At 44.0% G+C, this 288,358-nt stretch overlaps 2 protein-coding genes across 8 annotated transcripts; one reads left to right on the forward strand and one right to left on the reverse strand.

The window, feature by feature from the left end:
• The first annotated feature begins 56,044 nt into the window (after positions 1-56,044).
• Positions 56,045-204,702, forward strand: cep162 (centrosomal protein 162). 7 transcript variants are annotated; one of them, XM_078542478.1, is made up of 28 exons: positions 56,061-56,164; positions 64,080-64,179; positions 67,340-67,478; positions 68,485-68,607; positions 70,475-70,624; positions 72,638-72,824; positions 73,750-73,829; positions 75,758-75,900; positions 79,879-79,906; positions 85,824-85,961; positions 91,275-91,460; positions 99,046-99,121; positions 104,971-105,262; positions 112,115-112,337; positions 120,275-120,444; positions 121,559-121,810; positions 139,587-139,718; positions 141,955-142,067; positions 145,172-145,286; positions 154,273-154,399; positions 155,305-155,468; positions 160,138-160,242; positions 162,153-162,380; positions 181,698-182,329; positions 183,229-183,370; positions 188,786-188,884; positions 200,698-200,832; positions 204,177-204,702. In XM_078542478.1, the coding sequence occupies exons 2-28, from the start codon at positions 64,120-64,122 to the stop codon at positions 204,393-204,395; spliced, it is 4,458 nt and encodes a 1,485-aa protein (XP_078398604.1). In that variant the 5' UTR covers positions 56,061-56,164; positions 64,080-64,119; the 3' UTR covers positions 204,396-204,702. The 7 variants fall into 7 exon arrangements, with proteins under 7 accessions (XP_078398608.1, XP_078398604.1, XP_078398606.1 ...); XM_078542480.1 differs by having other exon boundaries at positions 112,115-112,325; XM_078542479.1 differs by lacking the exon at positions 56,061-56,164 and adding an exon at positions 58,695-58,802.
• A 20,443-nt stretch (positions 204,703-225,145) lies between these two features.
• On the reverse strand, positions 225,146-258,214 carry mrap2a (melanocortin 2 receptor accessory protein 2a). The gene is made up of 3 exons (XM_078541334.1): positions 258,097-258,214; positions 237,436-237,535; positions 225,146-225,533 (listed from the first exon to the last, which is right to left on the reverse strand). Exons 1-3 carry the CDS (start codon positions 258,212-258,214, stop codon positions 225,146-225,148), a joined length of 606 nt encoding a protein of 201 aa, XP_078397460.1.
• Between the last annotated feature and the right edge of the window lie 30,144 nt (positions 258,215-288,358).

Below are 288,358 nucleotides of genomic sequence, written 5' to 3' on the forward strand. Positions count from 1 at the left end.
AATCTGGAATTAAAAGCTAGTTGTATTGTAATTGGTTGTTGCAAAAACCCATCTGGTTCATGTGTGACTCCAGACCAAGGTTGACCTTTAACTGCCCTCTGAAATGGCCTAACAAGCCACTTAGTTCAAGGGATGGGCAACAAATGCTGGCCTTGCCAGTGACACGCATATCCCATGAAAAAATTTTAAAAATGAGGGAGGTGGGAATAGACTATTATGCTGATAGAGGCATCTCAGACGAGAAATGATGGGAGGAGGCTCAAGAGTAGCATGGACTGTTTGGGCTGGATGGCCTGTATCTGTTCTGTATATTCTATGTAATAAACTCCTTGGGAAAAGAGGTGGGGGAATATCATGAGTTTAAGTGGAGAACCTGAGTGAAGGGAAATATGAATACTGAAGCTGAGAATGGCATGACAGGAATAGGTCACTGTGATGACTTGACGGAGCAGACAGGTTTTGTCAAACAACAGTTAAACTTTATTACGAGGAGATTTACAGGTTGTTTCACGTTCGACCAGGACTCTCATCAGGAAGCTCCACCCCCCAGATGCTAAAAGCTCACTGGTCAGAGCCCCTGCAGTACATCACGTGACCCCCCCCCCCCCCCCACCCCCCCCACCCCCCAACCACCCCCCCCCCCCCCCCCCCAACCAATTGACAGAAGGAAGGGACGATACCCCCAGTCACACATTCCGGCCCCCTTTAGTTTTTTCACAATTTCTACTTACAGGAAAACATTTGAACAATCCAACAAATATATATACAATTTCAGGTGTTTATAAATCAAGCCTCTGAGGTGCTCTTCTTGTACGGCTAGAGTGACGTAGCTCTGCCACTGGAGGTTTCTGAACAGGATCGACAGGATCTAGAACTGCAGTATGAGACACATCATTGGAACGTGGCAGTTCAGGATTTGGCAACTCTTCAGAATTTGGCATGTCTATTCTGGGTCGATCAGGTACACCAGGAATTGACAGTTCAACATTAATCACAAGTGGATCAGATGATTGTTGGCATAAATATGATCTATGTGCTTTCGGAGTATTCTATTTCCCACTTGTACTTGGTAAGATAATGGACCAGTCTCTGAGACAATGGCTCCAGGAGCTCAAGAGGGTCACTGCCGAAATTTTGTACATATACCGTGTCACCTATGCTAAAAGTGTGAGCTTTACAGCGTAAGTCATGGTTAAACTTCTGATTACTCTGGTTCTGCGCCACCTCTAAGTTTGCAGAGATGAGGTGTAGACGTGTAAGAAGATGGCTTTTCATTAATAACTCCGAAGGTGTTGAACCTGTAGTCAAATGTGATGTTGTACGATAGCTGGAAAGAAACCAGGAAAGCCGAGTTTCCAGAGTGCATTCCGATAGCTTTTTCATACCAGACTTAAAAGTTTGTGCTGCCCTCTCGGCTAGGCCATTCGATGAGGGATGGTAAGGGGCTGTTTTAATGTGATAGATTCTATTCAGATCCATAAATTTCTGAAACTCTGTGCTGGTAAAAGTGGTGCCATTATCTGAAACGACAATTTCGGGTAGGCAATGTTTGCTGAAACTGTGACGTAGCTTCTCCATTGTTGCATTTGATGTTGGCGTCTTGACTTCATATACATCCATCCATTTGGAATGTGCATCTACAATTAACAAGAACATGGTCCCCAAGAATGGTCCTACATAATCGATATGTAATCGAACCCAGGGTTGACCAGGCCACTTCCGCTGATGCAGGGGAGCTGGAACAGGCAACTTCTGTTGTTGCTGACAGTGGAGGCTGTGCTTGACCAAGTTTTCAATATCTCCATCAATGCCTGGCCACCATACATAGCTTTGCGAAAGCATTTTCATTTCTGGTATGCCCAAATGGGCACTACGGAGTTCCGTGAAGAGCGGCTCTCTGCCTTGTGTGGGACCACCACTCTTGACCCCCATAACAAAATCCCACCTTGGCAGCTCAATTCCATCCGTCTGACATGGAATGGTCTCAATTCTTCAGAATCAGGCAAGTTTGGCCATCCTTTTAAGTCAAAGTCTCTGACTTTTAATAATGTTGGATCTCTGTTCATCCAATTTCTAATTTGTTTTGCACACACAGGTGAAGAATCTAAGAAGTTTAATAATAGCACTAATTCCCGCAGAACGGGAGTATGTACAGTACTGTCTGACAGTGGGAGACGACTGAGTGCATCTGCATTTGCAATGTGTAGGTCAGGACGGTACATAAAAGTATACTCGTACGCAGATAATGTCAGAGGCCATTGTCGTATCCTTGCTGATGCCATTGGTGGGATGGCCTTGTCCTCTTTGAATAAACCTATTAATGGTTCATGGTCGAACACAATGGTGAAATGGTGATCATGCAAGAACCGGTGAAATTTTTTACCCCGAATACCACCGATAAGCCTTCCTTTTCTAGCTGGGAATAGTCCTCCTCAGCTGTGGAGGGGGTTCTTGAGACATAGCCAATCGGCCTTTCAGATCCATTTTCCATTTTATGGGATAACACTGCTCCCACCTCGTAGGGAGAGGTATCACATGTGTTAATACCAGCTCTTGCGATGGGTCATAGTGTAACAATGGAAACGACGAATACAACAGTTCCTTTGCTTTCACGAAGGCTTCTTGTGACCCCCAAGACCAATGGTCGTTCTTTTTTCAGTAATGAGTGTAACGGTGCCAACGCAGTTGATATTTTTGGTAAGAAGCAGCTATAGCAGTTGATCATGCCCAGAAAGGACTTGAGTTCTGTTAGTTGGTTGGTGGTGGTGCATCTTTTATTGCCTGAACTTTATCTTCTACCGGGTGCAGTCCTATGGCATCTACCTTGTGGCCTAGATAAGTCACTTCTGATGCCTGAAATGTGCATTTTTCCTTCTTTAGCCATACGCCAGCTTCCATGAATCTCCTTAGCACCTCCTCCAGTTTGGTCAAATGTTGTCTCAGTTAACCCCTTGATGAGGACATCGTCTCAATATACAATTACTTGTGGGAGTCCTCGCAAAAGGCTCTCCGTTGTTCTCTGGAAGATAGCACACGCCTTTGAGACCCCGATGGGTAGACGGGTGTACTGATAGAAGCCTTTGTGTGTGATAATGGTTACGTACTCCCTCGATGTGCTATCCAGCTCTATTTGCTGATAAACGTGGCTCATATCCAATTTCATATAGGACTTGCCTCCAGACAGTTTGGCATATAAGTTATCTATCCTTGGGATAGGGTACTTGTCTAGTTTGGCGTCCTTATTTTCGGTCAGTTTATAGTCTTCACAGATAAGTATGATGTGGTCGTGCTTAACCACTGGAGCTATGCGTGCAGCCCATTCCGAGAATTGAACTGGCTGGATATTGTCCAGCTTTTCCAACTGGCACAGCTCCTCATCAACCTTTTCCTTCAATGTATAAGTCTTGCCTTAAAGAAGCGAGGCATCGCCTGTGGCTCCACATGTATCTTGACCTGCATGCATTTTAACTTCCCTAGTTCATCCTGAAAAACCATGTTGTATTTTCTTAGAAGTTCGGGAACTCCATCTGATTTTAGGTGAAATATCTCAGACCGGTTTTTGTGTCGGCCTAAGAGACTGGGTCTTTCTCCTTTCACAATTATTATAGGCAGCTGGGCTGTCTGTTGCTTGTAAGAGACTGGGACTGTGGTGATGCCCTTTACTTGAATGGATTCTCCCATGTATGTTCTTAATTTTGCGGTTGTCTGCTCCAGCTTTATTGGCTGTCTTCCTTCATTAAGGTACCTTAATGGTCTTCTACAACCGTGTTCGAGGCACCAGTGACCACCTCCAGTTTCAGTGGCTTCTCATTAACTTGTATTGTCACAGTAATAGGTTTGGTCTTCACAGCAGTCACATTTTATAAGGAGTAAACGTCAGGAGCAGCAGCTTCAGCCGTAGTTGTACCCATTACTTCTATCGTGTTTGTTTGCTGTTCTGCAGACTGCTTTAACTTTGCCTGGCATTGCCTAACCACGTAACCCTTCTTATGACAGTAATGGCATTCTGCCTCTTTGAATTTACAGGTATCGGCTCCGTGGTCACCTACACATCTATAGCAACTTTGTCTTGAAGTCACTGCTGAAATGTTTCTGCTAGGCTTTTTAATGTTAGGCCCAGTGTACACTGAATCGCACTTTGATTCTGCGGGTCTGGCTTTTGTAACATGCCTGGCAGCAGGTTCCCACCCAACATGAAGTACAGTGGCAATTTCCATGTGTTGCAAAGCCTGCAAGTCTCTCGCAGCACTTACCATGGTGAGGGAGATTTCTAGGGCACACTTAAAGTTGATGTCGATCTCAGCGAGTAAATGGTGCTGTATGGCATTGTCCTCAACTCTGAAAACCAATCGGTCCCACAGCATATTGCTTAATGTGTCCCCGAAGTTGCAGTGTTCTGTTAGCAGATAGAGGTTCATGACATAGGTTGTGATGGACTCCCCCAGGGCCCTAACTCTTGAATTAAACTTAAAAAGCTGCATTATTACAGTTGGCTTTGGCTGGAAGTGCGTTTTCACGAGGTCCACTAATTCATTATAGGGCTTAGAATTGGGTGCGCTCGGGGCCGTCAGGTTACGAATGCGGTTGTATATTTTACTGCCACATACAGTCAAGAGGATCACTTTCTGCTTCTCTTCCACGGAAATCTCGTCTGCTATGAAGTAAAATACAAGGCGCTCTACATACTGGCTCTAGTCTTCCACAGTCGCATCATCTGGATCAATTCTGCCAAAGAGCGGCATGACTGGTGAGTAGCTTTTGTTTTTTTAAAATTCGATGTACTCACAGTAACAGAACAAGGCACAGGGTTGGAGCTGATTTTACCCTCGTCGCCAATTGTGATGACTCGCTGGAGCGGACAGGTTTCATCAAGAAACAGCTAAACTTTATTACAGAGAAATTTACAGGTGCTTTCACGCTTGACCAGGATTCTCATCAGGAAGCTCAGCCTCCCAGATTGCCCGTGCTAAAAGCTAACTGGTAGGAGCCCCCGCAGTACATCACATGACCTCTGATGACAGAAGGGAGGGACTATACCCCAGCTTCCCTTTTTAATCATTCACAGGGTGTGGCTTCGCTGGTTGGGCCAGCATTTATTGCCCATCCATAGTTGCCCTTGAGAGGTGGTGGTGAGCTGCCTTCTTGAACTGCTGCAGTCCCTGTGGTATAGGTACACCCACAGTGCTGTTAGGGAGGGAGTTCCAGGATTTTGACCCAGCGACAGTGAAGGAACAGCGAAATATTCCCAAGTCAGGATGGTGAGTGACTTGGAGGAGAACTTCCAGGTGTTGTTCCCATCTATTTGTTGCCCTTATCCTTCTAGATGGTAGTGGTCGTGAGTTTGGAAGGTGCTGTCTAAGGAGCCTTGGTGAGTCCCTGCAGTGCATCTTGTAGATGGTATACACCGCTGCCATTGTGCATCGGTGGTGGAGGGAGCGAATGTTTGTGGATGTGGTGCCTATCAAGTGGATTGCTTTGTACTGGACGATATCCAGCTTCTTGAGTGTTGTGGGAGTTGCACTCATCCAGGCGAGTGGAGAGTATTACATCACACTCCTGACTTGAACCTTATAGATGGTGGACAGGTTTTGGGGAGTCAGGAGGTGAGTTACTCATCGCAAGATTCCTGGCCTTTGACCTGGTCTTGTAGCCACAGTATTTATATGACTAGTCTAGTTCAGTTTCTGGTCAATGGTAACTCCCCAGGATGTTGATATTGGGGCTTTTAATGATGGCAATGCCATTGAATGTCAAGGGGCGATGGTTATTTTCACTCCTGTTGGAGATAGTCATTGCCTGACACTTGTGTGGCACAAATGTTACTTGTCACTTGGCAGTCCAAGCCTGGATGTTGTTCAGGTCTTGCTGCATTTTGGACATTGACTGCTTCAGTATCTGAGGAGTCACGAATGGGGCATTAATTGACTGGGTTAGATTTGTCTTGCTTTTTGTGTACAGGACATACCTGGGCAATTTTCCACATTGCTGGGTAGATGCCAGTGTTGTAGCCATATTGGAACAGGTTGGCTAGGGGCACGGCAAGTTCTGGACCACAGGTCTTCAGTACTATTGCTGGAATATTGTCAGGGCCCATAGATATGCATTATCCAGTGCCTTCAGCAGTTTCTTGATATCACGTGGAGTGAATTGAATTGGCTGAAGACTGGCATCTGTGATGCTGGGGACCTCTGGAGGAGGCCGAGATGGATCATTCGCTCGGCACTTCTGGCTGAAGATTGCAAATGCTCCAGCCTTATCTTTTGCACTGATTTGCTGGGCTCCTCCATCATTGAGGATGGGGATATTTGTGGAGCCTCCTCCTCCAGTGAGTTGTTTAATTGCCCACCACCATTCACGACTGGATGTGGCAGGACTGCAGAGCTTAGATCTGATCCATTGGTTGTGGGATCGCTTAGCTCTGCTTCGCACTTGCTGCTTATGCTGTTTTGCACACAAGTGGTCCTGTGTTTTAACTTCACCAGGTTGACACCTCATTATTAGATATGCCTGGTGCTGTTCCTGGCTTTCCCTCCTGCACTCTTCATTGCACCAGGGTTGATCGCCTGTCTTGGCGGTAATAGTAGAGTAGGGGATATGCAGGGCCATGAGGTTACAGGTTGTGTTTGAGTACAATTCTGCTGCTGCTGCTGATGGCCCACAGCGCATCATGGATGCCCAGTATTGAGTTGTTAGATCTGTTCGAAATCTATCCCATTTATCACGGTGGTAGTGCCACACAACACGATTGAGGGTATCCTCAACGTGAAGGTGGGACTCTATCTCCATGACGACTTTGCGGTGGTCTCTCCTACCAATACTGTCATGGACAGATGCATCTGTATCAGGCAGGTTGGTGAGGATGAGGTCAAGTATGCGTTTCCCTCTTGTTGGTTCGCTCACCACCTGTAGCAGACCCAGTCTAGCAGCTATATCCTTTAGGACTCAGCCAGCTCGGTCAGTAGTGCTGCTACCAAGCCACTCTTGGTGATGGACATTGAAGTCCCCCACCCAGAGTATATTCTTTGCCCTTGCCACCCTCAGTGTTTCCTCCAAGTGGTGTTCATCGAGGAGCACTGATTCATCAGCTGAGGGAGTGCAGTACATGGTAATCAGCAGGAGGTTTCCTTGTCCATGTTTAACCTGATGCCATGAAACTTCATGGGGTCTGGAGTCGATATTGAGGACTCCCAAGGCAATTCCCTCCCAACTGTATACCACTGTTCCGCCACCTCTGCTGGGTCTGTCCTGCCGGTGGGATAGAACATACCCAGGGATCGTGATGGTGTTGTCTGGTACATTATCTGTAAGGTATGATTCTGTGAGGATGGCTATGTCAGGCTGTTGCTGGACTAGTATGTGAGACAGCTCTCCCAATTTTGACACTAGCCCCCAGATGTTAGCAAGGAAGTCTTTGCAGGGTCGACAAGGCTGAGTTTGCCATTGTCACTTCTGGTGCCGAGGTCGATGCCGGGTGGTCCGTCCAATTTCATTCCTTTTTTGAGACTTTGTAGCAATTCGATACAACAGAGTGGCTTGTTAGGCCATTTCAGAGGGCATTTAAGAGTCAATCACATTGCTGTGGGTCTGGAGTCATATGTAGGCCAGACCAGGTAAGGATAGAAGATTTCCTCCCCTAAAGGACATTCGTGAACCACATTGGTTTTTACAGCAATTGACAATGGTTCCTTGGTCATCATTAGACTTTTTAATTCCAGATTTTTCTTGAATTGAAATACCACCATCTGCCATGGTGGGATTCGAACCCCAGAGCATTACCCTGGTCTCTGGATTATTTTCCAGTTACAATAGCACTACGCCACCACCTCCACCAAAGGGGAGATGAGAATAACTTCCAGCATATAAACGATAACTTGAATTTCAATGGATTGAAAATTGCATGGGTTCTATAAGGAGCAGGGGTTTTGTTCCACCAGCTTATTGCCAATTCAGTGAAGACAAAAACTTATCTGAATGTCCACTAGACAAGGCTGTAGAGAACTAGTGGTGGAATTAGAGCTGTTCAGCCTCCGCAAACATTTCTTCAGCTGCCCAACACCACCCCACCCCCCACACACCTGCCTCCACAAGCCCCAGGCCCACCATTCGCTCTAAGAAAAAAGTGGGGCTTCTAAAGTAATGCAGCTGTGCCTTAATTACTCACTTCAAGATTTTGTAAAGCGGTGCTTTTTTGTAAAAATTCCTTCTTAGGGTGTAGGTGGCACTGGCAAGGCCAATTAACTATTGCTTTTCCCTTGTTCACCAAGGGTCCTTAGACAGCACATTCCAAACCCAAGACCACTACCACCTAGAAAGACAAGGGCAGCAGATAGATGGGAACACCACCACCTGGAGGTTCCCCTCCAACAACTCACCTGACTTGGAAATATATCGCCGTTCCTTCACTGTCGCTGGGTCAAAATCCCTCCCTAACAGCACTATGGGTGTACCTACACCACATGGACTGCAGCAGTTCAAGAAGGCAGCTCATTACCACCTTCTCAAGGGCAACTAGGGATGGGCAATAAATGCTGGCCCAGCCAGTGAAGCTCACATCCCTTGAATGAATTTTTTAAAAAGCAGCTGTCCCTCTTTTAGTAGTTTTCATACAACTGAGCAGCTTGTGAGCACATCTCAGAGGGCAGTTATCAAGCATACTTGCATGGGTCTGATGTCACATGCAGGCAGGTTTCCTTCCTTAAAGCATATTGGTTGAGTTTTTAGTGAAAATGGCAACTTAGCATTGCTATATTAACCTGTCAATGCAAAATGCATGTTCGTTAGGACCTACTTTTGCTGCATGTCATTTTTCACAAGCTTTAAAGCTGCTCTGAAATGCAAGAATCATAACATTCACCTTTCAAGTCACTATTCATAAAGCAATTCTAAATTGTACTATATTCAAGCCAGAATGTCAATCGGAGAAACTGTCTACATTTGAAACTTCCCATCCCTTTGAGATGACACACTGCTACACTGGCTAACCTGCTCAGCAAGTCTTGACATGACAGAAGTAAATGTATGACAGGCAGGTTAAGTCCAGATTAGTTATTACTCCTTGAAACAAAATTGGGAAATTAAACGACCTTGTTTCGTTGTGCTATGAGCCATTATAATGTTGTGAACATGGAGTTAGGTATACTCAACACCTCCACCAAATAATAATAATTTGAATCATGTTTGCAGAGTTTAGGAATACCTGTCCATCCTCTTCATCAAATGTCATTGCTGAAACTAAAGGAGTTGTATTCTTCTTGCTACTGTTCCCTTTACACTGGTATACAGGTTGTCATAAGATGGAAATCATGGAAAAAAAGTCAACCCCTAACACTGGGAGCCTGCCCTGATTCTAATTTTCAGGCAGATCTCAATTTAATCGGCAAGCGCTCTATCAAAAACAGCCTTTTAAATGCCATAGATTGCAACCTATAAGTCAACTGCCGTATAAATCAACTCCATTTTATCAGTGCCATAATGCATGTTTAGGCCTATACTCGGTGTATAAGTTGACTCCCCCTTTTTCAGCCTGTTTAAGGTTATACTCGCATTAGGAGTCAGCCTCAATTTTTCAGTTCAGAAATACATGTTTAGAGTTATAGCCACCTTATAACTCAGTGTACGGGATCAGACAGGCAATATGGATCATGTTGCCATGAAGTTGCGCATGAGTTTTAAGACACGGCTACACATAGCAGACCGCACATGGCAACCGATGGACAGAAATGGGTGTTCATGCAAAAAGAATGAAGAACGAAGCTGCTTTCAAGTTGAAGGTTGTAACATTTGTTAACTTCTCAAATAACTAAGCCACAGAGAGGGAATTCAGTGTTAGTGGAAAACTGGTGTGAGAATAGTGGATAGTCAGAGGGTTAAATCCTTTGACTCTTTCCCCAACAGTGTTTCTTAATCAAAAATCAGAAGAGTGGTACAATGCAATTGCATGTTAAACACTGACCTCTGAAGCACCACAGAATGAGACCATCACAGACCCCATCCCTTCCAAGAGCAAAGCAATGGCATTCATGTAAATAGCTCCTATTGGAAGAACTAAGACAAGTTCAATAACAATGGGCTAATTGGCTTCCTTCTGTACTGCAATGTACATTAGCCACGATTCTGCTGTTGACCTGAACTATGAGACAGGGAGACGATAGATAGAGGCTATGTGCTCTCCCTAGAAGGGGGGAGAAAGGTGAATGACATATTTCTGTTAGATGGTACATCATAGTTCCTAGAAGACAGCAAAAAGGAGGTTGCAAACTGCCCGTTTTGGAACAGGTAAATGGGCGTTAGTTACATGAAAAGCACATTCTTCACCATTTTTCTATTGAAAATTTTCTGATCATTCAGGGGCAGGGGGTTTGTGCTGTGGAACCTGTACCTATAGAAAAGTAGGCTGAGGTTGTCCAACTTGATTTCATGCAAGATTCTGTGGGGTTTAAATTAATTATGGTGCACTTTTATGGTCACATAACCAATGGCAGTCATGGAGACTGTGCCTCGACCAAGAGGCCTGAGGCTCACCAGAAATTGGGCCGTAGGCCTTATTTGCTAAATTTGAGCAAGTTCATTGCAAAATAATTTCTGCAATGAGGCCTGAAACAGGTATTAGGTCAAAAATAGCTGGAAAAATTCAGCAGGTCTGACAGCATCTGTGAAGAGGAACACAGTTAACGTTTCAAGTCCGTATGACTCTTCATCAGAACTAAGGAAAAATATCACCAACGTCAACACCCCTTTGTCCATGACATCTTTGGCAATCTCTTCTTTGCCTCCACCTATCACTGGCCCTCTATCCAGCTCTACCTGTCCCACCCCCCTCAACCAGCTTATATTTCATCTCATTTCTATTTTTCCTTAGTTCTGATGAAGAGTCATATGGACTCGAAATGTTAACTGTGTTCCTCTCTGCAGATGCCATCAGACCTGCTGAGTTTTTCCAGCAATTTTTGTTTTTGTTTCAGATTTCCAGCATCCACAGTATTTTGCTTTTATACAGGTATTAGGTCGTTCATTTTACCTAAGTAAAGGATCTAATGCACGCTTAGGCTGGCAGGGGTGAAGAATTGTTCATGAGTCTGACATTTTAAATCAAGTACAAAAAGTCTAATTCCTACCTCTTTGCCCCAACAGAGAAAACACATTCATTCTATCAGTATGGGTTAGATTTACATGTTTCAGAGGCACAAGTGTGAAAGCACTTGTTTATGATTTGATCCAAATATAATCACAGCTCCAAAAAAAAAGAAAAACCTACACTTACATAACATTTGTGGAGAACAGATAAGGATTAGGGTTAATGTTCCATAATTTCACTGAAATCAGAATATGACAACTTGTCAAGTGTTATTTTACACACCAGCGAATGTTTAGCAATATTTATTTTTCTTTCAGAACCATCAGAATTATTCTTATTATTGCACCAGTACAGCGTATGTTCTTCAATTGCCTGAGGAACAAGTCGTTACTTGCCTACTGCTTCAGTGACTTGTAGTCCATCTGCGGCTAAGACCTCCATGAATTTGCTCACATTTAAGCTTCAGGCAGCAGGGGAAAATTAAAGGTAACCAGCAGAAAAACAATTGCACTGCCTGAGCATAGCTGAGAAAGTATCTAGCTTAATTCTCTGTAGAAACAGAAGAATTTCAAACAAATGTTGGATACTGACTAAAAAAAAAATACTGGAAGTAAGTTGTTCAGAACCAAAGCCTTATTTTGAATGAGTTTGTGATATGTTTAAACATGAGTCTGACTTCAGATGCAGCCATTTAGCAAACTAGAGGATACAGATTTAAAATTAACAAGCCGCATATTGAAGTTTGGTCCATTAACTCTATTAAGAAGGAGCTAGATAAATATCTGCTTTGGAATAGGTTTATACTGAATATATCTGTACTTGCTTATTCAAAAGATTAAAGGGAACAGAAAGAGTTGAATGGGAGAATCTTACTGCTAGTTAGGGAGTCTAGGACTGGGAGCACAGTAAAAGAAAAGAGCCAGATCTTTCAGAAGTGATGTTAGGAAACACTTTTTCATGCAGAGAATGGTGAAAATTTGGAGCTCTCTTCCACAAACTACATTTGATGCTAGATCAATTGTAAATTTTACAACTGTGATTGATAGATTTTTGTTAGTCAAAAGTATTACAGGATATAGGGAAAAGGTGGGTATATGGAGTTAGATTTCAGATCAGCTATAATCTAATTGAATGGCAGAAGAGGCTTGAGGGGCTAAATGGCCGAATCCTGTTCCTATGTTCCTACTATAAACAGTTAACTCTTGGACCTGAATTTTCAGGATGGCGGGGCTCAGCCCCCACCATCCAAAGAGTTGATGGGGAACACATCTCTGCTAATTCCAGCAGCCCCAATGCCATATAATCACTCTAATGAGCGTTGATTAGTGTAAGGCGGGACTTCCGCCCCTCGCTCGAGAGGGAGTCCTGCCTTGGAAAGCTGCCATCCAATCATTTTGGCTGGCAGCTCTCCAGTACCTCCAGGCACAGTGCTGCAGTGGCTGGAAGAGGCACTGCAGGGAGCTGCCTGGCACTAAGTCCCAGGAACCTGAGGACAGGTAAGTGGCAGGGGTCCCAGGGTGGGGAGGGTAGAGAAGGCCTGGGGAATTGTGATGGGGGGTGGGTGGTGGTGGGTAGGGTCTCAGGGGACAGGCCAGTGGTGGGGGAGGGAGGTCTAGAGGTCACCGGGCCATAAGGGGACCGCATCCCCAGTCAGAAGGGAACTTCTGATGGTCAAGCCCCTACTTCCTGTCGGAGATCTAACTTACTTCAATTTCATGTTTCCTCCCTCTGAGCTGTCATTCGCCCACCAGCCTAAAAATTGAGGCTGGGTGGGAAAAGGCCCTTAAGTGGCCATTTAAGGGTCTTAATTGGGGAAAGGGCAGGCTTCCCTGCTTGCCCCACTGTAAAATCGCTACCAAGTCTGGGCAGGCGGGAATCTGGAGGGAATCCCATCCATGCAATTTCATGCTCACTGCCCCTACCTCAGAACCCTCCGATGGGGGAAGGTAAAATTCTGGCCTTTAACTTCTTCCGGTTGTGATGAAAAATGGTCATCGACTTTAAATGTTGGGCAGAACTTTTGTTTCTGTGTCCCAATCCCACTGTTGGGATGAAATGCAGATGGGGAACACAGAAATTCTGGCAGTAGGACCCTGAAGGTGATTTTGGAGGAGGTGGCCAATTAACTGGCTGTCCCCAGGAGCCCCATCCAATTCAGGACAGCAAGGCATTTGACTTTCCACCTGTCCTCATTATGCATGAGTGTTAGAAAGCCCAGATGAATAAAAGCATGAGCACAGCAGTGATTCTGTTTTAACAAGTGAAGTTAATTGTTGACTTTGCTTGATTGACATCTTTAAGTGGTTATAATAAGCTGTTCTTTTTGTGAACTTCTTGGTCAATGTCTCAATGTCTATTTGGACAATATTAAGAGATGTGACACTAAAATAAAAGCAAAATGCTGCAGACGCTGGAGATCTGAAATAAAAACAGAAAGTGCTGGAAAAACTCAGCACGTCTGGCAGCATCTGTAGAGCAAGAAGTAGAGTTAACATTTCAAGTTCAATATGACTTCTTCAGAACTTCAGTTTATTTTCATGAACATTTTTGAATGGGTGCTTTTTTTTCTCACTTACCACTGTTCCACACTTACCATTGTTATTATATAGATCATTGGTTATGTAATGGTGCATAACCATGTACTGAGTGAATGGGCATGTAAGGGCATAAGTTGCCATTGAGTTGACATGGATAGTATGATGAGCCATGGAGAGTGGCTAGGGAATGAGTTGGCATTGAGTTGACATAGAGGATATAAGTATCCATGGAGAGTGGCTGCAGGTGGGTGAGGCGTTGTGAAGGGTGAGGTCCAGAGGGCCTAACTGTTTTCATTACGACTGGGATGAAGTTCCAGATAACTGAGATGGGCCTTCTGCCCAGCCCACCTCAACACAGGCCTGCCTAGGACCTGCTACCAGGGTCAGCAGGCTGGACTCCATCCTATACCTACATCCACTGGAGTAAAACAAAAGCGCACAATTTGAGGCCCTTTAAACTAAGACAGGTCTGCCCATTGTTTGAAGAATTTGTTTTGTAGGTTGAACTGATCAGTATGAACACTTAAACACTAATTGGCTAAAGATCCATCAGTGTCTTTTCATTGATATGTCGACATCTCCTGTAACAGAAGTAGGCAGATGAGTTTTATGTATGCTTATGTTGACCATGTCTCAGTAGGCAATACGATACTTTTTGACGTAGTACCCGTCACAAATTCAAAAACAAAACTGACTCATGTTTCACGGTGAAATAATAACTGCAGACCCATGTCATTCGTCAGGTTGCTGATATTCATGATACTCATTCATAATTTATTGGTTTGATCTGCAGGACAAGACAAAAGGAGTGCAGACAGGTTCTGGTGTGAGGTCACTTACTTCACCAGGTCACGAAAGGAATAAATTAGCCAGGCACAGCACTTGCAAGAAAAATGTCCACGTAACATTAAACATACCTCTATGAACTTCTTAGGGAAATATTCTTCTTTCTTTTCTTACACAATGAAAGAACCAGCATTTATATAGCACCTCATAATGTCCCCTCACTTTATAACTAATGAGCTACTTTTGAGATGCACATACACAGGAAGACTAGAACAGAAGTAGGTCATTCAGCCGAGTCTATTCTACCATTATGTTAAATCATAGCTGATCTGTGATTCAACTCTATTTAGTCACCTTAATTCTATACCCCTTGATGTCTTTTATATAGAACATTTCAATTGATCCAGCATCCACAGTTAAAGATAGAACTGAGTTAACACTGAGTGAGAAGTTATTAAGAATTTAGCTCTGCAGACTTGCACTGTTATATGATTAGTAAAAGGGAAATTGGGGTGTGATTCTGTTTCTGCTTACTTTCTTCCAAAATGGTCAAATTAATTGCAGTTGTTCCATTAGAATAAACAGAAAAATAATGACCTGGAGGAGATGACACCTTGAAACACTCAGTAATCACTATTTCAAACTAGGGGTATAACGGTGACTTTTTTTTCAACTACTTCCCCAGAAAGCATCCATTCCACAATGTGTTTTGTGAAAAACAATCCTAGGTAATTTTAAACAAAAATGTAAATGTTTTCTTCAATTCAGAAAAAACATTTTGAGATTTTATGTTTTCTCTATCCCTTCATCAAATCCCCACGTTTTGACTAAAAACTATTATTAAGAAGCCACTGTTAATTCCAATAATTGTATGTTGAGGAAGGATGAGTCTGATGCTAGCCCATACCTGAAAACCAGTTTATTTCCAAGAGAGCAAAACAAAGCAAAGTCACAAATTCTCCCAGTTCCTCCCAAACACTCAGAGTGAACTGCTTTATATACTCTCACAGTGATTCCCTAATCCTTCCCCAATTGGGGATAGCTGTGCTTAATTACCAATTTAAAGCATGCATTTCATTGCAACACAAATTCAACATTAACAGTTACCTAAACCAATCTAACACTACAGCTTGCACCCATCCTTAAAACACCATAATGTACATTATATTAGATTATTAAAAAATGTATTCTGTAGTTCAATCATCTTCATATTGAAATGTGCTTCAAAAATTGTTTTGAAATAGATGTTTAAGACATTTCAATGGAAATAAAATTAACAGTTACCTACCTCCAATAACGCTAAGGATGATTTGTAGTCAACAGCTAGAATAATTAAAGAGTGTCCCACTGTGACTTTCCAACCAAGTTTTCCCTCCTACACTGTGAGGAAAATCCAATTTTGCTTCATGGAAGGAATGACACTAAGAACATTCTCACAACATTTAAGAAGTATTTAGGCGAACACTTGAAACACACAGGGCTACGGGCCGAGCGCTGGAAAATGGGATTAGAATAGATAGGTTCTTGATGGCCGGCATGGACACGATGGGCCGAAGGGCCTGTTTCTGTGTGTATAACTCAATGACTCTATGACTAACACTGCACTATGCCAATACAATCTGCCTATGTATTAATATAACATAGGGGAATTTGACACAAAGAATGGTGTAAGATATATTGTATTAAGATTGATCTCCTAACAAAGTACAGTTTACAGTTTTGTGCCTGCAACCTTCAATTTGCTTTCAACCAAATTAACAAGAAAAGTAATTAAAAGTGCACATTACAAAAGTTTTGGTTATAATGCAGCAACCACCAATGTAACAGCAGCGGCTAAGTCACTAAGAGCAACTCTTTCGAGTACAATCACAGTTCTTGATTTCTGGGAGTGGGACATGAATCCACAACCCTCTGATTCAAAGGTGAGGGTGCTATGAACTGAGCCACAGCTGACACCTCCTTAAGTCACTAAGAGCAGGATCTTTAGGTCTGCGAGCAGAAGGGCGGGGCCCGCTCACCGACTCGTAAAATGATGTGGGATGACGTCGGGCAGAACTCCCGACATCACCCCACGTCATCTCCATTTTCAGGTCGGCGAGCGCGCAGCCGAATTAGCTGCGCACCCACCGACCTGTCAACGGCCTATTGAGGCCATTTAAAAAGTCATTATCATAATTAATGGACCTGCCTGTCTAACTTAGGGTTGGTGGGCAGGCTGGGAGCCTTGGCGGGCTTCAGAAAAAGCATGAAACCTCATCCATGGGCAGGATGAGGTTTCATGGGGGTTTTAAAAAATTTAATAAATGTTTGAGTTAAAGTGATGGACATGTCCCAACTCATGTGACAGTGTCACATGAGTGGACATGTCAGGGAAATTTTTTCAATATTTACCTTCAAAATTTTAATTCTGAGCTGATCTCCCTGAGGCTGCACTTAGCCTCAGGGAGATCAGTGCGCTCTTTCACGCGCATGCACGAAAGAGCGCACTCCAGGCTGAGGGAATTCCCCCCACCCGCACAGGGAGTGCATAGCACTTCCTGGCGGACATCACGCTGGGTCGACCTTGATTGGCCCGCCCACTTAAAATGGCAGCACGCCCCCTTGGAGGCCCACCTGCTCACGCCCGCTCCTGCATTTCCCCCCGATGGGGGGAGAATTCTTCCCCAAGTGCTGGAGAGTACTGTACAAATGTTTCCACTTGATCTCCATCAAATGTCTGCTGTTGGGAAGTATGTGTGTAACCTTTGGGCGATGATAGGTACAGGTTCCCCAATTTCAAGCAGTCTAATAGTACCTCTTAGGTCTAAACATGAGGATTAACCTCTTGTAAGCATTATTGGTTGGAGATCTGTGCTCATGGACCTGTACAGCTGCATAAACCTGAGTCTTTAGCAGGGAAGAGAAAATTGGGAGTAAAACTTAAAAAAAAAACTCAAGTGAACTTTGTTTTAAAGTTCCGTCGGCACAGCTACTACTCTGAATGTTCTTATAATATTATTTCAGAATTAATCCTTTATTCTGCTAAAAATGTTAACATTACTGAATTACCAAAAATGACAGATAGACTTTATTTTGGATTACTTACGCCATGGCAAGCATTCAAGTCAATTTTTCATTTGTTACAAAAGTTATCCAATTCATTTGTAATCACATTTATAATATTATAGGAATATTTTTAATAATAAAAAGATGCCTACTACTGAGACTGATGTTACCTTCAAGATCCTAGGCAGTGAAAAATAGAACTGGAGCTGAATCTTTCCACACTTATTACGACCGGGATGGGAGGAGTGTGCAGTTTATCTAGGAAAAGGCATGCTTGTTGACCAAGGTGAACTTATGACCCTTTAAAAAAAACTCCAGGTCAGCATCCAAATGCCCAGATAATGCAATGTCTTTCCATATTTTAAAAAGAAAATCCAGTTCATGAATATATGATTTTCCCAACACACTTACAAGCATTTACATACAGAGACAGATATTACAGCACCGCCAAACCAAACCAGTTTCAGTCTGCTACATATAGGAGCAGAGGTGAAACCCCAGTTAATTCCCACCATCTGAATATACTTATCACTCAATTAATATATAATTTAAAACTGCTAGCCAATGGTGAAGCAATATATCATAGAATCTCAGAATGGTTACAGCACAGAAGGAGGCCTTTTGATTGGTCATGTCCATCCCATCTCTTTGCAAGACCAACTTAGATAGACCTACTCTCTGCCTTTTCCCGTAGCCCTGAAACTCACTGCATCAAAAAGCTTTTCTTCAAATTGCCTTTGATTCAGTTGTCATTCACCTTATAGTGGTGTCCTCTGATTCTCAACCCTTCCATCAATAGCAACAGTTTCTCTCCATCTACTCTGATCAACCCTTCATGATTTTGAACACTTCTATCAAATCACCTCTCAGCTTCTCTTCTCTAAAAGAACAACCCCAGCTTCTCCAATCTATCTACATAACTGAAGCCCCTCATTCCTGGTACCATTCTTGTAAATCTTTTCTCCACCCTCTAAGCCTTCACTTCCTTCCTAAAGTCTGGTACCCAGAATTGGACTCAATATTCTAGTTGAAGTAGAACCAGTGTTTTATAAAGGTTCATCATACCTTCCTTGCTTTTGTACCCTATGAGTCTATTTATAAAGCCCAGGATCCTGTAAGCTCTATTAACCACTTTCTCAACTTGCCCTATCACCTTCAAAATTTGTGCAAATATGACCCTTGGTCCCTTTGCTTTTAGAATTGTATCCTTTATTTTATATTACCTCTCCTCATTCTACCTACTAAATTGAATCACTTCTATACATTACATTTAATCTGCCATGTGTCTGCCCATTCCACCAACCTGTCTGTATCCTTGTGAAGCTTATCATTATCCTCTTCACTGTTCACTATACTTCCAGGTTTTCTGTCATTCACAAATTTTGAAATTTTGTCCTGTGCACTCAAGTCAAGGTCATTAATGCAACAACAACAACTTATATTCATAGAGCATTTTTAATGTAATGAAACATCCCAAGGCACTTCACAGGAGCATTACAAAACAAAGTATAACACTGAGTTACATAAGAGACATTAGGTCAAACAACCAAAAGCTTGGTGAAAGAGGTAGATTTTAAGAAGTGTCTTAAAGGAGGGTAGTGAGGTGAAGAGGTGAAGGGAGGGCATTCAAAAGCTTGGGGCAACTGAAGGTGTGGACACTAATGGTGGAATGATTAAAATCAGGAATGTACAAGAGGTCAGAATTAGAGAAGTGCAGATATCATGGAGGGTTGTGTGGCTGGAGGAGATCACAGAGATAGGGAGGGGCAATAGTTAATTATACCAGTTGAAGTTAAGTACATACAGGCAGAGGACATTGATTGGATGGTTAAAAGCAAAATACTGCAGATGCTGGAAATCTGAAACAAAAACAGAAAATGCTGGAAAAACTCAGCAGGCCTGACAGCATCTGTGGAGAGAGAAACAGAGTTGACATTTCAAGTCCTTATGACTCTTTTTCAGAGCTACAGAGAAGTAGAAATGTGAAAAGCCCATCCAGGACCCTCCACCCCTTCCTGTCCTTCTGACCCCATCCCGTCTTCTAATCCCAAACCTTGTCGTGTATTTGCCATACCCTCTGACCTTCCCCTCTCTGATACTGAGCATTCAGTACTCAGCAAAGACTCAGTTTCGTACCCTTTCGCCCTCACCCCAATGAATTTCAGGCTCAGCACGATGCTGAACTCTTCTTCCGCAGCCTTCGTCTCCATGCTCACTTCTTTGGGCAGGGATCCTCCTCCCCCCGTTCCACAGATCCTTTCACCCACTTCCAGTATTCTCCCTCCACCTGGACCCCTCCCTCTGGCCTCTTACCTGCTCTTGATTTTTTCATTGAGAACTGTTGGTGTGACATCAGCCATCTCAATTTCTCTGCTCCTCTCACCCACTCTAACCTGTCTCCTTCTGAACTTGCTGCACTTCGCTCTCTTAGGTCCAACCCTGACTTTGTTATCAAACCTGCCATCACATTTCTACTTCTCTATAGCTCTTAAGGAGAGTCATACGGACTCAAAACGTCAACTCTGTTTCTTTCTCCACAGATGCTGTCAGGTCAGCTGAGTTTTTCCAGAATTTTCTGCTTTTGATTGGATGGTTACTTGAGCACACATAAAGAGACACTTCCTGTCACAAGAGTTGAGTAGAGTCAAGAAATATATGCCTGTAATATTTTACTCTGTGAACAAAGTTTTCCCAAGTAAAGACTGCTTTTGGATTTTTCTTCAACCAACTGGTTATCAGGATTATAACAGCAAGATGGGATTTGAAAACAATGCTAAAGATTTTTAAAATCAAGACATTGATTGAAAGGGAGCCAATGTAGATCAACAAGCACAGGGGTGATAGGGGAATGGGACTTGCTTCAAGTTAAGACACAGGCAGCAGAGTTTTGGACGGCATTGAGCTTTCAGAGGTGAGAATGTGGGAGACCAGTCAGGAGTGTGTTGGAATAGCCAAGTCTACAGGTAATGAAGGCAAGAATGAGAGTTTCAGCAGCAGCTGAGCTTAAATGGAGTAAAATCGGCTGATGTTAGAGTGGTGGAAAATGTCAGCTGTGATGATGGCACAAATGAGTTCGGAAGCTCAGCTTGGGGTCAAATGTAGCTTCAAAGTTGTAAACAGACTGGCTTAATCCCAGGCTGTTACCAGAAAGTTGGATGGAGTCGGTAGCTTGGAAATGACGTTTGGAGTAGGGCCCATACCCAATGGCTTCAGTTATCCCAATATTTAATTGGAGTAAATTTCCATCCATCCAATATTGAATGCTGGATAAGCAGTCTGATAATTTAGCAACAGTGGAGGAGTCGAGAGAGATGGTGGAGAGGTAGAGCTGGGTGTCATCGGCGTATATGTGAAAACTAACGCTGTGCTTTTGGATGATATCACCAAGGGGCAGCATGTAGATGAGAGATAGGAGGGGGACAAGGATAGATCCTTGAGGGACACCAGAGGTAATGGTGTAGAAGCAGGAAGAGAAACCATTGCAAGTGATTCTCTGGCTGGAATTGGATAAATAAGAATTGAATCAGGTGAGAGGGTTCCGACCAAACTGAATCGAGAAAAGCTATGGTCCTTAGATCAATCCCTGGGGAATCCCATTCTATACCTTCCTCCAGTCATAAAACAACTGATTACCACTTCTCTTTGTTTCCTGTCACTTAGTCAAATTTGTACCCGTGCTCCCAATGCTCCTCTTATTCCATGGGCTTTAACTTTGCTGATAAATCTGTTATGTTGCACTTTATTCAACACCTTTTAGAAGTCCATGTACACCACATGAACCATATTACCTTCATCAACACACTGGGCAGAGTTTTCCGTGCCCTTTGGCTGCAGGCGTGTTTGGCGGCGTGAGTGGGCAATATGGTGAGAAGGCCAAAAATCGGTTTCACGAAGTCGTGAAACCAGTTTGCAATCGTTCGCTCTACCCATCAATGGCGGGCCACATTTCCCGACGTCAGACATCAGGAACTTCATTGTATAACATCATATCATTATAAGGCCAGCCCGCTGGAATCAGTTCCCCCACGCTGGGTCATCCAAGCACGTCGGCGTGCAATCACGGCAATGTGTTTCGCAACTGTACATAAGTGACATGCACCTGGCGAGCTGCACTCGCTCAGAACTTCGGGGTTTGTTTGCCTACTTTGCTTCAGGCAGCACTCACGGTCATCAGTGCCAGGCTTTGCAGACAGCAGCACATCACTTTTAGGTGGGTTCACGGGCAGGTCTCTACTTACCAGATCAGCCATAAGGCGAGGGGGGCTTTTCAACAGCTGCAGGGCTAGGGCTCGCTTTAGGAAGGGGGAGAAGTGGCCTCAGGCAAGGGAAGAGGCTGCAGGGCAAAGGCTGTACTGGGGAAGAAGGGTATCCCAGGATGTGTGTGGGGGCACAAGTTGGTCTGTGAAAATGGCCTCAAGATGGTGAGGACTGAGGAGGCAGTCTCCAGAGGAGATGAGGCCAGATGGAAATGTGAGGGTATGTGTGAAAGAGTGAGTGGTGATGTCCCTTGAGCTGGCAGTGACTGAGATGCCAATGAATGTGTGATGGGCTTGTGAGTGTGTGAGCTTAGAGTGATGAGTTGGTTGCCTTACCCTGGTGGCACGGATGAGATCATTCATCCTCTTTCTGCATTGGATGGTCAACTTCTTCTGTGCATTGCCTACCAAGCCGAAGTGGTGAGTTTGCTGGACCTCCTGCGGTCAGAACGGGGGTACAGCACATCACAGCGGGCCTGGTCACTGAATCAGGGGCTGCAGTCTTCTTGCCTTTCAGGGCATCAGTCCTGGGCTGGAAGCACTGAGGGGTGTGCGGACGGTTGCACTTTAAATATGGCGCCTGACGTGATGAAGCAGCAAGGTGACGGCATGGCAGGCAAATGAGAGCCCGTCCGCCATCGAAATGGCGTGTTTCCCGGAAATGTATGATTAATGAGACGGGATTGGGCCGATATGGCGTGAAAAGCCGCCATTGCAGCCAGTGGGTAAAACATTCTTTTTCCTGCCCACTACCGCATTTGGTGCAAACCTGTGACGAATCCGCCCTCTGTTACCTCATCAAAAATTCGATCAAGTTAATATGTTCTATGATTGAATTGAGAAATGCAAAGGTCAAGGATTCCCACATCATCTTATCACAAAAAATGAGGTTAATACTTTTTCTCCAAAATTAAACAATAAAAATTCAATACTATTTTTTGCTCAATGTTTTATTTCCAGATTTTAGTGATTATGTTCTCTGTAATGAATAACAAACATAGAAATGCATGTTAAGTGTTGCAATGATTTAAATTAGAACACATTTCCTCTGAGGCTAATGGCTCTGTTACAAACAATTATACGCCTTTAGTCAAATGAATAGTCTATAATCACTCAGTTACCCAATATGTTGCCAAGCCTATTTCATTTGTCAGGTACAGATTCCAATAAAGCGCTTTGAATTATTCAGAACTTCTTGGATTACCTTCTGTTACGTTTTTAGTTACATGACCTTTGTACATCCTATTCTATTGAAGATACTTTAAAGATACTATTGTGGAATTTATCTTTTTTTTTGTTCTTTAGTTCCTTTTCAAAATTTTCCCCTCCCCTCCTTTCTTAAGAAGTTGGATTCCTTACTTAGAGATGACTCCATGGATCCCCTCTTTGAGATATGACTCAATGGACCCCTCACTAAAGGAGGCTCTACCAGCTTCTAGGTAAGAGATGTTTCTTTGTGGTCCTTGTTGGACAATGACTTTATTCGCTCTTTATTGAGTAACTGTGTGCTTGGTTACAGCTCTATGTACTGCTTATGATGGCTCCAATGGCTTCTTGCTGGTAGATGACTTCATGGACTCCTTGCTTGGGGAAAGCTCCTTGGGCTCCAGTTCTCCTCCATTCTTCAACTAAATTACATCCAAAATTGTATCAATGTGGATGCATTGACAGTATCAGCCGAGTCCTACATCTCCACATGTGCAATAGAAATCTGGACTGAAAGCACTGCTGAGTCATCTCCCTGACTCAGGGTCTAAATAGCTATTATAGTGTCCCTTAATGCCATCACAACTGAGATCAGCCATTTCAGGACAATCGAGGGATCAGGTAGAGGATCTTCTGGATTGTATGACTCAGCTACTCACTGGATAAACTCACTGTATGCTGAGGTAATGAGAAGAAGATCAAGGAAGTTTATTATTTGGCTTTTAACGCTAATATTGTAGATCAATACAGTGGCTTAAAATAATCATTTGTTGAAACAGGTGGATAACCCAGCTGCATCATCGCCTCTGAGGGAAGAGTTAAGCAACTTGAACACATTATCCTGGCTGACACTCCAGCACAATACATAGGGGATTACTGCACTATCAGAGGACCAGTCTGCCTCTCTGGTGGATGGAAAAATATCTTACAGCATAATTTGAACAAGAGCAAAGAAGTTTTCCTGATGTCCTGAACAATATTTATTGCCCAACCAGCATCACTAATAATTGGCCATTTATTTCATTACTGTTTAGGTCAGTTAGCTCAATTGGTTGGACTGGTGGGTTGTGATGCAAGTGACGCCAATAGCGTGGGTTCAATTCCTGTACTGGCTGAGGTCATCCATGAAGGCCATGCCTTCTCAGTCTTGCCTGAGGTGTGGTGACCCTTAGGTTAAACTCACCACCAGTCTTCTCCCTCTAATGAGGGAATGGACTATGGTGACTTTCATTTTCTCATTTCATTCACTGTTTGAGGGACCTGATTATCGTGTGCAAATAGTCTGCTGCGTTTCCCTTAATTACAACAATGGTTACGCTTCAAAAGTATTTTGGGAAATCCTAGGGTAGTATAAAGTGCTATGTACTTTTCTTCCTTATTTCTGTCAATCCTTCCTGGTGACAGGAAACTTGGGACTTTCCTGCCCCTTGTGTCCGGCACCCATGGTGATGTACTTGCCGGAATGCTGAGGACCATACCCGCTGAATGCCAGCAGCAGCTTCCTGGTGCACTCATCCTGCTCCCAGTCATTCCTGCTAAGTTTGGGTGCAACTCAGGGCTGGAATTTGGCGATTTGGCCCGGGTCTTATGTTGAAGGGTTGGGGTGAGCCTGCTGCCTAACCTGCTGGTACCAGGCTGGCCATTCAACATGACCTAGAGGCAGGGCTATAGATTTTTAAAATTGGGAGCTCACATCGAAACACATTAAGAAAAGCAAATGGGTCACTGTAAAAAAGTATGTGAGATTTGAATAGGAAGTCTGGATCAATCCACCCCAGACAATGAAAACAGGTCACATAAGTATTGCAGAATGTTAATGCTGTCATGCACACCACTGCAAGGTAAAAGAGCATGGTGCTAGCTATAAGATGTGTGGATACCCAAAGGGAAAAGAAAAAATAATGCAGAATAAATGAATTGTCTCAATTATTTGACAAAGTTGGGACATTTTGAATTATGGTAATACAAGTGGAGGAAATTGATTTCAAAATGTAATTATGAATGTTCATTCTATTTTAATTTCTTTATTCATCCTATATGGAAATATATTCCTCACTGATAGGTATCACCTTCATTTTGCACAGCAACTTAATCTGAAATAGGAGATTAGTGTAAATGACCTGGAGCTGATGATTGAAAACAACTTTATGACATCAATATCCTCTCACAGCAAATATGCACATAAGGGATCACATTAACATTTTGTTATCCATTACAAGCCACATTAGTATTTTGATAATGCTTTTTAAAAATCCATATGTTTTTCTCTCCAAAGCTTACATTGGGAACTAAATAAAATCAACAATTGTTTAAAATAAATACCTGGGATGTTGACACGTCCCACAGCAGTTCGTAAAACCTGTCATTTTTTCTGTTCCTAAAACGTACCAAAGAAAGGTTTTATTATAAAAACCAGCCTTGCAGTTGGCCTTTCTATGGCATAATCCTTACCTTCTATCATGAGAAGCTTAATCTCATCTCAATGACAGATAATTTCTTTAATGAATTGCACTTGAAAATCACTGGTCAAAAAGGAGGGTTCTGCGCAAGTGCCCTCAGAGTACAGCCAGGCAGCATTAGCTTTGAAGAAAATGGTTAAATTCAGGCAGCTCACTTCAGGCCACCTTTTAGACCCCTGAGCCTGCCACAGTGATTCTCTGTCCCCTGTCTCTTACATGTAAATGTTCAAAATGGAGTTGGATTCAGCAGGACATCTCTGGGGTAGGAAGAAGTGTGTGGGAAGGGGGAGGACACAAGAGTCATAACCATTAATTTCACAAGGAGGTTATAATCTTCCTTAAGTGGTAAGCAAACATTATAATAGAAAGAACCAAAACGAAGGGGGAAAAATGAAGAAACAGCAAAACTATGATGAAAGCAAAGACAAGAACAAGATAGAGAAAAGTGAATAGTATATGTTATCCTATAAATTTGGTTATTTTTCAAACTGATTTAGGAAAATAGCAAGAAATTAATGTAAAAGTTTGTTCGTGAACTCCCACTGGTTTACTGAATGACAAATTTACAGGCAAAACGTTAGTTGCCTTCTTATGCTTGGAGTGAGTATTCTATGAGGATTAAATTGATAATGTCTCAATCCAGTTCCTTATGGACATGAGTTCATAATAGAATTATGGTACTGCCCACAACTTGATAAACATGGCATTAACAGCATCCCACTATATTTTGGAAAGGAGTACATTTATCCCCATCCTCTCCTGAAGACACTATTTCTGAAGGTTCTTAACCCATCAACAAATGGCTGGCATCTTATTCAAGTTACCATTTTTCAAACATAAGCTTAACCATACCATTCGACCAGGATTGACAACATTACAGCTGTGCCTTCAAACCTGTCCTTTCGAGTCGATGTAAAAGATCCCATGGCATAATCTACAGAAGAGCCAGGAGATTCTCCCCTGTGTCAGGCCAATGGTTATTCCTCAACCAACATCACTAAAAGCAGTTGACGTTTCGAGTCCGTATGACCCTTCATCAGAACTAAAAAATATAGAAATGAGATGAAGTATAAGCTGGTAGAGGGGGGGCGGGACAGGTAAAGCTTGATAGGGGGCCAGTGATAGGTGGAGGCCAAGAAGAGACTGCCAAAGATGTCATAGACAAAAGGGTGTTGACGGTGGTGATAATAATGTGCTAATGAGGACATTAAGGGTAGCAAGCAGGACAATCTAGTGGCAGATGGCCCTGGTGGGGGTGGGGTGGGGGGAAGGGATCGAAATGGGCTAAAAGGTGGAGATGAAACAACAGGTCGAAATAAATTTAAAAATAGGTGGGAAAAGAAAAATATATTTGTAAAAAAATTATAAATTATTGGAAAAAGGGGGATCGGAAAGGGGGTGGGGATGGAGGCGAGAGTTCATGATCTGAAATCGTTGAACTCAATATTAAGTCCGGAAAACTGTTAAGTGCCTAATCGGAAGATGAGGTGCTGTTCCTCCAGTTTCCCTGTGGCAAGCCGCCGGGGTGGTGGGGGGGGTGAAGGGAAGATGTGTTTGGTGGTGGCATCATGTTGGAGTTGGCAGAAATGGCGGAGGATGATCCTTTGAACGCAGAGGCTGGTGGGGTGATAAGTGAGGACAAGGGGGACCCTATCATGGTTCTGGGAGGGAGAGGAAGGTGTGAGGGCAGAAGGGCAGATGCGCGGGAGATGGGCCGGACACGGTTGAGGGAAACATATCTTCCCTTCACCCCACCCCGGCGGCTTTCCACAGGGATTGTTCCCTCCGGGACACCCTGGTCCACTCCTCCATCACCCCCTACACCTCAACCCTCTCCCATGGCACCTTCCCATGCAACCGCAGAAGGTGTAACACCTGCCCCATTACTTCCCCCCTCCTCACTGTCCAAGAGGCCAAACACTCCTTTCAAGTGAAGCAGTGCTTCACTTGCGCTTCCCTCAATTTAGTCTACTGCATTCGCTGCTCTCAATGCCGTCTCCTCTACATTAGAGAGACCAAACGCAGACTGGGTGACCGCTTTGCGGAACACCTTCAGACTGTCCGCAAGCATGACCCAGACCTTCCTGTCGCTTGCCGTTTCAACAGGCCACCCTGTTCTCATGCCCACATGTCCGTCCTTGGCTTGCTGCATTGTTCCAGTGAAGCTCAATGCAAACTGAAGGAACAGCACCTCATCTTCCAATTAGGCACTTCACAGTCTTCTGGACTTAATATTGAGTTCAACAATTTCAGATCATGAACTCTCTCCTCCATCCCCACCCACTTTCTGATCCCCCTTTTTCCAATAATTTATAATTTTTTTACAAATATATTTTTCTTTTCCCACCTATTTTAAAATTTATTTTGATCTATTGTTTCATCTCCACCTTTTAGCCCATTTCGATCCCTTCCCCTCACCCCACTCCCACTAGGGCCATCTGCCACTAGCTTGTCCTGCTTGCTACCCTTAATGTCCCCATTAGCACATCCTTTAGATAATATCACCACCGTCAACACCCCTTTGTCCTTCTGTCAATGACATCTTTGGCAGTCTCTTCTTGGCCTCCACCTATCACTGGCCCCCTTTTGAGCTCTACCTGTCCCTCCCACCCCCCTCTACCAGCTTATATTTAATCTCATTTCTATATTTTTTAGTTCTGATGAAGAATCATACAGACTCGAAACGTCAACTGTATCCCTCTCTGCAGATGCTGTCAGACCTGCTGAGTATTTCCAGGTATTTTTGTTTTTGTTCTAGATTTCCAGCATCTGCAGTATTTTGCTTTTATCACTAAAAGCAGATAATTTGTTTATTATCATATTGCTGATTGTGAGATATTGCTATGTGCAAATTGGCTGAGGTTTTCTACATTAACAACATTGTTTTATATAACACCGTTAATGTAGTAATATGTCCCATGATGCTTCACAGGAGCATTATCAAACAAAATTTGACACCTAATCTGATAATGAGATAATAAGGCAGACAACTAAAAGCTCAGTCCAAGAGGTTTAAAGGGGGAAAGAGAGATAGGGAGGCTTAGGGAGGGAATACCAGAGCATGGGGCCTTGGCAGCTGAAGGCACAGCCACCAATGGTGCAGCAATTAAAATTAGGAATGCTCAAGAGGCTAACATTGGAGGAGCTCAGATATCTCAGTGGGCTGTCGGTCTGGAGGAGATTACAGAGGTAGGAAGGCCTTGCTGAAATTTGAAAATGAATATGGGAATTTTAAAATTGAGATGTCGCTGAACCAGGATTGATCAGTGAGCAGAGGGGTGATGGAGGAATGGGAATTGATGTGAGTTAGGACATGGCCGTAAAAGTTTTAGATGATCTCAACTTTATGGAGCGTAAAATGTTGGGGGCCAGCCAGGAATGCATTGGAATAGTCAAGCCTAGAGATAACAAAAGCACAGATGATAGTTTCAGCCGCGGAGACAGGTAAGGATTTGGTCAATGTTACAGAAGTAGAAATAGGTCATTTTAATGACAATGCGGATAGGTGGTCAGAAGCTCATCTCAGTGTCAAATATGATACCAAGGTTGCAAACAGTCTGGTTCAACCTCAGATAAGGAGAGGGATGGAGCAGCTGGCAAGAGAACAGAGTTTCTGGCAGGCACTAAAGCTATAGCTTTTGTCTTTCTTGTATTAACAACAGTGACCAAAGTATTTAATTAGCTGTAAGGTACCTTGGGCTATCCTGAGTTTGTGAAAGATTCTATTTAAATGCAAGTCTTTCTTTCTTTCATTTTCAGTACAGTGCAGAACTCTGAAACCTCCCCCGAAAATCGTATCAGGATTTCATGGAGAAAGTCGAAAAATATATAGCTATCCTCTCAAAAGCACTCGTATTGCTCAGTGCCAATATTTCAATGTTGTGCTACACCAGCCATAAGGTATGACATTTTATTTTTATGAGCAGAATCATCATCATCACAGCCAGAGTCCCTAAGGCATCCTTTTCCATTAGAGAGAGACAATTTTGGAAATTTGTAGCTTGAGGGGTGCCACTCGGCAAGCTTGGGGCAAGGCAAGAAGGCAGTGCCTCCACGAAATACCACAGCCAGTACGGTGACTGAACCTACGTTGTTGACATCCTTCTGCATCACACTCTAGCCATCTAAGTTAACCAACTACCCCCATGAGCAGTATACTATTTATGTTATGTTATTATGTTAATAATAGTATAGGGGGCGGGAACTTCCTCAGGGCTGCTCCTGCTCAGCTCCTGCAACTTTGGTGAAAGATTGGTAAAAAATTCCACTAGCTTGGGAATCCAGGGTTTCCATCAGGTTTCCTCTGAAGCTGCAGTGATGGAATGGTAGAAGTCCTTTGGAAATTCACTCCCACTGTGTCCTTCATGGTCTTGTTAGACCGAAAGATCTCTTAAAGATTTGCTCAGTTACTTTATGTAAATCCATGCACGTGAAAAATATATGTCCGTGTCTGATCATCTGAAGCAGCTGTATCCTGGGAGCAGATTCCTATCATTACAACAATAGCTTCCCTTTTCCTTGCAGATGGTGACTGGCCTCTTCAGTATCTCCAGCATTTTCTATTTTAATTGGGCACTTTGAGAGTTCAGGTTTTTTTTTAATCCTAATCAATTTTATAAGCTGGTTAAAACATTGAAGGGAGAACTTCAACTCATGCTTTGCATGCAAAAAACGGCTGGCCTGGAGTTGCAAATCATGTTGGAGGAGGGGAAGGGAGCATCGCCTGCTGCCTTAACACCCAAGGCCTACCTGATGACATACTTGGACAGGACTGTAAATGGGTGAGCAGTTCACCTGAAACAGGCATAAGGCTGCTTTACAATGCAAATCAGGGCCCTACACCTGTCCTGGGACCTCAGACAATCAGATACAGAAGGTTGGGGCTGACCCTGTGCATTTTGCTCAGGCTGTTTCCCCAGGAAAGCTCTGGCCACTGCCAGCTCATTCAAGGCCACCCCCTCCCCCACTGCCCCACTAATAGATCCTCTACCCAACCCTCCTCACTTCCCAGACCTAAGGCGGCCATTCTTCCCAGGTTGTCCTGGATTACCCAGGAATGTCATCCAATGGTTGCAAACTAAAGTCTGTAAAAATTAACTGTATGTGTGACATTTAGGCTAATGTTATGCTGTGTGTAAAATTAAAAACTATGCTTAGGAACATAGGGACATGCTGTAATTAAAACAGAAAATGCTGGAAATACTAAGCAAGTCAGGAAACATCATGAGTTCTGATGAAGAGTCATCCACCTGAAATGTTAACTCTGTTTCTCTTTCCACAGATGCTGACTGATCTGCTGAGTTTTTACAGCATTTTCTGTCTTTATTTCAGATTTCCAGCATCTGCAATACTTTCACTTTTATGCGGCCATTGGTTTATAATGACAACTTAGAAAAATAATTTCTCTTTAACTTTATTCAAACATGATAAACAGAGCAAAAAACACACCCAAAATGTAAAAAAAAACCCACTGTTATATAATGTTACCAAGGCAACTCAAAAATGATCTGCATATTCAGGTGGGCAAGTTTTAAACAGCTCATATAATTTAACATAGGTCAACAAAAATGCTATTGATTTTTTGATTGTTGGGTGAATTCTGACCACAAAAATTTGAACGGTATCTAGATTTAACCAGGCAATGAAACATGATGCACTTTTTGCACCTAATGATTGTACTAAGCACTCCGTCATAGCGATTTACATTTGTTCAGACTTCAGAAGGATAGCAATGTGATACTTTAATTTCTCATATTATCCTCTGGGCGGAATCGCCCATGCCCGCTGGCGTCAGGCGTGCCTGGCAGCGTGAGTGGACAATATGGCAAGAAGGCCAAAATATGGTGCCACGACATCGTGAAACAAGTTTGCAATTCTCTGCTCAGCCTATGGATGGCGTGCTGCGTTTCCTGCCATCAGACGTCGGGAACCTGTATTATACATCTGCATATCATTATAAGGCCAGCCCGCATCTGTCCACGTTGGTGCAATTGCCAACATGTTTCAAAACAGCATATACAAGGCGTGCACTTGGCGGGCTGCATTTTGAGGGGAATTTGGAGGTGAGTACACAGTAGTGTTGCGTGGAGCTTGCCTGAGTCCTCTGTTGGACTTCAAGGTTGAGGTGTTTTGGAGGTGTGGGGGCAAAGGCTGCCCTGCAGTTGAGGTGTTTTGGAGGTGTGGGGGCAAGGGCTGCCCTGTGGTTGAAGTAGTGCACAAGCACATGCAGGATTGGGGGGGGGGGGGGGGGGGGGGGGGGCGCGGTGGTGAGAAGCGGCCATATATTAGGGAAACCTTGTATAAAGTGACAATTCCTCTGCAACTGATGCAGACGCAGCCACATTGACAGACGTGTGGGGTTGGGCCTCTAGCTTATCTGCCCACTCAAGCAACGCAGAGGCATGCAAGTGCCAACAAATACTCCAGATCTTTCCACCCCTTGGGCGCAGACTGCAAACTAATGAGCATTTTAGTGGCCTGCAGAACAGTTGGATGACTGCGTACGTTGTGCGATCTCCTTGCTAAAGCTGGCCGTGAAACAGTCACTGGTGGATATGCTCACAGCCCCTTGCAATGTCATCATCCCAGTTTGGACCAGTCTACCTCATGGTTCACACTAACAGTACAGGCTTGCAGTGAGGTTGGGGAGAATGCCTTCGCCTAAGCTGAGAGAACAGCATGCAGTCCAATGGGCAAAGTTGGCACCAATCATTCAGGTGGAGTGGGGTGGAGGTGGGTTGGGGTTTCGGGCAGCCATGCAGCACACTAATCTCTGGCCATCCAAGTAGTAGCCAGCATTCTCCAGGTTGCATTAAGTGGCCTTCAGACTTAACCAAGAGAGGTTCTTTGTATACCCAAACTAACCAATGCGTCTCTCTCTTTCATCCTGCAGGAGTACATCAGGATCATGGAGCCTGGTGAACTAGCTGTATGTCTCGTGGCATACAGAGTGGAGATGACGGAGAAGAGAATGATGGAGGTGCCTGGCTGAAAAGGGGGAGGAGCAGCATTCTCAGGAAGAAGGGGCGGCTGGGGCTCCCACTCATGGTGCTAAAGAGCGACAGCGAGCCGTCGTTGGTCAATGCCTAGCTAGGCCCAGGGTCTATAGGCACTGCTTTTCATTCCTGCAGATGACAGAGAACCAGTGTTGCCGAAGACTGTGTATGTCTAGGGAACTGGTCAGTCACATCTGCCAGCTACTGCAGGATTTGGTGCCACGGGGACATGGAGGACATCCACTGCCAGTGGCAGTGAAAGTGATTGTGATGAACAATTTTTACGCCAGTGGCTCCTTTCAGGGCTCCACAGGTGACCTCTGTGGAATTTCACAAGCCTCCACCCACAAATGCATCCTTGAGGTCACGAATGCCATTGTTGCAAGGGTGCACAACTTTCTGCATTTTGCCCGGGACCGGGAGGGCCAGGATGCAAGAGCAGTTGGATTTGCCCAGGTCTCGGATTTCCCACAGGTACAGGGTGCGATTGACTGCACTCACGTGGCGCTCAGATCTCCATCGCTACACACGGTGAACTACATCAACTGCATGGGCTTCTATTCACTGAATGTGCAGCTGGTGTGCGACCACCACAAACGCATCCTGCAGGTGTGCGCACAGTTTCCAGGGAGTGTGCACGACTCTTACATTCTCAGTCGGTCACAGATCGCTGACGTCTTCCAGGGGCCACAGAAGCTGCAGGGTTGGCTCCTCAGGGCCAAGGGCTACCCACAGAGGATGTGGCTGATGACACCCATGCGGCGGCCTCAGACTGCAGCAGAGCAAAGGTACAACGAGGCTCATGCTGCAACTCGCAACTTGTTGGAGCAGACTATCAGGATGCTGAAGATGAGGTTCCAGTGCCTTGACCGGTCTGGTGGAGACCTGCAACACAGTCCGCAGAGGGCGTCACGCATCATCGTCGCCTGCTGTGCCTTTTACAACCTGGTGCTGCAACGGGGAGAGGAGTTGGCTGAGGAGGAGATGCAGGAGCTGGAGGTCTCCTCCAATGAGGAGGACGTCATTGTTGATGAGGGTGAGGAGGTCCTCCAAGGGAACAATGATGGCGATGACTGGCCAGACGAGGCAGGTGCACTCGGGAGGCCCTCATAGCTGCTAGATTTGTGGTGGATGATGACAACATGCAGTGAGAAGACACCATGGACCCTCACATTGCATCTTTGAACGTTTGACTCCAGTTTGGCTGATGGCAGCTCACATATCCCCTGTGATAATGCTCCTGTCATGGGCGCAGTGGAGGCCTTAATAGTCACTTGATTGCAGGAGGATGATGACAACATGCAGTGAGGACACTCCATACATCTTCACATAGCTTTCGAGAATGTCTGACTCCTGTCTGGCTGGAGGCAGCTCGCTTGTTCTCTGCGATCAGGGTCATATCATAGAGAGGCAGCTGTGAAACTTTAAAGCACCTGATCCTTTGTCCGCCTTCAGCACCTGACCCCCTCAGGAGCACAGCATCACTGGTCATAGATGCTGAAGAGATGGGGTCCAGCTCCACCTTAAAGGTACTGAGAGCACACAGAGAGAATGATGACACCTGCCCACAACATTCTGGCAGCAATGACAAGCAACGTTGAGGTGCAGGCATCAGTAATGTGTCCAGAGAATGTGAGGCCAGACCATCACTTTGGTCTGAAAGCTGCACAGAGCACAGGGAAGAGGCCCCGGACTGAGACACCTGCCTTTATTTTGTGCAGAAAGGTTTCACATCTGAGTGACACGAACACTGCTCATCAGAACAAGGAACCATAGGCAGGGAGACATTCTTGGGAGTTTATTTACAATAGTGAACAGTATGTACAAGTGATTAATTCCTGTGCCCAGGCTGAGCAATTACATCTTCTTAACTTCCCTAACCCTGCCGCTACGTCTTGGTGCTCCCCGGACATCCACAGCGGAGGTGGAGGCAGCCTGCTGACTGCTACGCCCTGTCTGTGATGGCCTTGGCGGGTATCCTCTGAAGGGCTGAGACCTGAAGGACCCGGCCTGCTTTCGGGGTCCTGCTGCATGGCAGTGGCACCCTCCTCAGCCTGTGGAGCTAGAGATGATGAGGTCACAGGAAGAAGGGGTTCAAATGGGCCGGACACTCCCAGAGTCACCTGGATGGATGGCCTTGGGTAAGGGGGTGGGGGGTGGTGGGGAGTGCGGGGGTGCACCTGCTGATCTTCCTCTCTATGGGTGCCCAAGGGCCCTTGGCTGACTGCTTGAGGAGCAAGGGATAGCTGGAGTGAGATTGGGCTGCCCTGCACCGCTCTCGCATATACACTGTTGGAGGCCCACTATGGCGTTGGCGATGGAGCTCAGCCCACGCAGCAGTGCAGGAACGACATCCTGGACCAAGGTCTCCGTGGCAGCCACTATCCTACCAGTGTTAACCTTGGTGCGTTGGCATGGCGACACTATCACCTCAGCCTCCATCGTGCCTTGCAATCTGAGGAGTGCAGCGGACATCCCTTCCTGATGTTCTTGAGCTTGCTTTTGCACCTCCAGCAGCTGTGACATGCCCGAGTCCAGAGGCTTGTCATCTGACTCGGACTCAGCAAATTTCTGGCCTCCAGCAGTCCTCCAAATGCCGGGAACCTGGGAAGTCCCTGCCGCCACCTGCTGTGTGGGTGGTGAGTGATCCAATGGATGGGATGAGGACAATGAAGGTATGTGTGAGGGAGTGAATGGTGATGTCCCTTGAACCGGCAGTGAGTGAGGACACTGTGGATATGTGATGGGTTTGTGAGCGTGTGAGTTGAGGGTGATGAGAAGAGTAACTTACCCTGGCGAAATGGAGGAGATCATTCATCCTCTTGCAGCACTGGGAGGTTGTCCTTTTTTGCAGGGTGTTGGTGCTGACCACCGCTGCAACCACCTCCCAAACAGATTGGTGATGTTGCTGCCCATCCTGCGGCCAGAGCGGGGGTAGAGAACATCACGGCGGGCCTCCAGTGCGTCCAAAAGATGCTCGAGGGATGCATCTAGGGGCTGCAGCCTTTTTGTATTTCAGGGCCATGTGTTCCGTGCAGCAGTTGTGGGCTAGAAGCACTGAGAGGAGTGCGCGCGGCTGCACTTTAAATATGGTGCCTTGGCGTGCTGAAGCGGCGAAGTGATGTTGTGGCGGGTGAATGAGAGCCCACCCGCCATGGAAACGGTGTGTTTTCCAGGAATGCATAATTAATGCGGCGGGTTTGGGACGATACGGTGTGAGAAGCCACCATTGCAGCTGGTGGGTAAAACGTCGTTTTACCCACCCGCTACCGCACTTAGTGCAAACCTGGGACGATTCCGCCCTCTGAGTGGGATTTTCCACCTGCATTTCTGAGCTGAGGAATTAAGTGCCTCATAGAAGCTAGATCGAAACTGCAGAAACACAATTCATTTAGGGCACTAGCCACCAGTAAGAGAGGGCCTTTCCTCCCATTGATTTCACTAGGCTGAAATAGGAACATCGGATTAGGAGCAGGAAAACTGCCATTTGGCCCTTCGAGCCTGCTCCGCCATTCAACGTGATCATGGCTAATCTGGTTGTGGTCTCAGCTCCACCTTCCTGTCTGCCCCTCATAACCCTGACTCCCTTGATAATCAAAAATCTATCTAACTCAGCCTTGAATAAATTTAAAGACCCAGCCTACACTACTTTCTGGGGCAGCTATAAACATTGTTTATATAATAACATTAATAACATTGTTATCTCCCATCTCCCAGCCAATTAAGTTGTAATTTGAACAGGGGCTTAAACTTATGACTAATAATAATTTATTTTGCCTGTCACTAATTAATGTTTCAGAAGACTTTCATTGTGGCAATTTTTGGTCTTGCACGGTGCTCCCTCTAGTGGCATGAATATGCCAGCTTGAACGAAGCCACATATATTTAGATTAGCAACTGACTTACAAAACATGTTAGATATTACTAAGTGTAAAATTCAGATCAATCATTTTGCAGCCTGTAATTCAGGTTATTTTTTTTAATAAATGTCAGGTTACTCTTGTCCATATCCCTGTTTTCCTTGGAACAGCTTAGTAGTTCCATCAGGAGAACATTCAGAGGTAAAAAAAATTAGAGGACTATTACCCTCAGCCATTCTTTCACACTTCCGGTGGTTCAATCAGAACCGTCATCAGTAAGTTATGTGGTAACCATTTAACAAGATTATAAATAGATATTAGTGGGTATTGGCCAATTATCCATCTAGAATATTTTGGACCATTGCAATCTGGCACCATTGAGTATTGAGTAAGCTGAACATTTTCATGTCCACAACCTACCCATTCCAAGTGTCCATCACACTTTTTTTTCTTGACAGTTGTCTGTAATTTTTTTCAATTTCCAGCTTTAGCTTTGCTCTATTCTGACATATTTTAAGTGGTTTTCTGAATTAATCTTATCTATGTTGTTTATTATTTTGCATTATTCTATTACATTCCCTCTCAGTCATCTTTGTGTACAGTTCTGGGCGCCACACTATAGGAAGGATGTGAAGAGAGAGTGCAGAAGAGGTTTACGAGAATGGTTCCAGGGATGAGACACTTCAGTTATGAGGAAAGATTGGAGAAGTTGGGACTGTTTTCCTTGGAGAGGAGAAGGTTAAGAGGAGACTTGATTGAAGTTTTCAAAATCATGAGGGGTCTGGATAGAGTAGATAGGGAGAAACTGTTCCTGCTCGTAAACGGATCGAGAACCAGAGGGCGCAGTTTTAAAGTGTTTTGCAAAAGAAGCAGTTACGAGGTGAGAAAAACCTTTTCACACAGCGAGTAGTTAGGGTTTGGAATGCACAGCCTGGAAGTGTGGTGGAGGCAGGTTCAATTGAGGCATTCAAGTGGGCATTGGATGATTATTTAAATAGAAACAATGTGCAAGGTTGCGGGGAAAAAGCAGGAGATTGGCACGAAGTTAAAATGCCCAGAGAGATGGTGCAGACATGATGTGCTGAATGGCCTCCTTCTGCACCGTAACAATTCTGTGGTTATTCAGGCTAAGGAGTCCAGTTTCTCTAATCTTTCCCAAATGCTTCAATGCCAGGAATTAATGGTGTTTCTTTCTACTCCCTCCATCATTCAATTATGGGCAAAACTGAACACAATACTTACTGTGGGCATGATACGATTTATCAGGGCAGCTTCTGTTGAATTTGGGTGGGATAGCAGAGAGAAATCCAATCCCAAATGTGTTACTTTATAGTTAAAGGAGTCTTATTTCATATAACACACACTGTATCCATAGCAGCAAATAGTTTTGTCTTCTGAAAAGTTGGGTTAATTTTAACTCCCAAAAATGGGTGGGTTTGAATAAAGAGGGAGGATAAAAAGTTAAAAATCTGAAACAGGAACCCAAGCCACCTCGAATCCGTCCACTTCCATTTTTAACAAGGGCAGCTCAAGGGAGGCCTTCAACTAATCCACTCGGTGATTGAAACATTTTAAGATCTTGTGCTTCTAGTTTTACAGTAGTCTGTTTTTAACCTTCATCAGCTAGGTTTCCCAGGCCATGAAAACCCACAAGTAAACAGAGGTGAGAAGGGTTGAATCCATGAGGTAAGTGCTTTTATAGCACTGCTTGTGGGTCAGGAAGCGCAGGAATGTTTTCTCTAGGTCCAATAAGCTTACCTATAAACAGCTCCATCATGATTCAACCCCCATCCCATGATCAACAATTCCCTATCTGATACCTCATCTTCTACCCCCTCAAATTTGTCCTCAACTCCCTCCTCCAACCTCTCCTGATGTTCAACTCCATGTGATCATGCGCTAAACAACCCCTCCCTCAACCTCCCACACATTGATCTCTACCTCTAACAACCACAACCACAAAACTATCCTGGATCACTGAAAGAATTTAAAGAGGAGGTAGATAGATTTTTGAAATATCGGGGAGTTGAGGGCTATGAGGAGCTGGCACGAAAGAGGAGTTGAGGCCTGGGGCAGGTCAGCCAAGATATTATTGAATGGCAGGGCAGGCTTGAGGGGGCAAATGGCCTACTCCTGCTCCTATTTCTTAAGTTCTTGTCCTGATAATTGACTGTGGGATTTTCTGGAGCATTCCCCACTTGTCAGGCAGCCAAGGTCGTGGTTTCCAGTTGGGAAATCACTTATATAAAAAAAATGAGTGCCATGGAGTTCAAACTCCTTGACATTTAGGTAAACCCAGTCTTCCATTTTCCTGTTCATAACACCTCTCCCTCTGCACTGAAACCCCATTCCAGTGAGTATTGTTAACTCTGTTTCTTTCTCCATAGATGCTGCCTGACTTGCTGAGTGTTTTCCAGCAGGAGATGATTGGCTTTTCTTTCTCTTTTCCGGAAATTCTGTTTAAGATGCTGCATGTTCACTGGTTGGCTCATTGCCTGTTTAGTTGTGATTGGCTTAAATATTTTCATAATATTGCAGTAAATCAGTTATCAGATGTGCCCCCCCGCCACCCCACTGTTGAATATACCTGACTAATTTCAGGATAATGGCACAAATAGATAATAAAGGGGTTGAATTTTCAGAGGGAAGGCAAGAAACAGAAGTCGGAGATGCCTCCAGGTCCCCAAAGCGCCTCAGAAGGGAAGTAAATCAAAGTCACAATTTTCGTAGAGGAAACCCCTTAATTGGATTGGAGTCGGATTTGGTGGCCAATTTGAGGCCAAGGGGGCTGGCGTGGAGGTGGGCCAGTGCAAATCTGGGCCTGAGTTGTATCCCGACAGTAGCCATTACTGTGGCTGCCATTTAAATCTGACTGAAGCAAGCAGAAGACTTGCTGTGAGGATTGGAGCAGACTGAACTGTGCAAAGATGGCATTGAAAAGCTGAAGACCTGGCACCCGATTTGGAGCAGCCCATTGCCTCCACCTCCTCTCACCACAGTTCTTGGATAGTAACTTGCGGGTTACAACGCTTGAGATAGTAAGGGAGAGGAGGGAGGTCACCTTCCTGGAGGGTCGCAGCAGCAGCCCACCTACCAAAACTGACCAGGCCTGGGCTGAGACAGCTGCCACCATCAGCCAGCAGAAACGTAATAAGAATAGCATGGAAACAATGCTGTAACAGGTTCAGCGACTTCATATGCTCTAGCAAGGTGAATGCAACCACCAACCCTCAGGACAGGTCTCAGGGCTTGCAGCCTCCAGCAGATGCAGCACCTAAGGACCTTCAGGGTGCAAGCTGCTCCTGAGCATGAGAGGGATGTGTGCCCAGGGCACCTACTGACCTCTCAGAATAGCTCTGAGCCCTGGTGCTACTGAGGACATGTAACCAATGCAGCTTCTAGTAGATAGGGGAAATGCCGTTGTTCATGGAGGACAGCAGTGCCTTATCTCACTCTCTTCCGTCCTTGCAGGAAAAATGTGAACATAGGGCCTAGGAATGGGCACTGATGGGCAGTGGGCTTCCATGAAAGGATATTGCCAATGGGGCAAAGGATTGCAGACAAGGAGGAAGTTGGGCCTGGCGAGATGGGTGGCCCTGAGTGCAGGGGGTGAAGTGCTCAATATGAGAGGTGCAGTGAACATCACTTAGACAGTGGCATAGTGGTATTGTCACTGGACTAGTAATCCAGAGACCCAGGGTAATGCTCTGAAAATCAAAAGTCTGATGGTGACCACAAAACCATTGCCGATTGTTGTAAAAACCCATCTGGTTCACTAATGTCCTTCGGGGAAGGAAATCTGCTGTTCTTCCCTGGTCTGGCCTACATGTGACTCCAGACCCACATCAATGTGGTTGATTCTTAAATGCCTTCTGAATGAGGGCAATTAGGGATGGGCAATAAATGCTGGCCTAGCTAGCGACACCCACGTCCCATGAACGAATAAAAAAAAACTGAGCACTGAGTTACTTTCGGTTTTCTTCGCACCTCAATGGCTTCTGAGCTCCAAGGCTGGTTTCAAGAGCTCTACTTGTATCTCTCACAAATACAGGCATCCAACCCAACACCCCCAGAGAAACCTCAGGAAACCGAGGAAGCACCCTCACACCTGACAGGTGCACCATCCACCATCACAGATAATCTCACTTTGGTGGGTCCTGGAATGCGTTTAGGTACTTGGCGCTGGGTGAGGAGCATGGCACAAATGTGCAGGAGCCGAGAGAGGCAGAGGCAGCTGCGGGCTGTCCCGCTTGGGAGATGGGGGGCAAACATAGTCCTGCTCAGGTTGACACAGATGCAGGGCCTCGGGGTTCACAGGAAAGGAGGTTCTACCTTGAAAGCAGCAACAGAAATGCTCCCACATATCAGAGTTTCCTGAAGCAATGCGTGGTCATGGGAAGGGGATATGGAGTCGATCCAGCTCATGTGTACCACCATTGCTCAGGTCCTTGAGCACAGGAGCTACTCCATTGACTTAGAGACTCCATTGACTTAGAGATCCATATGCGGCATCACTCGGAGTGGATGTAGGAGCAGTGCACTGAAATCTACAGGATGCATGCTACACTATGTAATCTGGAGCAGTCAGTAGCACTGGTGGCAGAGAAATGTTTGGAGTAGATGCCATTGTATTTGAGCTGATGCTCCCCTTCCCGCCCCCAGCCATCCACAGTGCCGGGCAAGGGCTAAGAATGTCACGGAGGAGGAAGAGAACATCACTCCTCATGGGGCATGTTCATCATCCTCAGCTTCCTTGGCAACACTGACGGAGGGAGCATCTGTGTAGCAGGGTCAAGTGATGGATGCTGCCCCTACAATAATGCAGCAACAGCCTCTGGAGATGCCCCCATGGGCCCCTCCACGACAAGGATGACCACATGTGCATTTCATCCACAGGCATAGACCAGCGAGCAGGCTGCCGCCAACCTCCTCCAAGGCCTTAAGGTTAACACAGATTGGGGTGGCCAACCAAGGAGGCCATCGTGCCACGCGGTGCACTCAGTGGGTCACTAGGATCACTTCATACTGTCTTAGATGCACTGTCTCCCTTTATTAACATTTTATAAATAGTCACACTTGAAGGCACATGTCTGAAATTCCTTTTATTAACAGCAAGACAAAAATGTGGTATGCGGTGGTGAAGGTGTACAATCAAGGAGAGGGCAAAGGATTTGGGCACATGTGCATCTTTCATTGGTGGTAAGAGTTTTGATGTTTCAGCCTTCAATGGATGTGTTGGCTCTGTTACCTCAGATTGAATTGCATCCCAGCTGAAAGACTCCTGATTCAAATGATCCCCGACATTTTTGTCTTGCTGTTAATAAAAGGAATTTCAGACATGTGCCTTCAAGTGTGACTATCATCATTGGGCTGAAAATCTGAGAGTTTTGCCCCTCATTGCCAGTTGCTACCTTCCTTGTGGTCAGCTGGTTGCCCAGTTGTCCTTGGCAGGATTGCCCCTTGCTCTTATGCGCCCGGGATGCTAGGAGGGTGACCCTGGAATGACCGAGTGCTTACTGCCCATTCTCCCCACCACATAGGCAGTTTCAGGGGCATATGAATCCCAATGGCTAAGTCTCCCACTATGGCATGAAAACGTTTATAGGTCCAGGGTAATTCACTGGGATGGCCATGGCTGGTTTCTCACTCTGTAACCTTCTCTTTTCACCCGGTCTGCCCCAGACAGCATGTGTATCCCATGTGCCCCCTGTAAAACTCTCAATACTCTCTGTTCACGAGCTCTTATTGAGTTCTCCAAGTACATTAATTGGCCATTCCCCCACACTAGTTGGCACCAGTATTTTTGGGTCCTGTCCACCTCCATTCCCACCCTTGGTGAGGCCTGAAGATTCAGTCCTACATACTTATCATTATTAATGCCTTTGCAACACTAAAATTATTTTTAAAAACCCTCTTCTGGGCAGCATTGTAGTCTTTAGATCTGTCAGAAAAGCAATGAACTCTGTGGACACAAAGGAAATTGTGTTGTTTGTGTGTAACATCTTTTCTGAAGGGCTGTGAAAGAAAATACCTGATTTTTTTGCTTGATGGACCAGAGGGTCATAAGAAGTTTATTGAAAAGGGGACAAATTTGACCCTCATGGATGAAAAGGAGTCTATTGTTTTAAGTATTTTATTGTTTTAATATCTATGGGCATATGGGGTAAATAGGGAGGCAGGCAGGTGCAAAAATTTGCACTGGTGGCTGGTGTGCCAGATCGCCAGTACTATCCTGCCCATGGGCTATTTTTGTGGAAGCAGTATCAGCAACCAATTTAACATACCTAATGGTAATTAAATCCCCTTGCCAGGGGCCAACTGGAATTTCCCAATCAGCTTGCAGGCTGCCCGAGGCAACAGGGACTAGGCCATCTGCCTGCAGGTGGCCTTCTGGTGGTAGAACAGTTAGTCTATCATCTGTCGTAGTGAAATTGTTGGAATCTATTGTTAGGGAGATTTATAGCGGACCACTTAGGAAATCTGAATGCAGTCAAGGGGAGTCAACATGGTTATGCGAAAGGGAAGCCATGTCTAACTAATTTATTGGGGTTCTTTGAGGAAGTAACAAGCAACATGGATAAAGAGGAATCTGTGGCTGTGAGGCACTTAGATTTCCAGAAGGCATTCGACAAAGTGCCATATCAAAGGTTACGATGCAAAATCAGAGTTCATGGTGTAGAGGGTAAGGTATTACAATTTATATCAATGACTTGAAAGAAGGGACCGAATGTATAGTTGCTAAATTTGCTGATAACACAAAGATAGGTAGGAAAGTAAGTTGTGAAGAGGACATAAGGGGCTGAATTTTCCCAGAATTGTACTAAGTGCAGTAGCGGGCAGGTAAAATGGAGTCCTACCTGCCAATGAAAATGGCGGGTTTTCATGCCATATCTTCGCGAGCCCGCCTCATTATATATTCACTCCTGCGAAACATGACGTTTCCATGGCAGGCGGGCGGGCTCTCATTCGCCAGCTGGCGATCACCCCACTGTTGCATCACACTAGCTGTCACTTTTAAAAGGCAGCCGCCAGCAAAGCACTCATCGCCACCAGCTCACCACTGCTGCCTGGGAGGCATGGCCAGCAGAGGCAAAAAGACTGCAGCCCTCCTGCTTCAACGTTGGGTCCCTCGCACCAATTGCTGGATGCCATGGAGGCCCGCTGGGATATGCTCTACCCTCGCTCTGGCCGCAGGATGGGTAGCAATGTCACCAACCCGGCTTGGGAGGTGGTAGTAGTGGTAGTCAGTGCAAACGCCCTGCAGAGGAGGACAACCACTCAGTGACGCAAAAGGATGAATGATCTCCTCAGTTCCACCAGGGTAAGTCACTGTTTTCATCACTCCCAACTCACACAGTCACAAACCCATCACCCATCCACAGGGTCCTCACTCACTGCCAGTGCAAGGGACATCACCATTCACTCTTTCACACACACAGTCATTGACCTCATCTCATCCGTGGGACCGCTCAGCACCCAAAGCATACTTGTTATCTGGCCCGGCAGGCATCCTGAAACACTCCCCATCTCTATCCATGCAGGACAAACTGGCTCACAACAGGAGGGAAAGGTTACAGACAGGTGGAGGGATGCCAGAATTCAAAGTTCTGACAGAATTCGAAAACAGAGTCATCCAGGCCACTGCCATACACTAATTATCTCCCATTGTTTTCACAGGCACATCTGGGAAGCAGCAGACGGAGTCCACAACCCAGAGCCTCCAAGCAAGCCCCAAGAAACTTCTGAAGAGGAATCTAAAGGCACCCTCCCTGAAGTCCCGTCACAGTGCTCACCCATCCCTCCAACAGCGCAACGACACACACCTCGGTGGGACCTAGCTTTAGAGTCGCCTCAGGATCACAGTCTAGTGAGCACATCACATTTTCTGATCCACAGCAGTCAGAGGCAGGGACTTCCCAGGTCCCCGGCACTTGGAGGACTGCTGGAGGCCAGAACGTTGCTGAGTCCGAGTCAGATGATGAGCCTCTGGACTCAGTCATGTCACAGTTGCTGGAGCTGCAAAGGCAAGCTAGGGAACACCAGGAAGGGATGTCCGCTGCACTCCTCAGATTGTAAGGCAGGATGGAGGGGTCCATCCATCTTCAGGCTGAGGTGAAAGTGCCGGCATTGCAATGCACCGAGGCCAACACTGGCAGGATGGTGGCCGCCATGGAGACCCTGGTCCAGGATGTCACTCCTGCACTGCTGTGCGGGCTTAATTCCATCATTGATGCCATAGTTGGCCTCCAACAGTGTGTACGCAAGAGGAATGCTGGGTAGCTTGATCTCTCTCCAGCTACCCCTTCCGCTCACAGAATCAGCCAGGGGCCCTCGGGCACCCATAGAGAGGAGGAGCAGCAGGTGCACACTCCGGAGCCATCCCGGGAGTGACCGGCCCATCTGACTCCCCTCTTCCTGTGGCCTCTGCAGATCCAGCTTCACAGGCTTCAAGGAGGGTGCCTTCAGATTCTTCTTCAGAGGTTTCTTCGGAGCTTGCTTGGAGGCTCTGGGTTGTGGACTCCATCTGCTGCTTCCCAGGTGTGCCTGTGGAAGCAATGGGAGATAATTAGTGCATGGCAGTGGCCTGTGAAACAGGACACATCCTGCTGGCACACAGCAGGCCGGGGCTCTCCAAGTCTCAGCCCTCCAGAGGACGCCCGCCAAAGTCATCACAGACAGGGTGTCACAGTCAGCAGGCTCCTTCCACTTCTGCTGTGGCTGTCCAGGGAGCACCAAGATGTAGCGGCAGGGTTAGGAAAGTTAAGGTGAGTTAGTTGCGCAGCCTGGGCACGGGTGTTAATCACTGGTACATACTGTTCACTATTGTCAATAAACTCCCAAGAATGTCTCCCTGCCTAAGGCTCCTTGTTCTGATGAGCAGTGTTCTTGTCACTCAGATGTGAAACCTTTCTGCACAAGATAAAAGGCAGGTGTCTCAGCCAAGGTCTCTTCCCTGTGCTCTGTGCAGCCTTCAAACCACAGTGATGGTCCAGCCTCACACTCCCTGGAAACATTACTGATGCCTGCACCTTGGCAATGCTGCTCATTGCTGCCAGAATGTAGTGGGCAGGTGCCACAGAGTTCTCTCCTACTCTGTGTGTGCTCTCAGCACCTTTAAGGTGGGGTTGGCCCCCATCACACCAGTATCTGCGACCAGTGATGCTGTGCACCAGCTCCTGAAGGGCTGAGGTGTTGAAGGTGGACACAGCATCAGATACGTCTAAAGTTTCATGGCTGGATCTCTGAGATGGCCCTGATCATGGGGCACAAGTGAGCCGCCCTCGGCCAGACAGGAGTCAGGTATTCTCAGAGGCTATGTGAAGATCTATGGAGTGTCCTCACTCCATGTTGTCATCATCCTCCTGTGATCGAGTGGCTATTAGGGCCTCCATTGCATCTCCATGACAGGAGCATTCTCACAGAGGGTATTGGCGCTGTGATAAGCCAGACTGGAGTCAAACGTTCACAACTGCGATGTAAGGATCTATGGGGACACCTCACTGCATGTCGGCATCATCCTCCACAAATCTAGCAGCTACGATGGCCTCCCGAGTGCGCCTCCCTTGTCTAGCCATTGCGAGAGTCTCAGCCCTGTCATCATCATTACCGATGACCCCCTCACCCTCATCCCTGTCAGCGTCCTTCTCATCAGAGGAGATATGCAGCTCCTCCACCTCCCGCTCTACCAGGTCCTCTCCCCGTTGCAGTGCCAGGTTATAAAGGGCGCAGCAGACGATGACAATGCGTAACACCCTCTGTGGACTGTATTGCAGGGCTCCACCAGACCGGTCCAGGCACCGGAACTGCATCTTCAGCATTCCGACGGTCTGCTCCACTAAGTTGCGAGCTGCTGCATGAGCCTCATTATACCGTCGCTCTGCTGCAGTCCGAGGCCGCACACGGGTGTCATCAGCCACGGCCTCTGCTGATAGCCCTTGTCCCCAAGAAGCCAACCCTGCAGCCTCTGTGGACCCTGGAAGACTGCAGGGACCTGCAAGCGACCCAGAACGTAGGTGTTGTGCACACTCCCTGGAAACCGTGCGCATACCTGCAGGATGCGTTTCTGATGGTCACATACCAGCTGCATGTTCAGTGAGTGGAAGCCCTTGCGGTTGATGTAAATCCACTGAGTGTAGCGATGGAGACCTGAGCGACACATGAGTGCAATCAATCGCACCCTATCCTTGTGGGAATCCCGAGATCAGGGCGAATCCAATGGCCCTTGCATCCTGGCTGTCCCAGTCCAGGACGAAATGCACAAAGTTGTGTGCCATGAAGAAGATGGCATCCGTGACCTCATGGATGCATTTGTGGGTGGCAGATTGTGAAATCCCACAGAGGTCGCCTGTGGAGCCCTGAAAGGAGCCACTGGCATAGAAATTGAACACCGTGGTCACTTTCACAGCCGCTGGTAGTGGATGCCCTCCATGTCCCCTTGGTGCCAAGTCCTGCAGTAAGTGGCAGATGTGAGCTGCCAGGCCCCTAGACATGCGCAGTCATCAGCAACACTGGTTCTCAGTCATATGCAGGAATGGCGGGCGGCATCTAAAGACCCTGGGTGTCACTAGGCGCTGAGCAGCCACGGCTCACTGTCACTCCTGGGTAGCATATGTGAGAGCCCCTGCTGCCCCTTCTTCTTGAGGTTGCTGCTCCAGGGTCTGTGAGCGCATCCAACATGGATGCTACATGGCCAGCGTTGGTGAGGAGATTGTACAATGAGTGTAGTCTAAATGATCTGCGGTCCAATAAAGTGGTGGCAGACTCTAAGTCTGTGCTGGGGGGTGGGCAGTGTGGGTAAGGTATGGAGCGCTTGGTGGCCCTTTGGTGCCTCCACATTGAACGGGCAGGCAGAACTGTTCTGTTGAAGGGTCGTGAAGACTCGAAACGTCGACTCTTTTCTTCTCCACCGATGCTGCCAGACCTGCTGAGTTTTTCCAGGTAATTCTGTTTTTGGTCAGTTTATACAGGTGTTCCTAATGCGTGACCACTTCCCTCGCTTACCCTGCCCCCCACTTGTGCGTGGGATGCAGCACCAGGGCAGCACTTGACCCCACCCCCCTCAGCAGTTGCCTCAGAGGCTGGCCAGCACTTGCCCCCCCGTCACCCCCCAACCCCTCAGCAATCGCCTGTGGGTCCAGGCATCAGTTTCCCCCACCTCCAGGAGCCCCTGAGGCCTGTAAACAACGGGTGAGCTGTGGTGAACGCTGCTGCTCACTCACCTCAGTTCCCTCAAAGCGAAGGCCGCTAAGTGCACGTCGCCTGCGTGCTGTTGTGAAACACATCAGAGTGCTGTCCCGCCGACATGGACAGGCGATACGGAGGGGTTCCAAGAGCCTGGTGGCTTTTAATTAAATGCTAATGTATTACAATTAGTTCCCCACCGACCAATGGCGGGAAACGCGGCCCACCATGGTGGGCTGAGCGGAAGATCACAACCTGCATTCACGCCGTCGTGAAGTGGGTCCCGCCATATTTTCCACACTCGCCGCCAGCGGGCTCGGAAAATTCCGCCCAAGGAGTCTGCAAAAGGACATGGATTGAGTGGGCAAATATTTGGCAGATGGAGTATAATGGGGGAAAATGTGAACTTCTTCACTTTGTCAGGAAGAATAGAAAAGCAGCATATTATTTAAATGGAGGGAGATTGTGTAACTCTGAGGTACAGAGGCATCTGGGTGTCCTGGTACATGAATCAGGAAAAGTTAGTTTGTAGGTGCAGCGAGTGATTAGGAAGGCAAATGGAATGTTGTTGTTTATTGCAATGGGAATGGAATATAAAAATAGGAAAGTTTTGCTACAGTTGATGAGACCACATCTAGCGTACTGTGTATGGTTTTGGTTTCCTTATTTAAGAAAGGATATAAACACATCAGAAACAGTTCAGAGAAGGTTTACTTGACTGATACCTGGGATGGGGAGGGGGTTATCTTATGAGGAAAGTTTGGCAGGCTGAGACTGTACCCTTTGGAGTTTAGAAAATTGAGAGGTGATTTTATTGAAACATAGATCCTGAGGGAACTTGACAAGGTGGATGCTGAAAGGGTGTTTCCCTTGTGGATGAGATTTTAACTAGGAGACACAGTTTGGAAATAAAGGGTCACCCATTTAAGACAGAGATGAGAAGATTTTTTTTTCTTAAAGGATCTTTGGAACTCTCTTCCCCAGAGAGTGGTAGAGGCAGGGTCAATGAATATTCTTAAAACAGAGGTAGATTCTTGACTAACAAAGAAGTCAAAGATTATTGGGGGTAGGCGGAATGTGGAGCTGAGGCCACAATCAGTTCAGCCATGATCTTATTGAATAGCTGAGCATGCTCGAGGGGTTGAATGGCCTACTCCTGCTCCTAATTTGTATGTTTAGACTGGAAGGCCAGTGAACAGGCAAGCTTTGAGGTCCTCCCTGTCTGGCATTAGCTGTGAATTTTAAAATGTGCAGCGAGGACACATCAAGATAGAGGCGCCTGCAGAGTAAAGGGTGAACATCAGAAGCATGCACGATGATGATGCAATAATGATATCTGTTCACATGACTGAGAAATAAGGGAGATCTAGAAGGAAGAGAAGCTCTAGCCTTGTGTAGAGGTCCAAATGTGTAAATACTTGCTATAAATAAAGAGTTTAAGAAACCACAGACTCAAGCAGCAAACCCCCAAAACCCCTGTCTAGACACCAACCACACAAGGAAACAGTGCCCTCTCTCCTACCTGAACTGCAGACTTCAGGCTGGATTTTATGGTTTTCGGCCGGTGAAGGATGCAGGATGCAAAATGAGTGGTCCGCTTGCTCCCGCCATCTCAGCTTGGCAAATCAGGCGACAGACAGCCAATTAGCGGCCAAGTAGCGGTACGAAAGAGGGGTGAGGGGCTCTGCGCCCAATTGGGAGTCTAGGCTGGGATTTCATGTGGCAGAGAGGTTATGACATGAACAGAAAGTCCATCACAGCTACAAATAGAAAGGTGCCTCTCAAGCTCTCCTTACTTCTTATGCCAGGCTCAAAACATGGAATAAATGAAGGCGAAAAACACACAAACGCTGCCACCTTTACCAGAAGACTGCTGTTACATGCAGCCATGCTCCTGTAGGGAGGGCCTTTTATTCTGCTCTTGTGCCTCCTCTCCCATACCTGCTATAAAGCACGCCATAAACGTTTCCAGTCTGGTGCCCAGAAAATGGAGCAGGAAATGAATTATTGCATACAATTGGCTTTTCATAAACTCAAATTGCTTGTTAATTGGGTATTTAAAAATGGCAGGCGGGCTTCTGATATCCGCACCCACTTGCCTGCCGTAATGTCAGAGACTGTGATAACGTCTTATTGCTGACCTGACATCATCACACTATATTTTACATTTGTGTGCTGGGAGAGTGGCCCACCTAATTTTCAGACACAAAATCCAGTCCTACATCTCCTTTCCACTGCACAGCCTTCTATTGGTCCTCCAGCTTCAAGAGCCCACCTGCCACCCTTAAAGGGATGGTAAGCCAGTCCTCAGGCTAATAATTAGCCAATTGAGGGAGAATCACTGCCAGGTAAGGAACCTCCTGCTGATTATCACGTACCGCACCCCCCTTGGCTGATGAATCAATACTCCTCCATGTTGAACACCACTTGGAGGAAGCACTGAGGGTGGCAAGGGCACAGAATGTACTCTGGGTGGGGGACTTCAAAGTCCATCACCAAGAGTAGCTCGGTAGCACCACTACGAACCGAGCTAGCTAAATCCTAAAGGACATAACTGCTACGCTGGGTCTGCGGCAGGTGGTGAGGGAACCAACAAGTGGGAAAAGCATACTAGACCTCATCCTCACCAACATGCCTGCAGCAGATGCATCCGACCATGACAGTATTGGTGGGAGTGGCCACCGTACATTGTGTTGTGGAGACGAAGTGCTAAATGGGATACATTTCGAACAGATCTAAAAACTCAGGACTGGGCAACTTTGAGGCGCTGTGAGCCATCAGCAGCAGAATTGTACTCAGCCACAAACTTTAACCTCATGGCCCAGCATATCCCCCACTCTACCATTACCACGGAGACATTGATCCTGGTCCAATGAAGGGTGCAAGAGGGCATGCCAGGACCAACACCAGCATAGCTAAAAATGAGGTGTCAACCTGGTGAAGCTACAATACAGAACTACTTGCATGCCAGACAGCATAAGCAGCAAGTGATTGACAGAGCTAAAGGATTTTACAACAAACGGATCAGATCTAAGCTCTGCACTGCTGCCACATCCAGCCGTGAATGATGGTGGACAATTAAACAACTCACTGGAGGAGGAGGCTCCACAATTATCCCCATCCTCAATGATGGGGGAGCCCAGCACATCAGTGCAAAAGATAAGGCTGAAACATTTGCAACAATCTTCAGCCAGAAGTGCCGAGTCGATGATCCAATCCGGCCTCCTCTGGAGGTCCCCAGCATCACAGATGCCAGTCTTCAACCAATTCGATTCACTCCACAGGATATCAAGAAACAGCTGAGGGCACTGGATAGTGCAAAGGCTATGGGCCCTAACAATATTCCAGCAATAATACTGGAAGCTTGTGCTCCAGAACTTGCTGTGCCCCTAGCCAAGCTGTTCCAGTACAGCAACAACACTAGCATCTACCTGGCAATGTGGAAAATTGCCCAGCTATGTCCCATACACAAAAAGGACAATTCCAACCCGGCCAATTACCGCCCCATCAGTCTGCTCTCGATCATCAATAAAGTGATGGAAGGGGTCATCAACGGTGCTATCAAGCAGCACTTTCTTAGCAATAACCTGCTGACTGGTGCTCAGTTTGGTTCTGGCAGGGTTGCTCAGCTCCTGACCTCATTACAGCCTTGGTTCAAACATGGACAAAAGAGCTGAACTTCAGAGATGAGGTGAGAGTGACTGCCCTTGACATCAAGGCAGCATTTGACAGAATGTGGCTGTCATGAAAGTATAATAATTTTCATAATATTTTTCTGGTTTATTGTGAAGTAGGTTTATGGGGGTATGTATATTTGGGTCTGTCCGTGTGTGATTTAATTACATTGGAGTCAAGCAGGCTGTAAGCTTTAACTCATCGAAAGAAGCTCGGTGCTTGATATGCTAATGAGTAAACATGGATGCTGGCTTAGCATATAAGGTGTGAAGGGGATTTGCATTTTTAGATAAATGAAGGGAGATTTGGATTTCAAAGGGGTCTCAGTCAGTTTACAACTAGCCAGAAAAGCAAGGCTAAGGAATGTGTTTATTTTTCCCAAAGGTTACTGACAATAAATAGTAGCAACATGAAAGTTTTATATTATGAGGAATATACAGTTTCAAAGGCATATGGGACAACAGAATTAACATTATAAAGAGAGAAACAAATATAAAGGAGAATGAAGGGCTGTGTAAAAGGAGAAGGCCATGTGAGATCTAACAGAAGTGTGTGAAATAACCTTAATGAAGCCTCCAGTATTTGTGCATCAGTCTACTGTCTACTGAAACTGAAGCTGGAGAAAAGCCATTTGGAATTCCACTGTCCAGGGTATTGTGTTAATTTGCTGGATCTGTTTAAAATCTAAATCTATTTTTGACCGTTGCCTCGAATGGAGTGTAACTGGGGGTCAGGTTAATTAGGAATTTTTGTGGTAGTAATTGTAGTCTTATGTATATGCTTGACATCTTTTATCTTGTCAATAAATATTTTAATTTAATTTTTTTAAATCTCTAAAAGTCTTGGTGGACTTACTACATCTGAATTCAGTACACGCATCTCATAATAAATGCAAATTGCAAAACTGTTGCGATAGTGCGACCAAGTTTCCCTCGTGGATTTAATCCATTTGACAAACATCATTTGCCATGTCAGAACAATGGCATCAAGGAGCCCTAACAAAACTGGAGTCAATGGGAATCAGGGGAAAACTCTCCGCTGGTTGGAGTCATTCTTAGCACAAAGGAAGATGGTTGTGGTTATTGGAGGTCAATCATCTCTGTTCCAGGACATTACAGCAGGAGTTCCTCAGGATAATGTCTGAGGCCCAACCGCCTTCAGCTGCTTCATCAATGACCTTCCTTCCATCACAAGGTCAAAAGTGGGCATGTTCACTGATGATTGCACAAAGTTCAGCACCATTCACAGCTACTCAGATACTGAAGCAGTCCATGCTCACGTGCAGCAAGACCTGGACAATGTCCAGGCCTCAGCTGACAAGTGGCTAGTAACATTCATGCCACACAAGTGCCAGGTAATGACCATCTCAAACAAGAGAGAATCTAACCATCGCCCCTTGATATTCAATGACATAACCTTTGCTGAATCACCCACTATCAACAAACTGAACCGGACTAGCCATATAAATAATGTGGCTACAAGAGCAGGTTAGAGGCTAGGAATCTAGCGGCGAGTAACTCACCTCCTGACTCCCCAAAGCCTGTTCACCATCTACAAGGCATAAGTCAGGGGTGTGATTTTTTCTTCTATTCATTCATGAAATGTGGGCTTCGCTGGCTGGGCCAGCATTTATTGCCCATCTCCAGTTGAGAAAGTGGTGGTGAGCTGCCTTCTTGAACCGCTGCAGTTCATGTGGTGTAGGTACACCCACAGTGCTGCCAGGGAGGGAGTTCCAGGATTTTGACCCAGCGACAGTGAAGGAATGGCGATATATTTTGAAGTCAGGATGGTGAATGACTTGGAGGGGAACTTCCAGGTGGTGGTGTTCCCATCTATCTGATGCCCTTGTCCTTCTAGATGGTAGTGGTCGTGTGTTTGGAAGGTGCTGTCGAAGGAGCCTTGGTGAATTCCTGCAGTGCATCTTGTAGATGGTACACACTGCTGCTTCTGTGCGTTGGTGGTGGAGGGAGTGAATGTTTGTGGATGTGGTGCCAATCAAGCGGGCTTCTTTGTCCTGGATGGTGTCAAGCTTCTTCAGCGTTGTTGGAGATGCACTCATCCAGGAAAGTGGGGAGTATTCCATCACACTCCTGACTTGTGCCTTGTAGATGGTGGACAGGCTTTGGGGAGTCAGGAGGTGAGTTACTCGTCGCACAATTCCTAGCCTCTGACCTGCTCTTGTAGCCACAGTATTTATATGGCTAGTCCAGTTCAGTTTCTGGTCAATTATAAGCCCCAGGATGTTGATAGTGGGGGATTCAGTGATGGTAATGCCGTTGAACATCAAGGGGCGATGGTTGGATTCTCTCTTGTTGGAGGTGGTCATTGCCTGGCACTTGTGTGGTGTGAATATTACTTGCCACTTGTCAAGTCTTCAGTACTATTGCTGGAATATTGTCAGCGCCCGTAGCCTTTGCAGTATCCAGTGCTTTCAGCTGTTTCTTGATATCGCATCGAGTGAATCGAATTGGCTGAAGACTGGCATCTGTGATGCTGGGGACCTCTGGAGGAGGCCAAGATAGATCATCCATTCGACACTTCTGGCTGATGATTGTAGCAAATGGTTCAGCTTTGTCTTTTGCACTGATGTGCTGGGCTCATCCATCATTGAGGGTGGGGATATTTGTGCAACCTCCTCCTCCAGTGAGTTGTTTAATTGTCCACTACCATTCGTGACTGCATGTGGCAGGCATGCAGAGCTTAGATCTGATCCATTGGTTGTGGGATCGCTTAGCTCTGTCTATCACTTGCTGCTTATGCAGGTTTGGCATGCAAGTAGTCCTGTGTTATAGCTTCACCGGGATGACACCTCATTTTTAGGTCTGCCTGGTGTTGCTCCTGGCATGCCCTCCTGCACTCTTCATTGAACCAGGGTTGATCCCCTGGCTTGAGGGATATGCCGGGCCATGAGGTCAGATTATGTTTGAGTACAATTCTGCTGCTGATGATGGTCCACAGTGCCTCATGAATGCCCAGTCTTGAGTTGCTAGATTTGTTTGAGACCTATCCCATTTAGCACAGTGGTAGTGCCACACAACACGATGGAGGGTATCCTCTATGTTAAGGCGGGACATCATCTCCACAACGTCTGTGCGGTGGTCACTCACACCAATACTGTCATGGACAGATGCATCTGCAGCAGGCAGGTTGGTGAGGATGAGATCAAGTATGTTTTCCCCTCTTATTGGTTCCCTCACCACCTGCCGCAGACCCAGTCTAGCAGCTATGTCATTTAGGACTCAGCCAGCTCGGTCAGTAGTGGCGCTACCAAGCCACTCTTGATGATGGACATTGAAGTCCCCCACCCAGAGTACATTCCACACCCTTGCCACCCTCAGTGCTCCCTCCAAGTGGTGTTCAACATGAAGGAGTACTGAGGGTGGTATGTGGTAATCAGCAGATTTCCTGCCCACATTTTACCTGATGCCATGAGACTTTGCGGGGCCCAGAGTTGATGTTGAGGACTCCCCTCGACTGTAAAACACTGTGCCGCCTCTGCTGGGCCTGATTTGCCGTGGGGCAGGACATACCCAGGGATGGTGATGGTGGTGTCTGAGACATGATCTGTCAGGTATGATTCCATGAGGATGAATATGTCAAGCTGTTGCTAGACTAGTCTGAGACAGCTCTCCCAATTTCGGCACTAGCCCCCAGATGTTGGTAAGGAAAGCTTTGCAGGGGTAACAGGCCTGAGATAGCCATTGTCGTTTCCTCAAACCTCGTTTCCTCAAATGCCAGGTGGTCCGTCCAGTTTCATTCCTTTTTCATGACTTTGCAGCAGTTTATTACAACTGAGTGGCTTGCTAGGCCATTTCAGAAGGCATTTATGAGTCGACTACATTGCTGTGGGTCTGGAGTCACCTATAGGCCAGACCAGGTAAGGACGACAGATTTCCTTCCCTAAAGGACATTAGTGAACCAGATGGGTTTTTACAACAATCGACGATGGTTCCATGGTCATTATTAGACTTACAATGCCAGATTTTTATTGAATTCAAATTGGATTCGAACCCCGGTCCCCAGAACATTATCATGGGTCTCTGGATTACTAGTCCAGCCACAATACCACTATGCCATTGCCACCCCTTGCCTGGATGAGTGCAACTCCAACAACACTCAAGAAGCTTGACACCACCCAGGAGAAAGCAGCTCACTTCATTGGCACCCCTTCCACAAACATTCACTCTTTCCATCAATGACACATCTACAAGATGCACTGCTGAAACTCATCAAGGTCCCTTAGGCAGCACCTTCCAAACCCACAACCATTACCATCTAAAAGGACAAGGGCAGCAGATAGATGGGAACACCATCACCTGGAAGTCTTCCTCTAAACCACTCGCCATCTTGATTTGGAAATATATCATGGGTTAAAATCCCTTCCTAATAGCACTGTGGGTGTACCTACACCACATGGACTGCAGTGGTTCAAGAAGGCAACTCCCCGCCACCTTCTCAAGGGCAATTCCAGAAAAGCAATAAATGTTGGCCTAGCCAGCGAAGCCCACATCCCTTGAATGAATTTTTTAAAAATGCTAGGTCACTCCTCAGCATTCTCCTTTGAAGGGAAAAAGAGACCCAGCCTGTGTATCCTTTCCTGATAGGTAAAAATTCATGCTTCTCGTCTCATTCTTGTAATTTCTTTGTACCCTCTCCAGTGACTCTATAGCTTTTATAACATGCTGACCAGAACTGCATAACAAACTAAAAATATGGCCCAGCCAAGGTGTGTTTCAAGTTTTGGATAGCACCTGTACTGTTCGAAATGGGGCTTTTTGGGGCTGCCACAGAAATGATGGAATGAATGGCCTCCTGTTGTGCCACCTTCCCTGTTGGGCCTGTAGATGACACCACAATTCTCAACAAATGCCATTGTGACGTTTCCCAACTCCTTGGTTCAAGCGCTGCCGTTTCGAATTGAATCACCGAGCAGCTTCCGCCAGCAGAATTTTGACCCCCTGACGCTTTCCGTCGCCTGAGCTAACAGTTCGCTGCTCGCGGCGTCCTGTTGCCTTGGACGCGAACCGACTGCCAACGGCTGCTTGCGGGCTATAGTCCTCGGCTTTCAGACCGGATGGCCGCACATTAAGGTAAGCAGAAAATCCACTTTTACTCTCCAGCGAGACTGAAAACTCAAGACTTTCGAAACCTGGTTCCGTCAAAGGCGAGATTTGCTCGACCTGAAAATCCCACACTCGCCTCACGGCGATTGGTGCAAAACTCGGGATGCTGAGTGGCTGGATTCTCTTGTCAATCAAAAACGTCAAAGCTTGGCTCGATAACCGACTTTGTTCGTGACGTCAGCGGCGGGCGGAGCGCGCGGGAGCAGCGAGTCAGCCAATCAGAGGAGGCAAGGCTGAAAAGCCTCAGAGCATTGTCAAACTAAAACCTGGTAGGTGCTTGGGGCAACAAGGCTAAAGGTGCGGGAAAAAGGCCTTGCAGGACGCCTTAAAACTCTGGGCACATGAATAAGTAGTTGATGCATTTAACAAAAAAATGTCTCAGTTGGGGATCAGAGCCCGGTAGATGGGTATTTTTTTGCTAGGTGCTTGATGGTCCTGCATAAGTGGGTAGGTTTAAGAGGCTTTTCAATGTGCATGAAACAAGACAGGGAGGACGAGTTCTGGAGTTTGGTGTTAATTCATATGCCTGGCTAATAGTTCAAGGAAAGGGGGAGGGAAGCAGGAAGGAATAATAATCCAGATTTGAAAGAGTGGAGAATGCAGGCAGGGATGTAGGAATGGGTGGAGTTGAGAATTCTGAAATCAGTGTCCAGAACAGAGAGCTGCTGGGAATTGGCCAAGATTGTGTGAGGAGTCCAAGTGGTCCTGGAGGAGATGGAGCTCAGGGGGCCAGTGAGGAGGGTGTTTTATCATAGAATTGTAGAATGGCCTCCTTCTCTACATGTAAGTGTTTGGCCCATTGTGATCGTGCTGGCTCTCTGCTGGAGCAGCTCACCAAGTTCCACTCCCCTGCCTTTTCCCTGTAGCCCTGCAAATTATTCCTCTTTGCATATTAATCCAGTTCTTTTGAAAGCCTTGACTGAATCTGCCACCACACTATCAGGCAGAGCATTCCAGATTCTAACCACTGACTGCGTAAAAATGTTTTTCCTCCTGTCACCTTCTGCCAATCATCTTTAATCAGTGTCCCATCATTCTTGACCCATCCATTAAGGGGAACAGTTTCTCCCTATCTCCACAATCCAGACCACTCCTGACTTTGAACACCTCTGTCAAATTTCCTTTTAATCTTCTTTTCTCTGAGGAAAACTGAAGCTCTTCGTTGCTGGACCCTTCCTTCTAAATCTTTTCCGCACTCCCTCCTATGCCTCCATGTCCTTCCTTAAGTGTGGTGTACAGATATGAGCACAAATCTCACATTGAAGCCAAACAGGATTATTTATACAGGTTCATCATAATTTCCTTTCTGTTATACTCTCTGCCTCTATTAATAACACCCAGGACCCTCTATGCCTTATTAACTGCTCTCTCAACCTGTCCTGCCACTTCAAGTGATTACTGTGCATATACCCCTCAGTCCCTTTGTTCCTGCATCCCCTTTAGAATTGTGTCCTTTAGTTTATACTGCCTCCCCTCATTCTTCTACTCAAAATGAATTACTTCACACTTCTCTGCATTAAATTTCACCTGGCATGTGCCTGCTCATTGCACAGCCTGTCCATGTTCTTCTGAAGTTCATCACTATCATCACAGTTCACAATACTTCCAAGTTTTGTGTCATCTGCAAATTTTGAAACTGCACCGTGCATGCCCAAACCTATGTGTTTGAACGTAGATCAAGAAAAGCAGTGGTCTTAATCCCAACCCCTGGGGGAACCCCACTGTATACCTTCCTCCAGTCTGAAACAACAGTTCACTAATTTCTGTTTCCTGTCACTCAGCCACCTAAAATACAGTAATGAGCAAAACAGTCTGGAAGCTTAATGGAGCGAATTAGGTGATAGCAGATGTAAAGTGAGGTGGATACGGTGATGTTTGGGAGGTACAGTTTTGTGGTCTCTATGATGGAGCAGACATGGGATTGGAAGCTCAGCCTAGAATCAAATGGAACACCACAATTACTGTGTTGTACGGTTGAGCTTGAGTGAACACCCAGGAAGTGTGAGGGGAGAATTTAATATACTGTTTTACAGTACAGTTTAATTTTGATCAATGAAATGGTAACTGTTGCAGCTATCTATAGTGCATTATGCAGGAGATGGTCTGTTGGCATCCTTCCATCTATGACCGATAAAGAACATGCAGCAAACAATCCACTTAGGTGGAGTGTCTTCATTTTGTGAACCTTTGCTGATGGCTGTGAAGGCGAGTCCTTGAAAGGCAGGTTTTGCCGCAAGTCAGTTGACGTTCTGGGTTGTTTTCAGCACTGGTGCCTGTTTCTAAGCTGCAGCTGTGGTTAGCGCACAGCAAGTGTCACCATTTCACCAGCTGTTGACTCTCAGGTGAGACAATTGCATTTAGGGCCTTCATATCATGCTTGCAAGCATCTTTGAAGCAGAGCTTCAAGCACCTGCCTGGGTCTGGCTACCTCACTATACAGAAAGTTCTTGGATATGCGATTGTCTTCCATCCTGTGGACGTGCCCGAGCCACAGAAGCTGCTTCAATTTGATTAGTGCCAACACGCTTGGGAGAGAGTTCTGCCTTTGAGAAGACTGCTACATTTGTGATTTTGCAGGAGATGGTCTACAGGTTAACAAAACTTGGTAATGCAACTGTATTGTTACCAGAAATGAGATCCTTTTTAAGGAATGATATAATTTATCAAATTGTTGGTACATGCTATCAGCTGTCATTACTTTAAATGTAATGTTTTAATAGCATTTTTTAATTTAAACAAATATCCTGTATATGGAGCAAAAGTGGGAAAATGGTGTTGAGGTACAGATCTGCCACATTTGAATGACGAATGGCCAGCTCCTGTTCCTTTGCGTTTACGTTCATAGACATGCCAGTAAAACAAACAACAAACCAAAAAAAAAAGAGCTAAGGGGTGGGTGATCAAAAATCTGGTCAGAGATTGGTTTTAAATGTGGGGCAAAGAGAGGTGGGATTGCACAAGAGGCCATTCAGATTAACAGGGAGTACATGGGCAGGGAAATTTTGTATGGCTGGAGGAGGTTAGCTGTAGGGAAATAAGGGAAGTCAAAGACGAATTTTAAATTTGATGTATTTGGGGACAGGGATCCAGTATAGGTCAGCAAAGATTGCAGGTATGGAGCAGAAAAGGGGGTGCAAGTGGTAGATAATTGTGAATTGGTATGGGTTGGGATATTGGTAGCAGAGTTTTGGATTAACTGAAATTTTAGGAGGGTGGAGGATGGGAGTCCAGCTCGGAGAGCATTGGAATAATTAAACCTCAGGGTGACAAAAGCAAGGCTGAGAGTTTCAGCAGCAGATTAATTATAACAAACACAGTTGCAAGTGATGTGAGTGAGCTGGAGGCGATGGAAAGGATATAGACTCAGAAATTTGGTGTTTGAAGGTACCAAGGTTGTGAACCATCTTGTTAAGCCTGAACACTGATAGAAGCCAGAGGGAAGAATGGACCTGTAGCAAGGTAAAACGTTTATCACAGAGCCTGAAGAATAATGGTTTTGGTCTTCATTGTTTAGGTAGTATGAGTTACAGCTCATCCTAGACTGGATGTCGGTCAAGCTTATTGAGCACATTATCTTGGTTTTTTTTTTATTCATTATGGGATATGTGGTTGCTGGCTAAGCCAGCATTTATTGCCCATCCCCAATTGCCCTTGAGAAAATCCAGGATTTTAACCCAGTGACAGTGAAGGAATGGCGATATATTTCCAAGTCAGGATGGTGAGTGGCTTGAAGGGAAACTTGTAGGTGGTGGTGGGTGTTAGAGAGAATCACCAAGTAACAATTGATTGACTGGATACCAGGGGATACAGTGCACTCTCAAATATTCGAACTATTATCCACCTTCCAGCTTATTCACCAGAAATTTCTACATATTAATGCCTTGTACAAGGTCTTACAGCATTATCCAGCCTCTCAACAAGCAACAATTTTATCACCTTTTATTTGTATTTCATTCTTGGGAAATAAGTGTACAAATACATGAAAATGATGGGCAGGAAAATGTTCACCAGTCTATCCCGCTTGTCCCAGGGAGGTGGTGGTGTAGTGGTATTGTCACTAGATTGGTAATCCAGAGACCTAGGGCAATGCTCTGGGGACCCGGGTTCGAATCCCCCACAGCAGACTTTGAATTTGAATTCAGTAAAAAATCTGGAATTAAAAGTCTAATGATGACCATAAATTGTTTTTATTGTCATAAAAACCCATCTGGTTCACTAATGTCCTTTAGGCAAGGAAACCTGCTGTCTATACCTGGTCTGACCTACATGTGACTCCAGACCCACACCAATGTGGTTGACTCTTAAATGCCCTCAAGGACAATGGAATGAGCAATAAATGCTGGCCTAGCCAGTGACACCCTAAGAACAAATAAAATAAAAATGTACCATGCAGCAGTCCAAGTGGGGGAATGTGTAAAACCAGATAACAGTTCGGGTTAATTAGAAAATATCTAGAAGATTTTTCTCTGACCTGTTTAGATGTTCAAAACACATTGGCTCTGATATATATTACAGGTTACCTGAATTTTCTATTCTCTGTGCACAATTAAGCTTTGTGAATTTTAATATCCACTAATTTCCACTATCGATAGGGCTGAGAGAGGGTCACCCTGTTAGATGGATGGGGCAGTTTCAATTGCTTATATGATGTCTCAAAAGGGCAGCTGGAATTGGTGTGCACTTTCCCTTTGATCCTTTCCCATTGATCCTTTCTTGCTGAGGATCAGAGGAAACAAGGATCCCATGGCTCCCAGCAAAGTATCCAGAACAAGCTTATGTAGAAAATCTTCCCAAAGTATTTTACAGAGGCATTATCAAAAAGTGCACATGAATTGAAAAAGGTGGTATGATATTTTAAAATTCATTTATGGGTTGTGGGTGTCGCTGGCTAGGCCAGCATTTATTGCCCATCCTAAATTACCCTTGAGAAGGTGGTGGTGCACTGCCTTCTTGAACTGCTGCAGTCCCTGTGGAGTATGTACACCCACAGTGCTGTTATGGAGGAAGTTCCAGGATGTTGAACCAGCGACAGTGAAGGAACAATGATGTATTTCCCAGTCAGGATGGTGAATGGCTTGGAGGGGAACTTCCAGGTGATGGTGTTCCCATGCATCTTCTGCCCTTGTCCTTCTAGATGATAGAGGTCATGGGTTTGGAAGGTGTTGCTGCAGTGCATCTTGTAGATGGTACACACTGCTGCTACTGTTTGTCAGTGGTGGAAGAAGTGAATGTTTGTGGATGGGATGCCAATCAAGTGGGCTGCTTTGCCCTAGGTGGTGTCCAGCTTCTTGATTGTTGTTGAAGCTGCACTCATCCAGGCAAGTGGACAGTATTCCATCACACTCCTGACTTGTGCCTTGTAGATGGTGGACAGGCTTTGGGGAGTCAGGAGGTGAGTTACTTGCTGCAGGATTCCCAGCCTCTGACCTGCTCTTGTAGCCACAGCATTTGTATGGCTAGTCCAGTTCAGTTTCTGGTTAATGGTAACCTCCAGGATGTTGATAGTGGGGGATTCAGCGATGGTAATGTCATTGAATGTAAAGGAGCAATTGGTTAGATTCTCTCTTGTTGGAGATGGTGATTGCCTGGTACTTGTGTGGTGTGAATGCTACTTACCACTAGTCAGCTCAAGCCTGGATATTGTCAAGGTCTTGCTGCATTTGAGCATGGACTGCTTCAGTATCTGTTGCAAATGGTGCTGAACATTGGGCAATCATCAATGAACATCCCCACTCCTGACCTTTTGATGGAAGGAAGGTCATTGATGAAGCAGCTGAAGATGGTTGGGCTGAGGGCACTACCCTGAGGAACTCCTGCAGTGATGTCCTGGAACTGAGATGATTGACCTCCAACAACCACAACCGTCTTCCTTTATGCTAGGTATGGCTCCAACTAGCAAAGAGTTTTCCCCCTGATTCCCATTGACTCCAGTTTTGCTAGTGCTCCTTGATGCCACACTCTGTCAAATGCTGCCTTGATGTCAAGGGCAGTCACACACTCAGCTCACCTGAGGAGGAGGGGTTACCAAAAGTATGGTCAAAGTTGAAGGAGGAGAGGAGTTGGAGAGATGAAGGTGCTTTGGAAATGAATTCCAGAGTGTGGGACTTATCAAATCAGAGGAAAGCAGTCTTTGGGTAGGGCGATTGTTGGGATTGCAGGGCTGCAGCTGATTACAGAGATAGGGATGAGACCGTGGCAGGATTGAAACAGGAGAATGAAAATTTTAAAACTTTAAAATTTTAAAATCTGAGGACCAGGAGCCAATGTAGGTCAGCTAGGAACAGAAATGATTGATGGTAGGGTACAGACAACAGAGTTTTCTGCTGAAGGGTCATGAGGACTCGAGGCGTTGACTCTTTTCTTCTCCGCCGATGCTGCCAGACCTGCTGAGTTTTTCCAGGTAATTCTGTTTTTGTTTTAGAGTTTTGGATGATCTGGTTTATGAGGTTTGGGAGCAGTGGCATTGCAGAATGTAAAGATTGCTGAATCTAAGGTTTCTAGTGATACATTGGACATGATAAGGGATAGAGATTTGAAAACTTGGCTTGAGGTCAAATAGGAAATGTCAAAATTCAGTGTGAGATAATTGCTGGGAAGGGATTGAACTCAGTGGCATTAGTATGTATTCTGTGTAATTCTATATAATGTAATAGTTTGGAGTTGTGGTGGGGACCGAAGACCATGGCTTCTCCCTATTTGACTGAAAGAAATTGCAGTTAATCCAGGGTTGAATGTTGGACAAGCAATTCGACAACACAGGAAGTAGAGAGGTCTCAAAAGTGATGGGAAGGTAGAGCTGAGTATCATCAGCATTCATTGGGAAGCTGGCTCGCATGTTTGAAGGTAATGTTTGATGTGAAAGAAGAGTGGACCAAGGATAAATCCAAATTGGGGTGGCCTTGGAGTATCAATACAGAAGACATACTTTGGCTATGATCAAATAGGTAACAGTGGAACCAAGTGATAGCAGTCTTACTGAGCTGGACAATGGAGGAGAGGCGCTGATCGAGCACACCATTTGCCTACATGTCGCAGTACAGAGAGGTCAAGGAGTATGAGAAGCGAGAAAACATCACAGTCACAGAGAATATGATTAAGCTTGTTCAGTGTTGTGGAAGGGAGAGATTCAAACAAGGAGTTACATGAATGACAGCTATGTATCTGAGAGATGAAAACACTGAAGAATTTTGGAAGGTAAAGAGGCTGGAGATAGGAGGGCAGTTTATAAGGACAAAGGGACCAAGGGTGGGATTTTGGAGGCAGATGACAGTTCCTGAGGAGAGGGTAACATTTACAGTGTCAGTTGGCATGGCATTCAGACAGGTAAGTTGAGTGGACAGTAGGTTTAGTATGAATGGGAGTAGGAGGTGTTTTCATTGACCAGATAAATTCAAATAAAATATGACAAGAGGAAGTTTCAGTGTTGGTGCTGGGGCAGGGGGTACGGGGTAATTATTTTATTGGACAACATGGGGGCAGCTGAATGAATGTTGTGAGTTTTGATAATAAAGAGGCTCCCAAGCTCCTCGTACTTGGAGGTGACAGTTTTGGGGGCGGGGAAGATGAGCACATGGAGGTAGTTGGGAGAGGAGACTTTTGCTGTCATCATTTTGATGACATCCTGGTATATGGGTGATTTTGACAGGAGAACAAAACGTGCTAGTACCTGATGTGATCCAGCCAGATCTGGTGATGGACAGCTCTGCTAGTGCGCCAGATTCACTGAAATCTGTACCTCAACACATTTAAACGGAACCTCTTGTTGGCTGGGCTAAGATGTTCGGGTCAGGGCCGAAATTGAGATCAACCATCCTTCATCTTCAGCCTTTCCTGAAATGTACTGAATCTTGGATTGATATAATATCTTGTGCTTTTATTCTAGAGCTCTATTCTGAAGAATCAGTGTGTGCCACATTGAAATCATGAGTCATAAACTCACCAAGGAGGAAATAGAGGAACGGTTTGAGCAATTCTTGAAGGAGGTATTGTTTTTTCCTTTGGTGAAATTCTATTTCCATCAAATATATTTGAGTTTAACATTAATTTACTTGAGGTGATCTCTGGTTTGGTTTTATGGTCCAAAATTTTAATAGTAACGGTAAATTGCACGGAAACTGTTGTTGGGAGCTTTTATTTTAAGTTATGAAGCAGTTTGGTGGTATATTTCTTTGTTTTGAATATCTTCACACTCTTTCTCCCATGGAGACTGGTGTGGAATTCTGGAAGGATTTTGTAGGCTGATTGACACCCTGCTTTGAGCTGCGTGAATGCACCTTCCACAAGTCCTGGAGTGTGACTTGCACTCGGGGCCTTCCGGCCCAGAGGCAGGACTGGTACCTACCGAACCGCTTGGACTCCTGGTAGTATATCAGAACATTGCCTAATTTACCTCTGAGACCTGGTTTGGAGCCATGGATGACCTGATTGAAAACCTTCTCTGTGTCCTACACGAAAAAGTCAAAACTAAAGTGAGTTTGTGGGTAGTCTCAGCCCAGTTACTTGTGAATTTGAATTTGCAGCCCTAAACTACTCTGAAATTAGTAACATTGTTCACTGGCATAAGAATAACAAGTGACATAAATGGAAATGTCACATAAAACATACCTGCCTGAAATTTTCAGTTGCAATGACGGCAAAACTGTTAGCACTCAGGGTCACTATTGTGTAAAACTGATAGCAACTTGTGGTGTCAGCAAATTTGTTAAACTTTAATGAAATCTTGAAGTTACTGTCAGTGATACCTGTCCCTCCACAGCTGGGCTGTTGTATACTTTGCATCTGTAATCAATACAATATCAGTGAATTGGTATGAACTTCAACTTTTATGCACTGTTCCTCCTGTAAAAAAACATTGAGAATGTTAAGCCTTGTTGGATGAAGTGTAAAATAATTTTTAATGGTGTACTAAGTGATAATTACTGCTGAATAACCTCTCTGGCTCTGAAAAGCAAATTTTTTAAGTGTGGAGGCTTATTCCCTCCGTTCCATAATAATAATTTCATGAATTTTAAAATAACATTTTTAAAAATCATTATGTTTCAGCATCCAACAGCAAGTGCAGCGAGCTTTACTCTTTATAGACTGTTGCTTAGACCCAGTGTATATCTCAATCTTTATTTTGTTTTCTGTATCATGATTAAAGAATGAATTACAATCCATGCTTTTTATTTTCTGTTTTGCTGTTTGTGACGATACTTCGGCCTGGTTAGCAGCTCGGTTGTTCAGCTGCCCTGGTTGGCTGTCACTATTGCTGGCTGCTACAGATTCCCTGCAGATGGCCTCGGATTGAAACTAATGTCAGCATATTAATATATCAGTACCTGGATTTACACCTGAAGTGCTCTAACCTGAATGGCCTCTTTCTGTGCTGTAACTTTTCTATGGGTTCCACAAAGGAAAATGATGCTCTGCAGCTTGCTAAAGCTCTGTGGGCAGATTTGTTCAAGCTCCCTTTGCCTGAACATTGGCCTGGATTTTGTGGTCAGCAGCAGAGTGCAGGGGCTTTACCCTTTACAGACTGATGCTTTGCCTGGCTTGGAAATGCTTGATGATACTTTGGGGAGAATTTTTTAGGCCCTAATAAGGGTGGGCACAGTGGCAGCTGGCACAAATATTTGTGCATTGGCTTGTGTGCTGTTTCCTTGGCTCCAGCCCAACTGCAGAGTACTTTTTAAAATTTAATATTTAACAAAGTTGGAGAGAGGATGCCTTCTTCCATACTGTCTGTAAAGGTATCCTGTGGCTTCCAAGCTAGCAGTCCTCTAATTGGCCCTCCAACTTTGCGAGCCCACTCATGTCCTAATTAGACAGCAAGCCTGCCTCTGGCCATTAATTGGCCCAATTAGGGAAAACCATAGATGAGTGACTGTTCCCCACATAGTGTGGGCTTCTCACCCCATTTGAGCCTGATGTCAGGGTCCTGAAGCCCCCAGGGGAAATCGTGCTTTTTATGGCCAAGAAGTCTAATGTTCGCTGATATATTGGCCCTTAACTAAGTGTAAAATCACTGTTCGTACACTTTTAAAGTGAAAGCAAATCAAATCCCATTTGGCATGGAATTTTTTGAGGAGGTGACCAGGTGTGTAGTTCAGGGTAGTGCAGTTGATGTAGTTTATATGGATTTCAGCAAAGCCTTTGACAAGGTCCCACATGGGAGACTTATAAAGAAGGCAAATGCACATGGGGTACAGGGTAATTTGATAAGGTGGATTCAAAATTGGCTTAGTTGTAGGAGACAGCAGGTGATGACAGAAGGCTGCTTTAGTGACTGGAAACCCGTGTCCAGTGGTGTACCACAGGGATCTGTGCTGGGACCCCTATTATTTGTCATTTATATAAACGACATAGATGACTATGTGGGGGGGTAGGATGAGTAAGTTTGTGGATGACACAAAGATTGGCTGGGTGGTTAACAGTGAGGTTGAGTGTCTTGGACTACAGGAAGATATAGACGGGATGGTCAAATGGTCAGAATATCAATGCTAGTATTTTTTTATTAATCAAAGTGCACCAGCTAATACTTGCTGACACTGCACATTTGCCACGAGCCAGCGCATTCCCCACCTTATCAATATCATTTTATAGTTTCCTTGGGTCTTCAAAAAAATAAGCTGTGTTTCCTATTTTGGTGTCATCTGTATATAGATTCTCTTGTTTTATCTCAGTTTTCACCACCACTGAGGAAGGCGGGGCTAGAATTTATCCTGCAGCATTTTTTGCCTTGCTGCAAATAATTTAATCAGATTTTTGATTTGATTTTGAACAGGTTTCAAGAATCTTTCCCTCAAATTTTGAATTCCTTTCAGAAGTTGTTGTTGGAGGAAATTCCAGAAGCTTCCTTCCAAGATTGGAAGTATTGATATGCCCTCAGTGGTTTTACTTTTCAAGTCGTTATTGCATTTTTACCAAATCTTGGTCAATGTCTGTGTTTCTGTTGAAACTGGATATGTTGAAAAGTTATTGCCTGTACAAGTTGTGGTGTTAGAGTGATAAGTATCATCTCAGTAAGTTTATAACTGCCTGTATAATGTATAGCATTACTCCACCTTTCTGAGTGTAAAAAATAACAATTTTTCATCCAACTGCCAGCTTTTCTGATTCCCCACTGTTTTTTGTTCTGATAACTTTGTGCACATATTCTAGTCTGTTTCAGACGAATCTGTTGATTTGGGAAATTCGCCAAAATCTAGTGCCCCGAGTTCACTGGGTCAGCGTACAAGGAAGGAAAGCAAAAGAGATGCTAAACTATGGTGGATTAATGACGACGACTCTGATGAAGGACGTAAGTAGCTGTTTTGTTTTTGTACAGCCACAAAATAGCTTCTGTTACATGGATGCTGGCCACAGGAGGGTAGCGTAGCATTGCACTCATAACTACTTTACTTTGGCATTTAAAATGCATCAGCCTGTATGTGTTTCATATTTTATTTTAAAATTTCTATTTCATGGCACATGCTGTAAGTTTTAGGCTCAGGATTCACAGATTATCCAAAATGAGGTCAAAGTCATAGGTGGTTTAATAGCAGTTATAATACTTATTAGGTGTTAAGTCATTTATTAAGAAACAACAGTTTAAATATAATGCATAAGCTAAATAGACAGGAAAAACATATAACCCCCAACAGATGAGGACAGCTTATTGGTCTTGGAGCGCGAATGGATGGATGAAGCCAGCAGCTGGGAGTGGTAGTCTCTTGAGTGTTCTGTTCTCCTCTTTTGTTTTTGTTCTCGAACTAACCGAGGTGCTAGCAAGATCTTCTGGTCTTGCTCCATGTGCCTGATGGGGACTGTGCCCTGCCTCTCCGAGCAGCGATTGATTTACCTTATCTCTAGGGGCTGTTGGTTTACCATATGTCAATCACTTGTTCGAGTCTTTTGGTTATTGGCCATATCGACAGTTACCCAAGGATCACTTACCACCTGCCCATCACTTTGGCTGAGGCCATCTTTAAGCTTACCTCAGGCTGGGTGCCATTTGTTAACTCCTGCCAGACACGCATATAGATAAGAGGACACACAAGGCATCACAAGACCATTCTCCTTCACTACTATCTTTAATTTACCTCAGCTGGGGACTTTTCCAGAGAGAGAAGAAAAACAGTCTTCTGTCAGGTGGTGCCTCACACTGCCTGCTAGTTCTATAAGAATTCTATAATATTCTGAAAAGTATAATTTCCTAATGCATTTAAACTTCTGTTTTCCTGTTGCTTATCTTTAATTTACTTTTCTTTGCTTTTCTCTTGTGTTACTTGCACTTGCTGGCTCACTTTTTATCATCTTCATCCAAGAAACTCCACTGAGGAGGTTTTCCAAATTGAAAAGACAGGCAGCAGTAGTTGATGCTGGCATTGAAACAACGAAGAAAGAAATTGGCGAAGAGAGTGTTGGAAATGCACTGTCTCAAAGTCCAGGTTCCCAGGAGTGTATTTGTTTTTCATAATATGAGAGTATACTGTAAAGTAATAAGCTCCAAGTTCTCACCACAGTGACTAAACTATACTTGTTCAGAAACATAAAAGCCTTTAACAATATATAGAAATTTAAAGCTTATCGAAATAGCAAGAAAGATAGATCTCGCATTTATGTGGCACCATTCACATCTTCACATTGTCCCAAAGCTTTTCGCAGCCAATGAATTACTAAGGGACAATAAAGTTCATTTAAATAGCATTAATATCTTCTGATGCGTACAAAGCCAAGTAAGTACACTCAGGCCCTCACACTGCTGCTCCACTTCTGGGGCCAAGGATCCAACTCTATCCTGCAAGCACCCCGGAGTGAAGATTGCGCCATTCGGGTTCCTTTCCACCGCGACTGATGCGGTGAGCCAGAAAATTTCCCGACTTCAGCTAACCGCTTGGGTACCAAAAACCTGGGCCTCCCTTTTTATATTGGATTTCCAGCATCCATTTTAGTTTTCTTTTCAATGGTTGCAAACATACAATACACCATTTGATAAGATCGTGGCTAATCTGATTGCGGCCTGAATTCCAGTTTTCTGTCTATCCACTGTATCTCTGACTCCCTTGTCAGAAGCTATCCAACTCAACCTTAAAACTATTTGATGACCCTGCCTCCACTCCTCTCTAGGGAGGGGAATTCCACAGACCAGTGACTCTCTGAGAGGAAAAATTTTTCCTCATCTCTGTCTGAAATGGGAGACCACTTATTTTTGAACTTTGTCCCTTAGTTCTAGTATCTCCCATAAGGGGAAGCATTCTTTCAGCATCCACCCTGTCAAGTCCCCTAAGGATCTTGTATGTTTCAATAAGATTACCCCTCAATCTTCTGAACTCCAGTGGATACAGGCCCAGTCTGTCCAACCTTTCCCTGTAAGTTAATTCCCCCCCGACCCCATCCCAGGTATCAGTTGAGTGAACCTTCTCTGTACTGCTTCTAATGCAGTTATATCCTTTAGTAAGTAAGAAGACCACAGCTGTACACAGTACTCCAGATGTGGTCTCACCAACGTCCTATACAATTGTAGCAAAATGTCCGTACTTTTTTATTCCATTTCCCTTTCAATAAATTACAACATTCCATTTGCCTTCCTTATCATTTGCTGCACCTGAATACTAACATTTTGTGATTCATGTATCAGATGCCTCTGTACTGCAGAGTTTTGCGGTGTTTCTCCACTTAAATAATAAAGTGCTTTTCTATTCTTCCTGCCAAAGTGGATGAGTTCACATTTTTCCACATTATACTCAATCTGCCAATTCCTGGCCCACTTACTTAACCTATCTATATCCCTTTGTAGTTAGGTATAGAGATTTGGACTAAAAGTGGAACAAACCTCAGTTAGTTCAGTCCTCAACCTAAACTCAAGGGAAAGAAGCCAGGTTTATGCAATCAGTCCTCACAAATCATTCCTGTTTTTCCTAATATTCTAATGAATCTGTGTTGTCACCCCCATCAAGGCTAATATTTCTTTCCTTAGCTATTGAAAACTTAATGCAGTATTATAGATGGGGTCTTCACTGGGCTCTGGACAACAGAAGTATTACTTCCTCACTTTTGTATTCCAAGACCCTTGAGGTAAAGACTAACAACATATTTGTTCTGTTAGCCTTTTTGAATACTTTTGGTACCTGTGCACTGACTTTCAGTGATTTGTGTGCGTGGACACCCAACCCATTTTGGTCCTCCTTAGCTTCTAGTCTCCAGGAATTCTGCAGGCATTACCTAAGTAATACAGTAATGTTCATATACTGAACAAAGATGCCCAATTAACACTGAACCTAATGTCTTTACATTTTTTTTGGGGTAAAATGCCAGACATGCTGGGAACCAATAGGAGCTTTCTCAAATCTCAGAGGTTCTCCCAGTCCATTGCAGAGGTTGAAGAAGAGAAACAAGAGAAGACTCAGGTTCAGGAAAGTGAGAGGACGTCTGTATCCATCAGCCGAGACAGTTTGGAAACAAATGGTATGAAATAATTTACGAATTTTACATAAAGAATTGAATGGGAGAAAAATAAGAGACAAAGTATCAATTCATTCTGCAGTCCTGGAATAGCGCTTAATACTTTCACCTTTTGGTGAAATGTTTTTGCTCATTTGCTTCATTTAAATAAATAGAAACCTGATACACTTCCATGTTTTTCCCTTGAGTCCTCGTTACCTTAAATGGTGAGAAAAGGTTACTTTCAATTTAATTCACAGAATCTCACAGTGCAGAAGAGGCCCTTCGGCCCATCAAGTCTGCACCGACACGTGAGAAATACCTGACCTACCTACCTAATCCCATTTATCAGCACTTGGCTCATAGCCTTGAATGTTATGACGTGCCAAGTGCTCATCCAGGTAGTTTGTAAAAGATGTGAGGTAACCCGCCTCCACCATCCTCCCAGGCAGTGCATTCCAGACCATCGCCACCCTCTGGGTAAAAAAGTTTTTCCTCACATCCCCCCTAAACCTCCTGCCCCTCACCTTGAACTTGTGTCCCCTCATGAATGACCCTTCAACTAAGGGGAATAGCTGCTCCCTATCCACCCTGTCCATGCCCCTCATAATCTTGTTACACCTCGATCAGGTCACCCCTCAGTCTTCTCTGCTCCAACGAAAACAACCCAAGTCTATCCAACCTCTCTTCATAACTTAAATGTTTCATCCCAGGCAACATCCTGGTGAATCTCCTCTGCACCCCCTCCAGTGCAATCACATCCTTCCTATAATGTGGCAACCAGAACTGCACACAGTACTCTAGCTGTGGCCTCACCAAGGTTCTATACAACTCCAACATGACCTCCTACTTTTGTAATCCACGCCTCGATTGATAAAGGCTAGTGTCCCAAGTGCCTTTTTCACCACCCCACTAACATGCCCCTCCGCCTTCAGAGATCTATGGACACATACGCCAAGGTGCCTTTGTTCCTCAGAACATCCTAGTGTCATGCTGTTCATTGAATACTTTCTTGCCGAATTACTCCTTCCAAAGTGTATCACCTCACACTTTTCAGGGTTAAATTCCATCTGCCACTTATCTGCCCATTTGACCACCCTGTCTATATCTTCCTGTAGTCCAAGACACTCAACCTCACTGTTAACCACCCAGCCAATCTTTGTGTCATCCACAAACTTACTAATCCTACCCCCCACATAGTCATCTATGTCGTTTATATAAATGACAAATAATAGGGGACCCAGCACAGATCCCTGTGGTACGCCACTGGACACTGGCTTCCAGTCACTAAATGACTTCTGTCATCACCCGCTGTCTCCTACAATAAGCCAATTTTGAATCCACCTTATCAAATTACCCTGTACCCCATGTGCACTTGCCTTCTTTATAAGTCACCCATGTGGGACCTTGTCAAAGGCTTTGCTGACATCCATATAAACTACATCAACTGCACTACCCTCAACTACACACCTGGTCACCTCCTCAAAAAATTCAATCAAATTTGTTAGGCATGACCTCCCTCTGACGAAGCCATGCTGACTATCCCTGATCAAACCTTGCCTCTCCGGGAATAGTTATACTTAACTTCTGAATTACTATTTTAAATGCTTAGATTTGGCAGCTTCAAATGGAAACTGTAACTATTCACACATAGAGAACATTGAATTTGCTATGCTTCAAGTAAAACAATTTTAAAATAAAAAAGTAAACTAAACAGTGTTGTAATATATGAATTGTTCTGATATAGCATGTATTGAAAGGGGGAATAGTTCTATTTGTACAATATATTATGTGAGCTAAAAATATATTCCGCTCCAACATGGACTTGACTGAATATTATGCTGTCATTTTTGTGTTGCTATGAAGCAATTTCAGCCCTGTAGTGATAAAGTGGCAATTAAATGAAGAGTTTGCCCTTTGCAGAACTAATCATAATTACATCCTCCTGTCTATGATTTGCAAGTGGAATAAATGTCCAGTATAATCCACATTATAAAGTACTGTTCAAAGCTAACAGATGATTTTATTCATTTTTAGACTCTGTCATGGCATCAGGACCTCGGCAAAGTACTCCAGGAGTTGGACTGGATACACTTGAGGAAGAAGAGGAGAAAGAGAAGTTCTTTGCTAACCTCGAGAAGGGAGCTTCCTCTACTATTGACTATTCCAGGCTAAACAAAGAACTTGAATCAACAGATTCTACACCTCTGACTACTTTGAATCAGTAAGATAATTCTCTAAGGAGAATTGCAAAACATCTTCTAAAATTCGGTATTTGAAGTGTTATCTCAGAAGTGTCCTTCCTTTTTTTAAAAGGAGGAGAAAACTAGAGTCTAAATTTCTCCCATACACTTATATGTCATATCTACAAGCATGTTTTTTGTCAGATTTTGTAGATTTTACTGTTTAAAAGTGCTTTCTTTTGTTGCATAGTGTTATCAGCCCAGGCATTGTTTTTCCTGTAAGACTAATATTATGAGATAATCCAGTTAGTCCAATTTTAGAATTTTATTAGCATAATTTGAGAGAAATTCAGAGATCACGTCACCTGGTGACAGCACATTTCAGGCGGTCACAATGCCCCAACTATTGTGTCTCGATAATGGTGGGCAGAGTCCAAATTTCTGAAATGTACTGCTGGGGGGAAGTGAGGCTCCATGTTCAGAATTGTAAAATGACTTTTTAACTTCACTTAATACTAACTTCAGTTTTAAGGATTCAGTTGCACTGAAATAAATTTCTTGCAAAAAGTCTATCTGAGCATATTCATTTTAATGAGCATATTCATTTTAATAAGCAGTTGGGAATGTTTTAGATCTGGTTTTTGTGTTGTACCTTGTTATGGTTATCTAATTCTATCCTGCACATGTTAAGATGCAACGGACTAATCCTTGTGCTAATACCAGGGCTCTCTCTCTAAGCTTTAGTTTAAAAAAAATTAAATACTTGTTAATGGAACACTGCAATTTCCCCTCAGAATTAAGAATTAATGTAAGAAATGTATAGAAAAGTTCACAGAAAATGATATACTGGTACTCATTCCTCTATGAGGCACTGGTTGAGATTTTGATGATGTGGTAGATGTTTATTTTCATTTCAAGTGACCTATGCAGGAGTGCAGCACTTTATCTTTCGATTTTTATTTCTAGAAATGAAGGAAGGCTACAAGTGCTAGTGGGGGAGGAAGCAAAGGAAGCGGATGATGAGTCCAGACCTAAAAGTGTTACAGGTAATATTGTTAAAACAGGAATTTGCACCACATATGATTGAAATTCCTTTGTAATTACTACAAAAAAATTACCTGTTATTGGTAGCTTGTTAAATTAGTGTGGTTTATTTTTGTTCTTTTTATTTCTAAGAGGAAATAGATCTGATCGCATTATTTAATTGTAGCATTACTGGGCCCTTTTCACTCCAAAAGAGAAAGTTAAGACAAAATCTGAAAATTTTAAGGGTTTAATTTAGGCAAGTAGGAAAGCATAAATTTAAGATCATCATCGCCTAAAGAGCAACGGGAGAGGTTAGAAGATTTTCTTTTAATGGAGAAAGTTGTTAGGACATAAAGCATCATTGGTAATAGAATCCATCATGAATTTAAAAGGGAAGTGGATAACTATTCTTTTAGAGGAAAAAATTTAAAGGTGTAAACCAAGAGCAGGGGAATGGAACAAATGGATAATTCTTTCAGAAAGGTGGCGAGAGTCAGTGGCCTGCTTTTGTGCCTGCAAGATTCAATGAAATAATTTTTTTACACAGACTAGAAATCCCTGTCATTTTCAACATTAACTGTATTCTTCAATGTGACTCGCGCAGTCATTTAGAAGTACAAACTACTGAGAATGTAGTCTCAATTGCAAGTTAATTTTTCAGGAAATGTTGCAGCTTGTTCGCGTTAATTATTTCTGCAATGAAAAAAAGGAATTGGAGTTTCTCCAAAACTAGAAACTTGTAGCTGGTTGATATTTAAATTGTAAATGTTGGCCAGATTTCAGGTTGGGATATTCAGCGTACTCTGTTTCAAGGATACTGTTGTAAAGCATCTAAAAGATACTCAACACAGAGTTGAACGCAGGTAGATTCAGCAGTAGTTCTTTATTTAGTACAAATGTGCACACATGGGAAATATGCTTTCAGAATGCTCTAAAAGGCAACTCGAAGTTACACAGTTTCTTTCAGATATTTATGCCCTCTTTTGGGTAATTCATCATTAACCCACAATGTTCTTGTATGTCTAATTGTTACATCCTTAATTACAATTGAGTTTACAACCCATGACCACTACCATCTAGAAGTAAAAGGACAGCAGATAGATGGGAACACAACCATCTGGAAGTTCCCCTCCAAGCCACTCACCATCCTGACTTGGAAATATATTGCCATTCCTTCACTGTCGCTAGATCAAAATCCTGGAACTCCCTTCCTAACGGTACTGTGGGTGTGCCTATACCACATGGACTGCAGCGGTTCAAGAAGGCAGCTCACCACCACCCTCTTCAGGGCAACGAGGGATGGGCAATAAATTCTGGCCCAGCCAGCGACGCCCACATCCTGTAAATGAGTAAAATAAAAAAATACGGAATGACCTGTTCATCGCCTCCGCAGTTCCGGAGGAATTTGTGAAACGATCACGAATGACCTGACTGTTAGCACAAATGACGTTCCAAAACATGTACTTTGCTTATCTATCCTGGCATTTCACTGCAATGTCTAGCATCCTGCATGCCTTGACCCTGAGGTTAAGCAATACAGTTTATTACTGTATAACTCATAGACCATTCATCAACTTATTTTATCCTGACCGTAAGATCACATTCCTTTAGCTTTATCATGGACTGGCCCATGGGCTAATCAGCAGCTTCCAGGCCTAGCTAAAATGTCTCATTCATTCTAGTTTTTTTTTTTAACTGCAGACACTTTTAAAACATATCCGCAACTTGACCAAACGTGGGTAATCCCATAATGCATCCTCATATGCCTCTTCAATACTTTTTTTAAATTCATGGAAAAGTAGTGTAAGTTTGTTACTATTCCAGACTTGTACAAATCCTTTAATTGTAAAGCATTTTGAGTTAGAAATTTGTTTTTCAATGTATGTGCAATTATATACTTTAATTTGAACGCTATTTGAAAGATATTGTTTTAAACTTTGGATTTCAGCTTCAAGACACTACAGTGATGACTTTGATGATTATTCTGATGCCAAATTTGGAGGTGAAGAATTTGGATCAGATAATGACAATATAGCCAAGACTGAATGTATTCCAAAAAGCATTGAAACTGAAACGGAGACAAAAGAGCAGGTACCATAATGATTTTGTAAACTTGATTCTTGCAATGAAGAATTCTAATATAACTTGATTTACACTGGTTGTTACTTTTTTTGAAGAAAAGTTTGCTTGGAAAAGAAAGATGCAGTTTTTCAAATGTCAGTGTTTAGCCCAGTACAGCTTCTGTGAAACAGTATGTTCAAGAGGGATCTAGGCTGATGCCACTTCAATATACATATCCTATACTGCCCCCTACGAACATATAAGAGATGGAATAAGAAAAGACCCTAGGTGTCTTATTTAATCCATCTTCCTCCATGTTCTGTGTACAATTCTGTGCGAGCCTTGATCCAATTCACTAGATTTCCTGAGGGAGGCAACAAGCTAGTAAAAGTTCCAAAATCTAATTGAATGATGGAACAGGCCCAAGAAGCCGAACTGTTTCTGTTTCTAACCTAAGTCACTGACGTTTCTTTATAACTCCTGAAGGTAATCAAGTAAACTTTCAGGATTTAATCCAGCCTTGCAATCCACGATATTTTACCCATGACTAGTTTATTCTACATATGATTCAACCAATGTCTCAGTAGCATTGGAAACATTGAGAATGTTGTCTGTCTCTGCTTGTTCTTAGAATCTTTAATCCAGTATTTTACCAGATATTAACCAGTAGCTTTTTAAAAAAAATACAATAATCAACACGCCATTAACTACTTTTCTGGGAATTTGTTCCAAAAATGCACTGTAGGGAAACAAGTATGTTTTGTATTCATTTCTTCTCTGATCATTAAGCTATATATCCTTCTTGCATTTGTATTGTGCATGTTCCTCCTCCTCAGTGGATAAATTAAGCAAAATCGTCAGCCAGTTCCTTACAGAGAAATCCTGTATAATAAATGTATTACCGAGCGAAATTCATGGAGGTCAGGAATTCTTGTAAGTGGCTAAGTAGTTCCTTGTAATGGTACTTACTGTAAAGTCATCTTCTCTTTCAAATATATTCATGCTGATACAAGCACCATTTTTAAAGTCAAGAGCAAAGAACTTCCCTCATTATATATTTAATGATATTTTAGCTTCCAGAATTGATGAAGTTGCCTCTAGTGGTAGAAGTGTGCAGCTGTATGGCAAGTAGCTGGGGAAAATCCTGGCAGAATGGTGATGGTTCAAATCAGACTGTGAGATGGACATTGCAAATTCAATACATTGAAAAATGGAATTATTTCACAAAATATTATTACTTATTGGAATATTTGGGGGGAAAAAAAACAAAGAACAACGTTGAAACAAAAGCAGACTCATGACTTACCATATTAAAGGAGAACTATGTTTTGTGTAAAGAGGTGAGATTTATTGATGTTTTGAGTATTTTATCACTTCCAATTGTTTGCTGTCATTGTTAAGGTGTTGTATAATCAATTGAATTGCATTTGTGAGATCAATAAAACCAGCCAAATAATCCTCCAAATAAAAACAGAAAATGCTGAAAAAACTCAGCAGGCCCACAGCATCTGAGGAGAGAGAAACAAGAGTTAACATTTCGAGCCCATATGACTCCTCCTCTTCAGAGTTTTTCCAGCATTTTCTGTTTTTGTATTTCAGATTTACAGCATCCACAGTATTTTGCTTTTAATCCTCCAAATAATGTTGATTGGTGGTTGGCTTATTTTATTTCAAGGTTACTGTTTATACTTGCATTACCCACACAGCCTGTTCAGATTTTAGTTATACTGTGCTACTGGATGGGCTTTGAATGAGGTTTAATACCTTGTAATTGCAATGTTTTTAAACATGTAAAGACAACAGCTATTAGAATACTGTAAAGTTACACAACATGCTCGTTTTATTAATCCCAGATCCATAATACTGTGTTCCAGTTAATTATTTTCATGTGCTTGCATAATGTCAGCTTCAGATAAAGTGGGGAAACGATATATAATGTGCCTACGTAGTTCAATCTCGGATAAAATAGGGAAACTATACAATTATATAAGACATTTAAGCATAATTGATATTCATCGGTCATTTCAACATTTCATTTTATCTGAAAATAAAACAATATGGTGAAGGATCTCTAGAAAGTTTGATTCTGGGAGGAAAATTTTAATTTTCAGCAATGGTGTAACTCAATTTCTTCCCCCACCCCCAAATATATTTAACAACTTCACACAGCACAGACAAATGAACTTAAAAGCAGGTTTCAACAATATCTGAGAATATGGATTTGTCACTCACAAGTTGTGGAGTCACAGTAGGCTAGGTATTTGGTAGTACTGAGGACGGGGGAGGGAGAGATGGTAGCAGGATGAGGGAAGAACCAGCAGTTTACCAGATGAGTTTAAATGCAAATGGATGTGAAAGTAAAGTGGTGCAAGAATTTAATTTCACTTAACTGGAAATACACACTTGCAATGTTTTATTACCAGAAGTAGTGGAAGAAAACTTTTAGGGATGGCAGTTTGGAATAACAGACAAGCTCAGACAACCAAATAAGAAACTGCATATTTGGGAAAGCCAGACAATTGAAGAACAAGGCAGGACAGGAGCATGGAGGAAATTTTGGGGGGTGGGTAGTGGGGGGGAGGGGGTGAACCTGTAGAGAGTTTTTTGAAGGGAAAAATGTACCAATATATTAAACAGTTAATGGCTGAGGATCAGGGAGCCAGTAAATTTAAGCAAAGGCATCAGGCATCCAGTTATAGTTTATGGAAGGAAGGTGATGTAATAATGTAACTCAGGCGACCAATGGTCTCACAGAAAGAACCAACAATTAGAGACAAGGTAAAGAATGCTGTAGCTATAAAGGGCTCAAGTCAGACCACTGACCACTGCTCTAGATTTGGCCATAACACTAAATTTTGTTGCAAAGGGTATAGAGTAGATCCAGACTGATACCATTTGCAAAAATGACCCAAGTGGAATTATTACTTCAGAGTAAGACAACAGTAAGGCACATAAATGAAAATTATTGATGAGAAAATTTCAGATGGGTATCAGAACTCGGCATGAAAAATGTGTGGAATAACCTGCCAGATTTGGTAAAGGAATGAAATTATACCAGGATTCTATGATGGAGAATTAGGATATTCGAATGAAGAGCTTCGCTGGGCTAATTGGTTATTTGTCTCTATCTTTTTATATGTTTGCATAAACACATATTTACATGAGCATAACTAGAAGCCTTCGATTTAAGATAGTCACCAAGAAATCCAACAGGGAATTCCGAAGATAATTATTTACCCAATGAGTGATGAGAATGTGGAGCACTCTACCACAGTGAGTGACTGAAATGGCTAGGATTGATGTATTTAAAGGGAAACTGGACAACCATTTGAGGGAGAAGGGAATAGCTGGTCATGCTGGTAGATTTCAATGAAAATAGATAGGTGAAGGCTTGAATGGAGGACAAACATTGGCACGGAAAGGTTGGACCAAAAGGTCTATTCTTGTGCTGTATATCTTAAGTAGTTCTCTTAAGAATCCCTGATTTCAATTGCTCACCATTGGTGACTGTGCCTTCAGCTGCCTAGGTCCTAAACTCTGGAACTCCCTCCTTTAATCTCTCCAAATCCTACCTCTCCTTCCTTTAAAAAGCTCTTTAAAACTTACCTCTTTGACCAAGCTTTTGGCCATCTGTCCTAGTGTCACCTTATGTGGCTCTGTGACTAATTTTGTGCTATAATGCTCTTATGAGGTGCCTTGGGATCTTCCTTTACATTAAAGGTACTATATAAATATAAGTTGTTGAAGTTGAATTTTCAAATTACTTATTCCGGACCACTATTGGTCCTTCTCTTGTACTCCCCTACCCACACATCATTACATCTCTCCACATCATGCATGACTCAAGAAGTGAAGTAGACATCTTCCATATCTTACTCTTTCTGGGGAAACGTGGATTAAAGAGTCTCTTGAAAGCTAGGCCTAGAATTAAAGTTTCCAAAATAAATATTTTCAAAAACTAGATGTGGTTTGGAATAATCAAGTTTATCTGCTATGCTTTTATTTTAGGAAGCACAGCCTGGCATGCTAGCAAAAGGTAAGTGGTATCTCTATCTATTCATGATATGTTTGAAGAATCATTTAGGCCTAAGAGAACTGCTTTAATTCTTATGTTAATGTTTTTTTAATATTTACTGATGTAAGGGTCCATTTTCAGACATTAGCCATATGTTTTAAAAATCTTCAAAATGAGTTTGCCTAACTTGAGCAAAATTTCTGATTCTTTGAGTCATAGCAATTTTCACAGGTCGTAAGAACTTGCCCAATTTTAATTTCCTCTGGCAAATTGCATGTTACTTTTGACTTGGCTCCTGGTTCCCACCCTTTGCAAATCCAGCAAAGGGCTAAGGCCCTTCAATTTTCAATTTTTTATGGTCTGTGACTCCTGAGGACAACTTCTTTCAAAACTCTTATCGTGAAATAATGACGACTCCAGAAGGATATATGTGGGAGGAATTGTGGTGTGTGATGGTTGCTATCATTCAGAATGGGACAATCACAGTAAGGTAACCTTGCTTTCTTTGTTACTTGAATATCCTTCAAGTATCAAAGCAGCATCCTAGCTGGGATACAGGAACATTTAGTCTATTGAGCTTGATTTTACATTTTTGTCATTTTAAGTCCCAACCATTTTTTAATTATTCTTTTACGGGATGTGGACGTCACCTCACCTCTTGAGGTCAGCAATTCTGGCTATGTTGGGACCAAGGCTGTAATAACATCAAGAGCTGAGTGGCCCTGGTGGAACCCAAACTGTGCGTCAGTGGCTTTTCTTCTGATCCCTTAATACTATTGTTTCCCAAGTAAGAATTTATCTCACATTAAATAACTGAGTTGACTTTGCATCTATAGCTTTCTAGGCAGTGTCTTCCATATTGTCAGGACTCTTTATGTGGGGAGGGTTTAATCTTTGATTTGCTTTTTAATGTTGTAGCTCAAATTCTAAGATTGTCATTTTATTATGATGTTGTAATTTCTTCCAACAGAACATGAGAAAGATTTCCATGCCCAATTTCCCCCATTGCTTTGTCATTAATTCCCTCTCTTCCAGCGGCTCACCCAAGCTGAACCAGACTCCAAAACTATGATGTGCCATTCAACCCTGCACCCTATACATGAGAGGACAGCCTATTTCCAGATGTGCAACATTGATCATCTCCACCCACTACTTCAGTTCTCCACTGTCAAAACCTTTCTTCTTATTTTGTCACTTCTGAACTCAATTAATCCAACATTTTGGTGGCCCCCTATCCTCTACAAACCCCATCTTTTCCAAAGCACAGTTGCTGTATCCTGCCTGCTTACCTATCACTCCTGTCTTTGCAGGACTGCAATGCATCCCAGAATTTTAAACTTTTTGACCTTTAAATCCCTTCATCAATTTGCCCAACCTTTTCTTTGCATGTTCCTCCAGTCTTATGTTACATTCCGCACTAGCAACTCTGGCTCTTTGTACATGCCCCACGTCCCAATCATCTCAGCCCTACTCTATGGAATGTTTACTAGAAACCCTTCCACCTATCCCTTTTTCTCCCAAACTTCAGAGAACTTCTAAAAAATCCATCTTTTTGACCAAATTTTCAGTCATCCCATCTAATCTTTCCTACTATGGAATGGCACCTATTTGTCTATCTAATTCCATCTCCGAAGTTCATTGGAATATTTTTATGTTAATGACAGTAGATATTGTTTCCTTCCAAGGGTTAATATTAATTTCATACTTACCTGGATAACTTACAGTTTGACGGCATTTTTATTGAGATAATATCCCCTTTTTGAGCGTGGAGAATACCTATAACAGGAGAATGATTCCACATATCGGCTAAAAATAATTCAGAGGTTCATTTGCTTCTAGCAGAGGAGAAGAGAGACAAGGGAGGGAGATTGAACTGATGAGGGATAAGAACTAAAGTACCAGAAATTTGAAATGAGAACAGAAAGGCTGATACACATTGCATGTCAATCAGCATCTCTGGAGAGGAAAGTCAAAGTTTCGTTCTTATCATCCTTGAGAATTGAAGAATAAGAGACAGACAAGTGTATTTGGATCAGTAAAAGGGGAGAGGGAAGGAAAAGAAATCGAAACGGTCCAACTAATTCAGGGGAATTACTGATGGATATTACAGGTATATCAGTCAAGTATGAAATTTGAAATATTAAAAAAAGGGGGGGCTGATGAAATTCTTAGCATCCACCAGCTCCAAAGAGAGAGTGAACAGTTCAGCGGGCAGCATGCTAATTGATAAAATAAAGCCTATGCAAAGTGGAGGTTGATCATTGAGTAGTAACTGATAAGCAACAGGTCTAGAGCTGGTAGCACCATTGCACCATCATCCTGAGATTAATCAGATGGAAATAATCTTGATATTCTAGGGGCAGAATTTTGCCCTAGGTTGGCGGGCAGGCCTCGGTGGCGGGCGGGCAGCCGAACTCCGCTGCTGAAGTGGGCCTTGCCGCCATTTTAAGTGGGCGGGCCAATTAAGGCCCGCCCAGCGGGCTACCCATAGCGCTTCCTGTGCGGGGGGGTGGGAGGGTTTCCCCATCTGTCAAAGTGTGCTCTTTCGCGCGAAAGAGCGCACTGCTCCCTGAGACTAAGTGCTGTCTCAGGGAGATCAGTGAAAGTTTTACAAACTTATAAAATAGAAAAATAAAAAAATTATTAACGTGTCCCCCTCATATGACAATGTCACACGAGATGGGCCATGTTAATAAACATCACATAAAATTTATTAAACATTTTTAAAGCGGACATAAAATCTCATCCCGCCAGTGGATGAGATTTCATGTATTATCAGAAGCCCACTGGGGCTCCTGGCTGCCCGCCAGACTTAAGGGCAGGGCCTTTAACTACCTTAATTATCCTGTCAATGGCCTTAATTGGCCATTGACAGGTCGGCGGGCGAACAGCTGATTTCACTGTCCACCCGCCTTCCTCAATATTTAAATGGACCGGGATGACGCCGGGGGTTCATCCCGCATCATTTTCCCGTCGGCGAGCGGACCCCGCCCCCAAATCGCCGATGGGAAAATTCAGGCCTCGGTTTGAGATCTGTTTAAGATCGCAACTTCTTCCTCAAAATAGATTCCTCCCAGCTGGAATAACTTAGTATCATCTAGCTTGACCAAAACTTTCACTTTGCCTGAACATAATACATGCTGCTAGTTCTGACTAGGCAATTCGATACAGGTGAAAAGCAATTCGAGCAATTCTTATGTTCACCTGCGACAGTTAGAATAGGTGATCAAATTTCTTAACTTGAATAGTCTGTAGCAAAGTCGGAGTACTACACTGAGCTCATAGCTAGACTGGGAGCCGACGTAAATCAATGGTTTTTGATTTTAAAATTCTCATCCTTGTTTTTAAATCCTTCCCTATCTCTAATCCCCTTCAGTCCTATAACCTTCCAAGATACCTGTACTGCTCTAATTCTGGCCTCTTGAGCATCATCAATCTTAATTGTTCCATAGTTGTGCCTTCAGCTGCCCTAAGCTATGAATTCCCTCCGTAAACCCCTCTGCTGTATGCTCTTTTTTAAAAATTCATTTCTGGGATGTGGGTGTCGCTAGCTAGGCCAGCATTTATTACCCATCCCTAATTGCCCTTGCTCAGAGGACATTTAAGGTCATCGCTGTGGGCCTGGAATCTGTGAGCCAGACCAGGTAAGGACAGCAGATTTCCTTCCCTAAAGGTCATTAGTGAACCAGATGGGTTTTTACAACAATCGTCAATGGTTTCATGGTCGTCGTCAGACTTTTAATTTCACCATCTGCCATGGTGGGATTCAAACCCAGGTCCCCAGAGCATTATCCTGAGTTTCTGGAATACCAATCTAATGGCAATACCACTATGCCAATGCCCCCCCATCCTCCGATATGACACTCCTTAAAACCTATTTGATCAAGTTTTTGGGCATATGCCTGATATCACTGTTATCTGGCTCAGTATGTAAATTTTGCTTTATAAGTTGTTATCTCTCTGTTTCAATTGAAATCCACCAATGCCTTCTAATTATTGTTTAATATTGTTAATTCCTCCTCCTCAGTCTCTATCCAATGCATTTTTATTTGATATGAACACCTACTAATCAACCTGACAGGGCATGACTGAGGTTAAGCTCTTTTAGACCCCCACTGCAACTTGAGATTCTTAAGGCAGAATTTTGCTGTCGGCGAGCAGGGGGCAAGGCCATTTAAATTTTCCGCCCCATTTAAATTTTCAGGAAGGTGGGGGCACAGCCAAATCAGCTGTGCGCCCGCCGACCTGTCAATGGCCAATTGAGGCCATTGACAGGATCATTAAAACAATTAAAGAACCTGCCCGTCCAACCTTAAGGTTGCCGGACAGGCCAGGAGCCCCGGCAGCAAATAGAAAAAACATGAAACCTCATCCACCAGCGGGATGAGGTTTCATGCAGGGTTTTAAACATTTTAATAAAGTTAGTATGTATATTATGAACATCTCCCATCTCATATGACATTGTCATATGAAGGGAACATGTGCACTTAGCCTCAGGGAGATGTGCGCTCTTTCGTGTGCATGCACGAAAGAGCGCACTCTCGCTTTTGGGGAATCACCCCGGCCCGCAAAGGAAGCGGATAGTGCTTCCCACTGGACGTCACGCTGGGTGGGCCTTAATTGGCCCACCCATGTAAAATGGCGGCGGGGCCTGCTTCTCCAGCGAGGATCGGCCTCGCCCGCCAGAGATTGGGTCGGGCCCGCCCACCTGACAGGATGTAAATTCTGCCCTTAGGGTATAAGGAAACTTCTCTCTTTAGCAGGTTATAAAATAGAATACTTACCAAGCCTGAGCAATAAAGACTACTACAAGAATACAGCTGAAGTCTGATCTAATTAGATTTACTGAAGTCTGAGTTGCTGCTTGAAACCAAATTTTATATATTAATGTTATTGACAAGCTAAGATTTTGATTGAAAATGTTTCAATGAATGTAAGAAAGTACTGTAGAATTAAAATTATTTTAAAATGCTTAGTTTTTTTTTAATAACTGGTTTCACTTTAGTTTTTTGTTATTCATTCATGGGATGTGGGATGAGTGTGTCGCTGGCTGGGCCAGCATCTATTGTCCATCCCTAATTGCCCTTGAGAAGGTGGTGGTGAGTTTCCTTCTCAACCGCTCTAGCCCATGTGCTATAGGTACACCCACAGTGCTGTTGGGGGGTGAGTTATAGGATTTTGCCCCAGCGAGAGTGAAGGAAAGCTGATATACTTCCAAGTCCACTCATCACCCTGACTTGGAAATATATCACCTTTCCTTCAAGGTTTCTGGGTCAAAATCCTGGAACTCCCTCCCTAACAGCACTGTGGGTGTACCTACACCACAGGGACAGCAGCAATTCAAGAAGGCAGCTCACCACCACCTTCTCAAGGGCAATTAGGGATAGGCAACAAATGCTGGCCTCGTCAGCGAAGCCCACATCCTGTAAATGAATTTTTAAAAAATGAAGTCAAGATGGTGAGTGACTTGGAGGGGAACTTCCAGGTGCTGGTGTTCCCATGTGTCTGCTGCCCTTGTCCTTCTATATGGTAGCAGTCGTGAATTTGGAAAGTTATCTAAGGAACCTGCAAAGCATCTTGTAGATGGTACACATTGCTGCCACTGTGTGTCGGCGGTTGAGGGAGTGAAAGTTTGTGGATGGGGTGCTAATTAAGTGGGTTGTTTTGACCTGGATGGTGTCAAGCTTCTTGAATTTTGTGAGAGCTGCACTCATCTGAGCAAATAGTGTATTCCATCACACTCCTGACTTGTGCCTTTTAGCTGGTGGACAGGCTTTGGGGAGTCAGGAGGTGAGTTACTCATCACAGGATTCCTAGCCTCTGACCTGCTCTTGTAGCCACAGTATTTAAATGGCTAGTCCATTTCAGTTTCTGGTCAATGGTAACCCCAAGGATATCGATAGTCTGATCTATAAATATCTGTTTTTATAATTTGTAGTCGTACTGCTAGATTCACTAGACTCAGCACCAGATACACAAATGTTATTACAATCTGGCGATGACATATCTGCGAAGAAACAAACGACAGATGAAAAACATGGACAGCAAAGCCAAGCATCTCATATGTATACCACTAGTAAGTAATAAATGATACTGATCTGGTCTCTGCCTGCACAGTAAAGAAAGTTATTGTATCAACATATTACTATTCCATAAAAGCAAGAACATTTTTGCTTAACTTTACACATAATGATGAGGCAGAGTGATAGCAGAGAAGGAAAGAAAAGGAAGCAAGCCCTGCACTCCAGATCCAGCTACCTCATGGGACATCCTGTACTATGTGCCCAAAGAGCTGTGGGTTAAGAATCGGCCTGCTCAGTCACACAAGACCCATGGCAGGAATGCGCAACCCTGAGTAGACACCCTTGAATCAAGGGCCAGTCAAACACAACATATATCTATTGATGTCGAATAGTATATACTTTCTGGCAAGGATTATCAGATTATATATATATGAGAAAGGACTGCAGCTAATATATATACGCTATCTTAGAAATAGCGGGATTGAATAAGCCATTTTGTCCATTGTGGCTGTACTGTGTTGCAAGCTGGCCTAACCCACTGAAATTGCAATCGACTCCATTACTCCCAGTGCTGTCCTCACTATAGGCAACTAACTCAACATAGACAAACGGCAGCAGTTTCTGCTCATTTGTGCTGTTTTCTTCAGTGCAATGTATCCAAACTCAGCCAAACCAGTGCAAAAGATTGAGGATTTCTAAGTGCCAATTATGTTGAGCACAAATCGAATTTCTACAATCTTTTGTACTAGTTTAGAAAACATCACACAAGAAGTTGACCCCATCCACAAAACTAGCCAAGACTGAATTAATCACCATTGCGAGCTTCCACTAATTGACATCCTTTTGCAGGCCTTCAAGGAGGCTCTTAAAATTATGGGTATTTTTCAGCTGCAAGGGCACTGGTACACATTTGAGAAACATTTTTTTATTCATTCCTAGGATGTGGGCATCACTGGCTAGCATTTATTGCCCATCCCCAATTGCCCTTGTTCATTGCTGTGGGCCTGGAGTCACATGTAGGCCAGACCAGGGTAAGGACAGCAGATTCCCTTCCCTAAAGCGCATTAGTGAACCAGTTGGGTTTTTATGACAATCGGCAATGATTTCATGGTGGTCATCAGACTTTGAATTCCAGATTTTTATTGAATTCAAACTTCACTATCTGCCATGGTTGGATTCGAACCAAGGTCCCCAGAGCATTACCTTAGGTCTCTGGAATACTAGTCCAGTGATAATACCACTATGCCACTGCCTCCCCCCAATTTTAGAAACATTTACATTTTTTTATGTTGCAATGGAACTGTCTACACCAATATAACTAGTAAATGGTTCTGTTTGATAGTACAGAACTTGAGTATTGCTGACAAAAGACATTTTGTCAAAGCTTTTCATCGTGCACTCCCTTGCACTGAAGTATTGGGAAATTCAGGCAAATTTTGTTACCAAAATATTGCAGAAAAACCCACATGGATTATTTTTGCTGAATTATCTTTACATAGAATAAAAAATCAAAACTTACTATTAAAATCTACCTATAAAACACAAAAAGGAACTAATAACAAGTAAACAAGATGCTATTTAAAGTATTTACAAATAAATGCCTCCTTATTTCCACCTGCACTTTAAGATGTAAGTTAAACAGATTCAATGAATGTTTTTCTTTAAATCATTCTGGTTTTAACTCCAGAGGTACCATAAAGAGTGTACTATTCTATGACAGACAAGCAAAAAATATTACACCATGGATGAAACTGCATTTTGTCATTGCAAACTCAGCATTGAACATAATTTTTTTTCTATTCATTCACGGGACATGGGCTTCGCTGGCTGCGCCAGCATTCATTGCCCATCCCTAGTTGCCCTTGAGAAGGTAGTGATGGGCTGTCTTCTTGAACCACTGCAGTCCATATGGTGTAAGTACACCCACAGTGCTGTTAGGAAGGGAGTTCCAGGGTTTTGACCCAGCGACAGTGAAGGAACAGCAATATATTTCCAAGTCAGGATGGTGAGTGACTTGGAAGGGAACTTCCAGGTGGTGGTGTTCCTATCTATCTGATGCCCTTGTCCTTCTAGATCGTAGTGGTCGTGTGTTTGGAAGGTGCTGTCTAAGGACCCTTGGTGAATTCCTGCAGTGCATCTTGTACATGGTACACACTGCAGCTACTGTGCGTCGGTGTTGGAGGGAATGAATGTTTGTGGATGTGGTGCCAATCAAGCAGGCTGCTTTGTCCTGTACGGTTTCAAGCTTCTTGAGTGTTGTGGGAGCTGCATTCATCCAGGCAAGTGGGGAGTATTCCATCACACTCCTGACTTGTGCCTTGTAGATGGTGGAAAGACTTTGGGGATTCGGGAGATTAGTTACTCGCCCTAAGGATTCCTAGCCTCTGATCTGCTCTTGTAGCCACAGTATTTATATGGCTAGTCCAGTTCAGTTTCTGGTCAATGGTAACCCCCAGGATGTTAATATTGGGGGATTTGGTGATGGTAATGCCATTAAACGTCAGGGGACGATGGTTAGATTCTCTCTCGTTGGAGATGGTCATTGCCTGGCATTTGTGTGGCACAAATGTTACTTGCCACTTGTTAGCCCAAGCCTGGATATTGTCCAGGTCTTGCTGCATTTGGACATGACTGCTTCATTATCTGAGGAGTTGTGACTGGTGCTGAACATTGTGCAATCATCAGCGAACATCCCCACTTCTGACCTTATGATGGAAGGTAGGTCATTGATGAAGCAGCTGAAGATGGTTGGACCAAAGACACGACCCTGAAGAACTCCTACAGTGATGCAATGATGTCCTGGAACTAAGATGACTGACCTCCAACAACCACAACCATCTTCCTTTGTGCTAGGTATGACTCCAACCAGTGAAGAGTTTTCCCCCTGACTCCCGTTGATTTCAGTTTTGCTAGGGCTCTTTGATGCCACACTTAGTCAAATGCAGCCTTGATGTCAAGGGCAGTCACTCTCACCTGAGCTCACCTTGGGTGTTCAGCTCTTTTGTCCATGTTTGAACCAAGGCTGTAATCAGGAGCTGAGTGGCCCTGACAGAACCCAAGCTGGGGGTCAGTGAGCAGGTTTTTTCTAAGCAAGTGCCGCTTGATAGCATTGTTGATGACCCTTTCCATTACTTTATTGATGATCGAGAGTAGGCTAATGTGGCAGTAATTGCCAGGTTGGATTTGCCTTGCTCTTTGTGTACACGACTTACCTGGGCAATTTTTCCACATAGCCGGGCAGATGCCAGTGTTGTGGCTGTACGGGAACAGTTTGGCTAAGGGCACGGCAAGTTCTGCAGCACAAGTCTTCAGTACTATCGCCGGAATATTGTCAGAGCCCGTAGTTTTTGCACTATCCAGAGTCTTCAGCCATTTCTTGATATCACGTGGAGTGAGTCGAATTTGCTGAAAACTGGCATCTTTAATGCTGGGGACCTCCAGAGAAGGCGGAGATGGATCATCCACTCGGCACTTCTGGCTGAAGATTGTAGCAAATGCTACATTTAGCAAACGCCTTATCTCTTGCACTGATGTGCTGGGCTCCCCCATCATTGAGGATGGGGATATTTGTGGAGCCTCCTCCTCCAGTGAGTTGTTTAATTGTCCATCACCATTCACAACTGGATGTGTGCAGAGCTTAGATCTGATCCGTTGGTTATGGGATCACTTAGCTCTGCCTATCACTTGCTGCTTATGCTGTTTGGCATGCAAGTAGTCCTGTGTTCCATCTTCACCAGGTTGACACCTCATTTTTATGTGTGCCTGGTGCTGCTCCTGGCATGCTCTCCTGGACTCTTCTTTGGACCAGAGTTGATCCCCTGGCTTGGTGGTTATGGTAGAGTGGGGGATATGCCAGGCCGTAAGGTTACAGATTGTGTTCAAGTGCAATTCTGCTGCTGCTTATGGCCTACAGCGCCTCATGAATGTCCAGCCTTGAGTTGTTAGATCTGTTCGAAAGCTATCCCATTTAGCACGGTGGTAGTGCCACACAGCATGATGGAGGCTATCCTCAATGTGAAGGCAGGACTTCATCTCCGTGACTGTGCGGTGGTCACTCCTACCAATCCTGTCATGGACAGATGCATCTGGGGCAGGCAGGTTGGTGAGGATGAGGTCATGTATGTTTTTTCCTCTTGGTCCCCTCACCACCTGTCGCAGACCCAGTCTAGCAGCTATGCCCTTTAGGACTCGTCCAGTTCAGTTAGTAGTGATGCTACTGAGCCACTCTTGGTGATGGAGATTCAAGTACCCCCCACAGTACATTCTGTGCCCTTGCCACCCTCAGTGCTTCCTCCAAGTGGCCAAATGGTGTTCAACATGAAGGAGCACTGATTCATCAGCTGAGGGAGGGTGGTACATGGTAGTCAGCAGGAGGTTTCCTTGCCCATGTTTTACCTGATCCCATGAGACTTCATGGCATCCGGAGTCAATGTTGAGGACTCCCAGGGCAACTCCTTCCCAACTGTATGCCACTGTGCCACCACCTCTGCTGTGTTTGTGCTGCAGGTGGGGCAGGACATACCCAGGGATGGAGTTGATGGTGCCTGGAACATTATCTGCAAGACTAGTCTGTGAGACAGCTCTCCCAATTTTGGCACTAGCCCCCAGATGTTAGTAAGGAGGATTTTGCAGGGTCAATAGGGCTGAGTATGCCTTTGTCATTTCCGGTGTCTAGGTTGATGGTGGGTGGTCCGTCCTGTTTAATTCCTTTTCTGAGGCTTTGCAGCGGTTTGATACAACATTTCAGAGTAAACCACATTGCTGAGGGTCTGGAGTCACATTTGGCTGCAAATTTCCTACCCCTAAGGGTATTAGTGAACCAGATGGGTTTTTACAGCAAACGACAATGGAATTCCCGATTTTTATTGATTTCAAACTCCACCGTCTGCTGTGGCAGGATTCGTACCCAGGTCCCCAGAGCATTATGCTGGGTCGCTGGATTTCTGGCCTATTTCTACGCCATCGCCTCCCCTTCATGAATATGCTTTCTTTAATGCAGCCAGTGTAAGGAAGTATTGAACAAAAGCCAAGTATTTTTTCAGAGACAGAGGCGAAATTCTTATACATGTTGAGTTTGCTAAATGATAAAAGCAATCACAAAGATGATGTTTTGAAGATTGCATGTTTTAGAAAATGACACATCTGCTTTTATTATATAACCTGTCAATGGTTGATTAATGGGACAAATAGGAATACAGGAGGTCATAGCTGGAAAGATACTTAGTGGAAAAGCCTCTCTATAATAGAGTTCATTTGCATAGACTGATTAAACATAGTAACCAAATGTCATTAGCTTTTAACGTCAATATAAAGAATACTGCATCAGATTTGGAAAGGTTTTGCAATAATTTTTTTGTTCCCTTCAGGTATTTCTTATGGGCAAACTAATAGTGAAATTGAGGCCCTGCATCAAGCATATCGTAACATTGATCAATCTTTGGAAGGCACAGATGCAGGGCAAAGTACATTGAATGGGAAAAGCACCAACTTTGTTCAAGATCTTCAGAATTCTGTTAAGGATTCAGTAAGGGATGTTTCTACTGCAGAATCTGGTAAGCACAAAATTGAGTTGGATATGAGTTTTTCACATTGCTCTGTGGAATCACAGTCACTAATTGAGTTGATTCATAAGTGTTAAGTATAATCACATAGATAAAAGGCTTTTGGATTCTTTCAATGATTAGCTCCTGTGAGTGTAGTAAGAATTTTTCCCAGCAGTTAACCGGAGCCTAAGTTTTTTAAACAAAAGGTATAAGAGCATTTGAATCTAACAACCATATGATTTGCAATTTAAACCATTTAATGTGTCTGAGTAGGTTTTTGACTCTAAGTGATAGACATACAGAGAAATGTATACAGTTACCCTGCTTTTGTTCCGAATAGAGATGTAACCTCCATTGATCACTTTGATCATAACTCTCTCTACAAATTGTGAAAGAAAGCTCAAGTTCCTGAGAGGTTTCTAGCCACATACATTGTCCTTGCTGACTCACCATTGCTTGACAATGTAATTGTGAACACAGTCCATCAAAATAAGAGAGTTCCTACAAAACACCAGATGCCTACTTGTTTACTATCCTTGCCCATTGTTCCACTTCCTATCTCAAGACTGTCTTGGCCACCTGGTTTCATAATGTGGTGACAAAAAGAAGTCACAAATCACACATCCTGCACTTTAAGTAGAAGCCAAACTGCATAGTCAACTAAATTGTACCCTGACATACTAACCCTTAAAGCAGCCTGAACATGAACAACTGTAGCCATGTTATTATTCATAGCCGTAGTAAAATCCACAAGCCATTTAAAAGTTTAAAAAGCCCCAATCAAATGAGTTTAAATCAAATGTTATATGCATACACATGACTAGGGTATCTTAGTAGACTGAGTTTTTTTTTATTCATTCACGCGGTGTGGACTTCGCTGGCTGGGCCAGCATTTATTGCCCATCCCTAATTGCCCTTGAGAAAATGTTGGTGAGCTGCCTTCTTGAACAGCTGCAGTTCATGTGGTGTAGGTACACCTACAATGCTTTTGGGAAGGGAGTTCCAGGGTTTCGACCCAGCGACAGTGAAGAAACGGCAATATATTTCCAAGTCAGGATGGTGAGTGACTTGGAGGGGAACTTCCAGTTGGTGGTATTCCCATCTATCTGCTGCCCTTGTCCTTCTAGATGCTAGTGGTCGTGGGTTTGGAGGGTGTTGTTGAAGGAGCCTTGATGAATTCCTGCAGTGCATCTTGTACATGATACACACTGCTGCTACTTTGTGTCGGTGGTGAGGGGGTTTGTGGATGTGGTGCCAATCAAACAGGCTGCTTTGTCCTGGACGGTGTCAAGCTTCTTCAGTATTGTGGGAATTGCATTCATCCAGGCAAGTGGGGGGAGCGTTCCATCACACTCCTGACTTGTGCCTTGTCGATGGTGGACAGGCTTTGGGATTCAGGAGGTGAGTTAGCCATAGCAGGATTCCTGGCCTCTGATCTGCTCTTGTAGCCACAGTATTTATATGGCTGGTCCAATTCAGTTTCCGGTCAATGGTAACCCCCAGGATGTAAATAGTGGGGGATTCAGTGATGCTAATGCCATTGAACATCAAGGGGCGATGGTTGGATTCTCTCTTGTTGAAGATGGTCATTGCCTGACACTTATGTGGCACGAATGTTACTTGCCACTTGTCAGTCCAAGCCTGGATATTGTCCAGGCCTTTCTGCATTTGGACATGGACTGCTTCAGTATCTGAAGAGTCGCGAATGGTGCTGAACTTTGTTTGTACAGTCATCAGCGAACATCCCCACTTCTGACCTTATGATGGAATATTTCCATATCCATCACTTTAAATGTTCACTCCCTCCATCAGCAGCGCACGGTAGCTGTACTCACCAAGGCTTCTTTGACAACAGCTTCCAAAGGGATAAAGGGTAAATACTGTAATTGGCGGAAAGTTTTTTTTTATATTCGTTCACGGGATGTGGGCATCACTGGCTCAGCCAGCATTTGTTGTCCATCCCTAATTTCCCTTGTTCAGAGGGATTTAAGAGTCAACCACATTGCTGTGTGTCTGGAGTCACATGCAGGCATACTAGAGAATCAGATAGGTTTTTATGACAACTGATAATAGTTTTGTGGTCATCATCGGACTTTTAATTCCAGATTTTTAATGAATTCAAATTTGCCATGGTGGGATTTGAACCCGGGTTCCCAGAGCATTACCTGGGTCTCTGGAACGCTAGTCCAATGACAATACCACTATGCCACCGCCTCCCCTTAATGTGATTAATAGTGTCCCCAAAGATCTATTTTGAGGCCTCAACTATTCAGCGTTTGTTAGCGACTTAGATAAATAGCTTAGAAAGCCACATATCGAAATTTGTAGATAACCCAAATAGAGGTGGTATTGTGATCAGTGTATGTGGGAGCATACAGTTACAAAGCAATATTGATAGATTATATGAATGGACAAAACTGTGGCAAATGGATTGCAAAATAAGAAAATGTGAAATCATTCACTCTGGACCTAAAAAGGATAGGGCAGGATACTTTCTGATTGGGAAAGGATAGAAACAGTGAATGTCCAAAGAGACTTGGAGGTTCAGGTACATAGATCATTAAAATGTCATGAACAGGTACAGAAGCTAATCAAAAAGCCAAATGGGATGTTGGACTTTCTATCTGGAGGAGGTAAAAGTCACGTTTCAGCTTTACAAAGCCCTAGTTAGACCACACCTGGAGAACTGTGTGCAGTTCTTTGCATCACACCTTAAGAACAGTATATTGGTCACAAAAGGAGTACAGCGTAGGTTTACTAGAATGATATCTGGACCCCAATGGTTAAGAACATAAGAAATAGGAGTAGGAGAAGACCATATGTCTCATTGAGCCTACCTGCCACTCAGTATAATCATGGATGGTCTTGGGCTTCAACTCCACTCTCCTGCCCGCTCCCATTCCCTTGATTTCCTGAGAGGCCTATCTCAACCTTGAATATATTCAGTGATGGTGCATACACAGTTCTATGGCAAACCTTCAAAAGATTCATCGCTTTTAGTGAAGAAATTTCTCCTCATCTCAGTCATAAATTATTGGCCCCTTATCCTGAAACTGTGCCCCCTTGTTCTAAATTCCCCAGCTCTCAGTATCTACCCTGTCAAGCCTCTTCATAATCTTGAATTTTTCATTCTTTTAAATGTCATAGAATATAGACCCAGTTTACTCAGCTTCTCATCATAGGACACCCCTCACATCACGGGCCAATCCAATGAACCTTTTTTTCATTCATTCATGGGATGTGGGCATCGCTGGCTGGGCCAGTATTTATTGCTTATTGTTCAGAGGGCATTTAAGAGTCAACCACATTGCTGTGGGTCTGGAGTCATATGTAGACCAGACCAAGGAAGGACAACCAATTTCCTTCTCTAACGGACATCAGTGAGCCAGGTGGGTTTTTACAACAACCGACAATGGTTTCATGGTCATCATTAGACTTTTAATTCCAGATTTTTATTGAATTCAAGTTCCACCATCCGCCGTGGCGGCATTCAAACCCGGATCCCCAGAGCATTACCCTGGGTCTCTGGAATACTAGCCCAGTGACAATACTACGTTGCCACCGCCCTCCATTATGCCATCCCCCCCTTAGTACTACTATGCCACTGCCTCACTGTATTGCCTCCAATATGATCTCCATGGGAAACCGTAAAGCAAAATTATCAAATTTACTGAATCGCCCCCAAATGAAAAAATTAACACCAAAATTTTACTTTTTGCAATTCGTACATTAAAATGAATGCAATTCAACAAGTTAAACATGAATTAACAGGCAAACAATACTTCAAATAAAAGGGTAAAGTTCACTGTAAATAGCTGATACAACAAAGATACATCCTGCATAACCACAAGCAATCCCAGCAGTCCCTACTGTCACAAAAATGCCTCTATTTTTAAAAAATGATTGTTCAAAGAACTTACAACTGACTTGAAATTTGGTACTTTAAAAAAAATGAGACTGTAAACTACTTTAAAATGTGAGGCGAAGGTGAAAAAAGCAAACAAGAACCCCACTCTGAAAGGAAGTGTGAGGAGAGAGATGTTTCAAAGGTAACGTACAGATTGTTACAATCCCCATTGAGGTTACCCCTGGACAAGCCTGATCCCAGAGTGGAACCCAGCTTGATAGATCGTAACTTTTAATTTGTTTGTTTAGATATATGGAGAGTAGCTACTGAACAGAGGCACAGGAGTCAGCTTATGAACTTTTAACAAAAGAATAAAACATTTACTCAACAAGAAAAAATGAACTGTATTACAATAATCCCTCACCCATAACTATGCTTTTACAGATATACACAGATTTGTAAGAATAATACAAGTTACAAAAGCTATCTTATACTTTAGTGTTCACAGTAAGTACACAGTCCATGCAAATCTATGGCACCCTGTGGTCAGACACATCACACTCTGAAACTAAGTGACAAATGCCACCTCATCCAGATGCTGTGGATCTCTCTTCAACTCCCCCAGATGCTTGTTCCACCATGACTCAACCAGTCTCGCTGAACTTCGTCCTTTACACAAGGGTTTCCAACCTCCACTCTCCAAGAACTCACCTTGGAATCTTCTCCCAAGTCATACTTTATCTCAGATGCCTTCCCCAAGGGTTCACCTCTAGGGTTTTGAACTCTCCTTCTGATGTTCCTCTTCCCTGGGTCACGACATGCATTCAAGCTGTCTTCCATGCACTCTCTCTCACCAGCTCAGCTGTCAACAGTACCACTGCTTCACATGCCCATAGCAAAGAGTTACAGACCTTCAGTTGTCTCTTTGGACCTTCTTGCCTCTTGCAAGCTGTTGTCGCTTTAAATCTGCTTTCTGCAGCTTTTGTCTCTTTAAATCTCAAGCTTGGAGCCTTTCTTTCTCCTCACTCTTAACTTCACTTAACAGGACCCTTTCCAGGTTCCTGTCCTTCCTTTTACTAGAAGGTTTTCTTTGGACTTTCCCTTCTTCCACTCCCCTGGATTTTGGGGGGTTTTCTTTAGCTTTGGACTGGCTATCTGTCCCCTTTGCTCCAGTCTCTCCCGACAGCTACGTTCAACCAACTTTAGCTTGGAGCTGGCTATCTGCCCCTTCTAGGTGGCTTCTGTTTGGCACCTGTCTTCCAAACCAGCTGAATTCCAACAGCTTCCAAAACAAACTGCTGTTTATTTAGCTTTTCAGTGGATCTGTGGGACCAACCTGCCTCTCTGGCCCCCTGTAGCTAGGCAACAGTCCAATCCTTCCACCCTTGTGTTTGCTTAACTTATTAAGTCGTAAACTCCTATAAGAAATGCAAGCACCTTCTTAAAGTGAAACTAAAACTCAATTTGACATTTCTTAACTCACAGATACAGAAATGCAAATCAAACTTAAACTTTAAAGCTAAAACTCATTCCTAACACTCACAAATACCAATATAACTTACTTAAACTGTCTCTATTTCCTAACACAGATATCAAAGCCCAATACTCTAGCTAAGGAAAAGATTAGGGGGAGGTGATGGTCTAGTGGCATTGTCGCTGGACTAGTAATCCAGAGACCCAGGGTAATGCTCTAGGGACCCAGGGTTCGAATTTGATTTGAATAAAAATCTGGAATTCAAAGTCTAATGATGTTGTAAAAACCCATGTGGTTTCCATCTGGGAAATAAGTCTGTCGCCCTTAACTACATGTGACTCCAGACCCATATCAATGTGGTTGAGTCTTAAATGGCCTAGCAAGCTACTCAGCTGTATCAAACCGCTGCAAAGTCACAATAAAGAAATGAAACCAGATGGATTAGAATGGGCAACTAGTTTTTTATTCTTTTTCAGCCAGCAAAGACATGATGGTCTGAATGGCCTCTTTCTGTGCCGTAACTTTTCTATGGTTCTATTACTGAGACTAGCTTTTCAATTCCACATTATTACTTGAATTCAAGTGCCACCAGCTTCAGTGTGGGATTTGAACCTAGTTTGATAGGCACCTTATTAAAAAGTAAATATATTTGGATTGGAAAAGGCATCTATGGGTAAAAAAATTTTTTTAATTCTTTGTTGCGACCAACCGACGAGGCTGAATAAAGGGGAGCCAGTTTGTCCCTCCTCGTCCAGTCGTAACACCACCCAAATGCGGCACTGCATAGCTAATCGGTTCCGAAAAATGCTGTTCTTCGTTCACGCAGGGTAGGTCAGGAGTCCTATCTGACAACAGTCTTTACCGTCAAGTTTCATGGGTATGATTGTCATCAGCAAGGCACACTTCTATGAGCTCTCTTTCTCCATGGTGTTGACAGTCCTGATGGTGTAGCTTTCCAGAGTTCCTTTTCAACCAAGCAACCAATAACATTTTGGCTCACAGCTTGGCTACTTCTGGGAAAACACGCAGCTCTTTGGTGTATCTGAGCTATTCATACAGCTTTCCAGGTTTAAAATGTTTTCAGCCAGCTTGCACAGTACCTCCAAGAGTTCCTGTCTCCTTTTCTGCTAAACAGAAAAGCGACCATTTCCTGATTTGCTTCTCCTCGCAAGCATTCTCTGTGTTCCTCTTTCTGTCTCTGTCTGCTTTCTCTTTGTGTCTGCATCTGTGTACTGATTATCTTCGACCTTCAGCTTCTCTAATTGTATTCTCCTTTGTGTCTGCCAGCCACATGGCTTCTTTCTTCACTGCCTGCCTGTTGGTACTGCTTCCAGGTCAAAGGTCGTCACATTATGTCATTGAAGACTTTTCTGCCAATAACCAAATCTGCATTGTGGTTATCTGCTGCTACTTCCTTCAACTAGAAGGGATGGAGAACACCACACAGAGCTAGCGGAATGCAAATATATTGCTCCTCAAGAGCCCAGTATATTAACTTGGCCATGGCTAGTGTTCAATTTACCATGCTGATTTATAAACTTGCTTTTAGTTTGAGTGCTTTTTAAATTAACTGTAAATTTTCAGTACACTTTGTGTAATTGGGACAGGGTACTAATAGAATGGTAGTTAAAGTTATTTAACTTTCATTGGGACCCTTAATATTTTAAAGTACGTTGAGTGCCGGTTTGGCTCACGTGGTAGTGCTCTCATCACTGAGCCACATGATTAAGAGTTCAGGCTCCACTCAAAGAATTGATGTAAGACAATGTAGGCTGACACTTCCATGTGGTACTGAAAATAGTACTGCATTGTTATTTCGATGAGCTTTTGAAGTTGGCTCCTCGGGTGGGGGTAAAAGATTCCATGCCACTTTTTAAAAAAGCACTTGGAGTTCACTCAGTATCCTTGCGACATTTGTCCATCAAACAACACCCTAAAGCAGATTAGTTGGTTTTTCACCTCATTTGCTGCTGCAAGCCTTGCAATTTAATTGTCTTGTTGACTAATACATACGCTGTAACTGTACTTCAGAAGTAATTAATTGGCTCGGAGTTGTTTTGTGATTTTCTAAGCAGGTTAAATATGCTATATAAATGCAAGTTTTTTTTCTTAAAAATATATTAATATCTGAAATGGATTAGAAATTGAAAGAGGAGAAGCAATTAGGACACACTGCTAGAATGTCTCAGCAAGTGCTACATCTACAATTAAACATGGTGGTTTCTCCTATTCCTGAATGATCAAAGATTGTCAATCTGCACTTTATTTTTCAGATTTGCTTACTGTGGAAGAACTAATGAAACCTATTAAAGGGGAAGCTCTTGTTCCAAGAGGATATGACTTAGTAAGGTAATGCAAGTTTTTTTTAAAGGTCAGTTGGACAATGTTAAATGCAAAAAAGGTGATATCTTTAATATATGTCTTGCTCTGTGGAAATGTTACATCAGAATGTAAAACGTTTTAATGGTAGTCAGCGTGACCCTTCTGCAGAGGCTCTGACTCATAGGTTCCGAAAGATCTGGATGCTTGTTGATAACAAGCTAGCTTCACCGTTGACTTGAATGATCCAATTTGATTTATCAGCCTTGGAAAGGATATTACTAGAAGAAACCATTATGTTCAATTTAATTAATCCCAAAGGTCCATCCAGGACAGCTATTTATCATACCCCTCAATTTCTTTCTCTGTCAAATATCTGATATTTCCTTTTGAATTTACTGGTACTATCTCCTGGCAATTTTTTCCATACATTCTACACTTTTTTTTAAATATAGTGTTCAATTTCTTACATAATCTTGAGTACAATGCTTCAATTGTGAAGTACCCATTATCATTGGGACAGGTTTATCTACCTCTTTGTAGTAAGGCGTGTGCTACAGTAGTACAGTGTCTTTTTCAAATGCTAATAGACCTAATACATATTTTCAGCATTTTCTACTTTGGGTGGAATTTTCTGTGCCCGCTGGCAATGGGCATGATAGGTGGCGTGAGCAAACAATATGGCGCGATCGGTTTCACGACGGCGGGAAGGCAGGTCCCGATTGTCCGCTCATCCCACCAACAGCGGGCCGTGTTTCCTGCCATTGGTCGTTGGGAACCTCATTGTAATACATCAGCATATCATTATCAGGCCCGCCAGGCTCTTGCACCCCCCGCTGGATCGTCCGCCCATGTCGGCGGGAAAGCATGCCAACGTATTTCACAACAGCACAGAGGCAACGTGTATTTGACGGCCTGCACTTTGGGTAAACTGGAGGTGAGTGCACAGCAACGTTCTGCAGAGCTCGCCTGGGTTGACTGTTGCCTTGCAGGCTTCAGGGGCGCCGGGGGGTGAGGGGCGTCGGGATTAAGTGTCACCCTGTCCGACTGTTGGCGGGGTGGGGTGTGATCGGGGCAAGTGAAGCCTTGCTTCTGAGGCAACTTTTGAGGGTGTGGGGAAGTGGGGGGCAAGTGCAGCCTTGCCATTGAGGTGACTGGTGGTGGGGGGAGGGTGGTGGTGGGCAAGGGTAGCCCTGCCGTTGTATATAGCGCACAAGCATTCGGGGTGGGGAGGCCGGGTGGGCGAGGGAAGTGGCCACCATTCGGGAAACCTGTGGAAAGTGACCATTCCTCTGCAACTGAGACAGCTCAGGCGCAGCCACGTTGATATGATTGGGGTCGGGCTCCTCACTTATCTGTCCACTCAAGCTACACATAGGCATCAAAGTGCCACCAAGTTCTGCAGAGCTCCCCCCTGGCCCCCCGGCCCGTCCCGTCCTGCCACCCACCCACCCACCACCACCACCCAGCACAGACTGCAAATTCATGAGCACTTTAGTGGACTGCAGAGCAATTGGACTGCACACGTTGTACAATCTCCTTGTTAAAGCTGTCCATGTAGCAGTCACTACTAGAGGTGCTCACAGCCTCTTGCAATATCAGCATCCGGTTTGGACCAGCCTCCCCCCCCCCCCATGGTTCATGCTAACAGGGCAGCCGTGCAGCGCACTAAACTCTGGCCATCCAAGTGGTGGCCAGCACTCTGAGAAATGTGAAGGGGCCTTCACACTTAACCAGGACAGGTTCTTCGTACACCCATGCTAACTGCGTGTCTCTCTCTTTCATCCTGCAGGAGGAGTACATCAGGATCATGGAGCCTGATGGTCTACAGAGCGCGAAGAAGACGGAGGAGAGTGCAACTGAGTTTCCTGGCTGCGCAGAGGCAGGAGCAACCTAAGGAAGAAGGGGCGGCTAGAGCTCTTGCACAAGCCGCCCAAAAGCCATAGCGAGCTGTTGCTGCTCAGTGCCTTGTGACACCCAGGGTCTATAGATGCCACCTTTATTCCTGCAGATGGCCGAAAACCAGTGTCGTCGAAGACAGTGCATGTCTAGGGAATTGGTCGTTCACATCTGCCATTTACTGCAGCATTTGGTGCCACGGGGACATGGAGGGCATCCATTGCCAGTGGCTGTGAAAGTGACCGCAGCACTGAATTTCTATGCCAGTGGGTCCTTTCAGGGCTCCACAGGTGACCTCTGGGATCGCTCAAGCCTCCACCCACAAATGCATCTATGAGGTCACAGATACCATCTTCACGAGGGTGCACAACTTTGTGCATTTTGCCCAGGACCAGGACATGCAAGAGTGATTGGATTCACCCAGGTCTTGCGTTTCCCACAGGTGCAGGGTGCGATTGACTACATTCATGTGGCACTCAGATCTCCATCGCAACACATGGTGGACTACATCAACCACAAGGGCTTCAATTCATTGAATATGCAGCTGGTGTGCGACAATCAGAAACGCATCCTGCAGGTCTGCGCACGGTTTCCAGGGACTGTGCACGACGCCTACATCCTCAGTCAGTCACAGATCCCTGCAGTCTTCCAGGGTCCACAGAAGCTGCAGGGATGGCTCCTCGGGGACAAGGGCTACCTGCAGAGGCCGTGGCTGAGGATATCCAGGCGGCAGCCTCAGACTGCAGCAAAGTGGTAGTATAATGAGGCTCATGCTGCAGCTTGCAACTTGGTGGAGCAGACCATCGGGATGCTGAAGATTTTTTTCCAGTGCCTGGACTGGTCTGGTGGAGCCCTGCAATACAGTCCACAGAGGGTGTCACGCGTCATTGTCCGCTGCGCCATTTACAACCTGGAGCTCCAATGGGAAGAGTAGCTGGCTGAGGGGGAGATGAAGGAGCTGCATGTTTCTTCCGATGAGGAGGACGCTAACGGGGATGAAGCTGAGGAGGTCCTCAGAGGCGACAATGACGAAGATGAGGCCCTCGCACTGGCTAGGCGAGGCAGGCGTGCTCAGGAGGCCCTCATAGCTGCTAGATTTGTGGAAAATGATGACGACATGCAGTGAGGTGACCCCATAGTTCCTCACATTTGTGAATGTTTGATTCCAGTCTGGCTTATGGCAGCGCAAATACCCTCTGTGCCCGGGTTCATGTCAGGGAGACGCAGTGGAGGCCCTGATAGTTGCTCGATTGCAGGAGGATGATGACGACATGCAGTGAGGACATTCCATAAATCTTCTCTCAGCCTCTGAGAATGCCTGACTTCGGTTTGGCCAAGGGCAGCTCGCTTGCACTCCATGATCATGGACATATCATAGAGACGCAACCATGAAACTTTAGAAGCATATGATGCTTTGTCCACCTTCGGCACCTGAGCCCTCCGGAGCTGGAGCACAGCAAGAGTGGTCACAGATGCTGAAGAGATGGGGGCCACCTCCATAAAGGTGCTGAGAGAACGAGAGAACTCTGTGGTGCCGGTCCACTACATTTGGCAGCAGTGTCGAGCACCGCCAAGGCACAGGCATCAGTAATGCCTCCAGGGAGTGTGAGGCTGAAGGCTGCACAGAGCACAGGGAAGAGGCCCTGGACTGAGACATCTGCCTCTGTCTTGTCACTCAGATGTGAATACTTTCTGCACAAGAACATGGCTCATTAGAACGAGGAGCCATAGGCAGGGAGACATTCTTGACAATAGTGAATAGTTTATTGATGTTAGTGAACAGTATGTACAACTGATTAACACCCGTGCCCAGGCTGTGCAATTAATTCTCCTTAACTATCCTAACCCTGCCGCTAAGTCTTGGTGCTTCCTGGACATCCACAGCAGAGGTGGAGGCATCCTGCTGACTGTGATGCCCTCTCTGTGATGATCTTGGCGGGCATCCTCTGGAGCGCCGAGACTTGGAGTGCCCCGGCCCGCTTTCAGGGCCCTGCTGTGTGGCAGTGGCACCCTCTTCGGCCTGTGGAGTTAGAGCTGTTGCGGTCACAGGAAGAGGGAAATCGGATGGGCCGGACACACTCAGAGTCACCTCGATGCATAGGCCCAGAGTGTGCACCTGCGGATCCGCCTCTCTGTGGGTGCCCAGGGGCCACCGGCTGATTCCTTGAGGAGCAGGGGTAGCTGGAGTGAGATCAAACTGCCTGGCATCCTTCTCGCGTACACAGTGTTGGAGGCCAACTATGACAAAGTCCTGCAACAAGACCTCCCTGGCGGCCGCCATCCTACCAGTGTTGACCTCGATGGCATGCCGGCGCTATCACCTCAGCCTGAAGGTAGAAGGACTCCTCCATCGTGCCTTGCAATCTGAGGAGTGCAGCAGACATTCCTTCCTGATGTTCCCGAGCTTGCCTTTGCAGCTCTAGGAACTGTGATATGATCGAGTCCAGAGGCTCATCATCAGACTTGGACTCAGCAACGTTCTGACCTCCAGCAGTCCTCTGAGTGCCGGACACCTGGGAAGTTCCTATCGCCACCTGTAGTGGATCAAACAGAACAATGTGCTCACCAAATTGTGATCCCGGAGCTAATCTAAAGCTGCGTCCCACCGAGGTGTGTGTCTCTGTGCTGGTGCAGGGTGTGGGTGAGCGGTGTGACTGGACTTCAGGGAGGGTGCCTCCAGATTTCTCTTCAGAGGTTTCTTCAGGGCTCGATTGGAGATCCTGGGTCATGTATTCTGTTGGCTGTTTGGCAGATGTGCCTGTGAAAGCACGGAGAGATAATTAGTGCACGGCAGTGGCCTGTGAAAGAGGCCACATTACTCACGGCATGGTTGTCTGATGAATGTACTGCTGGATCCTCACTTGGTAGAACAGCACTGACCTCACTGTCAGCACAGGACTGGTCCAGATCCTCGCCTGCCAGCTGGATGGCTCTGTTTTCAAAGTCCATGAGGACCTTGATTTCAGGCATTCCGCCACCAATCTGCGACCTCTCTTGTGTGCCAGCTTGTCCTGCATGGATAGAGATGGAGAAAGTGTAAGCAGGACACCTGCCAGGCCAGATGACAAGTATGCCTGGCCTGTGTGGGAGTTGAGTGGTCCCATGGATGGGATGAGGACAATGACGGTGAGTGTGAGAGAGTGAATGGTGATGTCCCTTGAACCGGCAGTGAGTGCGGGCCCTGTGGATGTGTGCTGGGTTTGTGAGTGTGTGAGTTGAGTGATAAGATGAGTGACTTACCCCGGCGGAACGGAGGAGGTCATTCATCCTCTTGCCGCACTGGGTGGCTATCTTCTTTTGCAAGGTGTTGGCACTGTCCACCCCTACCGCCGCTTCCCAAGTCGGGTTAGCGCTGTTGCTGCCTATCCTGCGGCCAAAGGGGAGGGGGGGGTGGGTAAAGGATATCCTGCGGGCCTCCAAGGCATCCAAAAGCCGCTTGAGAGATGCATTGCTAAACATGGGGGCTGCGGTCTCCTTCAGATTCAGGGCCATGTCTTCCAAGCAGCAGTGGTGCTCTGGAAGCACTGAGATGTGTGCTTGTGGCTGGACTTTAAACATGGCGCCCGGCATGATGCAGTGGCGGGGTGATGGCAGGCAGGTGAATGAGAGTCCACCTGCCATGGAATCAGTATGTTTCCCGGGAGTGCATAAATTATGAGGCGAATTCAGAACGATACGGCGTGAAAACCCCCCATTGCGGCTGGTGGGTAAAACATTGTTTTACCTGCCCGCTACTGCATATAGTGAAAATTTGGGGAAATTCCACCCTTTATTTCCGATTTTCAATTTTTTAAATCATAAATAGACTTGATGGAATTGAAATATTTCTATGAAAAGAGACTATGTAGCCAGTAATGCTTTTATTGGTTTTTGATGTAAGAGATTCGTGGCAACTTGTGTTACTTAAATTTCATTTGGCATTTGTTTCCAAATTGCACAAATTAAATATTGATATTTTCTTCTTCATCCCCCTTCTGCAGTGCAAATGCACAGCAGGGCAGTGAAGCAGCAGAAATATTCAGAAAACTGATGGCTAAGGACTCCAACAGTGCTGTTCCTTCTGAGTCACAGCTTGACTCCAATCATTTATCTAGAAGACAAAACACAAACAAAGAATTACCTGAAAGATCATCCAAGGAAAACAAGAACCGCATGGGTAGCATTTGTGATGATCATGTGGAAGCCTTAATTAATGAAGTTAAATATGATTCTGCAACCAAACATCATCTCACAGCTTCTGCTTCACTAACTGTTCCTCACCGAGATGATCAGGTACATGTGATTAATTTATGTGCTGTACAGGTATTTAATTAGGATCCATTTTAGGAACTGGATGTTTCAAGGTACTCTCAGTAACATACTGTGCTTTGAAGTAATTTGTATTAATTTATTTTCTTTTTATTAGTATGACATGTCCCTTTGGATAAGTGTTTATGTTCACCAGGTGACAGTGCTGCAGAATAAGACAGGACAAGTTCTCCAGAGGCAGATAATAATTGATTTTGATAGAATTTAGTTACTTTACCTTCATGCCAGTATCAGAGAAAGGTACCGCACAATGCACTACAATATTTACCAGCTAGTATTACCTTGAGTTGTAATTTGTAACCCCTTATCCATCTTCCAATCATCTAATGAACCTGTAAAAATTGCAATAATGGGAAGTTAACCATAAGACTACAAAAAAAGTTTCTGTATTCATAATTATGCATTAAGTATTTTTGAGTGTTAAAAGTTTGCAAAATCTCTGAGACAGTGTCTGTCTTCTGCGATTATTTTGAATGTAGACATGCTTTGTCCCATCATAGGGTGAGAAGGACAAATGCTTCGTAGCAATCTGTTTGATGCAGGCAGTGGCACTGAATAAAATACTGCCTCAAGAGTGATATGTGTCTTGTTTGAGATGTTAGGTTTAGTAAGCAATGAACTCGAATTCTTTAAAAGGAGTATTCTAACAAAGGATAGGTATACATTTGGAACTCTTTCCCATGAAAGTTTGCAGATGCTAGGACATTTAGAGCTTTCAAGATTGAGAGAAATTTTTGGTAGGTAAGGGTTTCAACGGGATTATGGACCAAAGGGCAGAAATGGAGTTGAGATAAAGCTCAACATTATCTAATTATGGTGGAGCAGGTCCAAAGAGCTGCGTAGCCTGCTCCTCTTAACTATTCAGCAAACCCTCAGCAGGAATTGTTATTGAGTGTACAGATCTTACATTGATAACATTTTATAGATCAGTAAATTGTTCATGAATTGCTCATTTGACTGAGGAGATGGGTCATACAGTGGGGTAAAATATTTTCCATTTACTGCTGCAGCTGAGTTTGAATCAAGCCACAGATAGGTGGAATATAAGTTTTAAGTGTCTTTGGTTTTTTTACTAAAATAAAGTCGTCATGTGCATGCAAGTTGTTGTGCATTGCTTTACTCCCTGCTAGCTGTAAAATGCCCAAGAAAAATTAATTGGTTCCAATGGGCCTGGGCCCACAGCAGCAAACTCCTCAAAGTTCAGAGCTAATTAACAGCAAGTTTCAAGTTTTACTCAGACACCATAAGAATGATCACTATGAAGAAAAGCACTAGAGTAGCAAAGTCAGTGTTATTGATTTGATGTCAACATTAAGTACAAGAGTGAAAACAAGATCCCATTTGTAAGCTCCTGACACATATGGAAAGGTTGGAAGGGTGGGATTGCGATGCTGGGAGTAGAGTGGAAGGGTCCAATGACTTGAGGAAACCCGGAAGTAAGTGCAACATGTCTGTCAGTGGCTTTTTAATCTACCCATGTATTACAATATGATATCCAGTTTTTCCATCCATCTAGTATGAGTGCAGTTAAAGAAACTGATTTGAACTCCAATATTTAAAAGGCCACCCCAAATATGTAATTTGATGAAGCTGGGAGAAAAATGAATTTGCAGCATGGTGTCTAGATATTCGAAGGCTGTGCCCCATCTTAGTAATGCCTTCCTGGATGTAATGCTGGGGTCTGGAAGAGCCTGCAAGAAATAACCTTCCTACTGACAGAAAAAGAAGGTAAATAAAGAAGGGTGTAGTAGGAGTTTTCCCGTCAGGTTAGTGGAGGAAGTGTGGTGTCACACTGGTGGTTTCAATGCTGAAAGTGTTTTGATAATCTCAGCAGGGTAGGAAAGAAGAGTACAGTGGCGCATTCACCCAAATCCTTATGTTCCTATCATCCCAATCTGCTCACTTTGCCTTCTCAAGCCTGCTCCAACACTTCATCCCTCACAACAACTTAACTTACAGGTATGTCCAGTCCTCTCTCTCTACTTCCTAACACCCCATCTGTCCGTCCACCATTGACACTCACCCTTATCTTTATGCAATGTCATTCATGCCCCTCACTCATAGTCACCCTCAATAAATGCTCCCTATTCATGTGTTCAGTAGTGCTATTTCTCACACTCATATGTCTCTTCCTCCCCTCCGTCAGGAGAGACCACAGAATTTGAGAGAGATAAGCAAAGAACCAAAGGTGACACTCCAGCCATCTCTCTGCCATCAGCTGCAGAGGAGTTGGTGCTGGACATCAGTGGAGTCTCAGCATGCTTGGCTGTCGATGATGGGAGCCTGCCAGCTACCAGTGACAGACTTGAATATCAGCCAACCACAAGTCATTTTGACTTGATATCAACAGCAAGTTAAATATGATCATGTGCATAATGATCATTATTGGTTTGACAGTTCTGATTGATGTCACAGGACCTTCAAGCGTCTTGAAGGTCTAGGAAGTCATGGACACCTCAAAGGAAAGTACCTGCTCTGAGGGTGCACTGTCAAAAGACTTAGTCAGACCATACACCAGCTCAAATACTCGTGCTTGGTGGCACCGGTATGGTAGATAGTTGGGTTCCACCTATGACTCGTTCATCACAAGTGAGCAAGAGCTGATGGTGCGGACAGGGACAGCAGTAGAGAGTCCACTTCAGAATCTGAGAGATGCTGCAAGTCCTGTCCATTTAGATGTAGATGCTGTACCTTGGCGATCATCAGTAAAGTGGACAATTCAGAGCAGCAACAAAAATAAATGTGATATACTACCAGGTGTGCTGGCCACACAGTGCATGCTTTAATCCAATTAAGCCACACAGGCACAGACCCTACTACAAGCCCAATTTTAAAATAATTTCCAATAACATTATACACATTAATATCTCCATGAAACAGATGCATACATGTGAAGGGACGGCTTTTTGTCAGGGCAGGGAATTTTGTAAACTTTGATTCCAGTGATGCCAGTCAATGATGCTTTGGAGCTCCATCTGGCTTTTTCATAGACCCAGGATATCACTGACTGCATACATATGGCAATTAAGGCACCCCCAGATCACTCAGTAATATTATCAACCTCAAAGGCTTCCACTCCATCCATGTGCAGCTGGTATGCAACTACAAAAAGATGTTTATGTAGGTGTGTGCAATATTTAGGGATGGGCAATAATCCGCATTATGGGAAAGATGTGATTGCACTAGAGAGAGCGCAGAGGAGGTTGGCCAGGATGTTGCCTGGGCTGGAGAGTTTTAGTTATGAGGAGAGATTGGATAGACTGGGGTTATTTTCCCTGCAGCAGAGGAGATTGAGGGGGGTGGGGGACTTGATTGAGGTGTATAAAATTATGAGGGGCCAACTAATAGATAGGGCAGACAGGAAGGAACTTTTCCCCTTGGTGGAGGGATCAATAACCAGGGGGCATAGATTGAAGGTAAGGGGCAGGAGGTTGAAAGGGGATGTGAGGAAGATTTTTTTTACCCAGATGGTGGTGGGAATCTGGAACTCACTGCCTGAAAGGGTGGTAGAGGCAGAAACCCTCATAACATTTAAGAAGTATTTGGATGTGCACTTGCGATGCCATGGCATACAAGGCTATGGGCCTAGTGCTAGAAAATAGGATTAGAATGGTTAGGATTAGAATGGTTAGGATTAGAATGGTTAGGATTATGATAGTTAGCAACCTGATAGTCTCCAAACCTCGGACAGCCCGCTTCTACCTCCTACCCAAAATCTACAAACAGGACTGTCCCGGCAGACCGATCGTGTCAGCCTGTTCCTGCCCCACGGAACTCATTTCTTGCTTTCTTGACTCCATTCTCTCTCCCCTTGTCCAGTTCCTTCCCACTTACATCTGTGATTCCTCTGACACCCTACATCATATCAACAATTTCCAGTTCCCTGGCCCCAACCGCCTCCTCTTCACCATGAACGTCCAATCCCTCTACACCTCCATCCCCCACTGGGATGGTCTGATGGCTCTCCGCTTCTTCCTCGAACAGAGGCCTGAACAATCCCCATCCACCACTACTCTCCTCCATCTGGCTGAACTTGTTCTCACACTGAACAATTTCTCCTTTAACTCCTCTCACTTCCTCCAAATAAAAGGTGTGGCTATGGGTACCCGCATGGGCCCCAGCTATGCCTGTCTCTTTATGGGGTATGTGGAACATTCCTTGTTTCAGTCCTACTCCGGCCCCCTCCCACAACTTTCTCCGGTACATCGATGATTACTTCGGTGATGCTTCATGCTCTCGTCTGGACCTGGAAAAATTTATTAATTTTGCTTCCAATTTCCACCATCATTTTCACATGGTCCATCTCTGACACTTCCCTTCCCTTCCTTGACTTCTCTGTCTCAATTTCTGGTGATAGACTGTCCACCAATATCCATTACAAGCCTACCGACTCCCACAGCTACCTCGACTACAGCTCCTCACACCCCGCTTCCTGTAAGGACTCCATCCCATTCTCTCAGTTCCTTCGCCTCCGTCGCATCTGTTCTGATGATGCCACTTTCAAAAACAGTTCCTCTGACATGTCTTCCTTCTTCTGAGGTTTTCCACCCACAGTGGTTGTTGACAGGGCCCTCAACCGTGTTCGACCCATCTCCCGCGCATCCGTCCTCACAACTTCCTCTCCCTCCCAGAAACATGATAGGGTCCCCCTTGTCCTTACCTATCACCCCACCAGCCTCTGCATTCAAAGGATCATCCTCCGCGATTTCTGCCAACTCCAGCATGATGCCACCACCAAACACATCTTCCCTTCACCCCCCCGGCAGCATTCCGCAGGGATCATTCCCTTTGGGACACCCTGGTCCACTCCTCCATCACCCCCTACACCTCAACCCCCTCCCACGGCACCTTCCCATGTGACCGCAGAAGGTGCAACACCTGCCCCTTTACTTCCCCTCTCCTCATCGTCCAAGGGCCCAAACGTTCTTTTCAAGTGAAGCAGCATTTCACTTGCACTTCCCTCAATTTAGTCTACTGCATTCGTTGCTCCCAATGCGGTTTCCTCTACATTGGAGAGACCAAACGCAGACTGGGTGACCGCTTTGCGGAACACCTTCGGTCTGTCCGCAAGCATGTCCCAGACCTCCCTGTCGCTTGCCATTTCAACACTCCACCCTGCTCTCATGCCCACATGTCCGTCCTTGGCCTGCTGCATTGTTCCAGTGAAGCTCAACGCAAACTGGAGGAACAGCACCTCATCTTCTGGCTAGGCACTTTACAGCCTTCTGGACTGAATATTGAGTTCAACCATTTTAGATCATGAACTCTCTCCTCCATCCCCACCCCCTTTCCGATCCCCCCCTTTTTTTTCAATAATTTATATAGATTTTTCTTTTCCCACCTATTTCCATTATTTTTAAATGTATTTCCATCCATTGTTTTATCTCTACCTTTTAGCCTTTTTCGATTCCTTCACCCCACCCACCCCCACTAGGGCTATCTGTACCTTGCTTGTCCTGCTTTCTACCCTTTATTAGCACATTCCTTAGATAATATCACCACCTTCAACACCTCTTTGTCCTTTTGTCTATGACATCTTTTGGCTATCTCCACCTATCACTGGCCCTCTATCCAGCTCTACTTATCCCACCCCCCTTAAACCAGCTTATATTTCACCTCTCTTCTATTTTTACTTAGTTCTGTTGAAGAGTCATAAGGACTCGAAACGTTAACTGTGTTCCTCTCCACAGATGCTGCCAGACCTGCTGAGTTTTTCCAGATATTTTTATTTTTGTTTTGGATTTCCAGCATCCGCAGTTTTTTGCTTTTATCTTAGAATAGTTAGGTACTTGTTTGACTGGCATAGACTCAATGGGCCGATGGGCCTTTTTCTGTGCTGTAGACCTTTGTGACTCTATGACTAAATTGATGGCCTGATTTCTGCGCACTTCAAAGTAGACTTACCAGCTGGCTGCTCAGAAACAATGGATGCCCACTTAAAACATGGCTGATCCCCTGTCTCCTATGGAACTGCAGGCCTGTGCAGGGCAGACTATCGCTATTCCTGGTGTTGCTCCTGCTGCTCGTCTGAGGTCCGAATTAACACAGCGCAAGCAACACCCATGTCAACTTGATAGATCCAAGCTCCAAAGTTTGAAATCAGGCGTACAAACCTCCAAAGCTGTCAAAGTAATGTCCAAAGTGTGTAAAGTGATCTCTAGTACAACCATTAACACAAGAACTCAGCTGTGAAGTTTCAGTACTTGGTGACATATTTCCCTGTTATATTTTCAGGCCCCTCAGTTGCCACTGTGTTTTTGCGTTGCTTTGACTTGTGAGTTCCAGAGAGCTTAGCAAACTCATGGACCCACAGCTAATTTCAAGTGCATGTTAATATCTCTGTAATTGAGCGATTAACATACTGAAATTGACAACACTCCTCTCCCGGAGGGAGTTGCTCACATGCAGCCTAACACACTGCAGTTAAATGTGGAAGTCGACGCATTGTAGCTTCCCAATGCCACCATTTCCCCAGTTTTAGCCCCCTACACACGTTCCCAAACCCAGACATTCCTGCACATTAAAATTCAGCCCTTTTTATTATACAGAAAGCAATAAGATCTCCTTTGCTTGCTCAGGTGCAGGCAACTTTTTAAAAAACATTGTTTTGTATTTGGGATAGTTCAGTCTAAAGATTGATTTAGTGTTAATTCTTGCCAGATTTGCTGGATAATAGATTAGTTTGTAGATGTAAAATTGTATTTCAGTTGACTAGATGAATATATTCTAATGATGCTTCATTTCCACTTGTGGGCATTTATGCATTTTCTCCATTCTTAAGATAATATCATGCTACATTTTGTTATCAATATACAGATTTCAGCTAAGACCAAAAGCCCTAGACTTAAAAACAAGAAGCCCTTTGGTGGAAGCTATGCATCTGTCAAGAGTTCAGGATATGGTAAAATCAGCCCATTGAAGAAAGAATGTCTTGGTTCTGATGAAAGACAAAATCATTTGAGTCCACCAAAACAAACTGCATCAATTAAGTGTGTTAAAGCCAGGTTTCTATCTGAGCATACAAAAGGTAAATTGAAGGGTAAGGTTTTTTTTCTGTGATCTAATTGTTTTTTAAAATTAATTCTTGGAGAGATAGACATCACTACCAAGCTTGGCATTTATTGTCTGTTATGATGTGGTAGGTGATATGCGCCAGGCAGACTAAATCCATCAGGGAAACTTGGCCACACCATCACAACAGTTTTGCAATTTGTATTTATTACGAGAGGATTTGTGCACTGAGTTCAGAAGTAATGAGCCCTCTAACACATTTAATGATTTTAAAAATTAAAACATTTATTAACAAAAGAAAAGAATTCAAACACAGACATAAGATTACAGTTACTTAATACTATAACAAATCCCAAAATTCTTAATTAACCTGATTCCAAACTATACTCCCGTTTTAAGGTAACAGTCCAAAATAGATTTTAAATTTAAATAAGCAATCCAGCAAGGTTACCACAGCACCCACGTGACAATGGAATTCCAAAGGCTTTTAACACAACTTTAGTTACTGGACACAGCAGACATCTGCGAAAATGGCTAGAGGCTTTTGCCCAAGGCTGCCTTTCATGGTATACCTTTCAAGATATTACACAGCCACACTCATGTGGCCTTCCATCCTTATTTACTTATGTTTCTCTCTCTTTAATGTGTAAAATCCCATTGTTCTCCATGTCTTTGGAAATTTACTTTTCCCATAATATAAAATCTTTCATGTTGTCCTTATGGTCAGTACTTTTGGGAAAAATCAATGTATTAACCTGCCTTATTTATTTTGTTAATTATAAACATCCTACCATCCGTTTGAAAACCCAGCACCTCTCCACTTGCCTTAAAATACAAATTTCATTCGCACCCTATCTCATACATTAGCATTTCAAATGCCTGTTGTACACCTACCCATTTTGATTAGTTCAATCTTGCAGTCTATCTGACTCTAATTCAATTAAATCAGTATATTAAGGCCCGCCCAGCAGCCTGCCCAACGGGAAGCGCTATGCGCTTCCTGTGCTGGGGGGGAGGGATTCCCCATCTGTCAAAGTGCGCTCTTTCGCGCATGCGCTCTTAAGAGCGTACATCTCCCTGAGACTAAGTGCTGTTTCATGGAGATTACTGACAGCATAAACACTTGAAAAATATAAAAATATAAAAACTATTAACATGTCCCCCTCATGTGACAATGTCGCACGAGATGGGACATGTTAATAAGAAGCACATAAACTTTATTACAGTTTTTAAAAATGGACATGAAACCTCATCCCGCCAGTGAATGAGGTTTCATGTATTATCAGAAGTCCGCTGGGGCTCCTGGCCTGCCTGCCAGCAGGTTGGACAGGCAGGGTCTTTAATTATCTTAATTATCCTGTCAATGGCCTTAATTGGCCATTGACTGGTCGGCAGACGGACAGCCGATTTTGCTGTCCGCCCGCCTTCCTCAATATTTAAATGGACCGGGATGACGTCGGGGGTTCCTCCCGACGTCATCCTGCATCATTTTCCCGTCGGCAAGTGGGCCCCGCCCCCAAATCGCCAACGGGAAAATTCTGCCCTAAACTTTTGATAACGCATCGACAATTAGATTTTCTCGTCCAGCCACATGTTTAATTTGTAAATTAAACTCTTGCAGTAGTAAACTCCATCTGAACAGTCTTGCACTTCGGCCTTGAAATTCATCGAGAAATTTTAAAGGATTGTGGTCTGTATAAGCAATTGTTTCTGACAAATTGCTTGCAATATAAACCTCAGTGCTACAATGCTAACACCAGACCCAGAGTCTCCTTTTCGATGGTTGAATATCTTTTCTAATGTACACTTCGCTTTCATGAAAAATATCCTATCGACTTCTCAATTCCAGTTTCTCCATCTTGTAACAATACAGCACCAGTACCTACATCACTTATGTCAGCTGCCAACTTAAACTGCTTGACCTAATTAGGTATTGCCAAAACTGGTGCCGTAGCCAATACCGTTTTCAAACTGTCAGATGCATTCTGGCACTTCTGTGTCCATTGAAACTTGTTATTTTTTAATAGTTCTGTCAATGGAGCAACCACACTGCTAAAATTTGGTTCAAATTTCCGGTAAAATCCACTCATGCCCAGAAATCTCAAAACTTACATTTTGTTGTAGGCACAGGAAAATTCACAACGGTCTTTACTTTCACATCTCTAGGAGTGACCTTACCATGTCCAATGGTATGACCTAGATATGTAAGTTATGCTTTTGCAAATTCACTCATAACAAATTCACCATCAAATTAGCTTCTTGCAGTCGATCAAACAGTTCTTTTAGACGTTGTAAATGCTCCTCCCATGTTTGACTGAAACTACCAAGTCATCAATATAAACAGCACAATTACTCTGTCCTGCAATTACTTTGCTTGTCAGCCTTTGAAATGTTGCTGGTGCATTCTTCATACCAAATGGTATGACTTTAAACTGATATAGCCCATCAAGCATCACAAAAGCCGATATCTTTTTTGCTCTCACCCATAACGGTACTTCCAATACCTTTCAGCAAGTCAATCTTTGTGATAAACTTTGATTGCCCCACTTTCTCAATGCAATCTTCCAAACATGGAATAGGATATGAATTTGCTTTTGTCACTGCGTTAACTTTTTGATATTTCACACACAGTCTTTGTGTCCCATCCGACTTTGGTACCGTCACAATAGGTAAACTCCAGTTACTGCAACTGGACTCAATGATATCATTCTGAAACATGAATTCAAGTCCTTTCTGTACTTGTGATAATTTTGCTGGATTCAATCTATAAGGATGTTGCCTCGTTGAAACTGAATTACCCACATCTACATCATGTGTAGCTAAATTTGTCCTTCCCAGCTTATTCCCACAAATATCTTTGTGTGACTGCAATAGCCTCTCCAAATCACTTTGACCCTTGTCTGGAAGGTAACTCAATATTACATGTAAATTTTTAACTACCTCCTCATTATCCAATTTAATTAGAGGAAAATCAATTTCAGAATCTCTCATTTCTACCTCTTTCACTTTACCTATTACCACTAATACCTCCTTTTGGTTATCTTCCCTGTCAAAGTACCTTTTAAGCATATTTATATGACACACCCTTTGCTTCTTTCTTCTATCTGGAGTATTTATTAAATAATTTACTTCACTCAGTTTCTTCTCAATCCTGTAAGGCCCACTAAACCTTGCCTTTAATGGTTCACCCAAACTGGTAACAGAACTAACACTTTTTCCCCAGTAACACAATTATGAGCTCTGGCTCTCATATCTGCCTTCGCCTTCATCACCTGCTGTGATATCTTTAAATGTTGTTTAGCTAACTCACATTACCTGTTCAATCTTTCAAAAACAGATCCAGCTAATTGAATATCAGCAGCTTTTCCCTGCCTTTTAAACTCCTCCTCTTCCTGTTTCAACCTGTGAGATTGTGATCTCGTTACTACACAATCTGGAAACAATGCAGGATGCTCTTTCTACAATAATTCTGTTGAATGTACTGCCACAGGCTGCTCGACTAAGTAGACATCAGCAACCTGTGACCTAGCTATATCATTACCTAAAATAAATTAAACCCCTGCAATGGGCAATTTTCCACTACTCCAACTGTCACTTCACCTATTTTCAACTTAATTCATAAATTTACCTTCCACAGTAGAATAGGTTTAGCACCTCCATGAATCCCAATTATTGCCACTTTCCTGCAATACTCCCTCTGGACAACAAATATCACTACCCCATAACATTAAGGATTGACTAGCCCCTGTGTCTCTTAAAATTTTAATATCTTTGCCTGCTCCACCCTGTACACATGGAAAGACTTTTCCTTCACATACAAAATCTTAAAACATTTCTGTAACCTACCCTTCACTCCCTTGGGTAAATTGTGAACACCTTCCCACTTCTTTACCTATCATTAATTCCTTCATGCTTCACCCTGTACACAAACTAATAGCTTTTCCTGTGCCTGGATCTTAGAACCAACAGTACTCTTATTTCCAGAACTTTTCTGCGTTCCAGTTACAGCAATGGGTTTTCCCTGTGGCCCCCAACACACTGACTTCGTGTGCCCCGCCTTATTACAATGAAAACACCTCAGTTTTTGAGTGCCACTGTACCCTCAGCACCTTCCTTTTTGATCTGAAAAAAAACTCCCTGAGAATTTCCAACTGCTCCTCTTCTTTGACTAACTACCTTCCTTTCACCTCCCACTTCCTTTCCTGAAAAAAAGGTTTAGATCTAGGAACTAACTCATTATCATCAGCTATCCTTGCCGTTTTAACCCTCTGTTCTTCCCCATGAGTTCTCACTACCAAAGGAATTGAACCTTTAAATTCTCCCAAAAGAATTACTTCACCAAGAGCTGCATATGTTGTCTCTATCTTTAATGCCGTACCCACTGGTCAAAATTACTTTGCTTTACCCTCTCAAACTCAATATAAGTCTGACCAGGCTGTTTCCTTATAGTCCTAAATTTCTGCCTGTACGCCTCAGGAACTATGCACTCAAAATAGTCTTTTTTACTGCCTCATAATCCATCGACAACTGTTGTGACAGTGATGCATATACCTCATGAGCTCTACTGTTATGGCACAGCAGATTAGCTTGAGCTAAGCAGCAACTGTTTTGTAATTTGTATATTTATTTCGAGATGCGTGCCTTGAACTCTGTAGTAATAAGCCCACCGAGTCTTGGAGGGTTTTTACAAAACTAAGTTAAACATTTATTAATAAAAGGTAATTTTAAGCACATACATAGGTCTACAAATTAATACTATGATAACTCCAAGCTCCCCTAATTAATCTAACTCATAGTTACACCTTAGTTAAGACAACAGTAAAAACAAAATAGATTTCAACAGACCCAGGCAAAGCAACACACAATACCCTGGACAGGGGTGTTCAAAGTGAGTTTTCTAAACTTCAGTTCTTGCAGACAGTAGTATGGTACATAGAGGCTGGAGGCTTTTCACCCTTTTAGATCTTAGAATTCCTTCTTTCCTTATACATAACCTCATCTCCTTTATACATGTTTCTCGCTTTTTAAATGTATATCCTGTTGTTTCAATATGGCTTTGGACTTTGCCTTTCCAATAATAAAAATCTTTCATAGCACCAAATTTTATCAATAAGCTTTGGGAAAAATAAACACACTGTTTGGGTTAACCTCTGTTGGCTAGGTGTAACACCTTACTACCTCTTTGAAACCTCACTGCTCAAGTTTATCCAAAAATGCAAATTTTTCTTTTGCACCTCACATTCTACAACTTCAGCTGTTTACTTCTTTAGCATTTCAAGCCTAGCTTCTCTTTTTACATCAAAGCTTTTCATCCAGCTGTCTCTAATTCAATTAAGTCCCCCACACACAGAAACACACACATACTTAGACACAGACCCCACTATTACTCTACTTCACGATAAATTCCAGATAACATTATGAAAATTAGTATATCTTCCTGACACTACCTACCAACCTAGACTGTAAAAGCAATGTCCAGCTTCCTTGTGGCTATTTCATTTGCTTAGCTATCTTCTCAAACGAAATAAAGAGCACCTCTACATCTTTCCACAAACTTCGGAAGAGCCTACATAAATTTAAACATCTCCCCACTGCCCACTGGGTTTTAAATTGAAAGTGGCTGCTTCCACGTTAGAACCTTCCTCCGCATCTGAGATCTCTTTTTTAACCTCCAGCTTTTTAAGCTGATATTCTCTCTCCCTTTCCTTTTCCCTTTCCTCCAGTGTAATTTCTCCCTCTGAAGATCAAGTTTTCTCACTTATACTTCCCTTTGAAATGCTCTCTCTTTTTCCTGTTCCTTTTCTTTTGCCTCCAACTCAAGTTTTTTCATTTGAAACTGAATTTTAGCCAATTCAATTGACTCGCTAGCTTCAGGTATCCATTCCGATTTCAAATGCTGCGCTATTACTTCAATTATGCCTGCTTTCCTCATCCCTACAGTTAACCCTAACTACAACTTATCCACCAATTCAGTCAATTTAACCTTGGTTTACAAAAAGTAACTAATCAGAGTTATATCATCTACTTCCAGAAAAGTCTTAGCTATGGATAAAGCCATATTTGCAGTCTCACCGCTTTAAGCTACCTCAACACCAGCCCCTGAGTTCAATATTCTTCTCGTACTTGTAGCCTTAAGCTTCACCAACTCCAAGGGCAAAATTTTTAGCGTGGCATGTGGGCGTGCGCCTGACCCACTTGAGCGTAAAATGACGCGCGTTGACGTCAGGCGAGCGTCCCAACGTCAGTGCTCAGTTGCGTGATATTTCATTTGGCAGGTGCACGCCGGAGTTGGCAGCACATTCGCCGACAATTTTAAGACTCTTAAATGATCAATTAATCGAATTTTTTGCTGCCCCGTCCAACTTTACAGTTGCCGAGCAGGCGAAATGGCCAAGCGGTCTTTGCACTTTCTAGAAAACCTCATCCACAGACAGGATGAGGTTTCCTAAAGCAAATAAAAATAAAATAAACATTTTAAAACCTAATTAATAACATGTGACTCTGTCATATGAGCAGGGACCTGAGGGGACATGTTTCATTTCATTTTTATTTTCTTTACTTTTTCATAGCCCTTCATCTCCCTGAGGCAGCTCTGTGCCTCAGAGATTATGAAGCGCATGCTTGTGCGCATGTGCAAGGGTCACATTTGCCCCACTCACACCCCCCACCCCCGGTCAGCTTCCCGACCGCTCCTGCCGAACCCGCCCGACACGGGTGAAATTTTTCCCCAAGCCGATCAAGGAATTTTTTAAATCCTGCAAAAAGCTCCCAACTTTGTTATGATGTGGCAGGTGATATGTGCCAAGCAGACCAAATCTACCAGGGAAACCTGACCACACTATCACAGTGGTTTTGCAATTTGTGTTTATTAAGAAAAGATTTGTGCACTGCACTCAGAGATGGTGAGCCCACTAACACCTTTAGTGACCTTAAAAATTAAATTAAAACATTTATTAACAAAAAGAATTCAAACTCAGACATAAGATTACAGTTCTTCCTACTATAACAAATCCCAAAATTCTGAATTAACCTGACTCCCAATTAGATGGGGGGAGGTCGAGGGGGTCCAGAGGCTGGGGGGTCAGAGTCTGAGTTTGGGCGGTGGTATCTGAGTCTGAGGCTTGGGGGCGGGGCTTCAGGTCCAGGTCTGAGAGGGGTGAGGGTGTTCGGAGGTCGGGGGTGTGGTCCGAGGTGAGGTGAGGAGGGTGGGGTCCGAGGTTGGGCGGAGGTCCAAGGGCTGGGGGGTGGCCCAAGGTCGAGGCGGGAAGGGTGGTGGGGGGGCAGTTGGTGCAAGGTCGGGGGAGGGGAGTTGGTCCGAGGTGGAGGGGGGTGGTGCGGGTGGGTGGGAGAGGTGGTGCGAGGTCGGGGGAGGGGAGTTGGTCCGAGGTCTGGGTGGGTGGGTTGGTGGTAGCACACTACTATCTTCTCAAGGGCATTTAGAGATGGGCAATAAATGCTGGCCTAGACAGCGACGTCCACATCCCATTAATTGAATTTTTAAAAAGGCTCCTTTGCCTGCTGCAATTGTTTTTTGTCCTTTGGCAATACTAACTTAAAACTTGACCCATGCTCTATTATGCTAAAATACAAACAGAAATTGCTGGGAAAACTGATCAGGTCTGGCAGCATCTGTGGAGAGAGAAACAATTAACTTTTCAAGTCTAATACCACTCTTCTTCAGAACTGGAGAGGTAGAAATGTGGTGGGTTTTATGCTGTTGAAAAGGGCGGTGGTGGGGGTGGTCAGGTAAAACAAAAGGGAAAGTTAGGGATAAGTCAGAGAATGAGAATGTCAAAGATGTTATGGAACAGAAGGCAAAGGGAGTCATCATGGTTGTTGTAAAGAAACAAAGTATTGGTCCAGAATAAGCATTAATGGTAGAATAAAGGACAGCTCTATGCTAAAATGGATAACTTGATCACGGCGTATCTTTTAAACTTTACCTTTTCACCCTTGCTCAAACAGGGCAATTACTGGCAACCCAAACAATCAGACCAACAAAGCACAAATCTACTGAAAATGACCTTGGAAGTCAGTTATTTGCCTCCGTGCAATCACTTACTCCATACCTTCAGCACCAGGTCAACAGTAAGCCAGACAATGCAAATTTACTTTGTGACCACATGCAGGATCAGGTAAAATTTAAAGCAATTGTATGTAGTCAGTATTATATCTACCTATTCTTTGAAAACAGGTGGCTCCAAATAGGATTCATCGGTTAAAGAAATGTCTTGCCACTGTGAAAAGGGGAAAGCCATATAGAAAAAAGCAAGAAATTCAGAGGCAGGGAAACTGAACGCATGGTCAAAGAGGAAAAAAGGAGGTTTTTGCAATCAAGGAGGAAGTTGGTGATGTGAAGTTGATACAAGTAATCAGTTCCAGTGGTGGAATAGAGAGCAAAGGGAACATGCAGGAGTTGGGTCAGCCTAAGTCCTATCATTGAACAGAGGCTAGAGCAAGGCATGAGTTAATGTTTCCAGTCTGTGTTCATCAGATATTATTGAGTTGAACTTGATACCTATTTGCTAAGTTACAAGAAACTTGGCAATGACAGGGATGATATTTATGTTTGAGCAGACATGGAACCATAGAATTTGGATTAATTAACCGGAAAGATGAATGTGTAAAGGTGCTGAAACATTGTAGGTGTTTTAAGAGTGGCGGGGGAGGTAGGAATATGTTTAGTTAGTGTTCTGGTGATAAAATAATCTCTTATGATCAACCAGTTGTGGACGAGGAAGCTTAGTTCAGATTTGAACACGATATGAAGATTCAGCACCACTGGATTCAGGGTCAGAGACATTTAGGTGTTAGCAGGAACTGAAAAAGATGACTTGGTTTTACCAACTTTAACTGAAGGTAATTTTGAATCATTTATAAATGAATAATTGAAAGAGACAAAGAAGCTTAGTAAGAGCCTTGGAGGTAATGGTGTTTGTGGAAATAGAATTGAATGTTGCTGGGGACTTGGATTTTAGGATAAGGGAAGCACACCCAAATTTTCACCGACAAAGCTAGGAAAAATGTTGAATGTAAAAGAGGAGAATGAAAAATGACGATGAGGACTAATCAAGTGAAGCCAGTTATAGCAGTGTCGTCAACACTCTAACAGATCAACCAATTCAGTACGTAACTGGGGTCCAAACATGAACTTATACTATATTGTATATTACCTAAGAAAATTATCCCTTCTGACTCCGCAAGAGATTTTAATGCATATTTCCATAAATATGATTCTTATTTTGATAGTTAGTTATAAGAGCTGATGAAGAAATGTCAAAAGGATATGGACAGAGTTCACCAGAACCCAATAATATAGCTAGAGAGCTTTCCCTGCTACAAAAATTGGAAGAAGCGCATGAGAAATGGAACATGGAGCACAGCCTGGTTGAGAAGTTAAATGAAAAATTGGCATTGAAAGAAAAGGAACTTGCTGGCAAAGAAGAAGAGCTGAAAAAAGTTCCTCAACTAAATGAAGAGATTTATACACTTCAAACAAAGGTAAATGCCCTTTATAGGGTTCTCAGAAGCTACAATATGAGGATAGGAAGCTGTGTGAAATGTACTTTGTCAGATTGTATAAAGTTATAGCATTGTACATTGACAGTGTCATTCAGAGCCAATTTAACAATGGTATTTGTGCAGTGGTAGAAATGGATGTATTTAGAGTTAAGGGATAATTATACTGTTATCCTGTATGTCTAGATTCTGAATTACTTTACATGAAATGCATTCAAGTAAGAAAACAGTCACAATTAACATGAGCATAATGCAACAGGCAACTTTGGTCTTTGCTCACATAGAAAACATCAAAGACTTCACATCAATACGTTGTGTCCGAGTAATATTGGCAAAGTACCTTGACTGTGCAAATGTGCACTTGATTATAATAAATAACTGTAAACCTAGGCCTTTAAAATTAAAGCAATGCCATTCAAGAACATAAGAATCAATCATGAGAAAAGATTATTGGCCTATCAAAGCTCATCACTCTGGTAGCCTAACTATCCTTTTATAACATTCAGTTGCATGTTTTTCACTGCACTTCCCTGTTTGGCAGATTATTCCACTTTTTGATGAGTCTAAGATTCTGCTTTAAATGTACTTTTCACCAATTTTCCTGTAAATACCAAATATTTTGGGCCTTCTCTTTTCCTTTGTACTATTCTGGGTTATGCTACATATACCATTTAATAGCTTATGTATCTTGGTGAGGCTCTCTTAGCCGTTTCCTTACTCAGCTATGTAACTTGTGCTTCTCTGATTTGTTGTTATAGCTCATCTCTAAATCTAGTTACACATGAATTCAGTTTTATTGCTGTCCAATGCACCTATGTCTTTTTTGCTACATTTACCAGAAATCAACACAACCAAGTTTTTTCTAAGTTTATCTCTCCCAATTGAATTCTATTCCTTGTATAGTTTTGATGCACATTATTCAGTACAATAATTTGTCATGAATTGGGGCAGACAGGAAAGTGGAGTAGAGACAACAACCAGATCAGCCATGATCTTATTGAATAGCGGAGCGGCTCAAAGGGCTGAATGGCCTACTACTGCTCCTAAGTCCTTGTTGTGGACCTACTTAATTTGTTATGTGTCAATTCCATGACTGATCTAAATCTTCTTTTAAATTTTTTGACAAATCCTGTCCCTACTGCTTTGCCTACTTCAAGTAATCAGCAAATTTAACCAGCTTACGATTGGTTTCAATAACCAGATAATTTATTATATGAAAACGATGCGGCTCTAATTGCTGTTGTCTTCATGGCTCCACTTTGTACATTTCCCTCTTCTGATATTCTTCTCCTCGAGCAGTTCCTCAAGAACAAGGATGGGTTCTGAGATGGCTGATCAATCCAATGTGAGATCTTCAGACTCTGCCCCATGTGAGGCAGTTCAAGCTTGGAAGTTCAGGTCAATAAGTCTTTGGGAGGTTTGTGCACTTTCTGACACCTTTAGTTTGCCTCTGCATGTTCCCAACCCACATGGTTGATGTGTTTGGAGCCTCCCCAAATGAACCTTTCCTATTTTGGTCAATCACGAACCCAGAATAGGCCAGGATGTTCGTCCTTTTCGGGGATACTTTGAGGACATCATTAAAGTATTTCTGTTGTCCTCTTGGGAGTGTCCTACCACAACCAAGTTCCAAGTAGGGCAGTTGCTTCTGGAGTCTGGTGTCAGGCATACAAACGACATGTCCTGTCCCACAGAGCTGGTTTGAGTGATTAGCACCTCAATGCTGTGCATGTTGACTTGGGAGAGGACACTGCTGTTGGACCGCCTTTCTTGCCACCGATTTGGAGGATCTTGCGAGGGCACCGCTGGTGGCACTTCTCCAGTGCTTTGAGGCACCTGCTGTAGGTTGCCCAAACCTTCAAAGCATCCAGGAGCCCAGGAATCACCGCTGCACGGTAAACCATGACCCTTGTCTCAAGTTTGGGACCCTGGTTCTCAAATTTTATTTTCCTCAGCTGAAGGATGAGCTGGTGCATTGGAAGCGATGAAGAATTTCCTTATCTGTACCTGCCTTCATCAAGAGGAGGCTCCCACGATATGAAAAATGGTCCACATTTTCCAGGATTGATCTCGCCATTGATTTTAATCAATGAAAGGAGATATTGTGCTGTTGGAGCTGGTTGGAAGAGGACCGTAGTTTTCTGGGTGTTTACTGAAACCCCATTTTCTCATATGCCTCAGAGGAGTCGACAATGACCTGGAGCTCAGTTTCTGAGTGAGCACACAAACGTATCATCTGCATCCTGGAGCTCAGTGACTGAAGTTGGAGTGATTTTGGTTTTGGGTTGAAGTTGGCATAGGTTGAACAGTTTCCCCATCTGTTCTGTAAACTACCTCCATGCCTGTGGGTAATTTGTTGAAGACGAGGTGCAATATTGCAGAGAGGAAAATGGAGAAGTGTTATTGCATTGACACCGCCTTGCTTGACCCTGGTTTTCACTGAGATAGGGTCTGTGGTGGTTCCATCGGTAAGGACCACAGCTTGCATGTCATTGTGGAGTAGGCTCCCTTCTTCAATGTAGTCACGTTGACAGCATCCCTAAGATCTCCAGGCATGTACTCGTTTTCCCAAATGAGGGATATGAGATTGTGCAGCCATGCCAGGGGCACCCCTGCTGTGTTTCACAATTTCTAACCTGGTATTATAGCTCTTCCAAATGCTCTAGGTTTCTTAGAACAACTTTTTTAAAATCAAAGTACGACTTTGAATTCCTGTAACTTTTAGTTCTGTGGAAAAAAAAACTTATTTTAATTTTAGTTTAATTAGCTGTCTTTCATTTGGAATATAACCCAAAACTTTCTGGATGTCTACACGTTTTCTACTTTTATCTGTGTCATTCTCAAAAGAGTTGAGGTTTGTTAGACATAATTATTTCCTCCAAAACAATGTTAGCTATGGCCTATACAGGTCTCCTGCAGTCTATCTCTTTGAATAGATTGAATTATTTTGCCAATTGTGCTGAATTTTACTAGTGCTCAGTAAGAATACACACAAATTTACTCTGTAGTCTTTCTTATTCAGTACCCTGGGGTATAGACCATATGGCTCGAGATATTGTTGGTCTTAACTCACCCAAAATCCACCAAGTTTGCCAGGCCAGTTTCAAAATTCTTGACGATATGGCTGAGATAATAAGTTAGCATCTTTGCTAATGAATACTTCTCAAAATAATAATTGAATATTTTACCTATTTTACCTTCAACTGGCACTTCGATTGTGCCTTTTAAATTTTTAATTTTCTCATCAACTAATGTTTATAATTGGGCAAGTCTTTTATTATTTTTACCATTTTTAGCTAATCGCTTGTCAAGATTCTCTTTCCACTTCTGATGGATGCTATAATCTGTTTTAGGAAATTCCTATACATTACCAAATTGTTTATTTTCAATTTTATTTTTTATCTATTTTTGGAAATACTCATTCAGTTTGTACTTTTCATAGATATATATTTATTTTGCAAATTCGGTACCTTTCACACAGGTAATTTTTAAAAAAATACTTCCCCATTCCTTTGAATTTTGCCTTTTTGAAGCCGTATGTGCTGGTGCAGATTATCCAATATCCTTAACCTAATTGTATTGTGGACCCTGGTTGTGATGGATGCTATTCTTGTGCTATTTTTTTTTTTTAAATTTTCACTTGTCAAATGTGGACTTGGCCTGCATTTTTTTAAATATTATATCTGTTCGTGGAATATGGGCGTCGCTAGCCAGGCCAGCATTTATTGTCCATCCCTAATTGTTCTGAGAAAGTGGTGGCAGGGCTGTCTTCATAAAGTGCTGTGAGTCACTTCAGTGGGCAATTAAGAATTAACCTTGTTGGTGTGGGACTGAAGTCGCATATAGGCCAGACCATGTAAGGACACCAGGTTTCCTTTACTAAAGGACATTAGTAAACCAGTTAGGTTTTTAGGATACTCCCACAGCTTTATAGCCACTTTTTATAATAGCAGCTTATTATTTCAAGAATTTTTTTTATTTGCTTATAAATTCTCAAACTGCCTTAGGTGGGTTTTAATTCGTTTTCTTTGGATTATTCATTTATGGGGAGGTGGTGGCGTAGCGGTATTGTCGCTGGACTAGTAATCCAGAGACCCAGAGTCATGCTCTGGGGACCTGGGTTCAAATCCCACAGTGGCAGATTGTGAAAATCGAATTCAATTTTTTCTTTAAATCTGGAATTAAAAGTCTAATGATGACCATGAAAACATTGTCGAATGTCATAAAAACCCATCTGGTTCACTGATGTCCTTTAGGGAAGGTGATCTGCTGTCCTTAACTGGTCTGGTCTACATGTGACTCCGCAGCAATGTGGTTGACTTTTAAATGCCTAAAAAGTATGAAAGGAAGGAAACCGGACAGACCACATGGCATCGTCCAAGGCACCGGAAATGACAATGGCAATCTTAGCCCTGTTCACCCTGCAAAGTCCTCCTTAGTAACATTTGGAGGTAGTGTCAAAATTAGGAGAGCTGTCTCACAGACTAGTCAAGTAACAGCCTGACTTAGTCATTCTCATGGAATCATACCTTACAGATAATGTCCCAGACACTACCATCACCATCCCTGGGCGTCCCCTGTCCCACCGGCAGGACAGACCCAGCAGAGGTGGCGGCAGAGTGGTATACAGTCGGGAGGTAGTTGCCCTGGGAGTCCTCAACATTTACTCCAGACCCCATGAAGTCTCATGGCATCAAGTCAAACAAGGGTAAGGAAACCTCCTGCTGATTGCCAAGTGCCACCCCCCCTCATCTGATGAATCAGCACTCCTCCATGTTGTACACCACTTGGAGGAAGCACTGAGGGTGACTAGGGCACAGAATATACTCTGGGTGGGGGACTTCAATGTCCGTCACTAAAAGTGGCTCAGTGGTACCACTACAGACCGAGCTAGCTGAGTCCTTAAGGACATAGCTGCTAGACTGGGTCTGCGGCAGGTGGCGAGGGAAGCAACAAGAGGGAAAAACATACTTGACCTCATCCTCACCAACCTGCCTGCCGCAGATCCATCTGTCCATGACAGTATCGGTAGGAGTGACCACCGCACAGTCCTTGTGGAGATGAAATCCCATATTTGCATTGAGGATACCCTCCACTGTGTTGTGTGGCACTACCAACATGTTAATTGGGATAGATTTCCAACAGATCTAGTAATTCAAGACTGAGCAACCATGAGGTGCTGTGGGCCATCAGCAACAGCAGAAATGTACTTGAACACAATCTGTAACCTCTTGGCACGGCATTTCGCAACTCTACTGTTACCACCAAGCCAGGGGATCAATCCTGGTTCAATGAAGAGTGCAGGAGGGCATGCCAGGAGCAGCACGAGGCATACCTAAAAATGAGGTGTCAACATAGTGAAGCTACAACCTGGCATTACTTGCATGCCAATCAGCATTAGCAGCAAATGATAGACAATGCTAAGCAATTCCACAGCCAATGGATCAGATCTAAGATCTAAGCACAGATCTAAGCTCTGGAGTCCTGCATAGGTGGACAACTAAACTACTCACTCCACAAATAGCTCCATCCTCAATAATGGAAGATCCCACATATCAGTGCCAAAGATGAGGCTGAGGCATTTGCAACAGTCTTCAGCTAGAAGTGCCGAGTGGATGATCCATCTCGGCCTTCTCCGGAGGTCCCCAGCATCACAGATGCCAGTCCAGCCAATTCGATTCATTCCACATGACATTAAGAAAGGCCCTGACAATATTCCGGCAATAGTACTGAAGACTTGTGCTGCAGAACTTGCTATGCCCTAGCCAAGCTGTTCCAATAGAGCTACAACATTGGCATCTACCTGGCTAAGTGGAAAATTGCCCAGGTATGACTTGTACACAAAAAGCAGGACAAATCCAACCCGGCCAATTATCACCCCATCAGTCTACTCTCGATGGAAGGGGTCATCAACAGCGCTATCAAGCAGCACTTGCTTAACAATAACCTGCTCAATAACGCTCAGCTTGGGTTCCACCAGGGCCACTCAGCTCCTGACCTCATTACAACCTTGGTTCAAGCATGGATAAAAGAGCAGAACTCCAGAAGTGAGGTGATTGACCTTGTCATCATGGCAGCATTTGACCAAATGTGGCATCAAGGAGCCCTCACAAAACTGGAGTCAATGGGAATCAGGGGGAAAACTCTCCGCTGGTTGGAGTCATACCTACCACAAAGGTATATGGTTGTGATTGTTGGAGGTCAGTCATCTCAGCTCCAGGACATCACTGCAGGAGCTCCTCAGGAAACTGTCCTTGGCCCAACCACCTTCAGCTGCTTCATCAATGACCTTGCTTCCATCTTAAGGTCAGAAGTGGGGATGTTTGCTGATGACTGCACAATGCTCAGCACCATTCGCGAATCCTCAGATACTGAAGCAGTGCATGTCCAAATGCAGCAAGCCTGGACAATATCCAGGCTTGCACTAACAAGTGGCAAGTAACATTCGCGTCACACAAGTGCCAGGTAATGACCATCTTCAACAAGAGAGAATCTAACCATCGCCCCTTGATATTCAATGGCATTACCATCACTGAGTCCCCCACTATCAACAATCTGGTGGTTACCATTGAGCAGAAACTGAACTGGACTATATAAATATAGTGGCTACAAGAGCAGGTCAGAGGCTAGGAATCGTGCAGCGAGTAACTCACCTCCTGGCTCGTCAAAGCCTGTCCACCATCTACAAGGCACAAGTCAGGAGTGTGAGGAAATATTCTCCACTTGCCTTGATGAGTGCAGCTCCAACAGCACTCAAGAAACTGGACACCATCCAGGACAAAGCAGCCTGCTTGACTGGCACCCCATCCACAAACATTCATTACCTCTACCACCAATGCACAGTAGCAGCAGTGTATACCATCTACAAGATGCACTGCAGGAACTCACCAAGGCTCCTTAGACAGTACCTTCCAAACCCAGAACCATCACTATCTAGAAGGACAAGGGCAGCAGACGCGTGGGAACATCACTACCTGGAAGATCCCTCCATCCTGACTTGGAAATATATTACCGTTCTTTCACTGTTGCTAGGCAAAATCCTTGAACACCCTCCCTAACAATACTGTGGGTGTGCCTACACCAGATGGTCTGCAGCGGTTCAAGAAGGCAGGTCACCACCACCTTCTGAAGGGCAATAATTGCAGGCTTAGCCAGCGAAGCCCACAACCCATGAATGAGTTTAAAAAAATTAAAGGAGAAACTTGCAAATCATCTTCACGTCCACAGTCAATTAAGTACTTTTGAATTGGACTTAGTGATACAATGTATTACAGTTGTTATAGTATGTTAATGTGTTCATTTTTAACAGATGGAGAATCATAGAAGTGTCTTACTTTTTCCAATGTGTGTTTGTGGCGGATGAGGCTCCCAAATGCGAGCATACGTACTGAAAATCAGCCGTAATGCATTTAAAAATAAAACAACAAAGTTGTACCACATTAATTGATTCTTCCATTAACTAATTCTTAGTTTATGCTGGGTTGATTTGAAAATGTCTGCAGCTCATCATATATTAACATTCATGCCTGCTCTGGTGAATCTGTGGCAGGCCCTATTGTTAATTCATTCTCTACAAATCTGTTAATGAAATCCAATTATTTAATTTGTTTTTTCTCCAAAAATAACAATTTGCTTTCCTTAATTTTCAAGTTTTCATTACGTCTAGAACTACTCCGTCTGTTTTTTCTATTCTTTGTGAACATCCTATACACTTGCATTTGGAATGTTTTTTTACCTTCCAGGGTGAATTCATGCTTCAGCAGTTTATATTTTCTGTTGCTAAATATTCCTTTTAATTGATCTTATTCGTGCTTTAAACATCCAAGTATACTTACTTACTAGCAATCTGTATTTTCTCTCTTAGACGGAGAGGTCACTTTCTGTTTTCTTTCTCGCCTATGTTTCCTCTCTTTCTTCTAATTTTCTTCTCTCCACTTCATCCTTTTTCTGTCTGTGAGCTCGGCTCAGTTGATGGCACTTCTGCTTCTCACTAAGAACATTGAGTTCAAGTCCCAATACCATAAGATGCAGGAGCAGAAGTAGGCCATTCGGCCCCTCAAGTCTGCTCCGTCATTCAATGAGATCATGGCTGATCTGATAACCCTCAATTCCACTGTCTTTCCTTTTCCCCTTAACCATTGATTCCCTTACTGGTTAAAAATCTATCTCAGCCTTGAATATACTTAACGAACAAGCCTCTCCAGCCCTCTGCAGTAAAAAATTCAACAGATTTACCACCCTCTGAGAGAAGAAATCCCTCCTCATCTCTGTCTTAAAAGGGTGACCCCTTACTCTGAGATTTTGCCCCCTGGTCCTAGACTCTCCCACAAGAGGAAACAACCTCTGCATCTACCCTGTCAAGCACCCTAAGAATCTTATATGTTTCAATAAGGTTGCCTCTCATTCTTCTAAACTCCAATGAATACAGATCCAACCTACTCAACCTCTCCTCATAAGAAAATCCCTCCATCCCCGGGATCAACTGAGTGAACCTTCTCTGGACTGTCTCCAATGCCAGTATATCTTTCCTTAGATAAGGAGACCAAAACTGCTCATAGTATTCTAGGTGTGGTCTAACTAGTGCCTTGTATAGTTTTAGCAAGACTCCTCTATTTTTATGCTCCATTTCTTTTGAAATAAAGGCAAATATTCCATTTGACTTCCCTATTACCTGCTGAACTTGTATGCTAGCTTTTTGTGATTCATAGACGAGGACTCCCAAATCCCTCTGTGCTGCAGTTTTCTGCAGTTTTTCTCCACTTAAATAATATTCAGCTCCTCTATTCTTCCTGCCAAAGTGCATAACCTCACATTTTCCCACATTATATTCCATATGCTAAGTTTTGCCCACTCACTTAACCTGTCGATATCCCTCTGTAGACTCTGTGTCATCCCCACCACTTGCCTTCCCACTTATTTTTGTGTCATCGCAAACTTGGCGATCGTACATTCACTTCACCCATCCAAGTCATTCATATATATTGTAAATAACTGTGGCTCCAGCACGTTGACCTAAGTGCATAAATTAGATTGATACTCCAACTCTGACGGAGTGCTGTATTATCATGGCACTGCCCTTCAGGTGAGATGTTGAACCAAAGTCCCAGAATTGCATGTTCCACAGTGGAACAATGCATGGCAATTTTCAGTAATGAGCAATAGTGCTGCCAGTGTTTGGGGAAGCGTTCCTCCTCAACCAACACCTGCAAAAACTGATTAACTGGTTATTTGACTTATTGCTTGTGCAGTTCAGTCTTGATCTGTAAGTAATAACAAACTGATCATGATCTTAAATTTCCTCTGACATTTGCACCCTTTTAGGGAAGGAAAATGCAGGAATGGATTGTTGAGATTGTAACAAAAGAGAGCTCTACTTTTAAGAAATCTATTTTTTAAATAGCTTGTTACTCCCAGTTCTGCATCTGCAAATCACCGCAATTATCATTTAACCAGAGTATTTGATGAACTTCCATCATGAGATGCAATGGAGAGCTTTAAACTGTCTGAATGGTGTATTATTTTAGCCATCCTCCTGATAGTACAGTTCAAACACATTCTCGTATTGTGGCACAGATATTAATACAAACAAAATGTTGGAAGCAGACAACAGATCAGTCAGCATTTGTGGAGAGGACAGATAGGATGATGGCTTCGAGTTGGCCATTCAGAACTGGAAAATGAAAAATAAACAAGGTTTATGATAAAATCAGCACTAATGGAAGACGAATGGAAAAAACAATAGCCTGAAACACTGGAATGACCAGCTTAAAAGAAAAGTAAGACATTGTTACATGACTGAGATGATTTATCATCAGGCAATGAAAAGGAGCATTAAAAATATTTGAAAGAATGCGTGCATATTTAAGGCAGTGTGAGGTACACCCAGAGAAATATGAGAGGTGGGTGAAGTTAAAAGCGTAGAGCCTGTGGATCAGATCTCAAATTAAAACAGCAAATAAATGCCCAAACAGTGTGGAACCGCCACTCCTGAAAAGTGCAGGTCAGCTAATTTTGTTACAGATTTCTAGCATTTTAAATTTGTAATTATACCAATTAAAGGAAATTAACCTAATAATTCAATTGGCCTCTACTGTGAATAACATGATGTTCAAAACTTGTCTCAGCCTAGATCATGGCCAATAACAAATGTTACAGTTTTGTTCCTATTTTGGTATTAATCGTATCCATTTTTGTAGTTCATTGAAGTTGGTGCTGTATGAAATATGTGTCTCATGAATAATCTAATTCCTTCTATATATGAATATGCAAATTGTTCAACTATGCAGAAAGAAACCATCTCATCAACTGCAAATACAGTAGCATAACTGTTTTTTAATTTAGAATCTGATATTTAAAAGATATCTCAATGGATAATTGTGGCAAAGCTTAGTTGCTTAGGAATGCATAAGAGCATCTAATTTTATTTTTACAACATTTAGCCCAGCTTGCCAAATGCTCTTCTGTGAACTTACGCACACATTGCACACCATTTCAAATTTGATGGGTTCTGTAATTGAATTCTAATGCGAGATTGCAGAGATGTCAGGATCCTTTATTTCTGAGCCCTTTTTTATCATTACATTGGTTTAAAATATAAAATATTTTCCTTTATATATTTTAAATATAATTAAAGTTAAATTTATGGTTAATTTGTATTCGAAATCAATGGCAATTTCTTTTCTTCATAATAAAATGAAAAGGGTAAACATTTTTATATCTCTTACTCAGTGTAAATACATCATAGGTAGCCATAGTTACAATTGTATCATTTGTGGTGATCATTTAATTATTTTTGTTTGTTATGACACAGCAGTTGGTAAAGCTGAGTTATTTAAAAATCCCAAAGGGAAACTTAAAACAACTGTCATAACCTATATTTTTAAGTGACATGTTTGAGATGCAACTCTAAATTCAGGAATCAGACTGCTAGTTCTCGAGAGGTTTTTATTTCAAACTACATGTGACATTTATTAATTTACACAATTTAAATATATACACATGGCTACAAATTATCACTACAAACTAATCTCCATTAATGTAACAGCAACCCATAGACTTTAAGCAGATACCAGGCAAAGAATTTTCACCTTACAAATTCAAAATGAGGTTCCTTTCACTTTGATTCCTTAGCAGACACAGTGGTAGGCTTACAAGCTTGATGTTACATTGCCTCTGCTCTGCACACACAAAACTGCTATCTGTTATACCTAGCAGACCTCATTGAATGTAAATTCTCATTGGGCAGAACTTTGCCGTTGTCGAGCAGGGGGCAGGGCACGCTCACTGACGCGTAAAATGACACGGGATGATGTCGGGCGGAACCCCCAACGTCATCCCAGTCCATTTAAATTTTCAGGAAGGCGGGCCCGCAACAAAATCAGCGGAGGGCCCGCCGACCTGCCAATGGCCAATTGAGGCCATAGACAGATCAATTAAAGTACTTAGTGTACCTGCTCGTCCAACCTTAAGGTTGGCGGGCAGGCCAAGAGCCCCGGCGGCAAACAGATACCTCGTGCACAGGCGGGATGAGGTTTCATGCAGGGTTTTTAAATTTTTTATAAAGTTATTATGTTAATTATGAACATGCCCCATCTCATGTGACATGTTAGGGAATTTTTTTTTTCTATTTTTAATATTTTTAAAAGTGGAAGTGATCTCCCTGAGGCAGCACCTGGCCTCAGGGGGATGTGCACTTTCTCGTGCACATGCGCGAAAGAGCACACTCTCGCTTTTAGGGACTCTCTTCCCCCCCCCCCCCCGCCCACATGGAGCGCTTCCTGTCGGACATCACGCTGGGCGGGCCTTAATTGGCCCGCCCGTGTAAAATGTCGGCGGGGCCCGCTTCTCCGGCAGGGATTGTCTCCCCGCCCGCTGGAGATTGGGTCGGGCCCACCCACCCGACAGGCAGAATATTCTGCCCATTGTATCACCAGCCCCTTTGAACTCCACCTCTCCTAACAATAAAACCCCTTTCATAGTACCAATTTTATTAGTAAACACTGTTTGGTCTCTGCTAGCTAGGTGCAAGATGACATGTTGATGATTTTTTTTTACTACAAACCTCATAGATGGAAGAAATGCATAAAATGCAATGAGCTTTATATTACAACCAAAGTGACTTGAAATGTTATAACAAATAAAATGCCTGTTTTTAGGGGAAAATACTGCAAGGTGTCAATGGACTTACCTCCATGTCAAATAGAATCATAATAGCACTGAATGAGATCATTCAGGTTATAGTGCCAGTTCCGATTTTTTGGAAGAACTATCCTGTTGCTTTTCCTATAGCCCTGCAGTGCTTCACTTTTCAAGCATATATCCCATTCCCTTTTGGAAGTGGCCTCCACCACCCTTTCAAGCAGTGCATTCCAGATCATCATAACTCGATGCGTTTTTAAACAAAACCTCCTCGGCTTCCCTCTGGTTCTTTTACCAATTATCTTAAATTGGGGTCCAATTCTCTTGCCATTGGAAACAGTTTCTCTTTACTTGCTCCATCAAAGCTGCTTAGAAATTTGAACATCTGTATTAAATTTACCCTTAACCTTTTTGGCTCTATGAAAAACAATCCTGGCTTTTCTAGTCTCTCCATGTAACTGAAGTCTTTCATATCTTTCTCATAAATCTCCTCTGGATCTTGTCTAAAGGCCCTTACACCTTTCCTAGATTGTGGTGCCCAGAATTAAATATTATACTCCAGCTCAATCTAAACTAGTAATTTATGAAGCTTTATCAGAACGTGTATTCAATACCTTTGTTTATAAAACCAAGGCCCCCACATACTTTAACAACTTTATCAATTTGTCCTGAAGCAACTGTTTTATTGTAGGAAAATGAAGATAGCATTTTATGCAGACCATAATCTCTCAAACTGCAACATGATAACTAACTTTTGTTTTTGATGGTATTGGTTACGGAAGGAATGTTGCCCAGGACACTTGCAGAAGCACTTGTTCCTTTTCAAATGGTGCCGTTGGACCTTTATTTTCTTCTGGGCCAAACTGACCCTTGTTTAATGCTGCAATACTTTTTTAGCACCGGCAAATTTTGTCAGCAGATGCATCTTACTGAAACTTCATCTGATGTATGTGGAAAACATAATTGTATTAATGTGTCAGACCATTGTGTTCGCAAAAGGATTCCAGCACCATCACTCATCTGTGATCATGGAAAGTAAATCTGAATTCTTCAGTTGTAGAGGAGGTTCACTGAGCTGCAATAATAGTGTAAATGGGACAATTCTGACATGGGTAAACCACTTGCCTGGATGAGTGCAGCTCCCACAAAAAGTTTGACACTGTCCAGGACAAAGCAGCCTGCTTGATTGGCACCACATCCACAAACATTCACTCCCTCCACATAGTAGCAGCAGTGTGTACCATCTACAAGATGCATTGCAGGAATTCGCCAAGAGCCCTTAGACAGCACCTTCCAAACCCATGACCACCACCATCTAGAAGGACAAGGGCAGCAGATACATGGGAACACCACCACCTGGAAGTTCCTCTCCAAGTCGTTCACCACCCTGACTTGGGAATATATCGCCGTTTCTTCACTGTCACCATGTCAAAATCCTGGAACTCCCATCCTAACAGCACTGTGGGTGTACCTACACCACATGGACTGCAGCGGTTCAAGAAGGCAGCTCACCACCACCGCCTCCTCAAGGGCAACTAGAGAGGGGCAATAAATGCTGACCCAGCCAGCGAAGCCCACATCCCATGAATGAATAAAAACAAAACGGATCAAATCTAAAGCAGTACAAGAGAGAAAATCCATGTTCCAAAATATTTCCAGTTTTGAAGTACAAGACTTTTGCTTTAGCTGTTGCCTTGCGTTGCTTAAAGAATCAAGCCTTGGAATAAAAACAAAGTTTTTAATATGAGACCTCCTGTAGTCAAGTACATGATGGATATAAAAACAGAAACTGCTGGAGATACTCAACAGGTTTGGCAGCATCTGTGGAGAGAGAAACAAAGTTAGTGGTCAGAATTTTGCCCTTGGTGGGCGTGCGGGCCCCACCGGCTCGGCGGCGGGCGGACGGACAGCCAACCCCCGCCACCGAAACGGGGCCTGCTGCCATTTTGAGTGGGCGGGCCAATTAAGGCCATTGACAGGTCGGTGGGTGGACAGCTGATTTCGCTGTCCGCCCGCCTTCCTAAAAATTTAAGGGGACCAGGATGACGTTGGGGGCTGCTGCTCGCCAACGGGAAAATTCAGGCCAGTGTCTCAGGTTGATGACCTGCCGTCAGAACTGTTCTATCAAAAGTACAGTGGCCTGAAACATTAATTCTGTTTCTCTCCAAAGTGCTGGCAGACCTGCTGAGTATTTCCAGTGTTTTCTGCTTTTATTTCAGAATTTTAGCATCTGCAGTATTTCTATGCAATAAATAGCTATAATTTGCAATTCATGCAAATCATCATCAGTTGCTAAACTAATATAACTAATGCATATTTTTTATGAATCCTATGTGAAATGGCACTTCACCGGTACGACACTTATAATTTAAACATATTTCTAATAGTATTTTGGTTGATAGTGATAGATTTGACAAGACTAAGTTAATGAGAGAAATGATTTTATGTTCTCAATTCTTTCTTGAGATGTGGGTGTCACAGGCAAGGCCAGCATTTGTTGTATGTTCCTAATTGCCCTTGAACTGAGGGCAGACCCATTGCTGTGGGTCTGGAGTCGCCTGTAGGCCAGAATTGGTAAGGACAGCAGATTTCCCTCCCTAAAGGGTATTCTTTCGAGTTATCAACAGTCACAGATTGCAACTCTTTTGAGTACAATCACAGTTCTTGGTTTTTCCGGGAGTGGGACAGGAACCCACAACCCTCTGATTCAAAGGTGAGGGTGCTATGAACTGAGCCATAGCTGACACCTCCCCCTAAAGGGTATTAGTGAACCAGATGGGTTTTCACAACAATTGATGATAATTATCATGGTCACCATTGATGAGACTAGCTAGATTTATTAATGGAATTTAAATTCCACCAGCTGCCATGGTGGGATTTAAACCCATTTCCCCAGAGTATTAGCTGGGCCTCTGGATTACTAGTAGTGACATGGGCCAGAATTTTACTTTTGGCGTGTGGGCACACGCCTGACGCGCATAAGCGTAATATGGCGCATGATGACATTGGGCGTGCGTCCCAACGTCATCATGCACTCATGCGATATTTCATTCAGTGGGCGTGCGCCGGAGTTGGCTGTGTGCCTGCCGATAATTGAAATACCTATTGAGGCCATTAACGAGTGAATTAACTTGAAATTTACGCTGCCCATCCAACCTAACTGTTGGCGGGCAGGTGAAAAGGCCAAGTGGCCTTTACATTTTTTAGGAAACCTCATCCACGAGCAGGATAAGGTTTCCTAAAGCTAACACAGATTAAATAAAAACTTTATTTCGAATTTAAAAACATGTCTCATCTCATGTGACACAGTCACATGAGGGGAGATGTTTCATTAAATTTTTATTGTCGTTATTAATTTTTCTAAAAAGTGCTTCAGTCTCCTGGAGACTGCTCCGTGCCTCAAGGAGATTGAAGCAATCTTTCGCACGTACGCGTGAACTGCTTGCCAGGCCCACTCTCCCTCCTCCCCACACCCGCACAGGTAGCGCTCAGCACTGCCGCTCATGATCCATGCAGGGCGGGCCTTAATTGGCCCGCCCACGTGAAATCGTGGTGTGGAGCTGATCGCTGGCGGCAGTCGGCTTCCCGACCGCCCGCTCCCGCCAAGCCCACCCGATGAGGGAAAAATTCTGGCCATTATCACTACACCACCTCTATGACCTTTATGAAGCAGAAGTAAAAGCCTAAATCGCCATTGCAATTTGATAACAGAACATTATTCTACCTTTTTCTCTCTCTATCCCATCATATATTGAAATAACAGAATCATGCGTCTTCCGTGAATTAAGCAAACTAATTTTGAGTTTCAAGCTGAAAGCTCTGTGTTTAATATTTTGTAGCACATTTATATAATGTAATATAAGCCTACTGAAGATTTTTTTATTTAAGAATCGCTTTGTTATATGATCATATAACTGTGATCACTTCAGTTTCAAATGGGTAGGTTGGATACACAAGCCCTGCAGTCATCCTAGCAAAATCAATGTGTCATATTGTATTGGAGTAGTCCAAATGCAACTGAAACAAAACCATTATGCCATACTAAAACTTTTGCAAGTATGTGATTTTCCTTTTGATTTCTTGCTCAGAAAGTAGTGACTCAGGGTACAACTCATTGTTTCATTTTGGTAATTTCCCCAAATGGCTACTGATTTTTTGATCTGGATTCTTGTGTATTGGTAAGTCATTGGATCATGAACATTTCACAGCTAAGTCCAACTTTGTCCTGATCTAGGATGTAGACATGAATTTCCAGCAGGAATAACTGGATTATGATCAAGATTGTTTTCCATTTGCTTACGCCAGCATTTGTTCCCCATCTCTAATTACTCTTGAGAAGGTAGTGGTGAGTTACTTCTTGAACTGCTGCAGCCCATGTGTAGCACTCATCCAGGCTACTGGAGAGTTCCTGAGTTGTGCTATGTAGATAGTGGACAGGCTTTGGGAAGTCAGGAGGTGAGTTTACTTGCTGCTGGATTTCCAGGGCAGGATTTAATGGGCCCTAGTGGGTTTGCAGGCCCGTAGAGGAAGGGCATAAAACTATCCAGTTAGCCTTCCCGCCAACCTGTTCTCAATTTTACAGGGGGGCAAGTAAGGCCTAAGGAGGCCAGCCTGCACTCGCCCCAATTGAGGTCCTTTAGTGGCCACCTCCCTTCCTTTCAGGCTCCCTTTCCCATTCACTGTCCCCCACTCCCTCAATCCCTACTTCGCCGAGTTCTCCATCAAGACTCCCACCCTCTCTTTCCCGTATCCCAATCCACTCAGGGCCTTGCCTCCCATCCCAGCCATGTCACACCTTGGGACTTAACTGCATTATTGTTCAGGGGTTTCAACTTGTGTGATTGCCCAAAGTCCCTGCAGTGGCCACTGTTCTGGGTGCATTCCCTGGCGACTCTCTGGGTGGCGGGGTGGAAAACCCCACCACCTGTTGCATCCTGCCCCCATTTCAGACCTGCTCTTGTGGCCACAGTATGTATGTGGCTGGCCCAGTTAAGTTTCTGCTTAGTGGCAAGCCCCTCGCCCAGGATGTTGATGATGGGGGATTCAGTGTTTGTAATGCCTTTGAACGTCAAGAGGAGATGGTTTGATTCTCTCTTGTTGAAAATAGCCATTTTCTGACTTGATTAGTACAAATGTTACTTGCCACTTATCAGCCCAAGCCCGAATGTTGTCCAGTCATGCTGCATGTAAGCACGGACTGCTTCCATGTCCGTGAAGTTGTGAATGGTACTGAACACTGTGCAATTATCAGCGAACATCCTCACTTCTGATATTATGATGGAGGAAAGGTCATTGAAGCAGCTGAAGGTGGTTAGGCCTAGAACTGAGGAACCCCTGCAGCGATGTCCTAGGGTTGAGGTGATTGGCTTCCAGCAACCACAACCGTCTTCCTTTGTAAAAATTGGGAATACTGTTTCTGAGATTCCAGCTTCCTCAGCTGAATTTGATCTAACTAAACATTGTTCTCAAACCGGTCCAGCTCCTTAGCCTATACAATTGCTCCTAACCTAGCTCTAAACCACGATTCACATATTTAGACCAATTCCTGCATCCAGGTTTATCTGCCTGGAGAGCTTTTCTTTTTTTCATTTTTTTTAATGGTACAATTTTTTTTTGAAAGCTGTGCAGCCTGGAGACCAGCAGGAAGAAATTAATATTTGGAGGAACGTTGGATCCTGTGACTGAAGAAAAGCTGAAGTTAATTGAAAAGGAGGTTCAGGAACAAGAAACTCTTATTCAAGGCTACCAGCAGGTATTGGAACAAAGATGTTGGTCTCTCTGCTATCTGAATGTTGCACTTGTGTTTTTATTTGGTTATTAAGTGGAAAAATTAAATGGTCATTTTTTTTTTAATAATGACATTTCTTGTATCTGCCTAGTGCATGGAGTGTTCTGTTTATATTTTGCCTTCAGAATGAGTCTCCTGTTCTTAATTTGTCTAGTTGCTTATTTTCAGTTTTCATTATTTAAAAATCATACTGCACAAGACCTTAATCCCACAGTTTGTTTTCTCCCCAATTATATTTGATCAAAAGATATGTCCCAGTTACTGCCAAGTTTTTTTTTTAAATCTGCAGGGTTACTCACCCACCCCATTATGTTCCCATAAATATAAAATTTCTCCTATACCAAGGAAATAAATCAGATGCAATTTTATCTGCACACTGCAATGTAACTTTCCACACCTCATGAATATTACTGACCTCAGGAAACTAATATGCTGCATACTTCCCTCCACCTTAAGGCTGTTAGTATGCGCTTGAGAAGCTTAACGTGATTGGCTTTACTGTTGTCAATCCTGTTGTTTCTCACAAGCTTTCCATGTCAAATTTTATGTTCACATCCTGCCTCAGATGACTGTTCTTTCTCTTGAACTCACCTGCTCTGTGTTATGTCTGGGTCTGGTACTGGGCCCTGTCTATGCTTCTTATAATATTCCAGATAGATTGCATTCATAATATTGGAATCATTCATCCATTGGATATTTATATAATTTATATTTATGTAATCATCTTTGAGATTTCTATGGAGTATATGTAAAATTGTATTTATTTAGCTATTGGATGCTATTATCATTTGTAGTTTTGGAATAGTTCATTAATGTAGTATTTATATATAAACAAAAGATTATGTCCACAGTGCTCCATGTCCCAGAAATATGATTGATTCATGATGCACAAAAGACTCTCGAAGCATTATAGCAGATATAAGTACCGTGAACAAATCCCAGTGTTCCAGAGCTAACTGTCATTGCAACCAAGCCTCTGCTTCCTTGTGATCTCTAAACTCAGCCGCCAGGCCCTGATGCCTAGTCTTTACTGGCTAGAACCCCAGGTTACTTGAAACAAAACAGATGTATTGAGAGAAATTTAATACTTAGAGTGGCAAACAAGGGTAGCGTGAATTAGTTTTATATATTGGAAAGCATTGAATGGCGAAAGGCCATTGAGATTTTTGCAGATATCTCATTATTCTGTATATGATCTATTTGATTTTGTAAGAAAGAAATTATAATGTGTGGGTTGGAAAAATCATGGTTCCATTAATATAGCATGTAAAGGAATTGTGAAAAATGGCTTCACTTGATTGTGATGGGCCACTGTTCTGCCCTAACCATGAAAATTGCCTTTGGACCCATCTTGTGTTTCTATATTTGTCTCATTATTATCCTGTTTTGCCTTGCATCAACATCTCTTTTCACATTCCTGCTGTTGCCCCTATCATACATCCCTATCACCCTTTTGTTCCTTTCTTGTCCCTGACAAAAGCATTATTTTTATTTTTGACTTAAGTATGTATTCGTTTTCTCTTAATAGCCATGGCTCACTTGGAACCTCACCTCTGAATCACAAAGTGCAGGTTCAAGTCCCAGTCCAGAACTTGAGCACAAAAATTAAGGTTGGAGTTGGCGTCTTTCAGATGAGATGTTAAACCGAGGCCCCATTTACCTTCTCAGGTAGATGTAAAAGATTCCATGGTACTATTTGGAAGAAGAGCAGGGTAGTTATCCCCAGAGTCCTGAGTCAATAAATAACCCTTGATCAACATGAAAAAGATTATCTGGTCATTATCACATTGCTGTTTGTGGGACTTTGCTGTGCGCATATTGGCTGCTGCATTTCTTACATTACATAAGTGATTACACTTCAAAAAGTGCATCATTGGCTGTAAAGCATTTTGAGATGTCCAGTGTTATGCAAAATGCTATATAAATATAAGCCATGTTTTTAGCTAATATTCGAAATGTTGGCTGGGATTTTCCAGCCCCGTTGCGGGCGGAACCTGCAACCGGCGAGGCGGCGCCCCAGCCAGAAGCACATTGACATGCGGCGGGACCGGAAGATCCCCTGGTTAACTGGAAAGCAGTGTTTTATTTTTAGGTCCAGCACACTTATGTTCAAAAGTATTTTTGGGATTATAAACTGCATTTTATTTGATGTAACAGGAAGGTCTTCTATTAGTACACTTAAGAACATGTATTATTTCAGGAAAATGAAAGACTTTACAGGCAAGTGAAAGAACTTCAGGCCCTTAATAAAAGAAATGAAGAGAAAATGTTCACAGAAACACAACACTTAATGGCTGAAATGCACCGACTAAAGTAAGGCTTTTAAGTATACTGTTTCTAAAAGTTCATGTTTGCATTAATCTTTCAATTCCTAAATGATTTTAAATAAAGCAGTAAAATCAGATACCTTTTAAATATTATACTGCCCAAAAAAACACTTGCATCCTTGCAGTGGAACCCTTTGAAAGGCGCATAATTGCTCCTGAAAGCTGTTGCAAGCTGCCCTCACCTCACTTCTTTGGAGATGTGCATTATACTTGTGTTGCTTCATGTGTTTCTATTATGATGCATTTGATAGCTGATCATTCTGTGCACTTTCACTTCCCATAATGGCTTTTTGTTTCGGTTAAAATTGCAGTTAGAATATATGTGCAGTTTTCTTAAAGAACAAAAGACTTTTAAAATATAGGCTGCCATATTTTCTGTTTGGCATTTTACAAGTTTTGGAAAGGGAAAACTGACACAAAGGCATATCTGCCATATTAACAAGGATAAAAGATGATAAAATATGAATCTGATATGCTGCTATGTCTTATATGTATATATCATTGTCATTCGTTAATTGAATCTTGCGATGTGACTTGTTAAGGCAGGTATTTATTCTTTGTCCCTATTTTCCCTGGTTTGATAAAACTGACCGACATGCTTGGCTACTTCAGAGGGCATTTGGTTCAACCATATTAAATTGGGACTGGGGTCATGTATTATCCATGCCAGCAAGAAAAACAGGCTCAATCCTTAAAAGAAACCAGGAAACCAATTTGGATTTTGTAACAAATAAACTGTTACTGACAGCTCCATGATCTCTTACTGATGACTGCTTTTCTTTCCCAGATTTTTTTTAAACTGAATTAAAATTTTCATGATGGGAGTTGAACTTTCATTCTCTGGATTATTAATTCAGTAACTTAATCACTATACTATCTTACCCTTTTATGGTTAATCCACTGCTACAGCATTTTGAGGTTCATGCAACAACTCAATGCATAGGTTCACTGTTGGTTGCTTTTACAGAAACTGATTGGCTGATATATTGGCTTTCCTTAAATTATCAGGTGACTGAGCCACCAATTTTTTGATAATTTTTCCTAAATTTGATTTAAATTCTTTGAGATTTTCGAGATGTTCTGTATTAATAGAGGCTGTTGAACTCAACAGTATTGTGTCACTTCTGTTTGTTCATGTTTTTTAAAACATTGAAGAGTAGATATTTGCCTCGAGTGTTGGCACAACACAGGTGATGTCTGATCCACAGCTTGTTATATGCAGCACATGATATTCACTTCTGCAATGGAACTGAATATCAGGCACTAAGTATAACGGACAACCAGTCTGGTATATCCTGTTTTGCACCATTGTCCGGGACAAATTTCAGTCCCTGAGTTATTTTTGGTTCTTAGAATATAATAACATTGGCAGGGTCGTATTTATTACCAAGGCCTTGTGCCCCAAGGGCACCAAAAGTCAAGTACATAGTGTGGAGTGGGATCTTCTAGGCTCAACCAAATAGAGATGGCAGGTTCCCTTCCATGAATGGCATTATGATAGACAGACAGCTTTCCGGGACATCCTCTTGTTCTAGTCCACAATTTATCACATTTATTGAATTCATTTTCACAATTTGCCATTGAAGGATTTGCTAGTCAACTATAAAATCACCAGGCTTGCAGTGTGAAAGAAAGAACTTGCTTTTGCTTTGCAGATTTCAGCCATGGCTCATTTGATAGCACTGTCACCTCTGAATCAGAAGGTTGTGGGTTCAATTCCCCTCCATGACTTGAGCACAAAAATCAAAGCTGAAACTTGTGTCAGTGGTGCTATCTTTCAGATGAGATGTTAAATTAAGGCCTCAGCTGCTCTTTCAGGTGGACACAAGAGATCGCATGGCACTACAGTTCCATCATTACAACCCTGCATTTGTATTCAATACCTTGTCCAATAAAGGGAAGCATCCCATATGCTTTCTTTACCACATTGTCCACATGTTGTGCCACCTTCAGGGACCTGTGGACATGCACTCCAAGGTCTCTCGCTTCCTCAACCTCTCTCAATATCCTCCCATTTATTGACTATTCCCTTGCTTAGTTTGCCTTCCCCAAATGCATTACCTCACACTTTTCTGGATTGAATTCCATTTGCCACGTTTCTGCCCTCTCAACCAAACCATTGATATAATTCTGGAGACACCGGCTATCCTCTTCACTATCAACTACACGGCCAATTTTTGTGTTACCTGCAAATTTCCCAATCATGCCTCCCACATTTATATCCAAATCATTTAATGTCTGCAACATACAGCAAAAACATCTATTGACCATTACCCTTTGTTTCCTGTCGCTCAATCAATGTCACAAAAACAGATTTTCTGGTCATTATCACATTGCTGTTTGTGGGAGCTTGGTGTCTGCAAATTAGCTGCTACACTTCCTGCATTACAATAGTGACTACGCTTTGAAAGTATTTGATTGGAATGCCCTGTGATCGTGAAAGGTACTATATAAATGAAAGCCTTTCTTTCTTTTCATTTATATTGTGCCTTTCAAGACCTCAGGATGTACCAAAGCACTTCATAGCCAAGTGAGCACAATCACTTTCATAAAGTAGCGAAACATGGCAGCCAATTTGTGCATGGCACAGTCCCACAAACCAGCTACAAAATAAGTCAGCAGATAATCTGTTTTAGTTATGTTGATTGAAGGGTAAATGTTGGTCAACTTCCCTGTTGTTCTTCAAATAGTGCCTTGGGATCTTTTGCATTCATCTGAGAGAACATACTTGATTTAACCGCCTGTCCAAAATATAGCACTTCCTCGGCACTGCACTGAAGTGTCAGCCTGATTTACATGAGTGGGGTTTGAACTTATGATATTCTGACTGAGAGGTGAGAGTGTTGCAACTGAGGCAAGGCTGACACCCTGAAGGAAGACAATGCACTATTGGCTGATTCTATCCATTTCTACGATACCTGAAATATATTGTTAAATTTGAAACAGTCACTGTGAACAAATTGACAGTTTTAGCCAAGAGTGCCTAGCTTTAACTGTATTTAAAACAAATCCTAAGGAGCAAGTCTCTCTTTAATTTCTAAGACTGCGTTTGAAAACAAAAGTGTAATTTTTTGCCTTTTTCCTCATTAGGGAGCAGTCGAACAAGAATAACATGAAGCAAGCATCAGTCAGTGATGTGCAGTTGTCTGAGCAAATTAACAATCAGACAATAACTGACCTGCTTTCACAGTTGAGATTAACACAGGTAAGTACTTGTCTCAAAAGATGATGTACATTTCCACAGATAAGTATAGTTTTATTTGTAATGTACAAAAAGCATGATGTGATATGTTATTAACTTTGTAATTTCTATGTCACAACATTTGAAAAGAAACTGGCTCTTGGGACCTCACTAGTGGGAAGGGAGTCAGACCTGGTGGAGGAGGTGAAGAGGTACTGACTAGATATAGTTGGTCTCACCTCCACACATGGGCCAGAATTTTTACCTCATCGGGTGGGTGCGTGCCTGACCTGAATGAGCGTAAAATGACGCGCGAGCAAGCGTCCCGACGTCATCGCGCACTCACGCGATATTTCAGGCGCGCGTGGGAGTCGGCAGCATGTCCGCCAACAATTAAAAGGTCTTATAAGGCCATTAACAATCTAATTGAATTTTTTCGTTGCCCGTCCAACTTTGTGGTTGGCGGGCAGGCAAAAAGGCCAAATGGCCTTTGCATTTTTTGCAAAACCTCATCCACGGACGGGATGAGGTTTAGATCCGTCATTAAAAAAAAAATAAAACATTTTCATACTAATTTCTATCATGTCCCTGCTCGGAGTCACATGAGGGGACATATTTTTTGACATCTTAAAATGCTTTATTTTTATTTTTTTATATCTTCATCTCCCTGAGGTAGCTCTGTGCCTCAGGGAACTTTTCTTGCACGCATGCGCGAAATTCCCTGTTTGCCCGCCTCACCAGCACCCCCTCCCCCAACCCCCACACACACAGGCAGCACAGAGCGCAGCAGCACGCATTTCACACTGGGCGGGCCTTAATTGGTCCACCCAACATGAAATCATGATCCGGTCCCGATCTCAGGCGGCGATCGGCTACCCGACTGCGCCTGCCCGACGAGGTGAAAATTCTGGTCATGTTGTTGGCTCTGGAATCAAACTTCTCAATCGAGGGTGGTCTCTCTCCTACTCTGGAGTGCCCCCCCCCCCCCCCACCGATGAGAGGCCCCAGGCGGGTGTGGGGATACTCTCAAGCCCCCGGTTTGCCCCCAGTGGATGAGAGGGTCGTCTCAATGAGGCTTCAGGTGTCAGAGAGGAAAACTTTGACTCTTGTTTGCGTTTATGCGCTAAACATCAGCTCGCAGTAGTTGGCCTTCTTAGATGGTGGGATTGGTGCTCGATAGGGTACCACCTACCGACTCTGTAGCTTTACTGGGGGACTTCAACGCTCACGAGGGGAAAGATGGGGATACCTGGAGAGGAGACTTTGTCCGTTAGTCGAACCTCAGATTCAGGAGGAACAATGCGGATTCTGTCCTGGCCGTGGAACAGTGGACCAGCTCTTTGCCCTCTCAAGGAAATTTGAGGTTTCGTGGGGGTTTGCTAATCTGGTCTACTGCTGTTTTATCGACCTGGAAAAGGCATATGACTGCATTCCTCGGGATATTTGGTGGGAGATTCTGTGGGAATATGAGGTGCTGCTTCTGCATGCTATCAGGTCCCTCTATTCGCGCATTAAGAGTTGTGTCTGCACTCTCGGCATTAAGTCGAATTCGTTCAAGGTGGACGTTGGACTCCGCCAAGTGCGCGTCCTGTCTCCACTCCTGTTCATAATTTTCATGGACAGGATATCAAGGCGTAGCCGAGATATAGAGAGTATCTAGTTTGGAGGCTTAAGGATGGCATTTCTGCTGTTTGCAGATGATGTTGTGCTTCTTGCCTAATCCGACTGTAATCTTCAGCACGCACTCAAACGTTTCACTGCCGAGTGGTTGAGATGTGGATCAGCACCTCCAGATCTGAGGTCATGCCTCTCTCCCGGAAAAGAATGGGTTGCTCTCTCCAGTTGAAGGGGGAAACGGCTTCCCTTAGTGCTGGAGTTCAAGTATCTCAGGATCATGTTCGCGAGTGATGGCAGGGGGGAGCGTGAGATTGACCAGCAGATCAGTGCGGTGCAGTTCTGCTGGTGCTCCACCGGTCCGTGGTGGTGAAGCGAGAGCTGAGTTTTAGGACGAAGCTGTATGTCCCCATCCTCACCTATGGTCATGAACTGTGGTTAATGACTGAAAGGATAAGATTTCAAGCGACGGAAATGAGGTTTCTCCACAGGGTTGCTCCGGGACAGCGTGAGGAGTCCGACAATCCAGGAGAGCCTCGGAGTAGAGTCACTGGTCCTCCAGATCGAGAGGGGCCAGTTGAGGTGGTTCGGGCATCTGATAAGGATGGTCTCTGGTAGGCTCCCGCTCAAACTGTACCAAGCAAGGCCCACTGGGCGGAGACCTCGAGGATGACCCAGGACACACGGAGGAGTTACTTCTCTCGCCCCTCCAACTTCAGAATCGCCCGCTCGACTTTAGAATCACCTACCCCTCTTTAAGCTGAACCACCAGTCCATAGACTTCCTTGACTGACTTGTAGATCTCCTTCCTGACTATAGACTTGCCCGCCCAACTATAGACACGCCTGCCTGGCTATAAACTTGTCTGCCCGACAATAGACTCGCCTGCCCAACTATAGATTCGTCCGACTTCACAAAAGCCCGCCCGACTTCACAAAAGCCAGCCCAAACGCCTGGGAATCCCCCAGGAGGAGCTGGAATCTGTGGCTGGGGAAAGGGAAGCCTGGTCGGCTCTGCTCAGCTTACTGCCACCTTGACCCCCACCAGGAGGAGTGGTGTGAAAATTGATGGACGGAACATTTGAAAAGGCCATTGTTATATCGGCCCCTGATAACCACAGGGTCGGTGCATACCAGCATAAATGTAGAGATGCGCCACCAAAGTTCGCAGGGTCGAGGTAAGATTCCTTTGTTATTCCAACGGAGTGTGCCTGAGCCAGTAGGAACACTTTAGGATGTAAACCATAGTAGAAAGACCAGAAAATTGGTTACAGATGCTGGTTTCTTCCCTGAGGGTGGTTGGAATGGGACTAAGGGGGCTGGATCCTCCTCAGAAATAAGTTGAAAAGTGCCTGTGGGAGCCAATATTTGGGAGTCTAAGTCACAACTCTGGACTGGATCCCACACGTGGGCTCCACATTCACTGTTTGCCAGGAAGATGTACTTCATTTCGGCAGGTGTAACTTTGCCAGGAACCTCTGAAGGCTGGGAATATGATCATTAATGATATAAAGGGCTGGATTTTACATCCCCCACCTGCTAGGTGTGTTTTTGGCAGGGGGCCGGGAGGGGAGGTCACATAAAATACGAGCAGTGGCAAGCCCACCCCTTTCCTCCCACTCCTGAACTGCCTTCCATAACATGGTAGGTGGGAGGGCGCTGATATTGGCAGCCATATTTAAATAAATAATTAAAGGTCAATTGAGCCAGACAACAAGCCAATTGACCTGCATAAAATGCTGCCCATGCCATATTACAGTTGACGTGGGCGGGAGTGGGCAGGCCACTTTTTAAAAACTTTTTGTAAAGGTGGGATGGAAGTGGGGGGCATAGCATTTGGGGGAGTGCCCTTTGCATATTGGGACCCCTGTACCCCCTCACCCCTTTTGTTCTCACCTCCCCCCAGCTTCCAAAATGGGCCCTTCCATCCCCTGCCACCTTCCATACGATGCCTAAACCCTCCCCATCCAAGACCCCTGACTTACCTGGGTGCAGAGGCCATGGCTGCCTTCTCTATGGACCTGCTTGCAGTCCCAGCAGCTCTCACTATTCAGTTCTGGGGTGGCTGGGCAGGGCTTCCTCCCACTGCGGGGCAGGCTTCTTTTCCGTGCGCCGGCTGTCGGCCAACTCTTGCGATGGGGGGAATGGGGTAACAGCAGTCCCCCACCCTTCCCCCACCCCTATCCCCGTGAAATACAGCCCATGGAGACGTTTGCAATTTGTTTTCCAATTATTTGAAGTTGTATAAAAAATATGTTCTTCCACCATGCCCAAATGCTACCTTTTATTCTTAATGTAATATTTTTGTTCCCTACTCAAGCTATCTTGACATCTTAAACATTAGGAGAAGTCAAAATTATTTAAAAGCTCTGTCATTATTCCACTCATTTATCTTTTAAGGACCTACTTATTTCCTATTAGCACACTTTGGACATTTTCAGTCTCTGTCCTCCTAAAGTTTTCTCTGATTAGCATGGCACGTTGTCTCTTTTTTTAATGTTTGGGTATCCTTCTGTGGGTCAGGTGCACCCTCCTCAGCTTGTGGAGCTGGAGATGATAGGGTCACAGGAAGAGGCGATTTGGATTGGCCGGACATTCCCTGAGTCACCTGGGTGGATGGCACCGGGCTGTCGAGCTGCTGGTCCTCCTCCCTATGGGTGCCCGACGGCCCCTGGCTGACTCTGAGGAGAAGGGGAAGCTGGAGTGAGATCGAGTTGCCCCACATCCCTCTTGTGTTGTCACTGTTGGAGGCCAACTGTGGCATCAGCGATGGAGTTCAGCCAGCATAGCAGTGCAGGACTGATGTCCTGGGCCAAGGTATCTTTAGCGGCCGCCATCCTGCCAGTGTTGACCTCGGTGCGTCGGCATAACAGCACAAACACCTCGGACTTAAGGCAGACAGACTCCTCCATCGTCCCTAGCAATATGAGGAGTGCACCAGACATCCCTTCCTGATGTTCCCATGATTGTCTTTGTCTTTGCATCTCCCACAACTGATTGAGAACTGAGTCCAGAGGCTCATCACCTGTCTCAGACTCAGCAGACCTCTTTCCTTCAGCAGCCCTCCCAGTGCCGGTGACCTCAGATGTCCCTGCCTCTGCCTGCTGTGGAACAGATTGTGTGCTGTGCTCACTAGATTGTGATCTAGGTCCCACCGAGTTGTGTGTCACTGCGCTGTTGGGGGGGTGTGGGTGAGTGCTGTGACAGGTCGTCAATGATGCTGTCCTCAGGGTTCTCATCCAAGGTGCTCTCGGCGCTGGGGTCGGGGTCAAGGTTGCCTAAGGGTGACGTGACAGATGTGCCTAGGAGAGAAAGTGGAGACTATTAATGCTTGGCAGCCGAATTACACACACAACTGTGAACTCAGAGTAGCGTTGGCCAGGGAATGACCTGGTGCAGGATCCTGACGTAGATGCTTGCCGCCGACCTCATCATCGCCTCAGGAATGGCCCAGCCAGCTCCAACGTGTGAGGACCTTGATATCCGGCACCCCATCCCCCGGTCTGGGACCTCTCCCGTTGATAGTGCATGACCTTGTCCTGCATAAAGACAGGTGGAGAGAGTGTGAGCAAGGCACATACGAGGCCAAATGAGAAGGATGCCAGGCGTGCGTGTGTGCTGAGTGGAGCCATGGACGGGATGAGGAGGCGATCTCCAGAGGAGATGAGGCCAGATGAAGATGTGAGGGCGTGTGAGAGAGTGAGTGGTGATGTCCCTTGAGGTGGCAGTGAGTGAAGTGCCAGTGAATGTGTGATGGGCTTGTGGGTGGGTGAGTTGAGAGTGATGAGATGGTTGACTCACCCTGGCAGCATGGATGAGATTATTCATCCTTTTTCTACATAATATGGCTGACCTCCTGTATGCAGCGTTTGCGCTGACCACCGTTACCACCACTTCCCAAGCGGGAGTGGTGAGACTGATGGGCCTCCTGCGGCCAAAGCGGGGGTAGAGGACATTGTGGCGGGCTTCCACTGCATCCAAAAGGCATTCCAGGTATGCATCATTGAATCAGGGGAACTGCACGCTTCTTGGCTTTTGAGGCCATGGTTGGAATCATCCCAGATTTGCAGCAAGCACTTTACCCACTGGCCACAATGGTGGCTTTTCACACCATATCGTCCCAAACTTGCCGCATTAGTTATGCGTTCCCGGGATGCACGCCATTTCAATGGTGGGCCATCTCCAATTCGCCTGCCACGCTGTCACCTTGCCACTTCATCACGCCAGGCACCACATTTAAAGTACAGCTGTGCTTAGTGCTTCCAGCCCAGGACTGCAGCAAAGAAGACATGGCCCCAAAAGGCAAGAAGACTGCAACCCTCGAGCGCCTTTTGGACGCCGTGGAGACCCACTGCGTTGTCCTCTACCCCCGCTCTGGCCTCAGGAAGGGCAGCAACATTACTACTCCGGCTTGGCAGGCGATGGTAGTGGTGATCAGTGCCAAACCTCCATAGAAGAGGTTGGCCATCCAATGCAGAAAGAGGATGAATAATCTTATCCATGCCGCCAGGGTATGGCAACCACCTCATTACTCTAAACTCACACACTCAAGCCCATCACACATTCACTGACATCTCATTCACTGCCAGCTCAAGGACATCATCACCCGTTCTCACACACATACCCTCACATGCCCACCTGGCCTCATCTCCTCTGGAGACTGCCTCCTCAGCCCTCACCATCTTGAGGCCACTTTCACAGATCAACATGTGCCCCCATGCACCCTGGGATACCCTCTTTCCGCAGTACAGCCCTCGTCCTGCAACCTCTTCCCTTGCCTGAGGCCACTTCTCCCCCTTCCACAAGCAAGCCCTAGCCCTGCAGGCATTTAAAAGCCACTCACATATGGCTGCTCTGGTAGGTAGAGACCTGCCTGTGAGTGATATCGTGCTGTCTGTGAAGCCTGGTGAAGCGAGTGCTGACCGAAGCAAGGTAGACAAACAAACCTTGAAGTCCCGAGCGAGGTGCAGCCCACCAACTGCACGCCTTTTCTATGCTGTTGTGAATTGGGCGGACGATGCAGTGGGTGTTACGATTCCAGCGGGCTGGCCTAATAATGATATGCAGATGTATTACAATGAGGTTCCCGACGTCTGATGGCGGTAAACATGGCCCATCATCGGCTGGCTGAGCAGACGATCGCAAACTGGTTTCACGCCGTTGTGAAACCAACTGCACCATATTGTACGCTCACGCCACCGAACATGTCAGCGGGCATGGAAAATCCCACCCCGTGTGTCACTGGAGCAGTCCAGGGCTGCGAACATTGAGAACTGTGCACGGGGGTGCCCGGAGTGAAGAATTAGCATGAGGGGGCAAATCGGAGACCACCCACCAGCTGGACGCCATGTTTCCCATGACTGCATAATTTATGAGGCGGGAAGAGAACGATACAGCACGAAAACCCACCATTGCGGCCGGTGGGTGAAATGTAGTTTTTCACGCCCGCTAACGCACTTAGTGCAATTCTGGGATGATTCCATCCATTGTCTCTGCATATTCTTACTACAAAATGAATCACATCACATTTCTCTGCATTGAACTTTATCTGCCTCCTGTCTACTCATTCCTCCAACTTGTCTGTGTCCTTTGGATGTTATACACTAGTTCACAATGCTTCCAAATTTCATAACATCCGCAGATTTTGAAATTGTGCTCTGTACACCAAGGTCTAGGTTATTGACATATACCAGGAAAAGCAAGAGTTCCAGTGCTCATCCTGGGGAACTCCAGCTCAAACCTTCCTTCAGCCTGCAAAGCATTAATTAACCACTACTCTCTATTTCCAGTCACTCAGCCAATTTCATATATATAGGTTCAACTATCCCTTTTATTCTGTGAGCAATAACTTTGCTCACAAGTCTGTCGTGCTGCTCTGTATCAAATGTCTTTTTGGAAGTCTGTGTACACCACATTAACAGCATTTCCCCGATCAGCCCTTTCTTGCTCATTTCCTACCTAACTCCCTAAATTCTGACTGCAGGACCACGACTGCTGGCTATTCACCCTCTCCCCTCAGAATGCTTTGCAGCCACTCAGTGACATCCTTGACCCTGGCACTAGGGAGGCAGTACACCATCCTAGATTCATGTCTCTGGTCGCAGAAAACCCCTATCTATTCCCCTAACTATTGAATCAACTATCATAATTGCTCTTCCAGTCTTCTTTGTGTGCCATTGTACAGCTGAGCCACCCATGGTGCCATGTACTTGGTTCTCGCTGCACTCCCCAGATGAACCATCACACTTATCAATGGTTGGAAAGTGGGATGCACTCAGGGGATTCCTGCATTAACTGCCTGTTTGTTTTTGACTGTCTGGTGATCACCCATTCCCTCTCTCCTTGTATACCCTTAAGCTGTTTGGGTGACCACATCTATAAATGTGCTATCCATGAAGCACTCAACCTCACAGATGTACTACAGTACTGCTTAAGTTCCGAAATCTGGAGTTCAAGCTGCTGCGCCTGACAACACTTCCTGCACAAATGGTTGTCCAGCCCTAAGGAAGCATCCTGGAGTTCCCACATAGCACAGGGTGTGCATTGTCAAGGTCATTTCTCCATTTATTAGTTAAAGTTCACTAGCAGCAGCAAGGTTATCAATATTAATAAACCTTACAACAATTAATAAAACTTACTGATACTGATAAATCTTAACACATCTTACTGGTAGTAATAAACCTTACTTAAAAATAAAAGATAACACTCACCAGCTATACATTTGCTATTTACTATTAATACTTAATTTTTTATTGTTTTTAATCTGCCAGTTGTTTAGACTCAGTCCCTAAGCAGCAGTACTCACTAGCCTATCAACTTCCGACTTCCCTGTGATGTCAAACCTCGATTTTTGTTTCTAAACGTGGCTCTAAACCCACAGACTGTTTAATAGAGAGAGCCCCACTCAGCTTCTGTGAATTCTCGCTTTCTCTCACTGGCTTTTAGCTCCACTCAGCTCCTCATTTTGTTATATAATGAATAAGAATTTACATCAGCTTCCCATATTGGACACTTCCTTTAGAATTTCTGAAAGTTGACTTTGAAACATTGATAAATTGTTGTACTTTTTGAGTTTGTGTTACATTCCCTTGGTTAGAATCAGGTTGCTACCTCACAGCATTGTGCACCTTCTCTAAAAAGGTATGCAGGATAGTCTGTCCTACAGAGATCTTCTTGGCTGCCAGTTTTGTTCTGTAATATGTCATTGGAAAGTTATTTTGTTTTACAGGACTGTCAGTTCTGTTACATTTTCATATTATCCAGCATGAAGCAGCATGCTTCCATGAATTGTATCCTAATCAGCCTTAGCTAGCAACTGATTTTCAAGCAGGCTTTCTGAGCAGGAGTTTAAGGTTTTACCTGTCTTCTATTCAGTTTATTCAACCCTTCACTTTCAGAAAGAAGCGAGCAAACAAACAGAAGAGATTAAAAAACTAAAACAAGAGAAACAAGCATTAGTGGTGGATCTGGAAAAGACGAAGAAAGAGTGTAACATGGCTAAAGCACAACTTAGTTATACTTCAGGTAAGTTATACAGTTTAACCTCTTCAAGGCAATTTAGATCAAATAGACTCTCTTGGGTTGTTCTTGTTGGGTTTAATGCATTTTCAAAGCTAAATAATGGGTACACATTATTAGAAGACAGAAAACCATCAGTAGACTTGCAAGTTAATTGCTTTGAGCATATTTTGTGAAATTAGTAGTTTTAGCACACAGTTTCACATAATATAAACACACCCTTATGTATATTTTGAGACTACCCTAGCATAGTAGTATTTTGGACAGAAGATGTTACAGATTGGCTGCCCATTTTAAAGAAACTGTCTGGCTTTATTTTCCATCGGTACATTTTGAAATTCTTTCTTCCTTCTACTGCTTCCCTTAAACCTTTTAAAGTTTACTTGTAGGTGATTATCTCTCGCCACTAGTATGCTCTCTGCGGCCTTCAAATCTCCAATTAGGAGCTATGCTCATGAGCTGACTTAAGTGTAAACTGAACAATTCCATTAGTCTGTCTGAAACTTGCATCCACCCATTTAACAATACCTATTTTACTTTATACATTGCCCTTCACAAAAAAATCTCAAGGCACTTCACAGAGATATAATTTTAAAAATGAATGCTGAGCTAAAGATGGGAGTTTTGGGAGAGGTGACTTAAAACTTAGTCAGTGAAGTAGGTTGTACAGAGGATCTTGAAGATAGGGAAGATGGTGCAGAGGCAGAAATCGAAATGTGAAATGAACCAGATAGAATAATGGAGATGAAAATCCTGAATTGATTGAAGAAACAATTAGTTACTGCAATAGGGAAACTTAAAGATGTGGCTGGAAGAATTAAGATGGGTAGAATGCCTTTCCATATCTGAAATTGTCGTGCATTTTTTAATCACAAGTCATATTCCTGGTTTAAAAAAAGTATTTAATCTAGGTGATAAAGAGTTTGAGATGAAGATAATGGAAGAACAGCACAAGCAAGAAATCCACCGTCTCAACAAGAGATTACAGTGGTATGCTGAAAACCAGGAGATGCTGGATAAGGATGCATCACGGCTTAAAGCAGCAAATGTAGAAATTGAGAAGCTGAAGGAGCAGGTACAGAACATACTTAGCAGAACAAAGTGCAACTTCATATATTTCAGATAAATACTGATGGACAAGTTTAGAATTTCTTGAGCTTTTTCTCCTAACAGTTTGACTTCAGTGTTGAATGGTTAATGGTGAACCACTGAGATGTGTAAAATCTAAGTTGGTATTGCTAGTAGCTTCCAAGTTACATGGGCACAAATATGCAAGTGAACATCAAATCAATGAACTATAGTCTCTCCCCTCACCATTATTTTGTAAACCATGATATATGCTAGCTTTTTATGAACCAAAAAAATTTATTTTAGTTCTATGACAAATGTGCCTCCTGCTGACAATTTGAACTGATTGCAGAGTTTTATCGCTGCTAGAAATTCTTCAAATGCACTCTTATAATGGGCATGAGAAAGAAGCGCCAAAGAAATATAGAAACAATTGTTCCAGTCAGTCACCTGAACCAATTATCCATGCCTTTTGCACATGTTCTCTATTGAGGAATCATTTATCAATTAATACTTAAAGCTTGGACGATAATTGGAAGAAGACCGTTGATGTAAAACAGAGCTAACCCTACACAGACACAGTAGGGCAGGACTGAGTGTCAAAATTGGATTAGTGGCAGGAAGCAGAGGGTGATGGTTGAAGGTTGTTTTTGTGATTGGAAGCCTGTGACGAGTGGTGCACCGCGGGGATCGGTGCTGGGACCCTTGCTGTTTGTAGCGTACATTAATGATTTAGACGTGAATATAGGAGGTATGATCTGTAAGTTTGCAGATGATACGAAAACTGATGCTGTTGTAAATAGTGAGGAGGAAAGCCTTAGATTACAGGACGATATCGATGGGCTGGTAAGATGGTCAGAGCAGTGGCAAATGGAGTTTAATCCTGAGAAGTGTGAGGTGATGCATTTTGGGAGGACTATCACAGCAAGGGAATACACAATGAATGGTAAGAGCCTAGGAAGTACAGAGGATCAGAGGGACCTTGGTGTACATGTCCATAGATCCCTGAAGGCAGCAGCACAGGTAGATAAGGTGGTTAAGAAGGCATATGGGATACTTGCCTTTATTAGCCGAGGCATAGAATGTAAAAGCAGGGAGGTTATGTTGGAGCTGTATAAAATACTAGTTAGGCCACAGCTGGAGTACTGTGTGCAGTTCTGCGTGCCACACTGTAGGAAGGATGTAATTGCACTGGAGAGGGTGCAGAGGAGATTCACCAGGATGTTGCCTGGGCAGGAGTGTTTCAGCTATGAAGAGAGACTAGATAGGCTAGAGTTGTTTTCCTTAGAGCAGAGAAGGCCGAGGGGGGGACCTGATACAGGCATACAAAATTATGAGGGGCATAGATAGGCTAGATAGGAAGAAACTTTTTCCCCTTAACGGAGGTGTCAATAACCAGAGGGCATAGATTTAATGTAAGGGGCAGGAGGTTTAGAGGGGATTTGAAGAAAAGTTTTTTCACCCAGAGGGTGGTTGGAATCTGGAGCACACTGCCTGAGGGGCTGGTAGAGGCAGGAACCCTTGCAACATTGAAGAAGTATTTAGATGAGCACTTGAAATGCCATTGCATACAGGGCTTCGGGCCAAGTACTGGAAAATGGGATTAGAATAGATAGGTGCTTGATGGCCGGCACTGACACGATGGGCTGAAGGGACTGTTTCTGTGCTGTATAACTCGATGACTCTATAATATGACTGTCCAGGGAATCTATGGTACTGTGAGCTAAGCAGGACTAGCAGAAGCTGTGGTTCAGTATTTTAACCTTACTTGTGGGATGATCTGGAGATAACCAGAAGGTATAGACTGCGTTTCTAAGTGCATTTTGAGAAATTATGGGAAATGTAATCATGTCTTTAACAATGCTTTCCATCTAAGGCTTAGACCTGTATGAAAATCTTGAGCATTTGAGTACCTGCAGATTTTAAGAATCAACCATGGTAGCTGAGCTCTTTATTCCTCATTGGGATGTGGGCATTGGTGGCAAAACCAACATTTATTGCTCATCCCTAGTTGCCATGTTGGGAGTGGTGAGGATAATGATCCAATTCTCTTTGGAAAGCCATAATTAAATCTGCCTCCACCACACTCTCAGGTAGTACATTCCACATCCTAACTACTCACTATGTGAAAATTTTTCCTCATGTTGCCATTGCTCATTTTGCCTGTCAGCTTGAATCCGTTCCCTTTGGTTCTCAATCCTTACAGTTTCTCCCTATCTACTCTTTCTAGATGCCTCATGATTTTCAACACCTCTATCAAATCTCCTCCTAATATTCTCTTCTCCAAGGACAAGAGCCCAAACTTCTCCAATCTATCCATGTAACTGAAGTGCTTTATCCCTGGAACCATTCTTGTGAATCTCTTCTGCACCCTTTCTAATGCCTTCATATCCTTCCTAAAAGTGTGGTGCCAAAAACTGAACGCAGTATGCCAATTGAGGCTGGCCAGTGTTTTATACAGGTTTATCATTACTTCCTTGCTTTTGCACTTTTTGCCCCTCCTTACAAAGCCAGGATCCCAATGCTTTCTTGACCGCTTTCTCAATCTATCCTGCCAATTCAGTGATGTGTGCACATAACTCCCAGGTCTCTCTGCTCCTGCACCCTCTTTAGAATTGTACCCTTTATTTTATATTGCCTCTCCTCATTCTTCCTACCATTTCTCTGCATTAAATTGCATCAGCCATTTTTCTGCCCATAGCCACATTATTCTTTTTTCATTATCTCCCTCACAGCTCACAGTACTTCCAAGTTTTGTGTCATCCGCAAATTTTGAAATTGCCCTGTACACCCAAGCCCCGATCATTAATATATATCAAGGAAAGCAGGGGTCCTAACACTGATCTGTGGGGAATCCCACTATGTACCATCTTCCTTTATTTTTTATTCATTCACAGGATGTGGCTTCGCTGGCTGGGCCAGCATTTATTTCGCATCCCTAGTTGCCCTTGAGAAGGTGGTGGTGAGCTGCCTTCTTGAACCGCTGCAGTCCATGTGGTGTAGACCCACAGTGCTGTTAGGAAGGGATTCGAGGATTTTGACCCAGCGACAGTGAAGGAACGGCGATATATTTCCTGTATGAGAAACAACTGTTCACTACTACTGGTTCCTGTTTCTTAACCAATTTCGTATTCATGTTGCTACTGCCCCTTTTATTCTGTGAGCTCTAACTTTGCCCAGAAACCTGTTAAATGGCACTTTATCAATGCCTTTTGGAAGTCCATGTACACCAACCACATCAACCGCATTACTCTCATCGACCCTCTCTGTTACCGCATCAAAATACTCAAGCAAATTAGTTAAACACTACGTCCTTAACAAATCTCTGCTGACTTATCTAAATAACTCCACATTTGTCCAAATGACTGTTAATCTTGTCCCAGATTATCATTTCTAAAAGCTTTCCCACTGCCGAGGTTAAACTGACTGACCTGTAGTTGTTGGGCTTATCCCTGCACCCTATTTTGAACAAGGGTGTAACATTTGCAATTCTCCAGTGATCTGGCACCATCCCTTTATCTAAGGAGGATTGGAAGATTACGCCCAGTGCCTCTGCAACTCTCACCTTTACTTCCCTCAGTATCCTTTGGTGCACCTCATCTGGTCCTTATGATCTATCAACTTTTATTCAATGGACACTAATCTTGCTGATAAGCCTGTTGCATGACCTGTTTGATGGATTGAATAACCTCCTCCTTGTTGTATCATTCTATGATTAAATTAAATGGGAAAGAAATGTCTTCTGTTTTCACTGAAAACTTGAAAATAGTAGTTCCAGTAAGTGGATAGGATAGTAATGAACTACTTCCCCATGTTTTATCAAGACATTTATTTACAGCAGCTTGTATTTCTATAATTTATATCACAACTTGTCTTAATATAGTTTATTTATATAACAACTTACATCTAACGTAATAAAACATCTGTAGGCAGCTTGCAGAGGCAACATAAAACCAAACATGAGACCTAGCCATATAAGAAGATATTGGGTCAGATGACCAAGAGCTTGGTAAAGAGGTGGGTTTTAAGGAATGTCTTAAAGAAAGAGGTGGAGAGGTGTAGGGAGGGAACTTCAGAGCTTAGGGCCTAGGCGCTTGAAGGCACAGCCACAAATGTTGGAGTGATTTAAATCAGGGATATTCGAAAGGGCTGGAATGAGAGGAAGGCAGATATCCCAGGGCAGTTGTAGGGCTGTTGTTTGCTATATTGTTTAGCTGCAAGGAAAATATTACATGGGTATTCTTTTCCAGGATCTCACCGAAAAAAAAAACATAATTGTGTCAGAAGAGATCTAATACAAACTTCCTTGGAACTGTGTAGCCTCTGACTCACCATAAGCATTCTAATTGGTTCAAATTTCTTGCTCCAATTCACAAAGCACCTTTATGCAATTATCAATGAACAAATTTCTTCCTTTATCTTCTTTCCAAATCCTTTCAAAAGCCACTTTTATGCCTACCTTATTCCCTCAGCTGAGCACCTTTGCAACCACATAGCATCTGACTCAACAATGCCATGGACAATATATCTGCCTTTATTATTTCTTTTCATATATGTGTGTTATTATCAAATTTAAATAAAATGCATTTTAAATTCCTGCATCACTCAAATCTTTGTTTTCAACGTACAGATGTGTGAATTTGTAATGTTTAACCCTATTTGTTCTACTTTGGCAGGTAGAAAAGCTTACAGCTTTTTCCAGAGAGAAGCATTCACCCCCTGAGAAACGTGCAAAAGGGCGAGCTCTTGAAGCCAAACGAATTCAGGACCTTGAGCGGCAGGTTTGTATTTTTTTAAGTCTAAATTTTAAATTTCCTATCTGTAATATTAAACATTGTATGTCCTGTCTCATGTCATGTCCCAAAAGCTCTGGAGTAACCTAGGCATTAGCTTTAAAATTAGTTTTATTTAGGTTAATGTTTTGGAGGTTTCCATTTTTTTATAATCCATTTATATTTGGATTGTTTGGACTTCCCTGGTTTGTGGGTTATTTGGAGATGTTATCTGTTAGGCTATTACTGGTTCTAATTGGTATTTTAAATTATTGGTATAAATCAGCTTTTATTATTTGTCAAAACAAAAACAGAATTACCTGGAAAAACTCAGCAGGTCTGGCAGCATCGGCGGAGAAGAAATCAGTTAATGTTTCGAGCCTTCATGGCCCTTCGGCAGAACTGAAGCATAGTTAGGAGAAGGGAGAAATATAAACTGGTTTAAGGTGGCGGGGGGGGGGGGGGTGGAAGAGAGAAGTTGAGGGTGTGGTGATTGTGGAGATAAGCAGTGATAGGAGCAGATAATCAAAAGATGTCACAGACAAAAGGATCAAAGAGGTGTTGAAGGTGGTGATATTTGTCTAAGAAAAGTACTAATTAGACAAATATCACCACCTTCAACACCTCTTTGATCCTTTTGTCTGTGACATCTTTTGATTATCTGCTCCTATCACTGCTTATCTCCACAATCACCACACCCTCAACTTCTCTCTTCCCACCCACCCCCCACCCCCCCACCTTAAACCAGTTTATATTTCTCCCTTCTCCTAACTATGCTTCAGTTCTGCCGAAGGGCCATGAAGGCTCGAAACGTTAACTGATTTCTTCTCCGCCGATGCTGCCAGACCTGCTGAGCTTTTCCAGGTAATTCTGTTTTTGTTTTGGATTTCCAGCATCCGCAGTAGCTTTTAGCTTTTTGTTTTTATTATTTGTCATTCAGACGAGACAATCTTTGTGATTCACCCAGAGTTTTTAGTTACGGTCAGCGATCTGTCATCTCATTTCATATCAATCATAGCTGCTCATGGGAGCTTGGTTTTCTTCCTACTCTGCATGTACAGACTAGTCAGTTGGAATACATATGTGTATATATAACCTATATGTATATCTAAGGCTCATATTCATATATGGTATATTTGAGTTCTTTTTCTTGTCCAATATTTTTATTCCATTCGAAGAAACTATGGCATAGATTTTCGTCTTTGCTGCTTGAACACTCAATATCACCTGGAAGGAGACTTAGAGAGGAAAATCTGACACAAAAAATCATGTGCTACATCGGAAACTGCCTTATTTTCCTGCAAGTTAAATTAAAGGAAGTTATATTGGGTGGGTTCAATAACCTGCATGTATTTTTCTCAGCAAAACTTCTTTTTTTCCCTATCTACCTCTCCAACTAGACAGTAAAGACAAAAATCTACCCTTTGTGTGACTTGGTGCTCATTATGTACACATGTGGATTTCTCATTATACTTTGCAAATTTTTAGCCATACTCGGGTGCAGCTGCAACTATTTCACCTGGTAATTTATCAGTTAAGGGAAAAGGTCAGGTACATGCTGTCTCTGTTGAAAAAAGATGTAACTCTTCCAAAAATAAATGATTACTAGTCTATGAGAAGAGGACTGAGCTATTTCTTTAAGGTTGATGAGTCACAAGGGAGTATGAATCTGCTGCATCTGCCTGTTTTACTGGGGTCAGGAGTCTCTGACGAGCAATGTTCTCTGCTCGGCATACACCCAAGTCCCACTGGAGAGCTATTACCATTTGTTGTTAAAACTATTGTCACAATTATAATAAACAATTAATTCTGAGATAAGGAAAAATAACAAAACAACAGAAATACCATTCTTAGATCATTGCATGATGACCACATGTGTAAGTACAAAACTAGCTAATTTCTCATTCTAATTCTGATAGGTAAAGGAAATGGAAGAAATAATTCGAAGGCGATATCCAAATTCCTTATCTGCTCTTATATATGCAGCTGCATCTGTACCTGAAGCAGATTCTGAAACGGCAAGCAAACTGCATTTGAGAACATTACTAGAAAAAAGAATAAAGAAACTAGAAGCTGACCTAGAAGGAAAAGATGAAGAGGCAAAGAAGAGTTTAAGAGTAATGGAACAACAATTTCAAAAAATAAAGGTATATCTTATTGGCATTTACTGCTAAACTTTAATTTGGAGGGTATTTTGGGAAAACATCTAATTTGCAAACATTATTGTAACATGATTATCATTTTTATCAGTCAGTATTCTCAGATGTCTTTATTACCTCTGCCACTGCAGGTGAGGGAGATAATGTTTTCACCCCTGTTTGGTAGGCTGCTTATCCATTTGTAAACATATCTCAAAAACCTTTTTCTTTATCCATTCATTGGTGTGGGCGTTACTGGCTAGGCCAGCATTGTTGCCCTTGTTCTTGCTCTTCTAGCTGCAGTATTTATATGGCTAGTCCAGTTCAGTTTCTGATCAATGGTAACTGCCCAAGATGTTGAGAGTGGTGGATTCAGTAATGGTAATGCCATTGACTATCAAGGGGCAATGGTTAGATTCTCTTGTGTTGGAGATGGTCATTGCCTGGCACTTGTGTGGCACAAGTATCACTTGTCAGCCCAAGCCTGGATATTGTCCAGGCCTTGCTGCACTTGGACATGGACTACTTCAGTATCTGAGGAGTCGTGAATGGTGCTGAACATTGTGCAATCATCATTGGGGAGGTGGTGGCATTGTGGTATCGTCACTGGACTAGTATTCCAGAGACCCAGGGTTCGAATCCCACAACGGCAGATGGTGAAATTTGAATTCAGTAAAAAAAACCTGGAATTAAAAGTCTTGTGATGACCACAAAACCATTGCCGATTGTCGTAAATACCCATTTGGTTCACTAATGTCCTTTAGAGAAGGAAATCTGTTGTAGCTGTACTAGAACAGCTTTCTAGGTGCATGGCAAATTCTGGAGCACAAGTCATCAGTACCATTGCCTGAATATTGTCAGGGCCCATATCCAGTCTCCGCAGCCATTTCCAAAAGTTTCCCTACCACTGATGTTAGTCTCCCTGGCCTATGGTTCCCTGGTTTATCCCTACCGCCTTGGCAGGTGAAATAAAGGAAAATCCAAAGGCAGTTTATAAGTATATTAGGGGCAAGAGGATAACCAGGGAAAGAGTAGGAGCCATTAGGGCCCAATCCATGTGAGGAGCCGGAAGACGTAATTGAGGTTTTAAATGAGTACTTTGCATCTGTATTCACTATAGAGAAGGATGATGTAGGGAGGGGGACTGTGCTATGCTTGAACAAATTAATATTGAAAGGGAGGAGGTATTAGTGGTTTTAGCAGGCTTAAAAGTGGATAAATCCCCAGGCCCATATGAGATGTATCCCAGGCTGCTGTGGAAGGCAAAGGAGGAGATTGCAGGGGCCCTGACATTAATTTTCAAATCCTCTCTGGCCACAGGCGAGGTGCCAGAGGATTGGAGGACATCTAATATGGTACCATTATTCAAGAAGGGTGATAGGGATAAACCAGGGAATTATAGGCCAGTGAGTCTAACATCAGTGGTAGAGAAACTTTTGGAAAAAAATTCAGAGGGACAAAATTAATCTCCTCTTGGAGAGGCAAGGATTAATCAAGGATAGTCAGCATGGCTTTGTCAGGGGGAGATCATGGCTAACAAATTTGATTGAATTTTTCAGGGAGGCAACTAGGCGTATAGATGAGGGTAGTGCAGTTGATGTAGTTTACATGAACTTCAGTAAGGCTTTTGACAAGACCTCATATGGGAGACTGCTCAAGAAGGTAAGAGCCCATGGGATCCAGGGCAGTTTGGCAAATTGGATCCAAAATTTGCTTAGTGGCAGGAAGCAGAGGGTGATGGTCAAGGGTTGTTTTTGTGACTGGAAGCCTGTGTCTATTGGCGTACCACATGATTCAGTGCTGGGTCCCTTGCCTTTTGTAGTCTACTTTAATGATCTAGACATGAATGTAGGAGGTATGATCAGTAAGTTTGCAGATGACACAAAAAGTGGTAGTGTGGTAAATAGCGAGGAGGAAAGCCTTAGACTACAGGACGATATAGATGGGCTGGTCAGATGGGCAGACAGTGGCAAATGGAAGTTAATACTGATAAGTGTGAGATGATGCATCAAGGGAGAACTAACAAGGCAAGGGAGTACACGATGAATGGTAGGACCCTAGGAAGTACAGAGGGTGAGAGGGACCTTGGTGTGTCAATAGATCCTTGAAGGCAGCAGGACAGTAGATAAGATGGTTAAGAAGGCATATGGGATACTTGCCTTTATCAGTCGAGGCATTGAATACAAGAACAGGGAGGCTATGATGGAGCTATATAAAACGTTTGTTAGGCCACATCTGGAGTACTATGTGCAGTTCTGGTCACCACACTATAGAGAGGATGTTGGGGTGCAAAGGAGATTTACCAGAGGAGTTTCAGCTATGAAGAGAGACTAGATAGGCTGGGGTTGTTTTCCTTAGAGCAGAGAAGGCTGAGGGGAGGTGTACAGAATAATGAGGGGCATAGATAGGAAGAAACTTTTCCGCTTAGTGGAGGGGTCAATAATCAGGGTGCATAGATTTAATGTAAGGGGCAGGAGGTTTAGAGGGGATTTGAGGAAAAAAAAATTTTACCCAGAGGGTGGAGGGCATCTGGAACTCACTGCCAGAAAGGGTGGTAGAGGCTGCAACCCTCACAGCATTTAAGAAGTAGTTAGATGAACACTTGAAACGCCATAGTATACATGGCTACGGACCAAGTGCTCGAAAATGGGATTAGAATAGAAAAGGGTTTGACAACTGGAGCAGACGTGACGGGCTGAAGGGCCTCTTTCCGTGCTGCATGATTTTATTTCCTGATATCACGTGGTGAGTCAAATTGGCTGAAGACTGGCATCTGTGATGCAGGGGACCTCCAGAGGAGGCAGAGATGGATCATCTACTCAGCACTTCTGGTTGAAGATTGTTGCAAAAGCCATATCTTTTGCACTGATGCTGGGCTTCCCTATCATTGAGGATGGGGATATTTGTGGAGCCTCCCCCTCCATTGAGTTGCTTCATTGTCCACCACCATTCACAACTGCGACTGGATGTGACAGGACTGCAAAGTTTAGATCTGATCTGTTGGTTGTGGAATTGCTTAGCTCTGTCTATCACTTGCTGCTTATGCTGTTTGGCATGCAAGTAGTCCTATGTTGTTGCTTCGTCAGGTTGACACCTCATTTTTAGGTATGCCTGGTGCTGCTCCTGGCATGCCCCCCTGCACTCTTCATTGAACCAGGGCTGATCCCTTGGCTTGGTGTTTATGGGCAAGTTGGTGATATGCCAGACCATGAAGTTACAAATTGCGGTTGAGTACAGTTCTACTGCTGCTGATGGCCCACATCTCCTCGTGATTACCCAGTCTTGAATTGCTAAATTTGTTTGAAACCTATCTCATTTAGCATGGTTGTCGTGCCACACAACATGATGGAGGGTATCCTCCACGTGAAGACTTCATCTCCACAAAGACAGTAGAGTGGCCACTCCTACTGATCCTGTCATGGACAGATGCATCTGCGTCAGGCAGGTTGGTGAGAATGAGTTCAAATATGTTTTCCGCTCTTGTTGATTCCCTCACCACCTGCAGCAGACCAAGTCTAGCAGCTATGTCCCTTCGGACTTGCCCAACTCGGTCTGTAGTCTTACTACCGAGCCACTCTTGTTGATGGACATTGAAGTCCCCCACCCAGAGTACATTCTGCACCCTTGCCACTATCAGTGCTTCCTCCAAGTGGTGCTCAACATAGAGGAACACTGATTTTTCAATGGGCAAGGGCCGGGGGTGGGGGTATGTGGTAATCAGCAGGAGGTTTCCTTGCCCATGTTTGACCTGATGCCATGAGACTTCATGGGGCCCGGAGTCGATGTTGAGGACTCCCAAGGCAACTCCCTGCCGACTATACACCACTGTGCCACCACCTCTGCTGGGTCTGTCCTGCCGGTGGGACAAGACATACACAGGGATGGTGATGGTGGTGTCTGGGACATTATCTGTAAGGTATAGTTCCGTGAGTATGACTATGTCAGACTGTTGCTTGACTAGTCTGTGAGACAGCTCTCCCAATTTTGGCACTATCCCTAGATGTTAGTAAGGAGTGGACAGGGCTGATTTTGCTGTTGTAGTTGCGGATGCCGGGTGGTCCATCCAGTTTCATTCCTTTTAGACTTTTTAGTGATTTGATACAACTGAGTGGTTTGCTAGGCCATTTCAGAGGGCATTTACGAGTCAACCACATTGCTGTGAGTCTGGAGTCACATGTAGGCCAAACCAAGTAAGGACGACAGATTTCCTTCCTGTGATGATATGTGTATTTTTTGTGTGTGTTTATGTATATATTCTATGTAGGTAAGGAAAACTGTGTCTATGTGTGTCTAGGGTCAATCTAAGGAGAGGTTTTTGGAGTCAGATTGCCTGTGGAGTTTAAGGGCTGAAAGAGTAAAAGTGTAATCTCTTTGCATTTGTAATGAGGCCTTATGGTGGGTTTTAATTTACAAATGAAAAGAATAGATTTGAAATTTACGTTTGGAGTTACATGTTGAAATTGACATGTAGCTATTACATTTCAAAGAGATTCAAAGATAGGAACATTTGCATCTTATAGATTTGTGAGTAAACAGGGGCAAACATTTTAAATTTTTATTGATCCAAAATAGAGGTAACATAGGGACATAAAAGGTTTTAATATTTGGGGAACTTAAGTTTAAAGTTATTTGTGAAGTCAGCGGAGAATGAAGATGAAAAGGAGAAAAGGTATTTATAAGAACAGATTTTCAACTGGAGTGAGTTGCTGTGGGGAATGTCTCACTGAAGGCCATCTCTTTTGTTTTTGGCTGTGAAAGATTTTTAATTGAAGAAAGCAACTCGTGCAACAATCCCCCCCATCCCCCGTCAGGGGGGAAGTGCAGGAGCGGGCGCGAGCAGACGGGCTTCCAATTGGCACTGCACCGCCATTTTACGTGGGCAGGCCAGTTAAGGCACCAGGAAGCGCTATGGACGCCCTGTGAGGACATGGGGGGATTCCCTCAGCCGGGAGTGCGTTCTTTTGCGCAAGCACACAAAAGAACGCACAGATCTCCCTGAGACAAAGTGCTGCCTCAGGGAGATCGGCTCCAACTTAAAACGTTGAATAAGGATTAGAAAAAAATTTTCCTGCCATGTCCCCTCATGTGACACACACCTAATGTCACCCCGCATCATTTTACGTGTCGGCAAGCGGGCCCTGCCCCCGCTCGCTGACCGGAAGGTGCTGGCTCAGGAGATTATTTGTCCTGTGAAAATCACATCAGCATGTTTTGGTGCTGGGAAGTTGTCGATTGTACTTCTGGTTGCAGTAAAAGGCAATTTCTTGATTTGGATCATTTTTCCCATATTTTACAGTTAAGAATCTATAAGGGCTGTTGCCAAAATGATAGTATTATTGTGTACCTTGGGAAAACATTTTTTGGGTTATTTTGTAAGATCTTTTCTAACTGTGTATCTTTTATCTTATGTGTTTAAGTTTTATCTTTTCTTTAATTAAAAATTTTTTAAACCTTCAAATGTTAAAAGTTATTACTGAAGTTTTGTGCTTTTGAGTCCAGTAGCTATCCCTCCTCGTTACTACAAAACAAAAAAAAATTACAATCAGCCGAGGTGGATTTCAATCTGAGATCTGGCTTGCTCAGCATTGACATCAGCTGCGAGCGTAACATTTCCTAAAGAATATTAGTGAACCAGATGGGTTTTTATGCCAATCAACAATGGTTTCATGGTCATCATTGGACTTTTGATTCCAGATTTTTAACAAATTCAAATTTCATCATTTGCCATGATGGGATTTGAACCTGGGTCCCCAGAGCATTACACTGAGTTTACTTGTCCCTGACTAATGGACCAATTTCAATGCAATTTGGTACACAGATAGGGTATTGCCCAAGAAGAGCTGATTAGTTTTTGACGAAGATGTGGAACTGGATCCTGATCTTGGAATTTTTTAAAGGATCTATTAACATTGGGAGATTGGGCGAATTGACTTTTTCTTTTAGAACATGTGGTTTGTTTTATTTAGAATGTTGTTAATTGGTTTTGAATGTTGTGGATTGTCACCGCTGCTGTGCTGGAATTTGTCACAGCTGTTAAAATGTGAGCAGAGTTTTCAGAGCAGGTTGTTGGATGTTGGTCTGAAGCCTCCTCAGGAGGTGGAAGTTCTTAATAAAAAGATTTCATTTTTAAGCTTTGTAGTTACAGGACACGAACCAGTCAGGGAAAAGCCTTGAGGAAGAGATGCACAATTGTAATAATTTTGAGCTAACACAGTGTGGCAGAGGTATGCACTCCACTGAGTGCCCTCTTCACATGTTGATTTATAGATTCTTTAAACTTTTAATTTCATGTAACTATTTGCACAAAAATCTAAGACAGTTGAAAGATAAGAAAGGGGCATTGAGTCATCACTTCTGCTCCCTAACATTGCCATGATAGTATTTAACCACATTTTGAATGTCTCTATTGGTTTTGCTTTTGCTACTACACTTGGCAGTTTGTCCCTAAGATTTAAATAAAGATTTAAAGATTCTGAATAAAGTCATTTTTCCTGAGACTGTTTTAAAACTCTTTCTCTCATATTTAAATTAATATCTTCTCATACTATTTTTCCAGCTTAATTTGAATTAATGTACCAGCTTTATCCTACCTGTATTTACACCTTTAATATTTTGTGCATCCCAACAATGCCCCACTTAAAATTCTTTCTAAACTGTAGAGCTTCAGCTTTTCTAAACTTTTCTCACAGTTCAACCCTTGAATAATTGGAATCCTTTTGCTCTTTGTTGAGTGTTTGTCCTACCCTGCCAACTTAAATCAAACAGGACGCTCACAAGTGTATTACTGACCAATGCACTGCAAAGCCCACCACAACTTTGAGCTTCCTATAATTTTATATACATTTTCAATTTCTACTCCACATTGTCCAGGTACTGAAAGTGACGAGTTAAGCTAAGCCCATTTCGAAGACTCAGTGGGAAATGGGGAAAACTCTCCATTGGTTGTAGTCATACCTAGCACAAAGGAAGATGGTTGTGGTTGTTGGAGGTCAATCATCTCAGCTCCAGGACATCACTGCAGGAGTTTCTCCGAGTAGTGTCTTAGGCCCAACCATGTTCAGCTGCTTCATCAATGACCTTCCTTCCATCATAAGGTCAGAAGTGGGGATGTTTGCTCATGATTGCACAATGTTCAGCACCATTCGCGACCCCTCAAATACTGAAGCAGTCCATGTTCAAATGCAGCAAGACCTGGACAATGTCCAGGCTAGCGCTGACAAGTGGCAAGTAACATTCATGCCACACAAGTGCCAGGCAATGACCATCTCCAGCAGGAGAGAATCTAACCATTATCATCACTGAATCCCCACTATCAACGTCCTGGGGATTACCATTGACCAGAAACTGGACTAGCCATATAAATACTGTGGCTACAAGAGCACATCAGAGGCTAGGAATCCTATGACGCGTAATCCACCTTCTGACTCCCCAAAGCCTGCCCACCATCTACAAGGCACAAATCAGGAGTGTGATGGAATACTCCCCACTTGCCTGCATGAGTGTAGCTCCCACAATGGTCAAGAAACTTGATACCATCCAGGACAAAGCAGCCCGCTTGATTGGCACCGCAGCCACAAACATTCACTCCCTCCAGCATCGACGCACAGTAGCAGCAGTGTGTACCATTTACGAGATGCACTTCAGGAATTCACCAAGGCTCCTTAGACAGCACCTTCCAAACCCACGACCACTACCACCTAGAAGGACAAGGGCAGCAGGTAGTTGGGAACACCACCACCTGGAAGTTCCCCTCCAAGTCACTCCGTCCTGACTTGGAAATATATCGTTGTTCCTTCACTCGCTGGGTCAAAATCCTGGAACTCCCTTCCTAACAGCACTGTGGGTGTACCTACACCACATGGACTGCAGCAGCTCAAGAAGGCAGCTCACCACCGCCTTCTCAAGAGCAACTAGGGATGGGCAGTAAATACTGGCCCAGCCAGCGAAGCCCATATCCAGTGAATGAATTTCAAAATATCTAATCTAATTTATTGCCTACTTACAAAGCACATTTTTGTGGTCAAAGTGTAATTATTTGCAGTTTATTTTAAATGTTATTTTTCACTGAATTGCATAGTGTATCTAAATCATTGTCAAATGTTTTACTTGATCATCTTTGCTGCTATGTCAAAAATCTGGAGATCAGTAAATTTGACAAGTTTGCATTTAAAATCTATATTTAGGTTGTTATTGTAGCTTAGAAGACCCCACTCAACTCTTTTTCTTCCAGCAGCACTGCCCCTGCCACCATACCTCCACTCTATTATAATTCTGGCATTATTCCTCATGGTGCTCTCAGCTTCTTTTTAACATTTAATCTGGTCTTAATTTCTAGCCTAGATTCCTGGAGCTTTCAGTTTGATAGTAACTTTTCATGTATACCTTTGTTAAAACTGCCTGAAAGCTCAACTAAGCCATGTAGGGGGAACAGTAGTGTCCTGAAAAACAGTCAAGGAAGTTGTCAGACAAGGTCTTCCTTTTCTAAAATAACGTTGGCTGCTCTGGTTGAAGGCATTATTACAAAGAAGCACTTCTATCCTCCACGCTTCTATCCTCCACCATTAATTCAATTTTTTTTCACTTATTTGCCTTTTAATGGTACTGCAGCTCCCTTGATTGGATTTACTGTACATTTTTAAATATGCACCAGATTACCTTGCCTCAAGCTTTGCAGAACCTCACCAATGCCCACTGATGGTTTGTATCCCAAAATATTCCTTTCCAGTTTCCTTCAGAGCTTTAGGAGATGGCATCTGGCTTAGGAAATTTGTTTGTAAGCCTGCCATCCTGCCCTCACAATATGCTAGGATATTTACTGTATTGCTATTGTCAAAAACAGCATGTTCGGTTGGTGCTATCTTTGTTGTATGCTGCCAGGAAATGTTCTTTTAATTTAACTGCAATATTATATCTTTGGTTTTAGTATAATTTTTTTATATCTTTCAGCATTCAACTTCAATTATAACTTTTTTTAATGTACATTGCTGGAAGAAAGTTTTTGAAAGATTTTATACTCCCTTAAATGCTCATCTATTTTTCTTGCACACTCCTTTGCTTCTATTTTATTTCCTTATTTTCCTTTTTTTTGCTCTGATTTTTGATGTATGTTTATTTTTCTTAACTAAATCTTTAATTTGAATTTTCATAATTATAGTTTTAAAAGCACTCAATTTTCCCTCGACTCTGGGACCCTTCGGCAATGTTTCCCAGTTAACGACACTTAGTTCGTTCTTCATTTCTTTGAACATGCGTACTTAATTATTTCCCCCGTAGCACTTTGATTAATGATAGGTTGCTCACTATGAATACGTATGCTAACTTAGCCCTAATAGACACTTGTAGCACCTTCTTCATAGAATGTGACCTTTGACCTGCCTAGTCCTCCACCCTTTCTCGCCTCTGCCCAGTCAACAAGCAACATATATTTTTAAACATTTCACTCTCCTTGGAACATCTTGCTTTCCCACCAACTTATGTTAAATATAATGACATATGGTTGATGTCACAAAGATGACATCACTATGGTAACGACATCCCTCAACAGCCTGTGCCATCTGCAGGATGACTCAGGCGTTGCAAGATATAACGTAAGTAAATTATTAAGGCACTTCTACCATTCTTTAGGAATTACATTTTATTGCCATTTATCATAATAATACTCGGCTTTTATCTGTCCACACTATTCTGATTGTTAAGGGGTGAGTCTGTTGGTGAGTTTATTTGGTGGACAGTGCCTGGCGCACATGGAGGCAGGCAGAGGACTGGAGTCTGTGATGCATGTACAGCTGCCCAACGGCTGTTGACGACAGCAATGGTGGGTGGGGTGGGGTGTTTGATAGAGAGGAAAAACAGTGGAAGGTAGGGGAAACCCTACAGCATAGATACTGGCTGAAAAGATTGTTTCTGAGTTATGGAGTGGGATTGATGGGAGGGGTAGGGATGACATGGGGAATGAAAGGAATAGGATGGGTGTGGCAGCGGAGGAGTGGATGAGATGATAGAATTGGTTAAATGTGACAAAATGGCAGGGCAATTATTTGATAATTATTCAAAGCTATTCTTTGTGCTAAAAGTGAAGGTTCACTAGGTTTGATTGCAAACATTTTAGAAAAGCTGTGAGGTGAATTAAAAGATTAGGTGATGGCGTAATTGTATTGTTGCTAGACGAGTATTTCAGAGACCTAGGGTAATGCTGTGGGAACCCAATGGAATTTGAATTCAATATTTAAAAAAATCTGGTAATAGAGGCCAAATGATGAAACCATTGTTGATTGTCATAAAAATCCATCTGGTTCACTAATGTCCTTTAGGGAAGGAAACCTGTCATCCTTACCTGGTCTGGCCTACATGTGACTCCAGACCCACAGCAATGTGATTGACTCTTAAATGCCCTCTGAAATGGCCTAGTAAGCCACTCAGTGGCATTAAACCGCTACAAAGTCTCAAAAAAGGAATGAAACCAGTCGGACCACCCAGCATCGACCTGGACACTGGAAACGACAACGACCTGTCGACCCTGCAAAGTCCTCCTTACTAACCTGTGGGGGCTAGTGCCAAAATTGGGAGAGCTGTCTCACAGACTAGTCAAACAACAGCCTGACATAGTCAAACTCAGGGAATCATATCTTACAGATACTGTCCCAGACACCGGAAGGACAGATCCAGCAGAGGTGGCGGCACAGTGGTATACAGTCGGGAGGGAATTGCCCTGGGAGTCCTTAACATTGACTCCAGACCCCATGACGTCTCATGGCAAACATGGGCAAAGAAACCCCCTGCTCATTACAATGCATCACCCTCCCACAGCTGATGAATAAGTACTCCTCAATGTTGAACATCACTTGGAGGAAGCACTGAGGGTGGCATGGGCGCAGAATGTACTCTGGATGGAGGTCTTCAATGTTCATCACCAAGAGTGGCTTTGAAGCATGACTAATGACCGAGCTGGTCGAGTCCTAAAGGACATAGCTGCTAGACTGGGTCTATGGCATGTGGCAAGGGAACCCACTTCACCTCATCCTCACCAACCTGCCTGCCGCAGATGCATCTGTCCATGACAGTATTGGTAGGAGTGACCACCGCACAGTCATTGTGGACACAAAGTCCTGCCTTACATTGAGGATACTCTACATCATGTTGTGTGGCATTTCCACCGTGCTAAATGGGATAGATTTCGAACAAATCTAGCAACTAAAGACTGGGCACCCGTGAGACGCTGTGGGCCATCAGCAGCAGCAGAATTGTACTCGAACACAATCTGTAACCTCATCGCCTGGCATATCCCACACTCTACGATTACCATCGATCCAGGGGATCAACCCTGGTTCATTGAAGAGTGCAAGAGGGCATACCTAAAAATGGGGTGTCAAACTGTGTAGCTATAACACAGAATTACTTGCGTGCCAAACAACATAAGCAGCAAGTGATAGATAGAGCTAAGCAATCCCACAACCAAAGGATCAGATCGAAGCTCTGCAGTCCTGCAGAGGTGAATGGTGGTGGACAATTAAACAACTCTAGGAGGAGGCTCCACAAATATCCCCATCTTCAATGATGGGGGACCCCAGCACGTCAGTGGAAAAGATAAGGCAATTTCTACAATCTTCAGCCAGAAGTTCTGAGTGGATGATCCACCCCAGTCTCCTCCAGAGGTCCCCAGCATCACAGATGCCAGACTGCAGCTAATTTGATTCACTCCACATCATATCAAGTAACAGCTGAAGGCACTGGATAGTGCAAATGTTACGGGCTCTGACAATATTCCGGCAATAGTACTGAAGACTTGTGCTCCAGAAACTGCCACGCCTCTGCCAAGCTGTTCCAGTACAGCTACAACACTGGCATCTACCCGGCCATGTGGAAAATTACCCAGATATGTCCTGTACACAAAAAGTAGGACAAGTCCAACCCGACCAATTACTGCCTCATCAGTCTACTCTCGATCATTGGTAAAATAATAGAAGAGGTCATCAACAGTGCTATCAAACAATGTGTGCTTAGCAATAACCAGTGAGCATCGCACTCACTGACACCCAGTTCAGATACTGCCAGGGCCACTCAACTCCTGACTTCATTACAACCTTGGTTCAAACATGGACAAAACAGCTGAACTCCCTAGTGACTGCCCTTGACATCAAAGCTGCATTTGACCGAGTGTGGCATCAAGGAGCCCTAGCAAAACTGAAGTCAATGGGAATCAGGGGCAAAACTCTCTGCTGGTTGGAGTCATACCTAGCACAACCGGAGATGGTTGTGGTTGTTGGATGTCAGACATCTCAGCTCCAGGACATCACTGCAAAGGTTTCTCAGGGTAGTGTCCTCGGCCCAACCATCTTCGGCTGCTTCATCAATGACCTTCCTTCCGTCATAAGGTCAGAAGTGGGGATGTTCACTGATGATTGCACAATGTTCAGCACCATTTGTGACTCCTCAGATACTGAAGCAGTCCATGTGCAAATGCAGCAAGTCGCGGACAATATCCAGGCTTGGGCTGACAAGTGGCAAGTAATATTCGCCTCACATAGGTGCTCGGCAATGACCATCTCCAACAAGAGAGAATCTAACCGTCGCCTCTTGACATTCAATGACATTACCATCACTGAATCCCCCACCATCGACATCCTGGGGGTTACCATTGGCCAGAAACTGAACTGGACAAGCCATATAAATACTGTGGTTACAAGAGCAGGACAGAGCCTGGAAATCCTGTGGCGAGTAACTCACCTCCTGACTCCCCAAAGCTTGCCCATCAAGGCACAAGTCAGGAATGTGATGGAATATTCTCCACTTGCTTGGATGAGTGCAGCTCCAACAACCCTCAAGAAGCTTGAGGTCATCCAGGACAAAGCAGCCTGCAGGATTGGCACTCCATACACAGACATTCACTCCCTCTACCACCAAAACACATTGGCAGCAGTGTGTACCATCTACAATATGCACCGCAGGAACTCACCACACTTCCATCGACAGCACCTTCCAAACTCACGACCACTACCATCTAGAAGGACAAGGGCAGCAGATTCATGGGAACACCGCCACCTGGAAGTTCTCCTCCAAGCCCCTCACTACTTGTAAATATATCGCCGTTCCTTCCCTGGCGCTGCGTCAAAATCCAGGAACTGTCTCCCTAACAGCACTGAGAGTGTACTTACACCACATGGACTGCAGCAGTTCAAATAGGCAGCTCACCACCAGCTTCTCAAGGGCAATTAGGGATAGGCAATAAATGCTGGCTTAGCCAGCGATGCCCACATCCCATGAATGAGTAGAGAAAAAAAAATGTCCTGTGTTGTAGCTTTACCAGCTGACGCCTCATTTTTAAGTATGCCTGGTACTGATCCTGGCATGTCCTCCTGCAATTTTCATTGAACAAGTGTTGATCCCCTGGCATAGTGATACTGGTAGATTGGAGGATATCCAAGCCCATGAGGGTACAGATTGTGCTCGAGTACAATTCTGCTGCTGCTGATGGCCCACAACACCTCATGATCACCCAGCCTTCAGTTGCTAGATCTGTTCGAAATCTATCCCATTTAGCAGGGTGGTAGTGCCACACAACACGATGGAGGTTATCCTTAATGTGCAGATGGGACTTTGTCTCCAAAAGGACTGTGCGGTGGTCACACCTACCGATACTGACACGGACAAATGCATGTGCAGCAGACAGGTTGTTGAGGATGAGATCAAGAATGTTTCTCCCTCTTGTTGATTCTCTCACTACCTGTTGCTATGTCCTTAGGATGTGGCCAGCTCAGCCTGTAGCGCTGCTACTGAGCCACTCTTGTTGATGGACATTGAAATCTTCCACCCAAATTTGTACATTGGCATGCTGTATGAAAGCATGCTTTATCCCAAAAAATTATTAGTTCATCTCTGGGAATCCCTCTCTTAGCCAAGGTCCCATTTTCCAAGTGGTTATGTCTAATGATTTGTCTCAACCCAGTTGAGTACCCAGATGAGTGTCTGGATGCTGTGCAAATGGGATAGGGAATGCGGTTCATTCACATTCCCCTGAGGTCATTGTTGTTGGTGGGTTTTTGCAGACAGGTGGACTCCATCTCAGTATTGTTGGAATGTGTAACGTAGTGATGGAAGTTGTGTAGCCATTTTTTGCTGCAAGTTCAACTCATTGGAATGCGGCTTTGGTCTTGTTTTCAAAAAATATAATTTGGGGGTTTCCAGTCGGTAGATTCAAAACTTTTTTTGGTATAAAACATGTTTTCAACATAGCATGCCACTGCACAAAGTTGGATTCAAGGAAGAAGCAGTTATAATGTTGGTACAAAGCTTGAATTGGAACAAAACTGCTATCTGGGAAGCCGTTTTCTTCGCTGTTAGATGCTGAAATTATAGCAGGCAAATTTGAAGGAAATAGTGTTTATTCCTTGAATAATATTGAGCCCATCAGATGTAAACCTGGCCTTTCAATTTGGGAGAAAATAGTTCCCAATTAGACTTCCATATTCTATGGGAGAGAATTTTCCCTCCCCGTCGGTGGGGGGGGGGTTTGGGTGGGAGTGCAGCATATGCGCAAAAGAGCACAGAAATTTCCCTGAGGCACAGAGCTGCCTCGGAGATTAGTGTGATTTTTTAAAAATAAAATAAAATAAAAATGTTAAGACGCCCCCTCATGTGACAGTGTCACATGAGCTGGGACATGTCAATGAATTTTATTTTACAAATTTTTTAAACTTTAAAAACATTCATGAACCCTCATCCCGCTCGTGGATGAGGTTTCATGATAAATGCGAAGGCTGCCTAGGCTCTTCGCCTGCCCGCCCGCTAACCTTAAGGTTGGACCGGCAGCTCAGTTAATTATTTTAATTAATTAGTTTTTAAATGGCCTTAATAGGCCCTTGACAGTTTGACAGGCCCCGCTCGCCAACCCGAAGATTCTGGCCATGATATAAACAGGTCACAAGGCAAGACTCATGACAAAATTTGCATTTATATTCCTTGGCCTTTTTTTAACCCATGCCTAGCTTTATGTAGATTTTTCCAGAGTGTGAAGTCTTTGGTAGAAAAATAACTAGAAATTCTGTTATTTAAGGAAGTACTGTTGTGATAAAGATACTCATTTGACCGCAGATGCTTTCGGGTCTCTCTGGAAGTTGGTGAATAAAAGTTTAAACAGAAAAGATGAAAAAGCAATGTTGCTGAAGAAAATGATTTTGAAGGTTTTCCTCCTTTGTGTCCCTATCTTCTATAAACCAAAGCCCTTTTGTATGCTGTATTAGCAAAGCTTGTTCACAGTTAGCACTGATACAGTGGATCTCTATTTACATGGGAGAAAAGTATATTGCATGTAACCAGATGCTATTACACACACTCCTTTTGTAATTAAATGTATGTTACTTAATCAATACCAATCTTTTACATGAGACATTAAAGGTATTGCCTGTTCAGATGGACACACAAGATTCCACAGCACTATTCAACTTAGTACAGGGAGTTCTCACAGTGACCTGGCCAGCATTTCTTCCTCAACCAGCCCTACAAAGATATTATCTTATTTTGGCAAGTTATTGCTTTCCTGTTGATCAGATCTTGACACAATCGGCAGCTATGTTTGTTTGCAAAACAAATGTGACAGCACATCAAATATAACCCACTACTTGAAAATTGCTTAAGGATGTCCTAAGGACATGAAAGGCACTATGTAAAAGCCAGGTCTTTCTCAAAGGAGCTGCACAGTGGATTATATAAGTCAAGCTAGGCTAAGCTACCCATCCTACGCCCAGGAAATAAAGGGATGAAAGTTAAAAATAAAATAGAATGTTTTTATGAAATCATAAGCTAAGGTAGTTGCACTGCAGGCAATATGGTCTGAATGAGATAGATGTTAAAGCTGAAAATCAGACCACAAAAGTATTTCCATTAAGTAATTTATTTGAAACATTTCTTATAGGCAACACGTTTCATTCTACAATTCACTCAATTGCCTTCTTTCACACATTCATTTTAATTAACAATTTTAACCACACAAATAGGAAACAAACATAAATTCTCACAATCATTATACTCAAAAACATTATTTGAAGAAAAATACTTCTTTTCACAATGAATTTACGTTCATTTGATTTGCTTTACTTGGCTTGGCTCTAGTTTAATTAGTTACACAATTTTCACTATATATCTACTAATCATTCTCTACATCCTCAGTGTCACACTCAAAATCCTCAGAATCAAAATCCACATCTTCACCTATTTTCTCAATATTTCATTATTAGTGTCAAAGGTAACATCTGTAGTTTCACTCTTTACATTTTTGGCGTCACTGGGTGGAACCTTGTGCCCTGCCCTGTGGCCACTTTGGCTTGGGGGCATTTAATAGGTGGGAAGGTGGCGTGCGGGGAAATTGCCACCTCTTGCCTCCACCCTGTTTAAATTCATGACGGGAAACCCCGTGGACGGCCTTCCCGTCTTTCCACTAATTGAGACACATGAAGGGTAATTTATACCCAATTGAGGGCCCCAACCCGCTGCAACTGGTATTAACTTGTGGAAGGCTCCTGGGGGGTGGGATCCCTCATTCAAAGGCACTCAATTCCTGATCAAAGGACCCGGCATCAGGAAGGACAAGGGGCCTGCTAAAAAGTCACCTGCCTGGCCTTGCTGCTGACACCCCTTACTCTCTCTCCCTCAGTACACCCCGCCTGCCATTACTCACCTGTGCTGTGGCCTTCCTCGATCTGAGGCCTCAAGTGGCAGTAGTACCAGCAGCAGCCACTGCCTCCTCAGTGATGCTGCTGAGTACAGAAGAGCTGCTGGCCTTAATTGGCCGGCAGCTCTTGGCAGTTGGGCTTCACCCCGGCGCTTCCACAACATTCCACACCGATTCTGCATTTTCAGTGTTTGTTGCAACATTAAATATTTCATAGACCAGGTTAGAAGTTCTTGCCCCTTGAGTCAAACAAAGAGATTTCTTAGTGATCCTACTCGGTTGTTATATTTCCTGAAGTTTTTTCAAGAAGTGTTTTGATTTTGTTGCCATAAGAACGTTCAGTGGGTCAGATGGCTCACTTAAGGGTGGCAATCTAACTTTACCATTTGCTCAACATGTTGAAGGTGGTTACTTTTTCCACTTTCTTGCACCACAATATTCACATATCTCAGATCTACTGCCAATATCATATTCTGGGTCTGATTCATAATTATGATGAGGGTCACTGATGAAAGCTTCCTTAAGGAGTTGGTCTCTTACTTGCAGCGCTGGTGGTTCTTGCATTCTGTTGCTGTCTGTCAGCTTCGAGCTCTAGCCTCCTCATCTTCCCTTTCTCTAATTGCTGCCTGTTGCTTTCTGTCAACCTTTTGTATTTTTGCTTTAGCCTCTTCAACTTCCCTGGTTATACATTCCACCTGTCACTTTCCTTTACCAAGTAATAATGTGTAGTGTCTCTGAACGTAACTTACATGCAACAAATAAAATGAGAAAGAAAACAAATGAAATATGAAAGAAAGTCAGGGATTTATTATGTAAATTTGTCGCATTCTTTCTTGGAATGTATTGTTAAGTTTGGTTAACACATGTCTGAGTTATGGTAGGCAGGGCCGTAGGATCCCTTGCTAGAAGGCCAAAACTTCCATTGGGGCTGATTAGATGTCAAGTCCCTTACAATATGCCTCTTGGTTCGAGATATCACCCTGCCAAGTTTGGATGAGATTGGCCCAAGGTCCTTTGAGGAGTTTGCCAACGAACGGACAGACAGACATTTTGCTTTTATATATTCATTGAAGCAATGTAATAAGACACTTCATTGATTCATTTATGTGTGCTCTGCCCAAAGGTAGATCCTTGGCTCGTTGCATGCTAATGCTTCAGCCTGAACCATTTTTGTCAGTAGTGGTTTGCTATTGCCTTCCACTTTCAGGGGCAGGGCGAGAAGGCAAGTCCCAAGTCTACCTCAGACATAACGGGAATTGAACCCATGGTGTTGGTATTACTCTGAACGCGTGGTTCAATCTAGCCAACTGAGCTAACCAGCCCCAACAAAATACCACCTAATTTTTAAAAACACTGTGGATTCTGGAAATAAAATCAGAAAATGCTGAAAATACTCAGCAGGTCGAGCAGCATCTGTGGAGAGTGAAACACAATTAATGTTCCAGGTCGATGATGTTTCAGGATCTGATGAAAAGTTATCCAACTGTAGCCATTAACTCAGTTTCTCTCTCAACAAATGCTGCTGAAGGTACTATCTAACATGCATTTAGAAAGTCAACTATAGTCAATATGCCACAGTGAATGTTCTCTAATCTTTTGAACTAAAAGATGGGAAGCAAGAACTGTGCATATTCTGTTTTAATATGGTTGTGATATCCTGTTCCAGTATAAAATGTTGGAAATGTTCATTGCTGCCTTTAGTCAATATCTTTTGAAGATACCATTAAACAACTTTTAATTCTAAAATAAACTTTGGTGCCCACTAGTGTTCCTTCTCATTTGTTTTTGTTGTATATGGTTTGTTCATTTCAGTACATGGTACCTTTAATTTTTTTTGTGTGACCCACTTTCTTTGCCTAATGCCTTAGGCTTAACTAGACTGTTTCTTACCAGTCTTGTTCAACCCAAGCTGTTTTTCTGACCCCACACCCTGTTGAACACAACTACTTACTTGTAGCTTTGCTTGCCTCCAGACCTACCTAAGCCTTTGTCGCTGAAACTCTCATCTCTTTGTCACCTCCAGATTTAGTTACCCCAATTTTTTTCATCTTCCACCCTCCAAAGTTTCTGTTGATAACGTGAATGGGACAAGCTTTTCTTGACTTTGCGCCAGAAATTGAAGTTCTAGATGCAGAGTCTTTGCACATGGATGTTATTAGAGGAAATGATACAGACAATGCAGAGGGCGATATGAAGGTTGCAAGAGACCTCACGTTACACAGTTGTTGAGATCAGTCACAGGATGATTATCCCCTGGATACAAACCTACATCTGCCCAGCACTGCAGAGAGGGGTCAATGTCAATGTCCTTTCCTGTGCAGTAAAGTAAGCATAATGAAGTCTAACAGATAAATGTAGTTATTAGAAGGTAGATCTACGCAGAGCAACTTATATAATGACATCTTTGCAAAGTGGCCTTGGTGACTTGAGCTGCCTTGTGATATTCTGTAGAGATTTCTTGTTTCAACAGATTCTTCAGAACATTTACCCATGAAGTGGAGTCTTGAACATAAAATAAATTCTTTCATAAAGCCTTTCATGTACCTAACTCTTCGGCTATCCAAGTCCTGCTGCCCATTTCACATCACACATTAGATCCCGCTCGTCTATTACTCCTATTACCACAAAAAGTTTAATAAAATATAATTTTGTATATTTTCCAGATTCAGTATGAACAGAGAGTCTTGGAGCTTGAACAGCTTTTAGTGGACAAGCTAATTAATGGGAAAGAAAAATTAGATGACACTGATCCAGAAATGAAGATACTGGAAGAGGAAATTCTCAAGTTAAAAGAAGCCCACAAGTCCAAGGAAAATCGACTCCGGAGTGACATTGAGAAGCTGAAAAATCAACTCTACCAGGCAGAATTAAAGTTGATGGAAAAGGAAGAAAGCTCCCTGAGAGTGGCTGACCAGCATATGCAACATACATATCAGCAAACCAAGATAGAGAAACTCAATTTAGAACTGGCTGCCAAAAACCGAGAAATACAAGAGCTTTCAAAGACGTTGGAGCACCTACAGAGAGAGAGGAGGGTGTTCCTTAATAACAAAACACAGGCCGACAAATATGCACAGCTGAAATCAACCAAGAAATCCAAAAAAGACAGTGAGTCTACAGAATCTTTTCCAGCAACATTAGATGAAAAGGTTTACCAGCCAAATGACTTTTCTGGTATTCACATCTCAGAGGTTCTGAAAGAAAATGACATGCTGAAGAACAACATAGAAAGATATTCTTTGGAAATAGACCAGCAAAGAGCAAAATTAGCCCAATTTGAAAATGAAACAAGGAGGTAAAGACAGGATTCAACTATTTTTAAATTTGGTTCCCTGAAACTGCAATTTGAGGAAATTATACTTAGTGAGTTAATGCAGTATGTGGTGTGGTACTAAGGCATGCACTTTAGGAAGAGCCAAGATGATGCCACTGGCCCTTCTCCCACCTGAAGGCTACCTGCTGACTTGATTTTTCTCACTTACCTGAGAGCCACTGACAAGCAAGTAGCAGCCCAACTGTGCTTCAGGGTGAGCCATCTGTTGCTCTTGGCAGTTCACTGCCTCAATGTAAAGTAGGCCCAGTTCCCAATGTCGGGGCACCTCGGGACTTACTATTCAGGTGCACCTGATTTCTAGGTCATAGTACCTTATCAAGCCTTTAAAAAATACCTCAAATGGCTTTTTCTTTCTTATCCGTCCATGCAATGTGGACATTGTTGGCTAGGACAACATTTATTGCCCATTTGAGTTACTTTGAAGTGCAGTGACTGTTGCATAGACAAACATGACAAGCAAGATTCTAGCAGTAGTTACTTTGTATTTGGTGAAGTTGGCTGAGGCATCACTGAAAGGTAATAGTCAAGATGTTGGATGAATACATGTACTATTTTTAAATGGTTCTGTCGGTTCTTTAAAGTCCACCTGAACCACTGGAATGGCATTTAACATTTAACATCCTACCCTAAGGTGGGACCTTCACTAAAGTATCAATCCAGGGTATGTACTCAAGCCCTGGAGTGAGGGCCTGCACCAATGAAGGCCAAACTGACATCCAGTGAAAAATAATGAGGAAATTAGTTTTAAATACATTGCTGGATTTTTTTTTAAATGAATTTAATATGTATTCGCTTATGGTCACTGTTTGCTAATAGTTCATATAAAATAAGGCATTTGAATGTTTTTCTCTGTACTGTAGAGCACAAGAAGGTGTTGCTGAGCATGTTGCAGCATTAAAAACAGCTCATCAGCAAGAAGTAGAACACATATTGACACAGCATGCACTGGAACACTCCTCCTCCAAAGTGGCTGAATTGACAAATAAAATCTCTACTCAAGAGGTACAGGCAATTTACTTCCAATATAGCGCTCCTTAAAAGCATTTTTCTGTATTAGTGTTCAGGAGTGGATTCTGAATTTCATAAACAATGTGGAATTTAAAAATTGAGTAATATTTTTGTGTGTTTATTGTGGGATTTTTTTTCAGAGTACTATAATGGGGTGGACAAGGTGGGCTTTGTATTATGCAAATTTTTATAATGGAATTTGATTGGGTCCAATTATTTGACCCAACAAGGTAGGTAGAAAATGGAGATATGTGGGTAAGGGGCTGGGAGATCAAAGGCACAGAAACTACATCAGTAAGGTGGATTAGCCAGGATTTTCAGCTGAGCTGAGCTGGGTTGAGAAGGTTTTTTTCTATTCTTTCAAGGGATGTGAGCATTGCCCTTGGGAAGATGGTGGTGAGTTGTGTTCTTGAACCACTAGAGTCCATTTGTTGGACTGCAGGAGGTGGCAGGAGCAGTTAACTATTTGTGCAGAGCTAACCTATTCTAGAGCCTGGGATATGAGGCTTATCTTAGGAAGAAAGCTTGAACAGGTTGGAGTTTAGAAGAATGAAAGGTGACCTTATTGAAACGTAAGATCCTGAGGGGACATGATATGGTAGATACCGGGAAGATGTTTCTACTTGTGGAGGAGACTGGAACTAGGGGACACAGTTTAAGAATAAGAGGTTTCGATTTTAAGACTGATATGAGGAGAATTTTTTTCTTTCAGAGGGTCATTAATATGTGGAATTCTTTTCTCCAGAAACCAGTGGAGGCTGGGTCATTGAATTATTCAAGACAGAGTTAGACAAATTTTTGATAGACAAGGAAGTCAAGGGTTATGGGGTGCAGGCAGGAAAGTAGAGTTGAGACCACAACCAAATCAGTCATGATCTTATTGTATGGCGGAGCAGGCTCGAAGGGCTGAATGGCCTACTCCTGCTCCTAAGTCCTATGTTTCTATGTTCCTAGGATCCGAAATACCTCATCATGGGAGGTGGAGATGCAAAGTACACAGACTCTCCCAAATTCCTTGCTATTCAGGGCTTGATAGTCCTCTTGAGGACAGGTTAAGGAGTTGAGACTAGTCCTCCCAAGAGACCTGAGTGTGTTATCAAAGGAGTTAGACAAAAAGATCTTTTGTATTGGAAGTATGTGGCTTTGCATTAACAGTACATTCAGAAACTTGATTCTTTTGGACATGCTTGCTCTCGCACACTATAGGGATAGGGGAGACAATGGAAGAAGGCTCAAAGAAACAGGTCATTATAGAAGGGAATCATTTGAAAAGATTTTCCCTTGATGAGATGTCATTAAGGGCAGAATTTTGCCCTTGGTGGGCTTGCGGGCCCCACCGGCTCGGCGGCAGGCGGACAGCCGACCCCCGCCACCGAAACAGGGCCTGCCGCCATTTTGAGCGGGCAGGCCAAATAAGGCCCGCCCAGCGGCCTGCCCAACAGAAAGCGCTATGCGCTTCCTGTGCCGGGGGGGGGGTGGGGGGGGAATCTCCAGTTGTCAAAGTGTGCTCTTTCGCGCACGTGCGCAAAAGAGCGTACTGCTCCTTGAGACTAAGTGCTGACTCAGGGAGATTAGTGACAGTGTATAAAAGTTAAAAAATAGAAAAATAAAAATATTATTAACATGTCCCCCTCATGTGACAATGTCACATGAGATAGGACATGTTAATAAATATCACATTACATTTATTAAAGTTTTTAAAAAGGAACATGAAACCTCATCCCGCCAGTGGATGAGGTTTCATGTATTATCAGAAGCCCGCTGGGGCTCCTGGCCTGCCCGCCAGCCTTAAGGTTGGGCAGGCAGAGCCTTTAATTACCCTGTCAATGGCCTCAATTAGCCATTGACAGGTCGGCGGGTGGACAGCTGATTTCGCTGTCCACCCGCCTTCCTGAAATTTTAAAGGGACCGGGATGACATTGGGGGTTCCTCCCGATGTCATCCCGCATCATTTTCCTGTCGGCGAGCGGGCCCCGCCCCCAAATTGGAGTTGGGATGGTGGTGGTTGGCAAAGCAATGTAAATGTAAGCACCTTTACATTCATATGTGATTGTTTAGTCATGCTGAGGTAAAAGCAAAATACCGTGAATGCTGGAAATCTGAAATAAAAACGGAAAATACTGGAAAAACTCAGCAGGTCTGACAGAATCTGTGGAGAGAGAAACAGAGTTAACATTTTGAGTCCATATGACTCTTCTTCAAACCTCTGAATAAGAGTCATACGGACCCAAAACGTTAACTCTGTTTCTTATATAAAAGCAAAAAACTGCGGATGCTGGAAATCCAAAACATAAACAAAAATACCTGGAAAAACTCAGCAGGTCTAGCAGCATCTGTGGAGAGGAGCACAGTTAACGTTTCAAGTCCGCATGACTCTTCAACAGAATTCTTTCTCCACTGATGCTGTTAGACCTCCTGAGTTTTTCCAGCATTTTCTGTTTTTATTTTAGTTGTGCTGACTTCCTGGCAAGGAGATCGCTTGATTTTTGGGTTTCCTAGTCTAAATGTTTGGAAGGATGTTTCTCTCCATTGATATATGGATTTTGGAACAAAATGTTGGGACGCAACTCAGTGTTGTTCATATGTAATGATTTTTGTTGGATAGAATGGTTTCTTAGGTGGATTGGGATTAAGGACAAAATTCAAGTTGGGGTGAAGGCTTTGCACCATATAATTGAAGAATCTCAAAAGTAAAATATGTTCATAAAGAATGGTTAAATCTTTATGAGAAAAAATCAATAGGCAGTCACAATATAGAGTTCTAGTTCAACACACTTGATAAAGGCAGGACATTTCATTGTAAAGATTTGGCCAAATTTCAAAACATGTATTTAAAAAAATCTGCAAATGCTCAAGATCTGAATTAAAAACAAAAAATATGGTCATACAGATCTAGTCTAACCATTTAAAATACCTTTTCTCTTTATTGTACACTGATGGACCTACTGTGCATTCCCAGAAGTTTTGCTTTGCATGTGACATTAGGATCTTCTCCATATATGGTGCTCAAAGGCCTATCTATGTTGTACTTGTTAAGCTTTCTTCTCTTTTAGAATATTTATATAGTTCTATAAAACACCTGGGTATAGTTTCTCCTTACTCAGGAGGATGACTCAATTTAGGATTGCATAAAGTTCATGATCATTGGGAAATGCAGATCGTTTAGTTAGATGCAGACAGACACATTCTGCCTCATGGTGGAAAACCCCAGACCTCAACTGTTGATCTTTACTTTGTGCATTGGTAATGTAATTCTTTACTAATTTGAACTGGAGTCCATTAAAAAGCAAAGCAAGAATCATGATTCCATATTACAGTATTACCTCTTGACGCATAACAGTGTCATCTGGCAGATATTTGTGGAAGAAAGTTAGTGAATGATTGAGGAAGAAATAAAAGGATGTATTGATGGTTTGAGATGAAATGAGGTGGGAGGAAGCTCTTGTGGTGTATAAATACCAGCGTTTTTAGAGGGAGACGGTGGCATAGTGGTAGTGTCACTAGACTAGTAATCCAGAGACCCAGCCAATGCTGTTGGACACGGGCTCAAATGCCACCATGGCAGCTGGCGTAATTTAAATTATCGAATTTATAATAAATAATAATATTATAAGAATAATAAATAATTGTAGAATTAAAAGCTCTTCAACCATGAAACTATCTTTGCTTGTCACAGTAACCCATCTGCTTCACTAATTTTTTTTAGGGAAGGAAATCTGCCACCTTTACCTGGTCCGGCCTACATGTGACTCCAGGCCAACACCAATGTGGTTGACTCTTAACTGCCCTCTGAAATAGTCTAACAAGCCACTCCATTCAAGGGCAATTAGAGATTGGCAACAAATGCTGGCCTTGCGTCATTTACATCTTGATGTGGTGCTAAATTATAGAGAGTGGGAAGGTTCCGGATTTGATTGTAGATCTATGATAAGTTCCTTCTTTGGAATCATGTGGCTGGATTTTCATCTTCAGTTTGCGAATTATGAGTCAGGCCATTTCCCAACATTACATTCCTGACTTCTAAAAGGCAGCCCATTCATCCAGTATTTTGGCCTCCAGGAGCAGGCTGCGGGCTAGAGTTGGGATTGCCAGCTGCCGAGGCAGCAACAGAGGTGGGCTTATGGCAAGGCTGACAAGGTTACAGGGCCCACCTCCATTTATTGGGACATTGGCCCAGTTTAATAAACTCTTTCACCACCCCCACTCCATGCATCTTCCATGGCCACTTACCTGTGAGCCACATATATTAACACTGGTAAGTTTTTGAAATGCTCATGAAATAAAAAAGTAATCAACCATTGAAAAATCACTTTTGAAAAGAAGTTGTCCCTCTTGCATTCATATAAAACTGTCAATCAAACACAGGCAGTGAGAGTTTCGTTGAAGAAAACTTTAATCCTCTTAACACCTCTTCATCTTGTCCAAATAAACAGGCATTGAAAAGCGCTTTAAAGAATGATAAACTTATTACAAGCTTATAAAAATATCAATCAAGCAAAGCTAGCAGACCACTTCAAGCTGTGTAAAGAACCTCCCACAGGGCTGAATACATTATGAATGCTTGACTGAGTTTCAGAATCAACATTTTTTTTTACAAGTCAGATAAATCTTTTTGAAAAGTGATGTATTGAAATATTTTAAAAGTCTGATAAATCATGCTAAAACATCATATTCATTAAAACATTGAAAAAGCCCGATAAATCTTAAGTCCATTTTACATTTAAAAAGCCCAATATATTAAATTTTAGGGTTGTTGAAAAATCTGTGTCCGACAGTTGTTTTGCTTATTAAATGAAGCTTTATCCTCTATATCCAGTAATCAACAAGACAGCCTAATCACATCTCTTTAAAATATTACTGGTCCTAGATCACCTTCACTGCTGTCCAACTCAATGAAAACTCGACTGACTGCAATCTATCCTCTGCCAAGTCCTGCTTACCAATCTCCACAGCCCTCAGTGACATCAATTGTTGATCCACCCTCAAATACATTCACCTTAAATTCCATGTTCTCATCTACAAGTCATTCCAAAGCCTTGCTCCACCCTACATCTGTAAGTTCTCCCGGTGTATCTCCATATTTGTACATTCACTCTTCTGGTCTATTATGTCCTTTAAACTACTTCTACTCCACCATTCCTGGCACAATCTTCAATTGTCTCACCCCATCTCACTGGAACTCCTGCCCTAAAATCTTCTATTTTAAAGGACTGCTTAAACTTCTTCCAGAAAGCTTTCAGCCCATTCCCCCAATTCCTCTCCTGCTGCTTCTCCTCCTCGGGTCTGACTGTCAATCGTGAAGTACCTTATGATGCTTTAGTGTATTAAAGACATCATAGAAATGAAGGTTTCTGAAGAGTATTAAAAATACTTGCACATTATCTATTTTCCTTCACTCTTTAATTATAGGTTATGATGAAACATCTTCGAGACCAAATTAATGACCTCCAGAAAGAACGGGAGGCTCTTTCTTTTGCAAAACTCCGTGAAGAAACCCTGCAAACTCAGGTACTTATGAATCAAATATTAACATTTTTTACAGTTGAACCCTAGTCTGTCTTCACAGTAGTGCAAATTGAAAAGTGGAAAAATGTAATTGCAGCAAAGTCCAAGTGGAAAATAAGAGGGTCTTAAACTCCTTCATGTGGAAAAAGTAGCCGACAGTTGATCTAACCTAATGGAAAAATAAAATTCAGAATAATTTGGCACATTGACTACCTAACTGGAACCTCATCTTCAACACAAAATACTTAAAGACTTTTAGAATCAATGTGCTAAAAATAGATATGTTATAAAGAGTCATTTTAATACATTGTTCAATTTTGTATCTCCCTCTAGACTTACCTGTTTGCATAACAGATGACGTGAATATGTCGGTACTATTTATCTATCTTATATTTTAAATCTCAAATATATCACAATGCTAAAAAAGTCATATTTTAGATTTTCAGGCAGGTTGCGAAGAAAACCAAAAAACCAGAGAGACAGAGCAGCCTGACTTGTCATAAATGTGACATTTGCGATGGTTGAAACGTGCTTGTTGTAAAAATAATCATTTGAGCAGCAACTGGCAAACTTAGCAAAGAACATATGACATATTTGGGTGTACTTACACCACAGGGTGCAGCGGTTCAAGGAGGCAGCTCACCACCACCTTCTGAAGGGCAGTTAGGGATGGGCAATAAATGCTAGCCTAGCCAGCGCAGCCCACAACCCATGAATGAATTTTTTTTAAATTGTTCAAGATGTCCAAATGGTAAAAGTGGACAAAGGTGTTTTGGAGACGATGGTCAAATTCATACAAGTTCTACACATAACTTCTCATGACGTTAAAAGATATCAAATAAACCATGTAACTGGGGAAGGGAAAGAGTTATACAGGTTTGGTCATTGTAAACAAGGATTAAAGATACAAGTATTTGTTTTGTTAAAATTTAGGTAAAGAATGTTCGTAAAAATTCTGCAATATCTAAAGTAGAATCTAACAAAATGAATTATTAAAACAAATTCCAAGAAATTTAACGTTCCAAACTGAACCTTGAGAATTTTGATTAAGGAGCTAAGCAAGTATTTATTGCCCAACTATACGCTTGAACACCACAGAATACTAAATTCTACATTTGCTATTGATGCACAAGCCTAGAATTTGATTTGCTGATTGTTCTCAAGTTTATAAATTGAAAAATTTAGTGCATGCTGAAGGATGTACTAATGGATGGAAGGCAATTCATTGCAGTAAAGCAGATGATGCAGACTTGGACTGTTATTTAAAAAAACAAAACACAGGTCCTGTAGGGTTATCATTTAGATGCATTTTAGTAGACATAGATTGAGAATATTTCACATCCTTGACAACAATATTCAATTTAAACTAGTAAACCTTCATTACTTATGCTAAATTGGATGATGCTCTATTCTGTAAAGTATAACGTATTCCACTGAGTGGCTTTCTGCCCCTTGAAGATCATAAAAGTCTAATTATTAAGTAAACAAAGGTTCCAATCATTCTTAGTTTATTTGTTGTTTGATGGGGAACTCTGGAGATTGAAGGTTAGATATTCCTCCACCCTGTTTCTAAGACATGGGCAATCCCCAGACACTGGGGATAGAGATCTGTTGTGTCAAGTTCTCATCCCCATTGTCCTGTCCCAGCATTTCCTGGACCTTTTCCAGTATTTATAATAACTGGCCTAGCACCTGTAGTAGGCACAGGTCAAGTAATTGGTACATTGAGGCAGGAGGACCATTCCCTGCCTTGTATTCTAGTGAGATTACGCTGTCTGTGATGCAGGGAGAGGGGGCTGGTCGGGGTGGGGGCGGGGGGGGTGTAATTAGGGAATCAGAGGTTGGGGGGGTATCGGGTAGTCAGGGGAGTATTCGTGGAGGGTGTCCTCGAGGTCAGGTTGTGGGGGGGTGGTCAGTACCATAGTTACCCAGGAGTTAGAAGTAGTTTCAAACCTTCTAACTTTTCCTGGGTCACTATTCTACCAAGAGAGTGGGATCATCTGAAGTCTCTGATTTAAGTTGGAGCTTCGGAGGATTCCAGGCGCAGGGTAATCGCCCTTCAGAAGTTGAAAATTCCCATTTAGTCCTTATGTGTGGTCTTTTGGGGTACCTCTAGCACATCATCTGGCGTACCTCTGCAGTACGATCCTCCAGGAATAGAAGATCTGCGCTAATAAAAACTTGCATAGAAAAGGAAGGGATCACTAACAGCAGTGAGATAACTCAGCAGGATCGTCCACGTCTGTTTCTGTCTGTTTAATGTCTATATACATTACATTTGTTACAGTGAATTTCAATTATGCAGAATAACAACTTATGCAATTAGTCACAACAAAACATCAACTTTTATTTATATGGTGCCTTTAATGTCAAACAACCTGCAGCATTTACAGAGAAGGATAGACAATGCCCAGCCTTTGAAGGAGTTTCGAAGAGGCGGCCAAACGCTTAGTTGAAGAGATTAAGGTTGAGCGGGTTTCTAAAGATGTGGGAAGGGAAGTATAGAGGCATATTTTGGGAGTGAGTTCCAAAGTCGTTATCAAATTTTGCTTTACAACACTCCTGTGAAGTTCCTTGATATGTTTTATTATGTTAAAGATGGTTATATAAATACACATGATTGTTATCAAGGACAGGAAACCATTAGATTTCAGGAAAACAAGTATTATGGGAATGTGGAGCTTAGTGCAGGCCCCAATGTGGGCAGTGGAAGTTTTGGTAATTTTAAAGTTTATGCAGGGTATTGTCAGCAAAAAAGGCAATGGAGAAATTGAGATCAGAGATAATGTAGATAAGAGATTTGATGGTGACCCTGGAGATGGGCAGTTTTCTAAAGGTGAAAGCAAGCAGTCTTTTTAATGAAATGGGGTGTAGGGTTTGAAGTTCTGCTCTGGTTAAATAGAACAATGTTGCATGGAGTCTATTTCAGCTTGAGTCTACAACTTGAGAAGGAGCTGTAGTCAGTGGCAAAGGTTGGCTCTGAAAACAATAGCTTGGTTTTTCTGATGATTGATTTAAAGAAATTGTGTCAGTCAGGTAATCTTACGCACAGAGATGGTTGTGGGTTTGAAGACGGTAATGGGGTTGGGTTTTGGCAGTGTGCCATCATTGAGTGGAGCAAGAGTATTCCTCCAAATCCCACAAGGAAAATCTAGACCTCTGCTGCCCTGGGCTGCACCACTTTTCAGCCATAGGACTCTGAAACACTGCCCCCCACTTCCCTCTTAGTTAAGTGCCTGGAAATTTTTGGGGCTAGCAGCTGGCTGGCAGGATGGAAATGAGGCTGGTCCATTAATATTGATGAAGCCTTTAGTGGAAACCTCTGGCTGGGCGGACTAGCATCCCACTGGCCTTCTTGAAACAGTTAAATTTTGCATCTGGCAGCCACATAAAACATGGAAAAAAATTCCATAAACCTGTGATCCTCAGGAGTCCAAGCCACCATCTTGGTCTGTATTCCGAGGTGGGCCCTAGATTTGGCATCCCACCTCTTCTCGGTGCACCAGCCTTCAAGTATGTGTCAGCCTACTTTTATATTTCATCCACAGGATGTGGACATCATTGGCAAGGCTGTTGCCCATCCCTGGTTGCTCTGAGAGGGTTGTGGTAGACAGCCTTCTTGAACAGATGCAGCCCATATGGTGAAAGTGTTCCTATAAGGAACATTAGGGCCTGGATTTTTCCTATGGCGGGCGGGCCAGCTGGGCGGGGGCGGGCACGGAGCCGATCGCCTCCCGCGATCGGCTGCATACCGCCATTTTACACGGGCGGGCCAATTAAGGCCCGCCCAGCGTAATGCGTGGCCGGTAGCACTCAGTGCTACATGTGCGGACAGGGGGAGGAGGGAGAGTCGGGCCTGCGCTCTTTCAAGCGAAAGCACAGCAATCTCCCTGAGGCACGTAGCTGCCTCGGAGATTGAATGGGTATGAAAAGTATTAAATAATCGATTTAAAGATTTATTCAAACATGTCCCCTCATGTGACACAGTCACATGAGTTAGGACATGTTTGTAAAGGTGGGAAAATTTATTTATTTGTTTTATAAAGCTTCAGGAAACCTCATTCCGCCCATGGATGAGGTTTCCTGAAAAACGTGAAATCCGCTTGGGCTTTTCGACTGCCCGCCAACCTTAAGGTTGGACGGGCAGCGTTCCTAAATATTTTAATTAATTTCTTAATGGCCTTAATAGTATCTTAACTTTTCAGCGGGCGCACAGCCGACTCCGGTACGCGCCCGCTGAACAAAATATCGCGATGACGTCGGGACGCGCACACAACGTCATTGTGCATCATTTTACGCGTCAGTGTGTCAGGTCCGCCCCCGCACGCCGACTGGAAGATTCTGCCCAAGGAGTTTGAGGATTTTGACAGCAGTTTGATATAACTAAGTGGCTTTCTAAGCCACTTCAGAATCAACCTTGTTCGTGTGGGATTTGAATCATTTATAGACTAAATATGATCAGAATGACAAGTTTACTTCTATTGGAGGGCCATTCGTGAACCAATGTATTTTCACATCAGTTGACATTTTCGTGGTCACTTTTAGTAATGCAACTGTTTTGTTTCCAGTTTGTTTTATACTGCATTCAAATTCTCAAATTGCCAATGTGGGTTCTGAACTCTCAGAACCAGATTTTCACGAAGTCAAGAAGACTCCGTGGACCTACAAAAATGGCGGGTGGAACCCGGAAACAGAAGGCCCATCCCTGTTTCTGACAAATCAATTTTTGCCGACAAGGTAAAGGGATATGGCGTGATTCACGCGTGAGGGAAACCTAAACTCTGCAGGGTCATTTGAGCTTTGTGCTGAGTTATAACAGACTGCATTTTGGCTGTTGCAAGCTCCTCAACCTTCAGTGTGGAAATCATCAATTCATGAAGTAGACATAAACATTCTTGAAAGACTGATAAGGTCTGTTTAACTGTCATGATCTGAAGTTTTTTTTAAATCTTCTGGCCTTCAAACTGGTCTTCACAGTTTTATTGACAGCTTTAAAAGTATTAAAGGATTAGCTGTTTTTGATGTGAGGTATGAATAAAAGTTTGTTTATTAATGAGATTAACCACTTGAGATTTGAAAGGTTTGGGTGGGCTTCATGAATGGGAGTTTTTGGACTATCAGTTGTGTAGAGTGAGAGCGCTCTCACATTTTCAGAAATTAATTTTATTTCATCTCTACATGGCTCCTGAGGTCTGCCCATGTTGGATACTGTGGGAGTTGGTATGGAGGCCATGGAGGGGGCATCAAGAGTGGGTGAGGGCTAGAGGGCCTAACTGCCTTTGTTACAACTGGAGGAAATCCAAGCGAACCAAGGCGGGCATTCTAACCAGCCCGCCTCAGCACTCCCCCCGCCCCGATGGCAGCCTGGGATCTGCCTCTGGGCTTGACTCTATCCTGCAGCATCAACACTCCCCCTGCCCCCAAGCGAAAATCTTGTACGTCAGGGCACTTTAAACTGAGGTGTGTCTGCCGAGTATGGATACCTTGAGCTACCCACCTCGGTAGCAAAAATCCAACCCATATTCTCTTTTATTATAGCTCAAGGCTTCTGGAATACTAGTCCAGTAAGATAACCACTACACTCCGTACATGTGTTTTGTGAAACCAAAGTCACAGATACTTGGAGCATGGGGAGTCCCTGACCCCACCCCTTTGCCACTCGCCTTGTGACAGTGAAGAGGAACATTGAATGCAGGCCATCCTGCCCAGGATCAAACCTATTTTCAAGCTTTCTTGCTGGAGTTATGACAAGAGTGTGCTGCTGCATGGTGGGAGGAATTGCAACCCAAGATTATCTGGACCTCAAAAATACTTTGGCAGAGTACAATTCCATTTTCACCTTGATGTAGAATTTCTTATGAATGCCTATCTCTTGTTTTCCATTTTAAAGCATCATAAAGGAAGGCATTTTTAAAATATAGATAAAGTGGATAGAGAATCTATATTGTCAGCGAGAACCAGCTTCTTTGTTCCAACAATATTCCTGAATTCATTTGGAGTTCATTCAACTCAATCTTAAATTTAAGTATTGTTAGTCTAGCTCTTGAAATTGGTAATCTGTTCTATTTTGCCAAGTTAATAGGAATTTCACTTTTCAATAACTGGCTGAGTAGCATATTTTATATATTTAAAGGGAAGCCATTGCAGATATTTTAGTGCCAGCTGCTCCAAGATGAGATTGCACTACTGTTTCAAAAGAATGTCTTCACCACTGATGTAACACTAACAAGCTCACTTGCTGACTCGCATTCCTCTCTTAATGAATGCAACGAAAGTTATATAAATTTACAAACACTTAGCCCTTCGAGCCTCTTCTACTATTCAGCGAAATTGTGCCTGATGTGTGAGCTGACCAACTCCATGCACTTGCTTTTGCCCCAAGTACCTTAGGACTTTTAATTAGTAAAAGTCTATCAATCTCAGATTTGAAATCAACAATTGACATTGCATCAATTGCCATTTGTGGCAGAGTCCCAAACATCTGCCAACCTTTGTGTGTCAAAGTGTTCCCTAATTTCATTACTGAAAGATATGACTCTAATTTTTAGACAATGTTCCCTAGTCCTAGACTCCCTAAACAGTATAGTTTCTATTTACCCTATCTGTTCCCCTAATATCTTGAAAACTTCAATCCCATCACGCTTTAACCTTCTAAATCACAGGAAATACAACCTAGTTTGTATTGCCTCTCCTCATAATATACCCCTTGTAGTCCAAGATTCATCCTGGTAAAACTCCGCTGTACTCCCTCCAAGGCCACTATAGCCTTCCTAAGGTGTGGTCTACAAAAATGCTCACAGTACTCCAGGTGTGGTCTAACCAGTGCTTTGTATAGCTGTTGCATGATTGTATACTGATCCTCGAGATTATAAAAGGCAGCATTCCTTAGCCTTTTTTGATTACCTCTGTACCTATTCATGACATTTTTTTATTCGTTCATGGGCATTTGTTGCCCATTCCTATTGCCCTTAAGAAGATGATGGAGAGCTGCCTTCTTGAATCGCTGCAGTCCATGTGGTGTAGGTACATCCACTGTGCTGTTAGGGAGGGAGTCCCAGGAATTTGACCCAGTGACAGTGAAGGAACAGCGATATATTTCCAAGTCAGGACGGTGAGTGGCTTGGAGGACAACTTCCAGGCAGTGGTGTTCCCATCTGCCTGCTACCCTTGTCCTTCTAGATGGCAGTGGTCGTGGAAGGTGGTGTTAAGGAGGCTTGATAAGTTCCTGCAGTGCATCCTGTAGATGGTACACACTGCTGCCATTGTGCGACGGGGTGGAGGGAGTGAATGTTTGTGGATGGGATGCCAATCAAACGGGCTGCTTTGTCCTGGATCATTTTGATGATGTCTTTGTACGTCCACTATTTCTAGCTCTTCACCATTTATAAATTACTGTCCTCTTATAGGAAGAATTTTCCCCCCGATGTGGGGGAAGTGCAGAAGCGGGCACGTGCAGGCGCGCCTCCGATCGGTGCCCCCAATTGGGGGCACGCCGCCATTTTAAGTGGGCGGGCCAATTAAGGCCTGCCCAGCGTGACGTCTGCCAGGAAGCGCTATGCGCTCCCTGTGTGGGCGGGGGTGGGGGGGGTGGAATCCCTCAGCCGAGAGCACGCGAAAGAGAGCAATCATCTCTCTGAGGCTAAATGCTGCCAAAGCACCAAATTTAAAAATGGGCATGGAGCAGAAACAAAATTTCCCTGACATGTCCCCTCATGTGGCACTGTCACATGAGTTGGGACATGTCCATCACTTTAGCTCTAACCTTTATTACGTTTTTAAGAACCCTTGTGAAACCTCATCCTGCCCGGGCTCCTAGCTTGCACGCCAGCCTTAAGGTTGGACGGGCAGGTCCTTTAATTAAGCCAATTACTTTTTAAATGGCCTCAATTGACTGTTGACAGGTCGGCAGGCGCATAGATGATTCGGCTGCACCCCCGCCGACCTGAAAACTGAAATGACGCGGGGTGACATCGGGAGTTCCACCCGACATCATCCCGCTTCCTTTTACGTGTCAGCGAGCGGGCCGCACCCCCCACTCGCCGACCTAAAGATCCTGGCCTATGTTTTTTTAAGGTTCAAAATGGATGACCTCACATTTGCCTACATTGAAATCAATTTTCCACAGTTTTGCCCATTTACTTAATCTGTCAGTATTCTCTAATTTTATTGTAAGTTTAGCCCCTTGATCTGAGGACAGTTTCCAAGATTCGTATAGGTTTGAGATTTCTTGGAATTGACGCTTTCTTTAGGCAAAGTTGTCCCTTCAATTGTCATCCAACCATTCACGGTCCTAGACGCTCAGTTCAACACATGTGTCACCTCGGGTCAGAGCACTCCTGGTTTTATTATTCTTTAATTCTGGAATCTTGCATCTAAAACTCACTCCCTCCTCAACTTGGTTAAACCAGAAGTTCTACGAACTGTTAGGAGTCCTTCAGTTAACAAGAGTTTTTAAACTTTTAGCCAATACACAAGATGCAACTGAATCCTTCTCGAAGGAGATGTTTCCTTACTCCAACTTCTTCTAAACTAAAAACTAAAATAAAACACCGCTTGAACACATTACCACACCCACAATCTACACACCTCTTGAATTAACTTCTTGACTTTTTTTCCTATTATTTATCCCCCAGACAACTTGATCATATGATCATTTGCTGGAAATAAGGTGCTTTACCAGAAAATATATCCTACAGAAACCTAGTTCCCAAAGGGACCATCACTCCAACATTTCCCCAGAAGCACATGGGCCATCATACAATATAACAATTTTCAGTTTTTAAGGAGCCCACATTGTTCTGATAGAATCTAAAATCATAGAATGGTTACGGAATACAAACAAGATCATTCAGCCAGTTGTGTCAGTGCTGGTTCTCTGCAGGAGCAACTCAGCTAGTCTCTCTCCCCCTGCACTTTCCCCGTAACCCTACAAATAATTTATCTTCAGATAATTATCCAATTCCCCTTTGAAAGCCAAGCCCAGCACACCAGGGCTGCTTTACCAGAAGGTAAAGGCTGACGCATTTGCAACAATCTTCAGCCAGAAGTGCCGAGTAGATGATCTATCTCGGCCTCCTCCGGAGGTCTCCACTCTCTCAGATGCCAGTATTCAACCAATTTGATTCACTCCACGTAACATCAAGAAATGGACAGGATACTGTAAAGGCTGTGGGCCCTGACAAAATCCCAGCAATAGTACTGAAGACTTGTGCTCCAGAACTTGCCGCGCTCCTAGCCAAGCTTGTTCCAGTACATCTACGACACTGGCATCTACCCGGCAATGTGGAAAATTGCCCAACTATGTCCTGTACACAGAAAGTAGGGCAAATCCATCCCAGCTAATTACCATCCCATCAGTCTGCTCTCAATCATTAGTAAAGGAGGTGGTCATCAACAGTGCTATCAAGCGGCACTTGCTTTGAAATAACTTGCCAACTAATGCTCAGTTTGGGTTCTGCCAGGGTTACTCAGCTCCTGACCTCATTACAGCCTTGGTTCAAACATGGACAAAAGAGCTGAAGATCAGCGGTGAGGTGAGAGTGACTACTCTTGACATCAAGGCCGCATTTGACCGAATGTGACACCAAGGAACCCTAGCAAAATTGGAGTCAATGGGAATCAGGGGGAAAACTCTCCGCTGGTTGGAGTCATACCTAGGACAAAGAAGATGGTTGTGGTTGTTGGAGGTCAATCATCTCCGTTCCAGGACATCACTGCAGGAGTTCCTCAGGGTAGTGTCCTCGGCCCAACCATCTTCAGCTGCTTCATCAATGACCTCCCTTCCTTCATAAGGTCAGAAGTGGGGATGTTTTCTGATGATTGCACAATATTTGGCACCATTCACGACTCCTCAGATACTGAGGCAGTGCATGTCCAAATGCAGCAAGACCATGACAATATCAGGCTTGGGCCGAAAACTGGCAAGTAACATTCGTGCCACACAAATGTCAGGCAATGACCATTTCTAACAAGTGCAAATCTAACCATCACCCCTTGACGTTCAGTGGCATTACCATCGCTGAATCCCCCACTATCAATATGCAAGGGGGTTACCATTGACCAGAAACTGATCTGGACTAGCCATATAAATACTGTGGCTACAAGAGCAGGTCAGAGGCTAGGAGTCCTGCAATGAGTAACTCCCCTCCTGACTCCCAAAGCCTGTCCACCATCTACAAGGCACAAGTCAGGAGTGTGATTGAATACTCTTCACTTGCCTGGATGAGTGCAGCTCCAACAACACTCAAGAAGCTTGACACCATCCAGGACAAAGCAGCCCACTTGATTGGCACCCCATCCACAACCATTCACTCCCTCTACCACCAACGCACATTTTCAACAGTGTGTCCATCTACAAGGTGCACTGCTGGAACTCACCAAGGCTCCTTAGACAGCACCTTCCAAACCCACAACTGCTACCACCTAGAAGGACCAGGGCATCAGATGCATGGGAACACCACCACCTGAAAGTTCTCCTCCAAGCCACACATCATCCTGACTTGGAAATATATCGCCGCTCCTTCACTGTTGCTGGGTCAAAATCCTGGAACTCCATCCCTAACATCAGGGTGTACTTACACCAAATGGACTGCAGCGACTCATGAAGGCAACTCACCACCACCTTCTCAATGACATGTAAAGATGGGCAATAAATGCTAGCCTAGCCAGCGATGCCCGCGTCATGAGTGAATAAAAAAAAGTCACGATTGACAGTGTCTCCCCCTACACTCTTAGGCAGTGCATTCCAGTCTCTAGCCACGTGTTGTGAGAAAGCTTTATCTCATGTCACCTGTGGTTCACTTGGAGGGTTGATCAGCCTTACTCCTCTACATATTTTATTAACACTAGCGCTGTCCACACTCGTACAACCATACTTAGTTTATGTAGGACCCCTAACGTAGAAAAAAAAGTTGTTCTCCCAGCTGGTTTACAGTTCCTAGAGTTTTTTTTTGTACCTCTTCCAACTTCAAACACTATTTGCTCTGGCCTCCATTCAGTCCACAAGTGCGTGACTCTGAGCTTCCAGTTATTTGGCACTTTAATTCTCCATTCCAGTTTCATTAACCACTCCAAACTGAACTGCCTACACAGTTACAATAAAATGCAACACAACTCGAGGAACGGCATTAATAAAATTGTTTAAAAATTGTGTTGATTTTGATTTCCCTTGCAAGTTTTTTTTCATACTCCCTATCTGTTTTGACACATTTGCTGTCCTTTGCATCTCTCCCATTTGCCAAAATCTGGATTATTTTGCATTTTTGTTTGCTTTTTCTTTTAGTTTTATGCCATCTCTTATGCTTTTGCTCATCTAATGACTGTATTTTTTGTGAGTAGAGCTTTTGCTCCTTAGGGATATAAACTGGTTTTGTATTACAAATTCTTTTTTGATCACCTCCCACTGATTTTCTACCTTGTTATCCATTAACAGGTTTCCGCAGTTTACTGTGGACAATCCCTATCTCAGGGCATTGAAGTCAGGCATACATAAATGTAGAATCTTAGTAACTGTTTTGTGTTTTCCCCTTTACATTGTAAAGTACTACATTGAACTAAATCTGACTCATTACTCATCAGTAAATCTAAAGATGATGATGAGTCTATTAATGCTGTTGTGCATAAAAACAACTGTCACATTTGCCTCAGTAGTGATTAGTTCATCTTATATGAAACACTTTGTCTCTGGTAAGGCATTATATTAAGATGCATCTTTCCTTCCCTGTTGGCAGAATCATGTTCATACTTTTTATAATAAAGCATACACATTTTTGTAACAATGAGTTGTGATTTATATTTAATTAAATTTCAACTCCCAGATGACCAAGCTTCTAGAAGAACTTAGAGAAGCCAAAGAAAATCACAGTCCAGAGATGAGGCACTTCTTGGCCCTGGAAAGGAAAATTCAGAAGATGGAGATTAAGTATGCTCAAAGAGAGCAAGAATTCCAACAGGTACTATATAGCCAATTCCCAAGTGGTGCGAGTAAGAACATAGAAATAGGAGCAGGAGTGGGCCATTTGGTTTTCGACCCTGCTCCACCATTCTATAAGATCATGGCTGATCTAATTGTGGCCTTACTCCTCTTTCCTGCCTTCCCCCTTGTAGACTCCCTTGCGAATCAAAAATCTGTCCAATTCAGCCTTGAATGTATTCAATGACCCAGCCTCTGCTGCTCTCTGGGAAAAACAATTCCAACGTTTTACAACCCTCAGAGAAGAAATTCCTCCTCATCTCTGGAGACCCCTTATTTTGAAACTGTGCCCCCTAGTTCTAAATTTCCCCCACGAGGGAAAATCCTCTCCGCATCTAAGAAGGCAGGAAAGTAATTACAGAAATGAAATGAGAAACTGTGTAATTTAAATTTTTTGGACAACAAAAGTATCATTCACCCATATGACAAAAAAGATTGTTTTAAGTAACAACTATCTGTTTAATCTGCTGATTAGATCATGTGTGTCTAATGCAAAGAATTTTTGCCCATTTATCTGAAACCTAAATTTCAAATTTCACTTGGAGAATTTTGTGCCTCTATAAATAAATCCTGCATTGTGTGAGGGAAGAGTACATCATGACGGGAGTAATTTTACCCTGTTTTGGAAATATAATATCCAAAGTGATTTAAATGATAACCAGGCAGAAAATTTGGAAAGGAGAGCTCTGAACACAAATAACAGAAGAAAACATCAAAAATAAAATGATTTAAGAGATAAATATTTAACTTAAACATTTTTGGAGTTATAGTGATATTAAAAGAGAATCCTAGAAACTTACAGCACAGAGGAGACTATTCAGTTCAATGTGCCTATGCTGGCTGTTTGAAAGAGCAGTCATATTTAGTTTCACATCCCCGGTCTTTGTCCCTAACCCTGTAAGTTCGTCATCTTCAAGTACCCAATAATTCTCTTTTAAAATTATTGATGGAATCAACTTCCACCATCTTTTCAGATAGAGAGTTCCAGGTTCCAACCATTCTCTTGAGTGAAAACATTTCTTGTCTACCCTATAGACCTTTTGTCAATGTTTTTAAATATGGTTACCGATCCATAGTTTTTCTCCATCTATTTTACCAGAATCTCTCACTATCCTGAAAACCCTTTAGGTCACATCTTAAACTTCTCTGTTCTGAGAGCAGTCTTAACTTTTCCAATCTCTCCTCCATAACTGAAGTCCTTCATCCGAGCATTATGGTAAACCTTTCTCTGTAACCTTTCTAAATAAAACTTTACATCTTTCAACTAGTGCTTGTTTTTGTTTGACGTGGTAAAGCATTTTGCAGACCCATTTTTAAATTTTTTTCAATGCAATCTTAATTATCCAGCATGATGGAGGGAGTTACCCTGAAGAAGATAGAAATTGGCAGATAATTGAGTAGATAAATTGCCTCCCTCACTGCTGCTCCCCACCCACTCAGTCCACTTCTGTCCTCTCTAGCAACTCACCAGCAAGATTAGTTGGCACTTCATCAACTGACCAATCAGTTTGCAGCTGTCTCATGTACTCATTGTGATTGCAGGTTTGTCATAGACCTGAGAGAGCCAACCAAACTATTTCCTTGATATCAAACACAACCCCTCAGTAGACTTCAAAAGTAATTCATTGGCTGTGAAATGCTTTGGGATAGCCCGAGGATGCGAAAGGCACAATCTTTCTTCTAGACAGTCAACACTCCACCTCAACAAAGTTAGTGGAGGTGCTAACTTTAAAATTAATTCAGTTCCTGTCTATTAAAATGTGTTTTTGTTTGTTTTTGAATAATATTTGAATGAGCATGGTAAACATACCAATATTTAGTCATCCATTCTACCAAGACTGGTGCTACACAGGCTGCAATATAGATCAGTGGAGGTGAACCCATGTAATATGACCTGTTTTAGGTTATTATTGATGTAGGAAAATCACTTTTGACCAGCTGTCTTGTGTCTGTGGTGAATCCCATTAGCTGAATATGTCGATGGTTGTGTTGGCGAGGCTTTGAACTGTTCAACAAGCTGGCTGTGGTGATGGTTGGTCTTGCTGGCAGGAGTATCATTCTTCATTCCTTCGACAGAACATTTCAAGCCCGTGACCTTCACCATCTAGAAGAATAAGGGCGGGCAGGCACAAATGAACATCCCCACTTGCAAGTTCACCCCCCAAGTCACATACTGTCTTGACTTGGAAATATATCACTGTTCCTTCACTGTTTTTGGATCACAAGGAGGTGGTGGCATAGTGGTATTGTCATTGGACTGGTATTCCAGAGACCCAAGGGAATGCTCTGGGGACCTGGGTTTGAAATTTTAATTCAGTAAAAAAAAGATCTGGAATTAAAAGTCTGACGATGACCATGAAACCATTGTCGATTGTCATAAAAACTCATCTGGTTCACTAATGTCCTTTAGGGAAGGAAATCTGCCGTCCTCACCTGGCCTAGCCGACATATGACTCCAGACCCACAGCAATATGGTTGACTCTTAAATGCTCTCTGAACAAGGGCAATTAGGGATGGGCAATAAATGCTGACCTAGCCAGCAATGCCCACATCCCATGAACAAATTTTTTAAAATCCTGGAATTCCTTCCTAACAGCATCGTGGGTATACCTAGACCACATGAACTGCAGGAGTTCAGGAAGGCGGCTCACCACCACATTCTAATGGGTAATTAGGGATGGTCAGTCAATGCAGATCTTCCCAGTGACACACACACCCCATGAACTAAAAGAATGTAAAATGAAAATGCTAACATTTGCAAGTCAAGCTTCTGTCATGTACTTAGGACAAGAATAGGTCATCAGACACACACCACACAGCTTGTCCTTTTTTTTTGCTAGACTCATCCACATGTATCAACCCCCTCTCTTTTGCTCCGACCTCTGTAGCTCCTTCAAAAGGCAGCATAGCCAATTCAGGAATCCAGTATCAAAAATGCCTCTCCATCTCATGAAAGATGATCAGGCAAGCCCCAGGAGGCTCTTGCTGATCATGGGAGTGCAGGTTAAGTGCAATGGAGCATATTTAGTTTCTAAGCCCACACTTGTGTGCAGCATTATGCATATTATGTTCGCTGTGCGATGCAATATACTGTTTCATTTTAAGTAAAATGCACAGGTATCAAAATTGAACAATCCTTTGCCCACTAAGCCAATAATAGAAACCTGAGTATACAGTTGATATTTTTGTAGCTTCTACTTTATGTCTCTTGATTAATGCCATTTTCTGCTTTGTAGCATTGGTTTAAGTCATCTTTTTCATTGAAAGAGTGATTGTTAAATAGTTATCAGGTTTCAATTACCTTTTTGTTTGATTTGCTAATAGTTAATTCAACAAGCTCGACACAGTGCTGATGCAGAACAAATTCAGGAGATTGAGAAGTGGAAGAAGCTAGCACAGTTTAAAAATCGTGAGCTGGAAAATTTCAGAACAGAACTGGACTCAATACTGGATGTTCTCCGTGAACTGCAGAGACAAGGGGTTGTTATTCCAGCCCCTAGTTCCACAAGACAAAATATCTCAACATTTACTAGGCAATTGTAATACTATAAAATAATTAACTTATTATGTTATGGAATCTCTTACTGGAATTTGTATTCATACTTTGAAGCTGTGCCATGATGCTGCTCGTTCATGGAAGCTTTGTTGTTTGTGCAAAGGTGTTAAATTGTTTGGAAGAAATGTGTTTACCACAGCTTGCTCCTGATTTTTTTTTTGTTTAACCTCCTTAGTTTAAAAACTGCTGATGACTAAACCTATTATAAGACTATTATTGGAGCACATTTTATTTATTTTTTAATTGATTCAGAACCCTCAACATATCGTGGTGTATTAATACATCCTAAATCTCAAAAAAACACATCCAATATTGTATTTACCCCTCGTTGCAAAATAAACATGTGGAGTGGAATTATAGAATGGTTCAAGCCCATTGCGTCTGTGCCAACTCTTTGCAAGAGCAACTTACCTTGTCCCAGTTTCCCCACTTTTTCCCAGCCCCTCCCCCAAACTTTTTCCCAGCCCCCCCCCCACCTTTTCCAGGTACCCTCCCCACCCCTCCATACCTTTTCCTGGTCCCCCAACCATTTTCCTGTAGCCCTGCAATTTATTTCACTTCACAATAGTTACCTAAAAGCAATAGTTATACCATAGAATTCAAAGGTACAAACACCACATATTTGTATGTTTTGCTATATTAGCCTATTTGTTTTAAATGGGCTATTTTATCTGCAAAAATATCAGAAAGGATTTTCAGACAAATATGTTAGTCAATCATATGCTGTTATTCCAGTCTAATTTCAGGGCCATTATGTGTTCCTGGTTTACAACAGTGATGGATTTGAAGCAGTAATGGTTTAGCTATTTTTTTCTAAATTATTTTTGCTCTTATAATTTAAGACTGAACTCCAAGAGGGAAGGACACCTTCAAAATTGTTATTCAAAAATGGCATATGTCCAAACTGAAGAGAAAAGTAAAAATGAGCCAAACATGATTTACAGAGTTATAAGGCATTGCTTTCTTTTAATTCTGTGATCCATTAATCTCTGCTCACTGTTGTACATATAATTGTTTTGATATGAGCATCTTAGCTATGCATTGGTATGTTTGGAGTGTTTGGTATGTTATCTTAAAAAATGATTGCCCTAGAGTTCAAATTTTCTTTTGGGAATGCACAACAGTTTGGAGATTTTTTAAAAATATACATTTTGGCGTTAGCAGAATTGTAGGAAATCATATTACTTGGTCAACAAAATACTGTTGTTCAGTCTTGAAGTGTTCAATTCTGCCTTTTTATTGCCTTTCTGTTAAAGCAGTATTTGTACTTATGCATCAGTTTCTGCGGCATGTCACAAATCATAGGTAAACCTAGGCCTGTGTATTCAGTGTATATAGATATTCAAGGAAATAAATTTTACAAAGATTCATAACTGTGTTTTAATATTGTGCTTTCCCTGAAAAAAGGGGAAATGTTTAAATGAAATGTTCATAGTAAAATCCGGTGCATGATGTGTAACAAAAGTTTGTAATTATAACCATGTAGAGAATGCTTCAAAATAAATGACACATTAGCAACACTTTCCATTATTAATTAGTTTTTAAAAATCTAGCAAATTGCACGACAAAAGAAATATGTCGTGAGTTCCTTAAATTGTTGGATGACGTGCACATCTCTACCATTAGCCTCACGAAAACTTATAAAAGTTTGCTGTTGCCATGCGGCACCCCATTGAACTTAATGCCAATTGTTCCTACTACAGCCATTTAGGACTGCAAATTAATGTTGTAGAGGATCCTGTTAATGATGTGATTTTTGGCCCTACTTGAACTTGAAAGTGAGCACTGCAGTTGTTCAGTCCTGTGTGAAATGAATGGTTTCTACATAGGAATTAGGAGCAAGAGTAGGTTATTCAGCCCCTCGAGCCTGCTCCACCATTTCCTGGGGAGGCGATGGCGTAGTGGTATTGTCGCTAGGCTAGGGTAATGCTCTGGGGACCCAGATTCGAATCCTGCCAGGGCAAATGGAATTTGAATTCAATAAAAATCTGGAATTAAAAGGCTGATGATGACTATGAAACCATTGTCGATTGTTGTAAAAGCCCATCTGGTTCACTAATGTCCTTTAGGGAAGGAAATCTGTCATCCTTGCCTTGCCTACATGTGACTCCAGACCCAGAGCAATGTAGTTGGCTCTTACATGCCTTCTGAAATGGCTTAACAAGCAACTCAGTTGTACAAAGTCACAAAAAAGGAATGAAACCGGACGGACCGCCCACCATCAACCTTGGCACTGGGATGGACAACGGCAATCTCAGCCCTGTCGACCCTTACTAACATCTGGGGGCTAGTGCCAAAACTGGGAGAGCTGTCTCTCAGACTAGTCAATCAATAGCCTTACATAGTCATCCTCACAGAATCATATCTTACAGATAATGTCCCAGACATCACCATCTCCATCCCTGGGTATGGCCTGTCCCACCGGCAGAACAGACCGAGCAGAGGTGGCAGCACAGTGGTATACAGTGAGGAGGGAGTTACCCTGCGTGTCTTAAACATCGACTCCGGACCCCATGAAGTCTCATGGCACCAGGTCAACCATAGGCAAGGAAACCTCCTGCTGATTATTATGTACTGCCCTCCCTCAGCTGATGAATCAGTTCTCCTCCATGTTAACACCACTTGGAGGAAGCACTGAGGGTGGCAAGGGCGCAGAAGGTACTCTGGGTGGGGGACTTCCATGTCCATCACCAAGAGTGGCTCGGCAGCATCACCACTGATCGAGCTGGCTGAGTCCTAAAGGACATACCTACTATACTGGGTTTGTGGAAGGTGGTGAGGGAACCAACAAGAGGTAAAAACATACTTAACCTCATCCTCACCAACCTGCCTGCCGCAGATGCATCTGTCCAAGACAGTAGCGGTAGGAGTGACCACCGCATAGTCGTTGTGGAGACAAAGTCCTGCCTTCACATTGAAGATACCCTCCATCGTGTTGTGTGGCACTACCACAGTGCTAAATGGGATAGATTTCGAACAGATCTAGCAACTCAAGACTGGGCATCTATGAGGCACTGTGGGCCATCAGCAGCAGCAGAATTGTACTCGAACACAACCTATAGCCTCATGGCCCAGCATATCCCCCACTCTACCATTACCATCAAGCCAGGGGATCAACCCTGGTTCAATGAAGAGTGCAGGAGGGCATGCCAGGAGCAGCACTAGGCATAGCTAAAACTGAGCTGTCAACCTGGTGAAGCTCCAACACATGACTACTTGCATGCCAAACAACATAAGCAGCAAGTGATAGACAGCTAAGCGATCTCACAACCAACAGATCAAATCTATGCTCTGCAGTTCTGCCACATCCAGTCGTGAATGGTGGTGGACAATTAAACAACTCACTGGAGGAGGAGGCTCCACAAATATCCCCATCCTCAATGATGGAGGAGCCCAGCACACTGAAGCATCACTGAAGCTTTTGCTTCAGTCTTCAGATGGATGATCCATCTCGGCCTCCTCAGGAGGTCCTCAGCATCACAGATGCCAGTCTTCAGCCAATTCGATTCACTCCATGTGAAATCAAGAAATGGCTCAACACACTGGATACTGCAAAGGCTATGGGCCCTGACAATATTCTGGCAATTGTACTGAAGACGTGCTCCAGAACTTGCCACGCCCCTAGCCAAGCTGTTCCAGTACAGCTACAACACTGACATCTAGCCGGCTACGTGGAAAATTGCCCAGGTATGTCTTGTATAAAAAAAGCAGAACAAATCCAATCCAGCCAATTACCGCCCCATCACATCAGTCTACTCTCGATCATCAGTAAACTGCTGGAGGGGGTCATCAACATTGCTATCAAGTGGCACTTGCTTAGCAATAACTTGCTCACTGACACCCAGTTTGGTTTCCGCCAGGGCCACTCAGCTCCTGACCTCATTACAGCCTTGGTTCAAACATGGACAAAACAGCTGAACTCCCAAGGTGAGGTGAGAGTGACTACCCTTGACTGAGTGTGGCATCAAGGAGCACTAGCAAAACTGGAGTCAATGAGAATCAGCTGGTTGTGGTTGTTGGAGGTCATCAGGACATCACTGCAGGAGTTCCTCAGGGTAATGTCCTCGGCCTAACCATCTTCAGCTGCTTCATCGATGACCTTCCTTCCATCTTAAGGTCAGAAGTGGGGATGTTCACTGATGATTGCACAATGTTCAGCACCAGTCATGACTCCTCAGATACTGAAGTAGTCCATGCCCAAATGCAGCAAGACCTGGACAACGTCCAGGCTTGGGCTGACCAATGGCAAGTAACATTCATGCCATACACGTGTCAGGCAATGACCATCTCCAACAAGAGAGAATCCAACCATCACCCCTTGATGTTCAATGGCATTACCATCACTGAATCCCCCACCATCAACATCCTGGGAGTTACCATTGACCAGAAACTGAACTGGACTAGCCATAGACTAGTATAAATACTGTGGCTACAAGAGCAGGTCAGAGGCTAGGAATTGTGTGGTGAGTAACTCACCTTCTGACTCCCCAAAGCCTGTCCAGGATCTACAAGGCACAAGTCAGGAGTGTGATGGAATATTCCCCACTTGCCTGGATGAGTGCAGCTCCCACAACACTCAAGAGGCTTGACACCATCGAGGACAAAGCAGCCTGCTTGATTGGCACAGCATCCAGAAACATTCACTCCCTCTACCACCAAAGCGCAGTAGCAGCAGTGTGTACCATCTACAAGATGCACTGCAGGAATTAACCAAGGCTCCTTCAACTGCACCTTCCAAACCCACAGCCACTACCACGTAGACGGACAAGAGCAGCAGATAGATGGGAACACCACCACCTGGAAGTTCCCCTCCAAGTCACTCACCATCCTGACCTGGAAATATATCGCCGTTCCTTCACTGTCGCTGGGTCAAAATCCTGGAACTCCCTTCCTAACAGCACTATGGATGTATCTACACCACATTGACTGCAACGGTTCAAGAAGGCAGCTCACCACCACATTCTCAAGGGCAACTAGGGATGGGCAATAAATGCTGGCCCAGCCAGCGAAGCCCACGATCTGTGAATGAATAAAAAAAATAAGATCATGGCTGATCCAATTGTGGCCTGAACTCCATATTTCACTTAACCCCTTGTTAGTCAAGAATCTATCTACCTCTGCTTTAAAAATATTAAATAACCCTGCCTCCACCGCTCTCAGGAAGAGAATTCAAAAGATTCACAACCCTCTAAGAGAAAAAAATTTCTTCTTATCTCCATCTTAAATGGGAGACTCATTGGCCAGGATTTTACTTATGGGGGGCTGGCTGGGCGGGTGCGGAGCAGATCGCTGCCCACAATCAGCTGCGCACCGCCATTTTACACAGGCGGGCCAATTAAGGCCCATCCAGTGTAACGCGTGGCCGGTAGCGCTCAGCGCTACCTGTGCAGAGGGGGGGAAGTAGGGAGAATCGGGGCCTGCGCTCTTTCATGCATGCATGCGAAAGAGCGCAGCAATCTTCCTGAGGCGCGGAGCTGTCTCAAGGAGATTGAACAGAGAATGAAACATTTCAATAAATGATGTTAAAATTGATTTAAGCATGTCCCCTCGTGACCGTGTCACATGAGTTGGGACATGTTTGTGAAGGTGGGAAAATTAATTTATTGATTTTATAAAAGCTTCAGGGAACCTCTTCCCACCCGTGGATGAGGTTTGCTGAAAAACGCGAAGGCCGCTTGGGCTCTCGCCTGCCCCACAACCTTAAGGTTGGCCGGGCAGCATTCTTAACTAGTTTAATTACTTTCTGAATGGCCTTAATAGGCTGTTGACATTTCGACCAGCGCACAGCCGCTCCCGGCACGCGCCTGCCAAACGAAATATTGAGATGATGTCGGGACACATGCCCGACATCATCACGCAACATTTTACGCATCGGCATGTCGGGCCCACCCCCGCACGCTGACCAGAAGATTCAGTCCCTTATTTTTAAACCTTGTCCCCTTGTTACAGTATCTCGCAGGCAGGGAAACATCCTTTCAACATCCACCCTGCCAAGTCCCCTCAGGATCTTATACAATTCGATAAGATTGTCTCTCAATCTTCTAAACTCCAATAGATACAGGCCTAGGCTGTCCAACGTTTCCTCATAAATTAACTCCCCTATTCCAGGTATCAGTCTAGTGAACTTTCCCTGTGCTGCTTCTAACGCATTTATATCCTTTCTTAAATAAGGAGACCAAAACTGTACACAGTAATCTCGAAATGGTCTTACCAGTACCCTGTACAACTGTAGCAAAATATCCCTGCTTTTATATTCCATTGCACTTGCAATAAACTACAATATTCCATTTGCCTTCCTAATCACTTGCTGTATTTGCAGACTAACTTATTATGATTCATGTGCCAGGACACCCAGATCCCTCTGTACCTCAGAATTCTGCAATCTCTCTCCATTTAAATAATATGCTGCTTTTCCATTCTTCCTGCCAAAGTGGACAAGTTCACATTTTATCTCCATCTGCCAAATTTTTGTCCACTCACTTAAACTATCTATGTCCCTTTGCAGACTCCTTATGTCCTCTTCACAATTACTTTCCTAACTATCTTTATGTTATCAGCAAATTTAGCAATCATATATTCAATCCCTTCATCCAACTTATTGATATAAATTCTGAATAATTGAGGCCACAGCACTGATTGCTGTGGAACTCTACACATCACATCTTGCCAACCTGAATAAGACCCATTTATCCCCTCTCTCTGCTTCCTGTCAGCTAGCTAATCCTCTATCCATGCTAATGTGTTACTCCCTTTTTTATATTAATTCATGGGATGTGGGCATCGCTGGCTAGGCCAGCATTTATTGCTCATCCCTAGTTGACATTGAGCAGGTGGTGGTAAGCTGCCTTCTTGAACCGCTGCAGTCCATGTGGTGTAGGGACACCCACAATGCTGTTAGGGAGGGAGTTCCAGGATTTTGACCCAGCAACAGTGAAGGAACAGCGATATATTTCCAAGTCAGGATGGTGTGTGGCTTGGAGGGGAACTTCCAGGCAGTGGTGTTCCCATGCATCTGCTGCCCCTGTCCTTCTAGATGGTGGTGTTCGAGGGTTTGGAAGGTGCTGTCTAAAGAGCTTTGGTGAATTCCTGCAGTGCATCATGTAGATGGTGCACACTGCTGTCACTGTTCATTGGTAGTGGAGGGAGTGAATGTTTGTGGATGGGGTGCCAGTCAAGCGGGCTGTTTTGTCCTGGATGGTTTAAGTTTCTCCAGGCAAGTGAAGAGTATTCCATCACAGTCCTGAATGGTGCCTTGTAGATGGTGGTCAGGCTTTGGGGAGCCAGGAGGTGAGTTACTCGCCACAGGATTCCTAGTCTCTGACCTGCTTTTGTAGCCACAGTATTTATATGGCTAGTCCAGTTTAGTTTCTGGTCAATGGTAACCCCCAGGACGTTGATAGTGGGGATTCAGTAATGGTAATGCCTTTGAATGCCCAGGGACGATGGTTACATTCTCTATTGTTGGAGATGGTCATTGTCTGACGCTTGTGTGGAGTGCAGCGGCAGCGCTGAGCACTGCCTGTGCGGGCTGGGTGGAGGGGGAGCGCGGGCGGGGCAAGCACATGCATGCGCGTGCCATTTGTAAATCTCCCTGAGGCACAGAGCTGCCTCAGGGAGACGAACTGATTTCAAAAAAAAATTTAATGATTTTATAAATGTTATAAAACATGTCCCCCCATGTGACTCTGTCACAGGAGCAGGGACATGTTATTAATGAAAAAATAAAGTTTTTATTTTATTTTTATTTGCTTTTGGAAACCTAATCCCACCCGTGGATGAAGTTTCCAAAAAAGTGCAAAGGCTGCTTGGTCTTTTTACCTGCCGCCAACCGTAAGGTTGGATGGACAGCGAAAAATTTCTTTTAATTAACTCTTTAATGGCCTTAATAGGCCTTTTAATTGTCAGCGGGTGCGCTGCCGACTCCAGTGTGTTCCCATCCAACCGAAGTATCACGTGAGCACACGATGACGTCAGGACACTCAGTGAGCATCATTGCGCGCCATTTTACGCTTGGTCAGGTCGGGCACGTGCCCACCCACCGAGCTAAAAATTTTACCCAATATCTGAGAAGTCGTGAATGGTGCTGAACATTGTGCAATCATCAGTGAACATGCCCATTTTTGACCTTATGATGAAGGGGAGGTCATTGATGAAGCAGCTGAAGGTGGTTGGGCCTAGGACACTACCCTGAGGAACTCCTGCTGTGATGTCCTGGAGCTGAGATGACTGACCTCCAACAACCACAACCATCTTTGTTTGTGCTAGGTATGACCCCAACCAGCAGAGAGTTTTCCCCGATTCCCATTGACTCCAGCTTTGCTAGGGCTCCTTGATGCCACAATCGGTCAAATTCTGTCCTGATGTCAAGGGCACCCCACCTCTGGAATTCAGGTCTTTTGTCCATGTTTGAACCAAGACTATAATGAGGTCAGCAGCTGAGTACCCTGGCGGAACCCAAACTGAGCATCAGTGAGCAGGTTATAAGACCATAAGACATAGGAGCAGAAATTAGGCCATTCAGCCCATTGAGTCTGCTCCGCCATTCAATCATGGCTGATAAGTTTCTCAACTCCATTCTCCCGCCTTCTCCCCAGAACTTTTGATCCCCAATCAAGAACCTATCTATCTCGGTCTTAAAGACACTCAATGACCTGGCCTCCACAGCCTTCTGTGGCAATGCATTCCATAGATTCACCACTCTGGCTAAAGAAGTTTCTCCTCATCTCTGTTCTAAAAGGTCTTCCCTTTACTCTGAGGCTGTGCCCTCGGGTCCTAGTCTCTCCTACTAATGGAAACATCTTCCCCACGTCCACTCTATCCAGGCCTTTCAGTATTCTGTAAGTTTCAATCAGATCCCCCCTCATCCTTCTAAACTCCATTGAGTATAGACCCAGTCCTCAAACGTTCCTCATATGTTAAGCCTTTCATTCCTGGGATCGTTCTCGTGATCCTCCTCTGGACCCTCTCCAGGGCCAGAACATCCTTCCTGAGATATGGGGCCCAAAATTGCTCACAATATTCTAAATGTGGTCTGACCAGAGCCTTATAAAGCCTCAGCAGCACATCCCTGCTTTCATATTCTAGTCCTTTTGAAATAAATGCCAATATTGCATTTGCCTTCCTAACTACCGAATCAACCTGCAAGTTAACCTTAAGAGAATCCTGAACTAGGACTCCCAGATCCCTTTGCACTCCAGATTTCTGAATTCTCTCCCCATTTAGAAAATAGTCTATGCCTCTATTCTTCCTACCAAAGTGCATGACCTCACACTTCCCCACGTTGTATTCCATCTGCCACTTCTTTGCCCATTCTCCTAACTGGAGTTTTGAAGTATGAGAGGGGATTTCATTGAAACATATAAAATTCTGACAGGGCTGGCCAGATTGGATGCATGGATGATATTTCCTCTGGCAAAGGGGGTCTAGAACAAGGGGTCACACACTGTGGAGGCCAAGTCAAGAAGGAAATAGATTTCTAGACTCTAAAGGCATCAAGGGGTATGGGGAGACAGCGGGAGAATGTCATTGAGATAGAGCATCAGCCATGATCATGTTTAATGGCAGAGCAGGCTCGAAGGGCCAAATGACCATTTCTGCTTCTAAGTTTTTCTATGTTATCTAACTAGTGAGAGATTTCAGAGCTCTAAAGGCAGAGGGATTTAGCTGTCCTAATGCATGAATTACAAAAGGCTAGTATGCAGGTTCAGCAGGTAATTAGGAAAGCTAATAGAATGTTACCATTTATTGCAAGGGGAATTGATTACAAAAGTAGGGAGGTTATGCTTCAGTTATACAGAGCACATCTGGAGTACTGTGTACAGTATTGGTCACCTTAAGGAAAGATGTAAATGTGTTGGAAACAGCTCAGAGAAGGTTTACCGGACTAGTACCTGGAATGGGTGGGTTGTCTTATGAGGAAAGGTTGGAGATGCTAGGCTGTTTAAAAATAAGGGGTCGCCCATTTAAAACAGAAACTAGGTGAATTTTTTTCTCTCAGAGGTTCGTGAGTCTTTGGAACTCTCTTCCTTGAAAAGATAGTGGAAGCGGAGCCTTTGAATATTTTTGAGGCAGAGGTGGATAGATTCTTGGTAAGCAAGGGGGTAATAGGCTATCAGGGGTAGGTGGGATGCAGATTTGAGGTTACTATCAGATCAGCCATGATCTTATTAAATGGCGGAGCAGGCTTGAGGGGCCAAATGGCCTACTCCTTCTTGTTCATACGCCTTGTTTAATAGTTTCATTTCATACACATAACATCCTTCACTCTAGCGAACCACTGCGATCTGTGAAACAACCAGACCTGTGGAGTCAACACATTCGGGACAGTGGTGGCAGCTGTAAATCTTTCTTGGAACAATGTTCTGATATTGTGTCTTTAAAACTCAACATGTTTCAAGAGTGTTCAGCAGATTAATGAAAAACTGCACAATGGAGTCTCAATGTGCTAAGAATTTATTTTTCTATAACATGCGTTACATTTTCACATACTAAATGAAACAAACTGCAGTAAAGATTTTTAGCAAAAGTACTGTATTAACTTTTTCGATGCATGCTCTTGTTCATTAAAAATACAGAAGCATTGAAATGGAGCATTGGAAAATTGGGAGTCTTACACAGCAATTAGCCTCACTAATTTCCAGATTTATTCTGTTTAAGTGAAAAAGTTCAATACAATTACCGTAATAAATGGTGCGCTGAACTTCCAAGTTTGTTGAGATGTGGTGGAGGAAGTTATAGCTTTTATTGCCGTGGGTCAGATATGTATCTACTGTGGTGCATCAGGGGCCATTTCTAAAAGTTAAGTCCATATTCCCATGATTATGCATGTACCTTTATGTCACTGTTACTAACTGATCTCAGTGCTCAAATGTAAGATTTATCAACTGTTGAAACAAAAACACGAAAACAGCTCTCTTCAAAGCCAATAGCCCTTTCCAAAGCCAACCAGCCAACACAAGATGAAGTAGGAAAAGTTGCATGAGCCCTGAGCAGTGGATCAGGGACCACAGTTTGAACACCAGTGGTTAAACATAACATACAACTAAAGAGGTATATTCCCATAGGGAGAATCGCGATCAACAATCTTACGTGGAAAAGTTGTGAAAGTGCTGGAGAAAGGGCATAAATGTAGTTCATGACATTTTTATGGGGTTGCTATGGCTCTTTCATCAACATTATGGCAGAACAGCGGGTGTATTCTGAAGTGTATGTTGTACGCATGTAAAATTCTTAAAACATCTTCCATGAGCTAACCATTCTGCCTTTCAGATCGTCCGGACAGTGAGTGTCCTTGGATTTTGCATTTATTGTTCGTCTACCAAGTGGTTCATAAAAGGGGACAATGGTCAAAGGGAACGCTGGAGCTATTTTAAATAATGCCAAGGCACAGGATATTTTTCGTCATTACAGCTACGTGTTTGTTAAGTTCATCTTACATGTTCGTTAAGTTTATTATTATCTCGAGCGGATGTAAAACTGTGCACAAAAAACATCTATTTGTGTTGTATAAAGTATACCCAGTATCAATCTTATTCACACCATAAAAAAGGTGGTTCATGTGTTCATGAAAAAGACACGTAGACATACATAATGTCATTACAGAATATTAAGCTGCATTGTAAAGCAGTTGTCAAAATAGGAATCAGGCACTTTCACAAATTAAGTTGTTCAGCTAGTCAGTGAGAAGAAATGTATATTACCCAACAACTTTGCTAAAACAGAACAAACAAGATAATGAGCCGCACAAAATCCTAGTAGAGTGAACAACCTCCATTTCTGTTGCAAAAAAATACTGTCATTCATTTCTGAATCTCAGATGAGCAAATATGCACTAATGGCAAAAGTTAAATTGGAATACTATCAGTGTGAAACTGAAGGGATTTTCTTACAATTAACACAATTGCAATTTATAAAATAACATGCCTATAGTGATCTAAATGATTTTTTAAGGTAATCTTGAGGTTTGGATGGAACATAAAAATAATTCACTATTGCTGTCCTGTTTAAAACATTCATTGTACCTTTTGATTTACATCCTGTTAACCATTTCCAAGTGGGTTATGTTATTTTGCTGTACTGTGCAGCGAAATGAAACAGAATAATTTAAGTTTAATTGCCTTTTATATAACACCAAGATTTGAGCCAGCTCCAAGTATTAAGCCTCTGAACTTTTGAACTGACACACAATTGCAGTTTTAGTTGTGTATGGTCACAAAGTAGCAGGCAGAATTAAGAGGAATAGAGAGTAATCCAATTCTCGGGTTCTTATGACAAGAAGTAATTGTTTAACCTGACATCTAAATTACCTCAATTGTATTGCTCTCTTGTATTTTCTGCACAGCTATCAATATTCTTCATTTATCTGATAACAATGGCCCCAGGGTTTACCAAAGTCAGCTGAAAGAGGTAAAAACAAAAAGCTAAAAGCTACTGCGGATGCTGGAAATCCAAAACAAAAACAGAATTACCTGGAAAAACTCAGCAGGTCTGGCAGCATCGGTGGAGAAGAAAACAGTTGACGTTTCGAGTCCTCATGACCCTTCGGCAGAACTGAAGTATAGTTAGGAGAGAGGTGAAATATAAGCTGGTCTAAGGTGGGGGGCAGGGGGAGAGAGAAGTTGAGGTTGGGGTGGTTGTAGGGATAAGCAAGCAGTGATAGGAGCAGATAATCAAAAGATGTCACAGACAAAAGAATCAAAGAGGTGTTGAAGGTGGTGATATTATCTAAGAAAAGTGCTAATTAAGAATGGATGGCAGGATACTCGAGGTACAGCTCTAGTGGGGGTGGGGTGGAAAGACTGACAACAGGGTATTACAGTTATAGATTTAAAAATAATGGAAATAGGTGGGAAAAGAAGAATCTATATAAATTATTGAAAAAAAAAGGGAGGGGGAAGAAATGGGGTGGAGATGGGGGGAGGGGGAGTTTAAGATCTAAAGTTGTTGAATTCAATATTCAGCCCGGAAGGCTGTAAAGTGCCTAGTCGGAAGATGAGGTGCTGTTCCTCCAGTTTGCGTTGGGTTTCACTGGAACAATGCAGCAAGCCAAGGACAGACATGTGGGAAAGAGAACAGGGTGGAGTGTTAAAATGGCAAGCGACAGGGAGGTTTGGGTCTTTCTTGCGGACAGACTGCAGGTGTTCTGCAAAGCGGTCGCCCAGTTTGCGTTTGGTCTCTCCAATGTAGAGGAGATCGCATTGGGAGCAACGAATGCAGTAGACTAAGTTAGGGGAAATGCAAGTGAAATGCTGCTTCACTTGAAAGGAGTGTTTGGGCCCTTGGACGGTGAGGAGAGAGGAAGTGAAGGGGCAGGTGTTGCATCTTCTACGTGGGCATGGGGAGGTGCCATAGGTGGGGGTTGAGGAGTAGGGGGTGATGGAGGAGTGGACCAGGGTGTCCCGGAGGGAACGATCCCTACCGAATGCCCCCAGGGGGGGGTGAAGGGAAGATGTGTTTGGTGGTGGCATCATGCTGGAGTTGGCGGAAATTCAACAACTTAAACTCCCCCTCCCCCCATCCCCACCCCATTTCTTCCCCCTCCCTTTTTTTTCAATAATTTATATAGATTCTTCTTTTCCCACCTATTTCCATTACTTTTAAATCTATAACTGTAATACCCTGTCGTCAGTCTTTCCACCCCACCCCCACTAGAGCTGTATCTCGAGTATCCTGCCATCCATTCTTAATTAGCACCTTTCTTAGACAATATCACCACCTTCAACACCTCTTTGATCCTTTTGTCTGTGACATCTTTTGATTATCTGCTCCTATCACTGCTTGCTTATCCCTACAACCACCCCAACCTCAACTTCTCTCTCCCCCTGCCCCCCACCTTAGACCAGTTTATATTTCACCTCTCTCCTAACTATACTTCAGTTCTGCCGAAGGGTCATGAGGACTCGAAACGTCAACTGTTTTCTTCTCCACCGATGCTGCCAGACCTGCTGAGTTTTTCCAGGTAATTCTGTTTTTGTTTCAGCTGAAAGAGGAATAGAGAGTAATCCAATTCTCGGGTTCTTGTGACAAGAAGTAATTGTTTAACCTGACATCATCTAAATTACCTCAATTGTATTGCTCTCTTGTATTTTCTGCACAGCTATCAATATTCTTCATTTATCTGATAGCAATGGCCCCAGGGTTTACCAAAGTCAGCTGAAATCAGTGCTACTTCAAAGACAGATAGTGTGCATTAACAACCACTGGGCCTCTAACTGGATTATTTTGCATCATTAGACACTGCTGTGCTGTGTCTCCACAGAATGAATTGCCTACATCTTTATTCAAAGAGTGAAATACAGGTGTGCAGTTGAAAGTCAAAGGCCTGGTTGGTGCCAGACGTAAGACAAAAGAAAAATAAAGTCATACTTTAACAAGAATGGTGTCCGTGATTATATAGGAGGGCCTCATGAGGTTTTTTCGAAGTTACTTTTGATTGGGTTAATCCTAGCATTAAACTTGTTTATAACCATTTAAAATAAGGAATATTCATTGGAGGATTTCTCCTATGGTGATGACTTAAAATACATGCTTTGCAGAAATGGTGAGGGTTTTAATCCCATTTCCTCTTACTTGCAATTTTCTTTTTCATGAACATGGGATTTACTAGACAAAAGATACCAAAATCCATTTAGTTTGCCAGGTAGTCATATGACTGATCAGATGGCTTCTGGAGAAGTGATAAATCAGATTATTCTGAATATGGATAATTCTGAATTTTAAAAATATTTCCATATAAATTTTTCAGGTAAAAATGTTTCAGTTGTGAAGTATGCAAGTGCCTTCAACTTAGAGGAAATATACCATTGTTAATGTCAAATTCTAAATGATTTCATCCATTGCCTTTCCCTGCCTTCTGAAAGGCTCATAACTTGTTCTAAGTGTTTGCTATCTACAACATCCCTAGGCCCTAATACATCATTCAAATGGCCATTATTTATGGGTGTGCCTGGGCAGTGATTGCTGGTGTCTGTTCAGTCACTGGGATGAAGACAGCACAACCCGGCCCTAACCTCATCCAATACTTGTATGTAGGCACTCTCCAGTAGCAAGTTATTTGGTTGTAACCATCAGCAGAAACCTTGGCTGTTCAGCTATAATGGGCGGAATTTTATGTCCCTGCCACAGCAGGGGCAGGACTGGAAAATGTGCCAAGCCATTCAAAATTCCATTGACTTCGGCGGGACCAGAAATTCCCACCGGCAGGAGGGGCCGTAAAATTCCGCCCAATCTTTCGAATGTTGATGGTCTTGCTACAAGATGCTTGATTTGCCTCGAATCATTGTCCAAAATCCAAAAGAAGAATAACTGTCAACTGCAAATGGAATCTTAAAGTCATTTCAAATCACATTTATGAACATAAAAAATTGGAGCAGTAAGCCAAACAGCCCCTTTAGTTTCCTTCCATTAAGTAAGGTCATGGCTCATCCCTGACCTTAATTCCATTTTCCAACTTATATCCCTCGATTTCCCTTAAGTCCAAAAGCCTATCTCAACCTTGAAGATACTCAATGGTTGAACATGCCAAGCCCTCTGTGTAGAGAATTCCAAATATTTACGACCCTCCAAAGAAATTTCTATTCAACTAAATCCTAAATGACCGACTCCTTATCCTGATACTATGACTCCTGCTTCTAGATTCTAGAACCAAGGGAAACAACATCTCAGTGTCTATCCAATCAAGCACTCCCAGAATGCTTGATTGGATAGACACTGAGATGCTGTTTCCCTTGGTATAACTTGACTGTGATTTGAGGTAGCTTAAAGCAAATGGCCACGCATTGATAGCTTCACAACCTGTTATAAAAACAGAATTACCTGGAAAAACTCAGCAGGTCTGGCAGCATCGGTGGAGAAGAAAACAGTTGACGTTTCGAGTCCTCATGACCCTTCGGCAGAACTGAAGTATAGTTAGGAGAGAGGTGAAACTCTGCAGCAACTTCAACTAAACCCTGGGATGAAAATGTAGGTTCTGCATTAGGTCTAACTAATTCGGTGGCACATTATTAAGCAAACGTTCCTAAAAACTTATTCCTGCATTGAAAATGTAAGGGGCCATTTTTATTGAAAAAACAATACTTAAAAAGTTGCATCAATTAGAATTGAGCATTAACTGAACCATTATGGCAATGAAATATTAACAGCCTCAAAAAGTATACAGAACAGAAATTTTAATTTGAAAAACTCAACCACCTTTATAGAGAATATATAATTACTGTTTGAATATAAATTCCCTTCCTCAGTAGAAAAAAATAAAAAATATGTATGTTAGATTAAAAGTATCAGTTAATGATAGCATGAAATGATTTACTAAACTATACCACATGAAACTTCAAAACAACCAAGTAAACTAACTTAAAAGGTTTAAAAAAACAGCAGCAGTTTGGTGCTGCTGGCCAGATCACATTCCTCCATTGCTCTAGAGGACTTCAACGTATTATAGAGTTGCAGTTAACTTCATGTGAAGGGGCCCTTTAAATAAGGTAACACTGCTCAGAAAGTCATTGGTAAGTGAACTGTTTGGAGATTCCTTTCCGAGATGTGATAAGGTTCTATATAAATGCACTTACTCACTTTCCAGGTGTTGGCCAAAAATCAAATAAGACAATGAATGGGATGAGGAGTAGCCTGAAAAAAAGCTGAGCAGCTGAGGCTAAGGGTAACAGACAAAGATCCTTTGGACAAATGCATTGGGATGGCATTAAAAGGGACTTGAATCCAAGGATAAGCAGAGAATAGTAACTATTTTGAATGGTTACTTCCTCCAAGTATTCAGATGCTCTTTCCCAACAAAAAATAAAGTATAATCAATAACTTTGATTAAGGGCTGAAGTGGCAGTGGCTCAGTGATAGAAAGATGGATGATTTTCAGACATGAAGGCGGTTTGCACTTGTCAGCTCTGGGTCCATTACTCTTTGCAATTTTCATGAATGGCCTAGACTCAGGGGTAAAGATCTAATGCATAAAGTTTGCTGATGATATGAAGTTTGGCAAAGTAATAGAGTTATAAGCTTCAGAGTGATAGTTACAGGGTGGTGAAATGGACAGAAGCACAGCAGGTGGACTTAAATGTGGATACGCGTAAAGTGAACTTTGGGAGGACTAATGTGAAACACAGTATATGATAAATGGCACAATTTTGAAGTGTAGAGCAGACAGACTTTGGTGTTCATATACACAAATCCTTAAATGTGGCAGGGCAAGTTGAAAAGCATATGGGTTACCTGGGTTTACAAATAGAAGAATAGAATATAAAAGCAAAGAGGTCATTATAGAATTTTATAAATCACAGATTGGAGTCAGCTGGAGTATTGCAGGCAATTTTCAGCACAGAACTTGGAAAAGATGTAAATGCCTTAGAAAGGGTGCAATGGAGATTTACCTGGATATTAGCAGGAATAAGGGACTTATGAGGAAAGTTACGACTGTTCTCTAACAGATAAGGGTTAAGAGGCATACAGAGGAGTAAAAACTAGTGGTAGGCCAGGGGTTGGGAATTTTTAGGAACCAGCACCGGATAACTAAAAAGCTAATAAAGAGGGAGAAAATTCATTATGAAAGTAAATTGGCAAGAAATATAAAAACAAACAGCAAGAGCTTTTACGGGTATATAAAAAGAAAGAGAGCGGCTAAAGTGAGCGTGGGACACTTGGAGGATGCGACTGGAGAATTGATAATGGGGAACAGGGAAATGGCAGATAATTTAAACCAATATATTTCATCAGTCTTCACAGTGGAGGACACTATAAACATCCCAAAGTTATCAGATAAGCAAGGAGCTAATGGGAGGAAAGATCTTGTAACAGTCTCTATCACGAGGGACAAAGTATTTGAGAAACTAATGGGACTAAAGGCAGACAAGTCGCCAGGACCTGATGGCCTGCATCCAAAAGTTTTAAAGGAAATGGCTGCAGAGATAGTGAAGGCATTGGTCGAAATATTCTGGTAGAGTCCCATCGGATTGGAAAACCGTTCACGTGACGCCCCTGTTCAAAAAGGGAGTGAGACAAAAAGCAGGAAACTATAGACCAGTCAGTCTAACATCTGTCATTAGGAAAATGCTAGAGTCCATTATTAAGGAAGAAATAGCAGGACATTTAGAAAAGCTTAACACAATCGGGGTCAACATGGTTTTGTGAAAAGGAAATCACATTTGACAAATTTGCTAGAGTTCTTTGAGGATACAACAAGCAGAGTTAATAAAGGGGAACCGGTAGATGTAGTGTATTTGGATTTCCAGAAGGCATTCGATAAGGTGCCACAAGTTATTTAAGTTATTGCACAAGATAAGAGCTCATGGTATTGGGGGTAATGTATTAGCATGGATTGAGGATTGGTTAACACACACACACACATAAGACAGAGTTGGGATTAATGGGTCTTTTTCAAGTTGGAAAGATGTAACTAGCGGAATGCCACAAGGATCAGTCCTAGGGCCTCAATTATTTACTGAATATATAAATGACTTGGAGGAGGGGGCAGTGTAATGTATCTAAATCTGCTGATGACACAAAAATAGGTGGGAGGGCATGTTGTGATGAGGACATAAGGAATCTGCAAGGTGATATAGATAGGTTGAGTGAATGGGCAAAAGCTTGGCAGATGGAGTTTGATGGAGGAAAGTGTGAGGTCATGCACTTTTGGTTGGAAGAATCAAAAGGCAGACTATTATTTAAATAGAGAGACTTCAAAAAAGCACAACACAGAGGGACCTGGGTGTTCTTGTGCATGAAACACAAAAAGTTAGCATGCAGGTGCAGCAAATAATTAAGAAGGCAAATGGAATTTTGGCCTTTATTGCTAGGGGGTTGGAGTTTAAAAATAGGGAAGTCTTATTACAACTGTACTGTTGATGAGGCCGCACCTGAAGTAGTGTGTACAGTTTTGGTCCCTGTATTTAAGAAAGGATATACTGGCATTGGAGGCAGTTCAAAGGAGATTCACTCGGCCAATTCCTGGGATGAAGGGGTTGACTTATCAAGAACGACTAAACAGGTTAGGCCTTTATTCATTAGAGATTAGAAGAACGAGGGGTGATCTTATTGAGACATACAAGATTCTGAGAGAGCTTGACAGGTTAGATGTTGAGAAGATGTTTCCACTCGTGGGGGAATCTCAAACTAGGGGCATAGTTACAGAATAAAGGGGACATTCATTTAAAGCTGAAATGCAAAGGAATTTCTTCTTTCAGGAGGGTAGTGAATGTCTGGAATTCTCTACCCCTGAGAGTTGTGGAGGCTAGATCACTTAGAGGAGGTAGATATATTTTTGAAATGTTGGGGAGTTGAGGGCTATGAGGAGCTGGAACGAAAGAAGACTTGAGGCCTGGGGCAGATCAGCCATGATCTTATTGAATGACAGGGCAGGCTTGAGGGGCCGAATGGCCTACTACTGTTCCTATTTCTTATGTTCTTATAAGAGGCGATCAAATAGAGATTTTTGTGATGATGAGAGGTTTTAATAGAATAAGTATTCCCTCAGGCAAATGGGTCAATAACTAAAGGTTATGGATTCATATAATTTGAAAAAGGTTTAGAGGGGAGATGAGGAGAATTTTTTTTTTTTTTTTTAAAGAGTTATCTGGACCACTGTACCTGAAAAGATGGTTGAAACTGATTTCATAAACAATTTTAAAAGGTTGTTGGCAATGCACTTGAGGGTGAAGAACTTACAGGGTTAAGGACAAAAGCAGGAATGTCAGAATAAGCACAATTGCTCTTTCAAGAGCCAGCACAGGATCAAATGGCATCCTTCTGAGCTGCAGGGCACTGTGATTGTATGACTCTTCTATGCACAAGGAGGATGTTTTAGACAGGCAAAAATGGGCTGGAAACAGAGATAGATGATATTTATCTCCGTGCTGAGTATAGGGAGATTTGCTGAAAAAAGACATTTTTTGTTGAAGCTTTTCATCTTGCACTCATTGGGACAATTCACAAGAAAATACCAATGTCAGGGGGAACAACATTTATACTGTATGAGAAGAGAGCATTGATTGGCAAGTGGACTCTGATTGGTAGAGGCATTGCCATACAGCACTCTCTTCTCATGCGGTATAAATACGTTGTTTTCCTTAACATTGGTATTTTATTGCAAATTGTCCTGATGAGTGCAAGACAAAAAGCTTCAGTGAAAAATGTCTCTTTTTTTTCAGCATTATTCAAGTTCTGTACTACCAAACGATTATAGGGAGATTTCTGAGGCAGTGACAACGAGTATAATTAAGGTAATAGACATGGATTGTAGCATTAGATTGGAAATGAAAGGCTAAATTTAATGGTCATGGCGGTTGCTCTGTCAACCGGCCAGAGAGCCTGAGGCCTGCCTGCCGTCGGGGTTCCTAGAGCCTTACGGATGAGGAACCCACCTCCAAGAGTTGCTGGCCAATCAGATGACCAGCAGCTCAACAGCCCCAGCTGTGCTGCTAGGAGTGGTGGCCACTGATGCCACTGCAAAAGGCCCAAAACAAGGAGCAGCCATGGAGGCCCCAGAAGTCAGGTAAGGTGGATGATCCCATCAGGGGAAGGCCTCAGTTGGCCTTGGGGCAGGATGGCTGACCTTAACCTTTTTCCTACAGCTGACATAATCAGGAAGATTGGGCCTATGTGGAGCCAATATTCAAAAAGTGACAAAATAGTTATATTTCAGTAATTTACATGGGTTACTACTGATTTTTGCCAAGTTTAATCGTAAAGGAATTTGTCCCAAGTTCCAGTGTTCTCTCAAGTGCTGGTCAGAAATTTAGTGTATATTCTGCAGTCTATCTGGCTTACTTTCAAGAATAATTGGCTGTTCGCACATCAGTAGATCATCTTCAGTCAGGGAGGAACTTTGATCTGAGCTCACAAAGTTTGGGATGTTGAACTTATTCAGGCAGGTCATAGGATCATCTGAGTTGTCACTTCTCCCCCCTCTTTCTTGAATGGAAAGGTTACTGTTCCCTGGTGCAGACACACTGCTTACCAATTGTTTCCTTTCCACTTGTACAACCTCATTAACATAGCAATGAAAGAGAGACCTGGACTCTTCATTTGCAGGGTGGGAAAAGGCTTTGTCTGATTTGGACATGATATAATTAATAGCAAAGCTGTTTGTTCTGTGTTGTTTTCTAGGAAGGTCCACGTTCCTGCTGAAAGAGATTGCAATTTTAGAACAAACATTTCTCAGATGAATATTCACATACTACAAACAACAACTTAAATGTGGCCCTTAATGAAATAATACTTCTGAAGGTGCTTCATAGGATCATTGTAAAACAAACTATAACACCAAGACACATAACGAGATACTGGGTCAGATGACCAAAAGCTTGGTCATAGAGCTAGGTTTTAAGGAATGTTTTAAAAGAAGGAAATTGAGGCAGAGGGGTGTAGGTGTAAGTTCAGAGCTTAGGGTCTGGGTAATTGAAGGTACAGTGGAGCGATTAAAATCGGAAATGCACAAAAGCCCAGAATTAGAGGAGCGCAACTATCTCGGAGGGTTGTGATGCTGGAAGGGATGAGAGATAGGAAGGGGCAAGGCCATGGAGGGATTTAAAATCAGGATGAGAATTTTAAAATCAAGACTTTGCTTGAACAGGAGCCAATGTAGGTCTGAGCAAAATTAAAATATAGATAAATGCGACTGTACAAGTTAAAACAAGGGTGGCAGAGTTTTGGTTGACCTTAAGGTTATGGAGAGTAGAATGTGGGAGACCAGTCAGGAGTATGTTGGAATTGAGGCCCTTAAGTAGCCTGGCTGGCTGGCCCCAATGGCACTGCTCAGCATTCCTAGGTTCTGGAGACTCGATGGCTGCTCCTCCTATGAGGTCTCCTGCAGTGCCATCTATGGCCACTGCTCCTAGTGGCAGTATTGGGTCTGACGAGCTGGAGGGAATGAAGGCATGAGTGAGGATTTCAGAAGCAGATGAGCTGAGACAGGGGCAAAGTCACACAACGTTGCAAAGATGAAAATAGGTGGTCTCAGTGCAAATATGAGGTCAGAAAGTCATCTTGGGTCATATGTGACATGACAGTTGTGAACAGATGTGTTTAATCTGACTATTGACAGGGAGAGGGACGGAATTTTGAATGGTGTAGAAAGCAATGACTTCAGTTTTCCCAAAATTTAATTAGAGGAAATTTGTGCATCAAGTACTGGATGTCAGATAAGCAATCTGATAATTTAGCAACAGTGGAAGAGTTTAGAGAGGTGGTGGGTTTTTAAAATTTATTTATTCAATTTATATGGGATTTGGGCATCGCTGGCTAGGCTAGCATTTATTGCCCATTCCTAATTGCCTGTGAGAAGGTGGTGGTGAGTTGCCTTCTTGAACCGTTGCAGTCCATGTGGTGTAGGTACATACACCCACAGTGCTGTTTGGGAGGAAGTTTCAGGATTTTGACCCAGCAACAGTGAAGGAACAGCGATATATTTCCAAGTAGGATGGTGAGTAGCTTGGAGGGGAGCTTCCAGCTGGTGTTCCATGTATCTGTTGCCCTTGTCCTTCTAGATGGTAGAGGTCATGGGTTTGGAAGATGCAGCCTAAAGAGCCTTGGTGAGCTTCTGTAGCGCATCTTGTAGATAGTACATACTACTGTCACTGTTTGTTGGTGGTGGAGGAAGTGAATGTTTGTGGAAGCGGTGCCAATCAAGCAGGCTGCTTTGTCCTGGATGTTGTCAAGCTTCGAGTATTGTTGGAGCTGCACTCATCCAGGCAAGTGGAGAGTGTTCCATCACACTCCTAACTTGTGCCTTGTAGGTGGTGGACAGGCTTTGGAGAGTCAGGAGGTGAGATACTCATCGCAGGATTCCCAGCCTCTAATCTGCTCTTGTAGCCATAGTATTTATATGGCTAGCCCAGTTCAGTTTCTGGTCAATGGTAGTCCTCATGATGTTGACAGTGGGGGATTCAGTGATGGTAATGCCATTGAATTTTAAGAGACGACGGTTAGATTCTCTCTTGTTTGAGGTGGTCAGTGCCTGACACTTGTGTACCGCAAATGTTACTTGCCACTTGGCAGCTCAAGCCTGGATATTGTCCAGGTCTTGCTGCATTTGGTGATGTAGAACTTGGCATCATCAGTGCACATGTGAAAACTATTGCTCTGCTTTTGGATGATGTCGCTGAGGAGGACAAGAAGATGAGAAATAGGAGGGAGCCAAGGATAGATCCTTGGGGAACATTAGAGGTAACGGTGTCAGAGGAGGAGGAGGAGGAGAAGCCACTACAAGTGATTCTGTGACAATGATTAGATGGATAAGAATAGAACCAAGTGAGTGCAATCCCATCTAGCTGGGTAACAGTGGAGTGTCCTTGGGGGAGGATGATGTGTTAACTGTGTCAAAGGCTGTAGACAGGTCCAGAGGATGAAGAGGGCAAGTTTACCTTTGTCACAGTCACATAGGATGGCATTTATGACTTTGATAAGAGATGTTTTGGTACTGTGGCAGGGGTGGAAAGCTGATTGAATGAGTTCAAACATGGAATTCCAGGAAAGATGGGAATGGATTTGGGAGGTTACAACATGTTCAAGCATGTGGAGAGGAAAGGGAGGTTGGAGATGGGATGTACTAAAGAAACTATTTTGCGAGGCATTAATTGGAATCCAAGAAAGACTGAAATACCAGTTAGTTATTGTTTGTGCTGCTAACAGTGGAAATTGCATGCAGCAAGTAGTTATGGAAGGGAAGTCTCAAGTAGGTCCAGTAGGTAATGATGACCCAGCTGAGTGCAAGTAATTACTTGATGAGCAATTTCCACTTCCAGGTGCATTTCTCTGCTGGATAACTAACTGGTATTCAATTTTATCCATAATGCTAATTCCATTCTTGCCATGGCAAAGTTTCATATAAAGCCAATTTGGGAACTCAGTTTGCATGCACAAGTTTTCAAAATAATTGCCCTGTCTGCATGAAAAGAGTGCACGAAGAGCCCCCTACCACATAGCTTACATAATTGTTGTAAAACAATCATATATGCTGATAAGTCAATTTGGTCAGCTATAATTAAAGCTAAAAGAAGCTGTGTTGGTAATCAATACCTAGATAAAACATCACTGAATTGATTGAATAATCTTTCACGGCCTTGGAGAAGAAAGTGGTTATTCTTTGCAGATTCTTAATGTTGCAATAATTAAAGCTTTGTGATGGAAATATGCCTATTTATGCAGAGGGACAACCAATTACATTTATATAGGGTCTTTAACATAGTAAATGTAAGGTGTTTCACCAGAAAAGATTTGATACCAAGCCATTCAAGGAACTATTAGGACAGATGGCAAAAAGCTTGGTTGAGGATGTAACATCTTAAAGGAAGACAGAGAGGCAGTGGCACAGAGAGGTTTATGGAGGAAATTCCAGAATTTAGGGCCTCAGTAGCAGAAGGTGGTGGAGTGATGTCAGTCAAAGAAATGAAAAAGGCCCAGATTGCAGGAGTGCAGAGATCTTGTAGGGTTGTAGGGCTGGAGGGGCTAACAAAGATAGGGAAGGATGAGGAAGGGATTTGAAACCAAGGAAGAGAATTTTAAAATTGAGACCAACATGTTTATTCCAAGGTTGTACAGCAAACACAGGAGCAGATTATATTGCACAGTGTGCATTAGAAAGAAACTGCTGGAAATGAAGTATTTATGCCTAAAAATCCTTTTGGTAGCATCATCACCTCACAGTACAAGTCAGCAGACAGCCCTATTAATAGTTCATTGTGTCAGCAAAGGTACTATTAACGTGCCTTTTATGGCTAGGGTGCTTCTGAGTCTCATTCTTTGACTGAAGTGGCCAAAAAGTCCAAAGAAAGAGTACTGGGCCAGAGGGACATTGGGTCACCTCTCAACCCCACTTTGTGGAAAAAAATAAGTGATTGTATTGCTCACAATAAGAGGTTGTGGTGGAATAATTAATCCAGGCTAGTCTTTTAACTAAAGCTGGTTTATTTTCAAGACAACTCCTTTGTGCTACTAGCTTCCACATAATGTTCCAGCTGTACCTTTTTATTCTATTTAGTTGGGATAATTAATGCCCATCACCTGTTTAACTAGCAATTGGTTTCAACAAGGTGATTACCATATTAACAGATTCCCCTCTTTTTAAATTAAAACTAAAAAACTTGAACACTTTTAAACGAACAGAAGGAAATAATGTCAAGTATTTCCATGCCTATAATTCCCAAATTTCTTTTATCACATATACACACACACACACACACACACACACACAAAACTTTAAAACAAAAATAACTTTTCATTGCATCATTATAAGACACCCCTCTTCCAAAACATTTAATAGTTTTTTTTTTAGAGCAGGCACTTCTTTTTGTAAAACAGTCTGATAGTTGGTGACTTGTGTCAACCCATTTTATCTTAGAGATCTCTTTTCTCGCTAACATCTCTTTTACGCTTAGGTCTATTAGTAGCTTTTTTTCAGTGACTTTTCGTGGAATGAACGTTGTCCCAAAGAGACCGGTTATCAACATAACATTCTATGGGCAAACTTTTCCCACATTGCCCCTTATATATTTCTGTCAGTATATTGGATAAGTAAACCCCCATTTCTAATGCTTCTACCAAGGCTAATGTTTCAGCAGCTAAGGTGCTCTTACTACCCTTTTTATTTTCTTAGCCTCCCAAGCCAGTGGGCAACTTTATCATTCTTTCCCACCAAGAATATGATGAACCCTGCTGTGCTAGGGTACCCATCTGGAAGATTGGCATGTGAAGCATCACTAAAAATGACCAACCTCATATCTTCTGGATCACCCAAGGCTGGAAACTTGAGCGCACATCTCTCAATTTAATTTTAAGTGTTTTATTTGCTCTCAGAACTTGCTCAACTGTAGCATGTTTCATCATGGCACTCAGCTCCAACACATCATAACTAGCATCAGGCCTAGTCTGAGTGCACTTCCAGTTCAATTGCCCAAATCAAACTTCTCAACTGTTCCAGGATCCTCTTTTTGTGAGGATCTACCATTAGTTACTGGGATATAATTAACATTTTCTAGATAAGATTGTTGATTCAATGTCACTCCTAACTTCTGTTCTGTTTTATTGAAGGGTCGTGAGGACTCGAAACGTCGACTCTTTTCTTCTCCACCGATGCTGCCAGACCTGCTGAGTTTTTCCAGGTAATTCTGTTTTTGTTTTCACTCCTAACTTGCTCTGCTTAATGTCTAAACCTATGAATTTAAAGGCCCCAGAAGCCTGACTTCCGACCTGGAATTCCTTCTTTATCTTCTCGATTACCCATTGTTCAAATTCTACAGATCCTCCCCACAGGAAATCATCAACATGCATGATAAAGATCCCAGCTAGTTTCTCCTTATGGTACCAGAAGAACATCGTGGGCTCTGCCTTTAACTGAATGCAACCTGTTTTCAACAGGACAGACCTCACGGAAAAATACCAAACTCTTGATGCATCATTTAACCCATAAACACACTGGCTTCTTTGGGTGATTTAAAAAACTTCCCCCTTTGAAACTTCTCCCCCTGTAAAAATGCAGCCTTTATATCAATCGATTAGCACTCCCAGGAATAGGATGCCAAAATAGCTACAAAAAATCTTCAAACTCACTTTCCCCGCAGTAGGTGAGTCGACGCTGACATCCTGATCTCCTAATCTCTCTTCAAAGCCTCAGGCTACTAATCTCGCTTTGGCCTTATATGTGCCATCTGGGAGCACTTTTTCTGTACAGATCCATCTGTTAGATAAAGCTGGCTGTCCTCTGTCAGGTATTTCAGAATATACCCCAAATTCCTTCCAACTTTCTAACTCTTTCCGTTTGGCTTCCTTTACAATTTATTAGCAGCTACTAGAATCTCTGTCATAAGGACTTCTACTTCTATTAAGATTGCTAGCTTGCTCTCTAGTCCTCCTTGTTAAGTTACGGCCTCTACTCACATCCCTCTCCCTTTCTGGACTGCTACTATATGATCATCCTCCCATGCGAACAGAACTCTGTTCGCAAGTCCATGATTTATTTCTTGGGTCACAGCCAATTTCTGGTCCACTGTCAGAACTCATACTGCGCTTTCTGGGTTTCTACTTCTTTACCTTGGTTTGCCAATCGATAGGTCTTGTCTCCTGTCCTTCATCCTGCACATTTAGCCAATGTTTGTATTTACCAGTGGCCTTACCTGCTCTCCCTATGATGGTGGCATCCCTCCACACACTGGTCCCTTCTGGCATGTTACCTTTGTTCCTACTTTGGGTAGTTGCCCTTTTGGATGAATAGCGTTGTCCTGTATCTCAGTATTACTTTGTTCACAGTCAGTCAACCCTGTATCTGCCGTCATCTGCTCTTCAGTGTATGTGTATGTGAAGTGCATGGTGCCTCCTTGCGTTCTATGTCCTGCTCAGAACCTGTAATGGTATAGTCAGTACCAATTAACTGTGAAGAATGTACCCATACAGTTTGATTACCATGTTGCACAATTACTACTTTCCCATCACTCCCTATAACCTTGCCAGGTCCTTTCCACTCTTTCTGGCCTTCTCTTTTATAATATACCATGTCTCCTTGTCTAAACTGTATTCCTGATGGTCTTATGCGGTGCCGTAGGGCCTGCTGAATTTTCTCCGAAATCTCAGCTTTAACGAAAGCTTTTCCGCCCGCATGCAAAGCATTCAGATGAGCAGAAAAAGTGGAGCTAATGCTAGTCCCTTCTAGAGCAGGGGGAGCATCTGACAACACCAAAGGTAACTTCGGATTTCTTCTGTACACCAACTGATACGGACTGTACCCAACCATTTGCAGAGAGTTCTTTGTCTGCACCGCCCATGCGAGCGCTGTTTGCAGTTTACAACCTGGTTGATCAGCTAATATTTTATGTAACATGTCATCTATTACTGCATGGTTTCTTTCACAAAGACCATTACTAAATGGGCTCTCAGCTGCAGTGTGCATAACGAAGATGTTTAAATTTTCACACACCTCGAAATTCCTCATTGGCGAATTCCCCACCATTATCTGTGAGGAACTTCGTTGGTGTTCCTAATCCTGTTCCTACCCATTTCTCCTTATCGACAATGGTCTTTTCGTCTTTACTATGTATCACAGTAGATAGATTAAATTTGGTTGCTATATCTATGAAGTATAGTAAAAAAATACCCCTATCCTTGTCCCAAACTTTCAAGTCCTTTGCCACTGCATCGTTAAACTCCCTGGCTAGTGGCAAGCTCACAACAGGTCACAGTGGTGTCTTGCAATATTTAAGGCAAATTTCACACTGAGCAGTTCAATGTTCAATAAGATCATCATATCCTTTATCAACCACTCCTGCATCTCAAAGTAGAGTCTTCAGTTTCTGTGCAGTGGCACCGGATGTGCAAACTGTCTATGTAATTTCCAAATTATCTTCTTTTTGTCCACCAAATTCTCATTCTGAGCAGTTAACAAAACTTCATGAACTTTGATGAGAAATCTCTGACTTCCTTAGTGGCAAGCAGTAATGGCCTAACCCAGTAAAATGTAGATCCACATTTTTTCCAAACACAACTGCTCTATCATTCTTCATATCTCACGTCATCTGATCATTCTTCATCACAGATCGACTCAACAATAGTGATATCTCACTTGAAACCACATCAGTACTGATAAACAGATTGATCCCTGCTATCTTACAAGGGAAGACCACCCGTTTGGAGGATGTTAATGTATTGTCATCTCCAAACCTGAAGCAGGTAGAGCTTTCATACTCCTTGACCTTCTGCTGGTCTGCCTCATTGAGAGACTCCAGATAGCGGTCAAGCCTGCCTATGCCAAACACCGTAGAAGTGCAACCACTGTCCAGAACAGCACAGTTGAAGGAATCTACCATCAAGATACTCATCACTGGATTCAAACTCAGTGTCAATACAATTCCATCATAGCAGTCACCACCATCATTTTCAGTTTCAGATGAATCCGTCTCGTGGATCACTTCAAAAACACGATTCCTTCGCTGTGGGCAGTTCATTGCATAATGGTACTGGGAATCACACCGAAAACACCGATTAACCATTCCTCGTACATTTTTTGGGTTTAAATGTCTACAGTCACCATCCCAGGCACGCTTTTTGTCCTGACTCAAATTGGCTAGGGTTACCACCATTTTCAGATCTCTTGTCATTAACCCCATCTTTGTATTGGAATCTTCGTTTAAAATCTGTTCAACTGCGAAATTCGGTCACCACTGAATCCTCTATCCTTTGTTTTACAGCATATTTGTTTGCATTTGCTAAAAAAATAGCAGGGAACGACTGTTTCCCCAGAAACTTTGCAGCCCATTTGATCTAAGAGAGATACTTTTCCCTGGAACTGAACCCCTGTTAGTACCAAAAGACTATCAACATGGGAAATGTGAGTACAGTCCAGTAATTTAAATGCCAATAATGATTCTGGAATTTCAAGTTCAAATCTCTGTAGTCTCCTGTACCATTTATCAAAATCCAAGATATATTCTTCCATGGACTGTTCATCTGATTTCCTAAATCTATCAAAGATCATCCAAGCTTCATACACTTCCAATAACTCATCCTTTTTGTAGAACTTATCCAAAAATTGTATCAGGCAGTTTAATCCCTCTTCATAATCCAAATCATCTACTTTCCACTCTGAAAATACTTTACTCCTTATCTTCCTTTTGGCTGGTAATGATAACACCAAAGCCATACCTTGCTTCTTCCAGGGTATAGTAGTAACCCGGGTCCACATTTCAACTTCAGCCTTCCATTGCTGATAAGGTTCAGAGTCAGAAAAAAAATTGATGAGTAGTCAAAGCTTGTGATTTTGCACCGTCCTTCCACCTTTCCGTAACGTAAATTGTTAGCAACAGTACACTTCTTTTCCTTCAGAGGACTGAGACAGCAAAGCTTCATATACAGCAATCAATCAGCAAAGCTTAACGTTCATTCTCTGCTACCATGTTACTCACAATAAGAGGTTGTGGTGGAAGAATTAATCCAGGCTGGTCTTTTGGTTAAAGCTGATTTATTTTCAAGACAACTCCTCAGTGCTACTAGCTTCCACACAGTGTTCCAGCTGTACCTTTTTATTCTATTTAGGTGGGCTAATTAATGCCCATCACCTGTTCTAACTAGCAATCAGTTTTAAAAAGGTGATTGCCATGTTAACACTTGTACAGATACTTTACAAAAGCCGACACTTCCAAAATGAAAAGGTTTCAAATCATCAGGAATCCGGACCTCCCTCTCACCTGGAGGAATCCCCAAGTGGGCCCCACAATTCCGATGGTTCGGTCGATATGTTTGGTCTGACGAGGTGCATCGAAACGACCAATCATAGAGGACCACACATAATGGTCCAGGTCTCACCCCTGGTCCCAGTTCTCTTCATGTCAATTGTCCTTTTTTTTTTACAAAAAGTGGGTGGTAGCATTGCTCCCAATGAACTTATCTGGAAATCTGTCAACAAGGTCCTACTCTGGTGTATCTGGCTCCAGGGCAAGCTGCCAGGCACTGAAATTATGGCCAGAGATACGGGACCCTTTTATTTAAGTTTAACACCAAGGGATTGATGTTTATCCTTTCACATTGGGAAATGACCTGGTAGAGTAAATTGCCCAACTGTTGTATAATTATCCATAGAATGGTGAGCTCTATGAAATATGCAATCTAGACCACAGTCTGAAAATATCAGCTGAGTGAGTGGGCAAAAACTTGGCAGATGGAGTTTAATTCGGAAAGTGTGAGGTCATGCACTTTGGTTGGAAGAATCAAAAGGCAGACTATTATTTAAATAGAGATAGACTCCAAAGAAGTGCAGCCCACAGGGATCTTGTGCATGAAAGACAAAAAGTTAGCATGCAGGTGCAGCAAGTTATTAAGAAGGCAAATGGAATTTTGGCCTGTATTGCTAGGGGGTTGGAGTTTAAAAATAGGGAAGTCTTGTTACAACTGTACACGGTGTTGGTGAGGCCGCACCTGGAGTATGTGTACAGTTTTGGTCCCTGTATTTAAGAAAGGATATACTGGCATTGGAGGCAGTTCAAAAGAGATTCACTAGGCTGACTCCTGGGATGAAGGGGTTGACTTATCAAGAACAGCTAAACATGTTAGGCCTTTCTTCATTAGGGTTTAGAAGAATGAGGGATGGTCTTATTGAAACGTATAAGATTCTGAGGGGGCTTGACAAGGCAGATGTTGAGAAGATGCTTCCACTAGCGAGGGAATCTCGAATTAGGGGACATAGTTACAGAATAAGGGGACACTCATTTAAAACTGAGATGCAAAGCAATTTCTTCTCTCAGAGGGTAGTGAATGTCTGGAATTCTCTACCCCTGAGACTAGAGACTAGATCACTGAAAGTATTTAAAGAGGGGGTAGATAGATTTTTGAAATATTGGGGAGTTGAGGGCTATGAGGACCTGGCATGAAAGAGGAGCTGAGGCCTGGGGCAGATCAGCCATGATCTTATTGAATGGCATGGCAGGCTTGAGGGGCCAAATGACTGACTCCTGCTCCTATTTCTTATGTTCTTATGTTCAGTTCCCGCAGCTGTTAAACCAAAGGAAGACATTGCAAATATAAATGAAAACAAAATACTATTTTTTTACAAAAATAAATTTGTTTACTCTCGATAAACATGAATAGAAAAACCACTTAGCAGAGTCAGGTTTCCTTTCATGGTTCAAATGGCAAAAGCAATTGTTAGATGCTGAGTACAATGAATACATAATTCTTATTGAACAAGCTGTCATTAATGGTGCATAACTTTATCAGCTTGAACTACCTTAAAAGCCAATTATCTGCATATAGCAATTGAGCACTACAATTAGCGTTACTTAATGTTTAGGATAAGCATCCTCATTTCGTCAAAAGCATCAATTATCATAGAAGCTAACTGCACAGGAGGCCATTTGGCCCATTGCTCCTGTGAAAGTGCGAGCTAAATAGTCCCATTCCCTGCTCTTCCCTGTAGTAGAGAATTCCACACGTTCACCACCCTCTGAGTGAAGAAGTTTCTCCTCATCTCGGTCCTAAATGGCCTACCCTGTATCCTGAGTCTGTGACCCCATGTTCTAGAACCCCAAGCCAGAGAAAACATCATCCCTGCAACCAGTCTGTCCAGCCCTGTCAGAATTTTATATGTTTCAATGAAATCCCCTCTCATTCTTCTAAACTCCAGTGAATACAGGCCTAGTCGACTCAAACTCTCCTAATACAACACACCTGCCATCCCAGGAATCAGTCTGGTGAACCTTCACTGCACTCCCTCTGTGGCAAGTATATCCTTTCTTAGGTAAGGAGACCAAAACTGCACACAATACTCCAGAAGTGGTCTCACCAAGGCCCTGCACAGCTGCAGTAAAACATCCTTGCTCCTGTACTCAAGTGCTCTCGCAATGAAGGCCAACATACCATTTGCCTTCCTGACTGCTTGCTGCACTTGCATACTTGCTTTCAGTGACTGGTGTACAAGGACACCCAGGTCCCTTTGTACATCAACATTTCCCAAACTATCACCAATTAAATACTCTGCCATTCCGTTTTTCCTATCAGAGTTGATAGCTTCACACTTATCCATATTATACTGCATCTGCTATGTATTTGCCCACTCACTCAACTTGTCTAAATTGCCTTGAAGCCTCTTAACATCCTCTGCACCACTCACATTCCCACCTAGTTTTGTGTCGTCAGCAAACTTGGAAATATTCTATTTGGTTGCTTCATCCAAATCATTGATATATATTGTGAATAGTTGGAGCCAAAGCATTGATCCCTGCGGTACCCCACTAGTCACCGCCTGCCACTCCGAAAAAGACCCATTTATTCCTACTCTCTGTTCCCTGTCTGCTAACTAATTCATCATTCTTTTTATCTCATAAGTATTCTCAATACACACAATTGTGGCTATTTCAGGGGACACCTTCCTTAATCAGCATCCTATACAAGTGTTCTTTCAGATTTGCCCGATTTTACCTTATTTGGTGTGCCTGGGGTATTCTCTAGCTCCTGTTAATTTGAAGTTATATATGAGGTGGTATTATACTCTGCCTCTAATGTTCTTCCTGTTACCTTTCAAATATAAAGTGTTGTAAGAGCTCGACTTACTCTTGATGTGGTGCTCCTGTCTTTGTCAGCAGGGTCAACACGAAAAACATAAAAATGACAAAGACTGCCAGGCCCACCCAAAATCCGATCACAATGGAATCTGAAAAACAGGATCATATTTTTAGTTGCTTGAATACAAAGTTAACACAGTGGATACATTTGGCTTCAAAAGAACAATCTTGCAGCGTTTTAATGAAGTAATGAGAAGGTCAGAAATGTCATTAATGAATGATGAAAGCCAGTTTTACAGTCCAGGAGATGAGAAAAACCCTGCAAAGATTCAGGAAGAGAAGATTATACCGTTTAAAGTCCTGCTGCCCAGCTCCTTCTCCAGAATCACCAGGTAGAAAGTGCTTCAGCCTGGCAACACCATCCAACCTCCATCCTCTCAGGTGTGACTGATGAACACATGAGCCCCTGCAATGCCTATTCTTCATGGATCTCCTGCCACCAGAATTCTAGAAAGCTTTCAGTGAAACACTGCCACAGCAGCAAGTCACTTAGTGAGTGAAGTTCACTCACTCAACACAAGTTCAGTGTCACACACCTAAAACTGAGCACAAGCATCAGGAAGCAACATCCACGCACTGAGTAATAAAGGAAATGAAACCTCTGCAGTTGACGTGACCATACAGTGAACATTGATTCAGTTACTTAGCAAACATGGTTTTCCCTATGAGAAATTGTACAGGCAGGGCACTGCTTGGATCAGACAGCAGTTCCCCCTTTCCCCCCCTTCCCTTGAGAAAAGGAAGCTGAGGGGTGATCTAATACAAGCCTTTAAAATGATGAAAGGTTTTGATAGAGTGGATATAGAGACAATGTTTCCTCTTGTGAAGAGCATAGCGAGAGGCCATCAATATAAGATAGTCACCAAGAAATCCAATAGGGAATTCAGAAGAAACTCCCTTAACCAAAGAGTGATGGGAATGTGGAACTCGCTACTACAGGGAGTCATTGAAACGAACAGTAGACAGATGCATTTAAGGGGAAGATAGATAAGCAGATGATGGAAAAGTGAATAGGGGGTTACAATATAGATTTAGATGGGAAAAGATGGGAGGAGGCTTGAATGGAGCATAAACGCTGGCATGGACAGGTCGGGCCGAATGGCCTGTTTCTGTACCTTATCTCCTAAGTAATCCTAAGTCATCCCCTCACTGCATTGGTGTTTTCACCCTCCAAGTCTGCCATCCTGATCACAAAGATACACGCCAAGGATTTTATTCAACAAAAAATGGAGCATCCAGCAGATAAAAATTATTTGAGAAACATTGTCAAGGGAATATAAGGCATCTCCCCCCGCTAACAATCAATCCAGGCATGTGGGGCTGAATTATTCTCCCATTAGTGGGTTATCAGTGGGCCCAGATCTCCAACCACCCACAATAACTAACCTGCTCAAATTTGCAGAGAAGAGCCTAATTAATTGTTTGGGGGGGGGAAGGGGGGAGTGTGGGGCGGGAGTGCTGTGTTTAAGCTGCTTGCTGTGAGGTGGTAACATTATTCTGGAACAAGAGGTGTTTAAAGCACCTGCCAGCATCATCGTGGATGCAGACAAACAAGCAAAAAGAAGTGTAAATGACAATTAGATGCATCTCGCTTTGCAAAGAAAAAGCTGCTGCGTAATCAAAAGAAAGACTTGCATTAATATAGAGCCTTTCATGACCGCCGGGCATCCCAAGTGCCAATGAAGTACCTTTGAAGTGTAGTGACTGTTGTAATGTAGGAAATGTGGCAGCCCGTTTGTGCTCATCCAACTCCCACAGACAGCAATGTGATAATGATTTGTTCTTCTATTCTGTTCTTTGTATTCATTCATGGGATGTGGGCATCGCTGGCAGGGCCAGCATTTAACTGAGTGCCTTGCTTGGCCATTTCAGAGGGCATTGTTATGATCCCCAGCTGATGTTACCACTGGATAAGCCTGATCCCAGGGTGGAACCGAGCTTGATAGACCCTAACTTTTAGTTATTTGTTTAGATACGTGGAGAATGGCTACTGAACAGAGTCACCGGAGTCAGCTAATGAACTTTTAACAAAAGCATAAAACATTTATTAAATAAGAAAAGATGAACTATATTACAATACTCCTTCACCCACATCCATGCCTTTACATATATATACAGATTTATAAGGATAACACAAGTTACAAAAGCTATCTTATACTCTACTGTTCAAAGTAAGTACACAGTCCATGTGAACCAACTGGCAACTTGTGGTCAGACACACCACACTCTGAAACCAAGTGGCAGATGCCACCCCAGACAGATGCTGTGGATCTCTCCTCAACTCCCCCCAGATGCTTGTTACACCATGAGCCAACCAGTCTCATTGAACTCCGTTTTTCACATGAGGGTTTCCAATCGCCACTTTCCAAGCACTCGTCTTGGATTCTTCTCCCAAACCGATGCTTTCTCTCAGTTACCTTCTGCAAGGGTTCACCTCTAGGGTTTCTAACTCCCTTTCCGATGTTTCTCTCCCCTGGGTCACCATATGCATTTATACTTTCTTCCACGCACTCTCTCTCACTGTCTCAGCCATCAATAGTACACCACTGCTTCACATATCAATAGCAAAGAGTTACAGACTTTTGGTCATCTCTTTGGACCTCTGACTTCTCACAATCCTTTATCTCTTTAAGCTTTAAGCTTGGACCCTTTCTCTGCTCCTCGTTCTTAACTTCACTTAACAGGACCTTTTCCAGGTTCCTGCCCTTCCTTTGACTAGAATGTCTGCTTGGGACTTTCTCCTGTTCCACTCCCCTGGATTCTTGGAGATGTTCTTCTTTAGTTTGGGACAGGCTATTGTCCCTGTTGTTCCAGTCTCTCACTGGCAGCAACTTCCAACCAACTTAGGTTTGGAACTGGCTATCTGAGCCTTAGGCTGCTTCTGCCTGGCCAGCTGTCTTCAAAACTGAACTCAAAAACTGCTGTTTCTAGTTTCTTCCGTTGTGTGTCTGTGGGAGGAACCTGTCTCTCTGGACCCCTGTGCAACAGCCCAGTTTTTCTGCTCTTGACTTTGCTTAACTTCTCTTGCAGTTGTAAACTCTCATTAGAAATGCTGGCACCTTTTAAAGTGAAAATAAAACTCAACTTGACCTTTTCTTAACACACAGATGCAGGTCAGTATAAAACAGACAGTTTCGATGTGGTAACCCCACTTCCAAACCTTGGGTGGCATCTGCATCACTTGAGCGCTTGTCAACCCCAGCACACTGGAATTCCAGGGATTGCTCTTGTGCAAATTCCTAAAAAATTCCCTGCCCTTAAATTCTTAAAAGCAAAGACACAAGTAAAGTGCTTCACTATTAAGGTGTTGTTGCCCTTAAATAGATGAATGACATGCCTTCAAAGTAGGTTTTGTAATTTTCTTGTCTTCAATTTTAGATCCAAGTGGCTAAGTATTGCTGAAAATCCTGCCCAGTAGTGACGTAAAAATGGCACCCAATTTTTTTGTAAGCATATTTGCACAATTTTGCAGATAATAAAGTACAGCATGAGGTACAGACTTATGGTGGAGAAGGAAAAGTACATGCAAGTCAAATTTAAAGGGATGGGGACTAAAGGATAATTTTAAAATAGGGGACAGAAATCTAAAAGCCTTGGGGGAATTTCAAAAGGAATCTTAAGCCTGTAAAAGCCTTTTCTCAGGTTGAAAGGACAGGACATTATGCAACAGAGAGCCAATACAAAGAGAAAAATAATCCTTCTGCAGGCAGGATCTACAGGCAAGGAGCGAACCAGGCATCAACCCTTGTTTGATCAGCGCTGAAAATCAAGACTGAAATGCTTGCAAAGAGGGCTGTGTCCATCCATGATATCAGCCTCTTAGGTTCTATATTGCAAAATGCTGCAGGGAGGTACAGCCAAGTGTCAGGCGATAGCTGCATGGTTACCGAAGGTACATGGCACAGTTCTGTATCTTCCTCTGTTCTGACCCTTAGAAGACAGTCCCCAGGTAATATGCCAAAGTCTGCTGAAATAGTTAGTGGTATCTTGACGATGGCACCTACGCAGACCATAATGTCTTCTGACCACCTGGCATACTTTATTTCATGCAGGAGCACATCAAAGCATTACGTGCTGTAACTAGTATGCTCTCAGGAGAAAAAATTAGCATAATAGTTACTCAGGCATTCACATACATTATTAGGGGCCTGGTGCAACTTCCCCGGGGGGGGAAAAAATTGCAACCATTTCACATCTCTCTGCAGAGGCTGAGAATCCCCTCCTATGAAACATGTCAGCTTAAGAGGCTCCCCGCTGGGGAACCAATTGCTGCCTGTTAAAAGAACTAGAGACAAAAAATATATAATTACAACTGAAAACATCCAGAGATATTCAGGTAAGAAGAAGCAACAGCAGAAAAAAACAAAATAAAAGCCTGGAGCTAGCAAAAAAAATTAGCTTTGAAATCTATGTCCTTTAGTGACCATCAGTTTAAAAATTGACATCTAGCATGCCTGCTGGTTGAAAGTTTAAGACCAATCTTCCATTTCCCATCTTTATTTGGAAAGTACATCCCCTAGCTGCATCAGAAAGCAGGTTCTGAATGTCCACACCAAACCCCACCAAAAAGTTAAGTTGCTCTGAAATGGAAATCATTTTCAATAATGAAGGGCAGTATAGCTTTAAGAACATTTCTTCTGGAGACTAGAGGGTCCCCTGTCCAAATGCACCCATATACGATATAACGCCAGAGGAGCATGGCTCACACAAGATATAACGCCAGAGGAGCATGGCTCACACAAGATATAACGCCAGAGGAGCATGGCTCACACAAGATATAACGCCAGAGGAGCATGGCTCACACAAGATATAACGCCAGAGGAGCATGGCTCACACAAGATATAACGCCAGAGGAGCATGGCTCACACAAGATATAACGCCAGAGGAGCATGGCTCACACAAGTTATAACGCCAGAGGAGCATGGCTCACACAAGTCAGATGTGCAGGGCTCTGGAGCCGCCAGTGCTACCCAGTCAGAAGATGCTTGGTACCCGATTTTCATAAGAACATAAGATCAGGAGTACAAGTAGACCATTTGGCCCATCAAGCCTGTTCCACCATTCAGTAAGATCATGACTAATCTTCTGTCTCAACTCCATTTTCCCTTATCCCTTGATTCTCTGAGGGCGCAAAAAATTGTCTGTTGCAGCCTTAGAAATATTCAGTGACTGAGCATTCACATCCCTCTGAGGTAGACAATTCCAAGATACACAACCCTTTGAGTGAAGAAATTTCTCATCTCAGTCCTAAATGATTGGCCTCTTATCCTGAGCTGGGGGAAACAACCTCTCAGTGTCCAACTTGTCAAATCCTTTCAGAATCTTGTATTGTTTATTCATTTATGGGATGTGGTCTTCACTGGCTGGACCAGCATTTATTGCCCATTCCTAATTGCCCTTGAGAAGGTGGCGGTGAGCTGCCTTCTTGAACCACTGCGGTCCATGTGGTGTAGGCACACCCACTGTGCTGTTAGGGACAGAGTTCTAGGATTTTGATCCAGCGACAGTGAAGGAACAGTGATACATTTCCAAGTCAGGATGGTGAGTGGCTCGGAGGGGAACTTTCAGGTGGTGGTATTCCCATGTGTCTGCTGCCCTTGTCCTTGGCAAGTGCACGTGAGCTAAATATCTACCTTAATGGGCTAGACATTTGGAGTCTGGCTATCTTTTCCTTGTGCTGTTCCAACTTGGACTATGATGGCATTTGTCCCTCTCAGGAGACAGTGAGATCTATGCCATTTCTGTATTGAACATCGTCTGTTGAGGCTGATTCGTGAGTGGCAGTCCCATCCGCATCAGTTATAAAGGAAAAGCATTGGCCCGAGATCAACTGATGTTTTATCCTTCCGGTGGGCTCTCTTTTCCACTATTTGGTCATTTCTTTAGTCATCTGCTTTTTCCATCCCTTTCCTGACTGTTTGTCTCCGGGCACTGCGGTCAGCAGCGAGCAGCGTCTTGCTTGCAGACATCTTTGTATCACAGGTTGGTCTCGTGTTGATAGCAAGCTCACAATAGAACATGTCTTTGGGGATGAAGCAGTCATTCATTCAGCTCACATGGGTCATGGGGTCCACCGATGGAGTTCCAGCTGACTCAAGAGGGCAAACGTATTAGGGAGCCCTGCCTGCTGGTATACTTCCATATTCGGCGCCGTCCTGCCAGGAGGTACTCAGTATTCGTCGGAGACAGGGGAGGTGGAAGCTTTTCTTAGCTTGCATGAGTTGTCCATGCTTCGCAACTATAAAGGAAGGTACTGAGAACACAAGCCTGGTACATACCAAGCTTTCTATTTTTGGTTAATTTGCTGTTGGTCCTTCTCAACTTTGACATGCCAGCTGCAGCTTTGGCAATCCTGGTGCTGATTTCGGCATTGAGGGACAGGTTACTGGTGATTGTCGATCCAAGGCATGTGAAGCTGTCAACGACTTCCAGAGTGAGGTTGTCAATGTTGATGGAAGGTGGAGTCTCTACATCCTGGCCCACAACCTTGGTCTTCCTGACAGATTGTCAGTCCAAACTCCTTGCAGGTCCGGGAGAGTTGAGCTACAAGCTGCTGCAAGTGGACTTCAGTATGGGATGACAACGCGGCATCATCAGCAACAGCAGCCCACAGACTAGGACATTGTGCACTTAGGTTTAGTTGCAGTCTTGCCAAGTTGAACAACTTGCCATCAGCTCTGGCATGCAGGTAGGCACCTTCATTTAAGTCGCCAAATGCATAGAATAGCAGCCTGGAGAAAAATATGCCAAAGAGAGTTGGAGCCAGGACGCAGCCCTACTTTACCAGACTTGGTAAATCTTGAAATGGACGATCTTGAAAGCCTCTGATGATGCTCCATTGTGACTGACAAAACTATGCATGTTCTTGTGGAAAGGAGAAATGATGCCCTGGAGTCCTGGTGGGCAGCCGATTTACCGCAGCAGTTTAAAGAGTCCGTCTCTGCTGACAAGGTAGAAGGCCTTGGTGAGGTCTGTGAAAGCAATGTAGAGTGGTCTATGCTGTTCACAGCACGTCTCCTGTAACTGCCAAAGTGAGAAAATCATGTCAACTGTTGATCTGCCAACTCTGAGTCAGCACTGAGACTCAGGGTAGATGTGTGATGCCCGGGTGGTCAGAGCAACACGAGCAAAGACCTTCCCCCTCCCCAACACTTAACAAGGAAAGGCCTCGGTAATTGTTGCAGTTACTGCAATCTGCTTTGTTTTTGTAGAAGGTGGCTATTTTTACGTCACACATGTCTTGCAGCACAAATCTTTCCTTCCAGCAGAGACACAAAAGTTTATGGAGGTACTGCAGCAGGGCTGGTTTTCCATTGTTGATGGTTTCAGGTGGAATGCTAATGTTTTCTGGGCTTTACCACCGACAAGATGGTCAATGTCCTTGTTGAGCTCTACTATGCTGAGCTCGCTGTCCAGCTCCTCCATGACAGGAAAGTCTGGAATGCTGCTGAGAGATTCTTCACTGACAATGTTCTTCATTGTGAGGAGTTCGAGATAGTGCTCCACCCACTTTTCCATCTGCTTGCTGGACTCAGTGATGATCGTCCCTGTCTGTCTTCAAGGGTCTGATTGGGTTACTGTTGGGCCTGTTGCTTTCTTAATTCATTCATACCACCCTTGCATTCCCAGGTTCAGCAGCAGATTGTATGCTGTTGCAAAGTTTCAACCAGTATTACTTGGCACAGTGCCAAGCCGTCTGCTGAGACTTGATTCTCACAGCTCTGAGAGCATCTAGATTTTGTTTGTGGGGATTTGCTTTTTAGTTCATGAGGGCTCTCCTCTTGGTTGCAGTAACTGGCTCCTTTTCAGTCCAATAAGCCTCAAACCAGTCAGCATTCCTTTTCTTTTTCCATACGCAGTGAGTGCAGAGTTCTAAATGGTTTTATGCAGATGATCCCACTTTGACACCACACTCTGCCCTTGGACGTTGGTGCCTGAAGGAGCCTAATTGAAGATATTGAACTCCTGGGTCATTTTTGGGTCAGTCTTATGGCAGGGGTTGATTCGAGGATAACCTTTCTTCTTGGAGTGATATGGTTTCTTTGGCTGAAGCCTAACCTTGCTATGCACAGGGGGTGGTCAGTGTCACAGTTAGCTCTGTGATGGCTACGAGTGATGAGGACACTGTTGAAGGGGTACATCTGGTGATGATGAGATCTAGCAGATGTCAGTGGTGTGATCTCGGGTGTCTCCAGGACACCTTAGTTTGGAAGTAGCTGTTGTCACACAGAGTCCCTGGTAACAGCATAGCTCCAGCAACCTCTCTCCATTTTCTTTCATCTTGTCGCTTCCCTGGTGTCCTATGCACGTTGGCCAAGCTGTGTAATCGGTACTCACCCTTGCGTTGAAGTCCCCTAGAAAGTACAGTCCCTCAGTGCTGGCAATTCTGCTGATGGCAGCATCAAGTGCCACATGGAATTGATCCTTGATATCTGGGGTGGAGATAAGTGTCAGGGCATAGGTGCACATGAGGTTAACTGAGCCCACGCTTGTTGACAAGCGAAGAGTAAGAAGTCTCTCTGAGCTTTCTGTGGGGTGTTCAATCACCACGAGTAGAGTGTATTTTACTACAAAACCCACTCCATGCTCACGTGTTGCTTCTTGACTTTTCCGCTGCCAGAAGAACGTGTAGTGTCTCTTTAAGGGATCCACTTTGAGTGAGCCTAGTTTCTCGCAGCGCAGCATTGTCCACATTGAGCCTTGTAAGTTCTTTATCAATCACAGCTGCCTGGTGAGCATCGGTAAGGTCGGCCCGCATGATCGTTACATTCCAGCTTGCGATGCAAAGACTGGTGCCTTCTTTGTTGAATTTGTCTTGCTTGTCGAGGGATGACTCTATAAGCTCCGAGCACCCAGTGAAGCAAACAGACTGTGGCAGGACAGCATCTAACTTATCAGAAGTAATCCGTGGTACTCACACTCTACGCCAACCGAGCGACAGCTTCTAACCTGTAGCCGTTTCTTCTCATGTTTTGCCAATGCAAACCACAAAGCTGCAGTGTCCTCTCCAAGGCACAGGCCAAACAGGATGGAGAACCTGAGTTGCCCAAGCATCAAGGCCCCCTCTCAGCATTGCTGGTATTGTCCAAAGGAAAGGATGAAACCAATACTGTTTGGTACCAGCTCTGCTGCAGGAGCTGCCGGAAAGCCGCCTGGTAGATAACAGATTACCACCTCAGCGATTCCACTCCAGAATTTTCCGTGCTCACTGGTGTCGGATGTGCTCGGTGACGTGAGCGGACGATACAGTGAGAAGGCCAGAAGTCAGTTTCACGACATCATGAAACCAGTTTGCGATCGTCCACTCAGCCTGTCAATAGTGGGCCGCGATTCCTGCCATCGATGTCGGGATCCTCATTGTAATATATCTGCACATCATTATAAGGCCAGCCTAACGGAATCATACCCCCCTGCTGGATTGTGTGCCCCAGTGTTTCACAACAGCATATAAAAGGCATGCACTTGGCAGGCTGCACTTTGAGGGGAACTCGGAGATGAGTGCACAGTAACATTGCGCAGTGCTTGCACGGGTTGGCTGTTGGACTTCAAGGTTGAGGTGCATGGGGGGGGGTGGCAGTGGGGCAAGGGCTGCCCTGCAGTTGAAGGTAGTGCACAAGCACATGCGGGGTGAGGGGGAAGGAAGGCAGTCATGGACTAGGGAAACCTTGTATAAAGTGCCCACTCCTCTGCAGCTGAGACAGTTCAGACGCAGCCACATTGATATGCGTGGAGTCAGCCTCTAGGTTATCTGCCCACTCAGGCAACACAGAGGCATGAAAGTGCCACCAAGTGCTCCAGAGCTTTTCACCCCTTGGGCACAGACTGCAAACTAATGAGCATTTTGGTGGACTGCAGACCAGTTGGACAACTGGGCAAGTTGTACAATCTCGTTGCTAAAGCTGGCTGTGGAGCAGTCACTGGTGGAAGTGTTCACAGCCCCTTGCATCCTGGTTTGGACCAGTCTGCACCATGGTTCAAGCTAACAGGACAGCTTTGCAGTGCAGGTTAGGAAAATGCCTGCACCTGAGCTGAGAGGACAGCATATAGTCCAATGGGCAAAGCTGCCGCTAATTGGTCAGGTGGAGTGGGGCAGAGGAGGGTGGGGTTTCGGGCAGCCATTGCACTAAACTCTAGCCGTCCAAATGGTGGCCAGCCCTCTCCGGGGTGCATTAAGGGGCCTTCAGACTTAACCAAGAGAGCTTCTTTGAACAACCATGTTAATCCACAAGTCTCTCTCTTTCATCCTGAAGGAGGAGTACATCAGGAGCCTGAAGCCTGGTGAACTAGCTGTATGCCTCAGGGCTTAAAGAGAGTGGAAACGTCGGAGAAGAGAGCGATGGAGGCGCCTGGCTGCAAAGGGGGAGGAGCAACATCCTCAGGGAGAAGGGGGCTCCTGCACATGGTGCTGAAGGACCACAGTGAGCCATTGCTGGTCGGCGCCTAGCTAGACTCAGGGCCTACAGATGACACCTTTCATTCCTGCAGATGACCGGCGTCAACGAAGACTGTGTATGTCTAGGGAACTGGCCTGTCACATCTGCCAGCTACTGCAGGATTTGGCGCCATGAGGACATGGAGGGCATCCACTGCCAGTGGCCGTGAAAGTGACAGCAGCACTCAATTTTTACACCAGTGGCTCCTTTCAGGGTTCCACAGGTGACCTCTGTGGGGTATCACAAGCCTCCACCCACAAACGCATCCATGAGGTCACAGATGCCATCTTCGTGAGGGCACACAACTTTGTGCATTTCGCCCAGGTCCAAGACAGCCAAGATGCAAGAGTGATTGGGTTTGCCCAGAACTGGGGCTTCCCACAGGTGCAGGGTGCAATCGGCTCACTTGGTGCTCAGATCTCTGTCGCAACATGTGGTCAACTATGTCAACCGCAAGGGCTTCCATTCTCTGTAGGTGCACCTGGCGTGCGACACCACAAACACATCTGGCAGGTCTGCACTCAGTTCCCAGGGAGTGTGCACGACTCCTACATTCTCAGTGGATCACAGATCCCTGACGTCTTCCAGGGTCCACAGAAACTGCAGAGATGGCTCCTCGGGGACAAGGGCTACCCACAGAGGACATGGCTGATGACACCTGTGCGGCATCCTCAGACTACAGCAGAGTGGTGGTACAATGAGGCTCATACTGCAACTCGCAACTTGGTGGAGCAGACCAAGGGGATGCTGAAAATGAGGTTGCGGCGCCTGTGCCAGTCTGGTTGGGCCCTGCAATATAGTCCACAGAGGGTGTCACACATCGTTGTCGCCTGCTGCCCCCTTTACAACCTGGCGCTGCAACAGAGAGAGGAGCTGGCTGAAGGGGAGATGGAGGAGCTGCGCATCTCCTCTGATGAGGAGCACGTTGACGGGGATGAGGGTGAGGAGATCCTCGTAGATGATGATGATGACAATGAGGCCATCGTACTGGCCAGGCTTGCTCAGGAGGCCCTCATAGCTGCTAGATTTGTGGAGGATGATGACAACACGCATTGAGGAGACACCATGGACCCTCACATTGCATCTTTGAGTGTTTAACTCCAGTCCGGTTGATGGCAGCGCACATACCCTCTGTGAGAATGCTCCTGTCATGAAGATGCAGTGGAGGCCCTAATAGTCGCGGATTTCAGGAGGATGATGACGACATGCAGTGAGGACACTCTATAGATCTTCATGTTGCCCCTGTGAATGTCTGACTCCTGTCTGTCCGAGCACAGCTTGCTTGCACTCTGTGATCAGGGTCATGTTATAGAGATGCAGCCATGAAACTTTAGAAGCACCTGATTCTTTGTCAGCCTTCAGTATCTGACCCCTTCAGGAGCAGAGCGTCACTGGTCACAGATGCTGACGAGATCAGGGTGGGCCAGCCCCAACTTAAAGGTGCTGAGAGCACACAGAGAGAATGACGGAACTCTGTGACACCTGTCCACAACATTCTGGCAGCAATGACAAGCACCATCGAGGTGCAGACACCAGTAATGTGTCCAGTGAGTGTGAGGCTGGACCATCAATTTGGTCTGAAAGCTGCACAAAGCACAGGGAAGAGGTCCTGGACTGAGACACCTGCCTTTATATAGTGCAGAAAGGTTTCACATCTGAGTGACAAGAACACTGCTCATCAGGGCAAGGAGCCATAGGCAGGGAGACATTGCTGGGAGTTTACTGACAATAGTGAGCATTATGTACAAGTGATTAACACCTGTGCCCAGGCTGTGCAACAACATTTTCTTAACTTTCCTAACCTTGCCACTACGTCTTGGTGCTCCCCAGACATCCACAGCGGAGTTAGAGGCAGCCTGCTGACTGCTATGCCTTGTCTGTGATGACCATGGTGGGCATCCTCTGGAGGGCTGGGACCTGGAGGGCCCCGGCCTGCTTTCAGGGTCCTGCTGTGTGGTAGTGGCACCCTCCTCGGCCTGTGGAGCTGGGGCTGCTGAGAAGAGGAAATTTGAATGGGCCGGACACTCCCGGGGTCACCTGGATGGATGGCCCCGGGGTGGGGGGTACACCTGCTGATCCTCCTCCCAAGGGTGCCTGAGGGCCCCGGCTGATTCCTTGAGGGGAAGGGGTAGCTAGAGTGAGATTGGGCTGCCCCGCACCCTTCTCGCGTACACACTGTTGGAGGCCAACTATGGCTTTGGCAATGGAATTGAACCCATGGTCTCCATGGTGGCCACCATCCTATCAGTGTTGACCTTGGTGCATTGGTATGCTGATGCTATCCCCTCATGCTTTGCAATCTGAGGAGTGCAGCGGACATCCCTTCCTGATCTTCCCGAGCTTGCCTTTGCAGCTCCAGCACCTGCAGTATGACTGAGTCCAGAGGCTTGCCACCTGACTCGGACTCAGCAAATTTCTGGCCTCCAGCTGTCCTCCGAGTGCCGGACACCTGGGAAGTCCCTGCCGCTGCCCACTGTTGCTCAGAAAGTGTGATGTGCTCACCAGATTGTGAACCCGAGGCTACTCCTAAAGCTAGGTCCCCATGAGGTGTGTGTCTCTGCGCTGGCGGAGGGTGTGGGCGAGCACTGTGCTGGGACATCAGGGAGGGTGCCTTCAGATTCCCTCAGCTTGATTGGAGGCCCTGGGTCATCAATTTCATCAGCTATTTGGTAGATGCACCTGTGAAAGCAAGGAGAGATAGTTAGTACATGGCAGTGGCCTGTGAAACAGGACACATCACTCACAGCATGTTTGTCTGATGAATGTTGCACTGTTGGATCCTCACTTGGTAGAGCAGCGCCGACCTCACCATCAGCACAGGACCGGTCCAGATCCCCACTGGCCAGCTGGATGGCTTTGTTTTCAAAGTCTATGAGGACCTTGATTTCAGGCATTATTCCACAGATCTGTGACCTCTCCCTCTTGTTGTGTGCCAGCTTGTCCTGCATGAGTGGAGATGAAGAGATTGCCTGCAGGATGCGTGCCAGGTCAGATGAAAAGTATGCCTGGCTTGTGTGGGTGGTGAGTGGTCCCATAGAAGGGATGAGGACAATGAAGGTGTGTGTGAGAGGGTGAATGGTGATGTCCCTTGAACTGGCAGTAAGTGAGGGCCCTGTGGATGTGTGATGGGTTTGGGAGTGTGTGATTGGGGGTGATGAGAAGAGTGACTTTCATCCTGTTGCGGCACTGGGTGTCCAATTTTGCAGGGTGTTGGCGCTGACCAGCACTGCCACTGCCTCCCAAGCCGGGTTGATGATGTTGCTGCCCATCGTGCAGCTGGAGCAGGGGTAGAGGACATCACGGTGGGCCTCCACTGTGTCCAGGGATGCGTCATTGAACTTGGGGGCTGCAGTCTTTTTGCTTTTCGGGGCCATGTCTTCCATGCAGCAGTCGTGGGCTGGAAGTACTGAGATGTGCGCACGTGGCTGCACTTTAAATTCTGGTGCCCGGTGTGATGAAACTGCAACGTGATGGCCTTGCGGGTGAATGAGTGCCCGCCTGCCATGGAAACGGCAGGTTTCCCGGGAATGGAGCGGGTTTGATACGATACGGCGTGAGAAGCCGCCATTGCAGCCAGCGGGTAAAATGTCGTTTTCCCCGCCCGCTACCGCACTTAGTGCAAACCTGGGATGACTCTGCCCCAAATTTTCAGTCAGGGGCGGTGGTAGCACAGTGGTATTGTCAATGAACTAGTCATCCAGAGACCCAGGGTAATGTTCTAGGGACCCAGGTTCGAATCCCACCATGGCAGACAGTGGAATTTGAATCCAATAAAAACAATCTGGAATTAAAGGTCTAATGATGACCATGAAACCATTGTCAATTTCTGTAAAAACCCATATGGTTCACTAATGTCCTTTACGAAAGGAAATCTGTTGTGCTTACCTGGTCTGGCCTACATGTGAGTCCCAGACACCCACGGCAATGTGGTTAACTCTTAACTGCTCCCTGAAATGGCCTAGCAAGCCACTCAGTTGTATCAAACTGCTAAAAAGTCAATAAGGAATGAAACTGGCTGGCCCACTCTGCATCAACTTGGGCACCACAAACAACAATGGCAAACTCAGCCCTGTCGACCCTGCAAAGTCCTTCGTACTAATATCTGGGGACTTGTGCCAAAATTGGGAGAGCTGTCTCACAGACTAGTCAAGCAACAGCTAGACATAGTCATATTCATATGATAATGTACCAGCCACCACATCATCATCCCATCAGAGGTGGTATACAATCCGGAGGGAGTTGCTCTGGAGTCCTCAACATTGACTCCAGACACCGTGAAGTCTCATGGCATCAGGTCAAACATGGGCAAGGAAACCTCCTGCTGATTACCCCTCAGCTGATGTGTCAGTGCTCCTTCACGTGGAGAAAGCACTGAGGGTGGCAAGGACGCAGAATGTACACTGGGTGGGCAACTTCAATGTCCATCACCAAGAGTGGCTCGACTGAGCTGGCTGAGTCCTTAAGAGCATAGCTGTTAGACTGGGTCTGCAGCAGGTAGTGAGGGAACCAACAAGAGGGAAAAACATACTTGACTTTATCCTCACCAACCTGCCTGGTGCAGATACATCTGTCCATGATAGCAACGGTTGGAGTGACCACTGCACGATCATTGTGGAGATGAAGTCCTGTCTTCACATTGAGGATACCCTCCATCGTGTTGTGTAGCAAATCACCATGCTAAATGGGATAGATTTTAAACAGATCAAGCAACTCAAGACTGGGCATCCATGAGGTGCTGTGGGCCATTCACAGCAGTAGAATTATACTCGACCACAATCTGTAACCTCATGGCCTGCAATAGCCCCCACTCCACCATTACCACCAAGACAGAGAATCAACCCTGGTTCAATGAAGAGTGCAAGAGGGCATGCTAGGAGCAGCAACCTAAAAATGAGGTGTCAACCTGGTGAAGCTACAACTCAGGACTACGTGCGTGCCAAACAGCATAAGCAGCAAGTGATAGACAGGGCTAAGCAATTCCACAACCAATGGATCAGATCTAAGCTCTGCAATCCTGCTACATTCAGTTGTGAATGGTGGTGGACAATTAAACAACTCATTGGAGAAGAAGGTTCCACAAATATCCCCATCCTCAGTGATGGAGGAGCCCAGCATATCAGTGCAAAAGATAAGGCTGAAGCATTTGCAACAATCTTTAGCCAGAAGTGCCGAGTGGATGATCCATCTCGGTCTCCTCCGGAGGCCCCTAGCATCATAAATGCCATTCTTCATCCAATTTGATTCACTCTTTGATAGCAAGAAACAGCTGAAGTCACTGGATACTGCAAAGGCTATGAGCCCTGACAATATTCCAGCAATAGTACTGAGGACTTGCACTCCAGAACTTGCTGCAGCCCTAGCCAAGCTGTTACAGTACAGCTACAAGGCAATGTGGAAAGTTGCCCAGCTATGTCCTGTACACAAAGCAGGACAAATCCAAACCGGCCAATTACTGCCCATCAGTCTACTCTCGGTCGTCAGCAAAGTGACGGAAGGGTCATCAACAGTGCTATCAAGCAGCACTTGCTTAACAATAAGCTGCTCACTGACACTCAGTTTGGGTTCCGCCAGGGCCACTCAGCTCCTGACCTCATTAGAGCCTTGGCTCAAACATGGACAAAAGAGCTGAACTCCAGAGGTGAGGTGAGAGTGACCACACTTGGCATCAAGGCTGCATTTGTGGCATCAAGGAGTCCTAGTAAAACTGGAGTCAATGGAGATCAGGGGGAAAACTCCCTGCTTGTTGGAGTCATACTCAGCACAAAGAAACATGGTTGTGGTTGGAGGTCAAACATCTCAGTTCCAGGACATCACTGCAGGAGTTCCTCAGGGTGGTGTCTTTCGCCCAACCATCTTCAGCTGCTTCATCAATGACCTTCCTTCCATCATAAGGTCAGAAGTGGGGATGTTCGCTGATGATGGCACAATGATCAGCACCTTTCGCGACTCCTCAGAAATTAAAACAGTCCATGTCCAAATGCAGCAAGATCTAGAAAATATCCAGGTTTGGGCTGACAAGTGGCAAGTAACATTCACGCCACACAAGTGTCAGGCAATGACCATCTCAAACAAGAGTGAGTCTAACCATTACCCCTTGATGTTCAATGGCATCACCATCGCTGAGTTCCCCAGTGTCAACATCCTGGGGGTTATCATTGACCAGAAACTGAACTGGACTAGCCATATAAATATTGTGGCTACAAGAGCAGGTCAGAGACTAGGAGTCCTGCAACGAAACTCACCTCCTGACTCCCCAAAGCCTGTCCACCATCTACGAGGTACAAGTCAGGAGTGTGATGGAATACTTCCCACTTGCCTGGACGAGTGCAGCTCCCAGAACACCCAAGAAGCTCGAAACCATCCAGGACAAAGCAGCCTGCTTGAGTGGCACCCCTTTCACAAACATTCACTACCTCCACCACTGATGCACAGTAGCAGAAGTGTGTAGCATCTACAAGATGCATTGCAGGAACTCACCAAGCCTCCTTAGGCAGCACCTTCCAAACCCATGACCACTACCATTTAGATGGAAAAGGTCAGCAGATAAATGGGAACACCACCACCTGGAAGTTCCCCTCCAGGCCACTCACCATCCTGACTTGGAAATATATCACCATTCCTTCACTATCACTGGGTCAAAACCCTGGCACTCCCTCCCTAACAGCACTGTGGATGTACCTACGCCACAGGAGCTGCAGCGGTTCATGAAGGTAGCTCACCACCACCGTCTCAAGGGCAATTAGGGATGGGCGATAAATGCTGGCCTAGACAGCGACACCCACATCCTGTGAATTAATTTTTTAAAAAGAGTTTACTCCCTTAGCCGCCTTCTCTCTTCGGGCACCCACAAGGTAAGGGGCTATTTATCCATACCTATGGGTCTGGTTCAAGGGCACCAGTGCATAACCACATACCAGTGGGCCTGTGTGCCACACATCTGGTGACTGGGCCTCCTCCCAGTCCCATGTAGTTTAACTTTGGCCCATAAGGTGTCCAGTCTACATACAGGTACCACAGGGAGGCACAACATAGTGCTTGCTGATGTATTGGCGGGAGAGGCTTATGCACTCAGCTCATTGCTTAGCTAGCATTGAGAACTGAAAACAAGAGTTGACAAGCAGACTGACCACTACTAATGCTAACACACTTGATGCATTGCATCAACCAAAGACACACCTTGGACTATATTATCTTAACTATCCAGAATAATATCCTATCTTTAATAAAATTTCTCTTTTTTCCTTTCTGATATTTGTATACTGTGCAGCAAACTTGGCTGAGAGGATGGGCAGAACATGTCTGCCTGGACCTCTGCCTCTTCTGCTCCATGACAAGTTGGACTGGAGAGTGTAGGAAGGACTTCTCCTTCGAATATCCACCACTGCCACCCCCCACCCCACTGCCCCCTCATCCAATCCATGCAGCTCTTGCCTCTGGATAAGTGGTTGAGCTCTTCCTGATTGAAAAGTGAGATTGAAAAGCTCACTGTACGTGAATCAGAGAGAGCCTTGCCACACTGTGCAGCTCCAGTGTGCTTTATAATGTGCAATTTACTTTTACATTTGCCACACTGGTGGAAATAAATACCTTTCCCTGAATTTGCATCAATAACAAAAGCTGGGTTTCCAGGAGTTCAGGTTTCTCTTTTTTAATTACGTTCCTTTGAAGCCCTGGCTTTTTGCTGGGAAATTCTGTGGCAAACCGACAGACCACTCAGTGCAATTCAGCAAAAGCTCACAAGATCAGCACAGTTGAAATCTCATGTAAAAACAATCAGCAGCTGGCCAAGCGGGAATGATGGCTGTGATTATACACGAGGTTTGCCTAATCGGGAGGGCATGTCGCAATTTGGGTATGGACTCCTCACAATTTTCCTTCTATTCATTTTTAGGCAGAAGATAATAGGGGGAATGTATTGTGTTCCCAAAGGATGAATTGTGTTCTCAAAGACTTGTTATGTGTACCCAGTGAGCAAGCCTTTGTGCCAGAGTGAGAACCTATGAAATTACTAAGTGATTAAATTACTAAAGCAAGCTAGAAGGAAGTTCTGATACTCTCCGGGTAAGAAACTCAGGTTGGTCTATAAAAATGCTGCTGAGTGACTCTCAGTGTCCCTTTAGCTATGCTAACATGATGAATCTATTACAGCTAAACATTAAGCTAAATAAATCAAAGAATCACAGAATGGTGGAGCGATCCCTGGGGAATCCCGTAATATACCTTCCTCCAATCTGATAACCAACCTTTCACCACTACTCTGTTTCCTGTCAGGCAGCCAGCTTCTTCCTTTATCTTTATTTTCTTATCATCTTATTTTTTACTATCACTCTCTTAGCTGGCCACCTTATGTTAGAGATAAAACTGTGGACCTTGATGTTAATACTGAGGTTATCTGCAGAAGGCAAAGAGTGAACATTCGCGTTGTTGATTACATTTCAAAAGGAAATGTCTGGCATGGCTTTGCTGGAATTATTATTTTTTTAAATAGCATTTTGAGAGATTGTTCAGTTCAGAAGCGTTAGATAACATATAGCAGCACTGATTAGCCATCTTCCAACTGTTTTCAGCAATTGCAAATACAAAATAACTCAGCTGTTCTCCATGCAGCGCTCAAACTCTGGTGCTTCAATTCTTTCTTGGTCGTCTAACTGCATCTCATCTTTAGTAGAATATATATTTTTGTCTATAGCTTCTGTCTTTCTCTCCAATTCCCCATGACACATATTTGACCATAACTACAATACTCTATGTAATATTGGCTCAAATTTTCCGATCAGGGTCAGTCCTGCTTGCCAATCAGAAAGTTACGCACTTAGCTGATTACATTCCGATGCAGCATCCTGGAGAACTCGATCAGGGCAGGAATCCATACAAGGACCTGCAAAGAGGATCAGCGCAGAAGACATACCCCCTTTTTAGGGCACTAGCTGCTGTACAGTAAGTTTAAAGGCCCGTTTTGAATGTTAGTGAATAGGCGAGTGACGTAGGTAAGCGGGTGAAGTGGGGAGGCTGGGTAAGTGGATACGGGTGAGCTGGCTGGGTAAGTGGGGTGAGGTGAGTGGGTAGGGTGAGGGGTAAGTGTGTAGGGTGGGTAAATACGTGGGGTGGGTAAGTGGATAGAGGAGAAGAGGATAGCAGGGGTAGTACGTAGGTGGGTAGTCGGGTTGAGCCTGGTCGGGTCGAGTCTGGTCGGGTCAGGTTGGGTCAGGGGGTTAGTTGGGTCAGGTTGGGGGGTTAATTGAGTCAGGTTGGGGGTGTAGTTGTGTGGACAGTGAGTAGTCAGGTCAAGGGGGTAGTCAGTGGTCAAGGGGTGGTCTGGGGCAGTCGGATGGTCAAGGGACTAGTTGGGTCAGGTTGGGGGGTTAGTCAGGTGATCGGAGAGGTTAGTCAGGTCGGGTTGGGGTTAGTTGGGTGATCAGGGTCGGGGGCAATCAGGTTGGGTCAGGGGTAGTCGGGGAATCGGGAGGCTAGTCAAGGTTTGGAGGGTAGTTGGGGGGGCAAGCTGAGGTGACTGCGCAGTCAGTTTTCTAGTTATCCAGATGTTTGACTGGGTTTTAATCTATTTAACATTTCCTAGGTAACTATCCAGCTAAGTACCAGGATCTCACCCAAGTCTCCAACTGTAGCTCAGAGTTGGAGGCATTTGCGGAGGGTCCCAGAGCAGGAGAATTGCCCATTGGAAGTTGAAACTTCATGGGCAATTTCCACAGAGGTCTGCACATCAGAACTTCCACCAGCTCCCGACGTGAATCTCAGTCATACATCCGGTCTTTGATGATCTGGAGAATGGGAGGTTTGACCTTTGGGTAAATCCACTTAAAGTTGCACAGCAGCTTGACAAAGGCTTGGGAGCAGTCCCAAGGGGAAAACGTTATGGTTTAATGCTTCCCTCACAGAGTTTTGCTTTTACTGGACAGATGCTGATCCCTGTACCTGAATTCCCAGTACGCACTCTCTGTAGTAGGAGCATCAAGTCAAGGCTGATAGTGCCCATATAAGGTATCTGGATATGACAGGACCTGAAAATAGGAGGTGAATTACCCCTAAACACAATGGATTTACTGTTAAGAAGGAAATGTTTCCCTATGGACTGCGGTTCAATTTATGTCACATCCTTTGCCTGAATGCTAAATTATTATGGTTTATTTGCAACATGCCACTTGTTAAAATATTTGAATCATATTGGGTGATAAAATCCATCCATGGGAATAACTTACACTTGTGTGCTTTCAGTCCTTCAAAGGAAACTGGCTCATCATCGTAATACTCGTAGCGCCAGATATAGTCACTGTTGGAGACAATGGTCTTGTTTGTAACAGGATTAACTTCAGACATTTCACACCTGTAAGTAAGAATAATGTCATTGACATTCATTTTTGTGTTCTTTTAATTAATGAAATCCTGTAATCAAACTGATACCATATTTATCCCAAATGAATTCCAATGTACATGCTCAATGACTAGATTCTAATGTAGATGTACATCTTCAGGTACATTCAGTTCTCAGCTGTAATCAGATTATTCACCTGCTGTCAAGGATCTATTTGAATTCCTGTCTTTATCACACTGTAATATCAAACAAGACTATTTGGCAGTCTCATAGCTGTCATCTGCCATGACTTTTTCCCATCTTGGTCAAATCCCAAAGGAAGTTAGGAAGTTTTTTTAATCATTCAAAACTGGTGAACTAAAAAGGAACATTAGGGTTTTAAAATATATCCCAATTCATTAACTAAGGAGCTGATGATATTATGACTGTGGGTGATAGTTACAAGCCTATTAGCAACACCAGTGGAGTACATGCTTGTAGGCCATTTCTCTGTCCACTATTTAAGCAGAGGCACAACCCATTTTAAATAGGGGTAGACTAATGACAGAGCCAGCAGCCTAAAATTGAGCAATTATAGGGGCTGTGGGCCATCAGCAGAATTAAATCTCAACCTGTAACCTGTTAGCCCAGCACATCGCTCACTCCTTGATTACCATTAAGCTTGGAAACCATCTTCGGTTGAATGCAGAATATAGAATGATATAAGAGGACCAACACTATGCACAATTTAGAACGGGTAAGTAACTTATTGAAACAACTGCACAGGGGTAGCTGCATGCTAAACTTCAAAAGCAACGAACTATAGACTAAGCAAAGCTCCCCCACCAAATCCAGTCACACTTGATGGTAGACAACCAGGGAACTAACAGGAGCAGGGGACGCCACAAACATCTGCATCCACAATCATGGTGGTGCCCAGCATGAGTGCAAGAGATAAGACTCGTAACTTCAACCTAAGGAGCCGATAAGATGATCTTACTTGGCCTCCTCCTGAGCTCCCCACCATGATTGATGCCAGCATCTAATCAATGCAGTTCACTCCACATGAAATGAAGCAGCAGCTAAGCGCACTGGGCACAGCAAAGGCTATGGGCCTTGACAATATCCTGGCTACTGATCTGAAGATCTGTGTAACAGCACTAGACACTCCCATGTACTGTACCTGTACTTCAGTGGGCTGCTGGTTTCTCAGCTATATTTGGCTGTTGTGTGGGTCCTGGTCCAGAAATCCACTTCTCCTGAGCCAAAGTCTAGTTTTCCTCTGTTCTAGATCTTATAGCTACCTCCAGCTTCACTTTCATTTTCTACAGAGACTGAATTCGTAGTATACTCGAGTCTAGTATCTGACCTACTACTGCATCCTTATTTTTCTGTTCCTCTGCCAATAATCTTTCGCTCTGTGCTGAGCTATTTCAGAACTACTTCTGCTGGATCCCGGACTGCGTAGGAAACGGCTTCACTGCTGCCGAACGATCTTTGCTCTGCCTCATTCTGCCTGCTTCCCAGTTTCACTGAATCCATTCATCCATCCATTGGTACACTCCACCCACTGATGTGCACTACTTATCATTGATGCCACGACTTAACCTCTGCTGGAACCCTCAATCAACCTAAACTGCTTCATGACAGATTCTCCATATCTCCTTGCCTCTCCATGGAAAGATTTCTAGTAGTACGGTCACTGATGCTTTGCCCCTCAAACAGCTCATGGGCTCATTACCCTTCTTTTGGTGCTCCATGCTGGTGTTATCCCGTCTACAAATCAACTGCTCTCCTACCCATTCCCCATTAAAAGAAAGGGTCTTTATTGTGCCTGGAATACTTGAGTTACTCTACGTCCATTCACATGGATACGTTGGCTGCTGCTATAAACCCGAGTTCAGTATTTCTATCTTCCTTTTCTGTATGCCCTGTGGGTCTTTTTCTCTAGTCTCCTTTCTTTCCTGTTACCCAGTCCGGCCTCCTTTCATTTTTCTCCTTTCTGATACTTTGCTCGATCCCTACTGCAACATTCACTCTTTCTTGACTTTCTTACCATGGCCACACTCTTGACACACTCTTAGTTAAACCCACAGCTTTCCTCTGTGCCTCTTGGCATTCTCTGAAAGGCGCAACTAGGCTCTCATCACTGTCTCCTTATGAGACAAGCCAAATTGTCCCATCCTACTCTATCTCCAGCCTTCATACAATAGTGTACTTATTGGGGGAGGAGGGGTTAATCTTACTATCCTCCCTCCCGACCCAGTTATCACACCCGCCTCTGAGTCCAAGGATTCTGCCAGTGTCCACTGTCCTCTCCTGCCAAGGTGCCTGTTCACTTCTGATTAAGGCCTTTGCCATCGTAAATCTTACTGAGGATGGCATCATTGTAGCCTTGATAGAAATTTGATGACGACTTAATACTTACTGAAGCCTCTAAACCTGCCTACATCTTCTACTGCTTCTCCTGCCAAAACCTGTGCAGTGGTGCGAGAGGCTCTTATCACTAAATCTAACCTTGGTTTGTCCCCCGACTCCTCTGCCATCTTCTCCTCCTTTAAGCACCTCAGCTTGTTCCAACCCTAAGGGCTGAACCCTCAACCCTCCTTTCAAATCCTTGTTCTCTCCAGCCCAACTAAACTCCACACCAATTTTACATGCCCCCACTTGGCATGTTTCAGGAAGTGGGGAGGGTGGTGGGGTGGTGTGGTGGCGAGACATGTATGATAGGTTAATTGGTTAGCCCACCACCTTCCCACCCACCGTCGAGCTGACCCCCATTATACGAAATCAGCAGCCTGCCCACCATGTGTAAATAAATAACTACAGGTCAATTAGACTTGTTAGCAAACATAATATGCTGCTTACGCCATAAGATGGCTGACGTGAGCACGCAGGCAGGAGTGAGGAGGCCGTTTTTTATGGCCTACACAAGGAAGAGTGGGAAGGGGGTATCTCATTAGGGTGGGGGGGATGCCCTGCACATATTGGGGGCAGCCCCTGAAGATGTCACAACCCCCTTCCTTTTGTGTCACCTGTCATCCAAACCCCAGCCCCCCACCCGTCTCTGTCCCCTTCCTGGGCTCTGGGAACCCTTTCTGCACTAAAACCCCAAGACTTACCTTTCTGGGGCAGCCATGATCTTCTTTGTCCTCCTTCCTGCAATCCCAGCAGGACCAAATAGTGGGCTTTGGTGCTGCTGGGACTGCTGGAGCTACCGGAAATCAGATTGGCCGACAGCTCCCGAGGGTGGGGCTTCCTCCCACTGAGGGGCTTAAGTCTCACTCTCAGCCAATTTAGCTCAGCCCCAGCTTGTTACAGCCGTGGGACAGGCTTGTTCCAGTTGTGTCGCCCCTTTCTCACCGAGATATCCTCATTGCTTTCCACACACAGCCTCTGTACCAAGCAACCTCTCACTCGAGGGAAATAAACTTGCAGGGCTTCAGGGATAGCGTGGGGGCGTGGGACTGACTGGATTGCCTTACTGAGAGGCAACGTGAACTCAATGGGCCGTAAGGCCTCCTCCTGTGCTAATAGTGACTCTATGGGCTGAACTTGACCTTGTGAAAACGGGAGTGTTTTCGTTCTGCGGCAAAGTAATATCCAGTGTGATTCGCGATCCTGCGCTGGTTGGCAATAATAGTGGTCGGGCTCCGAAATCAGGATCCCGTCTGCCCATCATTTTGAAATGATTCATTAACAGCCACTTAACCTCATTAACAATCTAATCGGCTGCAGGAATACATCCTGAATGCAAAAATTCGGACCCACCACATGAAATACGCCAGGTGGCTACCTCATTTTTTTCATGCTTGGTTGTAAGGGGGGATAGGATGGCTGGAATTAGGTCTGGGCCTGACTTCAGTAGGACGGATGGCTAAGGGGTTTTTGACTGGCTACTCTTGGAAGTTCCAGAATCCCTGGATGTTATCAGGGGCCTTAATCATTCTAGTGTCTGTAACCTGTGGACTTTTTAATTCATCATCAATGCAGCATTGCCACTCTGTGAAATATGGGCATAGTTATTTCTGTTGGAGATACATCCTCTAGTGAGGGGAGGAGACTGAGAGGGAGGAAGACAGAGAAACAGGGGCAGGAGGTATAAGAAGTGCACGAGGGAGTACAGCCTGCAGAGGGGACTTCAGCTTTCCAGAACGACTGTGACTTCCCTGTTATATGTTGGCCAGGGAGTTTGCACCGAACTGTATGGCCGACCATTCAACCCTTGTCACATTGAAAGTCACCGTGGCCTTGAATTTTTATGCCTCAGGCTCAGTTCAGGCCATGTACGGGGAGCTGAGTGGCATTACCTAGCCTGCAGCGCACCATTGTCTTTACAGGTACCAAGTTTAGACATGTAGGCGAATCCACAGCCTTCACCGCTGACTGGCAACAGCCAAACAGCCAGAGGTTTTGCGGCCATGGGAAGTTTTCCCAGGGTGCAAGTTGTAATTGACTGCAGTCATGTCACTGTCAAGGCCAGCCAGGGGCTTTTGAAAACAGGAAGGGCTGCCATTCAATCAACATGCAGTTAGCCTGCGACCACCAGCAGTGCATCCTGCAGCTCTTTGCAAGCTACCCAGGGAGCTGCCATGATTCCTACATCCTCAGGAACTCCCAGGTACCAGCTATTTTAACAGGACCTGACGCTTTGGGAAGGACGTCTGCTTGGTGACAAGGGCTACCTGTTAAACAACTGTCTCATGACACTAGTTCGAGGTCCCAGGGTTGACCCTAAGCGCCAATATAATGAGCATTACAGCAAACCAGGGCCATCATCGAGCAGACAGCTGGGCTCCTGAAATGAGGTTCGGATGCCTAGACAGATCTGGAGGAGCTTTCCAGTGCGCGTCTTCAAGAGTGTCCCTGATGGTGGTTGCTTGCTGTGCTCTCCACCACCTGACGCTCTAGATAGGGGATCCCCTATGGGAGGCGGAGCCAAGGGAGAACATCTATTCCTCTGATGAGGAGATGGAGGAAGAACCGGCACCGGCAGATGTGCAAGACCCTTTCAGGGAGCATCAGGATGGTCATTAAATACGGGAGGCTTCAGTTCTCCAGAGGCTTCAGTAGCTCGGACCATCAAAACTTCTCATCTTGTCTACTCTTTCCTTCCTCTTCCTCTGTCCTCACCAGAAAACCAGCTCCTCGTCTCATAAAATCACAAACACCCAAACAAATGGTTGCAATTTTGTACACATTCAAATAGGAAGAACTAGGGAATCCATCTCCAACCATTATTAGACACAGCAAATGCAGCGCTCCTCTCTAGAATATACAAACAACACATCACTTATTTACATTGAACCTTATTTTCTTTTGCAAGTAATACAAATGATAAACTCACCATGTGTACTGAGATGTGACTAGTTTGGGGTTTTTACAAGTTCTGTTCCAGGTGCTGGGGTGCGGTGCACCCCCTCGCTTGCAGCTATGCTGGAGACAGGTGGCTGACCCTTAGCCCCCTTGGCTGAGACGACTTTGGTGGCTGTCCTATGGTCGCCTGAGGCTGTGAGGACCCTGGCATGGTGGGGACCTCCTTCACAGTGGCAAGGGGCCTTTCTGTCACCGCAGCATTCGAGGGTTTTTGTGCCAATGGCAGAGCGGTAGAAGAGAGGCTGTCCCCAGCAGAAGCTCCTTGGATTGTGCCCCAAAATGGCATCAGCTGCTGCTCACCCTCTGCCTTGAGGTCCAATTGGCCCTCCCTGCTTCCCTGAGAGGGGCCAGGAGCAGGATGTAACTCCCGGCTCCCCATCGCCTATCGGCCTGGCTGTGGGCCTGAGCTCAGAGGCAGGGGCAACAGAGTGCAAGTCAGAACACACCCTCACTACAGCATCAGTCATCTGCTGTGTTTGGCCCTCCAAGGCAGTCGCCAGTCTATCAATGGAGGAAGCCGTATGTTCTGCTGAGTGGATGATCGCAGCGATCATGGCCTGGATGGACTCCTCCAAGTCCATGCCAGAATGCGCAACCCCTCTGGTATCTCCATCCAGTCTCCATGCACCTTGCGCTGGACATCCAGCATCTGCCACATTATGGACGACTCCAAGGGCTCATCATCCGACTGGGACTCAGCATCTGGCTCTCCTCCAGCACTCCTCCCACTGCGAAAGGACTGCTCCATCTCAGCCTCTGGCAGCTGCATGAGTGACTGTGATGTTCCCTCGCCAGGCTGTAGTTCCCTTAGTTCTAAGGCATGATTCCCCACCAAGGTATCTGCACTGATGCTGGATGCTGAGCAATGGTGTGACACTGCTCCCTCCGGAGGCTTCCTCTTCCTCCTCCGAAGTAAGTGAAGGATCCAGGGGAGTAGCAGTCAATGGTGCACTTGTGCCTGAGACAAAAATAGGGAATGTTAATGGCATCTGCAATATTCAAGGAGAGGGCACATAGACATTGGCACCACTTCAGGCATTATGAGATCTTACTCTTTGTCTGCGCTTCACAACATCTAACATGTAGTTAGTTATTCCTCTCCAATGTATGAGGGCATTCTCGAGCAGGTACCATCAATGCCTCTTGCATAACAACATACCAGACATCATGCATCCTCTCCTCCTTCCTGTTCACACATATCTCTTTCTGAATTGCACATAATGCCCCTTGCAATCTCACTGCCCTGGGCCTTCCTCCTATCTCACCTCCCCAATGGACCGGCTCTACTCATTGGCAGTGAGCTCCAACACCTTTTTTTATTGATGTGAGGATCATCAAGTTGGTCACATCATCTCCTGTCTTTGATCTTTCAAGGGTATTGGGGCCCTCTTCTCTCACAAACACAGCGCAACAATGCAATGATTTAAAATCTACCACACAATTGGTTCTTCACAGGTCTGACCTCTGACAACACCACAGGCTGAAGAATCTACACACCAAATAACCAGTGTACCTTTCAGACATCTTTCACCCTTCCCCACACCCTCCCCCCAACAGCCCCAGTATATTGGGCCTTTGGGCAGTATACAGTGGCATTTGTGCATCATGCCCCCTCATACCTTTGGTCAGTGCACAAGACAATACTCTCATGGAATCTTCCCACATCCCTCCATACTGGAGCCTCACTCACCCTGGAAGATCGGGAAAGGTCACTAGTGAGCTTTCTGCACGGTATCTAGATCCTCTCAATGACCTCCGTCCAGGCTGCCTTGGTCAGGCCAGGAGGTCTCCACTTACAGTCAACTGGCATGAGGACCTCCTGCCTGGCACTTACAGCCTAAAGGAGGACTCACAGCAAGTTGACATCAAACCTTGGGGTCATCCATGTCCTTCCTACCTGGCCATCAGCTCAAGAACTTCTCTCGGCCATCTGCGGAGAGACAATGAGTTAGCAGCTTGAGATTCCCTATAATCATTCAGCTTTTTCTTGCCTGCCAAAGTACCTACAATCTCCCCATCAGTAGAACATACACAAACACATAAAAATTATCACTCACCTGAGTCAATGCTTCAAAATATTTATCAGCGTCACAAAAGTCCCTTTTCACGAATACTCTCATCCCTGCTGCATCTGGCACAGTCCCGTGCCAGAGGTTCCTTTAAATGAGTAGCTGGTCTCAGCCTGCCAGCATAGTGCCCGGACATCCCACCCACCATGGCCCATTGGGTGAGCAGCCCACCTTCAAGAAACCCCGTTGGCCAAAGACCCGCACAGTGGCCATTAATTGGCCAATTTGCATATTATAGCACGTCTCTCAAATGTGCGCACTTCTGGAGTGGACTCCTGCTCACCGCAACAGAATAAAAAATTCAGCCCTTTGACTCTGAGCCCAATCGCCAATTGTCCCTGTTGAATATCACTGAGTTCCTAGTCCCTTAATGCCTTGAATTTAAACATCTCATCATGTTTTAATCCTTCATGGCCTCACTGCTGCCTGGTTACCTCCTTTTATTTTATTCTTTCATGGTGTGTGGGTGTTGCTGGCTAGCTGCGTTGCTTGTCCATCCCTAATTGCCCTTGAGCCGCCTTCTTGAACCGCTGCAGTTCATGTGGTGTAAGTACACCCACACTGCTGTTAAGAGAGTTGCAGGATTTTGACCCAGTGACAGCGAAGAAATGGCAATATAGTTCCAAAGTCAGGATGGTGTGTGACTTGGAGGGAAACTTACAGGTGGTGATGTTCCTATGCATCTGCTGCACTTGTCCTTCTCGGTGGTAGAGGTCACAGGTTTGGAAGGTGCTGACGAAGGAGGCTTGGTGAGTTGCTGCAGTGCTTTTTGTAGATGGTACACACTGCTGCTACTTTGCATTGGTGATGGAGGGAGTGAACGTTTAAAGTTGTGGATGATGTACCAATCAAGTGAGCTGCTTTATCCTGGATGGTGTCCAGCTTCTTCAGCGTTTTTGGAGCTACATTCATCCAAGCAAGTGGGGAGTATACCATCACACTCCTGACTTGTGCCTTGTAGATGGTGGACAGGCTCTGGGGAGTCAGGAGGTGAGTTACTCGTCGCAGGATTCCTAGCCTCTCACCTGCCCTTGTAGCCATAGTATTTATATGGCCAGTCCAGTTCAGTTTCTGGTTAATGGTAACTTCCAGGGTGTTGATAGTGAGGGATTCAGTGATCGTCATGCCATTGAATGTCAAGGGGCGATGGTTAGATTCTCTCTTGTTGGAGATGGTCATTGCCTGACACTTGTGTGGTGCAAATATTACTTGCCACTTATCAACCCAAGCCTGAATGTTGTCCAGGCCTTGCTGCAAATGGGTACAGACTGCTTCAGTATCTGAGGAGTCACGAATGGTGCTGAACATTGTGCGAACATCAGCGAACATCTCCACTTCTGAACTTATGATGCACCTTGCTGCCACACCCGGTCAAATGCTGCCTTGATGTCAAGGGCAGTCACTCTCACCTCATCTCTTGAGTTCAGTTCTTTTCTCCATGTTTGAACCAAGGCTGTAATGGGGTCAGGAGCTGAGTGGCCCTGGCGGAACCCAAACTGTGTATCAGTGAGCAGGTTATTGCTAAGCAAGTGCCGCTTGATAGCACTGTTGACAACCTGTTCCATCACTGATGATCGAGAGAAGACTGTTGGGGCAGTACTTGGCCGTGTTGGATTTGTCCTGCTTTTTGTAGATGGGACATATCTGGATAATTTTCCACATAGTCGGGTAGATGCCAGTGTTGTAGCTGTACTGGAACAGCTTAACCAGGGGCGCAGCAAGTTTTGGAGCGCAAGTTTTCAGTACTATTGCCAGAATGTTATCAGGACCCATAGCATTTGCGGTATCCAGTGCCTTTAGCCGTTTCTTGATATCACGTGGAGTGAATCAAAATGGCAGAAGACTGGCATCTATGATGATGGGGACCTCAGGAGGAGGCCGAGATGGATCATTGACTCGGCACTTTTGGCTGAAGATTTTTGCAAGTGGCCTTGTCTTTTGCACTGATGATAGGGCTCCCCTATCATTGAGGATGGAGATATTTGTGCAGCCTCCTCCTCCTGTTAGTTTTTTAATAGTCCACCACCATTCACGACAGGCTATGGCAAGACTGCAGAGCTTAGGTCTGATCTGTTGGCTGTGGGATTGCTTAGCTCTGTTCTCTAACCCTACAGCCTACCAATAACTCTTTGGGCAGAATTTTCCCATCTCGCCCGCTGCAGGTTTCGTGGTGGGCAGAAACAGAGAATCAAGTGTCAGGCAAAAAGTCGGAAATCTGCTGGCGTAAAAACAGCTTGCAAGTCTCTCGATGGTGGGTTTATGGTGGGTCAGATATCCCACTGACTAGTGGCATTGAATGCCATTTGCATTCATTAACATTTCATGAATGCTCATTAAAACAGCTGCTCGCTAGAATATTGTCACAACTTCCAATCTTACTGCGTGAAATTAAATCAGCCTCAAAACCATTTGAAAGGGCGTAGTCTACACAAGTTGGACGTCAGTTCTCTGGTAACTTCGAGGTGAGTGCAACATACATAGCCTAGCTGCCATAGCGCTACGCCGGTCTTGTTGCAGTGAACGCCACTCCGCTGGGGCTGTAGGGTAGGTCTGCTCCTGCTCTTTGCCCACATTGCCCCAAAGAACACCACTGCGCTGTGGTACTCATGCAGGCCTCCACTTTCAGAAACTAGCACTTCAACCAGGGGTGGGCTTTGAGGTGAGGATGGGGTTGATGAACACAAGGTAGGCAATGGGGAAGGAAGGCTGTGGAATGGCAGTGAGGGGGAAGGGAGAACACGAGGGGGCAACGTGGAGGGGAAGGCTGTCCCAGAACAAAAAAAAGAACAGTAAAAACTGGGAAATAAGAATACTGGTCCGAACCAGTTTTGTATACCTTAAATGGAACACCAGTAAAAACTGGGAAATAAGATTACTGGTCTGAACTGTTTTTTCCTTCTGGAGTGGAATGGCAGTGAGGGGGAAGGGTAAACACGAGGGGGCCTTTCCGGGGTCAGCCTCTAACTTCTTGTTGCTGCAGGAGTGAGCAGGAGTCGGTTTAGAAAGAAAGGAGGAAGATGTCCTTGTGATGAAAGCCACTGAAAGCCAATGGCTTCATTCCCACTGTTAAAGGGCTACTCAGAACTCAGTGGCTTCACATCACAGTCGCTGCATCACAAGAAGTAGCACAGGGGAATGTAGAATTTGGGAGTGCGGCAATAGTGAAGGAGGCACGGCTCTATCATATATGGCATTCCATCAATAAAGGCCTGTGACCTGTTCACCAGAATTGATACTCCTAACAAGCCAAAGGGCATCCACTGACAGCAGGCACATGGGAACACCACCACCTCCAAGCTCCCCTCCAAGTCACTCACCATCCTGACTTGGAAATATATCGCCGTTCCTTCACTGTCGCTGGGTCAAAATCCTGGAAGTCCCTCCCTAACAGCACTGTGGGTGTACCTACACCACAGGGACTGCAGCGGTTCAAGGCGGCAGCTCACCGCCACCTTCTCAAGGGCAATTAGGGATGGGCAATAATTGCTGGCCTAGCCAGCGACGCCCACATCCTGTAAATACATTTTTTAAAAACTGATTGGTCGTTAATACGCCACATCAGAGATTGGAGCACAGAGCTAGGTTGGGTCACTCATCTCAATTAAACTTTATCATCCCACGCAAGGCTCAAGATGTTATATATCTGCGATGCCACCTTGGTCACCTTGATGTGTGTGCTAGTGTCTCAGGGACAAAGCAGCATCTGCCACCAAGCAAGTAGGGCAGGAAAAACTATGGACCCTTACAGTTTCCAAATGTGTCATCTTTTGTGCTTCACTTTCTTAACCCTTAAATCATTAATGTCTTTAATGTTTTCTTTCAGAGAGAAGGTAAAAGCACATATGGATCCAGGACTCAATGCTGCCTTTGTCAGGGTCCTAATGCAATTGAGGACCACGAAGGAGGGAGAGGCGGATCTGCACTCAGCTCCAGCAGGAGGGACATTGTCAAGGGGAGCCAGAGCATGAACAGGAGGGTCAGGAGGAGAGACCCAGGCAATGGGGGTGACTCGCCAGACCTAGGGTTTATCGTAGAAGAGTCTCCTATTTACAAATGAGTGAGAGGCAATGCCGTGCACGTCTGTGCTTGTCCCGAGCTCTGCTACATCACATATGCCATATTCTTCGTGAAGTCCTGATGTCACATGGAGTTGGAGGGTATCCCCTGCCAGTGGCTTTGAAGATGACAGCTGCACCCAATTTCTTTGCCTTTTGGTTTTTCCAAGGATCAACAGAGGACCTGTGCAGCATCTGTCAGTCCACAACACATCGATGCAGAAAGGAGGTCTCAGGTGCCCTTTACAGAAGACCCATTATTATGTCAAGTTCGCTCTGGACGAAGATAGCCAGGCCGCGAGATTCACCGGCTTTGCTGCCAGCTCAGGCTTCCCAAGAGTGCAGGGCGCAATACACCGCACCCATGTGGCTATACGAGCTCCATGGCAGCAGCCCCTAATGTTTATAAACCGCAAGGGCCATCATTCCATCAATGTATAAGTGGTGTGTGATCACCAGAAGCACATGCTGCACATTTGTGCACGGTACTCTGGGAATTGCCATGACTCCGACAACTGAGTCACTCCTAGGTACCTAAGATTTTTGAGGGGCCATTACATCTGCAGGGCTGGCTGCTTGTGGATAAGGGGGACCCACTGAAATGCTGGCTAATGACACCGGTGCAGCACCCTGTGTCCTTCCAAGGAGAGGTACAATGTTGCTCACAGCTCCACACACTCCCTTATAGAGCAGACCATAGGGCTTCTGAAGGTGTATTTCAGATGCTTGGATCACTCAGGCAGCTCACTCCAATACACTCCCAATGTGTTGCACCCTTCATAATCCAGCAATGCAAAGGGGTGACCCCCTGCCAGAGGATGAACTCGAGGAGGATGAGAACTCATCGGAGGCTAAAGATCTGGAGGCCCAGTAGCCTCAGGAGGCTGCTGAGAGTCAGTATGAGCGGGATCACTCAGTGGAGGAAGGGAGGCATGGGAGATGTGCCCGTGATATGTTAATTGCTGACAGGTTCCAGGAAGAGTAAAGTTAAGTGGGGGCATACAGCCACATCCCTCCTCGTCCTCAATGCCATTTACTTACATCTCAAGTGGTGTCCACCCACTTGCAGCGAGACCGAGTCCTGCATTCACACTTGTGTATCCTGGCCTAATGAATCGCCAGGCCATGATCTCTGTTTTGGTCCATGGTGCCCTGTGAGTGAGCTCACTCTGGGAGCTGAGACCCCACTGAGGAACAAGAGCGATACGAGAGAAGACTCGAAGCCTTCGCCGCCATCTAATGATGCAAACACTGCTGCAACTGAGATGTGGAAGTGCCTAGGGATCTCCTCCTCCCGTGCATATCTTTTCTTCTGCCACTACCACTGAGGAGACACACATACTGCTAGGATATCAATGCTGATGAGCTGCCCTCACTCAATGGTGTTCTTTGAGGAAGCAGTGTTAGAAATGCTTACATCACACATTTCTAATAATAATTTAAACACATCTCCCTGCCATCACACAAGGGTGCGGAGACTAGCTCAACAGAGGTTAACATCACAGGAATGTGAATCTCACAATGGGACACTATCACTGAGTGGGAGGAAGGCAAAACCTTGAAATATGAGGATTCCAAAGAACAAAATCACAACGCCTTCAGTTGATAAAAACATTCATATAACCATCAAATGTATTCACAAAAGTGCAATATCTTTACATGTATAACACACTCATGACCCAAAAGTGACACTGATTTTTCTTAACATTCCTAACGCTAGTGCTACGCCTGGGTGCAGCCCCATCATCCGCAGCAGAGGTGGAGGCAGCCTGCTGACTGCTACGTCCTGATGTCTGCAATAACCTTGGTGGACGTCCTCTGGTGGCCCAGGGCCTGGAAGGCCCCGGCCTGATAAGGGTCACCTGCTGAGGGGCAGAAACAACCTCGGCTGCCTGAGAAGCTGGAGTGGTTGGGGTCACAGGCAGAGGGGTCTGTGAGCGGCTGCACATCCTTGGGTTGTCCTGAGAGGAGGCCCCCGGGGAGTCCAGATGACAACCTCCCTGTGAGTGCCCGAGGGCCCTTCCCTGAATCCTGCAGGAGATGGTGCACGTGGAGGGAGGTCAAGGTGCCTCCTCCCCATGTCGCCTACATCTTGATGGTACTCACTAGGGTGAGTGGCCATGGAGTGCAGGGTCGAGCGCAAATCCGGCAAAACCTGCAGAACCAAGGTCTCCATGGTGGTCATCCGCCTTCCCATGGTGACCTCAAGGCGCTTGCATGTCGGAGCCACAACATCAGACAGAACGCGGATGGACTCCTCCATCGTTCACTCTATTCTGCTGAGTGACTGTTGAATCTGCCTGATGTGCAACTGCCTGTCATTGCATTTCCAGCATTGAGTAGGCAGCTGTTTCCAGAGGCTCATCATCTGACTCAGACCGAGCGGGTGGCTGGTTTCCAGCAGCCCTCCAAGTGCCGGAGACCTGGGCTGTCCCTGCCTCCGACTGCTGCAGGGACGTGTCAGTGAGCTGTCCTCCAGAAAGTGAGCCCGAGTTTAACCCACAACTGTGCCACACTAACATGTGTGTCTCTGAGCTGGTGGAGGGTGCGTGTGAACGCCATGACGGTTCTTCCAGAGCTTCCTCTTCAGATGTGGTCTGGGGGTTCACACTGGTGCTCGACTGGTTTGGGAGCCTCAATCTGCTGGTGCCTAGAAAATAGAAAATAGAATTTCAGTTAATGAGCATGAGCAATATAAGACTGCACGTGACTCACTGTGAATGTCAGGATTTGATGAGGTGATGGAGCTGTGACCTGTACTAGGTTAGCGGGAGAGGCCAATATCCCCTTTCCCACAGGAGCGATCCCTGTCCTTCCCCGCCAGCTCGGCTGCAGCTTCCTCAAACTCACTGAGGGCAATGATGTCGGTCATCCCTCCCCAGGTCTGCGATCTCTCACGCCTGTTGTGTGCCAGTTTGGCCTGTATGGAGAAGAAAGAAAGGCACGTGATGAGAAGAGATGGAGCAGAGTTTGGCTGAGATGCATGTCCCCTGCTTGTGGTGAGACACCTCCAGAAGGGCCAGAGGATGGAGTGTGAGCAGCATGTCTCAGTGAGTGAATGAGTATTGACTTGTGTCCCCAACTAATGGTTTTGTGAGATCCTTGAAGAGTATAGCATTTTGAGTGCATGATGCCATGATGAGAGCTTGATATTGGAGGGAGTTGAAGGATGACTTAACCCTGGTGGAGCAGATGAGATCATTCATCCTGTTCCTGCACTGGGCGGCATTTCGGGCGCCAGTGCCAGTCTCGCTGACCTGCTGTGCGATGGCCTCTCAGGCTGGAAAGGCGAGGCTGCTGCACTTCCTACAGCCATCCCTGGGATACAGGACTTGCCTGTGTGCCTGCACCCCTCTGATCAAGGTCTGGAGGGCCTAGTGGGTGAAGCAGGGTGCTGCCTTCTTCTTGAGGCTCTCGGCCTTCCTCTTCTAGGTCTCTGCACATGTCCACAAGACATGTGGGCTGGAGAGAGTGACATTGTGTTGGACTGGTTTTTAAATATGGTGCTTGGACCTTCGACCCTGCCAGCTGACAACAGGCAGACGAATCAGCTTCCGACCCGCCAGGTGGTTCAGCCTGATACTTGCCTGTGCATAATTAATGACCCTCCAAGCGCAGAATCGGTTGGGAGTTTCTGCCATTCTGGCCAGTGGGGTGGGCACCGTCAAAACTGCCCAGCACTGCACTTAGTCCCATAAATTGAAAATTCCGCCCTTTGTTTTTCTAATTTGGCTTCTTGTATATCCCCACTCCTTTTGACACCAGCAGTTGTGCCTTCAACTGTTACAGCCCTCAAATTTCCTCACTGAAAACTTTGCATTTCACCATCTCACTCTCCTCCTTTGAGACCCTCTTTATAACTCACTTCTTTTACCATTTCATTCCTTACCTCTCCTAACATCTCCAGCTTTGATCGGTGTCAAAGTGCCTTGGGACATTTTTCTGTTAAAGGTGCTTTATAAACGCGAGTTGTTGTAGAAGGTATCCACGGGAATTCCATTTCCCAGCGCTTTCCCAAAGTCCTTTTTATATTATCCTTCCCTTTTCAAATACCTATCCAATTTCCTTTCAAATATCTGCCTTAATAGCAACTTGTAGTAAAACATTCCATGTTCAAATATCTTTTTGGTAATAAGAATGAGAGAAGGTTAGTGTGGAGTATAAACACAAGCATAGACCAGCTTTGCTGAAGGGCTGGTTTCTGTGCTGTAGCTTCTATCCAATTCTGTGAAATTGGTTTCCTTTTGTGGGAGTGCAGCAAAGGTTCTCTAGGCTAATACCAGGAATGGCAAGACTGTCGTATGAGGAGAGATTGGTTCAACTGGGCCTGAATTCATTAGAGTTTAGAAGAATAAGAGGGGATCTGATTGAAACGTATAAAATTCCAACAGGGCTAGACAGACTAGATGCAGGGAGGATGATTCCCTGGCTGGGGAGTCTAGAACCAGGGGCCACAGTCTCAGGATACGGGGCAGGCCATTTAGGACTGAGCTGAGGAAAAATTTCTTCACTCAGAGGGTGGTCAACCTGTGGAATTGTCTATTGCAGAAGGCTGTGGAGGCCGGGTCACTGCTAGTGCTTTTGGGAGGAGTTTAAACTAATTCAGCAGGGGGAGGGGACACAGAATAGGGACACATCATAATACAGAAAACAATCAAATCAGAGGGAGTACAGCTGCATTAAGTTTCAAGGGAGTAAGGCAAGGCTGGACGGCCTCTACTTTAATGCCAGGAGTATTACAGGTAAAACGGATGAGTTAAGGAGGAGGATTGACACATGGAATTGTGATATAGTAGCCTATATACCCTGAGACGTGGTTGAGGGAAGGGCAGGATTGGCAGATCAACATTCCAGGATATAGAATCTTCAGGCGAGACAGGGGAGGGGGTAAAAGAGGAGGAGGTGTTGCATTATTAGTTAAGGAGTCAGTTAATGCAGTAAGGAGAGATGATATATTGGAGGGGGGCATCGAATGAAGCTTTGTGGGTAGAGCTTGGGAATAAAAAAGGGGCAGCCACATTGTTCGGTGTTTATTATAGACCCCCAGATAGTTAGGGGGAAATTGAGGAGCATATATGTGCACAATTTGTGGAGGTGTGTAAAAACAATAATAGGGTAATTATATTAAGTGATTTCAACTTTCCCAACATTAATTGGGATAGACGTAGTGTTAAGGGTTTGGATGGAGTGGATTTCTTGAAATGTGTACAGGAGAACTTTTTAGGTCAAGATGTAGAGGGTCCAACAAGGGATGGCACAGTGCTGGACTTAATTCTGGGGAATGAAGCCAGACAGGTGGCTGAGGTGGTGGTGGGGGAGCATTTTAGTGATAGCGACCACAATATGGTACAGTTCAAGTTTGTTATGGACAAAGAAATAAACAAGTTACAAAAAAATGTTTTGGATTGGGGGAGAGTGGATTTTAGTAAAATAAGGCAGGATCTGGCCAAGGTAGACTGGGAACAGCTACTTACGGGGAAATCTCCAGAGGAGCAGTGGGGGGCGTTCAAAAAGGAAATGGGGAGGGTATAGGCTCAACATGTTCCCTCTAGGGTGATATGAAGGAGTAACAAGCCCAGAGAACCATTGATGACCAGAGATATTCAGAATACAATGAGAAGGAAAAGAGAGGCTTTTAGCAGATACAAGGGAAGCAAATCAGCAGAGGCATTAGTGGAGTATAGAAAGTGCAGGGTGGAGCTTAAGAAAGCAATTAGGAGAGCAAACAGGGGATATGAGAAAGCTCTGGCTGGTAAAAGTAGGGAAAATCCCAAGATATTCTGTAAGTATATCAATGGGAAGAGGGTAACCAGGGAAACAGTAGGGCCCATAAGGGACCAAGGGGGTAATCTATGGGTGGAGCCAGAGGACATCAGTAGAGTGTTGAATGAATACTTCACATCTGTCTTCACCCAAGAGAATGAGGATGAAGGTATGGAACTTGGGGAGAGAGACTGCGAGGTCCTTGAGCAAATTGATATGGGAAGTGACAAGGTATTGGAGGTATTGGCAGGCTTAAAAGTGGACAAATCTCCAGGTCTGGATGATTTGTGTCCCAGACTGCTGAGGGAGGCAAGGGAGGAGATCGCAGCGGCTCTGACCCAAATTTTTAATTCCTCTCTGGCCACAGGGGAGGTGCCAGATGACTGGATAACAGCTAATGTGGTTCCACGATTTAAGAAGGGTTGTAGAGATAAGCCAGGGAACTATAGGCCAGTGAGTCTCACGTCAGTGGTAGGGAAACTATTGGAAAAATTTATGAAGGAGAGAATCTATCCTCCACTTGGAGAGGCAAGGTTTGATCAGGGATAGTCAGCATGGCATTGTTAGAGGGGGGTCATGCCTAACAATTTTTTTGAGGAGGTGACCAGGTGTGTAGATGAGGGTAGTGCAGTTGATGTAGTTTATTTGGATTTCAGCAAAGCCTTTGACAAGGTTCCACATGGGAAACTTATAAAGAAGGCAAATGCACATGGGATACAGGGTAATTTGATAAGGTGGATTCAAAATTGGCTTAGTTGTAGGAGGCAGAGGGTGATGACAGAAGGATGCTTTAGTGACTGGAAGCCAGTGTCCAGTGGTGTACCACAGGGATCTATGCTGGGTCCCCTATTATTTGTCATTTATATAAACGACATAGATGACTATGTGGGGGGTAGGATTAGTAAGTTTGTGGATGACACTAAGATTGGCCGGGTGGTTAACAGTGAGGTTGAGTGTCTAGGGCTACAGGGAGATATAGACAGGATGGTCAAATGGGCAGATAAGTGGCAGATGGAATTTAACCCTGAAAAGTGTGAGGTGATACACTTTGGAAGGAGTAATTTGACAAGGAAGTATTCAATGAATGGCATGACACTAGGATGTTCTAAGGAACAAAGGGACCTTGGCGTGTGTGTCCATAGATCTCTGAAGGCGGAGGGGTGGTGAAAAAGGCATGAGGGGACACGTTTCATTGAATTTTATTGTATTTATTATTTTTTCAAAAAGCGCTTCAATCTCTCTGTGCCTCAGGGGGATTGATGCGCTCCTTCGTGCACATGCGTGAACTGTGCACCAGGCCCCCTCTCCCTCCTGCCCCCGCCCGCACATGTAACGCTCAGCCCTGACGCTTGTGATCCACGCAGAGTGGGCCTTAATTGGCCCGCCCGCGTGAAATCGTGGTGCGGAGCCGATCGTGGGCAAGGCAGTCTGCTTCCTGACTGCCCCCGCCCACTCCCACCAAGCCCGCCCGATGCAGGAAAAATTCATGCCTATGTTTCTATGCTTTTATGTAAATAAAATCCCAAAAAATATTGAACTGCACTGTGTGAACTTGTTCAGTGTTTCATGGTTGGTTTTTGGCTTAAAGTACACATTCAATAAAAACATTCTTTTTTGTTGTACAGGCACATTGGGTACTTTGTCCAATGGACAACAGACAGATGTAAACATTTTAAACTGTGTTTATTTACTCAAATTATTTCTGTGGCTTTGTAGAGTCTTATCCCATACACAAAACTGCATATCAGCGAATCAAACTATGTAATAACACTTGATGGGACTTATTACTTCCTGCCAGCAATTATTCAAATCAGTTGATAAATTCATTCTCCATTATTCTCAGAGGAAATAGTAGTAGAGTCAGTTTGCACAGAATTTCTGTTGGGTCAACAGAAAAAAGCAGTTGCAGTATTTAGGCTAACTGACCTCAAGGGCCTTCAAATTGAAAGAATATTCCACTGCACATCAGATATACGCTGGAATTTTATTTTCCGTGTAGCTGTGATATATTAAAACCCAAGCGCTCTTACCAGCAGAAAGTCCTTTTTTGTCATCCTATGTGCTAGTCACTCCAATGACTCAATCACCTTTTCAGTTCTCACACAGTGGCAGTGTTTTTGCTGAGAAGGTAAAACTCAGTCATTCCTCAATTACCAAGTAACATACAAAGAAAAAGCCAAGTCATGTACTCGTTCAAACAGATGTTATTTTAGTAATTGTACCCAATTGATTTACAATGAAAGCTGTTTACCACTGCCAACCTCAGTAGATCTCAAGGATTAGTTGCTGAGTATACAAAAGCACGATGCCTTGAATTCATTTCAAACATGATCCCTAACAAACCTGCAATTTTATTATTATGTACTGCAGCAAAGTTTTCATATAAAACCCACGGTTAAATAGTAGAAATAATGACCGCAAGTACTATTTTAATACTGTGGATTTGATTTCTCTTCGACCTCCCCAAGACAAGCCTGGATGGACCACGTTTGCTACATGAATTATTGAATATAATTTTGATACAAGATTTCACAACTACTTTACTTTGGTGCAGAACTGTCTGCTATTTCCCTTTCCCTTCCATACCGTTCTGTTTTCTTTCCCTCTTTCTTCATTAGTTGCTATCTTCCTTGACAAATATGCTACTTCATTGAGCACGTCTGCACTTTCTTCATAGAGTCTGGTGCTTGCTTTAATATCTCTTACCACTTTCCCTTGGGCTCTCTCTGCACTGTTTGTCTCAGCCTCTCTCAGCACTCTCCCTCCTGTCACCACTGACTGTTAAAGCCTGTGTGGTATGTATTATTGTACGTTTTATTTCTTCTCTGTTGAAAGGAGTAAATAAAGATAAAATTAAAAATTGAGAATGCAGGAAAAACATTACAGAAAAGTCAAGCAACAAGGGTACTGAGAAATGCACAAGGAAATTCAAAACAGCAGTGGAATAAAAAATATTTATGAAAGAGAGAGATGATGTATGTCTGCAAATGTGTCTGTTTCTCCCTCTTATCCATCTCTCCATTAAAACCTTCAATATCACTGTCCACTTATTAAATGACACAGAAGAAACATATTCCCTACTGAACTGCCAGCATTTCTGGACAAAGAAACAGATTAAACTATCTGGATGATGGCTTTTGTCAGAACATTCCTTACTTATTCTATTTAATTTGCATAATATAGTTGTATAACGTTCATGTAACTTTCTATGCGATGAAGTCCAAAGGCTGCAACGTTGACAATGAACATTATAAACTTAGACCTTTGTGCTCTTCCAGTGACCAGGGCAAACCAATGCCACAATTTGCTGCGGAAATAATTAGAATATGCTACCCCGAGCATAGTGGAGAATTGTGAGAATCATGGCCACTGTCTGATACTCAGCCAAGGTACCCAGCACTAACACAGAATGGAACAACAGGTTATTTAATAGCAATAGCTCCAATCTGATAACATGGAGATGGGTGATGTCATACATGAGGAAATTTATGCTCCCGAACCTGCTAAATCTTTGTGGGTAGCTTTTGAGGTTGTGGCAAGTGCCTGACTGCAAAATCTTGGCCATTAATGTACAAATAATATCAGTTTGGGGGATATCAGAACATCCGTCAAAACACTTATTTCTTGTAATTTAAAACTGCAATGGTTCCTAGCAACCTGCTGAGCAATTAATATTTTATTGACTCTGAGCCCTCCAGTAATATTCTGCAATGATCTATGCGATGGTCCACAAGAGCTATGTGGTGATCACAGGGTATTCGCTAAACAAACTCGATCTCGCCATTGGCTTTAATGGAGAGGGTGGAGCTATGATCCTTACAGAATCAGAGAATGGCCACAGCACAGAAGGAGGTCATTCAGCCCATTGTGTCTGTGCTGGTTCACTGAAGGAACAATTCACCAAGTACCATTCCCCTGTCTTCGTCCCATAGTCCTCCGCATTCTTGCTTCTCAGATAATAATGAAATTTCCTCTTCAATGCCTCGATTGAACCTGCCTCCACCAAACTCTCAGGCAGTACATTCCAGATCCTAACTACTTGCTATGAAAGTTTTTCCTCATGTCACCATTTCTTCTTTTGCCCATTATCTTAAATTTGTGCTCTCTTGTTCTCGATCCTTCAACCAATGGGAACATTTTTTCCCTATCTACTCTGTCCAGACCCCTCATGATTTTGCATACCTCTATCAAATCTCCTCTCAACCTTCTCTTCACCAAAGAAAACAATCCCAACTTCTCCAATCTATCTACATAACTAAGGTTCTTCAATCCCTGGAATCATTCTCGTGAATCTTTTCTGCACTCTCTCCTTCACGTCCTTCTTAAAGTGTGGCACCAAGAGCTGCACACAGTGTTCCAGTTGAGGGAGAACCACTGTTCTATACAAGTTTGACATAACTTCATGCTTCTGTACTCTATGCCACTGTTAATAAAGCCAAGGAGCGTTATGCTTTATCAACCACACTCTCGGCTTTTCGTGCCACCTTCAATGATTTATGCCCTCTGCTCCTGAAACCCCTACAGAATTGTATCCTTTATCTTATATTGTCTCTCCACATTCTTCCTATCAAAATGAATCACTTCACACTTCTCTGCATTAAATTTCATCTGCCACTTGTCTACCCATTCCACGATGTTCTTTTGAAGTTCTATACTACCCTCCTCACAGGTCACAAAACTTAAATTTTTGTATAGTCTACAAATTTTGAAATTGTGCCATGTACAACAAGGTCTAGGCCATTAATATATGTCTGGAAAAGCAAAGGTCCCAACACTGACCTCTGGGGAATGCCACTATAAACCTTACTCCAGAACAAAAGACATCCATTAACCACTGTTTTCTATCACTCAGCCAATTTTGTATTCATGTTGCTACTGTCCCTTTTATTCCATGAGCTCTAACTTTACTTACAAGTTTCCTGTGTGGCATTTTATCAAATGTCCTTTGGACGTCCATGTACATCACATCAACAGCATTACCCTCATCAACCCTTTGTTACCTCATCAAAAAACTCCAGCAAATTAGCTAACCATGATTTGCCCTTAACAAATCTGTGCTGGCTTTCCTTAATTAATCCACATTTGCCCAAGTGGCTACTAATTTTGTCCTGAATTATCACTTCTAGAAGCTTCTCCACCACCGTGGTTAAACTGATTGACTCGTAGTTGCCGGGCTTACCTTTACACTCTTTTATGAACAATGGTGTAACATTTGCAATTTTTACGTCCTCTGGCACCATCCCTGAGCCTAAGGAAGACTGGGAATTTATGACCCGTGCCTTCACAATTTCCACTCTCACTTCCCTCAGTATTCCTGGATGCATCTCATCCAGTCCTGGTGCCTTACTAACTTTAAATACGGACAGCCTACTAAATACCACCTCCTTATCAATTTTAAACCCTTCAAGTGTCTGAACTATCTCCTCTTTCACCATGACCTAAGCTGCATCTTCTTCCTTAGCAAAGAGAGATGCAAAGCATTCTTTTAAAACCTCAGCCATGTCCCGTGCCTCCATTCGCAAATCTCCTTTTTGGTTTGTAATCACTCCCACTCCTCCTTTTACCACCCTTTTACTATTTATATGCTTATAGAAGACTTTTGGATTTCCTTTAATGTTAGCTGTCAGTCTCTTTCCATACTCTCTCTTCACTTCTTTTATTTGCTTTATAAATTCCCCTCTGAATCCTCTATACTTGAGCCTGGTTCTCAGTTGTATTAACTTTCTGAAATTTGTCATAAGCACATTTTTTCTTCTTCCTTGTGATCTCTATATTTTTCATCATCCTCTGGATTTGTTTGCTCTACCTTTGCCTTTGTGGGGATATACCTTGACTATGCCCAAAATATCTCTTCTTTAAAGGCAGCCATTGTTCAGTTACTGTTTTGCCTGCCAACCTATGATTCCAGTTTACCCGGGTCACACCATTCCTAGTCCATTAAAGTTTGTTTTCCCGCAGTTAATCATTCTTATAGAGGATTGTTCTTTGTCCTTTTCCATATGTGAGGGGTCTAAGGCCTCACACTATATTTTTATAAAATATATATAGAGATCCTCATGGCTATTTCTAAAATTTCAAAAGCTGGACAAAGATATTTATAAATGGCTGAATCCATGTCTGTCTCTGACCCCTGAACAAAAGAAGCTACCTGGCAGTATTGGGGAAACTCACACATCGTTATCTCTGAGGAGCCACTAACGAACCCTGTGAGTGGCACAGGCCAAATTCAAAGAGAGACATACAAAGGCCATCTGCATTTCATAACTCAACCTGGCCAACAGGAGACTGCTCGTCTGCTAAGACAAAAGACCCCGCAACCTTCCTTTCAATTCTTAATAGTTGACACATTTAACAATCACAGACACCCAGATGAGGGATACACATCCTTTGTCAAAGACAGTGTGGGGAGGAGGGAATCATGTGACATATTCTTTATACAAGGAATGGAAACAAAAGTAATATGCTTAAATCTTGCACCTTGTGTTGGGGGTAGTATATTAGCATGGATAGAGGATTGGCTAACTAATAGAAGACAGACAGTTGGGATAAGGGGGGAATTTTTAGGATGGCAACCTGTAACTAGTGGAGTGCCACAGGGATCAGTGCTGGGCCACAGTTATTTACAATATATATTAATGACTTGGATGAGGGAAATGAATGTATTATCGCCTAGTTTGTGGATGACACAAAAATAGATGGGAAGGCAAGTAGTGAGGATGACACAAAGAGTCTACAGAAGGATATAGGCAGGTTAAGTGAGTAGGCAAAAGCTTGGCAGAATATAATGTGGGAAAATGTGAGGTTATGCACTTTGGCAGGAAGAATAGAAGAGCTGAATATTATTCAAACGGAGAAAGTCTGCAGAAAGCTGCAGCACAGAAGGATTTGGGGGTCCTCATGCATGAATTACAAAATGTTAGCATACAAGTTCAACAGGAAATAGGGACGGCAAATGGAATGTTGGTTTTATTTCAAAGGGAATGGAGGAGTATATAAATAGGGAAGTCTTGCTAAAACTATACAAGGCACTAGTTAGACCACACCTAGAATACCATGAACAGTTTTGGTCCCCTTATCTAAGGAAAGATGTACTGACATTGGAGGCATTCCAGAGAAGGTTCACTAGGTTGATCCTGGATATGGAGGGATTTTCTTATGAGGAGAGGTTGAGTAGGTTGGGCCTGTACTCATTGGAGTTTAGAAGAATGAGAGGCGACCATATTGAAACATATAAGACTCAGCAGTTAGTTAATCTGAGGAACTTGAGGAGCCTATTGTTCTCCGTTGCTTTCTCCGTGGCAACACCTCAGGCAATCAGAATCAACTTGCCAACCAAACAGCACCCTTTTTTTCTGTAGCATAAATTGTGACCATTTGAAATTTGGCATTCATGCATTTGACTGATGAGTGCAAGATGGAAAGCTCTAGCAACATGTCTCTCTTTTCAGCAATATAGGAAGTAAACAATTGAAACTGTGCAGCTTCTCTCTTGCAAACGGTACCTTGTTGAAATTCTCTTACTCTTACTGCCTAGTCCTTTTTCTCTCTCAATCCGACCTTCCTTTCAATTTCCATTTTTCTCTGTATTCAATTTGACTCTAATTCATAATTTTTTTTTCTCGTTTACTGTTTCTTCCTCACCTTTAAAAGTGATTAGTTAAAACAATTGACGACTAGTCTCGTCCTTCAGTAACTTCCAGGTGTCTGTTGTCCTCACTGCGCCGTTGTCAGCTCGCACTCCCAGCAATCTGAATATAGTTTAAAATAATCGCAGCCCTGATTCGAATTGCCCGATGGCAAACCGATAGCAACGGTGATGCACCAGAGTGAGGACATGTTACTACTTCAGCTCATTCCTCCACCTTTTGTGGCCTTTAAAATATATTTTCAGGATACAAATTATTTAATTAATTTCTTATGTTGTTAACATTTTTAACATCACATTCTATCGTACTTAATCTGTAAATAGAGCAACAAACAGCCTGCAAACCTTGTCTCGACTTCACGGGTCCAGCAACCCCCATTGCAAACTACCGCATCCTTTCCAATATTCATTATAAAAGAAGAAATCGAGTTAATGTTTTAAACAAAAATCACATGACAAGTGCATCTCACACAGGTCAATTCTTCATGGCTTTGCTTTTTAAACCTATGAAAGTTTCTACCACAATATCCGTAACATTCGTTTTAGTTCGTCCTTGATGAAACGTGCACACATACTGGGTAAATATATACATTGGATTAAACTCCAGGTTTCGCCCTCCCTACAATATTCTCCAGAAAGCGATTGTTTTCTCTGGGTTTACACTGAAGGGGAGTCTGCGTCGCTGGAAAGTTAGATGTTTCTCCAAACCCGCTGAGTCTCCCCAGTCAGCACTGCCCACACCCCAAGCCCTCTCCAGCACCCCCACCCACCCCAGATCTCGGCAAACCCACCCGTACCCCACCCCGAGCACACCCCCAGCACACCGCAATCTCACCAGATCACTGGACCTCCCCAGCCCATCCCGAGTCTCCCCGCTCCCTCCCCAGTCTTGCCAGCTCACCTCCATTAGGCTGTGCGGGCAGTCTGTCTGCAGCAGCCAGCTCAGAAGCCGCTCACTCACTCTTCAGAGCCTCTGAGCTGCTGGTTCTGGGATCTTCCTGTCGTTTCTGATGTCATGACTGAGATTCAATGATGTTTCCCAGCCGGCGGATTGGCACCGCAAAGAGAGTCAGGTCTGAGAGTGAACAGTCACCTCTCTCTCTCTCTCTCTTCCTGCCTCCCTCAGTAAATTCCCAGATACGTCAATGGTCTGGGGAAAAGTGAGATTGGCTTTTCATCGGATCGCTTCTGCGGGCTTTCTCAGCGCCGCTTTATTCACTCTCCACGATTCTCACTCACGAAAACCAGCCATGATCAGTTTGGAGATAGCTTTCTGATCCTTCAACGTGCATTTGGGGGTGAGGGGGCAACAACATTGCACGACACAAACTGCTCACAATGTTGCTGTTTACAGCGTTTGTAGATTTATTGGTGTGATAGAAAATAAAATCCCCAGTCAGCACAAAGCATTTGATTTGCTGCAGCAACCTTATACATTCAGTGACTGCACAGGCCTGTTTAACATACAATTACCGCTAGAATTTAAACAAAGGAAAAAGTGATTAGAAGATATAAAACAAGGTCTCTTTACGGGGTGGTGGGGAGGGTGGTTGGATTGAAAATACAAGAATATAATATTGAATACACATAGCCACAGAAAGCAGAGAGTAGGGGAGTTATCCCTGATCTTCTGGCCAATATCTATTCCTCATTCAGCATCACAAATAACAGATTATCCGGTCATTATCAAATTGCTGCTCCATTCATGAATGTTGGCAGAATACAGGTGTTCATCTGTAATGCGACACAACTAAAGCAGAAGAAGCAGTTGTTAGGGGAAATGCAATAACATGTAAAAATTAATGTGATTTTTAAGGCGCATTGTTGACACAACAGCTTAGGCCAAAAAGTTTTTTTGTGTGTGATTTGTGCACAATAACTAATTCCATGGAAAGTATTTTGTTGATCTTATTCAGCATTCACCTCGCCAGCGAAGATCACCCTTCAACAGACAAGAAAGTTAACACCGTATTTCAAGTTTGCACGTTGACGTGTTTCACAACTGCACACAGGTGATGCGCACTTGGCGGCCTTTACTTTGAGGGAACTGAGGTGAGTGAACAGCATCGTTTTGCACAGCTCACCAGGGTCGCCTGTTGCTTTGCAGGCCTCAGGGGGGCCAGGGGGCCTGGGTGAAGTGCCGCCCTGCCTCGGAGGCAACTGTTTTCCGGGGGCGGGGGGTGGTGTCCAGGGGCAACTGCTGCCCTGCCATGAAAGCGACTGTTGTCAGGGAGGAGGGGAGGGTTGTGGGGCAACTGCTGCCCTGGCGTTGGACCCCGCGCACAAGAAATCGAGGTGGGGGATAGGTGAGGGAAGTGGCCACACAGTAGGGACACCTGTATAAAGTGACCATTCCTCTGCAACTGAGACAGTTCAGGCGCAGCCACATTGATATGATTGGGGTCCGGCTCCTAGCCTGCCCACTCGCGCAAGCAACATGGTGGCACCAAAGGGCCACCAAGCACTCCCCTTACTCCCCACCACCACCTCCTCGTGCCCCTCACCACATTCTGCCCCCCCAGCACAGACTGCAATTCCACAACCACATTATTGGTCTGTGGAGCATTTGGACTGCACACGTTGTACAATCTCCTCACCAACGCTGGCCATTTAGCAGTCACTGCTGAAGGCGCTCACAGCCCCTTGCAATCTCACAATCTCAGCATCCTGGTTTGGACCATCCCCATGTCAGAGGTTGACAAGGCACTCATCATCATCAGCCATGCAACACACTCGTCTCTGGCCATCCGAGGGCTGACCACCAGCACTCTCCAGGAAGCATTAAGGGGTGGTCACACAGGGCCAGGAAAGGTGCTAAGCACAGCCATGATAACCACGTCTCTCTCTCTTTCATGTCGCAGGAGGACTACATCAGGATCATGGATCCCGGTGACCTAGCTGTATGCCTGATGGCCTACAGAGATCAGAGAAGACGGAGGAGAGAGTGACTGAGGCACCTGGCTGTGCAAAGGCAGGAGTAGCAACCTCAGGAAGAAGGTGCAGCAGGGGCTCCTGCACACACTGCCCAGGAGCGACAGGGAGGCGTGGCTGGTCGGCACCTAGTGACACCCAGGGTCTATAGACGCCACCTGCCATTCCGGCAGATGACCAAGAACCAGTGCCACCGATGACAGCGCATGGTTGCTCACATCTGCCACTTACTGCAAGACTTGATGCCAAGGGGACATGGAAGGCATCCACTGCCAGTGGCTGTGAAAGTGACCATGGCACTCAATTTCTATGCCAGTGGCTCCTTTCAGGGCTCCACAGGTGACTTCTGTCCTCTGTGGGATATCACAAGCCGCCACCCACAAATGCATCCATGAGGTCACGGATGCCATCTTCTCCATGGCACACAACTTTGTGCATTTCACCTGGAACCGTCGGCCAGGATGCAAGGGTCATTGGATTCACCCTGAGCTCGGGATTCCCACAGGTGCAGGGTGCGAATGAGTGCACCATGTGGTGCTCCGATCTCCGTCATCACACACGGTGGACCACAAGGGCTTCCACTCACTGAACGTGCAGCTGGTATGCAATCACCAGAAATGCATCCTGCAGGTGTGTGCACAGTTTCCAGGGAGTGTTCACGACTCCTACATCCTCAGTCGGTCACAGATCCTTTGAGTCTTCCAGGGCCCACAGAAGCTGCAGGGATGGCTCCTCGGGGACAGGGGCTACCCACAGAGGTTGTGGCTGATGACACCCATGCGGCAGCCTCAGACTGCAGCAGAGCGACGCTGTAATGAGGCCCATGCAGCAACTCGCAACCGGGTGGAGAAAACCATCAGATGTTGAAGATGCGGTTCTGGTACCTTGACCAGTCTGGTGAAGCCCTGCAATACAGTCCGCAGAGGGTGTCATTCATCGTTGTCGTCTGCTGCACCCTTTACAACCTGGCGCTGCAATGGGGAGAGGAGCTGGCTGAGGAGGAGGTGAAGGAGCTGCATGTTTCCTCTGATGAGGAGGACACCAACAGGCATGAGGGTGAACAAGTCCTTAGAGGCGTCGATGAAGGGGATGAGGCCCTTGCACTGGCTAGACGAGGCAGGCATGCTCGGGAGGCCCTCACAGCTGCTAGATTTGTGGAGGATGATGATGACATGCAGTGAGGAAACCCCATAGATCCTCACATTGCATTTGTGAATGTTTGACTCCAGTCTGGCTTATGGCAGCGCAAATACCCTCTGTGTGAATGCTTCTGTTGTGGAGAGGCAGTGGATGCCCTAATAGTCACTCGATTGCAGGATGATGATGACGACATGCAGTGAGGACACTCCATCGATCTTCACACAGCCTCTGAGAAAGTCTGACTCCTGTCTGGCCAAGTGCAGCTCACTTGCGCTCCATGATCAGGGTCATATCATAGAGACACAGCCATGAAACTTTAGAAGTTCCAATGCTTTGTCCACCTTCAGCACCTGAGCCCTTAAGGAGCTAGAGCATAGCATCAGTGGTCACAGATGCTGAAGAGATGGGGGGACAGCCCCTCCTTAAAGGCGCTGAGAGCACACAGAGAGAATGAGAGAACTCTGTGGCACCTGCCGCCTACATTCTGTCAGCAATGACAAACACCGCTGAGGTGCAGGCATCAGCAATACGTCCAGGGAGTGTGAGGCCGTACCATCACTTTGGTCTGAAGACTGCACAAAGCACAGAGAAGAGGCCCTGGACTGAGACTCCTACCTTTATCTTGTGCCAAAAGGTTTCACATCTGAGTGACAAGAACACTGCTCATCAGAACAAGGAGCTATAGGCAGGGAGGTATTCTTGGGAGTTTATTGACAATACCGAAGAGTATGTACAAGTGATTAACCCCCATGCCCAGTCTGTGCAATGAATTCTCCTTAACTTTTCTAATTCTGCTGCTACATCTTGTTGCCCCCCGGACATCCACACCTGAGGTGCAGGCAGCCTGCTCACTGCTATGCCCTGTCTGTGATGTCTTTGATGGGCGTCCTCTGGAGGGCTGAGCCTTGGAGGGCCCCGGCCTGCTTTTGGGGTGCTGCTGTGTGGCAGTGGTACCCTCCTCGTCCTGTGGAGCTGGAGCTGCTGAGGTCACAGGAAGAGGGGATTTCAAAGGACAACGCTATTCACTCTCCCACACTCACTGTCATTGTCCTCATCCCGTCCATGAGACCACTCACCACCCACCCAGGCCAGGCATAATTATCATCTGGGCCAGACACACTCAGAGTCACCTGGATGGATGGCCCAGCAGGTGCACCCGCTGATCCTCCTCCCTATGGGTGCCCGAGGGCC

This window comes from Cetorhinus maximus, chromosome 5, assembly GCF_964194155.1.
Source record: "Cetorhinus maximus chromosome 5, sCetMax3.hap1.1, whole genome shotgun sequence".
NCBI lineage: Eukaryota > Metazoa > Chordata > Chondrichthyes > Lamniformes > Cetorhinidae > Cetorhinus > Cetorhinus maximus.

Excerpts from the sequence above, each read along its gene's own strand:
- mrap2a (XM_078541334.1), bottom strand. The coding sequence starts at position 258,214 with ATGTCTGAAGTTAATCCTGTTACAAACAAGACCATTGTCTCCAACAGT. Across the intron at positions 237,536-258,096 it reads AGGACTGAAAGCACACAAGT|ATTCCATTGTGATCGGATTT; the intron begins GTAAGTTATTCC and ends CCTGTTTTTCAG. Across the intron at positions 225,534-237,435 it reads ACAGGAGCACCACATCAAGA|CAGGAACGTGGACCTTCCTA; the intron begins GTAAGTCGAGCT and ends AATCTCTTTCAG.
- cep162 (XM_078542478.1), top strand. The coding sequence starts at position 64,120 with ATGAGTCATAAACTCACCAAGGAGGAAATAGAGGAACGGTTTGAGCAA. Across the intron at positions 91,461-99,045 it reads TGTTTCTACTGCAGAATCTG|ATTTGCTTACTGTGGAAGAA; the intron begins GTAAGCACAAAA and ends TTTATTTTTCAG. Across the intron at positions 121,811-139,586 it reads TTTATACACTTCAAACAAAG|CTGTGCAGCCTGGAGACCAG; the intron begins GTAAATGCCCTT and ends TTTTTTTGAAAG.